The sequence below is a fragment of the Myripristis murdjan genome, chromosome 9, assembly GCF_902150065.1.
Source record: "Myripristis murdjan chromosome 9, fMyrMur1.1, whole genome shotgun sequence".
Classification (NCBI taxonomy): Eukaryota; Metazoa; Chordata; class Actinopteri; order Holocentriformes; family Holocentridae; genus Myripristis; species Myripristis murdjan.
This window is the reverse complement of record NC_043988.1, coordinates 11148464-11384416: the sequence shown is the minus strand read 5'-3', so window position 1 is coordinate 11384416 and position 235953 is coordinate 11148464. Positions and strand designations below refer to the sequence as shown.

At 41.6% G+C, this 235953-nt stretch overlaps 15 protein-coding genes and 1 long non-coding RNA gene across 19 annotated transcripts; 9 read left to right on the top strand and 7 right to left on the bottom strand.

Annotated features, from left to right (window-relative positions):
- The first annotated feature begins 30393 nt into the window (after positions 1–30393).
- ppp2r2aa (protein phosphatase 2, regulatory subunit B, alpha a) lies at positions 30394–41296 on the top strand. Its single transcript, XM_030060466.1, has 10 exons — positions 30394–30854; positions 31262–31336; positions 33259–33356; positions 33641–33806; positions 34020–34132; positions 35369–35546; positions 36193–36357; positions 36561–36730; positions 36952–37043; positions 37469–41296. The coding sequence occupies exons 1-10, from the start codon at positions 30848–30850 to the stop codon at positions 37746–37748; spliced, it is 1344 nt and encodes a 447-aa protein (XP_029916326.1). The 5' UTR covers positions 30394–30847; the 3' UTR covers positions 37749–41296.
- Positions 41297–42003: 707 nt separating this feature from the next.
- Positions 42004–46196, top strand: bnip3la (BCL2 interacting protein 3 like a). Its single transcript, XM_030060475.1, has 6 exons — positions 42004–42103; positions 43220–43493; positions 43595–43676; positions 43787–43893; positions 43994–44143; positions 44259–46196. Exons 1-6 carry the CDS (start codon positions 42052–42054, stop codon positions 44305–44307), a joined length of 714 nt encoding a protein of 237 aa, XP_029916335.1. The 5' UTR covers positions 42004–42051; the 3' UTR covers positions 44308–46196.
- A 915-nt stretch (positions 46197–47111) lies between these two features.
- Positions 47112–58917, top strand: dpysl2a (dihydropyrimidinase like 2a). The gene is made up of 14 exons (XM_030060461.1): positions 47112–47464; positions 49807–49895; positions 50624–50808; positions 51011–51175; positions 51691–51752; positions 51893–51973; positions 52106–52174; positions 53295–53415; positions 53521–53677; positions 53972–54113; positions 54256–54426; positions 55781–55960; positions 56098–56281; positions 56760–58917. The coding sequence occupies exons 1-14, from the start codon at positions 47423–47425 to the stop codon at positions 56849–56851; spliced, it is 1740 nt and encodes a 579-aa protein (XP_029916321.1). The 5' UTR covers positions 47112–47422; the 3' UTR covers positions 56852–58917.
- A 1802-nt stretch (positions 58918–60719) lies between these two features.
- Positions 60720–66040, bottom strand: adra1aa (adrenoceptor alpha 1Aa). Its single transcript, XM_030060464.1, has 2 exons — positions 64792–66040; positions 60720–62105 (listed from the first exon to the last, which is right to left on the bottom strand). The coding sequence occupies exons 1-2, from the start codon at positions 65687–65689 to the stop codon at positions 61555–61557; spliced, it is 1449 nt and encodes a 482-aa protein (XP_029916324.1). The 5' UTR covers positions 65690–66040; the 3' UTR covers positions 60720–61554.
- Positions 66041–76186: 10146 nt separating this feature from the next.
- Positions 76187–78528, top strand: tmem230b (transmembrane protein 230b). Its single transcript, XM_030060478.1, has 3 exons — positions 76187–76572; positions 77737–77859; positions 78038–78528. The coding sequence occupies exons 1-3, from the start codon at positions 76477–76479 to the stop codon at positions 78176–78178; spliced, it is 360 nt and encodes a 119-aa protein (XP_029916338.1). The 5' UTR covers positions 76187–76476; the 3' UTR covers positions 78179–78528.
- Positions 78529–81496: 2968 nt separating this feature from the next.
- Positions 81497–112900, top strand: igsf9b (immunoglobulin superfamily, member 9b). Its single transcript, XM_030060438.1, has 22 exons — positions 81497–82037; positions 89586–89680; positions 91138–91344; positions 100252–100398; positions 101331–101482; positions 101710–101827; positions 102268–102409; positions 102877–103022; positions 103104–103246; positions 103376–103516; positions 103624–103740; positions 103858–104008; positions 104127–104238; positions 104333–104508; positions 104625–104863; positions 105113–105197; positions 105971–106141; positions 106626–106662; positions 106860–110264; positions 110423–110601; positions 110783–110994; positions 111213–112900. Exons 2-21 carry the CDS (start codon positions 89620–89622, stop codon positions 110980–110982), a joined length of 6129 nt encoding a protein of 2042 aa, XP_029916298.1. The 5' UTR covers positions 81497–82037; positions 89586–89619; the 3' UTR covers positions 110983–110994; positions 111213–112900.
- A 1037-nt stretch (positions 112901–113937) lies between these two features.
- Positions 113938–119223, bottom strand: gatd3l (glutamine amidotransferase class 1 domain containing 3, like). The gene is made up of 7 exons (XM_030060474.1): positions 119107–119223; positions 118919–118971; positions 118707–118820; positions 118451–118582; positions 118278–118370; positions 115119–115284; positions 113938–114987 (listed from the first exon to the last, which is right to left on the bottom strand). Exons 1-7 carry the CDS (start codon positions 119221–119223, stop codon positions 114853–114855), a joined length of 810 nt encoding a protein of 269 aa, XP_029916334.1. The 3' UTR covers positions 113938–114852.
- A 799-nt stretch (positions 119224–120022) lies between these two features.
- On the bottom strand, positions 120023–123618 carry tmem127 (transmembrane protein 127). Its single transcript, XM_030060476.1, has 3 exons — positions 122879–123618; positions 122590–122754; positions 120023–121534 (listed from the first exon to the last, which is right to left on the bottom strand). The coding sequence occupies exons 1-3, from the start codon at positions 123114–123116 to the stop codon at positions 121224–121226; spliced, it is 714 nt and encodes a 237-aa protein (XP_029916336.1). The 5' UTR covers positions 123117–123618; the 3' UTR covers positions 120023–121223.
- A 641-nt stretch (positions 123619–124259) lies between these two features.
- On the top strand, positions 124260–128391 carry ciao1 (cytosolic iron-sulfur assembly component 1). The gene is made up of 7 exons (XM_030060473.1): positions 124260–124656; positions 125547–125695; positions 125808–125919; positions 126028–126116; positions 126199–126400; positions 126925–126994; positions 127590–128391. Exons 1-7 carry the CDS (start codon positions 124518–124520, stop codon positions 127822–127824), a joined length of 996 nt encoding a protein of 331 aa, XP_029916333.1. The 5' UTR covers positions 124260–124517; the 3' UTR covers positions 127825–128391.
- Positions 128392–128472: 81 nt separating this feature from the next.
- snrnp200 (small nuclear ribonucleoprotein 200 (U5)) lies at positions 128473–144237 on the bottom strand. Its single transcript, XM_030060436.1, has 44 exons — positions 143953–144237; positions 143583–143746; positions 142153–142324; positions 141859–142051; positions 141636–141691; positions 140887–140985; positions 140633–140785; positions 140372–140471; positions 140139–140275; positions 139954–140034; positions 139541–139714; positions 139256–139393; positions 138958–139113; positions 138651–138821; positions 138333–138526; positions 137982–138105; positions 137637–137786; positions 137272–137514; positions 136995–137183; positions 136688–136885; positions 136416–136568; positions 136227–136307; positions 135755–135838; positions 135411–135517; positions 135194–135312; positions 134960–135114; positions 134677–134866; positions 134416–134589; positions 133985–134145; positions 133654–133881; positions 133351–133542; positions 133041–133219; positions 132393–132544; positions 132165–132273; positions 131955–132063; positions 131660–131849; positions 131375–131539; positions 131131–131252; positions 130861–131004; positions 130468–130644; positions 129940–130100; positions 129572–129653; positions 129370–129462; positions 128473–129242 (listed from the first exon to the last, which is right to left on the bottom strand). The coding sequence occupies exons 1-44, from the start codon at positions 143995–143997 to the stop codon at positions 129093–129095; spliced, it is 6414 nt and encodes a 2137-aa protein (XP_029916296.1). The 5' UTR covers positions 143998–144237; the 3' UTR covers positions 128473–129092.
- An 897-nt stretch (positions 144238–145134) lies between these two features.
- On the bottom strand, positions 145135–151391 carry slc20a1a (solute carrier family 20 member 1a). Its single transcript, XM_030060453.1, has 10 exons — positions 150865–151391; positions 150433–150573; positions 150230–150315; positions 150034–150130; positions 148236–148355; positions 147752–147961; positions 146375–146846; positions 146105–146290; positions 145889–145973; positions 145135–145753 (listed from the first exon to the last, which is right to left on the bottom strand). Exons 1-10 carry the CDS (start codon positions 151214–151216, stop codon positions 145598–145600), a joined length of 1905 nt encoding a protein of 634 aa, XP_029916313.1. The 5' UTR covers positions 151217–151391; the 3' UTR covers positions 145135–145597.
- A 6321-nt stretch (positions 151392–157712) lies between these two features.
- Positions 157713–161628, bottom strand: vgll4l (vestigial like 4 like). The gene is made up of 5 exons (XM_030060319.1): positions 161470–161628; positions 159720–159843; positions 159315–159564; positions 158646–158727; positions 157713–158471 (listed from the first exon to the last, which is right to left on the bottom strand). The coding sequence occupies exons 1-5, from the start codon at positions 161534–161536 to the stop codon at positions 158170–158172; spliced, it is 825 nt and encodes a 274-aa protein (XP_029916179.1). The 5' UTR covers positions 161537–161628; the 3' UTR covers positions 157713–158169.
- Positions 161629–164215: 2587 nt separating this feature from the next.
- Positions 164216–176005, top strand: syn1 (synapsin I). The gene is made up of 14 exons (XM_030060318.1): positions 164216–164435; positions 164714–165150; positions 166057–166114; positions 167384–167475; positions 167637–167793; positions 167922–168011; positions 168547–168609; positions 168724–168866; positions 169174–169248; positions 169330–169432; positions 169526–169675; positions 170377–170446; positions 170591–171155; positions 172868–176005. Exons 2-14 carry the CDS (start codon positions 164837–164839, stop codon positions 173001–173003), a joined length of 2016 nt encoding a protein of 671 aa, XP_029916178.1. The 5' UTR covers positions 164216–164435; positions 164714–164836; the 3' UTR covers positions 173004–176005.
- Positions 176006–182284: 6279 nt separating this feature from the next.
- On the top strand, positions 182285–190358 carry unm_hu7912 (un-named hu7912). The gene is made up of 2 exons (XM_030060315.1): positions 182285–182412; positions 185731–190358. Exon 2 carries the CDS (start codon positions 185783–185785, stop codon positions 188993–188995), a length of 3213 nt encoding a protein of 1070 aa, XP_029916175.1. The 5' UTR covers positions 182285–182412; positions 185731–185782; the 3' UTR covers positions 188996–190358.
- A 7474-nt stretch (positions 190359–197832) lies between these two features.
- LOC115364920 (uncharacterized) lies at positions 197833–210764 on the bottom strand. Its single transcript, XR_003928743.1, has 3 exons — positions 210683–210764; positions 204503–204625; positions 197833–197937 (listed from the first exon to the last, which is right to left on the bottom strand). It is a non-coding gene; the product is annotated as an uncharacterized LOC115364920 (long non-coding RNA).
- gapvd1 (GTPase activating protein and VPS9 domains 1) lies at positions 200486–235720 on the top strand. 4 transcript variants are annotated; one of them, XM_030059588.1, is made up of 30 exons: positions 200486–200643; positions 208757–208975; positions 212038–212305; positions 212443–213015; positions 213104–213187; positions 213295–213429; positions 214054–214246; positions 214885–214965; positions 215993–216016; positions 217401–217558; positions 217924–218053; positions 218465–218590; positions 218778–218951; positions 222133–222270; positions 223678–223812; positions 224551–224670; positions 225017–225094; positions 225997–226343; positions 226542–226629; positions 227419–227451; positions 228130–228201; positions 228316–228453; positions 228548–228674; positions 228821–228933; positions 229707–229866; positions 230050–230237; positions 230991–231204; positions 231750–231822; positions 231957–232154; positions 232499–232639. In XM_030059588.1, the coding sequence occupies exons 2-30, from the start codon at positions 208791–208793 to the stop codon at positions 232637–232639; spliced, it is 4494 nt and encodes a 1497-aa protein (XP_029915448.1). In that variant the 5' UTR covers positions 200486–200643; positions 208757–208790. The 4 variants fall into 4 exon arrangements, with proteins under 4 accessions (XP_029915448.1, XP_029915450.1, XP_029915452.1 ...); XM_030059590.1 differs by lacking the exon at positions 215993–216016 and having other exon boundaries at positions 232499–235720; XM_030059592.1 differs by lacking the exons at positions 214885–214965; positions 215993–216016; positions 227419–227451 and having other exon boundaries at positions 217404–217558; positions 232499–235720.
- Positions 235721–235953: the final 233 nt, after the last annotated feature.

Here is a 235953-nt window from a genome sequence, read left to right as displayed (position 1 = left end):
GCACACTCACTGTTTATCCATTGTCATGTGGTTACAGTAATGCGGGGGTGTAATCCCAATAAAAAATACATCTTTCATCACTTGAAATAATAATAAACAATTCACATGAGGATGTCTCCATTATTGGATGAAAATATTATATCTAAATCCAATATGCACCCTAGATTTTTGTGTGGATTTTACAGATATACAGAAGACGGCTTCAGTAAAACAATGAGGAGGAAGACAAATTGACCTACTAAAAAATACAGTTTGTGCCGATGATGCTTGATTGAAAGACAGCAGGGGGACAGTTGGCAGCAGCGGTGAAAGAAAATGCATGGCTCCCAATCGAAACATTTCACCAGACAATAAAACAGAGAGGTCTCAAGCTATAACCACAACTGTTTCAGTCAGGATTTTTTGCTCTCCAAGCTTCGACTTGAAAGCAAGTCTAATGCATAATTAATGCTGGCATTTAAATGGTTTCAGAATCCATCTCCCTCAATGCCAGATGAAAATACAAATCAATTATGGTAAATAGCTCTATACTTAAGCCAGTATTGTGCTGTTTGGTTTGCGTTACGGACAGAATGCCACTCACTTTGCCAGATGCATGTTGCCCGCAGGATTATAGTTGCAGTATGTGCTGTCTGATATGAAAATTCTCCATCAATCCACCCCCCATAAATGTACTTAATCTACTTTTATATTTAGCTGCAGTTGAGATGAAAGGCAATCAGGTTGGCTCACATGGAGGATTTCTCTTGCATACCAGTAATATCCTCCTCTTGAGGTCTCTGCACTGACTCACCACTTACTAGATAAAAAAAAAAAGGTTTTGATTGATTTTATTATACTACTAAATGGGCATCAATTTAACTGTACAGCATTTACAGATACATATTTTCAACTGCTATGCATGGAATATAACCAAGTGGCAGCTATCAGCGATTTCATCCTAACCTAATTTATCTAATTACCTAATTTCCTCTCAGGGATCAATAAAGTATTCTGATCCTGATCCTGATCCTGATTCTGATTCTGATTCTGATTCTGATTCTGATTCATCAACACCTGAGTCTAATAGAGCACCATATATCTCAAGTAGGGATTTCTTTATATTTGCATCTCATCAAGGTGTTAACATTTCTGATTAATTTCGCTTGCATAACAATTACATTGGTCATCATGTACTATGTACAGTGCACAGATTGGTATTTGCGCTGAAGGAAAAGGTTGCTAGGCAATCCATTGAGATCTAAGAAAAGGTCTGTATTAGATGTGGCGAGGACAGGGGGCTGGCAGTTGCTGGGTAAATTGCAAGTAGACAATCAAAGTCATATCACACTGAGCCGGGAAGCAGAATGAGAAGAACATGCTGCTGGATGAAGCTGTTTACCTCCGCTCCTCATGCCTGGCAGCCTGTGGTTAATACCCCCAGGCAAAATGAACAATTAAATTCACCTCATAGATCATTCAATGGCTGTCTTTAGTTACTTTATTCAAAAAATGGTGAAAAGCTTAAAATTCATCACACCCTATTCAAGACCTTTTCTTCAAGAGTACATTACATGCTTACATCCGTGACTGACATAATAAGAAAAGCTTATATCGTGGCTCTGAGCTAATTGCTTTGATTTTGAGTGGGACAACTGAAGGAAGTGGCATAATTGGGTTCACATTCAGAGGAGACTCAGCAACCCCCAACTTCCATCTCTACCCAAGAGACAGAGAAAAAACCCTACCCTGAATAAATAACATGCTGTTGATGAAACAGCACAAATGTCTTACACCAGTCCAAGTTGACCCACTGACATGGCAAGATGGGGCAGATTGAATTTAGCTGTCTTTCAACTTAATACACAGGTGTGGCTGTATGCCCTGCGGAGTGTGGGGGATTTATGGCTGGGAAGACTGTAGCTGTCATGTCCCTGCAGCAGCAGCACCACCACCAGTGCTCAGAATCTCTGCCAAGGCGCAGTTTACTCTGCCAGCACTGTCCATGCATCCCAATGAGCTGCATGCAGGAAACGGCTAATGTTATAGTCTCACACCATGTATCCTGGGATATGAGCTCAATTAACTCAACATAAGCACTGTCAGCGGGGATCAAGACAGATACAAGCCTCTAATTCACCATCAGCTGCTGCCATAATTACAGTTTAGGTAACAAGCTAAAAACTAAAAGTATCAGATCAATATGATTGATCTCTTTGACACTGAATTTGTCTCGCTTTTGCTCGTAATACATCTTTTAGTGTGTGTACACATCACCCCTATAGTGCACAAGGGGTGATCTTGGGAGCCAGGAATAAAACCACGCACAGCCCAGAAGATGCTCCATCAATTTAAGCTTGCTACATTGATTTACATCTCCCTGACAGAAGGCAATTCATGACTTGCGGAAATCCAGCACCCCCACCCCCCCTCACTATTTTTCCACATGGCTAGGAATTTATCATGGCAGATCTAATCAGAAGGCACAAGAACTTCTAGAGCTGTACTGAGGGGATCTCTACTGATCATCTTTAATCAGTGTGCTGGTAAGTTTAATCAAGAATGAATTTGAATGCTGAGCATCTTCCGGATACAGAGACTATGTGCATAATTGCAGTGCTCACCTCCCATACATACAGACATATATGTGCACAGATGCACACACACACAGCCATATGTGTGCACCTCATAATGGGTGATGTGCTAAAGACCTGTTGCTATGCAGAGTTCCCGCTGATGAATGAGGGTCAGGGAAGCTTCAGCCTCCTGGCAACTGGCATTCTTTCTCATGTGTTATCACTTTAGGTTACCAACAAACACCTGGCACAGGAGACGCCATCAGCGTGATATGGTGCAGCACAGACCTCTCGTGTCTTCCTGATCAGTATAATTTCAGGCGGCTCTGTGAAATGCCTCTATCTCTTCGCTACCCCTTATCCTTCTCTGAATTAGTTACATAATAAAAGGCTGATGACACATTTTGTGACTCATTCACATATGAATAAAGAATTTTCAATTATCGCTTTTGTTGCATAATCTGGTTTACATGTTAAGTGGTTCCATGGCAAATTCCAAAATAAAAGTCCCGTGGGAATAAACAATTTACTGTAGGAGCAGATCTACACTCCACTGACTTTCTACCATCTTTCACTAGCTTGTAGCCCCCTTCACGTTTCAGTTAGGGGTGACTTTGGTTGAAGAATGAATCATGGAGTCATGTTACATGTCTAATGAAGCCGTTACAAACAACTATTGTTCTATCACGCCATGAGCCTTCTGCGAATTGCACTGTGCCTTTATGTTATGTATGTGGAGCCAAAATCCCATTCTAAAGCATTTTTCATCTGACAATATTAATCTCCCTTTTTCTCCCTTTCTCCCATTCCTATTACATTTATCCACTGAATTAATCTACAGCTAATCTCCTGTTACTCAATTATGTTGATGAGAGTAGTGTAATTAATTTATAATCATTTAAATATATTAAAAGGATGGCAAATGTAGTTAGAACTTATTATTTTAATTGCTATTAAGTCTAGCCCATTATAGCTATTGGTTCATATTTCCTCCACACTGGCCTAGGAATACAAATGTTGTGTTTCAGTGCGGACAGCAGCCAGAAATTAGCCTTTCTTAAAGAGACTGTTTAATAGGAGTTGTTCTCTCATCTGTCTTTTGGAATCTTTAGATGCTGAAACATGTTGTTTATGTGGAAGGCTCAGGGGTGTTGTGTGCACTGCAGTGAACTGATTTATTAAATTGTTTGCCTCACAGCAGCCACAAATATCCCCCGTATTATAGGGGAATTGGAGACTGTTGACTGGTGCATCGGGGCCACCGAATGATAAATTGCATCAAGAACAGCCAACAAAGATCCCAGTATATTCACACACAAACACATGTGCACGGACACACTCTTATGCACAGACACATGGGTTCCTGCCTGCACCCCATGTGTAAGGGAAAAATTAGCAAAAAAAAAATATATATATAAATTGCAAATTAATAATGACCCTTTACTTTCCACAGCCCAAATATTCAGTGTCAAAGGCCCTCATTGTAGCTTTTTACCTTTTTTTTTTTTTTTTGATGGTGGTGTTGTTGTTCTGGATTTGAATTTATACCCTCTGGATTTCCGCTATAACACATTTAGCAGGGGAAGCTGAGCAACACAAGGTTATCTCACGCCAGCACATTTTCATACATCTAGGAGAATGATGATGATGGACAGTATATTATTACTGAGTTTGTTTCTAAATCCTTATCGCTGCTGCTGCTGGGTGAAGACCTCAGAATTTATCATAATTTCCCTGGTTTTCTTTTTCTTCTTTGAATTAAAAGTTTACATGGTGATGCAGTGTGAGTTTTGTGACCCCCGGCCCCTTAAATTTGTGCTACTCCCAGCATCTTAGAGGAGTTCTAGCCAAGTGAGCACAGAATAGACCAAGTGACCAAATACACAACTGTTTTAATGAACAGCTGCTGGTGTACTAACCGAATTGCTTGCCTTATTAATGGAAGTTAAATTAATCGATTGTCTCCTCTCATACAGAACAGAAAACAAACTCATCTGTCAGAAGAAGGTTTTACTGAAACGTGAGCAGAAACATTCTGGTAGTCCTCTTTGTTTTCTGTCTATAGCGAGGGAAAAACACTCCTGCTTCACCTAATCCCTCTGTCAAATGTCTCTGTACTGCAGAACATAAAAGATGGGAAATAAGGATGCAGGCTAGAGTTGTTGCTAAGGTTTTGGCGCATCTCCACCTGGGACCCATATACACTCAGTTTTCCTCTAACAAGACTTACAGGGATTGAGTCAGGTGGAAGATTAAGGAACAAAATGATGGCAATGGTGGTGTTGTGCCTCTGAACTGGCCGCTGCTCGCCCTGAACGATTTTGGCCTCACACTTTTTCTCCCCCTTGTGTTTTATTCCAAGTAATAATCTTCATTTTGCTTTAACAAATTAGGGTTTCAACCTGTAACCTGTTCGTGAAATCCTTTATATTTGCTGCACTTAACAGCACTGACTTACTGAAAGCGACGCAGCACCTGAGTAGTTTGTGTTAGCAGTGAGCCACAATGGCTGAGGAAAGAAAATAGTGCCACCTATAGACTTCACCAACAGAAAATCCAACGACGGAAGGGAAAAAAGCATCACAGCTGAACAAACTGTTTGATGAACTGAATGATTTGGACACATCAGGATTAAAATGTGTGATTCTGACTCCTGTCATTGTTTCTCTCACATCAGTTTCTCTGCCAGACTCTTTTATGTAACTGATTGGTCAGTAAATTCAACTTCTGCACTGAACTTCAGAAACATTTTCAAAAACATTAATAATCATAACAGTGAATAGAGTATTTCATCTGCAGTCATAAATGTGTGGCTGACTCAAGCGAAAGGGGTGTTATCTTCAGCTTGAGACAATTACACAGCGTTATGCCATTTGAATATACAAGAAATCAAGCCCAAAAACGCAGCCATTTGCTGTTTGCTGTGCAAGATATATAATGTGGAAACATGCACTCGTGCCTCAATGAATTTCATGAAGGGCAAACCTGAAGCAAAACAAAATGAAATCATGACACAGGTGCGCTATTAACTGCGTGTCCACACATGCTGAAATAACTACGCCTGACTGGACTAAGTGTTTTCATCGAGGGGGCTGTGGAGTGGAGAGAGAGGAGTGAATGAGGTAGAGTGCAGGCTGCTCTCTCAGAAGAAGAAAATGGTGACTGTCAGTTATTTTTGAGTATTGCTGCTGTGCATTTTTTTTTTTATTAAAAAATATCCCTATACAAGCTGTACAGAACCTCTCACACCTGTCATCTCAGGGAGTAACTCTGACAATCCAGACGTCTGTCTTCTCCGAGTTGTAGCTCATCAGCTACCTGGCTCAGTGGGCAACTAACCCACCTCTCACACTTACACACAGACACACACACACACATACACACATACACATACACGCACAAAATCACCACCTCCACTGCCACCCAGACCCGTGCACATCCATCATGATTATGCACAGCAGGAATTTGAATAGCTCTGCGTACTTCAGAGCAGAGGAACATCACACCAATTTTCTTCGACACAATACCGCACAAACAAAACAAGAGGCATAAAAATCTATTTGTGTTTCTTTTGTTTGCTGACTATCACAGAAGAAAAGCTTCAATTAATTCAGTACGCTGTTAGGAACTCGGAGAAAGGACAACGGCACGTAAAGAAATGTATTTGTGCTTCCTATGTTTACTTCACTCACCAGCAGCACCACATCATAACATACACTATATTACCAAAAGTATTCGCTCACCCATTCAAATGATCAGAATCAGGTGTCCTAATCACTTGGCCTGGCCACAGGTGTATAAAATCAAGCACTCAGGCATGCAGACTGTGAAACAAGACATTTGTGAAAGAATGGGCCGCTCTCAGGAGCTCAGTGAATTCCAGCGTGGAACTGTCATAGGATGCCACCTGTGCAACAAATCCAGTCGTGAAATTTCCTCGCTCCTAAATATTCCAAAGTCAACTGTCAGCTCTATTATAACAAAATGGAAGCGTTTGGGAACAACAGCAACTCAGCCACGAAGTGGTAGGCCACGTAAAGTGACGGAGAGGGGTCAGCGGATGCTGAAGCGCATAGTGCAAAGAGGTCGCCAACTTTCTGCACAGTCAATTGCTACAGAGCTACAAACTTCATGTGACCTTCAGATTAGCCCAAGTACAGTACGCAGAGAGCTTCATGGAATGGGTTTCCATGGCCGAGCAGCTGCAGCCAAGCCACACATCACCAAGTGCAATGCAAAGCGTCGGATGCAATGGTGTAAAGCACGCCGCCACTGGCCTCTAGAGCAGTGGAGACGCGTTCTCTGGAGTGATGAATCACGCTTTTCCATCTGGCAATCTGATGGATGAGTCTGGGTTTGGAGGTTGCCAGGAGAACGGTACATTTCAGACTGCATTGTGCCGACTGTGAAATTTGGTGGAGGAGGAATTATGGTGTGGGGTTGTTTTTCAGGAGCTGGGCTTGGCCCCTTAGTTCCAGTGAAAGGAACTTTGAATGCTTCAGGATACCAAAACATTTTGGACAATTTCATGCTCCCAACCTTGTGGGAACAGTTTGGAGCGGGCCCCTTCCTCTTCCAGCATGACTGTGCACCAGTGCACAAAGCAAGGTCCATAAAGACATGGATGACAGAGTCTGGTGTGGATGAACTTGACTGGCCTGCACAGAGTCCTGACCTGAACCCGATAGAACACCTTTGGGATGAATTAGAGCGGAGACTGAGAGCCAGGCCTTCTCGACCAACATCAGTGTGTGACCTCACCAATGCGCTTTTGGAAGAATGGTCAAAAATTCCTATAAACACTCTCCTCAACCTTGTGGACAGTCTTCCCAGAAGAGTTGAAGCTGTAATAGCTGCAAAAGGTGGACCGACATCATATTGAACTCTATGGGTTAGGAATGGGATGGCACTTCAGTTCATAGTATGAGTAAAGGCAGGTGAGCGAATACTTTTGGTAATATAGTGTATATACAGATTTTCCAATTCTACACAGAGAGATTTGTTGGCTATATTGGGCTGTTATACAAACCTCATTTCCCGTGTTTGTTTATTTGAACCTGTGTGAAATGTGTTACCTTTTCTGTGGCACTTTTCTCTCTCCTAAAAAATGGCTTCAAGCTCTGCTTCCCCACCAAGGTCGGTATCCCACTCTCCCAATTGCATCTATGCGTGGCCTGACCTATAGCATACATAAATCTCAGACGGTATTCTGCACAGATTTGTGCGGCCTCTATTTGGGGTGTTTGTTGCTGGGAGAAAAGGTAAAGACAAAGGGAAAGATGGAGAGCAGGAGCGAGGAATAAAGGGAAGACGGGGATCAGAGGCAGAAGGGGTGGATCAGCATTGCTTTGCAGAAAACAGGCTGCTCTACCGCTGAAGCCAGCAGGTCTGTATTTGTTCAACAATTTCATTTCTTTTAGAATCCATTTACTTAATTATACCCCCTTGAAGTAATATCATTTGGAATGAGAATGAACAAATGATTTGATTAATGGGCTTTCTAGACCACCATCTTCACTTGTTAAAGGATCCCTCAGGTTTGTGGGTGCAGGTGTACTTTAGGTGTGAGTATGTGTGCGTGTGTGTGTGTGTGCGTGTGTGTATGCACTCCTTATTTGTGTGCACACAAAGACATATGCGCACGCACACATCCGCACAGATTTATTTTCATGCGTGCAAATACATATGCGTGTACATGAAATCGCATGTGTGTGTATACTCGTATAGACCCTACCAGTTCTTCACTGTTTAATGTAGTGTATAAACGGATCAATCCAGTGTAGACGGGCTTAACTCAGCTCCCTAAAAATAAATCAGCTTGGATCATGCCGTTCATGTGTAGATTTCTGCTGCTTGCAGCTACAGTCCTTCTGTCTGGAAGTGTTTTCCATCCTGCAAGTGTCAGTGTGACATTTTTCGGTCATGGGCCCTCATAGAAAACACGAAATACCCAGTAATTGAAATAAAATAGGATTATTCTTGTTGGTGATGGGATTATTCTTCATGTAATTTACCACTAATCACTTTTTATCTTGCTTTTACCAAAACCCCAAGTGTTGCAGGACATTTTTTTTTTTAAATGAGCAGTCTGCTTGATGTTTGCATCCCAGCTGGGCTGCTCACTTCCATATTGCGATGCCTCTATATAAGCAGGAATATGTACAGTAGACTGGATGTCACTTTGGTGAAGGCGAGGAATGAGAAGGAAAGATGAGGATCATAAATGCGAATCACAAATCATAAAGTTTTAACTCCTTGAAAGTGGAAGGTTGGATGAAACTCGGGGGAGATTAAGTGAGATTAAAAATGCTTAATACCTGGCAGCTCATCATTGGGCAGCTTTCCATGAAGCAGTGACACGAAAGGTGACTTTGACGCAAAGAGTAGAGCTGTGGATGACTCTCTGTCATATGGGAGTCATTTTTTTTTTTTTTTTTTTTCAGTTTCAGTGCAACAACACATAATAATAGAGTAGTATCACTCTGTCAACTCATATTCATTGTGTTATTTTGGACATAAAGGGCCTATGATGTTTGCTGATATATAAAGTTTGTGAAATCTGCTCACTTCTTTGGCCACAGCTTGTGATGCTCAAATGCATGGCACTACTACTGCTGATGTCTGACTTTATGATTATAGGTTATCTCTTTGATTATTAACGGATGATGGTTATTTGGCTGATCTGTAGGACCAATACATCATATTGTCATTGTAATTACATAGGATCCTAATAAAAAAAGCCTGCTGGATGCCTCACACCTGTGAAAGAGCATTTATTAAAAGGGCATTTGCACTATGTGAACCAAGCCATCCCTTACTTATAGTGCTCTAAAAAGATTCATTCAATACCTATAGATAATACAGGCTATTCATTACAGTCTCAGATCTCAGCGGGTTGCACAGCACCTCCACATACTGTAAATGTTAGTCCTATATCTTAAGGTGTCACTGAGTTGGGTGCAGCCGCTCCATGTTCAATTTCCCCCACAGTAATGTTCCTTAGAATTAAATGAGTTTGTGCAATGGGGAATATAGGGGACCATTTTGGAGAGATAAAATTATTTTGGTACAGTGAGAGCAAAGTGTGTATCCACTTCTAAGTGATTTCAGGGGTGCAAAAATCAATAGCTCTCTAGTTGCATTTCTGCCAACTTGATGGAGGTGGTTGGAGTACAGGTGCAAAGATAGATCAAGTTAGAAATCAATCAAATCCGAAACATTCCATTTGAAAAGCGGGAAATGTAGGGCACCAAACTGAGCAAGAGTCAATATTCAAGTCATGTTGGAGGAGGATATGCCACCTTGGCTTGGAGGTTGGGAAGGTTATACTGTTAACATGGCGCAGTTACAGATTACACTTTTAAATTCTTTGAGTTACTTCAAAGTGTAAACAGTGATGCCAGCCAGTGCATTATTAAGACTAACCAAAGTGTTCTATTTACTTTTGGATTATTTGCCTCTAAAATTCATAGAATATGAAACCAAACTATTGTCAGGCTACCCTTAAGGCCTTTCATATCTACCACGAGTATTAAAATTTTTGTCGTAAACAAGATTTCTGCCCATAATCTCATAATTAAAATGATGTTTTTTTCAGCTCATTCAGATTAATTTAACATGTAATCCCCTAATTCCTCTGTTTGTAATCTAAATCTCTTTTTCAGCAGTGGACAGTGGCCAGGATTGAACCATATTACTATTACCAGTGTATTTATTTATTACATATTTAACTATTGTGCTTATGGGGTGAACAAAAATTCATAGGTTCACCTACATATCTGAGCAAAATTGTATTTGGAGATGTTTCAAATAATCAAACTGCTTGAGGAGCACATGATTCAGGATGGAAAAGTTTGGATTTTTTTTCTTTTACTTTTTCTTTTTTGTTTGACTGTTTTGTTTGTTTGTTTGTCTTATTGAATTTATTTGGCCTAAAGTGACAAGACCAATTGCTTGTCTCCCCAATTTATTTTTTGCCCTCGTTTTGGTGAATTTTAGTCAAGAATAATGTCCTATACTGCTCTGTTTTTTTTTTTTCTTTTCTTTTTTTTTTTTTTTAACTGAACTTGACCTTTATGTAGGTGGAAGAAAAGGCTAACAGTTACCTGTGAAATGTCAGAGAATAATCCTGAGTCTTTATTACTGCATTTTGGTGAGGGGGAAAAAACAGCAACAACAACAACAAAACATCCAAGCTCAGAGGCAGTACTTTCAGGATGGGACTCGAGGTAATCCTAATTTGCACTGAAATTAATTTAAAGGACAGTTTTCCCAAACACATCAACAATTGTTCCAATGAATGACAAGTTATGGGGTGCTGTCAGGAACATTTCAAAAAGTTCAGGCTCAGCCCAGAGGCAGTTCCAGGGACATTTTCCCCAGAGGAAATTATCACAATTTCAACAGCGAATTGCATCAGTCTGGCACACTTTGACATGTACATATTATACACTGATCTAAGTGACGCAGTATAATAAAAAGTTTGCACAGCAGCCTGACGCACACCTACAATAAAACACAGTGGTGTCTGTCTCTCTCCTCACCCCTCCCTGTCTGAAGTCTTCCCTCGTCTCCTCTTGCTCCTCTCCTCCCTCCATCTCTCTTTGTATCCGTCCCCCTCTCCTGTCTCCTGTTCCGTTCAGGCTGTGCAAAAGATAAACAGGGACACAGTAAATCAATGAATAAATAAAACTTTTAAAGCTATGATATATGGCGCGTGCTCGTCACTGCTCATCTGCCTGTTTGCCGTAAATCTGATAAAATCTAATCCAAACACCTCTGAGTCATGTTTAATCAAATGCTGTGCTCCTATACGTTTCACCAACTCATGATCTAAGTGCAGCCGAGGATAAGCCACACTCCCTTTGAACTTGAACTTTAATGAGGCAAATCATGTTATCACGTCATGGCGTCTGCAGGAAGCGCAGCAGTGGCTTAAATTTGGTTTGGCTATCTATGTGTGTGATTGTCGATGTTCTACCTGGATGCAAGGAAGTTTGTAAATATTTGTAAGCAGTAATTGGAGCAGCAACAGCAAAGCTAACCATCTGGATATTGTAATTGGTTTGTGAAGTTTGCCGGCATTGCAGCTCCCCTGTGACTTACTGGAAAGCCGCTATACTATTATCTTTTTAGAAAAGTGACATTTTACATCCTGCCATGGAAAAGCCTAATCGACTCTGAACTGCTTTGGCGTAATTAATAGAGACACAAATTCAAAATCTCATTTTTAAACACTTCTATTCAATTTTATTCGTATACCATCAAATTATAACGGATAAACAGATTTTCTCGCCTTTACAGGGAAAGGAAAACAATAATAAAGATGCAGGGAAATAGTTTTTATGCTTTTAATGTTCAGCAGGCCAGAGAAACATAGGTGAGTGGGAAGATGGAGCTGACAAAGAAATACTTGAGTAACAAACTAGCTGGCAGACCGGAGACATTTTATTTAGAGTGATCCAGTGTTAAACTGACTGGTGTCTTTGAAAAGCCTCTTTGCATTTGCAAAGTTTTTAGCTGGAGCTTGCAGGCATCTACCCATGAAGTTATCAGCCAAGTCAAGTGTCAGTCCAAGCGAGCACACCAGTGTCCATCTGGCCACTGGTGGTAGTCAGCTTGCCAATGCACAGCTGGCTGATTTTTCGCCTTCTGTCCCTATCTGGATAGTCAATCACTTTTTTTTTTTTTTAACCAAACCTATCACATATGCCTTTTTTCCTCTTTCGAAAAAGTAAAAATTCAAACATCTGCCCTTGTCTTTTCCAAACATTTATTCTATGGCTTTACCTTGCCAAAAACCCAGGATTCAAATCATTCCTATTTTTTTTCCAGCTTTTCTCAAAGACAATGTCAATCTGTGCCCTGGTTTAGGCTATGACATACAAAACTGAACGGTTGTGTGAGAAGTAGGTGATTATAATAGAGGAGTTACCTGGGTGTAGCAACTTGTAGCAGCTGAAGTTTATTTCAGTAGTTTTTCCACACTTATTTTAACATGAATGGGAGTGAATTGGAGTTAGGTAGTCTTGACTCCTATCAAAACATATTCTGTTCACATTTATGCAGCCAATATTTGTGATGGACAGACACAATGAGGACTATCAATGCGAAGCAAAAATAGATCTGATATGGTGCTTTTAAGAGGACTGGAGAGAAAAGCTGTCAAGAGTGCTCTCATCCTTTGCCTTCTTTTCATAATTACTGCTAAGGAGGTTCTTCTCACTACTACTTAGACTTCCTCTACTTAGCAATGTAAACAAGTACAAAGGGACAAAAAAATATGTTAGGTAATTTAAATGAGCATGTCTGAGGACATTAAGCGTCAGTAGCAATTGAGCCTTGATCGAAGATGATGACCAGTTAGAGTGAGCCAATCTCTGCAGCCTGACAACGAGCAAGCAATTAAATGGTATTATTTAAATGTAGCATGCATGACATAAAACTATTAACTCTGAAACACCAACATACTTGTTTTAGATGTATTTAAAAGGCTTACTTTGCATAGAATAATTTAACGACAAATGAAAGAACGATGCCAGTGATTTTGAATGTTTTACTGCAATTTTCCCACATTTTTCACTGCAAAAAAACATTTTGCAAATCATGCAGGGCTATTCTAAATTTTAAATCATATAATCAAAATGCCTTGATTTTCAAATATTTTGTTGATGGAAAATCCCCACCTTAAAAGCTATGCTTCTATGGCTAACAAAGTCGTCAACATTCGTAAAACAGGGAACTGATAACTGGCTGTCAAACGTTTCCCCAGGGACTATTTTCAGTGGCGCAGGGACCGTTTCACTCCACCCAATAAAAGGTCATCAAAACACAACAGTGCTGCTGCTTTAGGAAAACTAATGTGGACGACTTTATTACAGTGATGAATACTGGTGTGAAAAAAGTTTGAAGTCCCTGAAAGTTCATTTTATATCATTGAGAAATGAATGGAAACCAATGCCTGGATAAAAGGTAGGAAAATGATCTGAGATCTAAAATGGGATGTACATGCGTGCCTTGGGAGAAGATTAGCAGAAAAGTGAGGTATATACATTTTGCACATATTATGCTAAACATGCAAAATCACTGGTATGGTCCTTTAACCCTATAAAGCCTGAACTATAAAAGAATTGGCAGAAAATTCCAATTTTTGAAAATGAACCCTTTATTTAGTCCTATAACAATATATATATATATATATATATATATATATATATATATATATATATATAATAAAAGTTAAAAAAAATATGTTATTACACGACCTTTCTGGTGTATGAAATATGATATGTACTTGAAGTGCCAATGGTATGGTCCACGGTGAACAGGGGAAGTGTTCAAAGGTATACAACAGTATTTTGGACAAGTATTGATTAAACTGAAAATGAAAAACGGAATTGAAAATGTGTATCATATATGATAGGAATGGCTTTATAGGGTTATGGAAAAAAATGAAATTCAATTTGAAAAGCTTTCAAGGATCTTAGATTTTTCTTCCCCTAAGAAGCAAGAAATAATGAAAGTTAAGCAAACACTTAGAGCTACATTGACTATGATCGCAGTGCAGGCCATGTGGAATCACTCATGATAAACTCATGTTGAATATGGATGTAATTTGCAGGTCCAGCACACTCATGTAATGAGAACCTGGCAGTCTCACCACTCAGTCATATCCATATTTATCATCAGTTGTTAGGAAAAGCCATTTTGTTGAAGTGAACTGTGGTTGGTTGTCAACGTCAACTTCTCTCTCAGTACTTCATGAAAATAAATGCTAAAAGGAAAGATAGCATTTATTTTTATGATTTTTTTTTTTTTTTTCCCTGAGAAGGCTGTGCGAAGCGGGCCCAGGTCAGTGTCAGGTCTCGACAACCACCACTTAACTACCGAGGTCACACAAATTGAGTGGGCATGTACATGACAAGTATGGATAGCTGTTTGTGTGGGTAGCCATAATTGCGCCGATAGGAACCATTACCTGTCCTTCCCAGGTGAGATTATCAAGTCAATGGTCTTGAACTAATGACCAGAACATTGAGCCCAGACCTCTGGCAAATGCTGCACTCCTGAGTGGCTGAGAGAATATTCATCAGAGGCACCAATCAGCCTTTTCTCCACTTTGTGGTGTAGCACATTTAGAAAGATCGCTGTCTTTGTTTTTGAACTAATTAATGACACTCATAAAACTGGTAAGTCAAGTACTGACAACTTCTGAGTCACAGTGCCATTTCTGTTCTGGTACTGGTGTGTCCCCACATTTTCCGGGTGAGAAACATCCATTCCTTATCAGAAAAAATATCTGCAAAAGTGTGAATCTTGGGCCTGTGTTCATCAAAGTTGTGAGAATTCTCTCAAGAGCCAACTTAGGAGCAGAAAAAAAATTCTTTGCGAAAATTAAAACGCAAGAAATATTTATGATGCAACACACCGAACAGAGCACTTATAGCTCTGGACAGACTGGAGACAGAGAAAGCCCAGTCTGAGCGTGGCAGAGTCCTCTGATCAGAAGTTTCCGTCAAACGAAGACATCCCATCATTGAGTTCTCCCTTCCTCCTCACTACCATCAGTGTCTGGGCTCCGTCGGGAATTTCCCTCATATATAGAAACACTTAATCCATTGATTCACCTCCCATGGCGATCTTCCTCCTGCCAGGGCATAAGCGCCAAAGACTATTTCCTGCTGTTCACTAATAAATTTAATCTTACTTCAAATTCCTCATTCTCTTTTATTCCTGTTACAAGTCTCTCCCGATTGAAACGCTGGTGGAGGGGATTGAGGAAAAAAATATTATCAAGGGAAAAGTTAGTCACATTTAAAATATGTGGAACTGTATGAGCGTTATCTGATCGTCATACTGTCTTGGTCCCAAATCATCCCCGTTGCTCAACTGCATTTTCCCCATGGCCATTCCTCCACAGTGTAGCCTACATGGAGACATAAAATCTCAAACAAGCTTATTAATCATCCATCCTTTCAACACTTAAGGGCATACTTCAGTCATTTTGAGAAATTTGATCCTTGCTGTTACAGTAGTGGTGCGGCTTCCTCTCATTCTTGAGTACTTCATACTGGCTGTAAGCTCTAAATGCAAACTATTAGCCTCCTGCCTGTGAGGCAGGAGGCTACTCTTAAAAACAGCCATCGTAATTCATTGAAATTGTTAAACAAATTTGAGTTTAATGTTGTCTAGCAAAATTTGAGCATCCTAACATGTGAACATTAGTTTGACAGTTCAAAAAAATTCAGAGGTAGAGCTATATTCTTGTGTGATCTAATCTCTCTGTGCTGGTCCCCAGTTACAGCGGTGGCTGGCATGTGCCTGAGAGGTTTGTGAAATGTATGTGATAGAGGGAGCAGAGAAAAAGAAGAAACTAGCCACAATATTACACTTTTTTTTTTTTTTTTTTTTTTTTACACTTTTTGTGCTCTGCACAAAGTTGAGAGTTTTGTCCTCTAGCATGTGTTCATGCTGGAGGACAGATGTATTCAATGAGGAAAACAAATGATAGCAAACAAAAGTAACCTACTCCTTGAACTCCAATGTGTTGGGCAGATTACTATGACATTTGATGAGAACATCCATGCTCCCCAAAGGATGAACCTTGTCAGTTTTGATGGCCTGATGACCTTCCATATAACGCCACCCTCAGGCCAAAATGTCAAATTTGCATACAGTGTATTACCAAATCTAATTAGAGTTAGATTGATGTGATGTTTGTTGAGTGCACACATACCAACCAAAGAAAGATTCCTCTTAATTTTGATGACCCTAATACCTTTCTTTTAGCGTGACCCATATGCTAAAATGTAAAAATTGGTATCCCAAAATTGACTGGACCAATTGCCATGAAAAATATAAAAAGCATATTCATGTTTTCCAAAGGATGAACCACCACATCTTCCTGACTTCATGATCGTTACGCCGTCAGGACAAGACTAAACCCGTTCTCCACACTATTTGCATTCAGCCAACATGCAGGATGCCTGCAGGGCACCAGCAGCACCTGTGTTAGTTAAGTTTGAGAGTAGGAGTAAAATTTGATGGATTTCTACCTTAATTTTTCACAACAAAATTTCACTTTCAGAAGTAATACAGGCCCGGAATTTGAATGCACCTGGAAGAAAAGCATCTCAATTGTGAAAATTGTAATTGTTATACAGTAATTTTAGCAAAACTGCACGCTGGCCAAGTTGCAATGGAATCACCCATGTGTAGCAACTTTCATGCTTGTTGGGACAGTATGTAATTTTTTTGAACATGAACAGGAGAGGTGAATTGTATTAAGCCTTGATCTCTGAGCTGCAAACCATACATACCCTGAATGCATTTATGCAACCAATATTTGTGATGGAGAGATTACAACTGTTGAAAGGATGTGAAAATAAGACTGGTATGGTATTTCAAGACCACTTCTAGCAGGCCCTGACTGCTAACATTCATCAAAATAATTTTCTTTTAAAAAATCAATTTGTGTTATTGGCTGTACTGAAAATAAAAGCTTTTAACTTAATTCAACAAAAACACATTTTATGCTATTAAGCAGGTGTTTTACTTATCATAGCTTATGTTTTGAGTTTAATGGGTTTTTTTTATTGTTGAGCTTTTCTTGTTATTCCTGTCTCATGACAAGAAGCTGGCGAATTACACTTAATAGGTCTTTAGCCAAAAAGTCACCAATGTTGTTTACTACACTTAAAGTTATCCAGTTAAATAAACATTAGATATAGCTACTATATAGCAACAATAAAAAACTGTCCCTGCTTGTTTTATTCAACGCACTAAGCTTTGCAGCTACAGAGCATTACGCCCCTTTAGTGTTTACTCAGGCCCGAAGTCTATTTGAGAGGTTCGTAAGAGTCCAAGAGAAGACTGTAAGAGATAAGTGCCTTTTTTTTTTTTTTTTTTTTTTTTTTTTTTTTTGAGGATAGGTTCTTAAGAGCCGTCTTTAACACTTTGTTAAATTTCTCCCCCTTTATCATCTTAAGATCTATCTGAAGAGGCCTTTTGTGATTCTGGGCCCAGCAGTCATGTCAAAGATTGCATCTTTTTCACACACGCTGACTTGCTTCGTGTCGGAGGCCAGGATGTGATTGTGATGTGAAGAATGACACAAACAGAGTACCTTTTGTATCCGGTAAAGCTTTAATAGCGCCACATCTGCTCACCTCAAAATAAGAGTAAGCCATAATCTCACACCTGCTGTTGGCTTTTGCTCAAGTGAACAGCACTGGCAGATAAATTTTCATAGGCCGACACACACAAATACACACACGCACACACACGTACACACAGACACACACACACACACACGCGCACACACACACACACACACACACACACACACACACACACACACACACACACACACACTGTCAGCAAGAATCCAAACATCTGAGTCCAAACATCTGGAACTAATGCTCAAGGAGAGTCTTTCAGATTTTATTGAATTATTCTCTTTCCCAGAAGAACTCTATTTAGCAGACACTTTCGAGAGGGGAAAGTCGACTCGACATCTGCAGTACATCGCCCTGGAGCAGCGGCAGCAGCACATGAAGTGTAGCTGTCCTGTTTCTGAGGCCTAAAATTAATATTATGTTTCCAAAGCAATCCTGTTAGCACTGTCTAATCCAACTCAGAGTGGCAGACTTGAAAACTCGTCTCAGAGGCAGTTTGAGGATTATACAGCCACGCAATCACCATACTCCCTCGTCACTACATTTGAACCGGGACTGCTTTTGCATAAATTTTCATAAACAAAAATATCTTCATCTGTAAGGAAAAGCAAAAAAAAACAAAAGGTCTGGTCAATGACATCCACAAGCCAAAACCTTTCTTTCTTTCTTTCTTTCTTTCTTTCTTTTTTTTTTTTTTTGCAATCACCACTGACATGAAGGACCGATATGATGAAAACCTGAGGAGAAAGAACAGCGAGGGAGAACTCAATACAGCACAAGCAGCATGTGCCATCCAATTGTTGTCAACACTCTGGGGGCCTGCAGTCTCGCAAGGCTTCTGGAGGCTGTCAGTGTTTGATATTTACCAGTATGTTCACATCTGTTCCTCTTGTCTATGGGGGTATTAGAACTTTTTGTGCAGTGGCTCGAGATCCACTTTTCATTTACCCGGCTTTGCCAACATGCCTTTCTGTCTTGCCTTCGGTAGGCCGCTCCCCAGAGGTTACAGTAAGTCTTCCAGACAACAATCTATTTTATAACCATGGCTAAGTTGACACAAAAAAAAAAAAAAAATATATATATATATATATATATATATATATATGTGTGTGTGTGTGTGTGTGTGTGTGTGTGTATCAGTGTCAAAAAAATAAAAAATAAAAAAAATAAAAACTGTGGTCCTGAAACACTTCAGAACACTGAAACTTTAGGCTAAGTCATTATAGGTAAAACGCAGTAGATAAATTACTTTTTTCCTCATCCACTTCCACGGCATTCATCAGAGAGTAGAATACATTAAAGCTAATTGAGCATATTTGCCATTTGGGCTGTATTAATTGAAAAGCCATCACTGCCAGCCATGCACCAAATGACCACATTAAGTGTCAGCATTATGTTTGACATCCTACTAGATGAAGTAGTGCTTAGGGAGCTCTCTGTGGGCTCTTAGAAACACCAGATGACCGAGAAGAGCACCGCTAAGCTCGTGTGTAGGTGGCCAGGCCTAAAGTCAAAGAACAAACTGCGGTCTCTCGGTGTCCCCGTACTAATTACTATGGATAAATTTGCCACGTCATCCAGGATTTGCTGTCCACCAGAAACTTTCCAACCCAGTCACCAGAATAATATGTTGCCAATTTATATTTCTTCAAACCAGTGAATATGTTCAAATGTCACTGTGTCTGAACCAAAAACACACTGCATATCAACATTTAGACCTATAGCCAATGTGGTAAAGCCTGCCTGTTTTCCATGAACTTTAGCTCATTAGCTCCTTTAGCCACTTTTGATTGTTTTGTTAGCATCATTATCCACCAAGACCACTCGGTTAAGGTTAGAAAATGTCATGGCTAAGGTTAGGGGAAGGTTTGTCGTCATGGTTTAGGTTAGGAAAAGGACATGGTTAAGGTCAGGAAAAGGTCATGGTTATGTTTAGGAAAAGATTCGTCATCATGTTTAATGTTAGGAAATGGTCATGGTTACGGTTGGAAAAGGTTCATCATTGTGGTTAAAGTTAGGAGAGGGTCATGGTTAAGGTTAGGAAAAGGTTCGCTGCTGTGGGCAAGGTTACGGAAAGGCCATGGTTAATGTTATGAAACATTAGCTAACGTTTGATTACTAATAGCTAGCTGATGAACATGGCTCTCGCTTGACAAGGGACTCCAACAAAGGTCTGCAAAAGCAAAACCCTGCACCTCTCCTACTTCATAATGGGAGTATTTTACACTTGTTTTATACTACATCATGAAACTTGAAAATGTGACATTTCAACGTTTGCAGAAACATAAAATGACAACATATTTTCCTGGCAACTGAGCTGAACTTTCACGGTATGTTCTTGATTTATATGGTGGCGAAACAGAAAATAGCAGGCCCCTATTTAGAGAGGAGCGCTTACAAGCAGTTTTCCTCTATTTGCACCTCATTTCTGTTCTTAGCGCATCTATCATGTCATATCTTCCTCCTGCAAGATATTTTCACCCTCGTTGCTCCTCAGGTCTCGCCCTGTTTGAGTATCTTGGGCTTGTGTTTCAGAATACGTAGCCTGGGGAATAAAATGCAGATTCCTGTCTCCTTTGGTACTCTGTGCACTCACTCATGTGCAGTTCTGTGCTGTGTGTGTGTAGCTTGTAAGATGACAGAGGCACTTAATTTTAACATAAAGGTATATGCCAGATCCTGCTAGATATTCTTTGACTTATGTATTTGCTCAAGCATCTCCTGGCATTGTGATATAATGTCAGGGTGTACCAGATACAAAAATGGTTGAAACATTAAATTTAGAATTGCTTCCTTTTTTTTTTTTTTTTTTTTTTTTTTTGAAATTCTAAACAGAAGAGATCAAGATGAATGTGCACCCCAAATAGGATTTCACTGACATGGATCGACAGGTGATAAGGCTTTCAGAATGAACTGTAAATAATTACATATCAATCATTGTCATATTACATACCAGAGGGAAGACTCCCAGTCAAAATGTGATGGATAATTTGGGAATAACTGCAAAAAGAAATACAGCAGGGTGAAGGTTTGTCTGTGCAGCACAGATTTAATTTGCTTTACCTTTGTTTTTACCTTTGGTGTCCAAATGCAAACAACACACTGCAATGGCGGGTCTGGAATACAAGTTGAATGCATTTGATTAATTTCCTCAACGACATGATGTTCATACTGGGGCATGTGCAGCCCTGTGGATGTGTCCCCAGTGTGTAACAGTTTTCCTCAATCCCACCTCGAGGACGTTCCTGAGGCTGCCGCATGTCTCCTGGGAACGCCTCACTTGAATATGCCTGGGAGACACAGGCGCACACCTCTGATGAGGACTCCTCCACAGAATCTCATTTTCATGTTGGCTTTATGCTGAGAGCAGCTAAACAATTTTTTCCCTGTACTATCCACTCCTTATGGCTTCACTGGGTGGGGGGTTGAATATTGTGAGTGAGAGAGAGTGATAAGGAGACAGAGGGAGAGAGAGTGAAAGCTTGGCTGGGTTATGGATGTGAAACAAAACTGAAATTGAAATGCAGTTTCTCAATGCCTCAACTTGAAATAACCAAAGGAGACTTTCTGAATGGGTCGATCTTATCCCACACAATAACTAGAGGTCAGTTACTGCGCCTTTACTTTGGCTAATATCATCCAAGACCTTGGAAGTAAACAGTACATTTACGTCAGTAAGTTAAGCCTATCAGATCTGGTACTTTGCAGCCACATAAATATGGAGTCCTAGTTTGGCTCTTGAACCAATGGATGGAGCATGTGGATGCCATCATGGACTAATACACCTGCTCAAGTCTTCAGAAACACAGAGGTCCACAGACAATTTTCCAACAGCCAGATTGTAATCCTATTATTTCAGGCACTCTGCTCAGACAAATGAAATCATCTGCTGCAACTGGAGGGAGGCCAAGTTTACATAAATAAATTAAGAAACAGATTCACTTCCTCCCCCTTCAGTGATTGCACCTAGATTCCCTAAACAGAGAGAGGATAAGTCAGCTGATAAGGGCCTCTTAATCAATTGCACTCATGATACTTGATTCAGAGATTGAGGGTGGGGTTCAGGTGTTTGGTCCATTCTAATTTGTAAAGTTTGGGTCATCATATGTAGACGTTTTCTTCTTAGAAATAAAGGGGAAAGTATAGGACAAAGCGAATAAACTTCTAATCTCATCAGTGAAATTCACTCCCAAGCCTGAGTCTTCAAATCAAAGATGTATTCTGCAGCATTACTTTCATACATGAATAGCATAAGCATAGAGATTGGCCCTTGACATTTTTTTGAATTATGTTAAAGGAAGGCAAATTGGCAGCATGGAGCACTGTGAGTCTGTACACACAGTCGCAGAGAGCAACACTTAGGCACCCTCAAAGAGGGAGTCTGTAACAAAGTCTGAAAGAGTTAATGAGCTTGAGCTTCAAGGTGCTGACCAGATTTAATAGGCAGCTGAAGTAGCTGAGACTGTCTAAGTGTGGATGGATGGGGCTGTTTGATCGCTTGTTAGCCAGGTACGCTGCTCCAAGGTCACTGTGTTATTGCATCTTGCCTAATTGTGTAAAGTCAGAACCAAAGTCTTTTCACATCTGAATTCATTAGGCTTGGCAAGAATGCCCTCCCAGCTGCTAGCTAAACCTACACTTTGAAAATCTGAGGACATTATCACCACCACCATCTGAGTACTTGGGCTAAGAGTTGCACAAAGGCCTTGGAAGTCAGAGAATGTCTCTAAATGGCAATATCTGGACAGCTTAGGGGGACAAATGTAATTTATAATCTGCCTTTTGTTGAAGCTGAATACAAATTGAATTGAACCGTAATGTTGCTTAAAAACAGACAATTCAGAAAATGATCTGCTTACACAGATGATTTGATTAAAAAAAAAGATTGGATTGTGTGGGCATGCAGGCCACTTTCCCCACTAATATTATAGGGATGAAATCACAAGCATCAAAGGCCTCTGCAATATTAATAGTCAAATCTTTGGCTGTTAATATTGTTAATGTTGTAATTTCATGAGGAAAATACTGAAGCCAGGTTATTTATTTGTCTCTGGCAGGGTCTGTGTGTGCGAGAGTGTGTGGTGGAAGAGTGGGGTTATGTAGGTGTACAATGACAGCCTCTCTTTCCTAAAATAGTCTGTTTAATTTCCTGAATAAGCTAAGATGAATGAATGCAATTTTAATTTGGAATCCCTGAAAAGGGAAGAATATTTTGGCAAACATTTCATTATCCTGGCCCTGAAGAAATTATATGATAAATTAAAAACAGGAATCGAAATGAAGGCTTCGCTGACACTGTGAGAATTCCCATTAGTGGCCAAGAAAATGAAAGATCTTTCATCAAAGCCGGAGATGACAGCACTGTATCATTCACTCCTAGCAGCTGGATGTGCCGTTTTCTGCACGAACCTTGGATTAGCCCTTATCTGTGGTGCTACAACATAATACTGAGTTTTTTCCCCGTTATTTAATCCGATTAGTTAGTGCACCCATGGAGAACAATGTTCAACAATGAAGAAGAAGTAGAAGGTTTCCTTTGTAGCCATGCATTCCACTGAGGGAGATGATTTTCCTGATTTGAAAAGTGAAATCCACAAACACAAGCATAAACACCGTTATCGCTGAAGCACTTGTTTTCTTACTTTGTCCTGCAAACCACAACTATATAAAATGTGCTGCAATGATCCCTAGTGTATTACATTTTAATGGCATTATTACAGCATATGACTACAATTAGTTCATCAGCAGAATGGAAAGATAATTTCCAATTGCTCAGCTCCATTTAATGACAGTCCCAGGGTTGCTGGCACAGCAGAATAACAGCCGGTACCGGAAGACTCCAACACTGGATGACATTTAGAAACATAAATAACTGTGTAGAAGTTGCCATTATGAAGGCAATTTACCTGAGGAGCTACTAAACTTAGTTTAACTAAATCTCTGTGAGAAGATGCCTAAATACAAGGGCACAGAGACATTTTCACATGGAAAACAATGCCTCAGAGATTAGCTTATGCTTGAATAGTGAGTGCAGAGCATAGAATTTATATTTGTTATTATGCCATGCAGCCGTGCGAAAAATCTCAAAATCATTCTTAATATTTAATATTGTTTTAGAAATAACATTATAATTCATTCTATCATTGCTATGATACTACCTTGTGAAGAGTCAGTGTGGCTCGGTTGGTTCTGCCATGTTGTGTTCTGTAATGCTGCTATAATAAAGAGAGGTAAGCTGGCGGTGATTGGATGTTGTACAGCTTCAGTAGCTCCCCTCTATGACATCAGTTATTTTTTGACAGTTTCACACTTGTCAGGTCAGCCATAATGATATTCGATGGGTCAACTTGAAATTGGACAGGTGAGACAGTATGTCATTTTGACATAAGGACAATGGGAACAGTGTAAGTGTTGATAGCTGCAACAATTGATACAGCCGTGTTTTCACCATCAGTTTTAGCATGCCTATAGGTCACTTAAATATATTTTTTCACTAAAGCCTATGAAATTACAAATATATAAAGCAAAATACTTTTAAATACCTATATATATATTTTTTAATTTCACGTTAGGATCTTTTTTATAAAACAGTGTTTACCATTTCACAACAAAGCCTCCCACCATTGTAACGTGAGACTGTCAGTTCAGTTCATCATTGAGATAGATCTAACCTCCAACTGTGAGGAGCTTGACAAAGCTTCAGTCACTTTGAAAACAGCCATACACATTCCTGAAAGAGATTACCGTCAATGCCTGAGTTGCCATGGCTGCGACGGCGAGAATCCCTGATGCCTTTTTTCTCCCATTGCTTTAAACTGCGAGGCAGGAGATGCTAATCAGACTCAAAGTACTTCTATTACCATAAAGAATCATGTAGCCTTTGCTGCTGCCTTGTTCTTGTCACTCCTTAAAAATGATAAATGATTTCGCAATGTATTAAATAAATTACCTTGAGTGTTGTGAGACAAGGAGAATGCAGTTCTGTGGGCGGGAGCTGGTGGAAGGTGTCCTTGAAGTTTTTAATACAAGAGAGATGCACAATGGATTAACACAAAATAGACCATTACAAATAACCCTATTTTATAGAGCTCAAAAAGCTTTTCATGAAGCTTTGGTTGTGGCATCCTTTGTACTTAAATTTCCATAACCCGTGCAGATACTGACTGCTTTGCTATGGTGAAGGTTTCTCTGCTCGGTACTTTAGATTCAGTTATGCACCTGTTAGTATATCTCATAGACATACAGTTGGTCAGGTGAAGGGTGAGAGCAGCGGCACTGTCCACTGCCACCAATGTACAAATAAGTATTCTTCACCCCCACCTAACTCATCCCCTGTGCCCGCCAGTGTCCACGCACATATAACTCATGATGGCCTCCACTGACAATGGACATTTTTTTTCAAGATGAAGGTTACCGCTGAGCTTTTTGGGGGTTTTTGTTTCATATTTTTGTACTGAATGGTCGTAAAAATGTTTTGTGGCAAGATACACGACAACCTACATAAACAAACAGACATGACACATGTGGTCACACCGAGCCCAAACCAATGCACTGGAGGAGCATGACAGATTCACTGCTGCCAGTGGTAAACAGAATTTTGGGACTATTTGATAAACAACCGCCCTCGGTTGGATAAAATAGAGGTTATGGCATGTAATTTTAATTAATGCAATTCCATCTTGTGCTAAAAACATTACGTGATAAGACAACTAAACAATAAAAATCAAGTTTTAAAATTTAACAAATGCTTGATGTTTCATCAGGTTACAACTTGGATTAGTTCATTTTAAAAAAATCAATTAATAAATAGTTTATTTTCTGCAGGGGAGCTATGAGTGTGCTGCTACTTTTTTTCTGTTATATTGAGCAACCTATAATAGAGCAATGCCCAATTTTGTGGTGGGTCATCTCCAATACACCATATTGTTTGTCTATGTAGGCCAGATTACAGACTATATACAGCATGTATGTCAGTCCAATGATGCTATGCTCAATGTTTTCTATGGGCAAATAAAAAATTTAAAAAGCCTCGGGGAAGTAACTGTTCTTGTAAAAACTCCAAATGGGTGAAAAATACATCATGACAGACATGATCCAAGACACAGAGACTTGCAGGGCAATGTCAGTTCCATGTGTGTAAATTTCATTTGTCGTTTCATCAATTTAGGAACTGCCGTTGGGGATTTGAAAGGTTTTCAAAGGTGATGTATCAGAAATGATCCATGCTGGCAACTTGAGATAAACTCTTGGACACTTTTATATCCCCTAGATAGCAATTTGAACACACACACACACACAAATAAATAAACCCAAAGGACTAAATACATTTTCCCAAAATGGAATACCACAAACGCACTGCAAGCTGGAAAAAAAAAAAAAAAAAAAAAAAGATCTCTGCAGATGCCTGGTTGAAAGCAACAGGCCCAAATTCAGCCCAGAGTTTAAAATTTCAGCACTTAGAGTGATCCCTCAGCACAGCAGACAGGTGGTCAAGGAAGTGATCATGCTTCATCCAAACTGTGACTTAAATAGACAGTTATTACATACATAGAGAGGTGAGCTTTACTTGCGGATCAATGAGCTGTGAGTCTGCTCACTTAAGGTCAATAAGCTTCTGGTCAGTTTACACTGTCTTTCCAAATCCATTAAGTCCTGAAGAGTATCCAGTTTTGGGTGTTTTTTTTTTTTTTTCCACTTTCTTCTTCACCACTTCAGCCTCATCTTGGTTTTGCTTTGCATGCTAACAATATACCTTGTTGCTTTGATCAAATCATAGCTGCCACGATCTATCAACAGGCTTGCATGTAGGAATCTACAAGAAAAGACACTTAATACTTCATCTTATAATGTCCGTTTGTTCATTTTCATTTCATCTTAGACTTGCCCTTTCGAATGTCAAACAAGATCAGAGAGGTGAAGCCAGCAAAGCACCAATTAAGACAAAAGGTAGGATGTGATGAAGGTCTCAATCTCTTCGCCTCATATCTGCTGTATAAATAGCACATTGCAGTTGTAAACCGTAACATTTGCCTTCCTGTTCACTGAATGTAATTTTTATTCACTTTTACTCAATGCGTTATTAATGTATAAGTGAAACACCCTCAAGGAATCATGGAGGGCATGGCCATATCTTAGATGAGAGAAGGGAGAGAGAGAAGTTGCAATAAAACTGAAGTAAATCCCCCTGATACCATTTGGCAGACGGTTGCTTGATATACCTCAGGCTGGATATTAAAAACCTCAGATGGGCTGTCCAACTGACAACTTAATCCATTTAGAGACACTGAGTAAGCAGCAGGAAGCTGAGTCAGGGTCAGTGTACACAGAGGTCTGTCATTTCTCACACAAGGCACAATAAGTTTATCTGCGGTAATCTATGAGACATGATTAAGAGTCAAACATAAACAATAGAACGGCAGTAGCAGAATGCCATCATCCCATTTTGGTAGTGAGGTGATTAAAAGGTGCTGCAGCATGAAAGCTTAACCAGCTGTGAAAATATGTATTTCTGAACCCACTTGAAAATAGAAATATTAGGTAATGTATATTCCATCATTTTCAAGCAGAAAGGCAGCAAGGACATCACTTATTTCACTTGAAAATAGAAGCTATGCAAAATCCTTGACTTGTGAAGGGTAGACACAATGACCTTTTGAAAATGGAGCTGCTCAATATGTTAATTAATAAGGACATGTTCCAAGATAGCATAAGATTGGCCGGGGCCACAAGAGTCTAGGTGACTTTATTCTTAGCTGTCCCCAATAAAATGGTGGACGAAATCTGTTCCAAATAGGATACACAGCTGTGGCTCGGTGTTGTGGACAATATAAACAGCTGTCATCCAAACATTATTGGTCACCAGACTTTGCAAATGGCATACATTATTAAAAAAATAGAAGCGATCATACAGCAGGACTTGGGAGCGAGCACGGTCATTTCAGTAAGATAATATGAATTTCAGATTGATGATTATTAAGCTGACTTTCAAATCACAATTAGGCTTCAATCCAGCAGAGTAAAAGCATAACACTGGTTGTATAGCAAGTTTGTAACATCTAAATTCTTTGACGTAATTTCATGTAAAAGGCTGATGAGGTGCTTAATTGCACAATATACACGTTGATATTCAAAGGGTACCTTAATTGGGAAGATTACACATCATCTCAAATGTTTTTAAAGCCGCTGAGTTCCTTTATAACAGGTACTGTATACTTATCATTATGTACTGTAAACATGGAGGGCAACTTTCCAGTGCTTTGCACTGCTCTGTCTTGCTCCAGCTCGGTTTAATCAAGTGTGTATTCTCAACCTTCTAACTCTGGTAGCATTACCACTTTCTCTAGTGAGGCCAAAGAAAATATATTGGACAATAAGACACATAAAATCCTGAGGGGAGTCCAAAGAAAACAGTCATACAGATTATCTGTGACTAAACCAATTTATGATGTAGCAGCTGGGTATCAAAACATAATTCTTCTATTTAGTTCTTTTTGGATTTGTTTAATACTTTGGGTTTTTTTTTTTTTTTTTTTTTAAAAAAAAGACCAAAATGCTGTGTTTCCACTGAGTGAAAGAAAGCAGAATGTCACTCCAAAATGACATATCCATGATTTGAAAAAGAGTGATGCCCATTCTTAATGACAGATGGCAGACGATGAAAGCATGCATCACTAAAACATGGTCGTTGTCTGAATTAAGGTGTTCTGTTCCAAAACTATTACACGACAAACTTTGTGCACTTTTATCGTTTTAGCTTAACCCTTCAGCCCATGCTTGTTGATACAGTTTAGTTTCTTTCACTGCTGATCGGGCTTTTTCAAGCAAGCAAGGTCAGCTGTTTCAATACACTCTTGCTCTTGAGACCAATAGCAAGTTATTATCTGGTGTAATGCTGTGAACGAGGAGGTGCAGAGTAGAGTAAGTGACTCAAGCTCCATTTAGGGGTGCGTGTCTGTGTGTGTGTGTGTCTATGTGTGTGTGTGTGTGTGTGTGTGTGTGTGTATGTGTGAGTGGGTGAGGGAAGGGGTAGGGGAGTGTACTTTTGACTCTTCTTAGGTTTTCTGGTCTAATTCAATGAAACATCTGTGATGGGAGGAACCTGCTTGATAACTCCAATTATATACCTGCTGTTCTCATCCTTTTTTCGCGGGCCTCTTTCACATTCAAACCAAGTCTCTGCAAAAGGAGCTCCCCCAAAATAGCTCAAGGGATAGTTGCATCAGATCGGGGTTTCCTGGGTGAAGCCTCCAACCCACGTTATTTTTCAAGTTCTTTCAGAAAATTTTACAATCCACTGCTGCTTCTGTGGAAGTAAATGAAGCTATGGAATTGAATTAAAGTAGATTTTGACTTGCTCTAACCTTGCCAGTGCTAAATAGAGCCTGTCTCTGTTAGCTTTGGTAAGTGCACCCAAACAAGTAAATTGATAGAACATGATTGTATGAAACAATCCCTCCCTTTTAAAAAAAAAAAAAAAAAAAAAAAAAAAAAATTGTATGAAAAGAAAAACACTTTTGTATGAAGCCTTTGTATAACCTACAAAGAGTGCAGTTTTACATTTGGTTCCATTAGCTCATAATGACTCATGTGCTGATAAAAGACATTTTCAACAATTTTATTTTAGCTTTCCAAAAATATCAACTCTGACAGGTGTCACTGTGCACCTTCTATCTACAGAGACAGGGAGGGAGAGGGAGAGAGAGAGAGAGAGAGAGAGAGAGAGAGAGAGAGAGAGAGAGAGAGAGAGAGAGAGAGAGAGAGAGAGAGAGCACATGCCCTTGTCCCTTTCATCGGCTCTCAAAGCAGGACAGAGATCCATCCAGTTCCTGAAGAGCAACGCAGGCCGTAGTTCAATATTGCCATCTTGTGGATGAAGTTGTTTTTCAGATATCAGCGCAGACTCTCAGCTCCAAATTTCAAAAATAGTTTTTTCTGGACACCTTCCCTTACCCCAAAATGGCCCACTTCTTGCTCGATGAGCTTTTTAATTTCATTTTCCACTTTGCAACTCATTCCAAATGACTATAATATACCCACAATACTTCTGCAGGTGTACGTACGTGCGTGCGTGCGTATATGTGCATGTGTATGTGTGTGTGTCTCACAGAAGTTAACTAATTGATTAACTGATTAATTTAGCATTCCCATGAGGGTCCACAGTACTCAGTATCGAATTTATTATCATACCTTTTGGCGTTTGCGCCTCCTATAGCATTACTAAATTATATATGCTATGATTTTTTAATACTAGGCCCTGCTCAGTTTGTTGTGTTGTTGGTACAGCTCTGCTATATTGCCTTTGACACTACTAAAATCCAGGTGCGCTGCAATTTGAATGAGAACCAATCATTTGTTGCAATCGTTTTAATGCGCCAGATCCAAACCACATCTACATAACGACGCCAATGCAAAATAAAAAGTACAAGGTAGCAATGGCGATCAATAAGGGTGATTAATGGCAATCATTAATCCCACGCCGAATGCGTTAAAATTTAAGCATAGAGACTTCAGCACCAAGTTCACCGATTTGTGCAGTTGCTGCTTTTGCGGCGGACTGAACAAACCCCGTGTGTGGGTGAGTTCGATATCTGCAACTTTAAAACTCTGTATGGGCGGAGTTCAGCCCTCTCCCGGTTTTTGAAGGTTTTAGACCCTCTTCACAGAAAAGCAAACGCGATTTAAATCTCTTAAAACTTCAATCACTCAGGGCGAGCCTTCGTGGCGTTACTGGTTCAAGCGTCAGTGAAACCGGTTAAAATGTCACCGGACATATAAACCATCTCCCTGTTCGCGGCTTGCTGAACGCCGCCCGCGGTGCGCCATTTTGAAAGTGTAATGCAGGGAGAGGCAGAGGCGAGGGAAATCTCAAAGTAGAGTACAAAGTCTAAAAATCCCCACAGTGGAATTACAGTTGACTTTCTTTGGTAGGAAAGTATTTCGTGCGACTGGTCTGGCGTGTGCCGAGGAGTTGTGAGGTCTTCCGAGTTGCTAAGCAGCAGCCACAGCTTCATTCCTGCACTGCTCCCCGGCCAGAACCACCCAGCCAGCCGAGCCAGCACAGCTCCAGTCCAGGGCCCTAGCCCGCTTCAGACATCCCCTCTATCTGAGTCGCTCACCATGGCAGGTAAAAGTACATAGCAATGGTTGTTTGGGTGTTTGGGGTTTAGTTATTTTTCCGTACAGCAGTATGTACTCTGTTGAGCCCACAGAAGATGCGTTTGTCAGTTGTGGCTAAAGATGTCTAACTAGCTAACGTTAAAGCTAGCTAGCCAGCTAACTAGCTAGCTATGTTACTTGCAGGATGCTTGAGTGACACTGAAAATAGTGTAAAAAATGTTTCCCGCACGGATATCTCAACATAAACCATTTCGTATGGTGGATAACTTACTACCATTGTGAACATGTGTAATTGGTTTGAGGTCAAATGTGGCCCCGTTCGCTGCTCAATAAGTGAGCCAAGTTAGCGCCAAGCTAACGCGTGCAAACTTGTGTGATGCTGGTGTGTCTAACTGGGGTTTGTGCCTGGTGCAGGAGCCGGTGGTGGGAATGATGTACAGTGGTGCTTCTCCCAAGTCAAAGGAGCGATAGACGACGATGTCGCTGAGGGTAAGTCCATGTGGTGGTCATTGATCAGTTGCTGGTCTCCATCGTTTGATTTGGATCAGGTGCATGTTTGTACAAGGAAGAGCGATGTTACGTCGTGAAACACGTTTGATTTTTCTTGATCGCATTATAAAAGTTTTTTTTTTTTCATGTTAGGAAATGGTGAAGCATCCGAGCGTTGAGTGGTGGGGGTCAGTGGCGGGGCACATGCATGTGCTCTGTTCAGTAGGCCTACTACAAACTAGAAAAACTGGTGGGCTCTGTTTAGCAGACGGCAGCTATGTTTTATGATATTAATGCAAAAAACAGCAAAATCGCAATTTGTAAGATTCTTTAGAGTTGCAGATATCCATCGATTCAGTATTTGAATTTGTTTACCCGCCATTAAGTAATAACTGTTCATGGAGAGAAGTGTAAAATTTAATTGATTATTTGCGCCAGTTGTGGAACTCTACTGTTAAAGGGCAATCCCTTTAATGAGAAGGGCTCTCTCAAATTGTATCAGTTATTTGGTGGGTAATTTTAATAATTGTACCTTGTGATTCTATAGGTGGCAGTCACACAGTCTCAAGGTGATGCATGGCACAGAGAAGTTGCAAAAGTAGTGTTACTGTTCAGGGGAGGTATATACAAATTTTTCTTTTCCTCCATATGAAGGAGAAGACTTGCCAGTGAGGGAGTGCCTCCTGCCCCTTGTCTGGTTGTGTAAGGAGTGTATTCACAAGGGGTTGAAACGTGTGTTTACAGTACGTGGTGGACTTTCTTGTGTATGTGAAGGACTACATGGTTGTTTACAGTAAGCTTTGTGTGAGAATGAGCATAACCGTGAACCTCTTCTTATTATGTCAATACACAAAGCAATGCATAGGCTCAGTCCCAAGGCTCAGTACTACAATTGTGCATTACTATGAGGTTGTATGGAGTCAGGTCGTATCAGGCCATTTTTGTGCTGTGTTAGAAGCGGAAGAGCTCCTGTTGCCTATAATAAGGATAGCAGCAGCTCTGATTTGTGCCAGCCTCTGATAAAGGATTGATTGTTGTATTGTGAGATTTGATGAGACTGCTCGTCTTGGAGGAGTGATAATGCTGAATAACTGCAGATGGCAAGTTATTTTTTCCCCCGCTAAAAGCGAGTAGTAGACTTTCAATACCTGAGTATTAAATCTTAGCTGAACCTGCTATTGGGTTATGAAAGCAGTTGTTAGGAAAAAATCAGTACACAATCAGTCTATATTTTTTTGTAATTTACTCACACTTGAAACAGTGTTTCACTTTGTACTGTTTTCACTTTTCACTTTTTTTTTTTTAACAAGTTTAGAAAATCGTCCACACAAGTTGCTCTTGGGATCAGCTGGCACCACTCAGTTTTTTTTAATAACCTACACTGAAAATTGGAAACGGGCAAAATTACTTTTTGGATAGCATAACCCTGCATACAGAATAAAGTAATATTGAGAAGGCACAAGTAGGTTTGATGTGTTCAGTACATGTGTTCGGAGGTTTTTTAGAATGGGCTTTCAAAACAAAACTGAGTAGTGGTGACAAGATTTTCCCAATAAGTTGGATGAAGGTTTATGAATTCCTATAGAGGATGTAGTGCAAATATAGTGAAAACATTCTACCAAAGTGAAAATAGTATTTCAAGCCCATCCTACAATGCAAAGTGGTTTGACAGATTGCAATCGCAGAGATCAAAAATAATCTTTGTCCAAATAATTGGAAAAAATAACCCCAAGACAAATATAGCCTATTAGTCTGTACATGAAGTTATATTACATTAACATAATAGGCTCCATAGTGCAAGCAGTGATCCTGTGCAAAGGTTAAGGAGCATCAGCATGAGCTCCAGTCAGCGCAAGTAGCATGTGAGAGAGCATTGAAGGAAATAATATGAAGATAATCTAACTGCAGCACCTTTTTGACAGCTGACATTATATCCACTGTTGAATTCAACCACTCTGGGGAGCTGCTAGCCACTGGGGACAAAGGGGGTCGAGTCGTCATTTTTCAGCAGGAGCCAGAGGTAAGTTGATGTGACCAATCAGGGCTAAACTAAAACAGAATTCTTCACTGGCTTTGATATAGACAAATCCATTATTTTATATAATGAAGGTGGTCATACACTTTGCAGAATTCAAATTGAAATGAAACATACCACAGAAATGTTAAGAAAATGTCTGTCAATTCTGTTGGAGCCTTACTCATCATACAGAGGAGCTGAGAGTTTTGACACTTGCTTTCAGCAGAGGTCTATTTCTGTCATGATATGACTCAGAAAGTGTGGTCTGTGGTGTTTTCATTGTTTAGAGTAAGAATCAGCCACAGTGCCGTGGAGAGTACAATGTTTACAGCACCTTCCAGAGCCATGAGCCGGAGTTTGACTACCTGAAAAGCCTTGAGATTGAGGAGAAAATCAACAAGATTCGGTGGTTGCCTCAGAAGAATGCAGCACAGTTCCTTTTGTCCACAAATGGTTGGTAAAGAATTGTTGTACTCTAATTTAAGGGACTCAATGGAATAATTATAATGACTTGGCAACATTAAGCTATTTTAAGCCAGAATCTGTCCATCTGCCCTTTGGAGGCTCCAGTGGGTAGTCAAATGATCACAATTACATTCACTCCTCGTTTTCAGCTGTCACTGAGCACAAGTTTGTCATTATCTCTCTGCTGTTTCTTTTTGGCAGACAAAACCATTAAGCTGTGGAAAATTAGCGAGCGAGACAAGAGACCCGAGGGCTACAATTTGAAGGAAGAAGATGGGCGATATAGAGATCCAAATACTGTCACAACACTACGGGTGTGTATAAATGACATCTCCAGACTGAACACACTACACCCTCACACAAAGTTTTTTTTTTTTCTGTTCCAGTGATGGTGAGCATGTAAATGTGGAATTATATTTAAAGTCTACTGTGGGGATGCAGCGGTTAACTGTGATTTAAATTGTCACATACTTCTAATCATAAGCATTATAAAAGCTATGGTGTGTATGGGTTGATGCTCTTGACTTGATAGATCTTCCAGATCACTGGTCGTTTTTGAATGATCAAGTCAAGGCATTAAAGGAAAACTGAAGCATTTTCAGCTTGTTGGCAAGTTGATCACTGAAATGTGCAGCTAGTTGGGGAATTTGATGTAAATTTGCTATTTACAGTATATATCTAGCAGTGAGTTAAGAGTTGGGTTTTCAAGTTACCGTATGCCAACACCAGCCAAGCAGTTAAGGGAGTACTGCAGCATGCATCAAGTGCTTTGTATGTCAAATACACAGCAGAGCAACTGGTGGAATTGCAACTGATTTTTTTTTTAAACGATGTTATAGTATTCAGTTGTCTCTTCTTTTCAGTGCATCTTTCAGTCATTGCTGTACTGGCTGTCGTTTGGAGTGATCATCTATTGCCTGTTTGCTGAATTCCATTTGTATTGATTTAAACCATTTCCAAATATAGCCTAGGTATAATGACTAGTCTCTTCTAATCCATTATTTTCTGTTTTCAAAAGGCAGTGCTGTATTATTTTCTTTTAAAAGCCACAAATACGTTTTATTCATCACGTTTAAATTTCTTTTAATTATGTGTTTTCATTATGTTGAGTTTGTGCATTTTTCTCTTGTAAGACCAAAAGAAATGTGGAAAAAACATTAAATATCCTTGTCATATTATGGTCCTTGTTGTAGTGTTACAAAAATAATTTACTGCATAATAACCATAAAACCAAGACACTGATTTTTCTTCACAGTATAAATGTACCATCAAAATCTCAAACTACTGCATCCCCATTTCTACTGTCTGTACATCTTACGCTGTTAGATCCTGATGCCCTTGTACCGTGTATCAGCATGTATTTTGATACAGTGCCAGTCGCTACTCTACACCAATGCTGCAAAGACAAAATTCCTGTACATTTATTGATATTGGGCGAAGAAACGGTCTCATAATTCATCTCACAATCACAAAAGTCTGTACTGGAGGAGGAGGTTTGTATTTTCTCTTCCCAGAAAATAAAGTAACACTGCTCCTGTCTGTCTCCTCAGGTACCGGTGTTCAGGCCCATGGACTTGATGGTGGAGGCCAGCCCCAGACGAGTGTTTGCCAATGCTCACACCTACCATATCAACTCCATCTCGGTCAACAGTGATTGTGAGACCTACTTGTCTGCAGATGACCTACGCATTAATCTCTGGCATCTGGAGATCACTGATCGCAGCTTTAGTATCCTTTTAAAGTCTTTTTACATTCCATGCAGACATCACATCAAATAACCTGGATGACTCATGTCAAGCACTGTCTACCAAGTGATTGCAGCTATCTTAAAGGAACAGTTCAACCAAAATAAAATATTTTCACTCTTACCTCTACTGCAGTCCGTCCATACAGAGAATTTACGTGATTTGATGGGGTTTCTAGTTTGTTACGGCCTGCCATCTCTCCTGGTGTCACAGTGACACAGTGACAATGGATATTGTTTTGTGGAGCTCAAACTGTCAAATATTCACACATGGAAAAACTCATTAGCAGTGACACAGCTACAAAAACAATGACGTGGATACTTGGCATAATCCACAGCCCTTGAGGGCAGAAAGTTAATTTGGGAACTATTTCCTGCCAAAGAAACCAGCAAACTGTATCTACCTGCTCCAATTTAGTTTTCACTGGGGCAGACAGATAGTTTGCTGATGTTTGCATTCAGTTAGTCAACAGAGTCCACATTTACTCATGTAAATACTGTGGACTCAATTGCTTGGAGTCTACAAGGAATTTGGATTATGTTGACTTAGCCATTTTGTGGTGGTGTCACTTAACAACAGCTGGAGTATATAGAACATGTCACTTTAGCCCCTTGACCTGCCTTCTTCAGATATTGTTGACATAAAGCCAGCTAATATGGAGGAGTTGACGGAGGTGATCACAGCAGCAGAATTCCACCCCAACCAATGCAACACTTTTGTCTACAGCAGCAGCAAGGGCACCATCCGCCTGTGTGACATGAGGGCATCTGCACTGTGTGACCAGCACTCTAAAAGTAAGTTAATTTAGTCTCTGCTCACTGCCTACCGGTGAGGTGTTGAATGCCGAGGTGTGAATGTGGTGAAATTCAAGGAAAGGGCATGTTAGACAGTGAGATAAAAGTTGTACGTCTCATTAAATGGTGCTCAGCCTCACAAAAATGCCAAGGCTATTCCTGGCAGAGAATACTGAAGAGTGTGTTCTTGTCTTTTTTATCAGTGTTTGAAGAGCCAGAGGATCCGAACAACCGCTCGTTCTTTTCTGAAATCATCTCGTCCATCTCTGATGTGAAATTCAGCCACAGCGGGCGCTACATGATGACCCGTGACTACCTGTCTGTCAAAATATGGGATCTCAACATGGAGACCCGGCCAGTAGAGACATATCAGGTCTGTGTTCATCCTCATGTTAAGAGAGTGGCAATTCTGTTACTTTGAATTGAAGTTTTGAAAATGTATTTGCCTAAATTCAGTCCATGGCTTCTCCACAAGGGGGAGATGTTTTGAAAGATTCAGGTCACCTGCCATGCTGATATTTTCACCCTTGTATAGCTGTTGAACATGTAACTACAGCATCTCTCAATCACTTTTTTTTTCTTTTTTTCGAACAGGTGCATGAATATCTCAGGAGTAAATTGTGCTCGCTCTATGAGAATGACTGCATCTTTGACAAGTTTGAGTGCTGCTGGAATGGGAACGACAGGTGGGCACCTTTTTCTCTGTAATATGTACCATCACAGTTCATAGTCTCCTTCTGGAAGAGAGTTGCTACTCTGTTCCTTGTCACCACTGTAAATAGAAGACTACTTTTGCATTTGTGACGGTCATCTTCATTTTCTTCATCATGCCATTGCAATGTCCTAGACCTACCAAATGCGTGGCATATGACAAGGTTTGTCCCTCATTGGAGGCCTTATCAATTACTGTCTTATCTGCTCCATGCAGAGCATAAGACTGCTCCTGCTTTGGAGTGGGTGGCAGAGGGGCATCATGTCTGTGTCTGATGGTAGAATGATTTTGCTGGTTGTTTGACTCATTCTCTGTGTGATTGAGGCTCACCATCCAGGGATATGTTGTAATTGGTGTTGCTCAGTCAGCTGTCTCACCTCCCACCTTGTTCCTCTGCAGCGTTGTGATGACTGGCTCCTACAACAACTTCTTCAGGATGTTTGACAGAGGCTACCGACAGGACGTGACACTGGAGGCGTCGCGGGAGAACAGCAAGCCGCGGTCAGTCCTGAAACCTCGCAAAGTGTGCACAGGTGGGAAGCGCAAAAAGGATGAGATCAGTGTAGACAGTCTGGACTTTAACAAGAAGATCCTCCACACTGCCTGGCATCCCCTGGACAACATCATTGCCGTGGCCACCACCAACAACCTGTACATATTCCAGGACAAACTGAACTAGCATTCGATGAACCGCTCAGATCCCAGTTTCTGCTAAAGCCCCAACTGCTCTGATACACACCTAAAACATGATCTGTTTTGATAGCAACCTTAGGCTGAATCCCCATGCCTTGACTACAGACTGTCCCCTTGCTGGTGTTTAGTGTTGCATATATGATGAGGCAATACACTGTCAGTGGCATAGCTGCAATCATATAATACACCCAGTCGGGCCAACACAAGAGCTTTTCCACCTGGGTCTGCGGTCCTTAGTCCAGACTTGGGGATTCAGTGTTATTGGATTCCTCTGCTAGGAGTACTTCATTTACCATCCCTACCATATTGCAACCCTTTCTCCACTACATCCCGAACCAAAGGGGAACACTGTTTGTTGAGTACATTTATTTGGCTAGGTTGCGATAATTTCATTATTATTTGGTGCCATCATGACATGAGTCATTTGTATGTCATAGTGTTTATATGTTTTTGTAATTACCAAGTTTTATTAGTTTGGGTAGGACTTTGTTTCAACTCTTTTCTCATCTTTCTGTCACGAGATCTGTTTTGTATTGGCCTGGAACACTGCAGATAACAAGCTATCAACACTCCATATTTGCCCCAGCTATGTGTCAAGTTGCCAAGTTGACTTAACCCCCCTTTCTTTCCTAATGTACAGTATGCCGATGCTGTTAATGTGGACATTTGACTGGTATACACACATACACACACACACACACACACACACCACACACACACTTGACTGGGTTTTTGGGTAGAAGGGGGGACTAATCGTGGCAAAAAAAAAAAAAAAAAAAAAGTCTTATGCAGTGAGGTCATACTTGCAGCAAAGTTCTCCAGTAAGCATGTTGCCCCTCTGCAGGGGAAACATCCTGAAGTGATTGAAGGCACAGTAGTGCTCTGTGGAACCGGCTGGTCTCAAGTTTGAGGACTACCATGGAAAGCTCAAAACAAGGGCTTTACGTACAGCTGTGGAAGGTCTGCATGGCGTGGTGTGCCCTATTTCTCTCACGGTCTGTGGCACCAAAGTTTAGTGCTGCTGCCAGCTTCCCCACAAAAGCCCGTTGTGTTGTCGCTGATTGATTGCTTTACCCTCTGGATCTAGTTTTTGTTTGTAGAAGTTTTTTATGATGTTTTGTACTGTACCTGATAAAAGAGAAGAATAATCACTATAGCTGGTTTATTTTTGTATGAATTAAGGCAATAGGATTACAGTCTGATCACTGTAGTTTCTTTAGCTGTCTATCTTGGACTTCTCTGTAGATGGAATGAAGGTTGCCTGGTTTGGTGAGCTTTTTTTTGTCATATGACATCAGAACAATTTGCTCATTCCGGCAAGTGTTGGGTTGAAAGCTAGAGAATGTTTATGTGGCATCAAGGAAGTCTGATGTTTCCAATGTTAGATGTCCAAAGAAAAGTATTTTCAGGTGTCAGTACCTCTGTAGTCATAAGCACTAAAACATTTATTTTTGAATTTGGCTTCCTGTATCTGATGTTATGTGGAACCTTTTTGGATGCTTCTGAGTTAGTTTGAAAGTTAATTTGACTCTTTGAAGTTCCGTTTGTGTGCCATGGTTGTTTATATATCATTTTGCTCGCTGTGAAAGAATAGGCCCCTGTAGGCCTAAATGGGAAAGGCATTTTAATCAACTTGTAATGTGTTAAAATTGTTAAATCTAGTTCACTCTCAAGCTAGTCAAGTTAATTGACTAGGCAGAGTTACTGATTTTGAATAATTGTATGTAATGAAATGTATTCTCTCTATCTCCTGTGGTGCTGGGCTAGTTCTCCTATAAAGGGTTGTTCAAAAGGAGAAGTTGTGAAGCACTTGGTTTGCAGACATTTATTGTGTGGAACCTGTCGTTAGTGCTGGTTTGATTACAGGGAAATACTTCAAACATACAGCAGCACTTTTCTGCTGTTTCTGTACTATCCTATGCTTCAGTTACATGCTGCCAATTCTCTTCTGGAGCAAGCAGGTTGATTATAGCACTTTTTCTTTCCTTCTTTAAAACACTTATGGATGACAAATTAAGCCATTGAACCAGGGCATGAAACGTATTGGTCCACTGGATCATATTTATGTAAGTCAACATGTTTCACTCCTACTTTAGAGAATGGATTGCCACTCACTAGCAATGCTGCCGATACAACCATCATTGGTAATGGCCTCCAGAAGGTGGTGTTGTGCTACAGTTGTGAGTGTCACCTCCTCAGGGCTCTGGGTAATGTCCTCAAGCCATGAGAAACTTATGCTTATGTCTTTGGTTTTGTGACCTTTTTTGAAGATGACTACTTCTTTTGTTTTCTGATGCAAGACCATGTGAAGATCAGTTGAAATTGTTTTCCTCATGTCATATGTACATAAAATTGCCTAATGCTGTACCTGTATCCCATTCCACTGTCACACACATACTGCATCAGGACATTACAGTCTAGTAGCTGTTCATTATGGATGCTGGGATGCTCCAGTCAATTAGCCACTGATCAACACTGAGGGTTATTTGTTCAAAACATGAGATCAGTGATCAACCATGTCCAATCAGCATACGTTAGGGAGTAGAATTCTTTTTTTTTTTCCTCTTTTGACAGAAATATCCATCCAAAGCAAGCACTTAAATCATTTTACTGTTCAAACCAACTGCAGCTGACGTGTTTTATTTTTTCATTTTTTTTAAATCACTAAACTCTACTCTATATGGGAAAGATTGTGTCAGTATTTTTTATCTGCTAATGTTGGCTTTAAACAAATCCCAATCTGTGGTTATCTCCAGCTGACACAGCTGAAATAGTTATCATAGACTATATGACGGTGTTACGTAAGCAACCAATATTTTTTAAAATTTACAACTGTACAATAATCTTTTCATCTTCCCTCGCATTGTTTTCATGGCTACTGTGCAAGGCTATGGTGCAAGACCACAAACATGTTCAGAAGAACCCTATTGCCTTTCTCATAGCATTAGAAAAAAAAAAAAAAGATAATCAAGTATGTTTCTTGAACTTACTGGCACGCCAGACAGGCGACTGCTCAGGGGAACTTACTGCTGCTGTGTGCTCAAAACCTTGTATCTTCAAGAAATTAACTTTTCAGGAATTTATAAAAGCAGCCTTATTTACAGACTAATGAACATTCATTTTTGAAATTTTTTTATCATGGCTTTTGAATGGCTTTCATGAGCCTTGGGTCAGTTAAACGTACTCTACACAAAACACACCACGGAATCTTCAGCTCAAGTGAAACTATAATAAAAAAATTACCCAAATTGCAGTTATGAGGTTTTTTCCACAACAGCAGCATTATATACAAATATAATGTATCACAGGAGTCAAAACAAAATGCACTTTTATTTTTGTGAATTTCATTTATTTGTATGTTTTGTTTATTTCTTTCAAGGGGCTCTTGAATAAAGATTGTAGGAGATTTTTGGCGATCTGTTGGGAAAAAAAAAAAACTCAATACAAAAGGTTCACTGTATAGCTCTGTTTGTCTTTGTCAAATGGAATAAAGTACAATTTAGATTAAAAGTAATAAAGAACTTCAAACCTGAATTCTGAATATAAATCTGGTTCATGCTTTTTGTATTGAAGATGCTGTATATTCCTACAACTGTCCTCTCCTAGAAAAGCAAATCTGAACGCCACATTTCACACTACTGCAGGACACAGAATCACAAAACCAAGTTCATCAAAAATATAAACTAAGAAAGCTTGCTGGTGAGACAAGTGAAAGCACTTGAAATGACAAAATATCTTAATATTTTTTTAAAAAATCCCAAAACATATCTGATCTACACTTTCCTGTTTTGCAATGCCAACAGTTGCAATGCATTTAAAAGAAAAAGAAACACCATGTCACTGAGCAGGAAAAATGCCTCCTCTCATAAACAACTCGTTTTACTGCAATAACACCAAAATCACCCATGAAATCCCATGACTTTCTGATGCATCCATGGTCATTTTCAGCGATGTACATTTTTACATAAACATATTGTGATCAGTCTTCAAAACACTGATGTTTTTTAGTTTGTTTGCTACAATGTGTGTAGATTTTGTTACTTCAACACCGATCAATGCTGCGATTTTCTAACAGCTGACTATTTTGAGCTCCACCAAAACAACAACAAAACGTCAATAGCCCATTTCTGTTTGGTATTACAGAGGCAGGCAGGGAGAGAGAGAGAGAGAGAGACCCTCCCATCGGTCTCACTCTCTCGTCTGTCTGGACTCTGGACGGGCTTTGCGCCTGCGCAGTGTCTAGTTTGTCTGCGTGTCATGTTGATGAATGCTAAAATAGGGTAGTCAACATGTCTACCGCCGCTGCTCAACAAAACAATAACGATGAACCCGGGCTTCACGGTACGTACCGCCGTCACTTCCCCACCTGTCGCGTTGTGAAGGCCTGTCTACGTATTTTTCACGAGTGTTGCTTGTTTGCACGGAGAACAATCGCGTAAAGAGGATGTTATTGTAAAAGTTAGCTCGGGTATGGAATTTCCTCTTCTCTGGGCGGGGTGGAGGGTGATGTTGGCTGACGTCACCGCAAGCCAACCAATACGGTTGTGCCAAATAGTTGATTGATTGAATTTCAGCCAACCGGTTGCGCGAATTCGCCTTGGGCGGGCTCTAGCCAAAATAAAAACAAGTTTGGGACAAAAGACGAAATAAACGTCGATATTAATTGTTGTATTTATTATAATTGTCCGTGGGTTATGTCGTTACATAGCGTGTCTGGAGTGCGTTTTTATTCGCCAGGCCGTCATTTTCGTAATGAAATGTCCGAACCAAAGGGAAATGATGTGAAGATGTTATCGGAGCTCAGTCGCTTGCAGAGTCACAGTTCCTAGACGCATTTTGAAAACATGAAACTGGGGCGAGGTGTACTGTTACCAAATCGGGTCTTCAGTATGACCCGGGCATGTAAGCCTCGAACCGGGACAGAAACCGGAATGTCTGCTTTTCATGTAAACGCTCAGGGATCAGAAACTGTGTCCCTCTGCAGTTATGCAAGATCTCACAGGGGAACCGCTCCGATGTGAAACACCACCGCTATAATAAGGTGGTCGTGCAGATTTACCTTGTCGAATTAAACAAATTAAATCTCACTTTCATCTAGGCCACGATTGAAAGAAAAAAAAAAAAACGACGTTTCATGCCACCCCAGCGTTTACATGCTCACCCAAGCCTGCTCGCTCTCTGAGATTACATAACTCCCTCTCCTGTCGGGAGGAAAAATGTGCAAGCTGTTTGTGGGGCAGTAGCACAAAGGAATGTATGCTAGCCTGGATGCAGAGCACACCCAGCCCATTTAGATGCATGGTGTGTGCTGCAGGAAATGTGGGTTAGCCGTTTCCATTTGATAGCAGACAACACCATACATCTCTTTGTGAAAGGTTTGGCTGGATTTGCACTGGCAAAAGGACAATTTACCCTCATGTGCCCCCCTCTCCTTCCTTCATGGTTGTGTTTGCTTAGGCTCTTGGGTGGAATTAGAGATGAACGGGAACACAGGAGCCCAGGGCATGCAGACCAACCCATCAGTGACACCCGCTGCAGACCAAATAAATGCAAATGCCGGGAGGAGTCAAAATCTACAGCCTATGGAAGTGGTGCCGGAGGAGATAGATGAGAGCCTGGTCGGGGGGTTAGAACATGTGCCCTCGTCCTCGTCCATCCATAATGGAGACATGGAAAAGATCCTCCTGGATGCACAGCATGAATCCAGCCAGAGCAGCTCCTCATGTGATAGGTAGGAGGAAAGGGCAGAGAAGAGGGAAAGTGTTATTTGTTTGGTTTTATTTTGTTCTTACAAACAGGGTTTGTGTTTTTTTTTGTTTTTTTTTACCGCAGTCCCCACAGGCCACCAAGTCCGGATCAGGATGAGGGGCAGATAACCTTTGATGTAGAGATGTCAAGCACAAGAGGCAGCCAGGTAAAGCGCAACAGCACAGTCAATGCTCGCACTTAACGCCCCTTGCACGTCTTTGTGTTTCGCCCTCAATCTTCACTGCTTTCACGCTGCATGATTTACGCCCTTTGCAGTCAGAGGAAGACGGCCCAGAGAAGGACAGAGAGGAAGATATCCTGATGAACAAGGGAGTAGACTGGGTTGCTGATTGGTCCAGCAGACCTGAAAACATTCCTCCAAAGTAAGCAGACTCACACTTGCAGCTCTGTTGGTGGCTCAGAATATTTAGCTGAATGACTTGTACCCTTTTAATTGATTGATTGATTGATTGTGCCTTGCAGGGAATTCCACTTTAGGCACCCCCGACGTTCAGTATCTCTTAGTATGAGAAAGAGCGGCGTTATGAAGAAAGGTGGCGTCTTCTCCGCAGAATTCCTCAAAGTCTTCATCCCTTCCTTACTTATCTCACACATTCTCGCTCTTGGCCTTGGGTAAGTCTGAATTCATACCGAGAAGGAACTGCACGTTGTTTGCTAAACCTGCAGAATTTATCCATATTGGTGACTGGTTTCATTTCATGCATTTTGTGTCTTGTTGTTTTCAAAGGGTGTACATCGGGAAGAGAATTGCCACAGCCTCCACCAGCTCTTACTAAATACAAAATGAAGCAGTGCCTGGATGTTGTGATCTCCTGTCTGCACCTCGTTCAAACATCCTCCTGTACTCAAGCCTCCTCTCTTCCTCCGCCTCTATTGTACGCCTACGTTTCCCTCCTGATCTGCATTGAATTCTGTCACATTCTAGATTTAGTTATAGGACACATTACATAATGTGGTTGCACTCCTTTACATCCTGACACAGAGCAGTATTGCTTCCAACAGTTGTCACCAACATGAATCCAGTAGATAACAGACCCTGCCTGAGCATATTAGAGAATATTCGTCATCCTACTCAAAAAAAAAAAAAAAAAAGAAGTGACTTGGACTTGATGTCAGATGGCTTCAGGGTGTGGGATTTTCTCTGAAATTTCTATACTCATGTTTTTGACAGAGATGTTATGTCATAGGAAATCTGGCCTTCTCCCAAGATGCATCTCTCCACTGGTGTCCCAATGGGTAGACTGCTTGAACCAAAAATATGCGCCATGTCTGTGTAACAAAACAATTTATTTGGCTCTGGGAGTAGAAGGGATTTTTTTTTTTTTTTTTTTTTTATTACCTTAACTTTTTGAGCTTAATATTCATGGCGCAGTTACCGGGAGAAAAAAAATGCTGCACTGTGGGATTAGTTTTTAAATTCCGCACATTTTTCCTGGACGTTGTATCATATTGACTGTCTGTGGTTTGTTTTTAAAGCTTTGTTTTACTGAGGGCTGGGAAGCTTCAGTGTTGATCCAGTTTCCGATAGAGTGTGTGGATATTTGAATAGATTATGAGAGTGGAACTTAGACTGGATGACAATATACCAGGCCATATGCTAGTTTTCTTTTTGCCTACATATCGTTTTCATTAACACAGAATACAGCAGTGATGGCAAAGTGCCAAATTTGTATATCTTTCACCTCTGCACATTGGTGATTTATCTTTTTTTTCTGACATGCTGAAATATTTAAATAGATGTGAAAATACTCCAAGCTGTGACCCACCCACATGGATACCTTTTGACACTGTATAATTTGTTTATACATTGTTATTTGATTTTCATGGATAGTATATCTTATGCATTGTGGCAGTGTAAGTAATGATTTTTTTTTTTTTTTTTTTGCATTTTGTTGAACAGCTGCCATATGATAGTTGCTGAACTGGCAGTGGTAGAAACCACCAGAGGGAAAGACATTTCCAGAGGCCTCATCACTCAGCGTTAACCCGATTGTATTGTAGGTTTCACTGCACAATCATTTCAAATAGTATGATACCAATAAATATAAGAAAATAGAACTCATAGAGTAAGGATAGAGGTAGATATTAGCTTTACTTTTTGATATATCAGAAAATCAAAGTAAATCCCCAAGTTTGACATGATTTTAACTTTTAAAAATCACAAGTCTGGATTGGATTTATAGTAAGTACAACATTTGTGTTTAAGAAACTCCAGCATGAGGCAATAGCTCTGCACCTCTATCATTGATTTGGTTGGCTGTGGAGAGAGCGATGGGTATGGCAAAAAAAAAAAAAAAAAAAGGGGGGGGGGGGGTATGATGAAGTCTTGGCTGCCTCTAATCCCGACTGTTTGCATGCCTTTCAACTTGAAACTAGCACATTTTTAGGCTAACTAGACTCATTGTGTTGCATCTGAGCAGTCAGGTTTATCCTTCTGATCATATGTGCATTGCTGTTGCAACTTTTTTTTTTTTTTTAACCAATAGACCAAACATTGTTTGATCATATGAAGGGCAGGGCCCTCTGAAATGTCAAGTATTAATCAAGTATTATCTCATTCAAGCAGTGATAAAATAAGTAGCAAGGACTGAAGGGTGTGTTCAAATTGCTAGATTTGTTGTCATCGTATTGAAAAACTAACATTAAAATGTGAAATTGCTCACAATGCTATATGGTGGTGGTGTATCTGTACCAACTAAAAAAATATACAATTTATTGCCATAATGATTTAATTAATGTAAAATGTAAGACTAAAATTCAGTGTGTAAACAAAAAGGTCACCTCCTGCCTGTTTATTGAATTATGCTGCTGAAGTTGAGCTTCCCACCATTTTTTTTTTCTATCAAAAACACCCAGCTCTGTGGACCCCGAGGAGTCTTTTAGGATATTCCAGAGGATCTCCAGAAAAATTGGGGAATATCCTAATTTCACAATCATTTCACTGGCTAGAGGTTAGCCAAATGAGAGCGTGTATTAGATTGACACACTCTCACTGTTAATCTGCCAATCTACAGTATAGGCAGTAACAGAATAACTCAATCTCATCAGTTGGGGATCCAGGAGACTACATCCTATCAAATATTGGTGTATGGCCTGGTGTGTATCAATTTGGGGATCCTTGGCACCTTGACACAAGGTTGAGAGCCACTGCCTTAGACCACAAAACACCAGTAGATGAAGCGTATTTCCCCAGGACGGACATCTGATACTTGTGGTTGAGGAGATAACAGTATTGAAGCTGAAAACACTGATCATAGTAACAATTCATACAGTCTGTTTGTATCAAAAAAAAAAAAAAAAAAAAAAAAAAAGCTGCGAGAGGTCTAATTGTTATGCTGCCTGGGACCCTTCAGGGACCTTGTGGGGGCCCCAAGAGCCCAAGTGGGTATCATAAAAAGAGTTTCTGAATTTCCAATGTGTCTGCTTTCTGTCAGGTCTATGCAGAAACAGCGGCTTCACATTTGGTGAGGCAGTCAATTAGGCAAGTGAAATGTAGCCGCTTCCCCTCAGACAGACGAGGATGAAACACTGGGAACCATCAAAGCAGCATGGATTTCGAGCTGAATAAGGGCGGGGCAGTGCGCATGCGCGGTTCCTTTATGTGGCCCTTTGGATCTCGGTGCTTGTCTGGTCATCAGGGACCTAGTCGAGTAAAGCCCAGCGCTACACCTTCAGTCAAACCTGCCACGTCTTAGCTATCGGTAACTGTGCGGTTGTACTGTGTAAAGTGTAGCTGCGTTGACAGAAACGGTGAGAAAGCCGCAGCTCGCCCGAGGCGTCGACTGGCCAACAGAGCATCCACCCCCTTTCACTGGCAGGTAACGGCTTCCAGGCTTGCTAGCTAGCGTTAGCCAAGAGGCAAGGCACAGCTGTGTCGGAGGGATCGTCAAAATGTCTGGTTACCAGGGAAAGAAGAACATTCCACGAATCACGGTAAGAGCTCTTTTTTTTTTTTGTTTTTAGATAATATTTTTTTTTTTATCCCGTGGTAAAGTCGTTTGTTAAATAAGCGGCTAGCTAAAGGATTAGACCAGCAGCTAACCCAGGCTAAGCTGTCGTATCCATTCATTTGCGCTGTCACTAGCATGACTCGCCCCAGCAGCAGCAGCAGCAGCAGCAGCCCGTCAGCTCCAGACACTGAGACTGGGATGAACAATGATAGGAATTAGGACGTAACAGCAAGCTATGTGGCCATTATCCCGGTTGTGTCGTGCTGGTCTTTTCAGACAAAATGCACAGCTCGAGTTTGTCTCAGTTTGCCTTTGATCTTCTCTTGCTCTCAGTGCGTCTGATTTGCCTCGCCTGATATTAGCAGCTAAAGCTCTCCTCCTCAGTCTCCCTGCCAGCATCCTCAGCTTGCAGGGTGTAGTTAACAGCTTTGGGAACAGGTTCCTTCAGTCTCATCCCCATATTTCCTCCCACATCTATTTTCCTTTTTAATAAATAAAGTAAAATGCCAGCTAATCCTGTAGGTGTATCAGATCTGTGTTATTTAGGCCTGATCCTGTGAAATCCACTCTGTTAGACAATGGGGTTTGAACATATAGCCTCTATTTCCTCTGTAATCCACCCATTCATTTTGAAGGCAGGCCATTTAAGGCCCACAGCAGAGGGACATGGTAGTTAAAAGAAGTAAAACCTCCTGTAAAGTAGGTCATTGGACAACACCCACTCTAGCTGGTAGCTTTAAGCTTTGATCATGCAGCTTTTATAGCAAGAGCAATGAAACATATACAGTAGGCAGTAGGATGTGGTGCTTTAATGTAGATCATTAAATAACACTCAGCTGTTATGTAACATTAATTGGCCCAGTATGGGTTTGCTGGCTTGTGCTTAGGCCGCTTTCTAGGCAGCTGTCAGGTTTGCCCTGCAGATAGAGGCAGTGTTATCCAGACTAAGCCCCTCATACCTCAGACACAACATACAGACGGCACTACCTCCCAGAAGCCCGCTGGGCCCTCAGACAGACACAGACACCACTTATTAGTTTGGAATGTAGTGCACATTTTCAGTCTGCAGAGCTTTTAACAAATTGCTAAGATTAGGCTTTGGCCCTGAACTACCAGGACTGGATTCTTGCAGATCACCTGGCTCCAAGGCAGGAATGACAGTAATGTAGCCCAGGCCTGACGGTGCCGTAGGGAGGGCATACCCCTTATTGTATGTCCTCTACACTGTAACTTATGTCATATATTTAATGGTATTTATATTGTTAAAAAAATTATTAGTATTTGAAGAATTATCATCACAACCATGATCACAATGTCTTTAACAGAGGCTGCTTGCTTTTTATTCTTGGTCTTACCAGGTAACCAAAGAACAAACATGTTTTTGGCACTAGGATGTTGTTTTAAATATATATATATATATAGTCCTACATTTATTCTCTACATTTCAAAATTTTCAGTTAGACCTTGGGGGAGCTTTGGATATTGAAGGACATTGTTAAGCTTAGATGTATGATGTGAGTGCATCAAATGTGCGTCCTGAAACTGACATATCACTTACTTTGCCCCTACACTCAGTAATGTTATTTTGGCCACTCAGATACAAAACGGAGTGAGGCTGTATGACCCACTTAGGCGAATAATAGCCCGTTAGGTCATGTCAATACAGCCATGTTTTGTGTGCCTAATGTATCCCTCTCTCTGTGTCCACTCCGGCCATTAGTGACTGAATGTTTCTTCCTGTGGGGTTTGGAGTAAACCTTCTTTGTCTTCATTAGCTACCCCCTCTTTCTCCTCAGAGACCTCCACCATGCCTACAGGAGAACTAGGCCACCCTACCGTGTTCTCCTTCCCTCTCAAAGCCATGCAGCCATTTGTGCCACTCAGGACTTTGTTCTTACTTGAGCTTATGCATTTTAGCCATTCCAAGTAGTATCCAAATAATTTTTCTACCTGTCCCACAGGATGAAAGTAAATGGCTGTATGGCTTTCTATGCGGTCAGCACACAAGCATGGTTAATTTGGTGACCATTAGTACTTTCTCTAGTTTTCTACTTTTCTACTAATTATACTGCAGTGTGCAGATTGGAGAAATGATTACCAAATGCCAATAAATTGTGGTCATGGCCCATAGGTGTGCATGCTCTAATGCCTCCAGCCAGGCTTTTTTATATACTAAAAAGAAAAAACTGTAAAAATGTCCCTTGAATTTTGTAAGCCACTAGCCACCTTGGCATGTCAATACAAGAGTTAGTTTCCTGTTGCAGCATGTGCACTCTGCGCCTGGCTCCAATTTTGTGGGTGACGAGAAATGCTGTCTTTTTTTAGAGTGACCGTCTCCTAATCAAAGGAGCAAAGATCGTGAATGATGATCAGTCATTCCATGCTGACATCTACATGGAGGATGGAGTCATCAAGTACGTTACGTCTTTCTTGTATTGTTTTCACTCTGTAGATTTAATTAGTAGTTCAAGGTGACAGTTTGGGCTAAGGGTGTAGGTTTGGTTTTAACATTGGGTATAGCTTGCACAAAATATGGATATTTTCTGACTTTAAATTGACCCTATAAGATCCCATTTGAAAATATCTGTACGTCAATGTGTTTTGGGTCAGGCAGGCCAGCATGCTGTAGCTAATTTTCCATATAAATAATGTTGATGATGTTGATTGAACAACACACGTTTTTGTCAGGGATTCATTATCAAAGTTCTTTTCCAACGCCCTTACTTCCAAACTGGCAGAACTAGGCTACTTTCTTGCCAGTTCTGGGAATGAAAGTAGCTCCGCCAGTTAGCAAGGGATGAAGTTGATGGGCCTATATTAGTATGTTCCACTCCATATGAGTGGCAAATACCAATATAGATCCTCCTAAATGGGTAAGAGCCTGAGCTGTCACTAAAAGGATGTAGGACAGAATAGCAACTCCAATAGGCTACTGAAACGCCAACCATTGGCCATCACCTCCACTATTGGTGCTTTATGACAGACAGGGCTGATAAATGTTTTGTCTTATCTACAAGAAGGCAATTGTAGGCAAACCTTTTTCTTAGAACTAGGATTCTAGATTGGCCTTTTTTATCGTTTCCTTCAGTCATTCTTACATGTCTGTCTTTTGAGCTCTTTTTCTCTCATCTCTCTCTGTCAGGCAAATCGGAGAAAATCTGATTGTTCCAGGAGGAGTGAAGATCATAGAGGCCCATGGGAGAATGGTGATGCCAGGGGGTATTGATGTGCACACCCGCTTTCAGATGCCCGACCGAGGCATGGTCGCAGCAGATGACTTCTACCAGGGCACTCGGGCGGCCCTGGCTGGGGGCACAACCATGATCAGTATGTACAACAAGCACCCTGTGATCCCAACACAAGCCATCCCCTGTCATTTCTGCACGTTTACCACCTAGTTTACACATCATGGTAATCCTGTTGCTTGTTATGATATCTTTGACTGCAAATGTGCAAGCCATCAAGCATGTGATTTAATTGTGCAGTTGTTTGTGCACATTAAAGCCCACCTGCACGTTTCTGTTTATAGTTGACCACGTGGTGCCGGAGCCTGGTGTTAGCCTGATTGCTGCTTTCAACCAGTGGAGGGAATGGGCTGACACCAAGTCCTGCTGTGACTACTCTCTGCATGTGGACATCACCGAGTGGCACAAAGGCACTCAAGAAGAAATGGAGAGCCTGGTGAAGGATCATGGTATGAAGCAAAAGCTTGTTTCTATAAATACATGAAGGCTATGACTGGGTTTCAAAGTCACTGTCCCCCTGGTGCTCTGAAAAGATGCAGAATTTTGTGCTGTCACTAATATCCCTAATTTAAAAAAAAACTTTCTTAACAGAAATGGCTGGATATCACTTCAGCCAAATAGCTGCAATCATGACACTCACACTAACCTTGGGATTAATTGATTTCTTGGATTGTCCGCATGGCTAACTACTGTGATGCTATTTTAGTCTGCGATGTTGTGCAAGTGGTCCCTAGCTGCATGTTCCAGCAATTCATGCTGTAAAAAAGAGGCTTTATACTTCTCTCACCCTGGCACTGCAAGGGGATAAAAAGGCAATCACCCTGTGTGGAGTGTCAAAAATAACTTTTCTGGTGTGTGATTTTTATCTTTTGATTTTACCTTTCTTCTTTGCTCTGGGTTTTCCCTCTTTTGCTCTCCTTATTCCGCCTTTGGCTGTTTTCTCTCATAAGTTTTCTATCTTCAGGTGTCAACTCTTTCCTGGTCTATTTGGCTTATAAGGATGTTTTCCAACTTTCTGACTCTCAGGTATGCTTGGCTTACTTATCTGCATCAGTGGGCTCTGTGTTCTGTTCTGAGTCGTCTTTCTCAGTTTTTTTGACGCTGTTTGGCTGAGTTTGGGGTGGGTGCCCGGCCTGTGTTCTGACCAGCCTGTATCCCTTGTATAGATGTATGAGGTGTTCAGTGTCATCAGAGACCTGGGAGCCATTGCACAGGTGCATGCGGAGAATGGAGACATCATTGCAGAGGTAACAGAATCACAACTAACACAAGCTGCCATGACTGAGTTATTTAAAATTTCAATAAAACCAATTAAAACCAGTATTAACTGTAAGTGGCAATTGCCATTTGGATCATAATGTTCTTGCACGGGTTTTTAGGAGCAGCGCCGCATTCTGGAGCTGGGTATCACTGGACCCGAGGGACATGTGCTCAGCCGTCCAGAGGAGGTAAGAGTGCCCTTGATCTCATGCATTCTTTTTGCTGGTACAGACAGCAGGTGGAGCTGATGCGGAGAAACTTTGGTTTCAGCTCCGATGTTAATAGATGGATTCAGACTCTAACCCACCACCAACAGTAGACAGCTCTGGCAGATTGCAGACATGGAACTTTTTTCCCGTGTGGAGTACATTTTTGTACATTTTGTATTCACACATCCCGTATTTCTCCAATTAATAGCCCGGGCGTTTAATATGCAAAATCAACTTGGACCCCAGGCGTTTAAAAGAACCAGGCGGCTATTCGCTGCAGGCCTTTATTTATTTTTGCACAGACCTGCACCAGGCCATTATTGTGATGACAGTTACTGTCCAACATATTTATAGTCGGTCGATTTAAGATTACGGTACAGCCTTTTTTCTAAAGTTAGCTAGCTCTCTTATTTTTACAGAAAACGGAAGTGCCACAAAGTTATTGTATGGCTAACTGTTGACTTCTGCAAAAATAAGGTGAATAGCCTTATTTTGGGTTTACCTCAATATAATGCAAATAATCGCCCCGGCGGTTATTCAGGTGGGTGTTTAATACGCAATATGGGTGCAGACCCCAGGCGTTTAAAAGAACCAGGCAGCTATTTGCGGCCGGGCAATTAGTTGGTGAAATACGGTAAACAAATTAATAGGAGTAGTTTCCTCAGTTCTAAAGACAAATGATGTCAGTACCTGAGACGCAATGTTATTGTATTGCGCACAGCCGTAATGTCTAACAAATGTTGTCTACAGTACAGACTTGGGCATCTAAACAAAGCTAAACCAAACTAGTGACATTCCCAGACAAAAGTCAGCCCACTCAAGATCTTTAAAACATTTCTTGCATGAATACAGGTTGACAGAAATCAACCATGAACACTCCATTTCTGGTGTGTTTCTGGCTTTAGTTGGGGTTTGTTTGCTCAGTAACTTTACCCATAAGACAGAAAGTCGTGTTGTAATGTTCTGTTTTATAATGAACAGTGAATTGGAACCAACAGCTTTGATTCAGTGTATCTGAACAGAAGTGAGGTTGACAGGAAGCCAGTATGAAAGCCAGACTGATGCTTGTTCTGACCTCCGTGTCTGTTCTGTTCTGCAGGTGGAGGCGGAGGCAGTCAATCGTTCGATCACGGTAGCCAATCAGACCAACTGTCCCCTCTACATCACCAAGGTGATGAGCAAGAGTGCTGCTGATGTTATTGCCCTTGCCAGGAAAAGGGGTGAGGGAGGAAACTAAAATTTGTACCGTTTGCATATTTTCTTGTGTTAGCAAACAGCCTGTCTTCTACTGAGGTTTAGACACTGACATTTGTCTGCTCCCATAGGTGCTGTAGTTTATGGAGAGCCCATATCTGCCAGCTTGGGCACAGATGGCACCCATTACTGGAGCAAGAACTGGGCCAAGGCAGCAGCCTATGTCACCTCTCCACCACTCAGTCCTGACCCCACCACCCCCGACTACCTCAACTCCCTGCTCTCCTGGTAGGTGCTCTGTGCAAGGGCCTAAATATAGTTGGAACACATTAGCAAGTGAGATTCTGATGTGTGTTGAAATTTATTTCCACCCAGCTATATTTCATTCCTCTTTTTGCAACCAAATGGACATCAAAATAATGTTTGAAGAATACCCAACAAATGATAGAATCATTTAAAAAAAAAAAAAAAAAAAACAGGAAATCAAATTGGTCACATCAATGTACATGCAGTTTTTGGTCAAAGATGAGACTTGTTGCACATATCAAGTATATAATTAGCTCTCTTGTTCTGTCTCTCTAGTGGGGACCTGCAGGTGACTGGCAGTGCCCACTGCACTTTTCAAACCTCTCAACGTGCAGTAGGCAAAGATAACTTCACCCTAATCCCAGAGGGCACCAACGGCACTGAGGAGAGGATGTCCCTTATCTGGGACAAGTGTGTGGTGAGGGAGATTATACAGACTCATTCTTCATGTGCACACCTGTTTCTGCAAGATTCCCATCATCGAGTAAGCTAGTGTACACCTCTGTGTGTATGTGTGTGTGGAGCTGTAGTAGAACATCTGCTGTGCTCTGTCCCACAAGGTGACTGGAAAAATGGATGAGAACCAGTTTGTTGCAGTGACCAGCACGAACGCAGCCAAGATCTTCAACCTTTACCCCCGCAAGGGCCGCATCGCTGTGGGCTCTGATGCCGACCTTGTGCTGTGGGACCCAGATGTGACTAAGATCATTTCAGCCAAGAGCCACAACCTGGTGAGACATTAAAATACGTTACCTGCTTGTCTTGGCTCTTGCCCACAATGTCTTTTGTCATTTTTCTGTCTTCCAGCCCATCGTTAAACATATCATTTCAACACTGATGCAATGTTGCGTCAGTGTTGAAATGTGTCCTCTATAATTCCATTTATTTTGGAGTGTCTGCATCACTTTTACTCATTCTCCTCGACTATGTCTTTGCATTGTATGTGGGCTGTAATTGGACTACAAACGTAAACAGAAATTCAAAAATCATGTAAACCTGACTACTTGTATGCATCCTGACCTAGCAGTTAGCACAGGCTGGCATGACTGAGTTATTTTAAGTGTCAATAAAACCAATGACATTGTCAATTTAATTGACACTCAGTCTCAGTGGTTGTTGAGATTGAAGTCAGACTATTTTGAGCTCACTCTGAGCCAGCCAGTTTGTGACACAACTCACCATTTATTAGAGGACTTTTGCCCTGCTTGCAGATGGGGCCCAACAATGGCTTGTCAGTCTATTTGTCTGTGCATTTGACGCATTATTCCCAGACAGCATATCTCAAAATCTACTGGGTGTATTTCCAAGAGATGTGATGAGTACATTCTGTGTCCCCCAGAGAATGAACCCTGTCAGTTTTGGTAACCTCATGACCTTTCTTGTTGCGCCATCTTTTGGCCAACTTCTCAAATTTGATATGTTAATCTATTAGGCGTGTTGATATGGATACATAGATTGACATTCAGACAGAATAAACAAAATAAACACCAGTTAGATCTTGTCCCTTGTCTCTGAAGGGAGCTGAAACTTCTCCTCAGATCATCGCTCAGAATAAAAACAGCATAACCAGCTGTCAAGTAGCTACAACAAACCAGTGTGCACCCTCTTTGTATGTTTCCCAAGCACAAAAAATGCTCTTTGTTGTCCCTAGGTTAGTGTCACTTCTGCTTGAGTTTATTCAGTTTTGGAAATGGATCAGCTTTTCACTTAATTCACGTAATTCTACTTGACAGAATATCAACACTCAAAATGTGTTTTGTACCTTTGACATTTTAAAGTGTGTGATGGTAGGCTGTTTAATGGAGAAGGCCAAAAAATTAAGATGCTTTCCAGTCAGACCTTTTTCTGTCCCTTGGATAGGCTGGAAGGGTGTCTGTAGGTGCTTAATAAACAGGCCTCATGCAAATCCAGTTGATTTTAATTAAAGAAAATTATAAGTTCTTTATTTATCGACTGTAAAGCAAAGCCTGCTCAATGCATCCAGTCTTGTTTTATGCAGGCCTGAGAATTTACACCACAGCCCTGTCCCGTCCTGATCTCAGGTCATACTCTACGTTCTTCTCACCAGAGCTCTTCTTCCCCTAGGCTGTGGAGTATAACATCTTTGAGGGCACCGAGGTGCGTGGAGGTCCTCTGGTGGTTATCAGCCAGGGCAAGATTGTTTTGGAGGAGGGCAGCCTTCACACCACAGAGGGCTGTGGACGCTACATCAGCCGCAAGCCCTTCTCAGACCACGTGTACAAGAGGATAAAGGCCCGCAGCAGGGTGAGTCTCTCATAAGTGCTTTGGTTTTTGTATGAATAAATAAAACACCTGCCTGGATATGTCATACAGTTAAATGGTAAGCAGCCGACATCACATTGTGCATCGGCTCACTTATGAAACAGCGTGTGTGTGTTCAGCTGACAGAGCTGCGCGGAGTCCCTAGGGGCCAGTATGACGGGCCGGTGTGTGAGGTCACTGTGACTCCCAAGGTGATGTCCACAGTATCCTCAGTGAAGACCTCCCCTGCCAAGCAGCAGCAGCAACAGCAGCATGCTCCCCAGCCTGTGCGCAATCTTCACCAGTCCGGCTTCAGCCTGTCTGGTAAGTGCAAACATGGATGTGATCGCTGTGAGTTGCCTTGTTTGCATCATTTGGAATTTTCAGGTATGGACTTAACTGTGCAAAGGTCACATGAGGCTGTTATCAAGGTGTTGCCAGTAATTTTTTGATGAAGCTAAAGTGCGTGACAAAATTAGGGAGGGGTCGATACTGGTGTCAGTATTAGGGTCGCTCATACACATTGCCACCCGTAGTATCTCTATAATATTAATCTACCGTTACTGCCTCCTTCTACAGAGATGCCCTGGCTTACAAATTCAGTGCAGATGTCTCACAAAAGTCACAGCATCATTTTAATAGTTTTTCCAGAGATAATGATAATTATGATGCAAAAAATAGCATTCCCACTAAAATCGTGAATGCTATCACAAAACCTGTCGAAATAATAGCAGTATATTAATTAATTAATTAATTAATTTTTAACCATCATTCAGCCCTATTATCTGTCTTCATTTCCTAGGTGCTCAAATTGACGATAATGTCCCCCGCCGTACCACCCAGCGCATCGTGGCTCCCCCCGGTGGCAGAGCCAACATCACCAGCCTCGGCTGAGCTCTCCTGCCCGCTGAGCCGGGGTGCCGGGCAGCATGGGACCAGAGGCCCTTCTCAACACTGTCACATCAAATCTGGTTCCAAGCAACAGCCCCTGGCCCCCCCCCCCCCCCACCTGCACCCCACCCCACCCAAAAAAAAAAAACACTGTCCATTCTCATGCACACATTGCTGCGTCACCTCATGCAAAAAGAGCACTATTCCATGTTGTTTTGTTTCTTCCTTCCTGCCATATTCCATTTCCATTTTCAAGGAAGAGTCAAGTGAATTGAGACAGCTGTTTTGCTGTTTTTTTAAATACATTTCTTGTCATTGACTGTTGATGAAATTTGAGTTGTTTACATTTGTTTACATTTTTATATGATTTCGCTATACATGTTTGTGGTATATAGTTGCCTTCTTGGTCAGAAAGCTAACAGTCATCAGATTAAGAAGTGATAGATTTTATGAGCAGACGTGTCACTGCACATGTTGACTTTTTTTCCCGCTCATTTCCTGGACATTAGATAGAATGTGTTGGTGGCTGGTGTTACGCTGCCACTTACAACTGAAAGTTGTAAGTCTGCTTGTTGTTTTTATCTTTTTAGCTGTAGTATAATGTTGCTGGAATATTTACAGAACTGTATCTTCAAGTCAGTTTGCAGTATAAGACTTTTTTTTTTTTTTTTTTTTAGGTCTTACAGTATATGGTCAGTCTTGCCGTTGTACATTCAACTTAATTCACTTCGGTCTTCCTTTTGTCGCTATACTGTGGTTGCACTTTCTCCTTTTTTTTTTTAATCTTTATGATTTTATTTTATGTGTTTGTCATTTAAAATAATATGTTGAGCCACAGTGAAATGTTGGTTTTGCGATATTCGGGTTGGAATGCACTGACTGCACTGAAAAGAACTTAAAACGGTATTGTAGGGTTAAATCACTCATTCAGCTCCATCCTGAACATGGGGACCATCCGCTTAAAAAAAGAAAAAAATAGCACATAAGGGTTTGTCTTGGAAATACATGAACCTTTTGCCTCATTTCATCCTTTTCCTCCTAGTTTGTTAGAGGGTTGTCAAGGCAACAGGCTTCCAATAATCAGACTGCTGTTTAAAGTTGATGATACTGACAGTATGGAGCTAGATAGGAATTTGCCGACAGCCTCTCTGCACCTGGTGCTATACGACCGTTGCTGTGCATGTGCAGATGGCGTTACGTTGTCTCCCATCTTCACATCAACGCAGCAATTATAAGGGTTTGTAATAAAAGCGGCCGGGGCAGGGTTACTATTTCTCCCAAGGTTGACAGAATCGGGTTTTGTTTTGCACCTGTAATGATCCAAAATGGTGAATATGTATGTGAGCTTTTCTTTGTATTGGAATATGTCTGTATTAATATGTTTAGGGTATTTGTTAAACTTAACTACTTGCCTGCCTATTCTGTAAGATATTGATAGCACACTGTCAAGAATCATGCATTTATGAAGGTTCTTAAAAGAATTGTAACCATGAGCTTTGAGACCTGATGAAAAGTGCTTCTGTGTGTATAATGACATCCATCACAGTGTGCTGATGATGTGTCCATTGTTCTCAGTCTTATGGTTCTTAGACTAGCACCTCCTCCAAGTCCTGTTAGTGTCGTGAATGAATTTCAGAAATCCAATTCGCCCCCTCTCCCTTACCCCTTTTACTTTCCCTGCATTGTTGACACAAAACTCACCCGAGGTAGTAACGATGTGCACCAAGTCACAACTGGTTGTTAGTTATGCAGCACTGTGTTGAGTGCCCTGTATAACCGCTCATCTGCATACTGTGAAACAATTCTTTCTTTCTTCATTGCCTTGTCAAGTGTAGGTTTTGTATGCCAAGCTAGTATGTGAAGTGAACTGCAATTGGGGAAGTTTCTTGGTAACGGTTTTTGAGTTTTGATGTTGAGCACTGTTGTTAACCCCTCTCCCAGCTAGTGTTAAACTCTTGGTCATGTATGTTTTGTAGGCTACCAGGATTTTGGGGAAATCATCGGTCCTGACAGCATTCAACCCTATCTGTGTTGACTTCAATGGATTAAAACACTAAAAATGAAACAAGCATTTGAGTCTTTGTCCTTTTATATAAATGAATCAATGGACCACTAATGGACCACACTGACACCAGGACCGTGTAAGGAGGCAGGTGGACACTAGGGGGAGCCAGAGATTTACAAAACGGCGTGTCCTCAGCGTCAGAGCGTTGCTCTCGCCCGAGTTCCTCTCACAATTCTCCCACAGGGACACTTTGGGTAAAATTAACTGAGCAAGACTTCGTTGCGTCACAGTGGATGCACACATCAACAAAAGTTTGGTGATTAGTTGGAGTGATGCCCCGTGGCTGTTTGACAGTTGTCCAATTTGGACTTAGACTGATGAGCACGCTGATTAAACCGGAGAGGGGACGCGTTATGTCAACTTCTTCACCCACATGACGAGAGCTTTAAAAAACACATGGAGAAGACTTGACCGAGCTAAAAATCTCTTGGGGAGCTGTTAGCACAAACAGCGAGAGCCATCAGTGCGTGTTATGCAGAAAGGCCGGTGAAAGACAGCTATTACTATTATTCTGACCCCCACCCACCACCACAACCACCACCCCTTAGGACTGATCTGTCATCACCTTGGCGCTATCATGCTAATTAATTCAATCCTGGATCAAAGCTGGTCATTACAGATCAAATTTCTCCCCATTAGGATTCATGAGGTTACATGAGGACCGGGCTCAGCCACTCAGAATAAAAGAAGAAGGACATCGATGACCTCTTCTTAAATTTCACCATAAAAATTAAGATTTAGCAGTGCCAGAATGGGGCTTACTTGCTCCATTCCAGTCTGCATTTGACTTCTGCAGGACTAAGGCACGTAATCGTGGGAGTCATCAGAGCCCTTGCGTTTTGAAGATGTAAAAAAAAAAAAAAAAAAAAAGCACCGCACGCAGGTATTTTTTGGCAGACGTTTTGCTCATATTCCCAGCACTTTCTATCTATAGCCAGGAGACAGCGCGAAAGGACGGGGGGGGGAGGGTGGAGGCGGTGGATTAGGTCATCAGTAGCATCAGTAGTTTGATGACTGTGTCTGGTGGCTTCTCTCCTAATGGCATCTGCACAGAGATGGTGTGATTTACAGGTCCGCAGACATGCCAGTCAATGACAAAGGGGACGCGCACTGTGGCTGCCGGCTGCATCGGCCGGTCCCTCCCCTCAGGGAAAGCTGTCGACTCCACTTCTCGGTCTTGTTAGAGACCGAACTTAATGTCGTGAGGGGAGATTGGCTCAACGATGCCGGCTGCATGTCTTCCCACTCACACTGACACAGAGAGTACATCTCGGTACTACAGAAGAAATCGCCCCGAGAAAATCAATCAGCAGTGTCTGCTGAGGTTGTCCTCTTGTCCTGTGATGGATCCGCATAAACACCAGACCCTTTGCAGTCCAAGCACACAAAGCAGTCACTGAAGTTGATAGCGCAGGGATTAAATCCACAGTTGCAGTGGTAAACAGGGCCCACGCTGAAGATACCGTGGGCTTGTGTGTGAGCATGCATGTGGCCTGCAAATAAAAAAATGACAGAAACAAGGAATGCTGCCTCAGAGAAGAATGTCTGAGACCATGTATGATTGAACTTGACGTCTCTAAATCTGGGAGGTTTTTCAGAGGCTGGGGGGGCGGTCAGGACTGAGGTCAGCAACCACAAGGTCACTTGGAGTTCCACATATTAGTACATTAATCTGGCACTGTTTGGAGGTAAGTGCAATTATGGGAATGCTCATAGCACGAGTGTTTTTACTCAGGGGTTATATATTTAGCGAACAGACAGAAACAAGAAAAACAATAAAGAAACACAAGAGGTCCAGAAATGTTCTTATGATTCCCCCGTCAGGGATATTTCAAACTTTTTTTATTGTAATGTGACACGAAGAATGCAAGCTTCCTGGGTTCTTACTGTGTACAGAGCGGTACACAAACACAAGTCTGACAACAGGAAGAGTCACGCAAATTGTTAAGACAACAGGAGAAAGACCACCATTTTTGTAATATTTCCATGAAGTCATGCAATATACAAAACCAATTCCAATGTACTTTTTGATATATATCTAATATTCTCTGCAGTATAAAACATGTAAACATTATAGATTTTTTTTTGGTCCATTTCAAGGAAGTCTTGGAACAGCTCTCAGTTTCTGCAAAAAGTTGTTCAGGGCTGCCTCCGCAACCCTCAGTCTCTTTCATCTCCATCCAATTTATCACACTGTATATTATAAAACATCTCCAAAAATATGACACAAAGCTAGATCATTTTTGTGATATAAAAAAAGACGACTTACATAATGTAAATGCAGCGCAAATCGATTGTCAAGATCTTTCAAGAATCTCTCAAGTTAGGTAATTCGTGTTTTCTCTGTAACACTAGGAGGGCCGGAGGATTTGGGATGTGTAAGAGAAGCCCAACACCTTAAGGAGATGTCTATTTCTTTGCATGATTTGACAGATCATGCAACATAATGGTTTCTACTCAAACCGGGTTTAGGAAAAATCATTCTCCAAGCTGAGATATGTCAATTTTAAATTTCAAAGAAGCCACCGATTGACCACCACTTGGCCTTTCTAGTGTCAAGCCAAGGAATGTATTCTCTTTCCTATAAATAGTCCAAGAACTTGAGGGAGGATCATGACTAAAGGATGAGGGATTACAGCAGTTAAACAGGATCTCCTTTTTCACACAGGGACAGTTGGTGGATTTTAATGATGGGCGGGTTTCCGGCTGGAGGGGGCTGGACACAGTTTGATTCCTGCGAGGGAGCCCTGTCGCTGAGGATGCAGCAGCAGGTCTTGTAGAGGCTTTTGCTGCAGAGTTTTGCCACTTTAGCCCTGCTGGTCTCTGCTGGTCCAGGTCCAACTCTTGAACTTCCAGAGAGGAACCTCCACTCTCTGCTGTCCCTGGAGGAAGGGGTCCTGGACAGGGCTATAGAGGAGGAGGGGCTGAGCCGAGTGGGGCCCCCTCTGGTGTCCAGGCTCAGGGTGAGGGGCTGACCCTGGCCTGCGGCCTGACTCTGAGCCGGACTCAGATGGTGATGTGGCCTGGGAGTGACTCTCAGACAGTGAACTCCCAGTAACCTCTGGAAAGCCTTCTTAAACTCCAGGTTGGAGCATGGGTAGATGATGGGATTGATGCAGCTGTTGAAGTAGCCCAGCCAGAAGGTGATCTTGAAAACAGTGTCTGAAGGTCTGTAAGCAGGGAACATGGAGCCTGTGTGGACATCAGACACAGAGAGGTGATTGACATTACTAGCCAAAGCAACATCAGTAACAATATCATCTGAATCCTGTACACAGATGATTCAGATTATATTTAATTCCTTATCTAACAGATGCTGGAGTATCTGTTTCCTCGAAGTTAACTGTGAGTTAATGTGAAACAAACGCATGATCACCACCCATTATGAGAAACACCCTCTCATCACATTCATTTGGATTCACTTGAGTTACTTCAATTGGTTTATGCAATTTCCATTCAAGAATAGCTACAAACTTGCCGTCAGGGTTAATAGTTTTATTAAAATTGCCTTCATAAATTGTGTTGCTTTTGATTATAGTGAGTACTCGCGGCAGAGTGTGAGCAGGACCCTTAATGAAGAAGCAAAGGAAATGGCTCAACAGGCGCATTACATGCAGGCCGGGTTGTCACTGTAAATGTAGGTGACTCCTCACATATGCAGCGGCTGCCAGTGGAGCATTAAAATAATTAAATGGCTGACTTGGAAGGCTGCAGAATTGAGCATTTATCTTCAAAGATAGAGGGGAAGGAGCTGTCTCGTGAAATTCTTTATTGAACAAGCTGTGGGAGACAATTATACGTGGGCTTTTGAAAAATGAGATCATGATGTAGAGATGGATTGAGAGAAGAGGTGGAGAGAGTTAGAAAGTAAATTATTTTGTGTCTCGCTGTACAACTCATCCATTTTGTCCCCCACTGTGCCAAAAAACAGCAGTTCTATTATTGGTTTTACCCTTGATTGATTTCTTTTTGCGGTGGAAAAAAAGGTGGGTTTCATTGCAGTTGTTGAGACAAATGTATTGCAGTGAAAAAATCCATCCATGAAGTGTCAAAGTTATTGTGTTAAATTGTGTGCTGTTATTGTGTGAAAACCTCATAACTCAAATTTTGGTGATATCCATATTTTAACTTCAGCTTGACATTATTGTTGTTGTTGTTGTTGTTGTTGTTGTTGTTGTTGTTATTATTATTATTATTATTATTATTATTATTATTATTATTATACCCTTTCAAACTTTGTTGGATAACCTCAAAAATACATGTATTTAAATCTGAAAACTACTGTTCTTGAAAAGGTTGACAGTTTTGGAGATTCATGCAAATGCATGCAGAAATAAAAAAAAAAGAGAGTCCAATTTTTGCCTTCATCAAAATGCAAGGACTGTACCAAGATAACTTTCCTGTCTGTAATGTGAAAAAATGTTTGATTTTTGATGCCACATTCCTGATCAGGTGATAGAAAACGGTCTAAAGCGATATTAGTGATACCCTTACTTATGTTTAAATGGGACATGGCTTGCTTGGCTCTGTCCTTCTGAAGGAAATTCCTGAAATCTCAAGGAGAGACAAGAGCAGACCACTCTCAAAATAATCAGAGTCAAAACAAGGGCTTGCCTTGCTTATACTTTTGACCTGATAAAATTCCCACAAGTTTTTTTTTTTCCCCCCCATTGATTTACTCTAATAAACCAAACCAAAACTAGGAAATTGCTTGGTGATTTAGTGCTAAACCTATGATCATCCATTATGTTCTGTTGTGTCTTGGTCTCCTCAGTGGGAGGCCAGCCGTGGTAAAGGAACAGAAACCAATCAGGAAAAACCTCAGCTAAATGGTAGCTGCTATATTTATGAGCGTGAGAGTATGCAGTAAATATAAATCCTCAGGGGTTTGCAATATCTCAATAGGACTTGGTTTGGACTTCCTTCCCACATTTTCTCTATACCAACACCAGCAGATGCAGTGCATGGGCATTTGCTATGACATGATTGTTTTTTCAAGGCTGTCATCATCAACCTAGGCGTCCTTGGAGGAGGCGCAACATAAAAGTCCTGACATGAGTGTGATGGCATTGTGATGAACTGAGCCATACATGCCTGGGTGAGAAGGAATAGTGAAAAGGCATGACATGTCATTAAAGTGTGTGTGTTTGAAATAAGAGTTGGTCCGGAAGTGTGTGCTCTGTATTACTGCAGCCTTTTGTTTACAGAGAGAGGAGCAGTGGAGCGGAGGCTGTCTGAGAGACACCACCTATTTATAGAGACTTTCTCTAATGGGAGCCCTTGGACTAAGTAGCTACCTCGTCCATTGGAGTCAAAGCATTTACTACAGATACTCTGTAAGCCACAAGGCTCATTTGAATTACAGTAACTTTTGTGCGCCTCCCCCAGAAGAGCAATTCAATTAACACCATCAAACTGTCGCATTTACCAGCACTTAAAATTCTGGCTGTAGGAGGAATCTCTGAAAGGGTCTGTAAAATGAATTAATGCAAGCGTGAATTAGTTTTCCAAAAGTAGTCTGGCTCATTTGTAACAGTGCAGGTGCGCAAAATTGATATCCCTGTTCCAAATTTCACTCAGTCTTATTGATTAAAAAAATGAGGCAGTTATGAAACAGGTAATCTTGCAGAACTATCTTGTGCATCTTCATTCTTTTTCACTGGATTCATTCATAACTGTTGTTTTGCCTACAGCAAATGTTAGAGAGGGAACAGCATTGTTTGACACACAAAGTTAAACACTTTTCAACACTGTGGATGAGAGACGATGTTCCAGCAACACTGTTAGATCAGTGTGACTAGGGCCTCATCTAGCACTTATCCACTAAGACGCACAAAGTTAAGGATCACATGTGAGAGGATGACATGAGGATGCTCACCGATGGGTAGCACCAGGAAGAAGGGCAGCCAGCACAGCACAAAGCAGCCAACCACAATGCCCAAGGTCTTGGCAGCCTTCTTTTCACGTGAGAACTTGAGCAGCCGCAGGGCGAAGTGTGTGCGGCTGCGAAGGGCCTCGTCATCTGATACCACTGTGTTTCCCCGGTGTATCCTGAGAGTCACACACTCCGTATCTGACTTCTCTGTCTTCTGGCCCTCCCTCAGTCCCTGGCTCTCCCTGTGAGCCACCACATAAACCCGGCAGTACATGGCCAGTATGATGGCCAGAGGGAGGTAGAAGGAGCCCACGGCAGAGAAGATTGCGTAGCCTGGCTCCTCTGTGATCCTGCAGATGGACTCGTCTTCTGGTGCAGGCTCTTTCCAGCCAAACAAAGGGCCGATGGATATTGTGATAGACAGGACCCACAGCGCTACCACTGCCAGCAGTGCCCTGCGCTCTGTCACTATGGCTGGGTAGCGGAGGGGGTAACTCACTCCAATGTAGCGGTCCACAGAGATGACACAGAGGCTCATGATGGATGCAGTGCAGCAGAGCACATCCACAGCTGCCCAAACATTGCAGAAGGCCCGTCCAAACACCCAGCGATCTAGGATCTCAAAAATGGCAGAGAAGGGCAGTACAGTGGAGCTCAGCATGAGGTCTGCCACTGCCAGATTGACAATGAAATAGTGTGTGACTGTCCGTAGGTGTCTGTGGCAGACCACGGAGAGGATTACCAGGATGTTCCCCACAATTCCAAACATGATGAAGATGCCCAGCACCAAGCCCAGCGTCACAGCCTTGACCACATTGAGCTCTGGGGCTAATGCCTGGCTGCAGTTGGAGCAGTTCTGAGTCAGAGGCTCTGGGGTCATATTGTCCACCGCAGGAACCATCTGCTCCAATGCAAAGCTGACACGCTACCTCGCCCTGCACAGCAAAGGTAGACTGAACGCTGCACCTATTTAAGTTCACTACAGGAGAAAAGGGACATCAGAGCGCTCCCATAAAAGCCATTAGAGTAATGATCACATTAAGTCTGTCCTGTCAAAACATAATTTGAATGATGATGCCGCTCTCAAATGAGCCATTACATTGGCGATGCATCAAGAAAAATAAAACTACAGGATGCATGCAGAAACACTGAGAGAAAAACATAATGCATGCAGATGAAACCTATTGAGCTAACATCAGGTAATCCATCTTGAAAATGTTACTGCTGTTTAAACTGCAGGTTATTATGCAGCTGGGGCAAAATGCTTACATGTAGAATAATGTCACTACACTACTGATAAAAGAAAAAGGATAGGTGTACACATCTAATATACTCACATGCAAAACATTCTAGATAAAGATGCAGTTTAGACTGGAAATCCAAGTCCCCATCCTTAAAGGGGCTGAATTTCCACCAAGTCAATGCTATAATTGCAGCAGATCCAAATCGAATGTGGCAAGAAAAATCATCCAGTCCATTTGATTTTTTTTTTCTTCAGAAACATAAAGAGATCACTTTTGCCGGGTAAGAGGTGGGCGAGCAGCGGGCCAACTCCAGGCTCCTCCTGTTTAATGTGAGGACGGATTCAGCTTGAGCACACAAAGCAGGGTACAGGTGCATCGGCAGTATGCGGTGCCTTTGAAAAGAGACACAACAGAATATGCTTTGTGAGAAGACATGCTCGGCAAATAAAACACAAACACAAGAGCATTCATCTTCATTGTGTCTATTGTTTCAATTTTGCAGTACTTTCTTCTTTTCTTTTTTTTTTTTTTTTTTTTATTGCCACGGTACTGTGACTCAAATCCATCAACACGGTGGGCGAGAGACAATGTTTCAGCAACAGCCTCTGTCAGATCAATGTGACTGAGGCCTCATGCAGCACTTATCGACTGAACACAAAGTGAGGTTGAGGAATAAAGGAACCGATATCAGCGCTGACAAGTTAGACTGTGTCATTGAACTGACTGGGGAAACACCACACAATTAAAACCCCCGATGGAACTGAGCCAAACCAAAATAACTGAACAGAGAACAATGCAGCGTGCTCAGGCGCAAGGTCAAATTTGTATTTATTGATGTTTTGGGGGGGTAAAATGTAAGACTGAATGATCCTCAACTGGCTTACATGCTAGCTCCTAACCCCTCTTTAATCACCCCACTAGTCAAATCAATAAACATTGCAGGTATTTTTATGCATGGTTAATTCACTGTGGCCTCGACACAGGCAGAGGTCACAACAACACTCACCCCACAGTAGCAATTTGACATGTGAGTTCAGTTAACAGCTCACAAAACAAACGTCATATTCTGACTTTACTTCAGCATGAATTTTTTTTTTTTTTTTGGATGTGTTATCCCTTGCAACTGCTTGAACAGGCCGGGTTTTATCATTTTCTTGACTGATAAAACCCAGAACGTGTGCAAGGTCAAACAAAATCAATTTTACGTCAAGCCAGATCATCAGGCTCTCCTGATAACCACTATACCTATTCATAAGATAAGCCAAATGAAAACATCCATTGCTCAATTGGATTTGTTTGCTGGCATGAGTGACATTAGCGTGCTCTGATCTTTCAGCAGCGCTGATTTCAGCCACATTCCCTCCCTGTGACTTTGATGCATTGCATTAATTTTAAAACAATTTCACATGTGGTGTCCTTTGACTTCAAAACAATATCTTAGCCCCACACAAACTCCTACTATTTGACAGATGTGAAATTAATCTTGTATGCGCAGATTACTGACATTTGTTATGCGGATGTTCCTTAACGAAACATAGATTAGATGGTCACATGAGACTAGTAAGAGTAGTGGGGCCATGTTGATGATTTTCGGATTTTGTTAAGCTGCTTTATTTGAGACAAAATTAAAGGTTCATCTGAGCTGTCCTCTTTTCCATTGAGTCAATCTCTATTATGTAGGTTACCTCTATATAGATTATCATGAATGAAGAACATATCTCTCTCTCTGTCTGTCTCTCTGTCTCTCTCTCTGTATCTCTATATACGCTTGCTCTTTTACTGCAATTACACCAGAGCAACAGTATCAAATATGTTTAATAGGCTTTGCAGGGGTAACAATGGGGGGATGGGGGCATTATGTAGTCCCCTCAAGCCTGAACCCCACCACCCAACCCCCTATCCTCCATCGCTCTTCGTCACACTATTAACCACTGGCTGACCTTTTCCTCTGTGCCCCACAAATTTCTGCTCCACACCGGCCATACAGCTGTTCAGTGTGTTTAATGGGCGTCATTCAGCTGTCAGTCACTTGTCATGCCTTAGATCTGATCAGCTATGACCAGTGCCGGCATGGCTCGGCTACACCTGCAAGCGGCGCTTGTCAAACAGCACTCAAGGGCTCGCCTCTATATCCCGCCCACTCAAGTGTCATGGTTGCTCTGAGGTAATTAAAAAACTGAGATGTACATGCTCAGCCCCAGGAGTGTTCCCTGAGCTCATCACGGCGGCACAGTGTTGCGGTGTGAGAGATATGGGATTTGGATTAGGAAGCAGATGCAGTGAACATGTGGAATACATACAGTACAAGGCAGGCATTCTCTTAAACAGCTAAGCCCTGATTCATATTTATACAGATACACACACTCACACTGGGAGCTGCCCAGTACAAGCACAGTCTTGCGCTGCTGGCCACTGAGCAGCTCTGCTGCAGCAGCTGGGAGTTCAGTGCCTTGCTCAGGGGCATCTGGACTGCTGCTGCTCAAGGAAGGGATGAGCATCTCTTTTTCTCTCTCTCTCCAGCTACATTTTCCCAGCCATTTTTAAATCCTGCGACCTTTTGGTCACAAGCCCACCTCTTCACCGCAAAATAGTCTAAAAACATACTGTATGTGGGCTTGGCTTGTTCCCAAGGAGAGACACAACAATGTTTTCAAGTGGTTGGCTAACAGCTGTTCCTGAGGATTGGACAGGAATCCAGAAGTAGGCTAATGTTCAGAACAGCCTGAGACACGCTGCCTTTCTATAACTGCAATTATTTTAATTGGCCAGGAGTAAACATCCATCTTGGCTGAGATCCCATCTCAACCATTTCACTACTGCAGTGTTTCCAACTCTATAAGCTGTAACCACTGTGGAACCATCATATAGCCTATACAGAGCATTTCCTACAGAATAATACCCTTAAATAGAGACTTACATCTGTTTGTGGCACTCTATCAGTTCATCAGTTCACATTAGAAGCATGCATTGCTGTGTAATTTGTGTAGTTGTTTTTTCATGTAGAATTGGTACGAAATTAAGGTGCAACATCATTTTCTTAAACCTATCGAGAGATAATTAAGTTTGACACAGATAAGGGGGAATTAAGGGGGAATTAATCGTGCAATATGTCCGCTATTTATAGATCGGTGAGACCCAATGTAACCTACTGATTTCAGTCAGTTAACTCGTTCAGAATAGAGACAGAGATCTGCAGAGACCGGTTTCAAACACACAACCCATCTATTCTACTTTCCAATTTGCCTATAGGTACAACGCCCTATTCTGCTAACACAAAGCAAAATTTACATAATGAAGTTCAGACAGTTTTCACCTCCCCTCCTTTTCTCACGCCCGCTCAGCCAGAAACAAGTGAAATGTGGCCATTTGCGCTTTTTGCCGCCGTCCGTCTGCATGGGATAACAGCCTGGGAACGGAGCGCCCATTAATTACGCACCAAGACAATTAGTATTAACAGGGAAAATGGATTATCCAATCAAAGCCGATATGCACGAAACTCATCCACAGAGGGACTCACCTAACTTTGAGTTGTTTTTTCAGATCCCCGGCGGCTTCAGGGAGCACACAGCTGGAGAGGCTGATGACAGCTGACCGCCTCCGTGTGCGACTGCGAGCGGAGAGCTGAGTGCGCTCCTCGTGGAGAGCCCTCACATCCCGCAGTAGAAAAACCGGACCTTCAGGTGCTCCAACTCTCTTCAGATGATGATGAGTGGCAAATGAGTCACTGCTTTCTCCCCTACCCACTTTCCTCCAACTAGCTGACCCCCCCTCCCATCCCTACATCTCTTCACCCCCCCTCCCTTAAGCATCACGCCCTGTGCGTCATCCAAACTAGTCATTGTCTATGACAGAATCACCATCCAGTCAGAAACATCTCATTAAGCCGAAGTCGTTCACCTTGTGGTCTCTCAGACAGCAAATCAATTAAGAAAAGAGAGAAGGAGCTGTCTTCTGAGTAATATTCCAATACAAACTTACACAAACTAATAGAGTTAATGTCATTCTATACACACCACCACTATAATTTCATCATTCTCAGATAGATCTGTGTCATTCTTTACAGCACCTCTTAAAACTCACTTTGCTACTCCTGCTCTGATGTCATGAGCAGGATTTTGGTTTCTGATTGAGTTTACTGTTGGTTTTTGAAAATCCCTCTTACTGGAAAAGTGCAATTTATAGATTATTAGTAGTATTACAACTTTTACAATTAACTAAAGGCCATATCAACATCGAGTGAAGGTGCAAATCAAACACAAGTGCTGCTGTGTGTGTTGCCGCATGTAGGCTTGTATATCCTGTAATGCTTGATTTTAATTTATGTAGCATTACCACTTCACTAAAGACTTTGCTGTCCAGTGTGTGTGCTTGTAGTTTTTTCGCTCAAGCCACTGGGAATTGAGGAAGCACAAACACACATGAACAAACAAACACCCATTGATTTTTTTTTTTTCTTCCAAAAGCTGATTCCTTTTCCCCCCACTGTGGCTAAATCCTTGGTTTAGCCAGTTGGGATCTTATCAGTTTTCCAGTTGGTTCCAGATGTAAGGGCTTTACCTGAGGCTGGAGATTGTCCTTACAGGGACACTCATACTGAGAGACCAGATCTTCAGAGAAATGAACCACTTACAGTACAGCTCTTTGGCTCACCCTGTGTTGAGGCTACTTTTTCATGTTGTAACACTCTCTCTCTGTCTCTCGCTACCTGCTGCTACATCCTATGAATAATACACTACATTGGTTGTGATAGTGTATAGGGTAAAGTATAAATCTATAAATCACTATGTGACACCTCTAAACTCTCTACAACATGCAGTTACTTCAGCAAAAGTAAAGACTTTTTGTGTTGTGTGCACAGTAAATTAAATATTTCATGATAAAAGAAATGGAGCAGTTTTCAGTATTCACATATCAATATATTTATCATCAAGATATGATTGCAATGCATCTGTATCAGACCTAAGAATGCTGATTTTGATTCTCAAAAAATGTAGTCACTGCAACAATGGATCAACTGCTGTGTTGTTTGGGTTTATGTTAAAAATACGCCAGTGAAACGTCCTCATGGTAAACGAAATTGAAACATTACTAAATAATGCATGCATGCAGCCTTTGTGCTTTCTGTTTTCTGTGTGTTTGCATGTTGTGAACACCTATCTTTGTATCGGAAGAGCCATTACCAGCCATGCAGTGAAACAGGCTGCTGAGCTGTAAAGAAACTGAAATCAATACCTGTGCTCTGGAAAGACACATCGTCCGTCATGGAGGCAAGTACCTCAGTCGAGCACTCACATTAATGGTGACATTTACAGTGACATTCCCTTTAATTGCATATCAAGAGGTTCCCTGTCCTATGGTTTTGACTTTGACTAAATCCATAAAAATTAGTGCAGGTACAACTGAGTTCAGTCAAACACAGCCGAGCGTGCACGTCCCTCCAGCTGACATTACTCTCTACAACACCAATTTGGCTGTGCAGCTGTAAGATGGTATGCAACGCTGGAGGAAAACATAGCCATTTTACAATTTTGCGAGCAAATAATGAGGGAATAACCTTCTGCCTGTGTGCGGCATCTTGTAATTATATGTTTTAAAGGTACACAGCCACTGAGTTCCAATTGTTTACAATGTGTGTTGTCAAAAAAAATGCCAGGAAAGCTAGGAGTTAACATCCTTGAATGAAGGTGACAGACTTCGTCCTGACTTTGATGCAGCCGTTCATGTTAAATGTCCAGCAGCAGTCAGCTCTCCGCCCACACACAAACGCAGCTAAGTTCATCCTCTCCCTTATACAAACTGAAGGAGATTTTTTCTTCTTGATTCATCAGTGGCAATGGCCAGGATGATTATGTGCTGCAGCCATACCGTATATCATGCATAATGTAGGATGACGGGTTTGAAGTGACAGTCTACCGTCTTAACAGCTAATTCCATATGTGGATCAATAAATCATCACACCGCTTCATTACTGCTGTAATGTCTCGACATGAACTGTGTTTCAGATCCTGTTGTCCTGCATCGTATATCAGGATGTGCTGTGGCTGAATTAATAAGTTAATAAATTGTGGTGTGTTTCTTGTCCTTGGTGAGTTCATGTTAAACACACTGTTTTTGTGTCCAGCAGCATTTTTTTTTTTTTTAGCAATGAGGTCTAAATCAAGGAGCTGTTTTATGACTTTTTAGCAATGTGCTTCCTCGCTGGGGCAACAAACTATATAGGCTATAACCATTTTAAACAGCTTCATTATGGTCTTTTAGGAGTCATTTTCTTGTCGTCCAAAATTACAGCACAGAGGCATTAAAACACAAAATTAAATCCCTCCTGTCCTACCTTAACCATGCACATTCTCTTATGTCCATGTTACTGGTCATACGAACATGAGCACACACACACACACACACACACACACACACATGCACAAGCCAAACCATAAACCGGCCGATTCATTTCCCCCCCCACATGTTGCTGGAAGGCTCTAAAAATAGCAAAGAAATGACATTTATCTATGCAGATTATTTCAAATTTCGAAAGGCTCGTTGCCGTGCAGCACCTGTGCACCACCCACATGCCACATTTTATCATTTCCCAGTGTGTTTAAAAGTGAAAGCTGAGCCTGAGGGAGATTGCCTGATGTTCAAGTGGTATAATGGCCGGGCCTGTTGTTGGGCTCCAGTCATAGTACTATCTGAATTTTCGTAATGAAGACGGACCTAATTATCTCTGCTGATAGAACTCCACTCTGTACAAGACTCTAATTACGGCCTGACTGCTGCTCTCGTACTGTTTAGTGTCATACCCTCAGGGTCATGGGGAGGGGAGGTGACTGCTGCTGACTTCTTACACACACAAACTTACACATGCACAAACACAAACACACACACACACATCCCAGGGGCCGTGCTCAGTTTCAATGCTCTTCTGTGGAGGCATTATGCTTTAGTCAGGGGGGTTATCTAACATGACAACACACTCTGCCTCCCTGACCAGCAGCAGCCCAGTCTATCCTCTGCTTAATTAACATCTGTAGTTGTTATTTGAGCTGCATTGTTATTTGCATTTTGGATTACATTTGCAGGAATCCATTACTAGAGGAGTCCCGCTGAAACTCATGTCTCTTTTACCAAAAAACCCTGAAACAAAGGGCAAAAGCAAACTTTAGGTACTTTAGTGATGATGTACACAAGCACTTTGCTCAAATAACTTTCAAAAAGGGCACAGTGGAAAACAAAAACAACTCGGTCATGTATTGTTACTTTCCTCCTCTACTAGGTCCATCATTTGTTCTGAAATCACAAACAAAGAAATTATTGGAGATTTATCTGTTTCGTGCCGATTGTTCCAAGGCCACGTGGCAGATAAATCAAAAACCATGTCTCTAACTTCCGAGTAAGCGGCTTGTGCTGTGACCTTGTTTTGTAGGTATTGGACTTCCAGCTGAGGAGTCTAGACAGATAAGAGGGAAGTATTTGCGCATAAAGGAATAGGCACCAATGATGCAGCCTGGCTAATGAGTTAGCTAATGAGTACAGTCAACTCGCACTTACACAGCACGGTGAGTAATGGGCAGGAAAAGTGGCATCATTAATCAGCCAAAGGGCACAGAGGCAAAGTTTACCTGCGCCACTGTCAGTAACAGGTAGCGTGAAGACGGTAGCATACACATACATAATGCCTACACAATGAATTATTAGAGGGGGCAGAGCTGATGTATAAATAATTATTTTTTTCTGTCACAGAGGAGGCAGAACTTGTTGCTGAGCGAGTCAAATTCATTCAATATTTTTTGCACTTGATGCAGTTTGCTATACTGACGCATTTTTAAAAAATGCCATTGCAAGAGATAAAAAATGCATATATATATATATATATATATATATATATATATATATATATATATATATATATATATATAATCACCTTAAAACTAAGCTGAAATGCACTTGGGTCCAGAGCAGTTTTGTAGAGATTATTTCTTCCATGAGGTCTTGCGGTGAATAGTTCATATTGGTATATATGCGTCTGAAAATGTGAATAAGAAGATAAGGAGCATACAGCGCAGTTCATGGTGATTCACATATTGCACTGACACGAACACAGCAAGAGTATGAATCATAAAGGAATAAAATGGTTGTAAGGCTCAGAGTATATGGCCTGCAACTACAGTAATGCGCCTGGCAGAGCCAAGGTCACCGAGTGTGCTTATGATCACTTGAGACTCATTTTGAAGCCATGTGTTCTTTAAGGGCAACAAGAGCATAGTGATGCTGCAAGCAGATTTGATGAAAATATGAATTTGCTTTGTTCCCACTGCTCCCTACGGCACAATGGACTCCAAGATTATTCACAATCTGCAGGCATTTACTCCTTAAATGTAGTGCACAGCTCAGACAGAGTGCTCAAATCATAATGATCCGGCTTTTTTTTGTAGCTCAGTGGCTGTGCAGTTATCTGAATTCTGCCTACAGGAGACTCTATATTTGTCTACGTGACAGTCCAATTTTCCACAGACCAGCAGGGCAATGTGAATAACACATCGGGAAAAAAATAGCAATATTCCTGCCCAACAGCTTTAATTATTCATTTCAGGGGAAATGTCACAGAGTATTATTTTTTGTATCTTTTGTCTATTTTCTGGTCTCCAGTTCACCGGCCAGGTTATTGCTGTGCATGACCAGAGAGATGACAATCCCAGGCTGATAAGCAGTCTGACCTCACTACAGTAGATGACACACACACACACACACACATTTTGAAATTGTTTGGCAGCGATGGCTCCTCTCAAAATATAAATTCTACCCAGTGTTTCTTTTTTTTTTTTTTTTTGGCTTTATTCTAAAACATTGAACAGCTGCATATGCTAATATTTTCCAACTTTAATTACATTCTATAAGTATTACAAATCACAGGCACATGATAACATGTGATTTTAGTAGGAAAGTCGTAAAGAGTGACTTTCTATCTGTATGGTAATGTTCTACACAGTTACACTTGATTTTGAAACATGTAGTTAAGACCTGAGATTCTGTTAACCTGAAGTCAGACTCATCATCCTCCATTTTCTTCGCAAAACTCCATCATAACACAAGATGTCACATGTTGAAAATAATACACCAGCAATAAAGTTGAATGTATTCTTGGTATTCTCTCCAAAGGTCTAACAAGGAATTCATAATAGTGATGTATATGAATCTGAAAATTTCTGTCATCAGCATGTGTTTCTAGGAGAAAAGTATTGTAAGGGATGACTTTCTATCTGTATGGTAATGTCCTCTGTGCAGGTGCATGTTCCTCTGAGCTGCACAGGGCAGTGTTTCTCCACTTGTGGCTGCAGACACAGACGGAGGTTGTGACCTGCGCTGATAGAGCCATGGGCCAATAGCCACTCAGAAAAGTGAAAAAGGCTGACTGTTCCAGCAGCTCTACTGGGCTGCAGTTTAACGGCTCATGAATACTTCAGGTTCCACAGCAAGCCGAGCCACAGCCGAGTTTACAGAACGCTCACAAGTACCAGCCAATCTAGTGAGGAAGACTTGGAGTATGTCACTGAGTCAACTTCCATCTCAGAGAAACCATATCAAGATACAGCCCTTCGATAGCTCCTGCGGCTTCACAGGGGATAAGTCAAGCTGGTGAAATTATAAACCTCAGGAAATCATTTCCTCTCACTGAAAGTGTGTTGCTCCTGACACTAGTGTGTGCACAGGCCAATCATGCACGGGAGCAGGTTTTTGTCCCTGCCACAGAACAGTCTCCACCGGGTGATTTCACTGATTATCGCTCCTTTCACCACAGAGGAGGAACTATTCACTGAAATCACCAGCTGTAGTCTCTGGATTGACAACAGATTTGCCCTGTGTGCTACATGATTGCCCGTTCCTGTGGTGAAGTGACAGTCCTAGGTGGGAGGCAGTGCTGTGACTTGCTTTTCTTTAAAGCTCGACTGCGCCCTCTTGTGGTGAACATGGATCAGCACAAAATATAATCTAGAGTGTAAAATCTGCCAAGAATTACATTGTGTATTGTGTATTTCCTATTCCCTTCACAGCAAATGGTCAAGAAATAACAGGCAGTAATGTTATATGCACATCACGTTAAGTCATACTGTGTTATAAAACCAATCACTGCAACATTAACAGCACCCGGTAATCACACGCCGATGTGCGCAAGCGTGGCGCAGGGACGCACGGATAACACGGAAGATCGACGAGAAACAAGACGACTCCCTGCTGTTATCTGAAGTGCAGTTAGAAATCAAATCACCCACGATTGTAGTAAAGGCATTCGTGTGTTATTTAACGAGAGAGAGAGAGGCCAAACAGAGCCGCTGCCAGCGAGTTAGTGAGGGAGAAAAGCCGCAGTTGTTGTTGGGATGACGGCGGCGGAGTTGCGCCTGTTCGACTAGCCAGGCTTCCGTTAGAAATATTGTCCTTTTCCAGACTGAAGATGCCAGCTCGCAGCGTTGTGTCCAATGGGATTCCTAACAGCAAGGTTAGGTACTCCAAATTAGCCAGTGATGATGACGGCTACATTGACTTGCAGGTAAGACGGGTTGCAGGGGGTGTAGAGGAGGATATTTAGCTGTCCACCCCCCTGTTAGACTGACACAGGCCTATAGGAAATGCACAGTGCACACCACATCATACGCATCATCATTTTATCTGGGCAAAGGGCAGAATCAATGCTGTATTGACATTTTAGTTTGTTATAATCACACTAAAGGTCACCCACTGTATCCCACACTACATTGCTGGAGTCTTTGTGTCATACTGCACTGAATAAGGGTGAATAAAACAATTAAAGCTGTAAGAATAACAGATAAGGAAGAACAACAAACACTGTAATGATCACCTTGGTAGATTATTATATATCAACTTTAGCATTTACAACGCAATATTAACACTGCAGTAAACTGTGTCTGGTGTGGTCTTTTCCATGCAGCTTCATGGTGAGATTACAAAGTTCAAACCAGATTCGTTTAAAGGTGCATTGCGCAAAAATCCCAAGAGTTGACTGAAGTGAGGACCCTGTAGACTCAACTGGCAGCATGTGGAATAAGCACACTATGGTTGAGTCTGCCTGGTTCTCATCGTCACTGATATTATTCACCCACTTTTTCCCCCACAATTATTCCACATTTCTGCCGGTTGAGTCTAAGTGGTCCTCGCTCTTATCAACCATCTGCAGTGTTTTTTTTTATAATGCAGCTTTTTTGTGAAAATTGGAAATGACAAAAAAATTTGAACCAGCAAATTAGAAGCAGATTTCTCTTCTCATCTTGGCCATAATCATACATAATCGTAATCACATAATCACATAATCATCCCTTTACATCACATAACAGTTACAAGAGGCATGAAGTGAAGCCCTTATATCAGCTTTGTGAGACCATGCTTGAGGCATGTGTAGTGGGATTGCCTTTCTGTTTTCATTAGGATCAACACACACACACACACACACACACACACACACACACACACACACACACACAGAGAGAGACAGAGAGAGAGAGAGAGAGAGCTGGACAATGTATGTCATGTGAAGTGGACTTTCACATTCCTGCAGCTGTTTTTGTCCACATTATGCCTCAGTCAGCCTGTACAGTAGGTGCAAGACATGGCTGACAAAACAGGCGATGTCCTCCGAATCAAAGGCCTGTTGTCCCACATCCAAGTGTCGTAATGAAAGATTTCTCCTCTCCCACAGTTCAAAAGAAGCCCACCCAAAGTCCCATACAAAGCCATCGCATTAGCCACTGTCCTCTTCTTAATCGGCTCTCTGCTAATCATCATTGGCGCCCTTCTCCTGGCGGGATACTTTGGAGTCACAGTGAGTGTGAAGCAGCCCACCCCAGAGTGACACCTCTGTGAACACACATGTGATTTAGACTGTGTTTCCAGTAGATTTATATATACAGGCTTTGGCTTCATGTCTTTTTGTTAACAAGCAATTCTGACATGATCCAGTTCAACATCCTTAAATGTTTTTTTTCTTTTCTCTGTTTCAGCCCTCAGACCGAACTGTGCCTGTTCTTATTATTGGAATCCTTGTCTTCCTGCCTGGATTTTACCACCTACGGATCGCTTACTATGCATCAAAAGGCTACAGGGGTTACTCCTATGATGATATCCCAGACTTTGATGACTGAGCCAGCCCCCGCTCCTCCTCCACCACACACACACACACACACACACACACACACACAGCTAGCTTTAGCACTGGTCTTTTTGTGCTAAAAGTAACTCATGTTTGCGCTTGAATTTAAGGCAGCCATGCTGTTAAAGAACATAGGTTTAAATATTTTCAGTAAATCACCTGGTGTGTGAATTACATTAATGCTGAATGATTTTTCATTTTATTCTCATAAGTCTTTATTCTTAAGTAGTTAATGCCAACCTCCTGGTATAAAGCAAAATCTGTATCAGACATTGCTTTATTCAATTACTGTTTTGTTTCTTTTGTTAGCTTGGTCAATAAATAAAATTGTAATTTGATGACTCTTTGTCTATTTATCTTGGAGGTGCTATTGTCTGTGTAATCTTGTGTACACATTCTTTTTTATTTCATTGTTTAGCTCGTCTTACACTTAGAGCGCCTTTGCCACAATCTCACCATGATGCACTCATACTGTGTGGCATGGAAAATAAAGTCTTAAATAATGCTTTCTTATTAACAGAAAAAAAACACAATCACACTCTTAACTAGCGTTTGACTGATACTAGTTTTTGAAGGCCGATATAATACCAATATTTATAGACTTTTTAGCTGATAGTGCCATTATTAAATACCTTTAAATTGAATGTTTTCCCCAGAATGCTATGCTTTGTAGTGTGGATAAGCTTCTGAAACAGTAATTAAGTTGAAGAAAAACAAATTATAGCACATTTTATATCCATAGATATAGGGATATATATATATCTTTTTTTTTTTTTTTTTTTTTTTTTAACATATGTGGTTAGGGAGTAACATGAGTCTTGTCAGAGTTGGATGACATGACCATGGCCTCTATCAAATATTGAGTAGAAGGCCATTATTGGCCCAACATATCAGTGAAAGCTGAATAAATGGTAGAGGAAGTCCCTTACCTTCCAGTTAATTCCACCTTGCTTTCCAGAGGTGTTCTCTCCTGGAGGATTTCATCTGATTAATGCCAATCCTTTGATCTCCATATGGTGTACCTGGCCTGTGGGAGTAAACTTTGTCAAAAAAAGAGGTAAACACACAGTTAAGACCTGAGATTCTGTTAACCTGAGGGCAAACTCATCATCCTCCATTTTTCCTTGAAAAGCTCCATTGCCATACAAGACGGTAAAATTAATACAGTGGCAATAACATTTCCCTTAGCAAAAGTGGAGCTTGTAAATTACCCTCAGCAACTGAAAAAAAAACAGCCTTTCTCTTGGAGATCCTCAAGGACAGTCTTTTATTTATTTCTCTATTTATTTTCTTTTTATTGCCAGAAAACATGTCCACTGAGAAAAAAAGAAAACTGTTAGCCAGTGTGGGTCAAACACCTTCCTTCAGCTTAACAGCTTTTTCTTTTTTTTTTTCTTTTTTTTACAATGGCTGTCTGCCTTTTCAGTAAGCACACTCACATGCTTTCACACACACCATCACTCGTAAAAGACAGTGATAGACGGTGTATTGCTGCAAATGTCTGCACGTTCATTGCCACAGCTGTTTGCACGTGACTAAGCCAATATTTTTCACTATCTTGGTAATGCTGTGTGATTTATAGCAATCTTTAGATGTAATCCTATTCACTGCTATTGTGCCAATGGTATGCATGGTTACTGTTTAAATTTAAGCTTTGTGCTCCTATAAGACGATAAGTATGATTATCCTGTTGGAACTTGTAGAGAGATATTATGCTAAAACCACAGCAAAACGGTAAGACCCTGAAGAAATAGTGTAGTGATACCATGGGAGATTTAATAAAAACATTAAGTACAATAAAAAGTACAATAAAATGACACTAAGTGTATAGGCATGTTATAGATTTTTCATTAGGGGTATCTCTTTTGCACTGTGCACATTTTTTTTTCTTTACACATATTGCCACTCTACTAGTTGTTGTCAAGCCACAGCAACATGTCACTGACGCAGAACCCTTTTACATATTGTTCACTTAGCAATAATCAGCCTCTAATTCTAATTTATGTCTTTATTGCATTTTATTGTTTCCTTTCCTGCCAGTAAATACTGTCCTTGACATTTAAAAGGCCCAGATTTGCTGCCGTGTTAAGGCCTGCAGACTAGTCTCTATTGTTCTGAGCCAACCAACGCCACCCTGTGGTGATACAGACTGTCTCTAAAGGTTTTTTTCAATAGGAGCAGGATGCAGTAGGCCACCAAAGGGCATGTATACAGTATGTTAGGAGTCCTGCAGCATATGAAAGCCTGGAAGGGGTGACAGTTTGCTCCAGGGTGGTGATGTGGTGCTCCCTTGGCACGGTGTGGTTGAATTCAGCCTGTAACAATAGTCATTGCAACAGTTTATTATACAATAGTTTATATGCAGATGCATGGTTGTATGTCAGCTTTGCCACAAGAATTTTTATTGTCCTCCCACTGAAAATGTCACACACTGTATGTTATCATAGGAATGAGGAAAGTGATGCTATAATGTTACTATAGGATTTATCTCTCTATTTAATACCGCATACACTAAGTCTCTATAGCATTTTTATGAGGGTTAGGGAAGGTGGTGTGTGTGACAGCACTTTGAGGTGGGGGTGGGGATTTAAAACACAATGCATGTAATGGTTTAACATGAACAATATTACAGGATTTTATTTTATTTTTTTCCTTCTGTGGGTTTAGAGTGACTTGTAAAATAGATTAGTCTGGATCCTGGACCTAACAACTTCTTCGGCACTGCCACAGTTTGTCCGTGGCTGAGCGTTTGCCTTTTGTTAGGTCTTTCCCACGGAGAAGGCGCTTTTGTCTGAGGCGCTCAAACAGCAGCTGGACGGAGCATCAAGCCTGACGGAAAGTGGCAGGCCAAGGGGAACACAGCTTCACCTTCAAAACAAAACCACAAGAGCTGTCACGTTGTCTTCAGTGTCAGCCTCCTCTGGCGTCTCAGACACTGCGTATCATCGATCCCCCATTGCACAATTATGGCACTTTTACGGGTTGAAATCGACCTTTTCAAGAACGCTTCTCTCTATGGTTTATGGTTTGTGTTTTTGAGTCTTCAAATATTTATGGAAAGCCCGCACTTCTACGAACATATAATATGAAGAAAATATTACAGGGAAAGGAATGTTTCATTTTCACCATGAAATCATTATTATTCCCATTTTAAGGCTGGACATTGGCCGTTCATCTGTTAGACTATTATTTTGAAAGGCTTAGACAGGAAGGGCTCGTCACATTGCGGCTAGCTTGACGCTGGCTCCAGCCGCGGCTGTAGTGGGAGGAGAGGCTCACTGAGGGCAGTAGTAGTAGCAGCAGCACGGCTCCAGCAAAACGTGCCGTGTGCTCGTTTTCTCGCTAAATGTGCGCCTTTTCGGTGAAAATTTGCACAACGCGCGGCACTGCGCTTTTTTCTGAGTATTTATGAAGCTAACCGCAAACCTTTACCCATGCCCACAGCTACTTTCTCCAACTTTGGACAAAGAAGAGCGCGGATTTAAGCTAATAATCAGTGCGTAGAAACTTTAAATGGACTTTAAATGGGCTGACTCACCGAAGTTACCTGGAATTAATCGACTTTTATCGACTTTTAATGAAGCCACTGGATTGGAAGGATTTAATTTCTTGTTTTTGATGCCCGGACTCAGAGCTGCGCAGCAAAAAATGTGACCACCTGCGTCTTGAGAAACACCTTCATTTTAAAAACCTGACTTAAAAAACGACTTTTTTTTTAAATCACACTTTTCCCCAAAAGAGAGAGGCAGTGGACCTTTAAATTCGGTTTACAGGACGAGAAAAAAGAGGGTCATCAATGGATTGAAGGATTGTACTTTGAGCTCCAAGTACAAAAAAGTGCCTCAAGCAAGGTAAGGAGCTGGGCGGTGGAAGCCTGGAAGCATCCCATGTTGTAGGCCCTTTACTTGGGGATGTTTATATGGATTAGGTCCTTGAAAACATCTGCTAGTGTTTCAGTTATTTTGTCTCTTTCAGATAAAGCTCATACCTTCTGACTCGAGTAAATACCCTTGAGAAAAACAAAACAAAAACAAAACAAAACATTTTTTCATGGCATCCGCTATAATAACTTAAAAGTGAGTCTGCACTCCATGAGCTTTCAGTTATTATTTTGCATTCCCCATATCATAAAAATATTCCTGTATAGGCTTATATAGTGGTGACATCTTTCTAATGATGTGCTTTTAGTTACCGCGCCTTTGGTTTGTTTTTTACACGCTCCACCGCGGTTAGTGTTTTTTTTTTTTTTTTTTTTTCATCATGTCGACCCAACAATGAACTTTGTTCCTTGGATCAAAAACAGTGAGGACATTATTAAGTCACAACAGTGTTTTGTATAGTTTTTTTTTTTTTTTTTTTTTAATTCCCTACTCCCTCCTCTCAGTCCCTATGACTCAGAGTGTCAGACAAAAGATGCACCTGTTTTGCCTTACATGAGCTGTGGATGGTGACAGAGGGCTGAGCATCACACTTCACTGTAGGGGTTCACAAATAATGAGCCCCTGTTTCCTAATGCAGCAGACAGCTCATTTGCCCCCTTCACCACATGCTGCAAAATGTACTCAACCAGATCCTGATCTTGGTTAGTTTATGTACTTGATGCACTCCTCGTGTGTTTTTGCATCGCACTCACTCACTCTGGTGTTTCCTCCCCTTTGTTTTGCTCAGCTTTTGAATACTGACACACTCGCACACATGCACAGCACACAGACACACCGAGACAGCCTGCATCCAGGGTGGTGTTTACTGTTTTCATGCTGGCAATGCTGCACGCACAGTCTGTAAAATCAAAGCTGATCCAAAGTTATTTTCAATTTCCATTATTATTCCGAAAGCCCCTGAAATGACTTGTTTTGCAGCATAGTTTATTTGAGTGACACCACTATATATGAATCTTCAAATCCAGCTGCCTTCATTCTTCATCAACTATTTGGTTGTTAAATGTTTCAGTAATTTTTTTTTTAGTGGATTAGTAATTTTAAAGATTTTTTTAACATATCAAGCAATTTCCTTACAGTCATAAGCTTACCAGAACAATATTCACACATTCTTTGACAACCAGTAGATGGTAAATGTCTTTTTGTTTAGTTGATCAAACCATTTCTCTTTAAATATCAGCTCATTTGAGGACAGCCCTATTACATAATATGATCAAAGTAGTGGACACTGACTTGAAGAGTTTACTCAGTGTCAGTGCGTCTCTTAACAGTGTGGTGTGAGTTTTCTGGCATCATGTTGATCCTCTGGAGGGTCATGTCAGTGCTCGATGCTCATGCTCATCAGGTTCCTCCAAGCTTTATGAAAGCAGGTTGGAAAACATCACGTCAGATGCTAATTCACTTTCTCCGCATCCTATTATGTCGTTTATTAGAGAGCCTTGCTCACGCTGCTTGAACCGCCACTTTCTTGACTCACTGCGCCCTGTAAAGAAACCTTTTGAGATTGAGAAACAAATGAATCATGGAGTGATTGACCATTGTCGTGTTAGTTGGGATTAGAATAGAGTGCAGTTCTCTATGTTAGGTGGAAGCTCTTAGATCAGCTCTTTCCAGGAACTGTATCTCACTGTAGTGTCAGTGTGCAGAGATGCAAACACTGATATGAGACAAAACAATTGAGAATGAAGATTTAAATAGTTTGTCTGGGATTCTGATTCTTACAAAAAAGCACATATAGTTAAAGTTTTGGCTTCTTTCCAGGATTTTATACACATTTAGCTCAAGGAGATTAGAGAAAGTGCTCAGCAAAGTCCTTACTGCGTACCGTGAACGACACATGGCACTGCTGTATGTTCCAGTGGACGTCTGTCTGTGGTGTTGACCCAGCCTCAGTCTGGACAGCTGGCCCAGTCAAGAAGACATGATATCATTTACACTGTTTCCTTTAGCTTCTATCATTACCTTATCTTTGGCCAAGGACCCGGGATGGCTCAGAGTTGAGACCCATGTGGTGCTTTAACACTAGGCTCTGTGGTTACCTGCCTTTATCTTGAGACCCTCAGTTCATCAGTTCATCTCAGTGCAATCTTGTCAGTGGCTTTATCTTCCAGACCACTTTAAAAGCCCCACACTTTAAAGGATAATGTCAGGAACTGGACACATGGGACTCTGAACTGCTCTGAGGCTCCATGAAAAAAAGAAAACTATAGGACCTTAAATAAATTTACTTGCATGCTAGGGTTTATTCAGTGCTCAGCTAGTTTGAAAGTGCATTGCTGTGCAGATGAATTATGGCTACTTTGCAAATTAAATTAAATATCGTCCCAGTTTGTATTTGTGAGTGAGCAACAAAAAAATCCATTCATTGCAGATTAGTCAGTGTTACACCCTGTAGCACCATGCATAGTGTTACCACCCATCAGTATGCCAATCCATACAAGCTGCCCCCCCTCACGAGACTGCGGCTTAGCTCTTAGTCATTGCCCGTGCTGTCATCACTGTCTGCCCAGCTCATTTCCTATTGTTAAATTAAATGTCAATACAGATGCTAAATCTGGCTGGAATGCCTACTCTGTTTGTAAAGGCAGAAAAAAATCTATGAATTGATTACTTTGCTGAGTAGGTTTGTCTAACCAGCCAAGGTTTGACTGGTGGTTTGCATGCATTTCCTCTATTTATTTGCGTGGCCCACATAAATGGGCTGAATTGATGTCCTTGTCGTTGCGTGACAGATATGTCCCAGTATAATTAAAGGGTGTTCCCCAGGGCTTAGTCCTGGGACTCCTCTTATTTGCCATTTATGTCAACAATTTGGGTGATACAATGTCTGATCCAATCCTGTTTAGTAAGAGACCTTTTAGATTCTGTGCCCCTATTAACTTGATCATACTCCGAAATAAACTGAAATTTAAGGACTTTGTTCCTCTGGGTCATTGAAAAACCTCATAAAGGAATTAGAAGCAGACTCTATTCCCAGGTGTGACATGGCAGGTGTGACATGGCTGACTCTCATATGGTAAATCTGTTTTAAACTTGGATTTTTTTCCCCCCTCGTTTCGTTTGTATGGTGTGTCAGTAGTCTTCGTTTCATCTGTGTGCTGATGCCTCTTGGCCGCGTCACACTTTAAAAATTTTGAAAGGTCAAGAAAGGCTTATTCATATTGTTAATAATAATGATGATATGAGATTCCTCTTTGTACCTGTGATAGTCAGTGCTTGGGTAACACCAAGGCTGGTTAGCACTGGGGTTGTGGCCTTTGTTGGGATTAACGGGGATTACTAAGAAAGTAATGCTGCTGCTTATCAGGCATGTCTCTGTCACAAACATCACTGATAGCCCTGCTTAGGTGCTGAGGGATAACACACTCTCACACACTCACAAGCAGTCAGATGTTTACTTTTGTCCTGAACTCCATGTGAGCACATACTTTTCAGCAGAATGTTCAGGTCTGCCTGTAGATGGAGATTGATAAGAATTTTTCAGTGATTGCCTGTTCTTGTTAACTTCTATACATTGTGATCAATTACAAACTGCATCTAGAACATTTACAGCCATCGTTTTATGCCTGCTTGTATATTCTAACATTGCAAATCCTTTTGCTCTTAGTGCTGTGTTTATGGAACAGATGCATATGGACGGGCAGGCTCACTAGCTGTTACTGCTAACCAGGACTTGATATTGGCTAGGATGTCCTGAATCAATATGTACTGCGATACAATACGGGTCATGCTAGGTTTTGTATCATAATATGTAGCAATAGTTGGTGGTACAAAGAGCTAGAATACAACCTTCTGCTCAACACTTGGGAAGACTGTAAATCTGGTGATAAACTAACTCAAAAAAGTTTAACTAAATGGAATTAGCACGATGCTGTTATCGGTTAGCACAGTAGGAATCAACCACCACTCACATGCACCACAATTAAAAACACTTGCCATGACTTCATGTCAGTGTTTGGACAATTTATTCCATGCATGCCGACTGTAATTCTGGAAATACTTTCTCGCTGATTGTCTGAGAGGATTCATTGGCACAGAATCATGCATTCTCTTGAGGTTGCCATAAATTTGCATGCATGCTACCTCAGTCAGTTACATCTTAATGGTGCAAAGTTTTGTGGCATCTGTCATCAGTAAAATCTGGATGACATATCCTGCTAGCTTTACAGCGATTATACCAGCCATGTTAACTGTAATTCCACCAACAGACTTAGCATCCCAGTAAGCAGAATAATCTGGGCTGTTGAGTTAGATGATTGACAAGTTATTACTGTTGTGTTGAAGACATAAAAGTTTTGATAGATTATACTGTCTATAATGACTGCCTTCCACCAGTGGGGTGTTACAGCAGCCAAACACATCAATGATTGTTAGTGGGTTATTTGAGGCAGCAGCCACATCTACAGTCGGAGACGTCATAAATCGTCACCACAAGCACCGCCAGATGACAGAATGCCCTTGATGGCGCTCCCCAATTTGATTTCTAATTCAATTACACTATTAACACTTGGAGCAGCAGGGCAGGATTAGACTGGGTGTTACAAGTGTACCGTCCAGAAGGCTAAGTCACGCCTAGGTCCAAAGCAATTTGTGTCACTGAGATCCAGTGTGACATTTGACCAGTAAAAGGTATCCACATGCACATAGATTATCCGGATGAATGTCCTCTGCTGAGGTAGAAGTACAGCAGAGGACATTCAGTGCAATTTTTTACCCATTTTTTTTCCCTGCACAAGCCCTTGAGCTCATAAATCTGTGATACGAAGGCTTCATTCTTGATTTATCTTGGGCGTTTGGGTATTTTGTGCAGGTGTTATAGGCTAGGTGTTAGAGGGCCAGCCTTTGTGTGATGCTGCCATTTGATGCAGCCACTCAAATGTCAAAATACCTCCAATCATTTAAATTTTGGCAGCAAAATGCCTCTGATTGTCTTTATTATAGCCTGGAATCCCAACAATCTCATCACAATGTTCAAAATCACTCAAATTCTCAAAGTTGTTTTTGTGACTTCAGTGTAATTTGTGTGTCACAGACTCAACTGGAATCAAATATTTGTGGTATGATGTATTCAGCAGGGGATTGCTGTCATTTGTTCTCGTAATGTTTATTCGTGGCTCAGAAACGGCTGTTGATGTCCACTTTCCCTCAGATAGCCTTGTGAGAAGATCAGCGCATCGGCAAAGCCCTTCTCACTGCAAGTGCTTAAGATGCATGTCCTCTACTGTTGAAAAGACGCTCTAATCCACAGGTTTGTTCGTTGTATACCAAACCCCTCAGCGTCTCTTCTGTAAGTTAATTATCAGATGAAAACTAGTGAATTGCTTACTTGTAGCTTTGCAGACACTATATCCACATCTCACACAGGTAGACAGCATTTGCTACTGTTACCTGCTTTTTCAACCCACCATGGGATCCATGTTGTGACTTAAATGCCTAGGCTCTTTCTTGAGGCCTCCTCTGTTTACATGTCAATTAAATGGCCTCTTGTCTTGCTCTGCAGCCCGAGGAAATAACCTGGTTGTCCTCTGTCTTCCCCTGCACCTGTAGATAAAGCCCCCTCCAGGCTTCCACTGTAATAAATCTGCTCTCCGCAGGCACAGCCCTGTCTGTTCCCTTAAGCCTGTCATATATTCTGGTGGTGTGGGAGCACAGTGGTGCAGCGGAGCAGACAAGAGCAAAGACAAGACGTGTGATGTCTTGAGCTCGTCAAAAGTTACTCAAGATCTAGACAGCAGTTGAAATTTGAGATAAGGAACAGGATTTGCTCATTACTCTGGCTGTCATGTAGTTTGGTGACTGTGAAGACGGCAGCCAAGATGATGCAGTGGTGCTGCAATCACTTCCAGCATAATTTTCGCACAGAGGTGACACACAGGCTATTCAACCAAAAATATGAACACCATTTATCAGTTGTGTTTGGTTTTGTATCCATTATAATCAACCTCGTCTGCCATACCCCTACAGAGCGAATAATGCTTGCTCAGTGGGAGCAATTATTTCCTGTTTGCAGACATAGGCTAACAGATAAAATATTCTGCCACCCATAAACTACCAACAAGTACATGACTATTGTTTGTGCCTCACCATCCTCCCCTCCCCATCACCCTTTACCCGAACTAGAGTTATTATTCCACATTCCAGTTGAAGTCTTTTTTTGTCCCTGCCCCTTTTCTTTGCTGTAACCTCATTTTGGTGTTTATATTTGTCTCACTTGTGAAGAATTTTGTGCTTGCTTCAGAGAAGCACAGTTCAACAGAAGGGTCATTACCACTGACCGCTGTCCTGCACTTCACAGTCCTGTACATGCGTATCGGTCTAGTGCAGGAGATAAATTTGTCTTTCTCCCGTTCTATTCTGGGATGTTTGCTTACTGAAGTGCCAGCATAAGGGACTAAATGTGTGTGTCACATGATTCGGTTATCCTGCGCTTCTGTGGTGCATCAGGGGCTTTATCGGCAACTAATATCACACACCTACCCCCTCTCTAATAATAGCCTCCTTCTTATATTAGTTTAATTAACTTAAAGTAATCAGCTGGTATTAGGGGTGCTGAATGCAGTGAGTTAAAAGGGGGGCGGGTCATTCCATTATGTTTAAAGGGCACTAACTTAAACTTCCAATCCAATTTGAGCTTAGGGCCTCAGGAGTTCAGCATCACAGGGCTGCAGCCTGGTCCCACAACAGGGCCACATTTTGTGGAAGTGGAGTCTTGTTTGGAAGTTCATTTTGAGATGAAAATAACTGAATCTTGCATGTGGGCTTGCATGAGCCTTTTGCACATTTTACAGTCAGGTTGCTGTGTACGATGTGTGCTGTGAGTCCTCATTTCAGTTCATTTGACCCAAATCGTGTAGTGGTAGTTTATTTTAGTAAGGTGAATGTCAGCACGGCTAAGAAATAACATCTGGAGACAAGGAGATAGACCTTTCGTTTGCATATGTCACCTGTCTGTTGCTGTTGGCCTATTTAGCTTGAGACAAGACCTGTTGGATGAGCTGGACCAATCACATGCATCAGGCTAATCTGTTCCATACACTTAGAGCCTCCTACAGGTCTGTTGGATGGCCATCAGACACACACACACGTACATACAAAAATACACTCTCCTACACAGGCACACCTCGATAGCTTGCATACTCTTATAACCCCCCCTACTCCTTCTGTCTCCTCCCAGCACTTGTTGGAATGTCTTATTTGCCTTAATCCAGCCACAGAGCAGACATGCAATTTTCCAAAATATAGATTAAAATGTGGGATTAAGAATATTCCAAAAGTACAGTTATTTATTAACCAAGAAGCATCTGGGATGTCTTGCGGTTGCCAGATTATGAGTTGATGTTAACTTGAAGGATTAGATGTGTCTGAGTGGGGATGTGGGGAAAGTCCCTGTGCAGCAGTGCTGTGTGAATGGTTGTGGTATTGTGCTGCAGACTCAAAGGCATGTGTGATGCTTTATTTCAGGTTGGGAGATGTGTGAAGGAGTGTGAGGACGGCCATGGGATTGGAGAGCCGGTGGCTTCACGCTGTCGCCGTTGCCGTAGCCCTCTGTCTGCTGAGTAAGTATGCTAATGCAAATCTGGATACTTGACATATATTTACATTACATTTACATAATGAATTTGTCCTTGTTGAGTTTGTGTTTTTTTTTTTTCATTCATACTTCTGTCTTATAGTGGTGGAATGATATGTTTTTTTTGTTGTTTTGTTTTTTCAAGCCAATACAGATTATGAAAATTGATACATTTTATTTTTTAAGCAATATCATGGCATATGTTCAAAGCTACCATGCTTTCCTCATATTTTGTTCCCTAGGCTTCCTTGTTTTGTTTTTTTGAGGCTAGCAGTTGCTTTTGCTGCAATTTCCTCTGCAGCTTTTGTTTGCATTACTTTACCAAAAGTTTAGTGTTTACTTACATCAAAGAGACCTATGTCGCTTGAGTCAAGCACTGAAAAGCAGCTGGCATATGTTGCTGTATGTACTGTCGCCTACATATCCTGATGCATCTGGCACGGCTCCCCTCGGCTTGCACTGGCGAAAGTAAAGAGGAGGGGTGATGGGATAGACACCAGTGGACAAGGGAGAATGGGGCCAAAATCCTACTTAAATAATAACTGGGTGTGGATTTAGATCAATCTGGGATTTATGCCGGCCCCCAACCCAAGGCACGCTTCTGCGGGGGGGAAGGGGATTGCGCTGTTTCGCAGACCATGTGTGTACCCCAGGGGGTGGTGAGAGGCTGGTGGGTGGGAGGCAGGCCGGGAAGGAGGGGGGAACACTGCCGGCCTGCTGCCCTGCATCAGAGAGCAGCCCCCCACCCCCCTTTTCCACCCCTGAGATTAGAGTGTAATCACCAGGCCAGATGAGTTGCAGAGCAAACACTGGCACCCAGTTGCACACACGGCCACATGACAGCGAGGGAGCAAGTGAGTGAGCGAGTGAGTGAGCGAGTGAGTGAGAGAGAGGAGGCACTGCCCCAGGTGTCACTAATGGGATTGCAATGTGTCTGCAGGCTTTGCAGCCATTCGATCTTGTCACCAAATGGAGCATCATTGTTTTACATGCCCTCTGAGTGCCCGACGTTAAATGGAGAACACGCCAGGGAGATCATTGGCACACCCAGGCTCTGTTTCAACAAAAAAAAAGCATCAAATGCTTAGCTCTCCTCCTTTTACTGTTGATCTATTTCCCTCCAGCTTTTCCATGTCTTGGCCTCATGCTGTCTCTCCTGTCTTCCTCCCTCCCCACAATGGCTTGACACAACCAAAATGCTGCTGTTGAAGTTTTTATGATCTATTCTCAGTATAGCAAATAGGACAATTTTTACTGGAGTGAGAAACCAAAAAAATTCCAAGTTAATCCAGTCTCTCTACAGCACCCATAATTCTGTTCAGACGGCCCTTTCAGATCTTAATTTATGTGTTTGTTCGCGGTCTTTTACTGTTTATTGCCCTCTTTGCTATCAGCAAACGTCCACAGAAAAGTCATTATGGCCTTGTTATGCTGCTCTCACAGGTGTGTCTCAAGGTTTGGCGTCGCTGGTCCGTGCCAGAGTCGGGAGCTCTGCCGAGCTGGGCTGCAATCTCACCCCTTCTGCCAAAGGAGCCACCACCCCAAACCTCTTCCCTCTGCATGTGGTGGAGTGGGTGCGCCTCGGTTACAGTGTTCCCATCCTCATCAAATTTGGAGTTTATGCTCCACGGGTGCATCCAAACTACAAGGGTAAGGACAACTCATATGTGTTCAATCACACACGCCTTTCCAAAACAGATGAAAGACTTGGATCGAGGTTTATATGGAAGGTCAATGGGGCAAAAAACATTTGCCAAATACTTGTCAGCGCAGCCATTTATTGCTTCCCAGCACCATGTAAAAATACATGTTGAAGCATGTGGTCATGTTTTCAAACACTTCAGCCAATGCTGTTGCTTATATTTGCATTTCTTTAGATTTATCATATGCTATATAAGCCCATACACATATTTTGGTGCATGCCGAAATGCTCTTATATTAATGAGTAAGTCATGTTGTTAATGACTGCAGCCTTATGGCAGGATTTATTATGCTTACATACAATGTGATCAACTCTTATGAAAAGAATTGCAAAAATAAGGGACATTTCAGGATGTATTTTAGTACCATGTTAAGAGATGATGAATAACTATTCTGCAAGATGTTTTTCCCATTCATCTTTTGTTTCACTATGTAACTTAACTCATTCAGTGGTTTATCCCAGTGCTTTAGTGGGAGCAATGTGACTGCACACAAAGTCAAAGTGAGCCTTCAAAACATTTCTCAGCAGGTTTATTAGAGCAGGCAGGGGCGCACGGCAAAGTGGAGCTGAACTTAGAGCCACTGCCATATTTTCTGAATGGAGTAAAGAGATGAACCTGGAAAAGACAGATTGCTTTGATCCATGCTCTCTGTGGCAACTTTCAGCTTCTCGTGAGCTTGTCTTTGCCCTGACAAGCACATAGCTGGAAGTGAGTTATGCGCAGCTCTCCTGTTTAGAGTAGCGCTAGGCAAAAGGGGGTTACACCGGTATTTATGAAGGCTTGGAGGGGGTTTGGCTGAGACAATACCCCAGATAGGTAATCCATCCAAACCACAAGCCCTGTAATTACTGTGGGTGTTCGAGTTTGTGTGTTTCCAGACTGCAGCTGTAATGCAAGGCAAAGGGGAAGGGCGAGAATGGGATGTGTTTTAATGGAGGCAGTTAAGGGGGATGGGGCAACTGAGAGAGAGGGGTGGGGGGGGCACCGGTATGCTGTGCTTGGGTTGGGGGGGGTCTGGATTAAAGAGAGTGGGAATTTAGGGAGGCTTGGAGGAGGTGGGGGCTTGGTGGTCTGTTGACAGTGTTTTATTAGTATGCTGAGGGGTGACCCAGTAAGGGGAGATTGTTGTGCTGGAAGGAGGATGGATGAAGCATTGGGAATAATGGAGTTTTCTTGGTGGAGCGCTATAATCCTGTCATTGTCTAGCAGAGAACAAAAGACAAAAGAGGGCTATCGCAGCCACCCCTTCCTCTGCCAAAGCCAGCACAACTACTAGGACACACCAAATCCCATTCCCTCCCAACTGGGTCACTGAAACCTGCCAGGACCCTTACTCCGAAGTTCACCTCAGTTGTCACATTAAAATCTTCATTTAAACAGGTGCTGAGACTGAAAGTTTCTTTTTCGGGAAAGACAGCAGTGAGCATGCAGCATCTTGACCAGCAGCCCTTTAGGGACACATGGATGGATTTATGAGTCAGGATTCACAGCGATGATCAACAGGGGCCTGGTGACGAGCCACAAACAGGCTCCCTCCACCCGGCCATTAGGTTACATGCGTCTGGCATGTTAACCCTCCTGTAGGCAGTTACCCATGCCATTGTTTAAGGGCAGTCAACTGATGCACCAGCAGCAATAATGAAGTAAACAGCATTCGAGAGGTTCAGAGCAGAAGACTGTTTTCGATGTCCCAGTATCTTTTTCCTGGTGCATCCTTGTCTGGTGCGAGCATTACCCCTGTCTGCCTCAGATCCTCATATCTCCCCTCCCACTGGAGGCAGATGGCAGCATGTGAAGCGTGTCGGCACTGTGGGGTCTAATGTACACTAACCCTTAAATTAAAACGTAGGGGGATTTCAGATTTAACCACAAGACAGTGCACTGTAAGCGACCGTTTCCTGATATTTGTCTTGGCTTGTCTGAGATCTGGGACGAGACAGCAGAGACACTTAATTCATCAAAGCTATATATGTTCATAAAATTATTAGGGCTGTGAATTTCTGGCCTATAAAGAGATCTAGTTAAATTTATGAGTCACAGGCTGGCGATTTGATATGAGAATGATTTTGTTTCTTGGAGTGGTGTGATTCAAATTTGTAAGCTACAGTTTGAGTAAATGATTTCTATGAGAAATCAGGACAACTTTTTCTTATCCATGAAATAAGCATGTGCAGTAATGCAAGACTGTTCTTTTGCTCTAAAATGTTAAAAAAAAAAAATCAGGTAATATAGTTACTGAGATATTATATAAATTGATTTTAAAAAATAGTTCTGTTAGATCACCACAGTGTTAAGCCTGTGTTTTTTTTTTTTTTTTAAGAATTCAGTGATGTGATTCAAAACAGCTAATATCAATTCAGGCTGAAGTCAGGACAATTTTTCTATTTCTCTCTGTTAACAGTTTGATGCAGTTGAATTGGCAGAATTGGTAACTGGCACAGTGAACAAATCGTTGCACTGCTCGACATCGTAGAGAACTGCGCTGCCTTGCGGTCCTGAGACAAGCTGTGTTTATAGCGTTAAGACTGAAGTAGATAGTGTCAAATAACTTCTTAATCAGAGATCAGTAATACTCATTTGATTTTAAGTCTTTTTCTATGATTGTTTTAATGTTGTGAAGCTCATTGCATTGCAGACTTCACTTGAAGTACTTTAAAGTAAAGCACAAAAAGAATTGACTAATACCATGTGTCCCATGTCTGCTGTTTTGTGTCAAGCTCACTGATGCTGCTGGCCATTTTTAGAGTGTCAGATTAAAGAATCAGAGGGGGGCTTATCTCGGATGAACGAGTACATTTCAAGTCGTCCATTTAACCTCCTATTTTTCCATATCATATCAGTTGTATTTCAGATTGCACTCTGTACTTGAGGAGTGTTTGCTGCTGTGTCTGGGAGCTCTGTCCCTTTGTTGACCCCATTCAACATCAGCCTGCCGAAGTCTGGAGGTTGTCTTGCAGCTTCAAAGTGACAGTTTTACAGTGAATCGGGCAGGTATTAGTACCCGTATCCCTCTCCCTCTCTGTTTCTGTCTCACATCGAGCTCACCCCAGAGCACTGAACATCAGTCAGCTCACAACAAAGAGGCAGCAGCCAAATGAATTCTGACTGACACACTGTTATAGTCTGCTTGAGTTGTATTTGTTGGGAAAATATGTTCAAGTCTCACAGTGTCAGGGCAGGTTACTGTTGTAGGGCTAGATCAAATGTCCCCCGGGTGCTGAAGTAAATGTGTAGAGACTGTGAGGAGGGGAGTCTGACCCGAGGCCAGAGCTACAATGGGCAAATCCCCAGATCACAGTGGGCCTCCATCACTCTCCCAGTATGAGCTCTGGGCACTGGAGAAGTTAAGGACTGGATTTACCACACACAGTAACATACCGGCTCGCACTCTTAACACACTAAACCTTAAACTTAACTTTTATAGATTGGCCAGCTTTTGCAAACATGAGTGTGTTTGCCAACACTGAAAACAAAAAAGGGGAAAAGAAAAGTAGCAGCTGAAACTGATTACCTTCATCCATCACCAACCAGTTTTTCTACCACAACTGGACCAGGGAGATTTGTACCAAAACAGTGACACAATGAGAGAAGAATGGATGGCTGTAACCTGGGAAATCTCATGTTCCTCTGCTGAGAGCAGCAGGTCATTACAAAGAGCCTGTTACCTCACCTCACCAGGCCTTAGGTGTGTCACATGGGCCAGATTCATAGATAGAGGAAGGGATTAGTTCCAGTGTCATGCAGTGGGTGTGCATGTATAACTATGGCTGACTGGGTATACTTTGTAAGGGACTGTCTGAGCACTACAAGGAAATAATATTTGTACTGCTGAAATGATTAGTCAATCAGCGGAATAGTCTAATTGATTGTAATTTGGATAATCAATTAATTGTAATTGTCATTTATCAAGTAAAAACACCAATACTTACTGATTATGGCTGCAAAAATGCTCAGATTTGCTCACTTTTCTCTGTTCGTGTCATTATGAAATCAATACTTTGGGATTTTTTTGGTTGGTGGGCAGACTAACAAAGCATGCTGAAGAAACCCTTTTTGGACAACTCATTTGTCATTTCTTTTGGCACTAGACTGATTGATTGCTTCATTGAAAAAATATATAATTAGTTCTACTTGGGGTTTATTATAATTTGTTGAGAACACGTGGTTTAGGCAACTTCTGATTTTTAACCATCTGTTCCTTCAGAAAACATGAAACACATGAACATATATATGCTGTCAAACATTTCTCTAAGTCTCTCTGGGCCAGCAGGCACAATATTGGAATGCATACCTAGTGATGAAGCTAGAGGAGCTGCTGTATTATTGAGTGTGTGATGCCTGAAGAGGCCGGTGTTTAGCTGAGCTGCTGCTGTGCTGGAGCTGGCATGTAAGCTGTGTGTGCTTGCTGGTGCAGGGGTTAACAGAGCCGGACAGAGCAAGAGGGACAGAGTTAACTGTAATCTATCACACGACAAAGAGCTATTCATAAGAGGGTTAAACTGATTAGGGAGACAGGAGGATTGAAGAGAGAAATTTGGGGGAGAGGGAGGGGCGCGCTGTCAGAGGCAGGGGGCCGGCCCCAGACTTATGATTGTATTCAAATCAAAACACATCCCACAATGCACCTCTGCCTGGCTCTCTTATGCACATAAGGATGGACAAAGGAAAACAGCGGTGATGCCTCTCCAAACAGAATAATCTGTCTTCCTCCATAGTTGCCGCTGCTATTGTATCATATGAATTTCAGTGTACCCCACGCATTACTATATGTCAATAAGGAGCAATGGGAACTGCCCCCACAAAAATCACAAGTCCCTTCCGCTTCCTTGCAGTAATGAAAGCCTGATCCCACTGCTTTATTTGCGAGAGGCTGAAGAAGCAAAAATTGACTAGATCAGCTTGGAGAAAAAAAAAACACAATAAGCAATATGATAATCCACTTTACTGCATGCAGCTGAGCTGTTGTCAACCCTAAGTACATCCCAGGTTGAGGACAATAACTTGGGTAAAATTAAAGTCATGTGTGCTGCACTTAGTGTGGTTGCACTGCAGTGATTTCATCCGTGTGTGTGATAAAAAGCCTCATGCATATATCTACATTTAAACCTGTTGTTGGAGGACAGAAACCACAAGACATGGCTAGCAGTGCGCCAGTGGCACCGCTTCAAAAGCTGAGTGATTCCTAACCTGCCCCCCACTGGGAGAGAGAACCTGACTCTTGCTAATGTGAAGAAGGGTGAGTCTTAGAGGTTCACACAGCGCCAATGGATTAGTGTTTCCATTTTTTCCCCTTGGCTGCACAGCAGCAAGACCTGTTGGAACAAGGGCTCATTTTAAGGTAGACTGAAGCCGTCATGTGAGCTCTGTCGGGGGAAAAAACAGCGAGGAGCAGGCACGAGAAAGGAGCAGCGACAGCTATTGTTTCAACCTCTGTCCCGCGTAGGGTCAAAAGATGTGGGAGCTCTCAGAGAGGAATTGTGGACATTGTGCTAATGTAGAACAAGGGGGGGATGATGAATGTGTCTGCTTGAGGGTTACGGCTTGCTGGGGTCAGAAAGGTCAACTTCTCATTGGTTGTAGTCACTGGATTATCGATGCACACATTCTGGGTAACCTCCATGTAACCTCTCCTTCAGTTCCTCTTGGAGTCAGACCAGGGGTGGCTTTGTTGATTTGTTGATTTTCCATCTCATCTTCAATTGTTTCAATATATATGTGAGTAAATGGGAATAATTCCCAAGACTCCAATGAATGAGAAGTATTCTGCAGGTTTTAAATAGGTTTTAAAGGCAGACTATGCAGTTTCAAATGCTCATGCACACCATTTTGTTTACTAATGTTAAGGATGAGGCTGAGGAATGTAGGCAGTCGTGGCACGAACCCCTCAGGTTCATGCTAAGACTATTTGCCCATTGAATTAATGTAACACTTTTAAATAAAATGTATTGTTTTGTTGTCAAATGTACACATGAAGCAAAATGCTCTTATATTTTGGGTTATGATGGGTTAAAGAGTTGTATTCTTTTGATAATTAAGTGGCATTCATCATTCCTTACCACATCATAACAAGGTTGGGGTGCCCTTCCCTTTCAAACTGCATAGTGTGCCTTGAAGCTGATATCTATGCGTCAGGGACAAATGTAACCGGGGCACTCGATGCTTATTTTCCCCTTTGACATCCTCCGTGCAGAGCACCTGCTGTGTGCCTTTTTGAGATTCCACCCCAAGTTCAGAGATGCAATATTCAAATTCAAATAAAACAACATTTGTCACTCAACGTCAGCTTTTTTTTTTTTGTTTTTTTTTGTCTGTGCACAGATTGAAACAAAAACAAGGTCCTCTTTCTCGGCCCCTTGTGCTGCTCGATGTGTCACGAGCCATTTGTCTGTTATTTAAATCTCCACATGTGTTTTTTCCCCACTTGTAATTTTTCAAATCTTCTGCCAGTACAAACCCACCCCCTGTGTGATCGACCCTCCCCTGCCCGTGTTTGGCCCCGTTGTGTTTCTACAGCAACTGAATTCAAATCTAAACTCCCAGTCCGGGGTTTTTCTTGGTCTCATCACTATGGCAACCTGAGAGAATGAGGAGTGGGGGGGCTGCCGTCTCTTTGTAGTGATGGACGGGATGGAGGCCGAGAGAAAGGGTTAAGTGTTTGACGGTGAAACCAGAATTCCCCTGCAGAGGCAGGGGCAGGGCAGCACACCAGGTTTTGAAAATCAACATGTATGTGCACCCACGTGCTTTTTTTGAGCCCACATGGCCGGTGAAAGGCTCATCCACCACTGGGAATTCTACAGGTTGTATTTTTGTATCGTAGCACAAAATTTTACAAGAAGCTCTGCTAGCCATAATGAGCTCAAAATATCCCACAATATCCATCCACAGGGGATTAGGTGTGTGTGTTAAAGAGGGTGTGTGTGGTGCTCCACGTGAAAGTGTTTTTCTTCTTTGCCTGCGGAGTTAATTCCGTGTGCAACTGGAAAAGGGCGCATAGGAAATGGGCAGCTCAGGGAGGATCACTCATAGAGAGATGAGAAGACAGAATGCCTGACGTTTTCCCCACACCTGTTATCATCTGCATGCACATTTCCTCTCTCTGAGCTGTGCCCAGTTGTTTAAATGATGCTGACTTGGAATCAGAGGCTCTGTTTTATGGAAACTCTAACTGAACACCGCCCATCAAAGGCATGGCCTGTCTTTTAGGAGGTCAGTCAATCATTAAACCCAACTATTAAGAGCAGCAACAGCCCCAGTCTGGAATGCAGGGTTAATTGTTAGCCATTGTTGTCTCTTTTTTAACCACGGTGTGCTGTTTCACCCTGTCTTGAGGCTGTGTGTTTTAGGTAAATGAATTTCATACCACCAAGGCTCTGTTCCAGCCACTGCTGTCTGAAGTGAAACCAACACTGAATAGTGAGGGTATTGTGTTCCTTGTGATATTGTTGCTGCATCACTTCAAGGGTGAATATTGAATATTCAGGAAATCTGACTCTGTGGGGATATGACCTCAGGTGCCAAACTTCAAGGCGCACAAAAAAAAAAAAAAGATTCAGTGAAGGAACTATAATTTAGTTTTCTACCTCATGGTTATTCATTTGTCCTTTGAGAAGTCCCCTTCAAAATAGTCAGTGCAGGTTATTTTTTTTTTTTTTAAACTTTGTGCTCCGTATGTAAACAGGGTTTTCATTAACTCAGGGCAGAGGAATGTGCCTGCCTCTAACAAACATTATTGTAAGCTTATATCCTCTAAGCTGCTTGTTAGCTGCAAACTAGCATGATGGGATGCTGGAAAATTTCCCCACAGTTTCTTTGTTTACTTTCAAACTCCTTTGGCTAGTCTGTGGTATGAGCAACTTGTGTGTTTCCCCCTTGCACGCATCCTCCTGTCGTTTAAAGCCCTGAGATTGAAGGGGTAAAAAGAGTTCATTGAGAAACAGAATAAAAGGAAGGGGGGTGGGCAGGGAAGGGTAACTTCAGTACCCTGAAAACCAGGCTGCAGTCACCAGGCAACCAACAGATCAAGTTTCAAAGCCTGACAAGGAGTTGTAAGAAGTATAGAATGAGGGGGAGAGAGGGTGGGGTATGAGTGTGTGTGCTAGAAATACGTGTGCTCTCGAGTGTGTGTGTTTGTGCGTGTGCATGCATGCGTATGTGTGCTCGTGCAGTCATGAGTTCATACTGTGCATCTGCTATGCTCTGTGGTGTTTGTCTTTGCCAAATCTCCCTCTTTGATAAACAAAAACAGGTGGTTCATTTCATAACGCATCTCTCGTAGAAATCCTTCCTCAGCTGACATTTCTCTGAAATACGAAGGCAACAAATGTTACACTAAAGAACACATTTGCTATTTTGGTAATTTCATAAAAGCTGCGTTCAGGCATTCCTATCGTGCTCGTCCTGGCTCTGCCCTCCGCAGCACGAAGCCCAAATGATAGGACGTCTTCTTCAGCTATAATCTTGCACATCATCACAACCGTCGCGTGAGTGATTCATGTATTTACCCCTCGGTAACCCAAGGCCACTGGTCTTTCTTGTAAACTACTCCCATTTTCATAATGGGACCAAAAAATGTTAAGTCATTATGTGGTCGATTATTTGCTACACACATGAAAGCCATACTTTTGTGTGTGTGTGTGCGCGTCCACAATGTGCATGGGTTTGAGCTCCAGCTTAAAGTCTGAGTTTTGACTTTGACTGTGGCCTTTTTGACACTGGATGCCTGTGTCCTCTGCATGGTAAGCCCTCTGCATGCTGACTCTGCCTGTCTGGCTGTGTGTGTGCTGACCCCGAGGTCTCTCTCTCTCTCTCTCCCTCTCTCTCTCCCCCTCTCTCTCCCTTCCTCTTCCACCAGGCCGTGTATCTCTGACCCGGGGTGCCTCTCTGCTGGTGGAGCGGCTGACCCTGGAAGATGAGGGCTGGTTCGAATGCCGCATCCTTTTCCTGGAGAGTAAAACGGACGAGTTTCGCAACGGCACATGGACCTTCCTCTCCATCACAGGTGCAGCACCGTGGGGTTTTTGGGCAGTCAGGAGCTGCTCCTTTTGCTGCTTGTCACTGGCACTGTCCATGTTTAGAACGGCCGCAGCATGGGGCATTTCCTGAGGCGTATTATTGTAGTGTGTCAAGGGATACTGCGTAATGGTCCATGTTGCACATGGTGATCACATCTTGGCTTTGTCTGTGCCTTGCCGTCTGTGAACGGATGTCAACAAAGGAGTGTGTTTGCAGAATAACTGCACACATAGATACAGACAGTGTGTATGGCCTCTGTTTCTTTCTCTCTCACACACACTCTCTCTTCCTTTGTCTCTTTCCCACACACATTGACACCAGCCATGCCCCAGGTAATTCTGTGAGTGGAAAGTGGGGATTTAATCCAATTGTACGAAACCCTACATGTGTTGCATCAAGTTACGGATCAACACTGCACACCTTTGTTACACATGATATAATTACATCCGAGCACTTACTGTGTTACACTCTCATAGATTTTCACCACAGAATATGTCTGGTAATCCCACAGTCAAGCTTGTCATGGAGACATGTAGTTAGAGAATGATGATATATGATAAAGATGGCTTGATGGACACTTTTATCCAACGGGCCTCAGTACAATGGATGCATGTTTAGCATTGATAGCCCCAGTGGGAAACAAACCACAAACCCCGGTAGTGTTGAATCCAAGATCCACCCACTCTACCACAGGCGAAATGTGCTTTAACAGGGACTTTGAAAACATTGTCCTACTGACAGATGCGGGGATCAGATTCCAGGTAAAATATAGCCTCTTTCAACATTCAGCTACTGCAGCCAGGGTCAAAGGTCACATTAGCTGTGTAGTTCTGCCCAGTGTAACGGCTCAGTAGACATTACAAATGAATAATTTCTGAACTGAAACAAGTGTCTCATCTGTGTCTTTGCTTGTTCTAGCACCACCTGTGTTTATCAAGACCCCGCCGACATTCGTGGAGGTTCTGCTTGGAGACTCCTTGACTCTCAGCTGTGGAGCCCACGGCAACCCTCGACCAACTGTCGTCTGGCATAAAGATGAGAGCCCAGTTGAGAAGCATGAAAAAATAAAGGTGAGGCAGATGGCCGTTGCAGTGCTTTGATAAAATATTACAACTTTATGTAGGAACTATTGCTTTGATATTCCAGTGCAACTAGTTTGTTTTCCTATCCATACTATCCTTATTCTCTAGACCTGCCCAAAGGTTATTACTGCTGACAGCTTCTTGAGCTTTCTCCTTCCTCTCTCCATCTGTTCAGACCTCTTAATATTTCCTCACCACCCCTCCCTTTCTTTTAGGTGCTCAATGGTACCTTGTCTTTGGCCACTGTTACAAGAAATATCACAGGAGTGTACAAATGTCACGTGTCCAACTCAGAGGGGAACCTGACCCATTCTACCCAGCTGCAGGTCAAAGGTCAGTGTTCAACTGTCTTCTAACCATCTGGGATAGGAAGAATCTCTGCCTGACTCTCATTGAGCATATGGTGTGATGGTGTGTACAACAAGACTCTGTTTTACTTTATTAGAAAGCAACATTTTCTACATATGTTTGGCAGGCAGATTAAATAACATTGTTTTCTGTACTCCTTTTCAAAGGCTGTATCATATTGAGCAAACAGCTTCCGATTCTGGTTTACATAGTCTATACTGCCGCCTACAGTCCATCCCCTGCATTTGCAATAAGAATCCATACGACTTACCTACACTCAGGGCTGATCTCTCCATTAATCCTCATATTACTGACTGCATCACTGACGTACATTTATGTGACTCAGCGTTGTTGACAGATCGCCTATAGAGAGGCGTAAAGTTTACGTCATGGTGACTCACATTTTCTCTCAACTTGCCAAAAAGGTCCTCCAATCATCATCATCTCACCAGAGGACACCACTCTCAACATGTCCCAGGATGCAGTTCTGCAGTGCCAGGCCGATGCCTACCCCTCCAATCTCACTTATGAGTGGTTGAAACAAGGGCAGAATGTTTACCATATTGAGTAAGTGAACATCTTGGCACTATCCACAGTCCTAAGTCTTTAATGTGGATTTTTCATTTTTCAATCAGCTCAGACACACTTTATGACAATATTCTTATTTCCTTCAATGGTATACAGTAAAGCAAATAAATTAGGTATACTGATTTTTATGAATGTTCTCATGCCAAGGATAGAGCACCAATCTCACAGGCATATTTCCGCAGCAGCTGCCAGTACAATTGAGTCTAATTAGATTGTTGGTAAGTCATTTAAAAGAGAGGATCATGAGCAGTCTATAAACCTGAGACAAATGAGATTGCCATACAGATTAAGATGACATCATTCAAGGTCATTGTCAAATATACAACCACTATGAACAATCTATTTTTATTCTACAAAAATCTCTAAAGCATCGCATCTGAATATATATTCTTAGATCACCTCATGAAGATGCAGAGCTCATTTTGTCTCATGTCTTTCGGCTTTAGGTCCCTTAAGTCCAGAGTCAAGGTTTTGGTGGATGGCACACTCCTTATCCCTAATCTCATCCCAGAAGATGCCGGCAATTACACCTGCATTCCGACTAATGGGATTTTGACCCCACCCTCTGCTTCTGCACATCTGAAAGTGAAACGTAAGGGTTTAATTTGCTATGAGACACAGCACCTGTTAAGCTTTTTATTGTAATTGACTCCTTCTTCTTCCTCTGTCATAGATCCTGCGCGAGTCGGCCGAATGCCTAGAGAAACATATTTACCAGCTGGCATGGAGGGGGTCATTGTCTGCCCCGTCCAAGCTGATCCCCCTCTGCTTTACGTCAACTGGACCAAAGATGGGGACAGTTTGAACCTTGACAATGTAAGTCATGAGACATGGAAACTTAATGTCTTATACAATTAAAATTGTCTCATATTGTAACCAAAAAACATGCTTTGTGAATCACCCTATGTAATTGTAAATACAATTTCCCTCTTTTGACCTCTTCAGTTCCCAGGCTGGATGGTGAACTCTGAGGGCTCAGTCTTCATAGCTACTGCCAACGATAATGCTGTGGGCATGTATACCTGCACTGCCTACAACAGTTATGGCACCATGGGTCAGTCTGAACCTACCCAAGTCATTCTGCAGGTAAAGCTGACCATCACAACTCTACCATCAGTCAGAGAGAAAACCCTTTCTTGTGAATGTTCACAGTCAAACATGGGTAGACTTAAAGCTCTCTCTCCCTTTTCAAGGACCCCCCGTCATTTCAAGTTTCACCGCGACCTGAGTATCTGCAGGAGGTGGGCAGAGAGTTGATTGTTCCCTGTGAAGCTAACGGAGACCCTGCCCCGAACATAACTTGGAGCAAGGTACAGGACGGACGTTCCACTCAGATCTAGTTGAAGAACCTAAATAAACTGTCTGTGTATGCTCCCGTGACATCAACTGCTATCTATTTGTACATGTTCTTGACGTCTTATTTGCAGATTGGCCCTACTCCTCTCTCTCCATACACTGTGTTGGCTAATGGCTCCCTCCTGCTGCAGCCACTCAGTAAAGACCACCACGGGGGCTGGGAGTGCCTGGCTACAAATCGTGTTGCCACTGTCAGTGCGGGCACTGTAGTCATGGTGCTGGGTGAGTGCATTTCTGCATAGTTACATCTGGTACTACACTCGACTAGAATTTTATTTTAATGTGTATACTTGGATTGTCTTCATGCCCAGACATAGAGCACTGCTTCTCTTTCCCTTAGGCACCAGTCCTCATGCTGTGTCTTCAGTGTCTGTCACCACTGAGATGCACCAGGCCAATGTGTCTTGGGTGCCTGGCTTTGATGGTGGATACACCCAGAAGTTTACTGTTTGGTCAGTAACACTATATGTTCTCAACAATCGGTGATGCTGTGTTTCTGCTCTGTATCCTGGTGTTTATATATTTCTTGTTCACCCTTCTTTCCAGGGTCAAGCAGGCATCCAGAGGGAAACATGAATGGGCATCTTTGCCTGTCCCCACATCCAAAAACAACCTGCTGGTGACTGGGTTACTGGCAGGCACCAGCTACCAGTTCAGTGTCCTACCTCAGAATAAACTCGGCTCCGGACCCTTCAGCGAAATTGTTTCTGTGCGAACTCAAGGTCTGTGCATGTTAAACTATAATCTGTTTGATTTCTCCTTCTCCTGTATCCAACACTCTGTTTGTTTTGCTGCATATATTGCATAAGTGTTAGCTCATCTTGGGTATCCTCATCAGCTGTGCCAACGTACGCACCACCAGTGGTCACAGCTCTCCCAACCCTGGACCCTCCCATATTCCTGTCAGCCAACCGGACTGGTCAAGGCATTCTCCTGCAGTGGTCACCCCCTGAAGCCCTGTCCTCTCCACTGACGGGCTTCGTGCTACAGGCCCGCAGGGACCAGGGTCAGTGGGTCATCCTCAGCAGCAATATCAGTGCCAACCAGAGTGAACTACTAGTGCAAGGACTATTGAGGGTAAAGATCAGTTTCTCTGTTACCTATGAGATTCATTTCTTTTAAATTCCTTTTAATGTCTGCTGAGTGTGAGTTTGTCTTTGTCTGTCCAGCATGGTTGCTATTGCTGCTCATGCTAACTACCCAGTTCATCTTTTGTTCATTTAAAAAACACTGCTCTTACTGCTGCTTGAAATGTACTAAAAATACAGTCTTATTTTTCTGTTAGAGCTGAGCACAATAAACTCCTAATCTTTTTTTCTCTCTCAGGACTCCAGTTATGATCTGAGGCTAATGTCTCGTAGCAACAAAATACTCAGTGAGCCCAGTGAATCTGTTTATGTGTCCACCCTGGGTAAGTTTCTTAGTTCAGCATGTACATAGCGTGTGTGTTTTTTTAAATCAAAATTTAAGTTTAATTCTATTATGTAACACCATTTTCCAGAATTTAGCATTGTTTATAAGTAGCACTTGGCCCTTTTCCACTAGTACCTACTCGGCTCGACTCGGCTCGACTCTACTCTGTTTGTAAGCTTTTCCATTAGGTGGTAGTACCTGGTAGCAGGTACTATTCTGGGACCTACTCGGCCAGGGTTCCAAGCGAGCTGAGTCGAGCTGAGTTGAGCTGAAATGTGACGTAAATGTCATGCAGGCCTCTGATTGGACAGGGAGTGACGACACATGAGAGCGACTCCTTCACGAAAACTAAACCCGGCATTTAAATAAAAAAAAAAAAAAAAACAGCAACAGTGACCATGCGCATTGGTCATCGCTGGAGTTGGCAACGTCGGAAAATGGCAAGCAAACCGGTATCGTGGTCAAATGAAGAGCTGGAGACTTTTCTGTGCTTGGTGGCAGCCCAAAGAATCCAGAGGGAGCTGGACGGTGTGCCGTCTTGCTATGCCGACTCCACCCACGGTGAGGTGGTACTCAATTGTAATGGACAACCACCGAAACCGTGCTGAGGCGAGTAGAGTTGAGGCGAGTCGAGCCGAGTAGGTACTAGTGGAAAAGCGCCAATTGTGATTTGTAAAATTTCCCCACCGTGGGACTAATAAAGGAATATCTTATCTTATCTTATTTTATCTTAAACCACCAGTATTGAGTCAGTGCCTGATTTATCTACAGGTATGGAAATATACCCCCTGCGCCCAAGTTTCCTGGAGTTTGTTCCTGAACCGCTGTTGGCTGGTGTGTTGGGTGGGGTGTGCTTCCTGTTTGTGGCTATCATCCTCTCCTTGGTGACAGCATGTTTTATGAGTCACAGAAGACAACGTCGACGCAGAAAGAGAAGAGAAGGTAAAGAATAGAATTGGAAACCACAAACAGTTGTTTTCAGAGCAAGCTAATTTTTAATCTGAAGTAATTAATGTCTGATTGCTTGTCATAAAGTTGCTTGACATAAATGTTCAAGTTTATTTAAACCCCAGTATCACTGTTTACAGTCTCAAAGGACTGCCCACAAGTTTACACCAAACATGACACCCCAACTTAGATCCTCATTGTGGGCAACAAAAAAAATCCTCAAAAAATAGATATGATAATAAAGGAAATAATATATAGTTTTATCTATCTATCTATCTATCTATCTATCTATCTATCTATCTATCTATCTATCTATCTGTCTGTCTGTCTGTCTGTCTGTCTATTTGAGAATATAGAGTTGGTAAACCTAAACCACCATCATATTTTCGCTCCTTATTTCAGTGGACTGCTTTTTCATGATCCCATCATTTTGTTGTTTTTAGTTTTACCATTGTTTGATTGTTTTTTTTCTTTTCAGATCTCCCCTCTGCCCTCCAGAAGAGTCCATCTTTACAGTAAGTGTTCATCTTTACCAGCACCCATCTCTCATGACATTTTATCATTTTCTCACACTGTATTTCAATTTCTATTTATGCATTTTTAATTTAACCGTTTGTACTGTATCTGTAACACTTATTCTTGGCTTTGTTTTATGACAAGTTATGAATGTTTTGATTCTTCTGATCTGATATTTCCTCCCCTCTGTCCTCAGAGCTCGCTCGCCTTCTCACAGCCCCGACAGTGTCCTAAAGTTGAAGCTGTGTCCTCCCCTTCCCTTCTTCCCCAACTCCTCCTCCTCGCAGTCTGATCGTTCCTCCTTTGACAAAGGCAGCCGTGGGGAATACCAGGACCAGCGGAAACAACTCCTGTCCAATTCATCTCCACCACCTCATTACACTCTCTTTGAGAGTCACCTCGGGTCTCAGGCCCCCTCACCAACTGCTCTGGAGTCCATCTCTAGAGGCCCAGATGGACGCTTCATCGTCAAACCCTTGCCAGAGGGTTCCAGCCCTTCCAATAAGAAAAACTTGAAGAAGGACATCCTGCAAAGTAATGGTGGTGCAAGTGGCACTGGGAGCAACCGGACATCATTCAGGGACTCTCCAAAGTCAAGCATCTTGAGCTCTGACAAGGAAGAGAGAAAAGAATCCCCACTTACTGTGGATGTCCCCGAGTTGAGCAGGCCCCCCTCTTCCCCTGGAAGAGTAAAAGCCATGGCCAGAAACTTCTCTCGTCATGGTTGCTTCTACTCCGATGACGAACAGGGTTCAGAGGCCCTCTTAGAAAGGGCCAGCTTCTACTCAGACAACAGTGAGAAAAAAACAAGTGATTCCCTAAGAAAATACCGTATACCTGGCCACGCTGAAGATCTGTTTCCTAGTTTGGGTAGGAGAACCAGGCTGTTGGATAGAGACAGAGACAGACCACACCATTCCAGCTACCAGCCTATGGACAGAGAGAGCCAGCTAACTAATGCCAGTACCCTGATCTCACAGCTTGACAGTGAGCTGGAGAGGGACAGCATTAGCAAATGTGTCAAATTGGCAAAGGAAAGGGAAGAAATAGAGAGGAAGCTGGAAAGCTATACCACCAATCAAAGGACTCGAGGGCACGGGAGAGAGGAGTGTCTGTCCAATAAGACAGAAAGTCCTCACAGAGATGTGGCCAGGTCAGAGGAGGAACCCATATGGAAACCACAAGACATTACCTTTAGACAAAAACACAGGTCCTCAGGTCAGACAAGTCGGGTCTCTGACTATAGGAGAGCCTGCTACTTTGGGAATACAAGCAGTCCTATGGACCGGCTCCCTACCTCTTGTATACAGTGGGACATTAGCCCTGTTTCATCTGTCACCAGCATCATTCCAATACAAAGTCGACGGGAAACCACCTCACCCAGGTCCCAACATCCTCACACACGTGGTCGGGAAACTACAGAGGACTCACTCCCTGTTGACTCGTCTCACTCTCCAGTTACCCAGAACACCCTGCTCTCCCCTAGCATTACCTCAGAAAGCCCACCTGTTCTTTGTCTAGGAAAGTCAGACAGAGCCAGGTCAGAGAGTCCTGGCGGAGAACCAGATATATGTCATAAGAGGTCCATGGCTGAGGAGGTCTGGAGGGAAAAGGCAGAGGATGGAGGCGCTGCTTTAAGGCCAAGAACCTCATATGGTTATCGTACTCAGCGTTGGGACTCGAATGTCAGAACTCCACCAGTAGATAGTGACAGGTCGGCAAGTCCAGCTCAGCTTCACACTGATGCTGCATTATTTACTCAGCCTGTGAGAGAAGTGGAAACAGATTTTACAGATAGAAGGGATCCTAGTCCCTCCAGTTATTCTACCTTACCTTATGGAAAGAATAAAGTAGGGCCAAAGGCCAAAGATAGAGAGGATCATGGCAGGGATGACCGCAGGAGTTCAGGGTTTTACACTGACTTAGAGAGAGAGGGGGTGAGAACACGCTCCAGGAGGAGTGATAAATGTATTTTCTCAGATAGCCCCAGCCCTATCTCTTCATTAACTCTTGTAGAGGAGTGTGAGAGTGACCAGTCCCAATTTTCTGTCCCCAGAATGTCAGAGTCCTTCAAGGCCAAGCCTGCAGCCCCATCTCCCAAAATGTCCCCACTGCAGACAAGTGCAATTCTTGAATACTTAAGCCTTCCAGGTTTCATTGAAATGAGTGTGGATGAACCCGTGGATGAAGGAGTCGCAGACACCACTGCACAAAGTTCAGAAATAAAGCCAGAACAATCTCTGGTGGCAAGGCCAGATGTCGTTCCTCGGAACTGGGAAGTTTGTGTTCAGGAAAACCCAGAAAAAGACTCAAGCCAAAAGACAGTTTCCTTTGAGAAAACTCATTCTGTCAGGGCTGCAGAGTCAAGTTTAGATGCAAATAAAAAGCCAGATTTAAGACACTCCCTACAAGTGGAATCTAGAGATTCAGCTCTCAAAGTGAGATTTCCAGATAAGACAGAACTAACAAGCAAGCAACTTTATCACGAGAAATCAAGGGTTCCTGTAGGGAACAGCACTAAAACCACAGACTGGCCTCAGTCAAGACTTGGGTCCAGCTCAGCCCACACTTTGTTTAGTGCAGCTAAAGGTATGGCAGATATAGTGTCAAAACATTCTCAGAGTTTTGTTGACAGTTGTGAGTCTGTCACAGAGCAATCCCAAAGACAAACTTCTCAGGGCAGCAGGACTAATAATATTGCATCACGAATATGTCAAGCCCCTGTGCCATTTCTGAAGAAATCATTAAGCATAGGTCCCTGTAGAACCCTCTCAGGTATGGGACAGCCTCGTCCTTTCCTCAAGAAATCCATCAGCTTAGGCTCACAAAAATGGGAACACTTTGAGAGTCCAAGGACATACATCTCAGAGAAATGTTACTGGGATGAGTTTCCAAACCCAGATGCCAGACTGAAGTCCTATAGTTTGGGTCGCAATCCGTCTTCCCTTCCCAGGCCAGGCCCCTCCTGGAGGGAGTATGTCCCCTTCAGGCGCCCCAGCTTTGGGAGCTTGGAGAGACCTCACCATGCACAAAGATCTTTAGCTAGCCCTTCCTACCTCACTCCTTGTATGTACCCACCCAGACAAACCTCAATCTCCACTAGGTTGGAACCCTCCGATCCACGCCGACAAGCCACTGTTTTCCCAGAGTCCTCCAGGTGGCCTGCCACTTATCAGGACACCCTTAGGTCTGCTCAGCATAAATATGTCCCCATGCCCTCCTCTATTCCTGTGACGCACTACCAACACAGGCCAGGTTCCAGAATGGAGAGTGTGAGACCCATGGACCCCAGGAGAGGCCCTCCCAGATCATACTTGCCCAGGGGTAACAGCTGGCCCTCACCCTACCATGCCCCTTTCCCAGCAAGAGAGGTAGAGAGTCACAGAGAGACAGAAAGGGTGTTTGGGAGGGGAGGGGAGACTGAGCTCCGGGAGGGCAGAGAGGGAGGGAGGGCCAGCTACGCTAGCCAAAGTAGTGGCAGGGGTAGTGCGGGTTTCCTCCGACAGTCACTGTCCATCACTCCCACCCTCCTCAGCTCCCCCGAAACCACAGAAGAGAGCGAGCGCCACAGAGCTGAGATGGAGCTACGAAGAGCGAAAAGGTGAAACACCTCCACACCTGGCCATTAACAACAAACACTCTGGAGTGTCCTCTTGGCATAGGGATTTTTGAATGTTGCCAAAATGTCACTGATTTTGTAGTTTTTTCTCTGTTGTCAGTGCTGTTATCTCACCATTTGTTCTGTATGTCTGTCATTAGAAGGAACACATCAGTAGATGAGAGTTATGAGTGGGACTCTGCTGATGCCTGTGTGGACTCGGAGGTCCTGGAGGCCATAAAGTTTGATCGTTCACAAATGGGTTTTGGGAAGGTCACTGGGGAGCTCAGATATGATCGAGCTCCCTCTGCTGATGGCCTCCAGGACCAACAGAGGAAAGGTGAGAACTGTTTATTCCACATTCATTTTGTTCACAAAGTGTCTTTGTGTTGCATGTGTTAGTGAGTGTAATGCTTCTTGGTATAGCACGTGTTCATCTTGTACCCTTGTGCTGTGGTTATTGTGAGCTTCGCCCATTACATGCCCATCCATGCATCTCCTCTCCCTGCTGCCATTCCCAGGCCCGTCTCCCTCAATCAGCCCACAAGTTTCCAACCCACCTCGTTGCCAGTACAGCCGCTCCCTAAGTGAGGCGCGTTTCAACGCTCTCCGTCTGGAGTACCAAGAGTACAGGCGGGCTCAAGAAAGCACCTGTTCTCATGAGCCCGGCCTCACCCCTGGTCCTGATTCAGACTCTGACTCCAGCTCAGCACTGCTCTAGCAGCTTATCTTGGTCCGTTACTCTGCCTGCCTCTCAGCCTCTGACCTAGTCCTCTGTCCTTGCCCTGCCTGCTACTTTTATCATTCATATGCAGTGAATTTTGTGCATGCTCATTAAAGCCTATAGTATGAAATTATGCTGCTACCCACTCCTCTAGTTAACATGGATACTTTTCCCCTTATGAGGACTATTTTCTAATGATGTGTCGCTCTCTTTCTCTCTGTTTACAGGTAAGGAGAAGAAAGAAACCAAATAGTAATTTTTAATGCACGGAAGACAGCACTGTGGTCCTGGACAAACTGTTTCATATTAATGGAGCTTTGTTATAATGAAAAACCTCACTTTTTATCCTTATTTGAGCCTCTGTTACAACATACTAAAGCCTAAGTAAATTAAAGAGACAATACCTATATGCTATATGCCATCAGTTGTCACAGACTACAACTACTCAGTTGTCCTGATCTCACAGATGATACTTGTTATTCAACTGAAGCTCTTAATATATGTTGGATATTCATTTTTGTAACTTTTCCAATGTGCTTTGGATGGTAAAGCTGAGAAGGGATTATTTATTTTTCAACAAAGCAAGTACAATTGTGTTTTGGAGCTTTTGGTATTCCTTGACAATCAGACACAGAAGCCCCCCACCCCCACCCCCATCACAGACCTGTTTACACAAAGTTTCCAACAGCATGCTTTATAAAAGCAGGAGGATGCTATAGATATTTGAGTTGAAATTTAATGATGAATTTGTAGGTCTGTGGTCCAAGATAACAACTGCTTCTGTAAACATTTATATCGGTAAAATTGTCTATGCTCCCAATGATTGGTACTTGGCACCAACATTTTACCTTTAAAACCACACCCTCCCATTGTAAATGGTATAAGCACTCAAAAAATGAGTCCTACATGCTGTATTTCCATAAGTAGGTCACCGGTATAAACATTGACCATCTGCTGTAATTAAAATGTATTTTTTGTTGCTTTGATTTTCCATATTTCATAGTTTTATACATCATACCATTGCCCTCCAGACACTTTCTAAATCTAATCACTTAAAATAGCATCCCAGTATTCTGTTAAATGTATGTACAGATGTTTATATGTGCCCAAGTGTCAGTGAACCTTGCCCTTGTATATTTTACATTAGTATGTGTACCATTTTAATCAAATGCTACTTTTAATCAAATGTTACTTTGCTCCACCTGAATTGGTCAAGCCTCTTCTGTATATCTAAATCACAAAAGCTAAAACTTGAAAAGCTACAGAGAGTATCCTTTGTGAAGGGAAAAATGAATTTTTGCCTTATCTTTGTAAATGTCAGAAATATATAAGTTGATTGACCAGAGAAAAGTTGAGCTCACAAGCTGTAACAAAACTTGATTGATCACAGAATAAATGAGTTCATGTGTCCCTTTTTTTGTAATGTAAGTTCTGCCAGCATGAATGAGGATTTCTGTGTATTTATTAAGGTGGGTGATGATATGCAACAATGTTTACAATTCACACTATTGATGTGAAGGCAGCACTGTGAATATTTCATTAACTTGACTTCTAGTTCTGTGTTTGAATTGCAAGTCTTTTGTTACTAATTTTATGCCCATCAGCCTACTGATTGTTTTATTTTTTTCTACAAGATGACAAAACTTGTACTTTACCTGGCAAATTGTTTTACAATGACCGAGAGAGATTAGAAGATCATCTTTAACTTTTGTAGCTACTGTACACTTTGGAAAGAGTCAACATTTGTATTATAATTAAATAACCTGGCTGGAAATCTTCATATGGAGTGAGTGCACATTTCAAATGGTGGATGTTTTGTACAAACTGGAAATTTTTATATCTTGTCACATGGTTGTTTTTGTCATTTTTGTTATGTTTTATAATGAATAAATTGATTTATTCTGAATGGGCCAGATTGATATGATGTCATGAATTTGAGTCTCTGAAATCAAAACATTTATATCCATATTTATTGCATGAATCATTTCATCAGAAGTGGGCTGTATTAATCTCAACTTTTGCCCTATTGTAGCAAAATAAGTTTGGCACATATCGAGGCCACATACTTTTTTTTTTCTTGTGTCTTGCTATTCGCCTGGCTCCTCAGCCCAGGACGGCCCACAGCTGGCAGACAAAACATACGTGGTGTTTTTTTTTTTTTTTTTTTTTAGGGAAAATGAAACAGCTTCGGCTCGTTGTTGGCCCAGATTCTCTTTAAGTGGTCATTTTAACATTTAACATTTGTATGGTTGTCTCTATCAGCGTCAACACACCACTTCCACTGATTTCAGACACGCTTTGCAAGAAAATCATTGGTTTACCTGCTAAAATGGGAGTAATAACTAATAACTTGGACCTGCTGGTCCAAGCCAGCAGACACAGCCTCTCTGAATTTGTGCCTGTTTGGTTTAAAAGTAATCAGATCTTAGTACTGGAGCTACGACATCTCCTTTTTTGTGTAATGAATTGTCTTGCTGCAGCATTTAGAGAAGTTAGACAAGAGCACAGAGGGCTGCAGTCTAATTTGGAGAAGGTAAGGTGTGCATTATGTTTTTTATGTTCAATGAGAGAAAAAAGGTTGGATAAGATTGGACGAGTGTTATGACATGATTCGAGTTCATATCAGAATCAGATATTACTCTCAGATTCCTACAGATGGGACTAATATAAGAGATAGCCTGGATTAGATGAGAACTCTGCAGACCAATAATCAAGCTGCAGATTGATTTTGATTCAGATGAAGGGAATTCTGTGACATGCAGCTCTCAGTGTCTGCACGGCAGTCATGTACTGTAGTTAACACACCAAAATCCTCGAGGTTGAATGAAATATACCACTGTGTGTCGTCTGCGTAAAAATGAAATGGAATTTGTTTTCAGATAATTTAATTAGAGGAATGGACAATGCCTAATACTGAGCCTTGTGGGATTCCACAAATGATAGGAGCCTGAGTTCATAGGATTTTCTATTTATTATTAAGATGTGATCGAAACCATTTAAGGGCGGCGACAGTGATACCCATCCAGTCTTCAAGATGAATTAAAACAGAGTGGGCCATCACTGCAAACGCTGCAATGAGATCTAAAAGAACAAAAACTGAGCAATGACCCATACCTGAATGTAAATGAATGTCACTGGTTACTTTCAGTAAAGCAGTTTCAGTACTGTGTGATGCCCTAAAACAAGATTAAAATTTCTCAAATAAATTTCTATGACTCATGAAGCCTATTAATTGATCTATAATATTTTAGACAAAACAGAGGCTAACAAGAAGATCCACATTTTCTCCATTGGTGGTTTGATACTGCATGTCTGAAGGGGAAGACTGAGCCAAACTGAAGTGGAAAATAATCGCCCTGTCTTTTGTCTCTTTTCTTGGCTGACCCATTTTCAGCAGTAAAGTAGCTCTGCCATTTTGGAAACCAGGGGGCTGAAAAGACAGCTGAAAGTGAAACCAAGGCAAATGTGTTGGTGTGCATGCTTCAAAACGCTTTTTTTTTTTTTTGACTTACACTGACTCCGAAGTGAAGTTTTCTCCAAGCAACTCCAAAGTGGGGTCAAAGTTAATAGAAAGGTTGCCCTTTATCTTGACTGGAGCCCCTAACACTCAAAATATCTGTTCACACCTTTGCTTGCGTAAAAAAAAAATTATCCAGCTAATTTGGCTGACACACATGTTGCCCAATATCAGTAATTATAGTGCTGAGTTCATAATAAAAAATCACGAGTCAGTGACAAGCCATTTGCTCTTTCACTAAAGCCTTTATATCAGTATTCATTGTAGAAGTCATCGCAGTACAGAGGTGTGTTTTGTATGTCAACACCAGCTTTCTATGTAATCCTTATCCAGGTCAGCATCATCTCAGCTCATTTGGTTGACATACGCATGACGTGTTTCACCATGTTGCCAATACCATCAAATATATAATGGTAATGGTAGTCTGTCTCCCACATAAATGTCGGGGTGCTGATCACCTTGTTCTTCTCATCCACATAGGCTTCGTGATACAAGTAGTCAAGGCCAAGGCAGGAATCAGGAGTTCAGAACAGACAGACAGTAATGAGGTGTGCATGACTTTGTGCTGAGTTAGTTAACTCACATCTACAGTAAATACAGACCTTTTAAAGGATATGTATGGCTCACGGACATTGTGGCGCGCACCCATGCTCTTTACCGCTTGCACCATGTTTGTGTTAGGCCAGTTACCCCAGCGGCTGCTCTCATCTCGCTCATAGCCCATGGTCACCTCGATGCCCGGCAGCACGCGACAGGCCAGCAAGGGAGCCATGCTGGCAAGCCTGGAACAAGACAGCGTGACAGACAGTCAGTGGAGCTTTTTATCAAATCAGGATTAAGAAAGCAAGACTGATCAAGGTGAAGGAATACTTGCTGTACCAGCAGACATTTTTTTCCCTGTATAAACAATTTGCTTTATTGACCAAAAGATGAAAATGAGGCACAAGTGTGCAAAGACAGACAGCAATTAATTATGACTATACATTTGCAAGCATGTAAAAGGCTATCTGAGAAATTGTGAGTGTGAGTGTCACAATTCCCCAATTTGAGAGAAAAAAATATTTGGACAAATTACAGTAAGCTTAAATTATGTGAAGTTTATATTGAATTACTTACTGTTTGTATGCAATTGTTCCATTAAGTTTGTGAGCCATCAACATGACCAGACTCGTGATATTTTCCTGAAAGTGGCTGCTCTGATGACAAAATGCAAATCCCTACATAACAACATGGGATTTCAGCGATAACAGTGACGAGTGAAGGAATGACTCACAGGACTTTTTACAGAGAATGTCAAAATTATGGCCAAGTCAGTGAATGTCCAGCCACAAAGATCTTACTTTAATCACTGCAAATTTACTTATGCAACATCCTTGGAAGTGGACACACAATTTCCCTGAGGACGTTTCTACATGAGATCTAGAGAGGCCGATGGAAGCCAAGAATCCTCATCCCTTTTTCTCAAGAACAAAAAAAAAAAAAAAGCCCTATAGTAGCCAACAGTCTTACATTACATTTGATGCAATAAAAATAATATTTAAAGAAACACAGGTGCTATGATTATGCCCATACTTGCCTTTTATTGAGAATGTCATGCATACAATATTACAGACCAATCACAACTTGTAGTCGATGGAAGACATCAGTGCAACATTTTCTGTTGAAAAAGCTGCTGGAAATATCCTGTGTGACAGTGCAGTTTAGAATTACGCTGAAAATGTAAAATACAAGTACATGCATTCTGCAGGGAATTGCAAATTTTGAGTTTTGGACTTTGAGCAGGAAGAAGAGCCCAGAGATAATTCTTTGGAATGAGATTGAACAGAAATTTCAAAGCTCTGTGCTGCTAATATACAAGCCTGAAACCACTGCCCTCTTGCAACAGTGCCTTGGGTTCAGAAAGGTCATTTTAGTGAAGTTCAGTAGTGTGGTCCTTCCTGGTTAGTTGCCCTACCGTACAATGGGAGCAACACTGCTAAGGTGATAACGGTAAACCCTAAATGATGGGTGGGCTGGAGAAATGGCAGTGGCTTATGGCTGATACAGTAAATGGGCACCTGGACAGAGAGTTAATAATAGAGTTGCTAATGTTGTCCACAAAAAGAAAGCACCATCATGCAGAGTTATCCTGCAACACAGAACAAAGTCCATCCCAATTTTTAAATTTGATTGAAATGCGATCTGATGCAATCAGTTCATGTAGAAGAGACTCTCACAGGAAGCCCTACATCAGGCCCTCAGCACCTTATCATAGCCTCCCCACGCTGTCCTTCAAAGAGCTCCAGGACAGGAGCCAGGTAATTACACCCTCTGTACAGCAGGTCTCAGATGACTAGTTTTAAATATACTCAAGCGTCTCAAGAAATACACCACCTGCCATTTTAATTTTATCCCTAGCAAATATCACTTTGGGAGCTCCCCAGGGCTTTGTTTTAGGCTGTGTGCTCTTTTCCTCATCATCTCTTAGTAAAATGATCCTTTCCACTGTTAGAGAGATTACACCCAGTGAAATCTACTTCTACAACCTAGGGATCCAACTTGCCTTGACACCAAGAAAGAATTCCTCACAGACATCAGGATTTAATATTGCAAAGTACTGTATGCTGTAAATTAAATCAGAAATCGTTTGTTTTGTTCATTATCGCTGAACATGTTAAAAATCAAACCAATTTAACTTCTGGTGATCTGGAGAAGGTTAAGCTTGCTTTTGATTCTTCCTGCTTAAAATGTCAAGTGTTGTAGTCAAAGTCAAATGTAAATGGTGTCATAACATAACTGATGGAGGTCAGACTGTCCTGAACACATATAGGCCTAATTCTCAAGTATCTGTCCTGAACAAAGAGTTCAAAGCTGTGGTGAGAGAGCAACCCAAGGAAGTAACTGTAATTCCATCAACTTACCAGTGCTAAGGTTTAAAATTATATTACTGGTGTGTTATATAAGCAATACTGTGTATCCTTGACCAAAAGATATTTATAGGACTCACAGCTCAAGCTCTTAGCGTTCGTTAAACTATCTTACTGTTAGAGTCCATTGAACACTTTGTGAGAATGTTTGTTCTTTTTTCTGTACTTGGTCCCTCTGTATTTATTATCTGTATTATGTTCATTTGGGCTACAATGTGTGAAATTCCAGACCTCACATCCTCAGTGTGATGATATGATAATTTTACTAAACTACAAACCTTGTAAACACTTCCAAACTGGTTTTAACAGTATATAGTCTATTTTAATTTGACCTGAATTTCTTCTGAATCCTGACAAAAGAAACTTTGAGCCGACCACATTTTATGGACGATTAGATCTAGGCCTGAATTAATCAGATTTTCATCATCAACATATTTTTCCAAACTTTTAGTTTGTGAGTAACCTTTATTTTGATGAGTAAATCTCTGAAAGAAGATCTGACTTGATCTCTATTCATCTCTATCTATATAAGGCAAATGGCACTCACTGCCTTCCTTATTCTTATCTGTGTCCTATTCTCTGCTGCAGTAAAGACCCAGTGAGCCCACTGCAATAATTTAAGCCATGTCTAATTATCTACTCTAATGTAATTTCATCTAATTAAATACATGGTCAGAATGAGTAACAGTCTCTAACTGTGCCTCTTATTCATGCATGAATCTAAAAGACAAATTTAATGTGAATGAGCATACAGTGAAAAGAATTTCAATTTCACATTGCAGCTCCAGCACTTGAACTTGTGATCGTACTTCAGTAGGAATCGGAGGTATCTTTGGACCCAATACTAGACTGAATAAATAAATACATACCCGATAGGCTTGCGAGAGCGGTGGAACTCTTTAAGGACCTTTTCCACCTCATTGTTGAGCTTGCAGTCTTTGCCGTCCTTCATAAATGTGGATCTAAAGAGTTGAGAATTAATTTTACACACTGTTCATGCTCTGTGTATGCAGTTTTACTTCAACACTGCACTGTTCCTCACAGATTCTTGGTGATGCCGTGGCCTCCAGGAAAGATGACGGCATCAAAAGTGTTGACGTCCAGCTTGGACAGGTCCTGCATTTGCATCATTCCCTGGCCGTGACTGAAACGAGCTGACTCCACCATCATGTTCCTACGTAACGGCCAGAAATAATCATAAATGCTGCCTTGTCTAATCAGTCAAGTCGGTGAGATAAACATACAACATCAAGCACATGCATCTGAAGGTGCACCAGTGTGTGTCTTAACTAACATACCGGTTTTCCCCAGAGGCTGGTTGCTTTCTCATGTGGTCCATCACTTGCATCTGCTGTTGGTTTGGAGCAAACATCTGGAAGCGTGCACCGTTACGGCTCAGGTGATACATAGTGCTGAGGACACATTTCTTAATTACATCTCTGAGGGATAAAACGCAAAGCCGTGCAATAAAGTGAAATTCTGAGCTGAGGTCTGCAGACATGATACTCACTACACTGCCTCGTGCACATCAGTCCCATCCCACCAGCCACATCCAGAGAAAACCTGCAGTGCACGTTTGATGGGTATCATTTTTACACAGCAATTTGCTAATCAAAACACACTGACGGCACAGAACAGCACACAATCACATATTTTCAACCTTTTGTGTCTGAGTATGTATTGATATGCTCCACTTACCAATGCAACATTGGTATTTCCCCAGTTGCCATAGTCACCGTGGTGAACAAAGCAGGCAGGCTGACGAGAAAGAGCAGCCAGTGTTTGTTTTGAAAGCAAAGTCCTGGTTGCCAGCATGATTTAGCTTCAAACTGTCACTGTGTTTTTTTTTTTGACAAGAGAAATCTGACTTTATGCCACCAAGCCTCAAAGACTTTTAATGGTTGCAGTTTTGCTCTTGCTGAGGCTGTATATATACCACCAAACTCTGGCCAAGTGACGTTACAACTTAAGCCCTATATTCTGGAAAGCACCATCACTTCTTTTCCTTGAATGACCTATTCCTTTCCTCATCGCCTCTCACCTATTAATACCTTGTTTATTTATCTAATTATCCTAAGTCATTTGGCCACCAAACCAAAACCTCAGCCTTGCAACATAGTTCAAGTGTGTACTCATGTAACCTGTGTTGTGACCCATTTAGGAGGAATGGTCTCTTATTGGAAAATGCCAGATCAATAATGGCACAACAGGCTTTAAAAGTGCATCCTGAGCTAATCGCCTGTCACCACTGACCTTTGCACAGCCTTCTACATCGTTGTAGTTTTGTTTGAGTATTATAATGTTTATGCTGTAGGTAACAGTGGAAGTTAAGTCTTTGTATGGTGTGAGACATATGCCCTTTAAAGTCTATTAGGTTGTAAGGCTCTTACTTGCTGTAATGCCGTGTTGCGTCTTGAATGTCTAGACACCAAATCTTGAAATACCCCGGTGAGACGGAAGTGCCAAAGTCAATGTACTATATCCAAACGGTAGCTCCTACCCAAAGTGCTGCCAAGTAGTGCAAAGCAACTGTGATTAGAGTGTGAAACCCTCACGACTCGTTTCCCTTTCCGGTTTCAAAGTCGAGCCACAGATGACAACTGTGAGGCAAAACTGAGCATTCATTTTTATTATGACCACTGTTATGTATAAACAGTCAATATTTACATATTGAAAAAAAAAAGGTATAGCAACAATTTGAGAAACAAAATGCAGAAATGTTGTAAACAGAATATATGACCAACTACAATTACTACACTGTCAATTACAACTTTAAGCTTTGGCTGGCACCTGACATGAGATGGTCTCACAGGATTCAGCCCAAAGGTTTAAAATGGGATAGTCATGCATAGAAAACACATATTGAACTGTCACATATGGTAATCACAGAGTACAAATAAAGTTTGTAACTCAAACACAAAAATGTGACATGACCAACTGATGTGGTGAAGTTTCTACTACTTAATGTTGCCCTTAACGCCATAATAAAGCACAAAAAGCCTGTTTCCTCGATTTTTCTCATGAATGTCGACTTTCTTGTACTGTAGCGAAAGACACAAGGCATGCCACGATCCTTTTATCACACAATGACCTGTCTCTCATCAACAGGTTTTGATCTCGGGTCATCTCAAATACAGGTGTGATTAAATAAGACTAAAACAGTGACAAAAAAAAAATGTCTGCACAGCGAAGGAAGGAAAAGACACACAGCACTAAGGACAACCAGTTAATAAATAAAGGTCCATTTGATATAATGATGAAAAAAAAAAAGAAATGCCTAAACAATCTTGTCAGTGTATTTCTACATTATTCATGTTTCAGTAAAATAAAACCATGTACACATGGCAAGCATATCAAAAATCAATTCAAAATTATACCTAATGATGTTCCATCCACATCCAACCAGGAGCAATACCACTGCTGTGACACACAGCCGACAGCCCAGCTTCCTAATTTGGCATTGATCAGGCTGCATTCCATCAATTATCTGCAATGAGCCATGTTCAAACAGCACTCCATATAGTTTTGTTTGCTTTACATGTAAGGACCAAATCCTAAATGCCATTTACATGCAAATCACTAAAAGCTTCAGTGGTGAAAGTAAGAAACAACTCCCAAATTTCTGCCACCACTAAAGACAGCTCTCATGCACCCAAGAACTGACAATCAAAGAAGATGTGCGTTCATTGTGCACACTGTGTTCATTATGGAGAGTATTTGCGAAGATATCCACTTGACAGAGAGTGGGTTTGCTGATAAAGCCGATAGCAGTGCTCATAGAGAAGCCTCTGTTTAACAAGGCCAGTCTGCTTAGATTAGGGCGTGTAGGCAGGCGGTGGCTGAAACTGATTGGCAATGTCATAATCAGCAGGATAGGTTTCACTGCTCTCCTCCATCTCTGACAGCAGCTCTAAGGCCTGCTCCTCCTCCTCAGTGGGGTAGTGGCGTAGGAGATTCGCAGCTGTGGCGAGGATCGACGCTCCACCGGCCCCTGCCACCAGGTAAAAGCTGATGGCAAACGTGACGTATATGAGGGAGCCATGGTACTTTTTATGCTGCTGCTGTAGTGACAGAATGAGCTCCGAGGCCCAGTAGCAGAAACCGATCACAGTGGCACACTGCAGCACTGATGACAGAGAGACAAACAGAGACAATTACTTACTATTTCATTCATATTGAGGCATATGATTCACCTTGGCTTTTGCTGTATGATTTATAATCCTGTAATTCAGACGTCTATCTTATGCTTTCTGTATTCCAAGGTTGCATTATTTTCTCTATGCAGTCAGTATTGAATTGCTGTGTCCTGAGGTCTTAATGCTGCCTTTATGTGCTTGTGGCTGCTTGTTACCTGTTAATTCTGGCACTGCTGACTACGCCGAATAAGTGAGTATGGCTAAATCTGGCATATTTACATGGTGCATTGAAGTGCTTACGTTTATTAACCCTCCTATTACCTGTGGGGTCAGTATCACCACATTCACTGTTCATCTCTCAGTGCATAATTAACATTATTTTTGCTTCATATTTAATGACTTCCTACTTCAATGGGGACAAGTGGGTTGACATAAAATTAACATGATGATATTTCCAATGCCCTGTACACATTTTGTACGCATCAGTTGTTTTGGATGACACTGAGGAACTATAAAATGCCATTCTTTATCTTTAAAAAAGTCCCTCTGCTTTAGGGCCCTCACCTAATATAACCACACATGTAGTCGTGCCAGAATCACTGACAGTTCACATGAGACTTTGGTGTATAAAGGGGTGACTTGAGGAGGTTATGTTTTATTTAAAGGGCTATTTAGTTAGTCAACAAGACAATTAAACTACCTGACACAAGAATCTGGGCAAAAAGTTTTATTACTCTCATTTTTGTTGTTTAAATTACTGGGGTCAAACAGACCCCAAGTGATAAAAAAAAAAAAAAAAAAAAAAAAGTCAGTAAATTTGAAGGTAACAAGAGGGTAATTGTGCCCTGTCCTCTCTTAAATAAAATGGGCATAAACAAAATTGGCTGATCTAGAATTAAATCATTCAAATCAATTAGTGCAAATGAGCTACACAGAACATCAATGACAAATTATTTCGCTGGAAATTTAAAGGCCTCTACATTTCCTGTGCTTTGACATGTCTTGTGACTCCTGATGCAGGGCAGCGGCAGGGAGAGAATCATACCTGTGAGAATGTGGGCAAACGCATATCTGCGTGTGATCTTGAGCGCAGGGTGCTTGGGTCCAAACACATCCAGGAGGAAGGCAGTCAGACTGCACAGGATGCCCAGGAAGCAGAAGGCAGCGATCACCCTCAGCAGCAGGATGGTCTGGGGGTTCACACAGTAGTCTAAAAGCCAGGGTGATGACACAAGACATTAGCACAAAGCGAGCAGATAACCAAGAAACACACACTGACAGCTTTACTCCTGGATTTCGATGTTAGCTGTGTTGGGTCTGGTGCCGTTTCTCACCGTCGAGAAGCTTGGGGTCTATGTACCCCAGGACGTCCGCCACCCCCAGCTCCTGTCTGGGACACGTACCGCCGTGAACCCGGAGCCAGGCCGGCTCGGCCAGCGCCGTGCAGAGGGCCGTGATGGACAGGGCTCCGGGCAGTGCGGACGCCAGGCTGCGCTCCGGCTGCTTGGGCAGAGAGGTGCCCCCTCTCCTCCTCCGGCCTCCAGGAACAGAGGAGCCCGGCGGTGCATACATCGTCCCCCCGTATCCTGTTGTGAAGCCGCCCGGCTAGTGACAAGACGTCGACTTATACAGCGCTTAGCGAAATGTTTCGCTTGAAAGGCCAACGAGGAAATGGACGACAGCCGATGATCCTCCAACGTTTTACAGCTTTAAATGAACTCGACAGACCCAGGATAGACAAATGACGGACAGACAATGAACAGATGGCCTTCAGGCCTGCTGTTATTAGCCCAATGTTACTATGCTAGCTAACGTCCGCTGTCCGCCTGTCAAATTTCGCCAATGTTACTCACTCAGAAATCCCACATACGTAAACAAATGAAGAAAATGAAGATATACAGCGGTTCCCGATAACTACGCTGATGATAAAGGGCCATCAATTCGGCAGAAAAATGAAGACAAAACAAAAACGAAACACAGGTTGAGCTGGCTTCCTGGAAAATATTTTCTTTCTTGTTCATGCCATTCTTCCTCGTGGCTTCCTGAGCCAACGCCGTCAAAGTTAGTGTCGACCGGTGCTGCCATCTATCGGCAAGATTGATAGCACTGCCCTTGGGAACATGGCGAGCGACATTTATACTTTGTTGTCCTTTAAGATAAACATTTAGCCCTTTTTTAATTCCACTGAGTCAACGTCCAACGTATCAGCTGTTGTTAAAATGGAATTATTATTATTATGGGAAAATACCACCCACAACTGTAACTGAAGATTCTTTTTTTTTTTTTTTTTTTTATCCATGGAAACTGAATGCACCTAGGCACAGATTTTGTAATCTCTGGAGCTCTGCTGGAAGGATGCAGCACCTCAATCTGCACCACAACTCTTCCAAAAGATATTCCTTTATTTTTGAGGTGGAGAGCGCTGTCTAACACATCGGTCCAAAATCTCCCATATAGGTGTTCAGTTTCCATGTTTTCATCATATCCTGATATTAGGGATCACATATCATTGCATTGCACACCATTGACGCCCACATGTTGATTAGGAAAACAGCACGCGTTCGTCTTTATTTTTTCAGTCTAACTTTAATCAAATTTTTTTTCTTGTTTGTGAGTGTAATTGCAAATGCAGCTCGTCAACAGACCAACATGACAGTCTGACTCCCGGGCGATAGGGGGCAGTAAAGAGCCACGCACGCGTCAACGTCGCTGCTCAAGTCGTGAGTGTCAGAAGCAGCGGCACGCACAGGAAGTTTGTGAAATTTATCTCAACAGGAAACTGAAGTTGGATGATTTCTAATATTTATCCTTTTTTTCTCGGTCGGCTGGCGCAAATACGTTTCATATTCTGTTGTCTCGTCTAAATCGGCGGTAAAATTTTTTGGTTTGCAAATTTGCACTGCGTCGTTGCTTGGCTCCCCGCGGCTCGATAATTTAACTTGTGTTAGCTAGCTGTCCGTTAGCAGGTCAGGTATGACGGACGCGCTCGTGCTCGTGGAGCGCGTGGAGGCGCACCCGGACTCCCGGTGCTGGTTCGTGGCCTGGAACCCGAGCGGGACCCTGCTGGCCTCGTGCGGGGGCGACCGGGCCATCCGGATCTGGGGACGGGAAGGTGAGTCGCTCCCGTGTGTGTGTGTGTGTGTGTGTGTGTGTGTGTGTGTGGTGTGACATTGTCACACTGTCACACTGTCACACTGTGACAAAGATGTGTATTAAAGATTCAACACAGGAACAGATATTTTTTGTATTTAGCGTGGAAGTAAATCTTTATTTCAAATCATGATCCTACAAAGAAGACAACAACATTGTTTGCAAACAGATGAAGCATTAACACAACAAAAACTGCAAAGAGAAAAATATTGTCAGAAACTAACCTGTATAGTTGCATTTGTGAAGGTTGAATTTGGCAAGAAGAAAAATTACATTAACAGGGAATATGCAGTATCATCCGCGTTTCTATACACATAGCAACCAAATGTGATGTTTCTATAGAGAGTAAAAGCTGAGAAAATCTTAACTGTAAATTTATTAATAAATAGGAATCAGTATTGCACTGCTGGTTAAGTTGCTTTCCTGTTTACACACCAGAAGGCACGGTAACCCAGTTCTGTCTCCTCCTGTGGATGATCAGAAACCACATGTGGTGTTGATGTTCAGTGTTGCTGGCTGCATTTTGTTCAGCGAAGATGTGGAAATACCTTCGAGCAGATAAAATAGTCTTTTCTGCCATATGTGATCTGAGCTGGCGTTGTTAGAGGACAAACAGGGAGACTGGAGTGGTGTCAGTCAAAAGTCAATGGACAGTTTAAGTTCAGGTTGATATTTTAGGAGGCTATGGGCAAAATATTGAGTGGTAACTATAGTGTAACTACTGATGATGTAATAATTGTACATCTCTTGTTATTGGGAAAATAACAAGACAAAGGCACACATTACTAGCTCCCCTGTTATTTGTGCAGTTTTATTTTCTTGAGCTGCAAGGCTGACTGTGGAACGTTTCAGGTGACTCGTGGAAATGCAAGAGTGTCCTTGAGGATGGCCACCAGCGCGCTGTGAGGAAGGTGGCGTGGTCTCCCTGCGGTAACTACCTTGCCTCCGCCAGCTTTGATGCAACTACCTGTATCTGGAAAAAGCAGAACGATGGCTTTGAGGTTAGAGGAGACATTTAATCTGCAGGATAGATTTATTTAATGCTTTAGGTTGATGCATCAAGTGCTGTATCTGTTAAGACTCATAGGCTCATAGTGTTTTCTTGTCTTTTAGAGTTTGACTGTCCTGGAGGGACACGAGAATGAAGTCAAGTGTGTGGCCTGGGCAGCATCAGGGAATCTGCTGGCCACCTGCAGCCGAGACAAGAGTGTCTGGATTTGGGAAGGTCAGTGGTTAGACTCCTCTCCTGCGCAGTCTTTTTTTTTTCACAACTACAAAAATCACCATCGTGGTATGATTATGGAAATAATCTCTCCCTATTTGTGTTTGACAGTGGATGAAGAGGATGAGTATGAGTGTGTTACTGTTAAGAACTGTCACACACAAGATGTGAAGCATGTTGTGTGGCACCCGACTCAGGACGTAGGTCACACTCTGCTCTCTACAGTTGATTGATTCCTCTGTTTTGCCATACCGCTGTTGTCTTAACCACATCTGTCTACAGCTGCTGGCCTCAGCCAGCTACGACAACAACATCTGCATTTACAAGGAGGAGGACGACGACTGGGAGTGCAAGGCCACCTTGAAGGGACACACGTCCACTGTGTGGAGTTTGTCCTTTGATGCCGATGGACAAAGACTGGCCTCCTGCAGCGATGACCGCACAGTCAAGATTTGGAAACCATCTCCAAATGATGATGGACAGGGTGAGCCAATGCTCTCTCCTGTTGTGTGGACAGCATTCATTCTGACAGAAATGCTGATTAATAATTCTTTTATTCAATCAACACTGTCAGTGAGAAGGAAAAAAATATGTAGCATGACTTTGCTAGAAATAGTTTGTTGCTCAGATGTTGATGAAAACATAACAAAACAAAAACTGCAGAGGATTATCATAGGGCTTATTATCATGGAGGAAAAAAAAATTAATTCACTTTTATAGAATAACAAAGATACCTTTAGAGACATGATTCATTACAATGCACACCAAGACATTCATCTTGACAGTGTTCCCCAAAACATCAGATAGTTTTCAGATGGTGAAGGCTTTATTGCAGTCGTTGCATTAATGCTAGTTCTTTTAATGTACAAATGAAGCTGCTGTAGATACTTTTGTCAGCTACTTTTTTTTCTTGTCTAAAGTTGTCATTTAATAATCAGGTACATCAGTCAATGATCAATGATCAGTATTGCATCTGAGCCACTTCTCTCTGCCATGCTTGTTGAACAGGAGACTCCTCTTGGATGTGTGTCTGCACGCTCACAGGGTTCCACACACGCACCGTGTACGATGTTGCTTGGTAAGACCACCTCTCAAAACGACTTACAGATTTTATTTTAATATATGGCAAAGATGCACTCTCCACTCTGTTCACTACAGTGAAATCAGGGAATTACACCGCTGATCAGAGACTGAGAAAACTTGGCTGGTCTGACTTTTCAAAAGTGTTGATTGGCCCAAGGTGGTTTATTATTTGTTTCCTTGTCCACATGTCATACATAGTATCTCTGGCACCACTGATTATATGTTGATGAAACCTGGGGGAATGATGCATATTATCATTGCATGTCATCATGTTCAATATTACAGTGTCACATTCTATAATTAGCCTAGTGTTTGGGAAAACTTGGACTAATAATTAATCTCATTACTGCAATCTTACATTACATGGTGGCCAAAGGGAAGCTCAGTAATTACAGGTTAAAACTAACAACTAGCTGAGAGGAGGATGACATCATGTGTGGTGGGATATTTTACTGTTGCCTTGTTTCCACCTGCTAGAAAGCTGGTGAAAATGTACTGCGACGTTGACTTTCATAGGCCTGCACAAGGCTGATTTGTTTCCACTTGTTAGATTAACCTGAGAGCCTTGAATGTATTTCTGGTGGTCTTAGGTGTCAGTTCACTGGTGCCCTGGCGACTGCCTGTGGGGATGATGGAGTGCGTGTGTTTAAGGAGGATGTGACCGCCCATCCAGACCAGCCCACATTCTACCTGGCTGCTCATGCAAACAAGGCGCACAGCCAGGATGTGAACAGCGTCGCCTGGAACCCAAAGGAGGCAGGACTGCTGGTCTCCTGCAGCGACAACGGAGAGATCGCCTTCTGGAGGTTCCAGGAGAAGGACTGAACGTGATCGACATGGCTGCCCTCTCAACACACAGACTCAGTATTCATCATTACAGGTCACATTGGGATATGTGTGGCACTGCGGCTGCCATACATATCAATAATCTGGTGAAAACCTTTTGTCTCGCAAGTAACTTTTCAGAAAGGCAACACTGTGTTCAGATTGACCAACAGTCATTTTTGTGATTAGCGTTTGGGTTTGAGCAGTGTGGTGAGCCCAGTTGGTCACAGATTTTTTTGCAACCCACAGAGGAGCATGTAATGCATTTTACAGTAAAACATAAACATCACCAACATTTGGGTTACAAGGTTTTTACATTGCAACAGCAGTATGTTAATATTGTTCATTTACATTCTTACACAGTGAATCTGCTAGTGGTTAAGATCATGCTTAATATTAATTTCGCACGTCAGGTCATAAACATGTCACTTTCAGGCCCTAATGTCTGTCCAAATTTAAGTTGCCTCAAGAAGGCATGTGCTTTGTGCATTCATGTTTTTGTATCAATGCAATTTAGAATTTTTTTGCTGTTTGTTTAAATAAAGTGTAATTTAATCAGATTTAATTTTTTAAAAAAAGTCAGGTCTGTCTTGTTCTTTTGTAATTATAGAATTTGTCAACCATGAATAATGAACAGAGAAAAACTGGTAGAATTATGTGGTTTCTCTTTATTGCAAAAACTATTCAAGACAGCACATTTACTAAAATCTGTAAGACCAGTCCAAGAATTTTATTTCATAAAAAAAAAAAAAGAAAAATTTTAGTCCATAAACATAACTGGACAGTTTTCATTTAAATGTAAAGGCCCAATCTGGAATAAGAGCATAGCACTAGTAATTTGTTTATCAAAGACAAATGTTTCTGCGTTTTGACTTCCAATGAGATCTTAACATTGCAAAGAGATTTTCTGTCATTAAGTACTACCTTCCAATATTGATATCCTCAATAAAATCCCAGATTGAGGCTTCAATGACAATTGTTCACAACAACAGTGGGCAGACTTTGCCCATGTATCTGTAATACATGTCTGTTACATAAACTGTGGAATAGATCCTGTACATTACAGATCTGGACTGTGTACATCACACAAACACACACAATCTAAACTGAAAAACTACTGTATTAAAATAAAAAAATTCTCCATAGTTATTTTCACACGAGCAGAGAAGATGGTGACACTTAAAGACAGATAAGGGAAGTGATTCTGGCTGAATATCTACAGGAAGAAAATATGATCTCTTGAGATATGACATTGGAGGATGCGCTGATTAGTCCGAGTCGCTGTCTCCATCACTGTCAGCCTCCTTCACGTCCACACTGAACTTGTACTCCTGGTCACATCCCATGTAGGCGTCACTCATGAAGTACAGGGTGTAGTTGTGGACACCCATCACTGGTGCAACAAAGTCCAGTTTGACCTGCAGGGTTGTGGGAAGAAGTTGTGAACACAATGTGACCTTTGGTTTAAACATTTCTGCATCTAAAGTACAGATTACATTCATTTTATAGCAGCGTCAAGGCTTCACAGTCAACAGGGCCACTGACCTTTGCCTTCTGCTGAAGAGTTAGCCTCTTGATAGAGATGAGGCTGTTAGACTTGGGATCTCCGATCACCACCCACCAGCCCTCCTCACGTTTCTGGAACAAGAGAAGGGATTATTTGATAGGGTTAGATCAAATATCAACAGATTAATTATAGAAACTTTTAACTGTAATTACAGAAAACTCAAATATACTTGGTATATACCTGGGGGAAGAGAGGTGCAATGACAGGCCCAGTCACCTCCTCTTCTCTCTCTAGCTGAACCAGAACCAGAACTGGACTACCACTGTGAAAGTATGCACACACAGATAGTTTGTATTAGTATATGCCCACTCTTCAAATTGTGAAATTTATTGTATAACTGCTTGCTAAAAAACAAACTGACATAACGCACAAGAATGTCAAGATTCCTATTTGCCTCATAAAGTGCAAATGGGAGTGTGCATGATACCAGATCTAAAATTGGTCTATAATTAAAGCAGCTGTTCTATCATGTATTTTTCCTTAACAAAATTTGTTTTCGACTCATTATGCCCTCAAACAACACTGCTGACACGATCCATTCGGCGTACCTCTTGATGTTGTCTTTTTCTGCCACCTCGTACGACAGTTCGATGTTGGGGTAGCGGTTACAGAAGCGAGCCACGTCAGCCATCTGGGCATCTGAGAGCTGCAGCAGGGCTGTTCGGTCTTCATCCTCCATCTCCATGATGTCAAAGATACTCTCCACACCCTAATGAAAACAGGACGGAGTCAGATTCAACTAGTCAAGCCTCACAGATCCAACAAGAAAGAGGAACACAAAACAGAAAATCACCGGCCTCAGTCTTCTCATCTCTGGCATTTTTAGATTGCCAGTTAACCAAATCTCTAATTTAATTTTGCATTTTTGCCAGTTGGTTGTATATGTATGATAGTGTAAGCTTTGGCTCCACTGTCAAGGAACTGTTATGTTAAAACTATCAAGCATAAAGAGGAACTGTTTGCATTTAAAGCATAATATCCATACATCTCAAGTATACAGATGAATTATGTGTATCTAAACAGAAACAAGAATTAGATTTGTAAAGTAATTTGAGCATGAGGAAGGATGAGTTTACCTTGTCTGTGCAGCGCTTGATGTGCTCAGAGGTGAAAAAGGGCAGCTGTTTGAGGTAGGAGTCCTTGGACCACATGGCCTGGGTGACCATTTGGGCCAGCTCCATGGCTGCCAGCGCAGGACTCAGCCAGCCGTTACTGGACAACACATCCACACACGCCTGGATCAGACGAACCGCCTGCAATCAACACAAACACACAGGTTAACCACAAACAAGAATCCAATCCAGACATAAAACAGTTTCTGTGTGTGTGTTTTTTGTTTTCATATATATCTATCTATATATATATCTATCTATATATATATATCTATATATATATATATATATATCTATATATATATATATATATATCTATATATATATATCTCAGGCCACGTCCCCAGGCACACGAACCTTGCTGAGAATCTCCTCGGTGTCTGACTGCAGCTCGGCACTCAGCTGCATCCTCGACAGATGGGCCTGCAGCAGCAGGTTAGTCTTCACATGAGGATCGTTGAACTTCGGGTTGTTCAGTTTGTGGGGCACTTTCTGTGCCAGCTGAAATATAAAATAAGCATTCCAACAAAATTAGTTTAATTTTTTACAAGCAGTAGAAGGATGAATTTCTGATTTTTTTTTTCATATGCAATGTGGAAAGGATTATTCATAATTGAGTGTACTCACCTGTCGGAGCAGTGCATCCTCATGATGTCTGATGGGAATGTTCTTGTACTCCGCAGCATTGGAGATGATCTCAATCAGCCCACGAATCTTTGTTTTGGCATTCAGTGACATGCTGAACAACTCTGATATACACAACAGGAAACCAAACCAATGAGATATCACCTGAACACGTTTACAAACAGGAACTATGACAAGTGTGACAGCTATGCCTGACAGATTTTCAGGATGTTGCATCGATACAAACCGATGGTGGTGTAGTTGATGTAGTAGTAGGCTGCGATCATGCCCAAATTGAGGGGAGCCACATCCATCTCATCCTCAATGCTGATGCACTTGGACTGCTCCAGGTCATGTAGCGTGTTTTCCACCAGTTCAGACAAGTGGTCTGACAGATGGCGATGGGACATGCCTAATGGGAAGAGAACGAGTAGATTAAATAAAATCCTACACTTGTGAGCATGTTTCAGACACACATTCCTTTCGGTTCTTTCAAATGGCCTTTAAATCTGAAGAGAGTGCAGTGGCTCACCCTGCAGGTTGTAATAGTTGGGGTTCTGGGTCATACGGCGGTACAGGAATGTCCAGGTCAGGTAGTCCACAGCATCCTGCTTGTTCTCCACCGTCTTGGTGACGATCTCCGCGTTGAAATGGTCGTGGAGACAGTGGTCCAGGTGAGACTCCACGGGAAGGGGCTCATACAGGAACTTCTTAAAGAAGTCCTGTCATGAAGGGAGAAAGAAATAGAGTTTTTGTTTGTTCTTTTGTATGCAGCATTAGTCAATGGTCAGAAGATGAACAAGACAGGAAAAAAAGATGTTTCCTACCTTTTTGGAGCCCTGACACATGATGACGCAGCGTCCCTCATCATCTAGCATGGGCCTGTTGGCCTTGCCTACCATCTGGAGCACATCATATATGGGATAGTCCACGTAGCTGCACACAAAGGGAGAAGCATGTCACCAACACAATATGTACAAAACAGAATCGTTTGCAGTCAACACCTCCTGAATCCAACAAGCAATGAGAAGCCTTACGCATGGATTTTGCCATTGTAGTACTGGGTGTCCATGACAATGACAAGGTGTGCAGAGATATTGGTGCCCCAGCAGAGTGAACGGGAGGCCACCACCACCTGAACTGCACCTGGTAAAGGAAACGGACCAGAGATGCACATCAGACGTGATCAATTAAATCTCTAGCTTCAGAGACCACCAAACTGGAGGTGTGCAAACTGGAAGCATGACAGGACTGGTTAGTCATACCTGAGTTGAAGAGCTGCTCCACTATTTTGCGTTCAGTGGGTGACAGGCCCTCATGCAGGTAGCCCACCCCATTGGCCAGTGTCTCCTTCAGAGTTAAATCAGTAATTTTCTCCAGGAATGGAGCCAAGTCTTTCTCAGTGCAATGCAAAAACCTAGGTAAAGGTAAAAACATTAATTCTTGATTTACATTGTAAAGGCATGAGTGATTTTCAATGTACAGCAGTATGATAATTAATTTCTACTAGCACTGAACAATTAATCAAAATAAAAATCGCAATATGGACATATTGCAACTTGCATAAAGTGACATTTTTTGATAAAAGTAAAATGTGACAGAATAGCATTATAAATTAAGCACTATGGTGCTACACCTGGCCTACAAATCGTTATTCTCCAGATGTAAGAAAACTACTGGTGTTTGGTACAGACTCAAGCAAAAATAAAACCATCCTCAATCATCATCATTATAGTTTCTATATTGAAGATGAAAACTGTGAGGCAATCATCATTTGCAGGTGCAATTATGAATCATTCCAATTAAAACTGTGACTCATATTGCAATTGCAGTATCTGTAAAAATAATGGCAAAATAACTTTTCCAATATCGTTCAGCCCTAATTCCTACTCTATGGGCATGTAGTGACTCACCTCTGAGGGACCACGTCAGCTGCACAAAATGTGAGGATGTCTATGGCTGTGAGGCGGGTCTGTCTGCGGGATGGAACAAACACCACGGCCGGTTTGGAGGGAGAGTGCTTCATGATGGCGTGATACACTGGCTTAGCCATAGAGAGCAGGCGAGTCTGAGTGTGACTCACATTGAAGCCCTGAAGACAGAAGAACAAAGGAGACTTAACTTTCTCTTGCCTTGAGATTAGATCATTCAAAGTAGATCTGAAGCATTTTCTAAGTAAAGTATCCCTAGCTTTTGATTTCTAGCATGTTCAGTTTTCCAGACCTGGATGTGAAGCTCCAGGGGCACAGGTCGAACGTTGGGGTGGAAGTTGAAAGTGGCTGTGGTGCTGCAGCCCAGCCAGTGAGCCACATCTTTGGCATTGGACAAAGATGAGCTGAGGGCCACAATGCGGATGGGACGCTCAATCTGAGACGAGATGTACCTCATCCTGGAGCAGATAACCTCCAGCACAGGCTGGTGAGAAGCAAGGGTGTAATTTAATATGCATGTTTAGTCTATAAACAATCACTTAAGTAATATGAAATCGCTAAAAAACAAAAGCACAAAGCAGGCATGCAGTCTTACTCCATTTTCTCCTCCAATGAGGTGTGTCTCATCCACAATAAAGAGGCTGACATTCTGGACATTCTTCCGCTGCTTCCAGCGGCGTGACAAGATGTCCCATTTGTCAGGGGTACTGACAATGATGTCCCCTTTTCCCAGCAGCTTCAGGTCTGTGCTTGTCTCTCCAGTCAACAGGACCACCTTCTTGTTCAGGATGTCCTGGAACTTTTGGTGCCAGTCAACAAACACCTGAGGGAGAAAATGCAAGGAATTATCAATTATATTGAAAGGAAAGAGAGTATGCAACATTAGCTTTGACAGGCACACTTCCAGCTGGCAAATGACTCAGTACCTGTTCAGCCAGTGCCTCCATGGGGGTGATGTAGACACAGCGACCCTCTGCGTTGTGCAGCAGCATCCTCAGAATGGCAAATTCTGCACAGATGGTCTTTCCACTGCCAGTTGGAGCTCCCACAAACACATTATCATCACTGTTGTACACCGCATTGAACACTGGAGGGATAGAAGCAAAACAACTAAGTCTAATATTGCAATTAAGTGAAATGGTTGGCTATTAGTTGGTAGAAATTTTAAAAATTCTGAACTGTGTTTGTGAGCCTCAGTGTTTCTTCCCTTGGAACCAAGAATTGTCCAATTACTAGGAATTAATGTGCCTTTGACAAAAAAATTGTTTTTAAGCACTCAGGGATAAATCCTTTCATGAAATAAAAATGGCTTTTGGAGAACAGTGCTGAGCAGTCTCGGGTTTTTCTTGTTCCTTACCTTGTGTCTGAATGGGGTTAAAGAATGGAAACTTGTTCTGGTAGAGTGTTTCAAAGGCAGAGTTCCTGAGAGCGGTCACAGGCAGAGGCTGCAGATCTAGCAGCTCAGTGGGTGGGGGGTATTTCTCCGGCAGGATCAGATGACGGAAAGACACTGGAAGCTGAGTCTCACAAGCTGAGAACAAAAGAAAGATGTGAGTAATGCTTAAATTTAACAACATTATGTGAATTATGTAATATGGGCTTCAAGCAATTTACTTACACAGCCAGCGGTCTGAGGCCACACGGATGAAGTACTGTGGTGGCAGAGGCTCAAACACTGGGACAAAGAAGGTGACCAGATGTTCGTCTTGGGCGTACTTGGCTTTGAGCAGGAAGTACTCGTGGTGGAGGATGACCTCACTGTCCACATCCTCAACCAGGATCCAGAAGGCCTCAGATGAACCATGAATCTATGTGGGCAACAGAGTGTGTTATGGGTTTCTGACATGTAGACAGTGGAGACACAGTTCACTGTGGGATCATCTGACTGGGTTACTACTGACCTTGTCGTCCCACTGGAAGTCAGGGGTGATGGTGAGTTCAACTTTCAGTGTGGAGCGGGTGATTGGCTGCAGGTGGACAGCCAGGTCCAACTTGGGGAACTGGTGAAGATACTTGTGGATAGTCTTCCCCATTTTGGGCATTCGAATCAACTCACCTAGACACAGAAAATAACTTCTAATTAAAACTGAGGAAGATATTTAATAGGCTTGTGTACAGGGTGGACAGGAACTCACCAATCTCATTGTGGTTCAGGTCATAGAGACGCTCAAAAGGGAAGTTCTTCTTCTCTATCTTCTTGATCACTTCCTCTGGCAGCTTTTTGAACTGACGCAGAGGGGACATTGACTGCCACCTATAGAAAATGGGCGTATACATTAATAGGCTGCCTACAAAACTTAAATCTCTAGGTTAGCTTATTTCACGTTGGAGAGAAAGCAGTGACAGACTCACATTCTCTTGTCAATCATCTTGCAGAGATTCATGGTCTTGTCTGTGAGTTGAGCCCAGCCCCTGTTCAGCACAATCTCAAATATGGCTCGCATCAGTCTTCCAGCACTCTGGAGGGGTAAAGAGGCAATATGGTAAACATATTCGCACTTTACTTTAGGGAAAATAAAATTAGCTTTTTTAAGTTTATTTGTTTGTTCTATGCCCTAGATGGATTTTTAAAAAATTCATGTGACAGTCATGTTCATCAACATTTTTTTTCATATACAGGTACAATTTATACAGCAAGATTCAAAACATTAATTATGATGGGAAAATAATGAGTAGACTTGCAGGTCCTGCCATACCTGTGTAACATACACCATGTCAGCCATGAGTGCAAAGCCCTCCAGTTTGAGTTGAGAGATGTATGCTTGGAGCAGCACATTGATCTGAAATGAAAACACAACAAGTACAGACTGAGCTATACCGCTCTAACAGTGATATTCCCGAAATTATTCATTCAGATCGTCAAGGTCAAGGTTAAAGGTTAAAGTTTCTTTAAATGTAAACTTAATGTATGTAATGGAAAAACAAAAAACAATAACAAGCAATCATCATGACAATGCCCAGTATCGTATATTGGCTGTGATGGAAATCCTTATGACTTAATTCAAAATGTTATCAACACAGTCAATCACAAATCTCGATAACAGAAAAAAGTTTGACTTATTTCACTTTTGGTGAAATAAATGTACTCAATGTACTAATAAATGTACTGACAATCAAACTACACACAATATCTCATGTTTCAGCTTGATAACTGGTTACAATCACTACCTTAGCGCTGGGCTCCTCGATGCTCTCCTTTACTGGAATAGGAACCCTTTCCAGCAGCTTCTGAAGCTCCAACTTCTCTTCCTGAAAGACAAAGCCACATGTCACTATCTAAATTTAGTGTATCTGATCAGCATTTAGCTGATCTGGTATTAAAATTAAACCACCATGATACTCCCGAGTGAGCCATACCTCTCTGACAGTGATGTTCCTGAACTCTGAGGAAAGTGAGAAAACACGGAAAAGCTCAATCTCGCTGAGAGTGGGCTTCAGCAGCTGGTTGTATGTTTGAATGGAGTCGTGAGTGATGTAGAAGTGACTGGCAATACGTCCAAGGTCTGTCACCTAAAGGCAGAGAAAAACAGGTATAAAATCATTAAGGTCAACTAGTGCTATTTTTAAAAACTACTTCAATCACAAATTAAAAATCAAAACAAGCTTGCATAATTGATAAATGTGCAAACCTGGAAGCTGCCAGTCCTTTTGTCATATTTGATCAGGCTGTTCTTGTCTAGGACGCTGGCTGCTGTGTGCACCAGGTCCATCCTGCGCCTCTCCAGCAGGGGGTCTGAGCTGCGGTCATCATGGGAGACACCGTACAGGGTGGGGTTGCGGAGCATGCGCACGTACAGGTAGGTGTAGCCAAGCCAGTTGACAGCATCCTAACACAGTGAAGAGAATATGTGAGACATTACAGAAATTTTCAAAGGACTTGATAACTTGTTTGATTGGTTATTTTTGATGAAGTGTCTCTGTATTCCAGCCACTTACCTTCACATTCTGCACGTTGCCCAGTACTATCTCTGCATTGAGCATGTCGGGCAGCTTGCCCACCATCTGGCTCTCTATGGGCAGCTGCTGGTTGAGCAGAGACAGGTAGTACTGCAGCTCTCCATGGGACGTGATCAGGATGCCCTCCCCCTTGGTGTCATACTGAGGACGGCCGGCTCGACCAAGCATCTGAAACAACATAAACGTTACATAGATATCCCACAATTGGGCTACGAAGCAAGTTTACATCTGTAGTGTTCAGCCAGTACTGACTGACCTGTAAGATGTCCAGGGCTCCAAGCTCAGTCCATCTGCCTTTCTCAGGGCTATACACTTGGGTTCCCTTGATGATAACAGTGTGCGCTGGAAGGTTGACACCCCAGGCCAGAGTAGCTGTGGATACCAGAACCTGTATGTGCCGATCTGCAAACAGATCCTCCACCAGGGTACGGTCCACTCTAGTCATACCAGCATGATGGATAGCAAAGCCATATGGCAGCAAATCCTTCAGCTCAAGGTTCTGCAAAAGCAAAATCAAGTATTAATCTATCAGAAGTCTTTAAAAAGTAATAAAGATGTATTTTTAAACTTGCTTATTTTAGCTAGTTTGTTGCTATGAAGTCTCAAGTTAATGAAGCTCACCTTGCACTGCTCTGCCTCAGTCCTCAACACTTCCGTGGATGCCGAACCCTCTCTGAGGAACAGTCCAAGTGTGTCCTTCTCAAGGCACATGTCCCTGATGGCCCTGGCTGTCTTTCCTGTCTCCTTCCGGGAATGGACAAACACCAGGACCTATTGGAGATGGATAGATGCTATGGGTCAGTGTCAGCTATGGGAGTGTGGCACCAACACTGCCAAGGTTAAGACCATAACCATCCATACTAAAAACATTCTGACACCTTTTAATGCATTGTGGATAAAAGTGCCCATTACACCGGCAAATGTTGTGTTGGCTCATTTGGGATCAACAAGTTAGACAGGCCTCACCTGATTCTTCCCAGCGTGCTCCATGATCTTCTCATAGACAATCTCATTCATGATCTGGAAGCGTTTGATGGCCTTCTTCTCTGTGATGCCCACATAGGTCTGCTCCAAGGGCACTGGCCGGAAACTGCAGAGGAGGAAAAGATAGTTATTATCAGAGTTGAACTTGCAAGACTAAACAAGAAAACCCCTCGTCAATGGGCTGCGGTCCTTTATTTCAATGAACAGAACATGGCTTCTATACTGCAGAATTAGTGTCATTCCCGCTACAACCCTTTAGGCTAAAAGTGGACACATTCCAAATATTAAAAGGTGTTCAGATAAAAGCAATACAAATGATACAAAATCCATTACCTGTTGTCAAAGTAGAACAGTCCCTTGGCAGGGTCTACGCGCAGGCAGGTAGCCACATCCTCATAGTTGGGCAGTGTGGCACTGAGACCCAGCAGACGCACATCCTCCTGGGTCAGCTCCACATTGCGGATGGTCCTCGCCACCAAGGACTCCAACACAGGTCCACGGTCATCATGGAGCAAGTGGATTTCATCCTGAATGGCATAAAAAATATATTAAACATCGTCACTGTTAATATTTTATGTTAAATATTCTGCACATAAAATCTGATGAATGCCATAACTGGAAACTTTTCTTCAAAAGGCACCCAGCACTTACGATGATGATGAGGCGCACTAGCTGAGTGTATGTACGCTCTCCGCCTTTACGAGTAATGATGTCCCATTTCTCTGGGGTGCAGACAATGATCTGGGTGGCATTGATCTCCTCCTTACAGAGCTGGTGATCTCCAGTCAGCTCAGAGACAGTGATGCCATAGCTTGCCAGGCGCTGGGTGTGGGAGAGAAGCAGGCAAAAGGACCATCTCACTGAACTTTTTTGTGATGTATTAGAAATTTAAATGCACATGTAGGTGGATGTAAGTCATGTTGATTTTTGCATATTTGACAGAGAACAAGAGACTCACCTTGCTGAAGCTTCCCACCATCTCCTGTACGAGCGAGCGCATGGGTGCAATGTAGATGATTTTGAAGTCATCTACATTGATGGTTCCATCCAGGTTTATGTGCTTTCCAATTTCTCTCAGCATGGCCATCAGGGCAACATTGGTCTTACCCGCCCCCTATGCACATGAACACACACAAAAGATTTGTTATGGCATTATTATAGGAGAAAATAAGCTTGAAAGAAACTGCTGTGATGCGCTTGGACTCACGTGAGCTGGCTATTAAAAAGTTCTAAGGACAAAAACACAGCTTACTTACCGTGGGTGCACACACGAGCAGATTCTCATCTGTCTCCATGGTGGTCTTAAACAGCTTGCTCTGGATGCGGTTCAGCGTTTTGAAACCTTCAAACCCAGCCTGGGCGTACTTTGGCAGCTTCTCAATAGCAACAAGCACCTGAAGACACCATGATGTAGTGCATTTAGGACAGAACCACACTGGCAAACTGTCCACTGCTTATAAAGTGTGAGCCTTTGCATTAACTGTGGTATTGCTGAGCACTGAAACATTTTAGGCACTATGACATTAAACCAAAACACAAACCTCATCTTCAGCGAAGGGCTTGGGTTTGAGGGCAGGTACATGAACTTCTTCATATCCTTTGCGCTGTTTGCGAAAAGAGCCGTCGGGCAGCTGGCACCTCTTGTTGGCCATGAAATGGCTGCCCTGAGTGAATGCCAGGTCCTCGAGGTCTAGCAGCTGCCGGGGGGCCATAGACTGCAGGACAAGAAAGATGGATTACAGACTGGGCTGTTTTCCTATTTCCTTTACTTTTGGATAATAGTTGCATTTCTCATCGGACTATCCACTGCTTGCCAAATGGGAGCCATCAGATAAAGCAGATAAAGCATACACAATTTTATTGTCTAAGATCCTGAATGAAGTAGCCAAAAGGTGTTTTATAATACTTCCATAGAAAAGCAACCTGTAAAGGGTATATGAAAATTATTATTCACCTCTCCATGATCAATGTCCATTGATTCCAAGTCGTTGTCAACACGAGACTTCCTCACCCTCTCCCTGCGAGAGCGTTCCTCCTAAACACAGAAAAAACAAGATAAGTGGTCTGACTGTTTGAAAATGGGAATCCATCCATTTGAACAGCAGTTCTTAATACATTTCAACAGAAAACATGACTTACACGAATAATATCCTCCTTTTCTGTCTCCTGCAGCTGGTAAAGAATCTTTGACAGTTCCTGATCAGACTCCATCTTTCCTATGATTCGCTCCTTTTCTGCCTCACTCTGAGCACTTGCCAACATGGTACAATACTGGACTGTATGGAAAAAATACAATACATTCATTATCAATTCCAAAGGGCACAAAACACAATAACATGTTACAAATATCTCATTCTAAACCAATGACTTACTCATGCGACGATGCTGGCGCAGGATTTTGATGAAGTCGAAGGTGTTGAACCCGAGCAGTAAGACCAGCTGGTTCTCACACTCTCTGTCGTCACTAGCAGTCTGTGTAACACAGAGACACAAAGTCAGCTAGGCTGAAAGCTACCAAAACAAAACAAAACAAAACAAAAAAAAAAATACAAACACAGCTCCAGCACAGAGCATACCTGTGTGCACACGGCAGGAAAACAAACCACCAAAACTAAACAGAATGAGAGAGATACCTTGAGGATGTCCAAGACCTCATCTGCCTTCTTTTGGGAGACAATGGCATCATCATAGAAACGGCTGAGCTGACGCTGCAGCCAAAACGCATCGATGTCTCGAGGGTGCAGGTCCTTTTTCTTTGTCGTCATCACATCACCTGTTACTCCAAGCTATACAGAAGGCAAATACATAAACGTCTTGTGCGGTGCATGAGACTTCAAATCTGTTTAATTATTTAGTAGCCCAATTAAGATGTAGATGTTGAACTTACATTGGCTGAAAGAGTACATCCTACGTCTGCCTCCTCTCCCTCACTGTCTTCATCCGAGTGCTCGTCTCGTACCTCCCCAAACTGGTCCTCGTCTCCCTCCTTAACAGCAGATGAAAAAGAAATTAAAGACCACTTAGATGACATCCACTCTCATACGTTTTCAGTACAAACAGTATTTTAAAACTAAAATGACCTGTGGCCACCAGAGTGTTTAAGAACTGTTTCAGAAATAATCGTTTTCCACACTAATACACCTGAAAATGCACATGACCATTCACATAGACTGGGCATGTGCGTGCCGGAGTAAACAGGAAGTAGACTGACAGACCCACTCTCCACTGTTGTTGATTTAGGAGGCTCGATATCAATTCCCACAAAATGTCAGAAATAATGTCAATTATCGGTGAGATTTATAAGGTGTAAGCGGGCTGTAACGGTTTTTATTATGTTGAAAATACAGCTCAACTTTTCATGACCGCTGTCTTTTAACTGACTTGATGATGGAAATTGGAGTAGATCATCAAAATTTTAAATGATTTGACTTGTGACATGCTTGACCTGAGGAAAGATTCTTACCACAGTAACTTGCACATGTGTGACTTACTCCCACCTCTGCAGATCAGAGTGGATGTACAGTGGCTTCTTTTTAGCCAATGTTGATTTACTACTATTTAAAAACTGGAGCTTAGCACCACAAGTATGGTATGACTCAAGAGGTGGAATACTTAAACATAAAATGAATAACTCACCTCCTCATCAGATTCAAACTGGACATTCACACCATATGTTTCATCAATGTTGTCATCTATGAAGAGAAGTATTAACAAATGTTAATGCAAAGTCAGAAATTAATTTTCACTGGAAACTGATATGCCATTGGTGTAGTGCGGCAGTGACAGAGTGACATATCATTTCAGATGAATATAGGACTTGTGAGAAACATTACTCCACAGTTTCTTCCTATGTACATACCCATGTTCTGTAGCTCCTTGTCGCCACCATAGTCTGAGATCTTCTTGCCCAGATTGACCAGCACATGGTAACGTGTGTCATCAGCAGGCCCAAGAAGCTGCTCTACTTCCCGGCGCCTCTCCTTATCCCTCATCTTGTCATTCTTCAGCACGGCTAGTACCTCATCAGCTGCTCCACACAGAATATCACGTGGCTATGGGAAGACAAAGCATACCTCAGGTGTCGGGCATTCATGGAGGATACTGACATTTTAAATTACACAGTATTTATCTGCTACATGAGTGTGTTTCTGACCTGATCTCCCAAAGCAGCCTGGATGAAGCTGAGCAACACTTCATAGGTCTCCCTGGTTTCTTTGGTTTTGGGCTTGTACACAATGCCCACCATGTCATCAATGCCCTCGGACAGAAGGGTGAAGCCCTTCATTTTGTTGATATCATGCCGGTCCTCATCTCTCTTTCGCCTCCTACACAGAAAACACAAGGGCAAATGAAAAGAATTATGTTTTTGCAATACTTTTTTTTTTTTTTTTGGTTTTAATATGAGGTGCCAATATAAACAATACATAAACAATAGCTTATATCAAAAAAGTAGCAAAAACAGACAAAGAAAGGAAAACCATGTCAACCACAAATAAAAACAAAACCACAACCATCACTACCAGAAGTCTCCTTCCATAATCTATTTGAACAATGTTAACATAACTTAAACCCAAACAAAAGAGAGTGTGAGGACGCAACCTTTTTTTTTTTTTTTTTTGCTGCTGTCAGCCCAGCTTCCAAAAAAGCTCACTTTTTAGGCTGCGACAAGCGCAAGATACATACATCATTTAATACAACTATAAAGGGTGAGTAAGGCACCGTGATATCAAAAATCTTAACGAGATTGGATTCAACCACTTTCCAGAAACAGAATACTAAGGAATCTCTCAGAATATATGTAAATAAGCTTTTAAGTGTCAGAGGTTACAGGTTGGATCAGTGGTCACTTTCATAATAAACAAATTTCTAGGGGTTAAGTGCACTCTATTGATAAAATTAAAATGAATTTGCTGATAATCATGGTTTCTGGGTGGGGGCGGGGGGGATAAATCGATTCCCTTAAGTATTTCAATTACTATTTTTTTTTTATTGCTTTTTTTTTTTTTTTTTTTACGGAATCGGATCAGCAAGGGGGCAAAATATCGCCTCAAAGTTTGGCTAAATTTTGGCGAGGGAAAAACTGGCATGGCCATTCTCATACCTCTGACCTCTGACCTCAGGATATCTGAATGGATAATATCAACTCCCAATACTTAAGAATCACAACACATATCGAATTAGCACACAAGTATCGTGATAGTAACGAACTGGGAGATAAACATATCGTCGCAGCCCTAGTTTCTGGATGCTACGAGGCTATTAGGCCAGACGTTATGTGAGTCAAATGCTGAGTCCAGATCTGGGATATCAGCTCTTTATATTGCGCCTAATGGATCAAATGCATGAAATGAACAAATATAGTCTAGAAACTAGGCCACTTGCAACTCTGGTAAAATGAAGTAAAATGAAGAGGATGCACTGAGAGAGCACTTTGCCATGAAATTGCACTGGCCTTTGGGGTAGATACAGGGGAAAAAGGTAAATAAAAGGGTTTAATACGTTTTCATTTTCACACAACAGAGCCTGGAAAAGTGATGAAGTTAGTAACAGTGAGATTGACAAGAGAAGGGAAGCCACACTGACTTTGCACGCCTCTCCTCCAGCATCTGAGGCTTGGTTCTCTGAGACTTGTCCCCCATCTTGGTCCCCTCCAGCTTTCCCACCAGGGACAGCACCTCTCCTGTAGGCTCATCTCGCCGTGTGCGGTCGATCAGAGAGCGGTCAGCTTGCAGCACCAAGTTTGAGTTCTGCAGCAGCAAACACACAGAGTCAGTCAGACACACGGAGGAGCTGCACAGCCGGTTATGCTAACAGCTAGTTAGCGGAGTAAATGCACAGTAGTCGCAGTAAAAAACAAATAAACAACGGGTGGCACACAATATATCAAAACAAGCACAATGTACACACCTAACTGACTGTTTTTCACACGACAGTATCTCAAAGACATACTCACCGCTTTGTACTCATACTGCAAGCTACGTGCGGTAACATCCGCCATGGTGGCTCTGTTTTACTTGAGCTTCGCTGTGTTACCGCACTTTTTCCCAATGAGGGCCCAGCCAGCTAACTAAACAAGACAGCAGAGTTAACTGGACTCTGTTAATATCACGGAAACGTCCCAAACATCCGCCCAGTGTTTTGATTTACAGCATATAGTTTCACTGAAAAAGTTAAACTCCTGCAAGAGAAAATGCGTTCCCCATACGTTTGAATGCTCGGTGCTAACACGAGCGCACAACAAACCCCCGGCGCAAGTTCCGTTTCCGGGAGCAGAGGTGACGCCAATAACTCACCAGCGCCCCCTGTTGTCTATATTAGTCTATGGTTTTATTCATGACAATTTACATCCCATATTCGTCTGTCTATAGCATATATAATTAGAAGAGGGCGTGTAATGCAAGCCGGAGAACTCATTTCTCTCGAAAAAGGTCACAAACCGTGTGGTCTACACCAATATGCAAGAGTGCGCAGTAAAAGTGCGCAAAATAATTTTAGAGTCTAAGGTATCCGCATTCTTATCCGAATGCCTCTCACGTTGCATTTTTTTTTTTTTTTTTTTTTTTTTTTAAGAAGGTCTCGCTTTACTTAACCACTAGAGGGCGACATGATTATTTACACCCAAGACCTGCACCTCTGCTGGGGGCCTTGGCGGAATTTAGGACTAATTTTCCTCAAATTTCAATTCTTTGGGATATTTACCGAGATGCAACTGGGCTGGAGATATTCATTTATTTATTTATATATGTACATGCAGCTTATGCATTAGACTTCAGTGTGAAGGGGATGCACGTTTCATGAGGGGAAAAATAATAAATTGACATTCATTTTCTCATTTGCGGCGTATAACATCAAAATATTTAATTTATTTTCATGCAGCATATTTACAGTACATTATGCATATATATATATATATATATATATATATATATATATATACATATTATGTCAGCTTAAGCACTTGTGAACACATAATTGTGAGCTGCCTCAAATCGTGTGCATGGATGCATTCCATGTTTTTTTTGTTTTTTTCAGTAACAACACCTTATGCTTATGATGTATGGTGTTTTATTTTTTACTCAACAGTATCCTCTAAGATGACTTCGCTGAAATACATTAGTAAAACACACAATATGGATGCTGATGTTTATTTCACAATATGTTTTGTCAGAAGTGTTCTTTTTCCAATCACAGTTCCTTGATTCTTGATACATCTTGCCATTTAACAAATATACATTAGGGAATTAGGGAATTAAGATTACAGAGTGATGGATGTCTAAATAGTGTAAATAGACCCTCATACATTATTGTTTTCATTTGGACCCTGTTTCAGGCCATCATTTGCACATTTTCCTGTTTACAAGATAACACCAACTTGACATTTAACTCAATATATAAAGATCACCATCGTGTTGGTAGCAATGCTATTTATGATCATCTTTACTTGGAATGCACAAAGAACTTACAAAAATGTGTAACATATTTATTAATACAGTTTAAACAGTGGTCAGTCAAACAAAAACTATTCATGTACTGTAGTGTGCCGTGGTCCATCGGTGGAGATGAAGTGATGCTGCCAGACTAGCGGGACAGTAGGAAGCTCACAGGACGACATAAATGAAGAGGGCCATGATGGCGGCACTGATGAGCCCAGAGATGGGAACTGTAACAAACCAGGCGATGAAGATGTTCCTGAATAGATGCCAGTCGACTGCCTTCCTGGAGCGCAGCCATCCCACAGCCACCACAGAGCCTACCTGTGTGCACACGGCAGGAAAACAAACCACAATTCTTTCATATGTGCATGCAAAAAGCTGAACCTCCTCATAATTATCCTATTCATCTATTTGCATTGGAGTTTGGTGCTAGAGTAAGTGATTCAGGTCCTCTACCTTGCAGTGGGTTGTGCTGACAGGAAGACCGATATTGGATGCAACTACGACTGTTAGTGCTGAAGCCAGTTCAATGCTGAATCCACTAGATGGGAAGAAAATATGTAAATAGTTTGAAAACAATCCCCATATATATTTTTTTTTTCTGTTGATGTGACTGCATCATAAGACAGATCAGATGAGGCTATGACAGGAAATGGACAGTATTTGGCATACCTAGAGGGTGTAATGGGGGTAAGGTCCTTGCCCATGGTCTGGATGACTCTTCGGCCCCACACCCAGAGCCCAGCGCAGATGCCCACTCCTCCATACAGAAGCAACCACATGGGTGTGGGTGCGTTGGATATCACAGATCCACTGTCGTACAGAAGCCAGAGAGCCACCAACGGGCCGATCGCGTTGCTAGTAAAGAAGATAGACTCAGGTCAGTTCTCTGAATGAACAGGGAATGCGCAAATTCCCCTGGAAGATACAACCCTTGCCTACCTGACATCGTTTCCTCCATGTGCAAAGGAGCCGAAACATGCCGTGAGTATCTGGAGAAACTGGAAAAGCAAGGAGACCGCAGGTTGGTCGACCTCCAGCTCATCCTCCTCCAGAGCAAAGTCCCCGCCAGCCTCTAGTGTAACACTCCCGTCCTTGACCGCGGTACCATCTGTCACTGCTGAGCTGTAGCTGCTGTAGCTGTCCACCCTCGACCTCCTCTGCAGCCCGCCATCCAGCTCCTTGTATCTGGCATCTCCCTGAATGCCGTAGATGGCCATGGTGTACGAGGTGTAGCTGTTGTTCCTCCGGATGGGCCGCTCCTCTGTGTCACTGTCACCGATGCAGTCGCCCACTTTGGCCTTGTGAAGCTTGTGCAGCAGGTCTTTATAAAGGCCAGAGTCCTTGTGAATCGTGTGGGAGCGTCCGCTGTGAGGGTCGATGATGGTCATGGGGCCAACAGTGCCATTCAGCCCTGTAGAAGTGACAGCAATTCAATTATTGAAGCTACTCCCAACTGTTTGTGTTTTTGTCTCCATGAATCTGACCTTTGAAGTCAAGCATTTACTCAAGTAATTTAAAGGACAGTTTTTGTATTAATGAAGTCTGTGTTTCTGTATCTCTTACTTCTCTACCATGGTGTCTATTGGCAAATGCATCAATTTTTCTGATATTAGTTGGTACTGCTAAACTTAAAACTTAAAAAACACACTCCATTTGAACTACACAGGGCATTTGAGCAACCAGGGAAGTAGTGCCGAAAAACATCCCATAAATGCTTCAGTCTTCAGTCCATTAGCCTTGCTGCTACAAGTTGTGTCTCTGTTTCTCTTTCCTTGCTCTGACCTTCCTCGTCCATCTGTTGCACTTCCGAATCTCTGTACTCCGGCCCATGTAATCTAAATAAGGTCAGCCAGCAAAATCAAAACAGTCCTCAATGATTTTGAAATCTGGGACTATTTTGATTTTGTTGGCCAACTTTATTTGGGCTACATGAACCGGAGTATTGCCATTTAGAAGTATGACAGATGGATGAGGAAGGTCAGAGCAAGGAGAAAGAAATAGAGGAGGCACAACCTGTAGTAGTGAGGCTAATGGACTATTTTCACGCCAAAATGGACATCTTTGGCTGTTTTTCGGCACTACTTCTCTATTGGCTCAAATGCCCAGTATAGTTCAATAGTAGCATGTTTTTTTTTTTTTGTTTTTTTTTTTTTTTATATATTGGTAAGTTTCTCAATAATAACCCAGTCAGTGAAATTACTTTATTTACCAAGACACTATAATAGTCAGAAATATAGTCTAACTTAAAACACACCAAGATTGTCCTTTCAAACATGCACGGTAGAAGTAATTAGTTTGAAGGCATACACATCTCACCATTGCTGATATCCAAGTCTTTGGTATCCATGTCAGTACTGTCCAAATCAGCCTCATCTGAGCCTCCGAGCTTGAAAGCCACAGTGTGACTGTCTGCTGGAGGCGTCTGGGGTTCAGGGTCACAGCGTCTGGAGGGCTGCTCCACTTGGGCAGGCTTGCTTGAGTTTTTCTCCATCAGTGCAGTTTCACAAGGATTTGCAGCCATTTCACCTGATGCACAAATTAGTGTAAGAGAAAGATCAGACAGGGTGAACAGCAGCCATGTATGTAATGATGGATATGCTACACAAGCTTTCAAGCACAGCAGGTATACAGATGCAAAATGTCACACCTACCATTTGGAAAATCTAACAGCTATCCTAATTTCATGTCACTGATGAAATAAAAATATAACCATTTACTAAATATTATATCAGTTACTTTAATTTTTTTTTCAAAATTCATTTTTGTGCAAAAATCCTCAAATGCAGAGACATGCACTCACGTTCAATTTTCTTCTTGAGGCGTGGACAGACAACGAACCAAACGACCAGAGCTGTGACAAGGGCACAGCCCAGTGAAATGCACAGTGTACCCCACCATGGCACTCTGTCAAAACCCAGCACTAGGCACAGAAAAGAGGGACATGAGACATCAAGTGAGGAGCCAGAAAAATCCCATCTCTTCTTTAATTCATTTATAAATGTTAAAGTTTTACTTTGAAAATAGTATGAAAATAACAGTTACCATCTATAAGCTCACATTGATTTTTGAAATACTAGAACGTCTAATATGTCACTGGTGTTATATTCAGTTCAGCAACATGTGGTGCAGCTTTACGCCCCTTGGGACATTCTTTCACAGTTCCAAGAAAGAGATAAAATGCAATATTTATATAAATTTTCCAACGTAACCACACCCACTCCACTCCCTGTCTCGTGAGTTGTAGTCATGTGATGTGGCACAAATGTGGCTACACCAAAAGGGTTAACTGCCTGTTCCAATGTTTTAGCATGCCTTTGGAGACAACAGTATCATCGAGTCTGCACTACCCTTAAAACAGATAGTGACAGAAAGACGGGCCCTGCAGTGCAGTGATAATACATGCAGAGAACAGACACTGTCAATAATAGCTTTAGTAAGATCACTTTCTTTCTGCCTTCAGAGCACAAACAACCCAGCAAGCATTGCATAGATGGCAACATTCAAGTCTAAATGTACATACATTTTCACAATATGAAGAAAAAAATGGCACTAAAACTATTTTAAGGGTATGTAGGGCCCAGTTTTACAAAACAATGTGGGTAGCAGCTATGAATGACTATGTCAAAATGTTTGCTGGGATAGAATTATATTGTTGTTGTGGTTGTCATTAATTGAACCAAGCTAATATTTTGCTAGAATTAGTTCACTTGAGCCACGTTAGTATGACAATTTTACTTTATAGGGACAACTTACCTTTTTTCTCTGGTAGACATGGTAGTTAAACTACAAATATAGGGCCAAATAGCTACAGAAACTTCTGTAAGGCCTTACTTTCCTCATCTTCGATATGGATATGAAGCAAAAAGGCCATAAATATTAACTCTGCCTATCCCAGAGGGGTCTCAACAGACGCAGGACACATGGTGCACAGCACCATGTGTCAGTTAGTTAAGGTTTGCATGCATTTCTATATGAAGCTAATGACATTTACTGAGGCATTTTTGTGTTATTGTGTATGTAAAGTTGTGATGAAAAAAGAAGTTGGCCTTAATGTGTTGTACAGGAAATGTGTTTGAGAGGCTGTTTTGTTGAGAGCGTCAGTGAAGTGGGTTGTGCTGTATTTTGTCATAGCAGGGGTTATGGTGTGTATTATTCCTTGACCCACACACACACCGGCCTGCAGCCTTCAGTGAAGGGCCCAGGCCAGTTGCCTTCTCGAAAAGTTCAAGCCTGCAAATGAAACAAAAAAGGAGCGGAAATTGTCCATTTAATAACCAAATCTCTCTCAGATGTTCATTCAACTCACTTTCATCATTGTGTTTTCCTGGTTTATTCTTCTGTATCCTGTTTTTTAATTTGATATCTGGTCTTTTCATTGTTTATTCTGTTGGTTTCATCTTAGGGGCACGACTCGACTTGACTTTTTGTCACCTGCTTCTGTCCTAAGAAGATAGTCATCAACCCTTCACTGTGTCTCCAGTGACACATCTATTCAGACCTCATCTCGGTCCAGGGATTTCAACAGCTGCTGTATTAACACAGTGCAGTAGGAGAGTGCCTCAGAGGAGTCATGTGTGTCGTGTGTGTGTTGTACTCACATGGCGCTCCTGTGAACATGATGGAGAACAGATTGATGCACATAGTGATGGCGTAGAAGATGGGAAGAGCTCTGAGGCCGTTGGGAACAGGATCAGCCTGCGGAGATCAGCATGTGAGGATAGACATGTTTGTGCCACACCAAAGATTATTTCATATCAAAGATGTACACCGATGTACTCCACACCCTGTTCTTACTTTGTTCAGGATGTATTTGCGAACAAAATAGAAGAGTATTCCTGACATGATGCCCGACAGCAGTGGTGAGAGGAACCAGGAGGCCACTGTGGGATAACAACACACAATTTAATGAGCTTTTAGCAATACTTACACTTGAGTATTAACTGAAACATGCTCTACAATGGGTGTGCGGGGTGGAGACAAGGACAAAGTGTATTCACCAATGCGGAGTAGCTCTATCCATCTGACCCCTTGGTGACCTCTGGCTACCATGGAGAAACCAATTGTGGCTCCAACAATACAGTGGGTTCCAGAAATGGGGAGCTTCAGGAATGAAGCTGCCAGCTGCCACACAGCAGAGCCTGCCGCACAAAAACACGACTTTTTAAAATGTTTCAGCCAGCTCAGTCTGAAACATCACCATTCAAAGACCTTCATTACTTTATTTCTGTTTAAGAGAAGTTCTTCACTAACGAACCTGGCAGCTGAGTGTATATTATCTGAATTTGTGGATGTGAGGAGGATTTTTTGTTGACTCCCCCCATGTAGCTGCTTCTATTCACCCATCAATTCAAATCACCTTTCCAATTCCATCTCTGCTGCTGCCCAAATAACTTCCAATAAATATCCGACCTCCAGTGACAAATACTTACCACACATGGCGCTTATGGATCCCGCCATAAGGACGTGTTCAGAGCCGTTGTACATGGTGACGTCAATGATACCCTGCCGGATGGTTTCGCTGACTTTGGCCCCAAGCAGAATTGAGCCCACCGTCTCAAAGACAGTGGCTAGGATGCAGGCCTGCCGCAGGGTGACCACGCCGGAGCCCACAGCCGTCCCAAACGAGTTGGCCACGTCATTGGCCCCCACAGAGAAAGCCAAGATGAAGGCGATGATGAAGCCCAACACCAACAGCCACAAGTAGCCTGACATGTCGGACTGGGAGGCCAGAGCCACAGTGGTGGCAGCAGCTAGGGTTGCTAGTGTAGCAGTATCCATCATCAGAAGAGTCCCAATTAATCTTTATTTATTTATTTATTTATTTTTTACCAACCCAACTACAAAAAAAGGTTAAATGAAGCCAATTTCAGTCCGGTTTGAAAGTGGTTTATGAGGTAGTGTTTGTTTATAAATAAAGTTCTACCTCAGTGAAAAAAAAATTTACAAATGAAAAATATGTACTCCTTCCTATAAAAAGTTGCTAATGGGAAGAAATGAAAACTTATTGCTATCTAGGTATACAGGGCTTGTCTACAGGCTTCATCATGAAATGAAAGGATATAGAGACAGGTTGTGTGTCCATTCTGACAGTCAGCCTCTGTTTGTACACACTGCAAAAAAAATGATTAAGCACAAGGGACATTTGTTAAGAATGCAACCAAAAAATGTGTACTTATTATGTGCCATAAACAAAGACAAAGAAATTAGTCAGCAAGGTTTGAGCTTGTTAATGTCTAGCAAATACAAATCTTGCAAACAAAGGCCCAGCATGGCTCATTCTGTACTCCAGGCATGATTTCGTTGACAAAAAAGGCAGAGTCAAGCTTTTACAGCGAAGCATATCTGTAATGAGTTAATCATAAGGTATGTGATGTGCACATTAAAGTTGGACTTAAACTTGCTGGAGCTTAGCATTACTCCATGGTTATCTGTGGGGACAGAATGCTCTGCAGAGCCAAGGGCCACAGTGTGAATGATTAGCCCTTGCAGTCACTGTGTCTCAGCTGACTATCTAATGCAGATCAGGCTGCACTTTGCCTGGGATATTTACAAAGTGACTCGTCCTTTAGAGAGTGCAGCTTGTAGCCTATAAAGCAAATAGCCAGCCCTCTGGATGTCTTTATAAATAATGCAGAGTCAAAGCAGTTTCCATTATGAGCCTCCTATGGTTTTACAGTAATACTCCTATCATAAGGACAATAGGGACAATATGTCTGCAATACAACAGAGTTAATTATTACTCGGTTGACTTTTTCCTCTTGGCATTTCTATAGGATTTTATGTGGTAAAATGTTTGACCTATAGTAGCTGTTATTTTAATAGTTTGGCAGTGATGTCTGTTGGGCATCCTTCTAAAATGTTTTACAAGATTTTTATTTATTTATTTATTTATTATTATTCATTAGACCTATGTAACTATTATTGTTTCCTCCTATTCAAAAGCCACACAGTTACCTAATTCTCTCACTTTAGCCTTCAAAATGCCAAAATGTATAGTGAAATCTCAAATAAAGCCACTTAAAACTTCAAAAGGGCACTTACGAGAGCAAATAATTGCCCTATTCAGACCTGTCTGTATTAAATCCACTCGCCATCAATATGGAAAATAGCGGTATGTTAATCTTCTTAGCGGCTGTTGCATGATTCAGATATTCATTAGATGGAAATCTCGGGAGCGACAGCCGCTCACAGCGAGTAGAAAGAGAAGCAGAAGCGGAGGGGAGTGGGTGATACTCACATGTGTGATCAAAGTGACAAGTCTCTCGCTGCTTGCGCGTCCGCCGCACCTGTGCGCCTCTTTTTCTCCGTGCGGAGAAGCGGATCTGTGAGCGGATGCAAAGTGAGGGGATGTTTTCAGTGAAGGGAGCCCTGCAGCCCTGTGGCCTCTGGCGTTTGGACTCTCCTGTCGGAAACGGCCTTATATGTTGTGCTGGCTGAGTACACGCCTCTCCGGTGAAGTCATGAGACCGCTGCTTCCAAAAGCTAATATTTAGCTCGGTTGTTGACGGGGAAAAATAATGACAGTTTTCTCTTTTTTCCCCCCTCTGAATTTACCTCAACAACAAGCTTCTGCCTTTGATTGCAAATCTGCAGCTCCTAACAAGAGAAAGAAATGTCTAATGTTTCAATTTCACCCAAATAATTAAAGATAACTCTCTTTCCATCTAAATTCATCTAAACCCATATATTTTAATTAAATTTTTTATTTTATTTTATTTTATTTTATTTTATTTTATTTTATTTTATTTTTTTTATTTATTTGTAATTTCTCACTCTCAGTTTGCTTTTCAGAAAAATTGCTCCCAATCCTCCAGACTGGGGCCAGATTATGGCATGTACACCCTGGGAGGTTAGTACATCCCGGTTGCACAAAAAATCATGATAAATTATTAGATTTAATATGAATTTTAATGGTAAAACTTCATAAAACATTCAGGGATTCAAAGACTCCCTCCAATGTGTATGCAGGTGCATCAATAGTCATGCACGGATTAGGATTTTGTGCGCACAAAAAAGGATAGTATTCCTATAAGAACAGGGTACATTAAGCTTTGGTACACAGTAGTGAGTTTCTAGTGAACTCCCATTTCTATTGTATATCACTGTATTATTCCAACAGGTATTAGGCCTGTAGCTCACAGTTTTGTAGTGACAACTTATTAAAGGTTCACTTCTGCTCTTTTTCTTTTCCCTCTGTCTCTCTCAGTCATAAAAACCCCACCATCAAAGACAAATGATTCACAAACAGTTTGTTCTGCAGTAACATGATCACAAAGGGATCAGTGTATCCGTGTCTGGCTATGAGGGAGTCACTATTAATCTGAACATAGCTGTTAAGACTATCGTAAAACAGAGTGTAAAAGAGCAGTTTCAAAAAACCTGTTACTGATCAACCTGTTATTTCCTATTAATTCCCCTTTCCACTGAAATTCCACTGGAGTGTCTGTACACCTTGTAAGTCAGCAGAATTTGCTCATGTCTGAAATGCTACAGTGCCTCCAAATCTGCTGATGACTTCCCTTTCATTACTTATTATTCAGTAGCTGTTTGTAGTGAGGTGAGGTGTTTGGAAACTATGACATCTGACAAGTCAGCCTCTGAAGCGCACAAATGTCAGCTGTGTGGAACATTCTGACCCCGGCAAAGTACGGCGGGGTCAAATGACTCGTACTCTACTGAATTCGTTTAAAACAAGCAGGGATGGTCAGCGGTCAGCACACTTTGGACGTGAACCTGTCCTGGACTGGCTGAGCTGTTTGTCCATGCTTCAGAGAAAATATGAGAGGATCAGAGCACAGCCAGTGTCACATCAAATGAGTTTTGAGGTGTAAATGTTGCACATGTCACGTTGGTGAGCTGATATTGTCAGCATAATACTGGGGTACAGTTTTATACCTCCTCACCTTTTCTAGTGCTTTACACATCAAATTTTGACGTGTCGGGAGTAGAAAACGGGAGCACTGTATCAGTGATGCCAGTCACATCGGAAGAGTCATCATTACGAATTCATGCTGCATGGCTGAGCTCAATTCAAACCTACAGAACTTTATTTTAAATTCCCCTGGCAATCCCAAGGTTACCAAACATGTCCTGTTGGATTTCAGGGAAATGTGTCTAAAATGATGCACAAGACATCTAGATTTGTTTTTTCCTGTTTGATGTATTGGTGCAACCATAAAACAACAGCATCTAGGCTTTGAATGTTTCACTCAATATAGGTGTGATGTAGCTTCAATGGAGCACTGCAACCAGCAGATACAGAGGATATATGTGCCATTTTCATACAATATGGAAAAAAATGTCTTCTGTAACTGTAAAGCTACTTAAGGAGAAATTAAGTGCAAGTAATTTAATAGTTCAAGGGGTCAAGACTATCATCATCTAAGTATTTTCCCCTTTTCCCTTTCTTTTTTATGAGCACCAGGATGGTTGTATTTTTTTTTTAGCAGTGTTTGTAAAAGTTTTGTATTATATAATATTTTGTAAAGAGTTGAAACCACATGCAATGCTATTCCATATTCCATAGTTCTAATAATAGTTGAGTGAGCAGGAGGCATATGAATGCCAAGTTGAGAATTTTGGTTTCATGCCACATTTTCTTCAACCAGCACTGATGACAAATAAACTAACCAAGGCTGCCTGTTTCTTAAAGTCCAAAACCTTTTCTTCACAACAAACATTATTTAATCACACTTTAAGCTATGATAATAGATGGTTTACTGTAAGCAAGAAGCATTTGGACATGAATTGTGAAAAGGAATCCGACCCAGTTCTACAATAGATAACATTGTATTTCTAACAGTGGAAATCTGCTGACATAGTTACAGTCACACATTCAACCGCATGCAATCATGTTCTTTGGAGCTTAGGGGATATATTTCCATTATACATAGCATTCTCTTTGACTTGTTGATACTGATCTGTCTTGTGACAAGCCACGCACAATACAAGAATTTTCCCACAAAGCTTGGCCAATTTTCTGTGTGGCGATGCTCACCTAATTACTACTCCTGAAGTAAAAGTGAGGTAAATGCTGTTTTCTGTGATGTTTGAGCTGCTGAAATTTGTAATTATCTACCATTTTGGCCTGAAGAACAATGTGTTTTTTGTCCTGCAGCAGCATGAGAATGTTTTTCTCTAACATTCACATAGCCAGTCGCCCTATATATAACTTCAGCAGCCTCCTGCAACTGAAACGTACTCAAAGATCACCTGTGCCCCGCAGCTCACAATAACAAAACGTATTTGTTTTAAACAGCACTTTTTCTCCACAGTACTGCGGTTAGTGCATACATGTACATGCTATCTTGTGCCCACATTTTACAGTACATGCACATGTACAGTAAATGCATATGCAGATACAAGCATTGGACACACAGTGTAGTCATGTCCTGAAATGAGAGGGAAAAACCTGTATCTGTGTGAAAAACACCAATTAATCAAAGAATTATATTGTGAATTGTGATCTGCTAAGGTATAAACATGTCAGGTCAAATATTTTTTATTTGATCTAGCTTTTGTTACAGTAATGGTAGGGACACTTACCTAGGGCTGGGTGATATATCGATATTTATATCATGATATGAGACTGGATATCATCTGAGAATTTGTAACATTGGGATCTAAAATAAGTGTTGTCCTGCTTTTAAAGGATGCAACACAGTAAAGAGAATTTCTGAACCTATTTTAGTTGTTGTAGCTGCTTTGTTAAAAGCCTCTATCTTCTTATGTTTCATGAAAACGCCAATAGCTACCCCTACAGTAGTGTCACAATATCAATATCGAGGTATTTGGTCAAACATATTGTATTATTTGTTTTTGTCCATTTTGCCCAGCCCTACACTGACGCAGGTTAACTTAGTCAGTAGTGATCCTCCTGTTAAAGGTCACCACACACAGAGTAAATCTCTTATTGATTCCACTGACATGGACTAAGAGCTTCAGAGTGAAATCCCAAAACGTATGGCTACAGTAACTACTGAGGAGTATATTCCCTCTGTTAATCTCTCTTTATCTGTTTCTCTCTCTTTAGTTAGTCGATTTCCAGTATTGCACTCATGAGTTTTTCCACTTGTCTGCACGGCTCATAATGCAACATGAGAGCATTTTTTTATGGATACTGTCTACTGTAAACGGTTTACCTAAGGGCCTCTAGATGGCATCAACGCCCCTGTTCAGGTTACACTGACTAAAGAACGCACTCTGAGTGGAAATACCAGTTTCAACACTCCTCAATTAGGGAGCAAATATCCATCCACATTAAAGAGTATTTACTCATGTATGGATGCACTTGCTGCAAGGTAAATGCTAATAATCTGCTTTATGTGAATTGCATGACACTATACACTGTGCATTAGAAGATGGGTTTATGCAGATGCCTGAAGTCCTGCCATCCAGTGATACAAACCATAATTTTCATGTGATTACCTTTTTTTTGTTATGTTGTTGTAAAAACATGTTTCCCCCACCGTTCTGCCTGATTTACGACATATTCTCCTAAAGCTGTTCAACTTGTCAGTGCATTCAGGTTATTTCCCACATGATGCAAATTTATAAAAACCCACTGTGATTTCAAAGAGGGCAGCTTTCTATTTTTTTTTCAATCCTCCGTATCATATTTAAAGTTAGACAAGATAGAACATGCAAATAAGAAACTGAATAGCACGGTCGGTTCTCATGCTCAGGCCTATGTTAGCCCTACCCTTCCTTTCCCTCTTCCCTCCCTCCTGTCCCTTGCCAAACAGGATCTGTAGGATCTTACAGAGTCATTTTCTCAGGAGACAGGAATGTCAGAACACAAGCTCCGGTGCCTGCCGGGACACGCACCCAACATTCCCTCAATCCTCCAGGGAAAAAGCCCCGGCAAAGTTGCTCATCTGGCCATTTCGTTTCCACTGAATGAGCAGGAACAGCTCTTAGTCTTAATATGCTATGAGTGTACCGGATGTGTTGTAGACACACAGTCACTCACCACTGAAATTAAGTTGTCTGGTACACCACCCTACCTGTGCTCACCAGGTGTCCGCATGAGTTCATGACCTCTACGTACAAATGGAGTTTTGTTCATTTTGTAACCCTAAACGTGTCGTATTCTGAAGAAATTTGACCAAATTAATGCAGTTACCATTTGTAATCAAATGATGTGTGCACATTTGCCAGATATGTATATCACGATACAAAACTACTTTGATAAATGACAAAGACATAAGAGCTTTCGAAGGTATTTTGACTTTATGAGCTTTTATCCTTTTTTTGTCAAAACTTTCATACATTTTGGGTACAGCTTGTAAGCACAGTATTATACAGCAGATAGGCTGATCATTCGGACTTAAAGAGACCCAGGTGCATCAGAATATAAATATAATACAATGAAATCATGCCATCCTGACCACATGAAATGAAAGACACAAAATTAAAGAAATGCAAAGGATTACTTGGTTGATTTTCCATTCATCCCATATCACCATCTACCTCAGGTAATCAAATGCCATTGACAAGCAGAGGACAGAAATGTAACAAAACGAGGGCGTCCCAATTAATGCTACATTTGTTTGCTCTTAGATGTGGACACACAGAGGCCGAATGCGACTGAAATCAGTGTCCCGCATCTGTTAGATTCCCTCTCAACCGCACTCTTGGCACTTCCATTCCTCAAAAAGCGGAGCTGCACTCAGTAAAACCTTAAAAGTCACAAAGTCCATTTTTCCTCCCAGAGCAAATGCTTCTTTTCTGGTTTAATTGACGGACCAGCGGCTAGAGGTTGGTGATGAAGTGCTCAAGGTTTCTTTGTGGGATTGGTTTGGACTGTGGCTGTAGCTAGGGGAGTGAGTGATGCTTGGACTGCTGGGTGGTGTGGAGGAACAGGAGGAAGACTTGGATTTAATCTGCAGCCACTTGTCTCCCAGGGCCTTGGCAAAGTGGTCATCCACAGAGACACTGATGGAGAGCTGCTGGGTGTGAGCTTGCTGGTAATTCACCCCGAGGCTCCTTTGGAAATGCTCCTCAACCACATGGTCGTAGCTGCAGTTAGGAATCGCTGGAATACAAAGGATGCATGACAAAGGTCAAAAACACACCTTCATGATGAACCCTCGGTGAGTCAATAAAAACGAGCGCGCAGACACCTACAGTATGATGTGTGACTCCCAGTAATGTTTTAGGGAGTGACAGAGTGATGAAAGAGGTGACAGACAAAGAGTGTGAGACTGACCTGGTGAGTGACTGCTGTGAACCTCGGATCTGCAGGAGGGCTTTCTGACTGAGGAGACACATGTGATCACAGAGGGACGCATCTGAAAAGGAACAGACGGATCACTGATTGAATGAAAACAAGTGTTGGATTGCTCTTTCTACAACTCATCAAACCAGATTTCCATTTTCTCAACACACCTCAAAATTTGCATTGCTATTTCAATATAGCCAAAACATCCCTGTGTACTGTAGAAAGTTCAGGTTGAAAACTGAACGATTTGAAAACCCATTAAACAGGTTTGTTTGCCGATGGGAGTCGGATCACTCCCACTGTGGTGGCATAAACAGGTCAAAGAAAGAGCAGTCTGTTTGGTCTTGTTGATAGCATTCCTCCCTCCATTGCTCACATTTTCTTCCCGAATCTGGCTGGATTGCATAGCTTGGACAAGCACAGGCCTGTAAACACTCTGCGGGACGTGCAGTGCCTGTGCTGTTGGATTCACAAGCTATAGACATGGGAGGTACACAGATGCCCTGTGTAGCCTGGAGCTACACTGAGATCACAAAGACGTATACACTACCACTTTTCCTACAGCAGCTATGACAGCATTGCTGCCCTTGATCTTTGGCAGAATTGCATTTTCCTTGCTGCAGGCTCAAGGAGTTCCTATTTCTCCTGGTGAATTACCTGTATTTGACTGGTAGAAGGGCTTTTGGTCTTTTCCTCTGTGCTCTCAGGTTCCTTTCTTGGTTTTTTGATGAGGGCAAGTGGTTCATCCATCACTGGTGCGTAGTACACATGGCTGGGCAGAGGGCTGGTGGGGCTGGGGGTTGGACTCCAGGTGGATGTGGGACTCTGTGGGACACTGAATGCTGCTGGTGCTGCTGCTGCTCTCTGGACAGCTTTACCACTGCTTCTGCTCAGTGCCCTCTCTCGCCTGAAACAGTTTTTCATTGGAAAATGCCATCACTCTATGGATGCGGGAACTTGCATAAGATCAAATGAGGAGAATTTACATTTTACATTATTCATTCAGCCTATTTGGAGATTTGAATTATTATTCAATGCCTGGAATAAACATGTTGCACCAACCTTTCCTCCAAAGTTAGGCCTCTCTCATGGCTGCGCTTGCGTTTGATGGGATACACAGCTGGGACTCGAATCCGGTCATTTGTGATATGTCTGTATCTGTCTTCACTTCTGAGGTTGGGCTGACCTGAAAAATAAGAGAAGTTGTCATGCAAAATTAGAATGGCAACTTATGAACAATGTGATAATTGTATAGATGTTGTGGTCATTTAATTAGGCAGATAGCATTTGTAAAAAGACAGTAAATACTGGTGCTAGTGAGTTTGGCTGCACTGATATTGGCACACGGCATAGTGATCAGTCGTTGATTGTTTTGATCCATGACGTCTATCTCTATGGCTCATATTCGTGGGAAACTGTTCCTGTCACCGTTAATTGTAAACTCCGTTAAGTGGTAGAACTAGAAGTACCTGATCAGTGAGGGTTACAACACTACACAGCTGATTCAGTGCTAACGGTAAATGTTGTTTTTCTGCATAATGTTGGCATTCAGCCTAGCTGCATAGTCATGTGAGCAAAATCAGCCAATTTCAGTGTCACAGAGTATGACTAATTAAACGAGCTCTAGCTTTGTAAGGATTAAGCAGCACCTTTTCCTGTGGGACCCTCAGAGGTGAACACACAGCAGTTTTGTGAGTAAACAAGCAGAATTACGTCAACATGCAGCTGCTAATGTCCTTTATGTGTTGATCTATGAGTTTACTACACTAGGTGTGTAGTAAACTGTAAAATGTATGAGTCAGTCAGATTGTTTCTCTCTTGTTTCACTGCAATCATTTCAACAAGCACACATTTTCACACCAAGCATGCATATAGTCCAAACATCAGACTGTATATTCAAACTCTACAGTGGCTCTCAGTTAACATCGCCCTTAGAAATCCACATTTCACATGATAACTTGAGGTCTTAAATGCTCTTTTAACTGTATTCAAATCAAACTTGCAATGCTTGAAAAGAAAACCCATTCACAATGACGCCTGCTACTGTGTTGCCGTGATAAAATGGAACAATGGGTGATCATCTGTTCTGCACTGCAAGACAAAAATCGCTCATTGTGTTTTCACACCTCTAGCTCTCAGTCCTGGTTTGAATCCACATTCCCTACTGGCCAAACACTTCCAACACTTATGAGCTACTCGCTCAGACAGAGTGCCATTGTGGAGGGGGGGTGGAGGGGGGCAGGTAAACCACACCTATGCTGATTTTCTGGTGCCTCAGGCATGGTTATTTCTTCCCCATTAGTCGAGGGAACATGTTGCCTGACCTTCTGGTCTACTGTATTTCCTCAGGTTTTAAATTCAGATTCAGAAGAAATGCAGTAAGGTTTTAAAAGTACAGAAGAAGTCTTGTTTAAATCTTGAGTACCTTCAAAGCCTAGTCAGTAATGACTCTTTTTACTCAAAAGCTAAAATCCATAATTTTTTTTCTTTCTGGCAAAAAACTTGACATGTTTCACCAAGTGAAGTTGTGATGGTTCTTATCAGAATGATATTAAATAATAATAAATTAAATGGCACAAAATTGACATAAGTCCTTCCTGTTGAAATGTACATGAAACCATACAAGGCACAATAATAAAAGCCACTGTACTGAAAATGAAAATTGTTATAGACTTTAATGGCATAGAATCTGAATGTGTAATTGTATAATGATAATGTTATAGCATACCAGCTGCAGAAATATGTTCCACTGATGAATTCAAGGGGAGTTTGCCATGTTATTGAGCAAAATAAATAAAAAAAGACAACTCACCATCTAAAATGTAGACCTTGAAGCCACTGCTCATCCGAGTAATGTAGTGAAAGTTTGCCACCGCCATGGCTCCTTGACTTTTAAATACAGAGAAACACCTTGACTGCTGGGGCTTACGGGACACAATGAGCCTTAGTTATGGATTGTATTGGAAAAGTAATGAGATGCTGGCTCTGAGCTCAGCCAGGTAACGTATCAGGTGAGTGCAGAGAGGTGCTGTGGCTCGCCTGTGACTCTTTCCCTGCATTTCCATTGGCTGCTTCTCGGCCAATCAAAAGCTCTCTGCACCTAGGTCTTAGTGTTGTTATTGTGCTGCAGGCAAAAGGTGATCACAGGTTTTGAAAGGTGGATATGCAGTTCAAGTGATTGCTAAATGTCACCGTGCCACCATAACACTGCCCGAATGACATTAACCAAACTGACTGAAGATAACAGTTTTTTATTATTATGCACAGCTCTTCTTTTGTTGAATGTGTCAAACAAAAAGATAATAATAAAAAAAAAATCATTACAGGTGAACATAAATCACATTTTTTTTTTCTCCTCAAGTTTGGAGATTTTCCCCTGAGCCATGGAGAAATTGAAGTGTGCCTTTTGTTTCCCTCTGTGGAGTCAGCACCTGTCCCTTTCCCCTCCCTCCCCCCTAATCTACAATCTCACCAAACTGCATTTTTTCGAGCGCTTAGCCCACCGGAGCTCCAGTCATTCCACTGACCTGCCCATACACGCACACAGCTGTACTGTGAGCCAGCCTCACCAGTAATCCAAGGGCTTTTGTTGATGGCCAGACAAAGACTCCTAAGTCCTAAAAATGCTGCTACCATGAGAACAGTCTTGCCTGAGCGTACTGAGGTGTCTGGACACACACAGACTGTCGCGCATAAACAGTCATTAAAATGTCCTATTAAAACATCTGAGACATGTTTGCACAGAACCACTAGGAATAAATGAACAAGTCCAACATGCCACCTTGGTACTCTCTGAGATGTTTTACTAGCCTGTTTTGGTCACTTTTGTAGTCTTGGTGAATGTTTTTTCCAAATGACAGGGAAATATCAGCTGTTGGTAGAAACTGGTTTAGAAACAAGAGAGCGCTGCACACAGAAAAGGTCTGGCCATGCATGCAGGTATGAACGGTGCTATATTTCGCTGAAGTTAAGCTCGACACTGCCCCCTTATGCTGCAGGATGTTTGAGGTTTCAGTAACAGTGGTAATCCAAGATCGATGTTATTTCACCAGTGGAGCTGCTTATTTGCTAGGGGTAGAGGACTGCAGCTGTAATTGCAAGAGCAAATAGATGCTGTAAATCTCTGTAACTGCATGAATGTGAAGGACGACAATGTATCCGATGCTCTAAAGGCTATTCATTTTTGTAAACTGAACACTAACAAGCACTGGAATAAGAAAAACACATAATTAATGTGCACTAAACTTATCTTAATGAACATGTACTTCACTGCAATCCTGTCATTTTTGATTAGAATTTTGTATTTAATATAGGGCACACTTTAGTGTTAATGTAATGCCAGTTGGTCTGAATTTTAATGGTCTATAGTCAACAAAAAATAACCTACACAAAACATTCCAACCAATGATCTTGTTACCAATAAATAATATAAATCATTACCTGGCTGAATCCAAATAATTTAAATATAACCTTTTTTGAAATATAGCAATTTCATCCTAAAACAGCTTAATTGGATTATTAAATTAATTCTTGTGCACCGAAATGTTTCATTAGCTAATATCTCAAGATCAAGATGTCCAAAGTTCTGAAAGAGGAAACAATCAAGTATTTTTTGAAAATGAATAGCGTACTTCAAGGTTAAAATAATACCTCTGCAGAAATTAAAACCTGACCAAGAATTTAACCACAGTTTGTTTAGAATTGTGCTATTTTATGTAAATCAACCACTATCCAGTTCCCAACGTGGGCCTGGGGGCCTCAGGCTTTAAACTGAGTAAAATGAGCAACTGCTCAGGTGGGTTATGGTCTTCGCTCAGTCCAGGCATCACCAATAGGTGCCGCATCTCTTGCAATCTCAAATTCGTTTTGCTAAAAATAAGAACTCATGCCCCGTGTCATTCACCTCCAAGCCAACAGTAAGATTGCCCCTGCTCTCTTATTGGCCACAACATTCAGGCTGTGATATGAGCATCCGTGCCACCCTGAGGAGCCATCAGCGCCCTCCGCTCTGTCAGAGAGCAACGCCCCTGACACCCTGCTCTCATCAGCACCACCCTCAGACCCAACCTTGAGGTGCGTCAAGCCACATACAGACAGGCGGAATAATACAGGAAAATAAGGAATATGACCTTCAGAATAAAAGCATAAAACGAGTCACTTAAAAAAAAAAAAAAAAAGATTCTTCATTTTAACTTTAGTACTGAATCGATTCCATCCAGTCCCAAATCTGCAAATTTGCATATGTGTTGTGATGATGATTACACTTAAACATGATAAGGTTTCCAAATGCAATATCTACCGTAAATTCAACAGCATTTGATTTAATGTTACGCAGGTTATATTGAACTTTTGGCAGCCCAGAATATTTCCATTATTTTATTTAGTGCAACGTGATGCTGATCCTGTATCTAAGCTCTACATTCTGTAAATGCCCAATGACAGGTTTTATTTAGAGAATTGCAACCGGAACTGCTTTACCTCCCATTCCGAGTGGCTTGACGGTGGTCCCACCTTGCAGGCTTCTCTCCCTCAGGATGACTGGGAGTGACGCAGGACAGACGGAAAAACGGAGCCTGAAGAGACGGACTGGGAGGAAGGGGATGAAGCAGGAACTGTAGGTATCACAGTGTCGCTTTCATTTCACTGGTTCGAGCCCGATGCATGGCCTACCGGGATAGAGGACAAGTAAGTCACCTAGCCTATTAAGTAGGCGTTGTTAAGTGAGATACTGAGGCATCACCTTTTCACCGAGGCGGTTCAGTTTGGATACACTCCGAGGTAGGTTTTGGCATGCTTTATTTATGAATATCGGTGTCGTGATTGCCTGGATAGCTCTGAACAAATAAGGACGGCCATGAGCCAAATATTAATATGCTTGGCTCATGGCCGTCAATAGGAAAAATAAATTATTCCAGTTTAGCCAATCGTGTGGACCCACCTCATTCTATTCTACTACTCACTGCCAGGAGGATTATGTGTTGATATTTTGTGTCTTAGTCATTATCACTGATACTGAGAATCTGGTCCTTATTCATAACACAAGACTTTCTATTTAGGTGGCACTGATCCCCTTTTCTTCACATGGGAAAGTAGACATTTTATAGAGCACCAAGTTGGAAGTCATCTCCAGTGGAAAGGATTGGACGCCACTTCTCGTCGTTTTTTCCTAAATCTCCATCATGAACTACCTGCGTCGACGACTTTCGGACAGCAATTTCATGTCCAACCTGCCCAATGGGTACATGACTGATCTCCAACGCCCCGACCCGCCGCAGCAAAGCCCCGCAGTGTCGCCGGGGCCGTCGGAGAGGCGCCAGCCCCCCAGCCAGCAGCAGTCTGGAGGTGCGGGGTCTGGCTTCTTCTCATCCATATCCAATGCCGTGAAGCAGACCACGGCGGCTGCGGCTGCGACATTATCCGAGGCAGCAGACAGGGCAGGAGTTTCCAGCAGTGCCAAGATACTCCTGGTTATCGATGACCAGCAGACTGACTGGTAAGAGGAGTGCGCATTGGACTGCTGCCTTGTCTAGACGAAATATGTGCCAGACCGTAGGTTTTAGTCAGTGGCCTACACCATCTAGAAGGTCATATGATTCATCGAGTGCTTTGGGGGTGTCACGTGTAAATCGCCCGTGGGCATCCTCCTCAGATCTCAGAAATACCTTGCAGAAACGGCTGTGCACAAATGCTGCATTGTGCCACGACAAAAGTCTGCAATTCCTAATGCATTAGGCATTTTCGGATGCCACCATGATGATGCAGGTGTTCTCAGTGCCTGTGCGCAAATGGTGCGCTAGCAAGTTCTCTAGGTTAGTGAAGGAGAGGGCTGTTTTAGGAAGGAAGGCTTCACCAATGGATGTAATGCATAAAGATGGCAGCCTTTTGCATCAATGACATTCATTCTCCGTGACCCGTTGCACGGCACATTACCCATGAGGTTAACCCACTATGTCAGAGCTGGCAAGAGCAGATGTGGACATTTGGATAGTGTGCACCATTGGACAGACATAAAAAAAACAATGGATTTAAACCTGTATATACTGACATATTTATGCAACAGGTCAATTGGGTAAAACAATTTTTTATGGGCTTCATCTAATTCATTTTATGTTGTTTCATACCATCAAAATACCTGATATTGTCTGAAGCATGATGTATACAGCTTCTGTCAGTAAATATGATAGGAAGAAAAAAAATCTTTTCAGGAATTGATTTCCCCATTGATGTCTGCTTATTTTGAAGCTGCGCGGTTGCATTTTCTCTGGCCAGGATTATTCTCAGGTTTATGAAACCCCACAAGTGTTGCAGCAAATGTCAGCTGTCAGTTACAGGAGGAAAAAAAGCCTAGAAATTCATTGTTTCTGCAGGATACAGATTCAGCTTGTTGTTTCTCCTTCAGGGTGAAAATCTTCAGAGGAAGAAAGGTCCATGGTGAATTTGACATCAAGGTAGAACAGGTGGGTTGCATAATTCTTGTGCATATTTTCCCTCTACCACAAATAAAGGTAACCAGTAAAATACTGGAAACAGTAAAAAAAAAGAGTCACTGGTTGAACAAGAGGAGAAAGATCAGCTTCAGCATGCTTTGTGATGCAACCTGCAAGAAATGTGAGGCCATGTTGGAGGTATATGACACTGTTTTCTCAGGAGAAAATAAAAATACACATTTTGCTAAAGGTTGAAATCAGTGACTGGACCATGTTAAAATCTGGGGAGATAGACGGATGTACAGTTTATGTTATTTTAATTATATAGATAGACTACCTGTGCCTATCTGTGCTCTGTAGATGGAGACATTGCCACTGGCTTCACTATAGGATTGGGGGTCACTGGGGAAAAAGTATTTATTGCCATTTATTACGCTGTCTTCTCCAGGCAGTGTCATTTTTTAGTCAGAGTCATCAAAGTCACTTGGGGAATAGATTTGTATGTCTATGATGTTACTAATGTTTCCACATTTACCCATGATAAACCACATTTCAGCTGCCCCAAGCAATGGCAGGCTTCATGGTAATATAAAACGAATCATGACATCTTGAGTAAATAAAAAAAATTAATCATTCATAACAATGGCAGCTTTTAATGTGTTCACAGATGGACGGGGCACTCAGGGTGATGAATGTCCCATAAACCAGTTCACCAACAGGCCAAGTATTGATATGAAGGGGGCAGGCTTCATTCATTTCCACTTTACTGCTGTCTCACAATATCTGACTGGGAGACAAATACTGATGTTTTGACAAATGCCAACACAAACTCATTCTAAGTAATGCAAAATTTATAACTGTAATCTTTAAGAAATATAAATGGTTGTATTCACACAGTTGGCCAATAATGGATTCGTGACATTAAGAAGTCTGTAAAGAAATTTTACCAGCAGGGTATGTGCTAGCTTTTATTTATTTATTTTCATATTTTCATCCTCCCTACAGCACATTCCTATTATATGGGATCTTGAAGTTTTAAGATCGTTCTCACTGCCTGAGGCCTTTCCTACCCTTCCTATTTTTCTCCTCTCTCATGTTGTGTTAAGTTTCCATTATTTCCCTTGTGGCCTCCTCAGAGGAAGACCTCTCCTCAAATAGTCTGCCATTATCTAATTGCAGCTTGTTCAATCTGGTCGACAGTTGGGCATAGGTAGTCATTCAGTGCTCTCCCGCTGTGATTATGATCTCAGTGATTTCTATGGTGAATATTTGGGTCTGACCTTGGTGTTGTCCTTTCAGGCAGACTTCTCTGAAATCAACCTGGTGGCCCATGCTACAGGCACTTATACTGTGAACATTGATGCAATCAGAAATGGGCATAAGGTTACTAAGTAAGTGTGCTCTAAAACATTTTGTACTTAATGCTGATGATACACAATCTGATGTTATGATGAAATCCTTTCCCTCCATACCCGCCATCAAAGTGCCTCATAACTCATTTAATTTGTCTTGTAATGCAGATTAATATTTTGCAAATGTCCTCTGTCCCCAGATCCTTTAAGCCAGACTTTGTACTGATAAGAGAGCATGCCTTCAGCATGGACAAGAATGGAGACCATCGGAACCTAGTGATTGGACTGCAGTATGCTGGGCTGCCAAGTGTGAACTCTTTACACTCTGTTTACAATTTCTGTGACAAACCATGGGTGGTAAGTATGAAGGAATACATGCACGTTTGATTTGAAATGATCTTGGATTCAGCTTTCAGGAAGGGACATGCATTGCTTAATTTTTTGGACTATAAATGTTGCACGATTAAGGTTTGTGTCGCTTTCAGTTTGCTCAGATGTCCAGACTGTACAAGCAACTGGGCCCAGAGGAGTTCCCACTGATTGAGCAGGTTTACTATCCCAACCACAAGGAAATGGTGAGTACTTTGCCATCTGCTCTCCCTCTCTCTCCTCCCCCTCCCACTCGCCCTGATGGGGCGCGTCTTCATGCTAAATAAACCTTAAAGGGACACAAACACAGACAGGTCATTCTTCTTCACGGATGTGAGGAAGGTAATTCACTTCTATATTCCATTTCCAATATTCCATCTCATATGGCAGCTGAGGCCAGTCTAATTTTCAGGGGAGTGTCTTGTTTTCTGCTCCCAGTGGAGGCAGAGCCTTTGATTATTTGTCTGCCAAATCATCATCAATACAGTTACACTGAGACTGTGCCGCAGAGCCATCCTCTCCACCCCTGCAGTCACAGGCTTCCAACACTGGGCTTGCTTTCAGCCATTAACATGAAATCACTCCATCAAAAGACATTTACGATTCCAAAACCAGAATAAGGCTGGCGTTAGATTTTTTTTTTTTTTTTGCAGAAATAGATAAACTGTTCTCTATTTCAATATTTTCTGATCAAAAACCATAAGATATGATAAAATATCTCACAAATCTCAATTGCTGCAGATTACGTCCCCTGGCTTCCCTGTAGTGGTGAAGATGGGCCATGCTCATTCGGGAATGGGAAAGGTACTGCTGGAATGCACAAGTAATTGTGTGCAATTTGATCAGCTTATTTCAGGAGCTCTGAATTACAGACCAATGACATGTCACTGTGTCTTGTTTTAACCCCTGTTACCCTAGGTGAAAGTGGACAATCAGTATGACTTTCAAGATATTGCCAGTGTTGTTGCTCTGACCAAGACTTATGCCACATCTGAACCCTTCATTGATGCAAAGTATGATGTCCGCATCCAGAAAATTGGCAGCAATTACAAGGCTTACATGTGAGTGAAACTGACGTTCTGTCCTCCTCCACTCTAGACATTTTATAGATGTAACAGATGATCATTAAAGGTTACAACTAAAGATTCACTGCACTAGTATTAATACTGATGAAAGACAGCTATTAAGAGTGACTAAACCCTAAACCCAAAGATATGTGAAGCCTGAAACAACAGGCACATCACCTGCCACCAAAAATCAGGCACCCTATGTTTCACCACTAGAGGTCAGGCTTCACAGAGATTTGGGATTGGTATTTGGCTACTCTTTAAAGAACATGAAAAAGTAAACATTTATTCTGTTCTACAGGAGAACATCAATTTCTGGCAACTGGAAAACCAACACTGGTTCTTCTATGCTAGAGCAGGTGGCCATGTCAGACAAGTAAGCTCACACATGTGACATTAGATTGAAAATCATAAATGTCTGGCTATACTATTAGGCCTTGTTATCATTCAATTGCAGGTACCGAAAGTGGGTGGACTGTTGTGCGGATGTTTTTGGAGGGTTGGATATATGTGCTGTGGAGGCTCTTCATGGTAAAGATGGAAAGGACTACATTATAGAGGTACTGGAGGAGAGTACAGTATCATGTTCATGAGAATAATAATTCACAGTGAAGAGAAAAAATCCATTAAACCTGCATGTTGTTCTTTTTCAGGTAGATGACTGCTCGATGCCACTGATTGGGGACCAACAGGATGAAGATCGCATTCAGATCGCAGAGCTGGTGGTTTCTAGGATGAACCAGACTCTACAACGCACTTCTTCCTCTTCCCCAGTCCGTGCCACAGCAGCACAGCCAGCACAGGTGCCCAGACCAATGATGCGTCATACTTGCTTCATTAATGTGTCTTCCTCCCTCATTCTTGTTTGTAATATGTGCGACAATGGTGCAGAAAGATGTCATCATCTTGTAATTGTAGCTACAAGTATTTTCATTATCAAGTAATCTCACAATAATTTTCTAGATTAATTAATTCATAGTTGATCACAATATCTCACAGCCGAAGGTGATGTCCTCAATTATCTTGTTTTGTACCAACTAGCAGTCCACAACACAAAGATATTTAGTTTACTTTCATAGAAGTGAAAAGAAACCAGAAAATATTCACCTTTGAGAATATAGAATTAGGGAATTTCTAAATTTTCTTCTTTAATTTTCTTCTTTCTTTCTGAAAATGATTTGTCGATTATTGAAATAGTTGGTGATTACTTTAATAGTTGGCAAATAGATTATTTGACTAATCGTTGCAGCTCTACTTGTAATGGTATCATTCTATCCTGCTGCCAGTATGGGCGTTTACAAAATGCTGCTGTCATATCAAAGGGCTACTGAACACAGTTCTGAGAAAAGATGTTCTTGATCCTTTTTGCAAAAAATGCACCTGTCTTTGATACTTCTTGATGTCTTGCATTTTGCAGCAAAGGGGTCAGTTTCCAGGACCAAATTGAGCTCTGTTGAGAACTGCTTTTTTCCCCTCCCCCTTTTAATTTGTGTGTACTTTATAGAAAGCAGCGTCTCCTCAGCCCACCTCTCAGCCCAGAGTACCACAGGCTCAGCAGCGCCCTCCACCCCAGGGTAAGAGAATGACTGTTTCACAACAGCACTATATTACAACACTACAACACAATATTTTCTGATTAAAATTTTATTGTTAATTTCCAAAGATAGCCAAGGACATGTTTAGTTTAGCACAGAACTGCATCTATTTGTCTCCTTCAGGTGGTCCTCAGCAAGGTCCCCCCTCTCAGCCGCGCCCCCAACCTCAAGGTCAACCTCCTGCACAGGCCCAGCAACCTGCTGCCAGCCCCGGCAGTGACTCTGGTGGCTCGGCCAAAGCTAGCCAAGGGCCTGGAGCCCAGCAACGACCACCAGGTCAGGGAGCCACACAAGGCCAGAGACCTCCCTCTGGTCAGGGTTCTCCTCAGCGAAGCCAGGGAGGCTCTCCTCAAGTCCAGAGGCAACAGTCTGGTTCCCAGCAGCAGCAGCAGAAACCACCTCCAGGAGGCCCAGGCCAGAAACCAGCAGGGGGCCAACCCCAGCGACCCCCACAGCAGAGGCCCGCCCAGCCCCCCAGGCAGCAATCACAGGGAGGGCCCCAGGGTCCCCAGCAGCAGAGACCTCCTGGCCAACCAAGCCGTCCAGGAGCACCCACCACCCAACAGCCCCGACCTGCTGCCCAAGGCCAGGGAGGCCCAGGAGGACGACCCCCACTGCAGCAGAAGCCTCAGCCCCCACAGAAGCCCAGTCAGGACAGTCCGGCTATGGGCGGCTCTCCACAACTAAAGTGAGTACCTTTTTATGCTGAATGAGTTGGAATCTATTTCCTCTCATTTTTCATAACGTCAAATATACAGCTGAAGAGATTATCCTCTTTCACTTATTGCCTGTATGAAGATGTGCATGCCACAGTGTGACTCTATTCATGCTCTTGGATGATACATGATCCGCCTGAATGTGCATGATGTACTGATGCGCAGTTTTTTCAGCCCAGTCCATTAGCAGCAGTTTCAGAAAACATACATTTCAGAAAGTATCAAATGATTGTGTGACATTGTAACATTTGGAACAGAGGAAGGTGGCTTGCAGTTGTTCATCAACCATTATCCACTGAGTCCACAAACGTGTTACATTTTGTCTTATGTTCTGTGACACAGGTAACCAGCTTCTACTTACAAGTCAGTCCTCTTGGTAGTAGGCATTGACAATAAAACCATAACTACCATACAATTTATAGAGCTAATTATATGCTTTCAACATTTACAAGTTCATTCAACTTTTAAACGTTGGGTGAATAATACATACGAACGCAGTACAATGTGATTGCATTAATTCAGTTTGAACGTTTCTGTGATATCTGTTTTTTGACTCAAGCTTTTAACATTGAATCTCCCGAATTGATGTGCTATCATATAATCTGTAATTTATGACACTGAAAGTGTTTTAACCTCACTGAAAGAGTATATTTTGAATTTTGACTCTTGATGATTGTAAAAACATATTGTTGTATGATGTTAAAATAATTGTAATTGATCTCTTTTTTGATTCACTTTCAGTCACATAACTTAAAATGTGACAACATATTTGGTAACTATATTTTTTGCATTCATGGCCAGGAGTTTGAACAATCACTGTTTAATGAATCCAGAGTGAATACTTACAAATATATGCAATGAAACAGAAAATTAGGCAATTTTGAAATTTCTAACTTAAAATGTTTAAATCCTTGTTTCAGATAGTTCTTGTAATTACCTGGTGATCAATGCAAAATTGTGAAAATTTGTAATTGCTGACACTGTGATGCTATGTACATGGGGGGCACAATACATTTTACTGCTGGCTGAAAGACAAACAAGAAATAAAATATGGGAAGTATTATCACTGGCTAGAAAGGAAATACATTCCATAGCAAAAGATAGGGGACCACTCATAAATGCAAAATTGAATGTGTGTTTTTGTGTACTTTCAATTTGATTTACTGCTTGTTTTGGTTTACAAGCTGATAATAATCTATATAAATCAAAGTATTATATGAGTTGCTGAATATTCTAATTTTTTTCAAGTAGTGGCAACAATAGACCAGAAAGCAAAGGATATTTTAGCTAAATGTCATGCTGCTGAACAGTTGATGGGCTTTGATGGAGAAATTAGTTATGTTAGTTTGATTATGTATTATATTCATTATACTGCATTGTGCTCTCTTGAACATGGATCTTCAGAAACATTTGTCATCAGTCCCTGATGAAAACATGCATCACATGCAACCAGAACAGTCATTCACTATTCATATCATATTCAAGTGTTACCTTGAAATGATAAGGTGATAATGAATGATGTACAAGAGGAATGCGCTTTTGTCATCTATGAATGAGCCTCTCTCTCTGTCTCTCTCGCTCTCTCTTTCTCTCTCACCATTCTCCAGTTTTATCATTCCATGGGTTTGCTGCATGACTTTAATAGCCTCTTCCTCTCCTCTATTGCCATTTCCTCTCTTTATAGCAAATCCCAGTCTCTTACCAATACCTTCAACATTCCAGAAACCCCAACACCACGGGCCAGCCTTAGCCAGGATGAGGTGAGGGCTGAAACCATACGTAATCTACGCAAATCTTTTGCCAGTCTCTTCTCAGACTGAGATGGCGTAAGCCCCCTTCCTACTGACAGAAAGATGGACAGGCAGACTGAAAGACAGATTCCTTCTCCCCCACAACGAACAAGGACCAACAGGACGCCACCTCCTTATCATGGACATTGACCCTGAAAAGAATATGTACACACTAAACATCCACTGCCTAAATAGTTGAAATATTTTAAAATGAAAAAGGATTTAATAAATAAACACAGGCACTAAAGGTCTGAAACATTCCTTGCCTTGCTACAAGCTCAAGTAACTCATCTAATCATCGAGTCATGCACCTTGTGTGAGCACGCAAGCTCGCATTTTCCCATTCACACACCATACACACATATGCACAAGCATGTATATGCATGCACTCACACACGGTCCACAAAAATAACACATAAAACAAGAAAGTAGTGTTCCCACTTGTTTGTTAGTGCTGTGACATGATTGTGATTTTTCTGTTTAAATTTTGGTTGGTCCTTAAATGAATCATTATGGAACAATCAATCATCTCAGCACAGCTGCATATGTAGGATCTCCAGTGTTAGCCAATGCTAGATCTGTCTGAGCTGTCCACTGCTCATGGTGATGTTTTAACTGCATGTCAACAGAAGGCGATGGTTGTTATTTCCTACCCCTGACATTGGCGCTTGTAACTGTGTTGTCACATGTAGTTGAAGTAGTTAGTATAGTAACCTAATAGGTGTTGTGAGAATGTTGTTGCTGCCACTTTCTCCCTTTTTTCTGTTACACAAGAAGAAAAGCCCGAACACTCTCCACCTTGAAAGCATGCCTAACACAGACAGGAGTTCAGTCAGATCAAATGGAGTTGTCTCAGGGATGTCCAATTGATTGTGACACTCGTGTCAGGGAGAGGGTCTTCCATTGTTATTTTTTTGTGGTCGCTGATGATGCTCTAACCAATAATGAAGGAAAAGCATGTTTTTAATGAAGCAGAATGTATTTATTATTTGAGACGCATTTGCACACAGAGTCTAACAAAATAATACTTGAATATAGTGACACCGACTGAGGTTTCGAGGCTATATATTTTCAGGTTTAGTCATCTGCCTGTTGACAACAACTCAGTGTTGCTGCTCTTGTGTGGTACTGTGTCTGTGATGGATTCAGGACAACAGGATACAGGGTCAGGGCTGGCAAGTCATGACAAATGAGATAACAACAATTTTAGAGTTTGAATCTAGTTTGAAGTTAGTTTGGATTATGCAACAACATGCTTGAATGGGAAAAACGCATTGCCGACGTCTTCTGATTTGGTGTGTATTTATTTCATATTGTAGTGATTTCAAAGGCAATGCATGCAAAAGCATCTGTGAGTAATCAAACTGCATTGCTGTAGTTAATGATAGTACAATGTAGTAAATCTAGTTATGCTGATTACTGTTCCCTGTCAGGTAATCAGTACATTGTAGTTTTTCATTCAAGCAACTCCATTTGAAACTGAACCCAACCCTGAGTCTGTATCATACGGTGCAGCAGAGAGTGTCTGGTTCCATATCTAGTTCTCAGTTTTCAGCAGGTTTGCAGCCTGTGAGCAGAGAGGGTACTCCAAAGCATACTCAGCCAAGGAATGTTACACTATTCATCTATACAATAAAGGCAGAAAAAATGTCAAGGCACAGCAATGTCAACTGTGGGATGCACCTCTGCAGTAGATTTAGCACTTGTGACACCCCACCACCACCACCACCATCTCTTCAAAGCACTGACTACCCTTTGATCATTGTTCAGAAAAATCTTGGCTATTACTAAAATGTCTGTCTGAGAAGTTTAAGTTTCTAGGCGCTGAAAAAGTCTTCCGGAAAGAGTGCTTTCCATCCCATTGTGGATCTAGTATGGCAATACCACGCTTTGTAGAGAAGACTCAATAGCCAAAAGTTTGTTGAGGAGCCCCACTTCCCCTGCAGATTCTCCATGCTGCCTGTGTATATCAGTCTATTTGTGTACCCACAGTGACCCCTTGTGATAAGTGGTGCATAAATGTGTGAATGTTGTTCTGTAACTGGTCAAGCCAAATAGATGTATTGTACAGAGCTCTGAGTGATGCAGATTGTCACCTTTATTCCCTGCTGCTATCTGTGCTTGTCAATATTATGTGTCCTCAAGCATTATTTCTGTATTTTGATTTATTCATCTTTTTTTACCTTTTATTTTTTTGGTGATCTGTTCTTTTTTTATATATATATATATAAATCAAGACTATCTGAAGGCTTGTGGGTTTATGCATTAGCTTTTGTTTCAGGGCATCAATGTAAAACTTTTTACAGTGACAGTGTCAGTACATGATTGTCAGATTTACGTGGCATAGCCTACTGCCAAAGGACTCAATGAGAGGCGCCTCATGCTTGTTACACTAAATGTGTAATTTGTTAAATTGAGTCATCTCAATTAGCATGGATGGTTTATCTCTAAAAAGTGTCACTCTATTAGTTGGAGGTCCCTTGGCTATGTTAAAAAAAAAAAAAAAAAAAAAAGTACCATTTGCCATGACATCTCCTGACTGAGCTGTAATGGCAATTTATTTTTTAAAAAGTTATTTTTTAATTTAGGTTATCCCCATTTTTGATATTCGCAGATATTTTTCTTTTTAAAGGTTTTCATTATTTCTAGTGGATATATTTGACTGTGAATGTATACAGTTTGTTTTCTTTGTTAAAGCTAGTTTCACTGTTTTTTAAATGCATAGTATAATCATTTTGAAAAGATTATATCCCTTATGAATTTGAGTGAATTGATTGTCAGTTGATGCCTGCCAGATGTAAAGACATAAATGATAAAAAGTAAATGCAAGACACAAAAAGCTGAGATTTTTGTTATTAAAAATAAGATATTGCATAATGTAAATCATGGTGGAGTATTGAATTAAATGTAAAAATAATAATGATAATAACAAAGAAGAACTATTTAATGTTATATGCAATGTAGCTCTATTATGTGAGAATAAATGTTATCAAAACACACACATGTTCAATAAAGTCTATGACCAACAACAACTATGCTTTATTATTCTTCACTAATGTTAAAGTGTTTCTGGAAATGATTCATTGTAAAGTTACCCTGTCACTGTGCGTCTTTGTTTATTGACTGTGAGGCTGAGTATCAAACATGATTCATCGTATTTTTTCTAGTAGTAGGCGTTCATTTTCAAGTTTTAGTTGTACTTCAAAACTGAAATCCATGGCTAATCAAGTCATGAGGTATCACTGACACTGACAGTGTTTTGTTGTCTGGTGATCCTGCTAATTATTGTTCTGTATGAGGGATTCCAGCTTTTTTAAATGAGAGTCCATCCTTGCTCCCTGATAATTTTCTGTTTTTAGTTTATTCTTTCACAGCTATGTTGAGCAACAAAACATTTAATGGCTTAACTGAAAGGTATGTTGACAACATGCTGCATATTTTATGAATTTGGTGTGAATATCCTACTTTGCTCAACTGTCAAGTGTGCTGCACAGTAGCTGTAATGGCAGGGATACTAATGTGACCACAAGGTGGTGTGGGCCTGCAGTCTGACCACCACAGCCTGCAGTGCTGTATGAGATTAACCAGGATTATGTAATTTATTTTACATTGCTACAGTGAGCACACCATTACATGCCTCAGAATGCCTGGGTAGAACTATTAAGTGGTTCAGAAAGTTATTGAGACATGTTAGTAAAGCCTGTATAAAGAAACAAGGATGATAGTTAATCTTCTCGATGTGCGTTATAAACAGACAGGGGCATAGAAAGTTGGGTTTGGTACCAGTAAATGCAATACCAATGTTTGCATAATCCTATTAATCAAAACTAAGATGGCATACATTAACAAATGGTATCCTGAATAAAAAGTATCTTGCTATAGGCCATCTTTTGTTTTTAGTACAATGGGCTGATTCATGGTTTTTAAGGACACAACAAAAATGTATTATGCTTCAAAATACAGTGGTCTTCTTCATTTCATTAGGGTCCCAAGTCTGAATGCAGCAGCTGCACAGAGCACAATAGTATATGCGTTCTCAAGTCAAAAAAAAAAATGACAGTGGCTTATTTTGTGCAAATCAATGACTGCATCTACCACTCAACCAGACATTTAACTGGAGATATTACCCCTCTCTCCCTTTCAAACTGCTCGGTCCATCCAAACATTTTGGTTGGTATACTGTAGTCAGTGTGGGAGAGAATTCAATTTTAATTACCAGATGGATCAATGTCTTTTTCCCTTGAAAGTTTTTTCATTGCAGCAAAAAGTGTCTGGACTGCAAAATCCAATTCGCAGGCAGGATGTTATATAGCTCCAAGCTCATGAAAGGTCAGCGTGGTTTTTAAAGCTCTATCTGGCTGCTTGCATTTCTTATCTAGATGCTCAGTGGGCTATGCTATTCATCCCAACAGCAAATCTTAATTTGGCAACCAGTTCTGACCTTCATCTCAACAGGGAAGAAGTCATTTCATGTTGAACCTTTTCTTTCAGCGAATTACCCTCTGCTTCCTTTGCATATGAATTTTGTAAGTCAGCATCATTTACATGTTACACTACACCTCATGAGACTACAATAGCGATGGTGTGACATGAGCATCTCCATAGGTAGGTCAGTTTGTATCACTGCCTGATACGCACTGTGATAAATTAAACTTCAGTCTTAACAATAATTTTTTTTAAGCTATGCAAAAGCAAAAGACCAGACTGGTCTGTAGTCATTGGATTAAACTTTCATTATATTACAGGTTAGGAATAAAAGCTTGGAGGGATTGTAGTCTTGTTCTGTCACAGACAGGAAAAAGATAAAACGGGAGGGGCCCTCCCTGCTTGTTCACTGAGCCACGATATTTCTAGAGCTGACCCATTTTAACAGCCCTGAGAAGCTGCGAACACAGGTGCATCTGGATGGCTGCTACTCCCAAACAGAATGTGCAATTAAAAACATTAAGACGCCATTAAATCTCAAAACGATCCACATGTCAAAGCAGATTATGAATGTAATTTGACGGTTCGATGTGCCAGTGATGTGCAGGATTTGAAGAGGAAAATGAAAGACAAAGGGGTTAATTCACTTTTGTTTCACTAACTTCAACAACTTAAACAGACATCATGTATAACTGTAAGCATTCAGAGAACAATTCAGATATTTAATACAGGAATAAAATAAATGTGTTAACTGTGTAGTCATTGTTATTAACTATTATATGTGACCTATAGTCGTGCAGCACCACGTTGCTGAATTCCCTTGTGTTGTGGTGAATGGAGGGTGGATGACACCCATATTTAGAAGGATCACATTGATGCTTCCTAAATGAACAAAGAATTTGTTGTTTTCCCAGTCTTGAATAGCAGGACCTTAACAACAGCAATGCTTTCAAAACCTACAATTCCAATCCACACTCAATAAGTGCTTGAAACTGCTGAATTTTTGAGTGTGAATATTTTGTTCTAAATGTAATAACAACTTTCTATTTCCAGGTTGTTACATAACAATATGATGACAGACAACATAAACCCACAAATAATTCACACAATTAGGAGCACTATGTACAAAATTGAACCAAGAAAATGGTCTCTTAATTTCGAATGTGTTTCCTCTCAGATAAACGTGTTTGCACACATGACCTTAAGTCTACTGATAGATTCTTTAGCCAAAATGGTAGATGATGAAGGATGAGAGGCTAGTGTGTAATAAAGATTTAATTAAGCCTCACCATGGGATGTCTTACTGTGACTCAAGAGACTAAGACAGAGGAGTTTGTGTTTGCTCAGGGCAGCTGTGAATAATACCTACACTATTCTTGCTTTGACCTACATGTGCTGGGAGGAAGATTCGAGAATCTGCCCACATGAGTATAGGTCTTTTTGTAGGTACCATCCTGTTTTCTCTCTCATTGCAAGGCTGCCAGAGGGGGGTCTCCTTATGGCAAACCTTATGTTAACTTACATTTGTCAATCTTTGCTGCAAATAATCTGGGACATAAGATAAAAGTAGCACCAATTACAGGGGATTTTTCCACTCACAATGTACATGGTTAAAGTGTAGAGCAAGGGGAAATGAAATGCGGCAGGAAGCTGTGCTCCTGAATCTCTCACACAGTACAGATTGTTATGGGTTTACAAGCAATTTCCAGCTCCTGTCTTCTCATCCTCATGACGTAGATTTTTTATGGTCTCCATGGAAGGCTCCCATCAGCACTTTACTTCATTCCCTTTGAAATCAATTCAGTCTCTTTTGCTCCTACTCAGTGTGGGTTACCATGGATACCGCTCCCAAATGGCTTAGCTTGTACATGAATTTGTTTATGAGTGTTACTCGGAGTGGATTGGAATGCTCTTTTCCATGCAGCCAAAAGTAAACATAATTCCCTAGTTAAGAATAGGCAAATTGCATGCAATGATTAAAATATAGTACCTTTGATTCTCCAGATGCTGAGCACTCGATTTGATCAAGATTCAGCAAAGGAGTGATCATGCAATCATTTCAACTTCTTTTTGCAAATAGTTACCACTTTTAGAACATGCAGTTTCAGTAGCCCAGGAGGAAGGTGATGATTAATAAGTTAAACTGAGGCGCAACTATGTATGGAAGAGAACATGGGAGGGAGTCTCTCTAGTCAGTCTTCTTCACTGAAAATGCCTAGCAACCCCATGTATATAATCTAGTCTGATCCTTCAGGGCTACAGACTCCGCCAAGGTGGATTCTTCAATTCCTTGTTGATCTGAAACTGCATTCAAATAGTCCTCTTGATCCCCCTGGCTGGTGCCCTACAGGGATTGCTATGACTGTAAATTCTGTCTCGGGCAAGATAGTTGGATAGAGAAGATTGATTGGTTTAGTTTAATTTGTTGTGGTTTAATCTGGCTTCAGTTGGAATTAAGGAAAGACTGGGTGCATGTTCCTGGGAGTCTTCAGATTTGCCACCCGTGCTTCAATCCCTGCCTTGAAGCCTGAGCCCCCCTGGAATCTATGCATCTACATATTTTATACAAGACTTCAATAGATCCCGCAAGATCCTAAGGAACCACCCACATGTCTATCTAAGAGGTCTAAATCTGGGTGTGTGAAAAATTCATCACTGCAGGGACAGCAGACATCTCTAGATTCCCTAGGGATTTCTTATGACATGGCCAAACTGAAATGTGCTCACTCTGACATCTCTCTCTAATGTGATTTCCGTGTTCCTGCTAACTTATCGCTGCAATTTAATATAACCGAAGGTGAGAGTAGCTTTATATTAGCCTGCCCCACAGGCTATTTTGGTCTGGGCTCAGTAAGCAATTTGGCCTGACTGGGAGTGTACCCCTGCATTGCTTATATAAATTCCTCAACAGGAAACATAGAAAACACCATATCAGAAATGCAGTATGTTTGTTGAAAGCCACTTAATGTGTCATGTGAAATAGCAATGCGAGATAGCCGGTGAACTGAGGGTGAACTGAGAATCTGTTAGGGGACAGCGCAGAAACTAAACAGAGTGTCTAGATTCATCCTTATTGTTTCATTATAGTTGACATGTCAGAGTGCGATGAAAGCCTGCTTGTCAAGGCAGAGTGACGCTGTGTTTCACTTTAATTTTGTCACTGTGTGCTCTTATAAGCCTGATTGATCTCTGTCAGAGGGGCCTCTAATCAACAGAGAGTCATTGATTTCCTCTCTACAGAGCGTACGAGGTGCCTAAGACACCTGCTTGCAGCCAGCTGACAGACACTAATGCCTGCTAACCAACAGCTGACACTAACTGATGCCAATGCACAGTGCTGGAGAGGGTGAGTCACACATGCTCAGAAGATCCCACTCTCAGGGAGGCTGGATGCCTGACAACGTGAGATCCACTGTACTGTCATTCTGAATCATTTCTCATGCACGTGGTATATCACAGATGGAGTCTCAGTTAGCAGTGGTGCTTTGCAATAGGATCGAAAAATATTTTGTGCAGGCAGAAAAATAAAGCAATATGAAATACCCTGAACATCATCTGGTGTGGTGCAAGTTGGGGAGCACTATGTTTCTTGCAGCAAAATGAACTCTGTCATAGTTAAGTATCATTGCAATCTCCAGCTTATCAGCACTGTACGTCTGGAGAGATTACTCTCTCCTGCGAGACTGCTTCACTAAGCAGTTTTCCTGCGGCAGTCACATGCTCTGGGCTGGGGCTCACATCCTGCTGTCCCCACCATCAATTCACACAATGCAGAAGCTTTGCCGAGGTGAGATTTACAGCCAGATGTGTGTGCGCTTATTGCGCAGGCTTCAATAAGCATAATGTTACTCATTTTTAGCATTACAACATTGCAAACAAGAAGAGAGACTGTGTCACACTGTGTAATCTGTGATGTTGTAGTAGAGAACAACTCAGAGGAAACTGTGAAAAGTGGAGAAGGGCAAATGCACGTACCATGAGTGATTTTCCTGGGACCAGCTATGTTTTAGAGCACTTCAATAAGCTTTAGAATTTAAAAGTTCTTACAGGAGGTTTTATGAATTCACAAAGTTTGTCTCAAGTGTGTTATCAGAGAAGCAGCTCCAAGCCACACATGCTTTTTTTTTTTTTTTTTTACCTGTCTGATGGAAATTACTCTTTTTACTCTGTCCTCCAGAATAACATATTTGTTATATATGTTATACATTGCTTGGTATTCTTGGTAAATCCATGTCATACACTGATTGATATTCTTGTTAAATCCCAGCTGATTTAAGGTAATTTCTTGTAGTTATGTTAGAGTAAAGTTCCAAATTACAGTGCACTGGCACCACATTGATTTTTTACATCACCAAGCCTGCTGCTGACGTCCAACAGTGTGGGAGGAAGTATAGCTTCCAGAAATGACCAGTCAAGACTGTGGGAGAATGAAGGCTTTAACACAAATCCCAAGCCAGACAGTTTTTATTTATTTTTTTCAGACTGGCTACAAACTTTCTAAAATGTGCATTTCGCCCCCACAAGGGCATCTTACACCACAGGGTCACTAAACTATAGACAGTTCCCCAAAAAGTTGATATGCTCAGTTTTGCTTGTGAGGCTTGACTGAATTAAGCTGGGAATAATTTAGAGATGAGCACTGCATTGCTGCTCCCGCACTGAACACCAACCCCGCTCCCCACCCCTCATCCCCCCACACCCTTCTGATAAAAACACGCACAACCACGCCTCCGGAGACGCACACACACACAAGCGCAGGCTCAGACACACCTCCTCTTTCCTCCCCATCACACGCACACACAAACACACACACAAGCACACACGCTCACGCAGAGCCACAAGCGACGAAAGCATCGCCGGGTGATGTGGACAACATGTAAGGCAGGATGAGAGACGGCAGGACGGCTCCGGTAGGCTCACAGCAGGTGCCGGTAGGCTAGAGCTGCACCTCGCAGAGAGCAGGCTGCATCGGTGGACCATGTTCAGTGCAATCGAGCAAGTCGCTGGTGAGACGGTAAGCCCCTTCTCTCTCTGCAAACGAGCAGTCGCATCATTAAAAAAAAAAAAAAAAAAGTTATTTCTGACTAATCCTCATTTTCTGCGTTATGGCGAGCCCTGTCCGGATTTGAACCCGCTGCTGCTTGCTTGCTTGCTTTTCTTTCCAAGTGATGTCATCCCCGGGCTCAAAGGCATTAGGTCAGCCACAAAGGATGCAGGGCCGTTCGTGCCGCAGCACCAAAATAAAAGAGGTGCTCAAGTGCGTTAACAAGTATTTGGTCGCGTTTCAAGGCTGAGCTGGCCTTGATTTGCCTCGCAGCGACGTTTCAGGCGAAATCGGCGGCGTTACTTGATATTTTCATCTCTAGTTTGCCGTCTTGGGTAGGCTCAATTGTATTTCCCTCGGCTGTAAATGTTTATTTTTTTCGCTCCAAGAAAATATCGCAGGCTATGTAGAAAGATTGCCGTCTAGGATATAATATTGACTACAGAGCAGGTGTAACAGATAGGCCACACAGAACAGACGTATGAAAACAGACAATATTAAGTGACAGCAAAACTACAAGTCCCCACAGGAATATTATAGTGAGACCAAAGGAGACACAAATACCATAAAGTAGGTCTGGGTATCAGAGACGCGCTACAAGTCCCTATAGGCATATGAGGCAGTATTGTAGTTACTGGGAGACTATTTTTCAGTGAGATTTTGTCCGTAGTCTGCTACTCGGAGGGTTTCATGGTTTCATTGCTGTGTGCTGTAGCCATGGAGACAGAGGTATGTGGCATGTGGGCTTTTACTTGGGCTACAGACTATAGTCCCCCAGTTGAGGATGAGGAAACCAAGAAGCATAGCCTGTCCGCTTATCCCAGATGATTTCAGTGATTCCCTCCCCTCAGTGTCACAGTAGTAGGCCTTAGATCAATGAAACAATCCCTTAGGAAAAAAAAAAAAAAAAAAAAAAAAAAAAATCAGTAGCCCATCCCTACAGGCACTTACAGTGTCTTTATAGTAGCTACTCCGTCAGCAGTGAGTTCATTGTGATTTTATCATAGACTCCCTCATGGTGTTTTGTTTTATCACTCCTGGTAATATTCCCATAGGGACTTGCTTTGCCGTGGAAGCCTATTTGTCGGGTATCCCCTAAAATCATTGAAAGCATACCATAGCTCTTTCTCACACGGATTCCTTTGGGTTAAACCATCATTTCAGGTTGTATTTCATGGGGGATTTACAGGTTTATTGGGAGGTGATAGCTATTGTCAGTATCCATAGCTGTGTTGAAACTGGGCTGGTATGGGCTCTGGTAATGAACTACTCATACTTCACACCCAGCACCCTATCAGGCCTACTTTTTATAGAGGAAAAAAAGCATACAAAGTTGGTAGGGATATTCTACATTTATTTGGGGGAAAAGGGGATATAAAAATAGACATACAAAATGGATTTCAGCAACTTTTTTAAGTTTGGTGAAATATAGTTTAGACTTCAGAACCCATCCTATCTCTTACCTATTTTTCACTTTTTAAGGATATTAATAATGAAATTTTCCCTGCTATTCTGGGATAGCTGACACAAGTCCCAGATCATTTTCCTGCTAAAGTGACATTCAGCCATCAATTAGTGACCCCAGTCTCTGAAAACTGCAGAGTCCCTGTGGTGATGGGGAAAAAAAGTAAGTAAACTATATTTTTAAGACCAGACGACATTTGGAGAATGATAATGCTCAAAATCTTAAATTCAATCCTGGATTTTTTTCCCCATCAGCCTTGAGGTGTGTGTAGAAACTGATATCTTAAACTGATGTGGTCCATCTTACCAAAGACAGTATATCTATTTGCAAAGAAAATGTCACCATCCATTAATACCCACTGATGAGAATCTAGCAGCAATCCATTAAAATAAGAACATTAATCCCTGTATACTGAGTAACATCATAAATCAACAACAGCAAAATGTACACAGCACACACAGCCTTTGAAACAATAACAAAAAAAAAAAAAAATCAACTACATAAACCCGTTAGTAGCATGGTAGGTTATGTTTGGCGTCTGTCGAGGTTATGGTTGCGTGTGTGAACAGACGTGATATTTAGGTGTGTTGTGGAGACATGACAGGGAGATGGTTGGTCAGTCCTCTCTCATCAGGATGAACAGATGGTAACTCAGGGTTAGCTCATGGGTGAGTGCCAACAAGAAAGCCTGTGAGTGTGTGTGTTTGTCTCTGTGTCTGTCAAAGATACGTTCAAATCCTGCAAATCTGTGTCAAAACTGCTCTTTTTTTTGCAAAATAATCTATGAGAGCCACTATAAATATAGTGCTGACATCCTTTAAGCAGTGGTTGTCAGTAGTTGATTATCTCATTCTGATTTTGTGACAAGATGTGAATAGTCCAAACAACAGTGAATAGTCCAAACAACAGACCACAGACATGTTTTGTTTGGTTTGCAATGGCTTATGTTTCTGTATATTATGTATAAAACCTCATCAGCTTTAATTCATACTCTTAAAAATTGAATGAACAAGGGTACAGTAATTTACTGGAAAATAAATAAACACATCATATTTGTTATATCTGTTTGTTTAAACTGTTATATCAAAGAGGCATACACAGACAATCCCTTACAGTTACCAAATATTTGATCAAATGGTAACCAGTAACATGCCACTTTAGTGCAATCTTGTTTTTCAGGAATTACACTTAAGGTTAAATTGCCATCATAAATCACAAAAAAAAGTGGCATTTTATGTAACCATTTATGTAATTGCTTCAAAGCAATTTAAAGGGGGGCCTAAAAAACTATTGACTGTTAGCAAAATTTGGGCCAAAATATCACCTGTATAATTCAAGGTCACATCTTGTTAGTGCTTGTATTTAGAGTACATAAAAAACATCTCCACAAAATTGCAAACTAAACTCAAGATCTTTAACGCTCAGTCTCATAATATGACTGTTATGGATTGTGACTGTTGCCATAAACTCATCTGTTAAACGGGTTAGTAGGCTAAATCAGTAACTAAATCTGTTAAATTTACACCCGCTTATCTTTGTAGGCATCCAACCAAAAAATCCTGCACTGGTCAGACCCAAGTATTGTTGACAAGGTAAAAAGTTGAAGGCAAAAATCCTTAAAAATGCGTGTGGGGTCTAGGTGACTCAACAGTCTAAGGCACAAACCATGTAACTATGATATCCTTTAAAGCTGACCCATGACCTTTGTCACATGTCATTTTACATTGCCCTAAAGAAGAAACAAGTTGCTATTTTTTTTTCAGAATCCAAAGTTGTACATTTAATGTGTGTGTTTCTATTCATCTACTTCTTTGTTTTCACAGGTTGTGTTGATCTTGAATCACACTGAATGGGGACTGTTCGAGTTTCTTTAAGATGACACGAACACATCCCCCTGATATATTGGTATCCACTTTATATCAGGACAATACTCTAAATCCCATCACTGGGCACTCCATTTCTCTTAACTCAACCCAGCAATGTGACTTGCAAATGATTGACAAACCAGAAATCATCAACAAAAGGCACTGCCGTAGCTTTGACTTCATTGAGTCACTGGACGACCCACAGTCCTTCTCTTCCTCAATGGAGTACCCTTACAAGAGGACTGAGTATCAGACATTAAGCAAAGATGCAATGTGGAATGAGTTGGATCAACCGGGGCATCTTCGTTTTTCATCTCCTGATCTTTTTAACACTAGACAGTTCCAACAGCACACCAGCCAAGACAAAACCAGCCATCTGACATGGTCTGATTCTAAAAAGAGAACAAGATCTAAGAGTGCTCCCAGAGTCAAGTCCTCCCTCACTCCTGTGCCAATCTCAGTTTCCCCTCCAGGAGCCAGGAAGGCGAAGGACACACCTCAGGCTACGTCAGACACTCTGAGGACTTCTGAAACACACCGAGACTCCTATTCCTCCAATAGGGCTTATTTGAATGAGGTTCATCCTATCAAGCTGCAGCCTCACTCTCCCCTCTATGTCTCAGACTGTTTTGAGGAGGACAAACAAGATAAACCAGCCATAACCCCTCATGTTAGATGTCGTGTGGATATTAAACCAGATGCTGCTGTACTACAGCATACAACCAGGCCGGTCTCCAATGTACGGACTGAGAATCCTTGGCAGAGATACTCCCAGTCCAGTAGCAGTAGAGGGTTGTATGTACCACGGCAGATTGTCTCCTCGCCAACGCCCACTCCAAGCGAATGCTACAGTGGAGATTTTAGACAAGGATACCATTATACTACCAGCATGTCTCCCATCTCCTACCAGCATCTAGACATGCACAGAATGGCGTCCCCAACAGTACCATATCTGACTAGAGAGCAAAGGGCGTACTCAAACCCTAACATACCCACTAAGTTTTTCTATACTGAGGACCCTGTTAGATATCCAGTTCATCCCTACTCAAGAACATACTTTCAGGATGACCAGTCCAGTCTAACCAGCCATGGTAGCACTCTGACTAGTCAGTATGATCCAAGGACTCGCTGGGTGCACACCCTCCCTGTCAGGTCTTATTTCACAGACCATGTATCAAACCGAGAGCCAATGCAGACTGTCTACAGCAGACCTTACTCCACAAGCGAGGCAGGGTCATACTTTTCTCAAACTCCATTATCAAGACCCTACTATGGAGAGGACCACCGGGCCAATCCATATTATATGAATAGCTCCAGGGTGTTTTACTCCAAGTCGTTCAGCTCCCCTGCAGAGCAATACATTCCATCAAGGACGTATTACACAGAGGGCCGTCGGCGCCCTCATATGTCCCAGGCTTTTACAGATGACTGGTACCGCTCAAGTATATCTGGTTACTCTAACCAGTCTTCTGTGCACACACCTCCAAGGACAAGACAAGACCCCAGTATGTCTGCCTGGTTTGCTAACAGCAATGTGGAGACAAGTAGGCTAGGATCAGAGGTCAAAAACCACTCCAAATCTTGGGACAATATTTTATATCCACGACATGACAGAGAGCAATCAGTGCCTCGTGGGCGCAGCTATGAGAACCTGTTTTACCAGGGAAGGCATACAACATCCTCTGATGTTGCAGCTCAGCCTGTCATACTCAACCTCTCTAGTTCACCAAGGCGCTATGCTGCCCTGTCCGTCTCTGAGAGCTCCTTAGAAAGGAGTCCGAGTAATCCTTGGAGGACGACTAAGAGTGGGCTGTGGTTTGTAACTCCTGAGATTACCATAACAGACAACGACATACGTGCAAGTAACAACAAACAGCGTGAAATGCACTCAGTCAGCTGGGACACTTTAGACAGTGACAAGCCACCATCCCCCAGAGAAATGCATCAAAAGCAGCCATCTGACACAGTAGAAATGACCAAAGACAGGAAACACAATAACTTCTCCCTGCAACAGAGCCTTGAACAACTAGATGAGTTATTGGCTGACCTTGTTGTTGATTACAAACCTCCAACTAGCAGGAAATCAAGTGAAGGCCTTTTGGATCAATTAAAACAATTGATTAGTGAAGATGATAAAAAGGAAATAGAATCCCCTGGACTGGAAAATTCAGGATGTCTGAACACACAACTCCCATCTACCAAATCCAGCCCTGACACGGTTAAAGACCCTGATAGTGGCTGTGATGGTTTACAGAGGAGTGCTGAAGAATGCTCTCCAGACCACAGCACAGATGAAGATGACACTATGGTTTGTGCTAACAAGAAGTGCAACCGCATAGAGACACTGTTCAATGCTTGCCTGTACTTCAAATCATGCCACAGCTGCTACACCTTTTACTGCTCCCGAAACTGTCGCAGGGATGACTGGGAAAACCATAAAGAGAACTGCCTGTACGGCCGCGTTAGCAGCGTGTGCCGACACACGCTTAAGTTCTGCAGAGAGAATTCAGAGATCCATAAAGCCTTCTCTCGTATTGCTAAAGCTGGCTACCTCTCCAGAGGGAGAGGTGTTCTTTTCCTGGGTTTTGCTAATCCTGGCACAGCTGACAACTTCCTGCAGGTTGGGCTTGAGAGCCTCCTCATGTCTCCCACATACTTGTCTCTCAGAGAGCTGGATGGCTTCAAGGATAACCTAGGTGACTACTGCAAGGAACTGCAGCAGGCAGGTAATGAATATGACCCCAATGAATGTTTCCTCCTGAATGTATCCATAGCTGTTGGTGAACTAGTGCCTAACAGACCCTCACCAAGAGTTCAAGCACCAACAGTTAGAAAATATGCAAAGGTGTCCTTGGCCTCTTCCAGCCCCGACAAAAAGGTATTCAGGAAGGATAATGAAATGGAAACTCTCATCCTCACTCCACCTCCAGGCACACCGGACATTGACAAGGAGGGGGAGGAGGGTAGAAAAGCTAGAGAGGTGTGCTTTGTCAATATCCAGCGTGAGCTCAGGACCAGGGGAGTCTTCCTTCGTCATGAGTACCCCAAAATCTATAATCAGTTATGTGAGTTTGTGGAGAGCAACAAGAGGTTCACCCCTACTACTATTTACCCAATAGATAAGAGAACAGGGAAACAGTTTATGTGTATGATAATGGCTGCATCTGAGCCGAGAACACTGGACTGGGTGGGAACCCCTCACCTCTTGGATGATATTATATAGTCTAGCACTATATCAGCAATGATAATGATGTCAGCTACACTACATGTACATACTGTAAATACAGTGATTTGGCAAATTGATAAACTGGGAGTATGGGAAGTTTAAAAATTTGGATAACTTTAATGAGTTCAATCTATTTCTCCCTCTGTCTCTCTCACCCTCTGTCACACACACACACACACACACACACACACACACATGCACGCACAGACTTGAACCTTACCCTTTGTTGTTTTTGGCTTGTTTTGATCCTGTTGCACTCAGAAGAGTTATTAGCCTGCATGTAGATTAGGCACAAACCCATTTATCCAGGTGTTTAAGATATGAAAATGTATGATCTGTGCAGTTTCTGCAGAAAACATATAAAGCACACTCTATTTATGAGAAACACATCTCATCGTCTCCACAGATAGGAGGCACCGCCACATCTTATATTGTAACGGTTACTTTCTGTTGTTTTTGCCACCAAATATTATATCAAGAACTTATATTGTACCTTGTTACAGTTGTAATATTACTACTGTTTAGTAGTACTTTAGTATTATTTCTAAAGTATAGTTGTGTGGGTGATTATTTATCTTAATGCTATATTAGTTATTGTTTGGTAGACAAAAAGGAATACAATCAAGCCACCTTTTACTTTCCCCCTTGAGCGTTTCAGTTGCAACTTGTTTCATCATGTTATCAGATTTGATGTCATTCTTGTGTAACTTGCTTTGTTTGAAAGTGGCCTTCAGTAAAAAAGAAAAAAATGCATTTGACACAAAGCAATGTATAAATTTAGCTATTTCTTAAGGCTTGACCACTCTTGACTTAGATTCTTTTACCTATCATTCTAAATGAGCAATTATTTTGCGTACAGCATGTTATTTATATTCAGGTATTTTAATATTGATATTGCTTATAATGAAATTATGTTAATAATATAATACAATTTGATGCTTGGAAATGTAAGATGTATATTATATATATTGAATATTAGATCATTTGAACAATATGACCTTGAAACCTTATTGTAACTAATAAACTATGTTCGAAAACAATATGCAATAAAAACATGAAAAGAGCAACCTTATCACTTATATTGTAAACAGCTATTTTATTAATGATATTAAATAATTCCTTGGAGCCATGAGCTGCAACAACTTTGCACTAAAATGTGAATCAGAGAATACGAATGTCCCTAATATAACTGCAGTACAGCACTTAAACAAGATTGAAATCATGCTTCTTTCCTTCATCATTGTTGACTAATCTAAGGTTGCTCTTTTACTTCATTATATATCTTTGTGCAAGACCTTGCTCAACTTTCTATTTTGTGATGTTTATAACCCAAATATAATAAATGGAATTTAAAGAGTGAGCTTGCTGTTTGTATGTCTCTTCCAGAGTCATCCTTTAAAGGCAGTTGAGCACTAGTGTGAAACAGCACTGATCAATACAATGGATTTACACATTGATTGCCTTTGGAGAGAACTGAAGATATCAGCCACTTGTCCCTGTAAAGGACTACTGCAAAGTTAAGAATTCACACATGCATTTCTTTTATTGCAAAGAGGCATCAAACAACATGAGAAATTAACCAGCTTTCAGGTAGAGACTGTGCACTCTGCAAGAATGTCCATACTAATAACATTGTTAATCCTGCAATAAACACTAAAATTGTATTTATCTTAAAGCAAGGCAAACATCTGCCAATAAAGTGATCATTCCACTTGCCCCCAACAGTCTGACAGTCTATAGTCAACCCAAACTAAAAGGCTACCAGCTTACTAATTAGTAGGTATTTTCTCTGGCTCCTTGCAGTAATGTAGATTAATAGTGATCTGCATACTGTTTTACAATTTAGAGACCAATCTAACAACACTAATATATTTTTTCAGGTTAACATTTTGGTCACTGTGACTTGTGAGAGGTTTTCTGGTTGGTGTAAAATTAGACCACCACCTAGTGGAAAAATGTCATTACTGCCACTGATTGTGAGCACTGAAGTATCACAAAAATGGGGGAAAAAAATCTTTAAAATGCAAGCAACATCATAAATGGTTATTTTAAAATGTAAGATATGCCTATTTTTAATCCCAGACATACTGTTGAGACCCCTGCTCTATATTCACTTAGTAAATGCATCGACACAGAAGTGTAACCACACTCTGGGTTGACTGACTCATCACTTTCAGAAATATTAAATGTGTTCAATAACACAATATTCTCATCACTATGATCTACATCGTGCTTTCGTTATTGAAAAGGTTTCCTTTGAAAATATCAAAATGAAAAGAGACGCTGTCTGTTTGTTGTGCCTGAGTTATTGTACTATGATGTATTATTACAGTAGTGTATCAGGGGAGCTAGTTGAGCTGAATTTCCTGCTTGTGTGTGACTGAGACCAGAGGAATATTGTAGTCTACTCATCATAATGACTATGAATGTCAGCAGCACATCATTAGCTATGAAGTACAGCTGAATTGCTGCTGTGACATTAAAAAAAAAATACTGCAGCTGTGAATTTATACAAAAGTGTAGTTTTGTTCCAATCAGTAATCTGTACTGGTGGTTTTCTGTCACCCGGTGATGTAGCACCTATCAGAGTCTGTTTTTAGATGATGCAGCTTTACTTTCATACTGAAGAATGATTTTTGTAGTTTTTGCCATCATGATGGTTGTGTTTCAAATTTTTATCCCTTACCTCACTGTAGAGCTTTGCATAATTTCATATTGCCAGAAGCGTTGCTGTCAATACACACACACACACACACACACACACACAAAGAGAGAGTGAGAGAGAGAGAGAGAGGAGAAAGCCATCAGGCCAAAATCCATTAAAACATTTTCTTTCAACAGCACCAGCACTGTAGTTACGTTTATCTTTAAATAGCTATGAATGAACAATTATCATGACTTCTCAATTATAAATGTCCATTTGATTCTTCAAAGCATCACTCATACACTTCATCCGTGTTTATTTTACTCACTGCTGGTCTTCTCACACATTCAAATCACGTTGGAAGAGGCAGAACAGGATTTTGTTGTTTTGGTGATAAAGCATACTTATCGTTTTACTTGTTCGAATACCGACATCCAAAATCATTTGTATGTATGAATTAAAAATAAACCATGAAAGCACCGCAGCAGTTACTTTTCACTTTTTGTGAGTGTGGTTCATTGCATTAATGTGAATATAAATAAATATAGCAGCATTGGTGGATTTGCTGCTGCATTTATTGCTTGTATTGACACACTTACACAATTTGTGATGCCAGGTGGGAGATATCACAGCCTACCAAAAATTCCCACATATCCTTTCACAGGCCTTTTCACAGTCAGCAGTTCAGCTTTATAGATCATCTCATAAATGCAGCATCAATGGTCTACTTAACAATGAACTCTTGCTAGTTAAAATACGCACATTGGCATGTAGGAGGGTCCCATTGTAATATGAGTGCCATTGTGTTGAAAGAACATATTTTAATCACTGCTGGAGATTATTTGCTGGTCTGGTGTGTGTGTGTGCATGTGTGTGTATTAGACAGCAGTGCTCTTGGTGACCTAGAGGTGTTAAGCACTACAGTGAAGTAATGAAATTTTCAACACACAATTAATCATCCTGATGGCAACAACTAGGTGTAGGGTAGGAGGTGTAAGGTAGAGGTTGAATAACTGTAATTATCCTTAAGATAGTGATGAGTAAGTGGTAGGTGGCTCTTACCACCACTGCACCTGCCCCTTACACCGGTGTCTTGCCTCTGTGCACAGAAACAAGTGCCAGCTTAGTTTCTCTCATGCACATAAAAGCATGTGGCATTATAGTCAGTCACTTATTAGCTTGTCAATTCCCCCCTGTTCTGCAGGTGGGACAGGATAATGTAGTCACATATTGATATGCTGTAGAGCCTTGGAGTAAATGCTGATTTTAGAAAATATACATAACTGCCTTAAAGTATACCTCCAGAGCCACTGATAACAATTAGCTGCATATAATCCATAGCCATGCAAAAATGTAATAATTAACATGAATGTGATGCATTTTGTCCATGCCTAGACCTACCTCAATACAGTATGCAATTAAAAAAATATATTATCGATTGCTCATACACTGAAAAACTATGAAAAACATTCTGGTGTCAGGCTCAAGTACTCACAACATTTTATTTTTCTTACCACAATATTTCATGATTTGCCAGAAGTAGAAACTTGTATTTTGGAATCTGTGATGTTTTGTATTCTTCCTCTCTGTCATGAATAGGAGATTTTGCACAATACACACAACGCTGCAATATTAGTTAGCCATTGTGTTGCTGATTACAGTCTGTACTCTGCTTTCAATATCAAAATTAATGTGGACAAAGCATTGTGTGTGTGTTGCTCCCACTCTGTCCTTGTCACCACATGTATGTGACTCGCAACACATCACTGGATAGACTGTGTAGCTGTCAGTTCCAAAAGGCCTTTAGCTGATTAATCAGTCTTTTCTCTGTATGAAAGCTCCTGGTTCACCTTCAGTTCATTCCATCAGAGAAAACTCAAGTGACTGGAAGAGTTCATATTAAACTGCCAATTATCAGACTGTTGTTTGGCATTCATTTTTTTCTCTTCTTCATAGTTAATATCTTGCAAAGTACAGCAGTGCAGATTCTAAAATAATTCATTAGGGGTTAAAAACAGCTCCTGACCCCTCTCAGCAATGTTAATTTTGACAGATATTTGAATTTTAAATTTATCCATAATTATCTCTTTTAAAAAAATCACTATTCTCTGAGCTTCTTTTGCTTATTGCTCTAGCCAGTCCCCTTGCTTGCATTAAGTTGTAATGCTTGCTCTTTACTAATAATTTATAATAAGTGAGCCTCATTTTAAACACTGTATTCACTCTACGCATGAAACAACACAAAAGATAAACTACACCTCAAGTATGTCAACATGATATGCTCTCTTTTTAACTAATGTGCCGTTAGAGCCTCAGTGCATGCAAAACAACACATGTCTTTTCTGTTAAATAATAATTTTTGATGTTTGTTAAACATAAAAAGACTCACTGATGGAGCACAAAATACGACAACACAAAATATGGTAGTGAGTGACTATAATTTATACCCTGGTATTTTCATGTTGTTATATTTTGTTGTGGGTAAACAGAAAACATATTTTGTTTTAGTTTGTTTTCACAGAGTAACTAGTTAATTAGTTTCATTATAGTCATGAAAAAAATGCTTCTCAACAATTATTTTTTGTCTAAAAAATGTGCTGATAAAATTAACACTGCCTCGCAGCCTGATGGAGTTGAACCTCAGACCCTTAAAAAAAAAATGGTGTATTGTATAAACTGGTTGCTCAAGACATGATTTTCCTGCCACCATCCATCAGTTTATAAATAGATGCTGGAGGCTGAACCTTGTCATAACAGACACTGGTAGCAACATTTGATTTAATCTTCTTTTCTCCAGGATGAATCCAAGATTTCCCTAAATTCCCCCACTTTGTCTCTCCCGGGGCAGCAAGAGATATTTTAAAGGATGAAAAATGCTCTCTTCTCTAAGTCACTATTTTTAAGATCCTCTGTCTTAAAAAGAGATGTGTAAGAGAGATGTGTAAATTACAGGAGTTCCAGGGAAGGATTTAATGGACCGAATTTGGTGGCTGTATTACACTCGCATGGAGAAACAAATATCACCACATGGGTTAGGAGTCTGAGCTATCACGTTAAACTATTCATGGATGAATTTATTTTTTGATACAAGTACACATAAAGGTTCTACATTCACATTGCAGGCAATAATGCTCAATCCAATTTTTTGTTTAGATCTGATTATTTTAGAATAGCTTGACTTTGTATGACTATTCGCATTCATTTTTCATCAGCCATAAAATCTTCTTTGTAAAAAGTGTATTGCTACTTCACTTTTCTTTTGAATGGAGCTCTTGTCCCAATTACAAATTAAATTCATAAACTTGCTGTGTCCACTGGCCACTTAAGTCATTGTCCTACAGGTTTGGCTAGTAAAATGGACAGTTATGACAACAGAGATGTATCTATTAGAGAGTGATGTAAAAACCACATGAATTGTGATCAGACAGTTCACACTGTGGCCACATCACCACAGATGTGTATGAAATTTAGGATTGCATATGAATGTTATCCATAACAGGAAAGGAAAAATATTGGACTGTCTGTGTTGTCTCCCATTCCATTACTTCCACCAGACAGCCATTCACGCCCCCCTTATCTAAACGAGTGTGAACCAATTTGACACCTCCCATCACAGATGTTTTGCTAAATTTCATTGTCCAAGGAGTCGATGACCCATCATATTCATAAGCTTCCAGTTCCATTTGTGTTAGTTATTTGACAGATCGGAAGGAAGAAATCAGGAGGAGGGAAACAAATCAGAATGGGGTACTTTCAGACGTGAATTTGGTTGATCATTCCTCAAAACTGCAGCATCTTTTTCACAAATCTGACCTCCATGAGTTAAGCAAAATGTATGTGTTTGAAAATGACCACTGTTGCTCAATAGTAGCACATACAAAGCAGAAATGATACAATTGTAGAGAAAGACCTTGGCCATGTCTCTTACTTTGTTTTTCTTGTTCTGGGCTTTCCTGGAGTCAGCGGTGACTATGGCTCTGTTGTCGGAGTTGTCAGAAGCTGAAGCTCTGTCATCAGTCATTTTAGTGGCCAAAGCCTAAACAACTACACACTTGCTCACACACACTCACCACAGAAGTCCATCAGGTGACTCATTGTGATAAACCATGCTCCAGACGGTCACAGGGTGTGATTCTCTGCTCAGCATCCAGGTCCAGCATCTGTTCCAGGAGGCCTGAAAACCCACACATCCTTGAGCTCAGTGTCTCCTTCGCCTCCAGGAAGCGCTGGATTTGGAAACAAAATCAATGATAATTAGTGTGTGCTTGCTTCCATTACTTGCTTTTTGGCACTTGCATCATTACTACTAACACTGCTACTACCATTGCTACTACTACTATTACCACCACCACTAGCACTACTACTACCACTACTACGGCTCCTGTTAGTATGACTACCCTACCACTACTGCTGCTGCTATTATTGCTACACTACAACTGCTCTTTCAAACAATTGATTTGTTTAACCTTAAAACTCAAGCAAGCACACAAGTTTTCTTTCATAAACTTGACCTTTGCTAGTATAGTCTTCTTGTACAAAAAGTCAGAGACCACCTATCAGGTCAAGGGAAGGAATCTGGGTACTTCTGAAAAAGTAGGCAGTATGGTTCCCAAAAGGGGAGCAAGTGCAGGCTGACCCTGCCCCCACAATGAAGTGCATCTACAAAGACATTACAGCATCATGTTAGCCTTCACTCTACATCAGATCTCTGGGTTTGGAGATTCGTTTGAGGTGTCAACTATCTGATCACCTTTGAGTTGCTGCATAATGAGAAGTAAATTAGGTTACAGACTGTGTCACATCCAACATGTAGGCCATAACACAACCAAGAACACACATGGTTAATGGCCTCAAGGATTGTAAGGCACAAGAGGACCTCTGGAGACTTGGTGATGGTGATGGTGATGTTTATATCAGTTTGAGCGATAAGGCATGTAAAGTTAACGGCAAAACATAACAAAAGCATGACAGAGAGGAGAGCTTCTTATGTGAAAGGGTGCTACAGGGGTGTGACAAATTTACACTGAACCTCAAGTCGGTTTTCATGCACAGTACACGTGTAGTGAACTGTTTTCGTGGCCTAAAAACTGAGATACAAACCAAAACCATCAAAAGGGAGAACATTGTGTATTTAACATTTAACATGAGCCAACTGTGCATAGTTTGTTTGTTTGTATAAGTTAAAGGCATGGACATGGACACATGGACAGCATATTAAAAGAAGGTACACTGCACCGGACACTTCACTTCTCCTCACTCCTCTGTCACACCTCTCCCCCTCACTAACGTGTCCATTAACAGTTACACATTGAATCAGGCCTCTATGGCAACAAAGCAATGCCACATGGGGTGGAAACGTTTACATGGCATCCATCCATGACAACTATGCAGTGCTGTTCTTTATTTGCTGTGTGGGAGGACTGTATTTTCTCCTCCCAGCTTGACAGTAGCTGTCACTGCAAAAAGCGACAGGGAACTGAATGGACACCGTTGCAGGACAACGAGTAGACAGTAAACATACACACACTGGGCTAGATGCCACATGTCTGACTGTCTGTTGTTTTGATGGTAAGGGTCATGGTGGCTGGGGTGCAGGCTTAGCCGGAGGGTCAGGAGTGGCTCACTGTAGGCTAATCTAGCTCTGATTCAGGACTTTAGTTTCCGTGACTACCTGTTGTTTGTCTATACTTAAGTGGTTGGCTTTATTATAATTAAGTTACCCTTAAGAAAAGATTGTTTTGAAATCATATAAGACTTTTCTCCATGCTGGCTGTGGTTTCCATGTTGTTCAAAAAGCATATTTTAACAAGCAAGTGGCATTAGCACTCTCACTCTCAGAGGCAGAGGAGGGGCAGGTCTTCCTGGTCAAAAATAAGGAGGAGTCGATATTAGACAATAGTTCAAGACCCTTGTCCTTAAAAACAGCAAAAGAGATTCCTTGGCACTCTGGCAACATGAAAAAACATGTTTGTTGCTTTACCAACTGGAAGAAATCTGTGTAAGAAATCTGTGGCTAAGGCTAACAGGCTAGCCACAGGAGCTGACATCCTGGAAGGCAGCTTAGGGTGCTGGCTAATGTCAAGAATGTTCTGAGTAAAAATGTGAATCAAACATACAGAGATGAGCACAATGTTTTTTCTTATGATGAAACTACTCACTACAGTTATTCACATGTGTCAAATGGGGCAGCTCCGCCTGTCCTGTCCAAAGGTGACTCGACCAGCTCACGCTTTTTCCCGCCTTTCTTCTTGGCAACATGGAGGATTTGTGTTGCATTCGCAGAAACTGGGAATTTCTAGGAAAGAAGTTATCAAATGGTTCACAGAAAATAGAATACATAAAATGATTTGTGATGATAATGTTAAAATTATACAAAAGTGCTTTCAGAACAAGCAAATCTAACACTGAAACAGAAAGCCAGTATCCAGACAGCAATATAAGAGTGTCTGAGGGTGGATGTTTATTTTAATCATGATACTGACTCGCTCCTGTCAACTGAGCCATGCAGTCAGAAATCTGGAGGCCTAATAATACTGATGGGATTTTTTTTTTTTTGTAGCTGACAGCTGCCTTGAAATAACCACAAGAATCCATCCATCCACTATCCACTAAATAAAAATAGTGTGATTTTTGTGTAAAAGGGTAAACATAGATTGTAGGCTATGCAGTGTTTTGCATTCATTATCAAATAAGCGCACGCATTATTGCATGGAAATTTCATTGTGACTTGAAACAACATCAGCATTACATTTAAAGCGAACTTTTATCAATAACCACCATCATGTGTAATGTATTTTCATGTGGTTTCTGTAGTCGTGATTAATTTTGTAACCAATAATAATAATAATAACAAACACATTTAAATCTAAGGCATGCTGTAAGATACTTTGTAACAGGATCAACCAGTGAAGAAACTCCTTTAATGTCACATCATGCCAGAGGGATCAGAAACCCTGCATATCACATTGGATTTGAAGCCATGACACACCTGCCAAACCAGTTTAAAAGACATGGTTTATCCACACTGGCCACTGAATGAATTAGAGCTAAATCTAAGAGCAGCAGTTTGTTTCAGCACAATTTTTCCTCCAACAGTTTGCTAAATGTGATCCTGTTTTGCCATAGTTGCCCGCCTAAACTGCTTACTGGATACTGAAACTTGATCATGATGAAACATGATCGTGTGTGTGTGTGTGTGTGTGTGTGTGTGTGTGTGTGTGCGCGTGTGTGTGTGTGTGTGTGTGTGTGTGTGTGTGCGTGTATGTGTGTGTGTGTGTGTGTGTGTGTGTGTGTGTTCAAAGGAAAAGGGTGTTTATTGAAAGGTGTTTTATTTAAACTGGTGGCTCCACATCCTTATAATTAGTCCTACTACTAATCAATAATAATAGTAAATAAAAACTATAAGGGTTATTTTTGAGTTGTTTTGGTTATCAATTTTAGTTTTATAGATTATATTTTTTATAATGTGTGCAGCCAGTAATAATTGTTTTCTGCTCATCCTTCCTCATTGTTTTGCCACCACGGCAGGAGACTGCAAGGGGTCTGCAAGGTCCATTTTAAACTGGATTTATACAAATGTATTCATTCTCATTGTTTCCAGGCTCAGACTTAATTTCCTGAGTTTGAAGATTACAGTCTAGATTTGCAGTTTTTTTAAAAATAAAACAATGTTTCCATCTGGTGGGCAAATAACATTATAACATCTTATTGGGCCAAAAGACTTGGCTCATTATTCACTTATCTGTACAATGAAATACATACGTAAGACCTAAAAATTTAAAGAAATTTTGGTTTGATAAAGAAACAGTGCTTTTCTCTGCAAACTTTTTGAGTCAGTTCTCAATACTCTTAATACACATTCAGAAGAGTACGTCATTAATCATCCACCTGGTCCATCAAGCAGGAATGGAAACAGTTGTTATGAAACTTAAATTTTTAGTTTTTGTTCATTTAAAATATGTAATCTATTTTTAAAATATACAGTATAAAGTGTATTTTTGCCCAGATCCTTGCCAGTTACATCATCTTGGTCATGCCCTCCTATCTGTAAATAGACTGTTTCCTAAATCCACCTTCCCATTTGAGGGAAGGCTGAGAGTGATCTACAAGGGCTACTGCCTGTAAAATATTTTAGCCCCTCATTTGATCCCCCAGGCTCTTGGATCCCAGCTTGGGAAACACAAGAAATGGAGCTGTGTTATAAATGGCAACACCATGTATCAGAAATCACCATTACAAAGGATGTGGAGAGTAAACCAATTTAAACTTATTTTTTAACCTACATTTCTTTTACAGAAATTCTAATTATAGGATTGCAAAATGTGAGTGATTTCTGTGGAATAACGGTTCACATATTGGCTGTGTTGGCAGCAGCCACCCCCTCAATTAACAGTTGTCATGTTAAATAATGCTTAACAATCACAAATTTTCGGCAGATTAACCTGATATAATTAATTTAATTATTACTTTGGCTAAATATTATATAATTTGGCTTAAAATTACCCTACTTTTACAGATTAAAGATTCCGATTTTAAAACATATTTGACCAACTCTTGAAAAATGAAATCTCAGAAACCACAAATCGGCAAACCTGTTAAATTTCAAATTTACTCCAAATAGTAAGCAGACCCTGAAATTATTTTTTTTGTTTGTTTGTTTGTTTCTTTCTTTTCCCTACATTTTAATATGTTGTTCATGGTAATTTATTTTATATTACGTTTATACTGACATATATTTACAGAACATGTATCCTGGATTTAATCAAATAAAGGAGAATAGAGAGAATAAACCCTAATAATTGGGATGTTTCCGAGAAGCTTCTGCGCATGCGGGTGGCGCAGGTTTCCTCGTGATGACAGCAAATGACAGTTAGCAGTGTTCGCCTGTGCAGGAGCCAGAGTGAGACGACCATCCGCCAACAGACACCTCTCCTTCGACAAATCTCATGATCAGCGACATTTAGAGAAACTGTGATCGCTCGGTTCACATTAACCACACTCGGTAAGTTGCTGAATTGACGTTGCGATGTCCTGTTCCCCACGTTTGCTCATTCACCAGCTTGCAGCCTGTCGCTAAGCTAGCGCAGCTAACTAGCTTAACGTTAGCTCATCCTGTTTGTGCTCGGCTAGCTAACGTTAGCCGACTTTAACTTGGTTAACGTTAGCCGAGCACTGCTAGGGTTAGCCACTCCGCCTGTTTGGTTAGCCGTGCTCCTCCTCCACAACAACACCAGCACCAAGCCGTCTTGACTGGTATCACTGATGTGCTAGAGACGCAACTGTTGTGTTCTTCACGGTGTTTAGCTGACCCAAGTTACATATTTTATGATATTATGAGTGTCAAACTCGCCTGGTGTTAAGCACAGCTAAGTTATTCTAGCTAACGTGAGTGTTGGCTGACGTTAAGTTAACTCAGCTCGTTTTGCTGGCTGCCTAGCCATCGTAAGGTGTTTCACCAAGCTCTGGTACATTACCTGAACACACACACACACACACACACACACACACACACACACACACACACACACACCAAACAGGTCAGCTAGCTAATCTTGATAACATATTCAGGGGATTTTTCTTTTCCGAATTGGTGCTTCTCCACCTCCTGTGTTAAAAATGTTCCCACTCACACCGCAGAGCAAGACCTAGTTCTCTGTTGTGTCTACATGGCATTAATGGCACAATAAGTTGTTTGTACAGTGATTCGGGTCATGTAAGGTCAGGCAAGATATAATGGCATGCTGCCGTTAAACCGCACAAAATAATATCTGTAACGTTACACCACTGATTTGCAATCTTAACTCTTATTTGCCTGTCTCCTCTTTTGCCCCTAGTTTTTTTTTTTTGTCTATATAATCATCACTTCCTACATGAGGAATTATTGATCTAAATGATTGTGCTGGCCATTTCCTTGAATTGTCCAAGTCCTGCATGGATATTTTAACATAAAACTCTGGGCAGTGCACTGACAGTCTTATTTTGTCTAGTATTATTATGCTTTTATTTCCCCCATTTTCATGATTGTGGCCTATTTAGATACAGCACATCTTGAAGCTATCACCACTCATTTATCTCCATCCTGAAGTCATGTTTGGATTACTTGTCATTAGTGCCATTGTTACTGTTGGACCAGCATTATTAGAAATGAAGAGATAATATGTTCACTGAGGATAGGATGGCAAATTGGACTTTAATTTGAAAACTGCAGATCTCCATTGAGAAAATAGCTTTTAATATTTAATGCTAAGTGATAGTTGAAAGCCTATAATATGAATATCAGCAGATTGCAGAAGAAGTTGTTGCGAGGTTATGGATATTTTCAGACAAATGAGCTCATGGGAATCGGCTCACAAAGTAGGTCAACCATTTAGCCAAAACTTTTTTTTTTAAAGTTTACTTTTCTTTGTCAGCTGTGTTTCATGTAGCACATTGTTATTATTTCCACCTCTGCCCAGTGTCAGCGAAGGTGGGTGTGTCTGATGTAAGCACAGTCTGGCTATGTGCCATTTCTTTGGTTCTCCTCTGTTTGGCTCTTGACTGGTATCTGGTGTATTCTTACATATTGTCCTGCTCACCTGAGTCATTCTCAGGTCTTTGACAATAGGTCGGTGAATTTGGATTAAAAAAAAAATATCTAGGCTACTTTCTACCGAGAATAGTGGGTTGGTTGGTTGATTGGAGGCACACTCTATGACCTGTTGTAGACATGGATACAGCATGGATCCATTTATTTATTGAAAGGAAGAGATGCAGCAAATGGCCTGAGGTCGGATTCGAACCGATGATGCCGCGATCAGGATTTGGATGGATCCATAGGGAGCCCCTATGGAGCAATTTATTTTAAATTATACATTACCAAGCTACTTGTTAAGCCAGAAAATTCTCTTTGGTTGATTGCCGCTCAGGTACCACAGGCCTCTCTGCATTCATCTTCATGCTTCTCTGTGGAGATCAGAATTGAGATATCATTATGACTTTTTACACTGACTTTGACTTTTGACATTTTCTGTCAGTTTGGTGGTAAGACTCAGAAAGTTCAACAATTGAGAAAGTGGATGCTCCACCTTAACATGTGAAGAACTGTGGTCAGAGGTAATCAGGTGTAGGGATGGCGAAAATGGAAAATTTTCTTGGTCGACCACCGGGCCTCATTAATCGGTTTATTTCGGTTAACCGAGAATATTATTTTACTGTCTGTAAACCATAAAAGAATAACCGCAACAAATAGAAGCTAGCAGCGCTAGCACCGGCGCCATTGTCTTGCCCCAGATGCATACCACTACGTCCGCGACAAACATAAGCTTGGCTCGTTTCTCCCGTAGATATCTATAATATCTATAATATAATTATAATATACTATAATATAATTATTATCGATATCTATGGTTTCTCCGGTCTGTCTCTACCGAGCTGAGCTCTGTGCGTAATGACGTCATCGAAACCCGGCAGAGCGTCCCGTCGCCATGTTTACCGTATTAAACTGTATGTAAGCGCAAGAGCAACTTCTCTGCCTTCAGGAACAGTTGGAATTTTTCGATCGATAAAACCTTACGGTAGTTACGGTATTTACAATCTGACGTGCATTTCTGTCAGCGACGACACGTTCGGACTAGAGTGCCTGTTCCGTTTTTTTTTTTCACAGCAATGGCGGCGTAAGGAGACCCTCTCTCCACAGGCACTCTAGTTCGGGCTTAAAGGGTTTTTAACCGACAAGATTATTCGTTTAAAGTTCAAACGGTCAACAACCGGTCAAACGGCCACCGGTTAGCATCCCTAATCAGGTGTGTAATAGGGCTGCAACAAACAGTTATTTCATTACTCATTAAATCTGTTGATTTATTGTAGTTTGTAAAATGTCAGATTTTGATGCATCTGCGAGATTGACCACTGTTGCCCTGTGCCTGCTCTTGGGGGAGATTTTGGTCCATGGATTTGGCCAATATCTATTGGGTTTCTGTAAAGCACCTTGAGATAACTTTTGTTATACTGTACAAATAAAATTGAATTGAACTGAATTTGTCAATCCATCAACCAGAGCACTCTTGCCATATAATATGTTGTATGAAATGAAAAAAGCAAGCATGCAAATCTTGGCATTTGTGAAGCTAATTTTCTTAAAAAACGAAGAAAATATTTTTCATCCAGACATGTAAACGGCTCATATTTCAGCGAAATTTGCAATTTTGAGATTTGTGTAGATTAGGTCTGAGGAGATTTTTTTTTTTTTTTTTTTTTGTGATTTGTGGAGAAGTTGAAGGTGTTTTCATTGCTCTGAGCTTATGTTGTTCTGAACTCTGGCTTTGGAGATGAGATGCTTTTGGTGCATGAGATAAAGTTGGTCTGGTTGACTAAGTTAATATCAGGACCATTCTGACGACTTGTTGCATGGTAAGCTAGCTTTCATTTTCTTATGTACATCTCGTTGCTGCTCTAAGTGTGTTGTAGCAAGTTAGTATGTTTTGTAGTCTTTTTTGGCATTGGTCTGTGGATTGGACACAGTATTGTCAAGGTGCTTATGGTCTGATTGAAGATCTACAGGTCATCCATATGCATACTTCTCCATTCCATATGCAGGGTCCAAAATACTCGTCAGTCGCCAAACATGGGTAAATTTAGTGCTTGGCAAGTAAATTACAAAAAAATGCATTTCCTACATGCGTTGGAGAAAACTGCTGGTTTGCTTCAGTCTGTGCTGCATTTGTTGTGTGTAGTATGTGATTGCAGGAGTCATCAAACCATGCATTTTTTTGTCACAATATGCAAGGTAGTTGTTGTCATTCAGGCAGTTGAAATAAACCCAGCTATGTGGAGAATTATTACGAGAGTAGAAGCCCCAGGAAAGTAAAAGAAAACAGGCAAACCTCAGGCCAAAGAGACCACTGCTGCCTCGGCCAATGCAAGTGACCCCTCCTTGTCTCGTCCACCCACAATATCGTCCAGGAAATTCTGTGAGTGGTGGTGATTCAGGTGCTCCAAGAACATGGCTGAAGATGAAGAAGACAGAATATGCTACTACAGAATAAAACCATGACTATTAGCTATGACTCTGAATTTATTACTGCTACCTATTCTTTCTGAGGAAAATACCATAGAATTTATTCATTCAAATGTGCTACACTTTAATGTTGAAACAGTTTGATTACTATATCTGCATGTTACTGCTATTATTACTGCACACTACTACTATAATATTGATTGATAATCATATATGAGACCAAGATGACATGCCGAGTGGTCAAAATAGCAAATCGCAATAGGCAAAAGCAATTTGTTATTTTTGGCTGTTGAAAAATCTGGCTGACCAGTAATTTTTTTTAATCTACCAGTCACTTTGCCAGGTAAGACAAAAAGTTAATTTTGTACCCTGTTCAGAGGGCATAGGCCTAGCTAATAATTGGGCCTAATGGTACAACAGTCTGTTTGCACACTTTTTGTCCTGTTGATGTATTAAGCTCCCACATGTATTGATTCTGTTTGTGTTCTATGCTTTTTTACCTCAGAATGTTAATGGGGTCACAGTGGAGTTGGACAAAACTGTGAGAAATCAACTTCTAATTTTATGATTAAATATAAATGATCATAGCAAACCAATTATAACAGGTCTTTAAAATCATAATGGGAGCACTGCATAACTGCATACAAAAGCCAATGCTTCACGTTAATGCGTTGTGGCACAGTGGAACAGGCAAGTCTTTTTTTTTATTAGGTTTCTTTGCTCTTATGTTATTAGTGCCTCTCCAAAGCCATGGACACATTGTGCTGCAGTGGGGGATTCTGACAAAGTCTGTGAATGATTTCCCGGAGCTTCGGTTTTGTTTTCATTTATTCTAACATTCCTTACCCCATTTTCTAGTCTCACTGTGTAATCTGTATCTAAATTCAACTTGTGACCATAAAATATTGAGAGTATTTATCTGTGCCCTGTCTTTGTGTGCAAAATGAGGGCCCACTTAATGGCGACACTTTGTACTGTGGTGGGAAGGCTCACTGCTCTATCATGTTCATGGCAGTAGTGGTTCACTGAGCAGGCCAAGAAATAATTTTGGAGGGGAAGTGAGAGAGGGTTGTTGTCTCCCAACCATCAATACCTTTTTTAGAAAATGAAATCATTTGAATATCTATAAAAAGCTCTTTGTTCCTTTTGGTCTTTATGTGTGTTCATGTAGTAGGAAGATTGAGCCATGAACCAAACACCTTCAATGAGGTGCTTTGTGATGTTTACTTGCATCATTTTATGGAGTATTGTTTATTTTTTTATTTCGTAATATTAAACAGTACTCTTGGCTTTATCTAATTTATTGTCCCGTATAGAACTGAACTGGCATGCCCCCATTTGAATAATTTTCAAACCACTGAGTTAGGGCTGTTGTCGCAGCCCTAACTCTTGTACTTTATGCCTCCTTGTTGATGTAATTATGTTGCAACCCTTACACAGATGTTAGGATAGGGTGGTTGGTCCTGTTGTTAGTCATCGTGTTAACAGTATTCAGCGGCTGTCATGTTTCAGGCAAGATCACTCTCACACAACTCTGAAAATTGTGGACTATGCCTTCCCTCCCACCCTCTGTTGTTTGGTTTCTCTTCTGCTTTAGAGTTCCCCTCCACAACTCCACAACTGACTCACCAGGTAGCTCTGAGCAAGTGATTGACCTGTGGTGGAGCAGGCAGGCACAGGAAGGCACGGCAGCTGAGCCACTTCATACACTAGCTTCTCTTTTACTTTAACTCAGGTCTGTAAGGAATGTGTTTGTTCAAGAACATGCGAGTGCATGCATGTAAGTGCACTTGTGCCTTACTAGTCAGCCAGTCCCATGTCTTTTGATTATTTAAAAAGGCTACTGATTGTAGAGTGCTTGACACTCAGTTAACCATGAGATAGACAGATACTGTACTTTGTTGATGCCAAATTGGGAAATTCTTGTGTTAGAGCAGCAGGTTGTCCAGGCATTATCAGGTTTAGAAAAAGTGATACAAAACCTATTACTGTAATTTGGGATAAGCTTGATCATGACCCACTGCTGTATCTATGCTTGCTTTATCAAGGGATTTGAATGTAGACGCTGTCTCATTATATATTTTAATCTGCAGAACATATTCGATTTGTCAAGCATATCAACCATGCTGTTGTGGTTGTCTGTTAGCAGGCTTTGACACTGCCTTGCTGTCATTCCCACTCTGAGGCAGTTTTCACCAGTCTGCTCTGATTCACATCCCAGAGTCCTCACTCCATTTTCTGGTGTGTTTGCTATGTTAGCAGCCAGTCACAAAGAGCCCTTTGTGCAAAGGATTCTCCGAGAATTCATTTAAATTTCATGCATTCATTTTGTTTTTATGTCCATGCTATGTATATCTGGAAAAGGGAGACTGCTATTTGCATATTCTAGTGTGTGTTGTGGAGTCGTGCTATTGTTGCCAAGCCAGAGTGCATGAGGCAGCCTGAATGCAGATTATCACTTCCCTTGTATGACGTGATCATCATGTGGGACCTAGGATTCTGCCAGACTTTACAGGAAATCTTTACAGGAGAAATCTTTCCTGTTTTTCTATTGTATGCTTTTACTTTTGAATGAAGTGCAGTACAGGCATTATTTGCTGAATCTCTATGATGGCATTTTCCTACAGGGCTTATAAGAAAATAACAAGGGCTGGACGATGAAATGATCTCAGAGCTCTCTGAAAACATGAGTTTACGCTATCATGCTAGCCTCATCCTGCCCTCAGGTAGTAGCCAACAGCCCAGCCCTACTGCTACCAACAGTCAAACTTTTCAAGTTCAACAACCAACAGTTGTATCTTCTTTTTCGAGCCTTTACCTCATACAAAGAGAAATGGAAGCCATACAAACCTGTGCAGTTACTACTGTATCACTAAGGATGTGATGCCTAAAGCCATGTTGGTTCTGTTTAATCACCTATTTGTTCTGACAATAAATAACTGTATATTGTAAACTGTAATTAACACCATCTGGTTTCTACAGGTTCTTTCCTAAGGAGAATACTTCTAAAACTGTAAACTAAGCGTCATTATTATTATTAAATATATATTGTGATAATTCTTGAACTCAATATATTAAAAAATGTATCGTGATAGCATTTGTGGTCATATCGTCCAGCCCTAATAACAACTAATAGACCTAATCTTATTGATTCACTCTTGTCCAGATATAACACATGTTATTGTAGTACCAGCACATTCATTCAGTTAAAGTGTTTATTTTTGGACAGTAGATTTATATTCATTGTCATACACAGCAGGAAAACTGCCTAGATAATGGTAAATACAGTTTATTTTCTGGCCTTGTCAGTTGACATACCATCAAAAAAATTACAATCATCATAATTATCGTGTATATATATATATATATATATATATATATATACACATATATATATATATATGTATGTAAGAGCCATTCTTTAATCGTTACATCAACTGGAGCGGATCCTGCAGCAGGCCAAGGAGTGAACCTGAGTCTGGGAACTAAAATCACAGCCAGTCCCTCCATCAGCAAAACACTCTGTAACACTCTTCAATAAATAGGCACATAAATCAAAAGAAAATCCTGGACAATTTTTTACATTTGTAAACTTTTTTTTTTTTTTTGGGATACACAGGCCTGTGTTTACTGGTACTTATGTAAATCCCAATCTAATCTGTAGTGCTGATCGCCATATTTATGTGGCAGCTACTGAGCAAGTGCAATAAACTCTTCTTTGTGCATTTAGACAGTACTTGTGTTGTATAGTAATTCTGCCTGATGCACCATAGGTGTATGTGTCATTTCATTCATTCATCTTCTAAACCGCTTATCCTCACAAGGGTCGCGGGTGGTTGCTGGAGCCTATCCCAGCACACATAGGGTGGAAGGCTGTATGTGTCATTTGATATACTTTTTACCACACAAATAATATCTTGTTTCTAGTGCTAACATGACTTGCTGCAAGGTGAATTTTTATTTTGTAACAGTGTTATGAAGGCTAATCTTAAAGCTGACATTTGCTGTCATTTCACGGCTTAGCTGTTGTTCCTCAAGTTCACTCAATTTCTCATGAGTTTCTGTCATTAGTTGCTGTTTTCCAGTGTGTCTAAGTCTTCCTGTCTCCTCATTGCTCCAGTCCTTTGCCTCTCTGCCTGCCTGAGCTGGTGAAGATGGTGAAGCCAGACATCCATACTCTGGCCCATCACCTGAAGCAAGAGCGGCTTTATGTGGCCTCAGAGAAGCAGCTGATCCAGAGGCTCAATGGTGACGTTCTGAAGACGGCTGAGAGGCTGTACCGGGCTGCCTGGATTGCCAAGCAGCAGAGGATCAACCTTGATCGCCTCATTCTCACCAGGTCAGACCTCCCACTAACCTACTTGCTGTACTTTGAAGCTTGTGAATGTAACTTTGTAGAATAGGCACATCACAAATAGCCACTAGACCAAGGCCAAATACATTATAGTCATGACTGGATCTGGATCTGGAAGCCCAGCCCAAAAAGTCATGTCTGACATGGCTTATTTTATGCTTGTTTTGTAGTGGAGTTGACCTCATTTGACACTAATAAATATATTTTTACTCAGTTATACTACCAGCTGTGTTCACAGGAACTTGGAGCTCAGATCACAGAATTTCCATCTTGTGAATTTCAGCATCATGGTGTTCTGAATGTCATTTCAGCCCTAACCCTAACCTTGCGGAGGAAAATTCAGTTTTCTCTTGATGTGAGCATCAATTTATCCGAAGATGACACAATGAATGTCATGTTATTACAGGTTGAAAATTTACAAGATGGATATTTCAAGGGCCGAGTTCCTGTGAATGAGGCATTAGCCAGTGCAGAACAGTGTTGAATGTAAACACGGCAAGTTGTATTGTCATCAGTGTAAAACAACCCATTTTAAAATGGTAAATTAAAAAATTAATAAATAAATTTAAAAGATGGTTAACTATGGTGTGAGTAGTTTCCTGTTTCCAAATCATATCCTTCACATGCTGACAGTGTCAGTGCTTTTTGCAACAGTAATTGTCATTCATTCAATCCCCTGTTGTTATGACTGGGGTCCTCTGGTGCCCCTAGGCCAGGGTCATAACACCTGTTCACTGTATATAGTTCTGGTATGGGTGAAGCAAAGCTTTGAGGCATAGAATTTGAATCAAGGATGGGAAATTACAGTTACACACATTAATGGAAAACCATGAAAAGGTCAAACTATACTTGGGCGGTTGTTAATATACCTGAGGGTGCCAAAGTATGTGTGGAAAATAACTGAAATACTGGAAATAGACAAGGGTAAGGAAGTGATAGTGATGTTTGCTTTTCTTAAACACAATGAAGATCTTGTCATTAAATGAAGGATATACCTAGTAGCTAGTAGCTGTAACGTTTGTCACTGGGTAACTGGAGGAACCGATGTCCTTCCCTCCAGGCACTGCAAATTTTGACATTGTCTGCTTTCAAGAAACTGTTGTGCCATAGCAAGTCATTAAAATGTGCCTTGTCACTTGGGGGAAAAAACAACAGTTGTATTTTTATTCAGTATGGATCCATCCTTAAATGTATTCGTTACATTTTGGAACTAGGGATTACTCAAAAACAACATTTTTTAATGGTGACTGGAAGATCTAGTCGTGTTCTGGCAGGATTGACAGTTGTACTGCACTTTGGTGAACCTTAGGGGTTTTAAGTCTTTTGGCCATTTTCAAAATACAATTGAGACAGGAATTATGTTCAAATATCTAATTAAAAAAATCATCAACTAGAAACATTAATTGATGATTCGACAATTGTTGACATATACATTAATGATAATTGTTGCCGCTCTGCAGTAGTGAACATTCTGAACTAGCCTTCAAATTTAAAATTAACTGTTGACTCAAGCACAGTCGACTGGGCAATAATTTGCACATACATGCACATTTCTCTGTTCATTGATGGACCTTGTGGTATTTTTATTAACAGGAAAAAGAGAGGAGCTACAGGGAAATGACCCACAGAGAGAGCAGCAGGTGTCAGAAATATACTTAAAGGAATATGGTAAAAGGAATACGGATATTTTACCTTAGGTTTGCTGTTTTCCTTTCAATAACTTCAAGTTCAAATTAAAATAGAAAATATGAAAAACTTAAAACTAAGAGTTAAACTAAAGACAACTATTTAAGGTGCCAAATATATAACTAAACTATAAAAAATATGTGTAAAAATATGTAAAACAGGGGTGTCCAGCCTTGTGCCATGGAGGGCCGAGAGGCTGCAGGTTTTCATCCCAACCAAAAACTCCACCAGGTGATTTCACCTCACCTTCAAGCAGAGAGGGGGAACTAATCATTGAAATCACCTGGGGAGGTTTTGATTGGAATGAAAACCTGCAGCCTCTCGGCCCTCTATGGCACGATTGGACACCCCTAATGTAAAATATGGATTTTCTGTAACCTATAAAAATAAAGGCTACGTTTACACATACACTAGTATTTTTAAAAACAGAGACATTTCCCTTTGTTTGTGCCCTTCTTTTACATGCAAACAGCGAATTCGCCTCTGAAAACGATTCTTTCTAAAAACTCCGGCCAAAGTGGAGATTTAGGAAAACTCTTGTTTCACGTTTGCATGTAAACTGAGAAAAACGGAGAAGTAGTAATGTTGGCACTCGACGGTGTATTTATGCGGGTTGATGTAAACGAAAACGATGCCGTGTGCACGATGTTATTTTGGAAAACAGAGGGAGGGAAATATTCGTTTCTCAAAATACCCGACTACATGTAAACGTAGCCAAAATATAAACAACATAATAAAAAGGTACAAGTTATTAGCAGCGATTAGGGGAATTGCAGTGGCCCTTTGTATAGTAGTGAAGTTAGGATGAAAGTAACAAACACAAAAGTACAAGTAAGTAGGCCTACAAGCTGAAGTTTGACGGGGTGTAAACTGTAAATGTATACTTAATCTCTCCTGATAGACTTTCTGGATACACTGCCTGCTGAGCACTGCCTGCTGTGCAAAATCCTTAGAATCAAATGGCAAAGAGTGAAAGGGTGTTTCCTCCTTGATTTTTGTCTTTTTATTTATTTATTTGAGAAACCTACACTGGACTTGTGAATAGAGCCGTGGCATTTACTTACAGTGAAGAAGCATGTATTATAAGGGTAAGCCCACTCTGTCTGCTCTGATGGTTTTCGCTGTATTAGTTCACTGTAAATCTTAACAAGGTCTGTGGCAGGGCTCCTAGACTTCAGTTTAGAGTGGTTGTCTAAAAACTGCTGTGCCAGAGTAGCCCTTTGATCATTTTGCATGTGGTAATATTACCTGTCTAACGATCAGTCAGCAGCCTGGGCTGTATGCATCTCTGTTACAACTGGATGCCAGGGCTGTGTACAGCCCTTATGCTCTGTTAATAATGAAACAACCCTGTCCTACAGTGCGGAGGCCTCTCCAGCTGAATGCTGCCAACATGCCAAAGTGCTGGAGGACACGCAGTTTGTTGATGGCTACAAGACTCTGGGCTTCCAGGAGAGCATCTATGGAGAGTTTCTGGCCAGGATAAGAGAGAACCCCAGACTGGTGGCATCCTGCCTGGTGGCCGGAGAGAGGCTGAATCAGGAGCACACCCAGGGGGTCATCCATACTGTCTTCACTTCACTTTATGGCAACTGCATCATGCAGGAGGATGAGAGCTACCTGCTGCAGGTCAGGGCTTTTACTTGTCTCAGATGATACACCTTTGCAAAACACATGCATAGCTTCTCAGTTAGATGAAACTTCTTGAACTAGTGTCAGGAAGTTGGGATATCTCAAATTGTTGTCTTTCTTTCCTGGGCTCGCAGGTATTGCGCTACTTGATAGAGTTTGAGCTGAAGGAGAGTGACAACCCTCGGCGTCTGCTGCGACGAGGAACCTGCGCCTTCAGCATCCTTTTCAAGCTCTTCTCTGAAGGCCTCTACTCTGCCAAGCTCTTCCTCACTGCCACCCTGCATGAGCCCATCATGCAGCTCCTAGTGGAGGACGAAGACCACCTGGAGACGGACCCAGCCAAGGTGACGGAGCGCCTCACTCCAGCCCAGCAGGAACGCTTCGGGGAGAAGGGCTCTGAGGGCTACAGGCAGAGGGTGCAGGCGGTTGTGGAGGCCAATGAGGCCAAGTTGGTAGCTCTGGTCAACAAGTTTATCGGTTACTTGAAGCAAAACACCTACTGCTTTCCCCACAGCCTGCGCTGGATTGTGTCCCAAATGTACAAGACACTGTCGTGCGTGGAGCGTCTCGAGGTGGGTGAGGTGCGCACCATGTGTACAGACCTGCTGTTGACATGCTTCATCTGCCCAGCTATTGTCAACCCGGAGCAGTACGGTATCATCTCAGATGCCCCCATCAATGAGGTGGCCCGCTTCAACTTAATGCAGGTCTGTGCCAGAGCAAGTACTCATACATATACTGTGTATGTGAACATCATTCTGCCAGATGGACATTACATTATTGTTTGTTGTACAGGTGGGGCAACTTCTGCAACAGCTGGCCATGGCCGATGATGATGGAGACCCCAGGCGAAAAAGCAGTTTGTCCAAATTTGATAAAGTAAACACCTCATCTTGCTGCCATCTTGTAACCAATGTCGTGTTTTTGTAAATACAGCCCAAGTGGACTACAATTCTTTGTACTAAGCTGTCTTTCTGGATCTCCAGAGTTGTGTAGCAGCATTTCTGGATGTGGTGATTGGAGGAAGAGCAGTGGAGACTCCACCCATGTCATCAATGAACCTTCTAGAAGGCCTCAGCAGGACTGTGGTCTATATGACACATAATCAACTAATAGCGCTGGTAATCTCTTGATAATATTATTTGCTAGCAATGACTAAATGAAACATCAGTATTTCATCTATTTTTAGGTTCCATCTCCATGATACATGATGTGTAGGACAGCATGTTTTCAGGACGCTGCCTCTGTCTAGGTCTATGTGTGACACATTTCTGTGAACACATTAACTTAAAAACAATACTTGATCAAAACTTCACAATCAAGTACCACAGTTACCTGGTATAACTGAGTAGAAGAACAGATTTTCTTAAAACTACTGTAATTCATATAAGTGCATATATATATATAGAATAATATGGTGTGTGTTGTGTGAAGACAATATTTAATATTTAGCATATTTAGACAAAATTTAGTTATTTAGCATGTTATACTTGCCTGAGTCTGTGTGTTGCCTTGAACTATAGCAAAGCTTGGTTTAAACCACATTTTAAATAAGCGGCAGTTTAGATTGCCTTGCAACAGCGCATGAGCTTGGCAGGCCCAAACCTGTTAGACCAGAAAGGTAGAAATCTCACACTCCACTTTAGATGACTGTTGTTGACTATAAAGGACTCACAAGAATTAAATATGATGTGCTTAGAGCTGAATGGTGTCATTAAAAATGGTGTCTTCCATGTTCTGCTTAGGTGGACTTTGTGCGCAGTGTGATGCCAGGGGACCACCTTCGGGAGGAGGAGCGCATGGCTCTGGAGACACTGCTAGCCAACGTGCCTCAGTCCCGAACAGTGAAGAGCAACAGTCTGGAGCTCACCCCCTCCAACACACCCCAGCTCTCCCCAGCCACTACTCCTGCCAACAAGAAGAACAGACTCCCCATAGGTATCTACCACCACAGCCTCTAATGCTATACCACACCTGCAGCCACTGCCCTGCGGCCACTATGTCTCTCACAATGTATTATTGATGTGCTGAACGTGATGCAACCTCTTGTAATTTCGTCACGTGAGGATTTGGGGGCCACTGTGCTTTTTATGAATACCAAAATTTGAAACAAGAGGTGGAAGCCAGAACTGCTACATTTCCTCTAATGAGGGGTAAAATAAACAAGTTGAGTTGAGTGGTGATGGCTAGTGAAAGGCTCTTGTTTTCTAGGAAGCTAATGAGCTTCTCAGCTTGTTATAAAGATAATTAGCATGGCCTGGATTGGGGCTCAATTACAGAAATGACAACCAATTAAATTACCAAATATAAATGAACTCATTTTAATTGGAATGGATGGAAAGATGCATAGACTACCTTCATTAGCATTTCCAAGACAAATGATGCTGTAGCAACTCCCCCTCCATTAGAAATGAACCACTTCTACTTGCTTCTCTGAAATATGATGTTTATATACATAAAACTTGTGATACTTGAAATATTATTTTCTATTGAATTTTGAGATGTCCTCTGTATTCTCTCTCCACCCCCCAACCTGATCTTCCTCCTTTATTCCTGTGCTGCCAATGAATGACCAGGACAACACTTAGCAGCTATAACATCCTGGGACCCCACAGCCACCACTCTGTCTGCTCACATTCCATTAGTAACCCCTTTTGGTGGGTAGCCTGTCAGTCATATTAGGGCTGTACAGAACTAAACAATGTATCTTGTGTTTCACCCTAGTGACATATTAGATAATGCTCATCTAGCAGCATTGGCCCATGCTCTAAGCTGCATTGGAATCACCCTGCCTCACCACTGCTAGCCTAGCACCGCTGTTGTCCGTGTACCTTCACCATGCCTGCTTTGCCCCACCCTCCCACACCCTGCTTTGGCCCATTAGATGTAGGGCTGTGCGATATTAGGATATATATTGTGCAACAGTTGAAAGACGTCCATCGTTCCTCATCTATCGTTTATTTTGTTGTGTTACAAATCAAGTCGTTTCTGTAATTTATTATTGTCGTTTATTTTCTGTAATTTGGATGATGCTGAGCGTTTCTCTGTACCGTACATATGAGCATAGGCAACATAAATTAACCGCATAATATACATAACACGGCTTAAGTTAAATCTTGGGTGGAAGTGTAGTGGTAGCTACACCATAATGGTCTACTCCCGTGTGAGTTTGTTCTTAGTATTGCACTTCACTTAAACAGTAGACAGCAGTGCCATTTTGCTAACTGCGCCAATTAAGCTCAGATAAAATCAGCAGAAATTCACTGAAACAAAACGTTCACTCCAAAGCAATGTTTTGATTTACTTCTCACCATGAATTTAGTGACACGTTGCAGTCTGGAGAATTTGGGGATTAGATGGCAATATCTGAACAGATATGCAAACCTCCTCAGTTCCAGCCAGTTGACGAGACATTAGAATTGGCATCATGTGTCTTCGTCAACTGGCACAAACCATGGAGGTTGCGCAAAAAAGTCCAGTGGACCTCAGTGGCCTTTTATATAAACAATTTATTTGTGTAATTTACTGAAATTGTGCTATATTGTGATATATAAGGTTATCAGGATATTAAAGGACCTATATTGGGAAATGAGATTCAGGTCATATCGCACAGCCCTAATGAGAGGCTACCATCTTTTTAATTCACTCAGTTTTCTAAGTTGTCCTTTTTGCTTCCTCATTCAGCGGGATATGGCTATTCATTTCCAGGTAGAGTGGAAAAATGTGTCTTATTTTGCTCCTTTTGGTCCATGCCTGAGGTAGAGTAAAAATTAAAAAAAAAAAAAATAGTGCTAGGAAAAAAAGAAAATATTTCCTACATTAATGGTACTTTTAATGGTACAGTTGGTATCCAATCATCTCCTAGAGAGCAAGGGCAAAGCTAGTCACTTGACCAGTAACAGTGATTTTGATTGAGACACAATTGCAAAATCTTCTATGACTGCAACCCAGTTGGGATAATGTCTTGTTCTTGTAGGCTTGGCATATAGCCCAACATCCTCTCCATGCACTTCAAGCCATTACATGGCCTCTCTTGCCTTAATAGAAGCTTTGTTATTTAAAAAAGTGTAGTTATTGCATAGTCCTTAATGATGATTGAGGAAAAAAATCAGTGTCAGGCTTTCCACACAAATCCAGAATCCAGATACAGGTTTCTGTATTTGTGACTACATCTTGTGGATGAAGCCCCAAAAAATTACCCAAATCACTGCAGTACATTGCCACCATGCTGGCCATCATGCTATAGCAACACAAAATATTGGGCTGAAATCCATCAGACTTGTCATTACAATGGCATGCACATCATGTGGTGCTTGAGAGTGCTTCACTATGTCTAGCATGCACTTGTGATCCCCTGAAATGTCCTGGGAAAAGGTCAGTTGGGATTTCAGAAGCAGATTATAGTGACACCGAGAAATAATTTACTTTGGATGGAAAGATTGAACGTGACTAAATATTAGGAGTCCATGTGCAATGGCAACAACATTGCAGCCTTCAACACTATAGTTTTTATAAGTTCATTTCCATATACTGTATACCAGTGTTGAGTCGTATTATACAAATACTGTGGCAGATGTAGGGCCTCATTTTGATTGGTAGATGAACTAGATGTAATGAGTAGAGGTGCCAGTGTGCTGTTTTGTATGTATGCAGATTAACCTGTGGATGTGCATAATTAAATGGCGCGGGGTGCTAACTCATCCCTGATGTCAGACCAATGTATATCTGCCTAGAAAAAGAACTAGAAAACACAGAAAAGGTGATTGTGACATTTTACCAGAGGATTTTTTGGACCAACATTAAGGCCATTTGTTATGAATAGCAGTTACAGTGCAGATGCTGCATTGGTGTGACATCAGAGATCATTTGGTTCTCTTTTTTTTTTTTTTTAGCATTTTGGCTAGAGTTGTTATTCTTACAGCTATTGTTTGGTTTGCCTTTGGCTTCAAAAATGGCATGTCAGTTTTTTAATGTATGGCCGTAATCAAATAGACTTGTGCTTAAACATAGTAAGATATTATTATTTAAGTGACCTCTGAATATCACAGTCAGAAAATAAAACTACTTCCTGACTAACCCCTGTCCTCCCCAGCAGCCGCTCGTAGTCGCAGCCGTACCAACATAGCCCAGGAGGGGGAGACAGAGGCCAGCTCCCAAGAGTCCATACAAGAGGTGATGCCAGAGGAAGTGCTGGTGATTTCACTGGGAACCGGCCCTCAGACTGTCCCTGGGATGATGTCAGAGAATGAGGTAATGGGATTTGAATTAATGTACTCATTCGCAGGAGAGTGGATGATGTGATAAAGTTGGGGGTCATAAAATTTTCTCCTGTCGTTGATGGTGGAAAAAAAAGATTTCCTCTGGAGTTTGTGTCAGAGCATTTCATTGTGCTTTGTGGCTGTTCTTGTGATGTTGTGCAATTGATGAGAAACCTTGAATGTCATGTAAAAAATGAACTCACCCAAATTTTTTCTGCCTCCAGCTGACTTTGAATAAGGCAATGTCTCTAGCAAGACAAGAGTTATGGCAATGCAAGGTTACCTCCAAAAGTGACAGTTTTATTTGTGTGTGCATTTGTTTCTGACCAGTGCTGTTCCCTCTCTACTGCACTGCAGGTTTTGAACCTGCAGATGGCTGATGGGGCCCAGGGGGATGCCCCTGCTGATGACACTAAGCTGCACGGGAAACCAGACAAAACCCTGCGTTTCTCCCTCTGCAGTGACAACCTGGAGGGCATCTCAGAGGGTCAGTCTGCTTTCAGTCTACACATGATGCTGAACAGAAAATACTGATCTGCTAGTTGTTGTTTGTATATTTTCAGAGCAATAATATACACAGATCAGATATAGAACGAAGCTAGTAAGTAGTGACCAGTATACTCAGTGGGGACATATAATTGGGGCTATTATTCAGTCCCTATCGATTCCTTAATGAGTACATCACGTGCAAGGTCTCAAGACACCAGTCATTGGATTTTGATAAAACTTGGGAAAATGATTTCTTACCACTGCACTGCAACATTTTCAAGATTGCACTGATTGGTCTAAAGGGTTGCTGCAGTTACATGTCAAAACAAGGTGACATTTACTGATTGGCCCGGAGGGGAACTTCATCATTCCTGAGGGATGACAAGTTTACTATTGCCTCATTTCTCAGGTCCATCCAACCGTTCTAATTCGGTGTCATCTTTGGACCTGGAAGGAGAGTCAGTCTCTGAGCTGGGAGCTGGACCATCCGGGAGCAATGGCGTGGAGGCTTTGCAGCTTTTGGAGCATGAGCAAGGTGTGTGTATAGTGTATTTTTTGTATGTTTGTGTCTATATGTTGCCCAAAAAAGTTTAGCTGACAACTGGCATTAAAAACATGTAAAACAGTTTTTCTGATAAATGCTGATTAAAAAAAAAAACATTCTAAAAATGTAAAATGTTCTCAAGTGAGGACAGTTATATTTATATATCTCTCTTCCTCAGCCACCACCCAGGACAACTTGGATGATAAACTGCGCAAGTTTGAGATCAGAGACATGATGGGCCTTACAGATGACAGAGACATCTCTGAGACCGTTAGTGAAACCTGGAGCACTGATGTACTCGGCAGTGACTTTGACCCCAACATGGATGAAGATCGGTTGCAGGAAATAGCAGGTACGACACTTTGTTACGTGGAATTGCCACTGTTTGTCCTCTGAAAGAATCTAAGTCTAAACTTTGTACATTTAGTGAGTTGAATTTCATGCAAATAATGAACCACTCTGAAGTTTTGTAGAATAAATATAGGGAAATGTCGTCACCTTGTGGTGTATGGCTTAAATAGCATCTAAGGGCACATCTAAGCATCTCAGCACAGCCACCTCATGCAGGGGCACTGGCAGAGTAGTCATTGCATTAAGTTTTCTTTCGATGGTTTTACATTATTTTGTATTAACCATCAAGGCTTTTTTATGCATGTTTTATGAAGTTGATTTTGTTTGTTGTCCATAGTGTGAGAGGTATTTGCAGAGTATTGTGAAGATGGATTTGTGCTGTGTTTGAAAACACATTAGCACAGTTTACATGTGCAAAAAAAATCTTAACTTCTATTTTAAAACTACATCCTTGTGCTTACGCTTTATCTTATAAAAAGCAAAATAACAAGCCACACTGAATCATAGTCATTAGTATTTATCTTTTGGTCTGAAATTTGTGTGAAGGCAGAGAAAAATAACTCATTCCATTCCATTGACCCAATATTTATTACTGATTCTAAGTTTAATGAATTTAGTGTGTGTTATGTGATCATAGAAAATGGCAGAGACAAACTCTAGATGTGTGTGTGGGACTGTGGAAATGTATCTTCTGCTTGGCTTGAGTTGTCCCAGTTAGATTTGCCAGTAGGTCAGTGCATAGTATCCATGCATTTAAGGTAGACTTCTCCAGTAGACTGTGAAATGTAAATTGAGCCTATACCTGGATCATCATTTCCTCATTGCCAGTTTAGAGATGGAGTTTGTGGAAGGCTGTCATTTTCCTCTGGTCAAATGCTGAACAGGGACCAGAAATTTGAATCAACAGTGTTTGGGACATTTGCTCAGCATGCCAACAAAGCAAAGAACACTAAAATTTTAACACAGCACTGAAATATAGTCCAAGTGTAACTTAAGTAGTATAAATGTTTTTTGTTTTTTTTTCTTCAAATACTGTGTTGCTGTAGCTACTAAATACAGCGATCTCAATTAATTAATTGTTCAATTAATTCTAGGCTAGGTTATCTTAGTAAGGTCTATGATGCTTCAGCAATTTATAGCTTGGGGATGCATGCCTACTCATTGTTTAACCTATAATGTTAGAGTACAAAGTAATCATTGTACTAAATAGTTTTGTAGATCCTTAGGAATCAGGAATCTAGTTAGGTAACATTTGGATGCTATGTTATGATAAACAAGCCAAAGCCTCCCTATCGTACAGTTATTTATTTTATGATATTTTGCAGCTCGGCAAATGAAAAGAAAATAGATGAAAACAAATTAGATGGGACATGAGCTCTACCAAAAGTTCAGACAACTTCTGGTTATTTGACAGCAATATGAGAAGCTCAAATACAATGTAACAGTTATCTTTCCAATAGAATAGAACTTCAAATAAATATACCTTAAGTTTATAGGGTCCCAGAATTGCAGTTAAAATCATTTTAGGTCCAAGAACCTGTTCCCACACACAGGCCGATTTGATGAAGAGTCTGTTTTTAAAGGTCACAAAGGCCTGATGTGCAGTGCCGCCATTGCCTTAGACATAATAATCAGAATTCCTCATGTCAGACAGCACAGTTGATTCTTCAGGTTATTCAGAGCCCATCCTCCCATCTCTTCTCCATACCTCTGTCTCCTTGTGCCCCCACCACCTCCTGCTCTCTCCTGGTTGCTCCCTCACTCTGTCTCACTCTTTCTTTCGCTCTCTCTCTGACATTCACTCAGTCCCTGCAGTCTTATTGACCTTGGTTCCTTCTCATTTGCATCCACCATTTTTCATTCTTCGGAATATGGCGTTCGGGGACTTTTCCATCATTAAGTGAATTTACAGCGATTTCCTTATGTGTTTTCTCCAAGGGATTGGGTTATGAGATGCACATTAAATATCCATTAATACCTCATTATCCCACTGATAAGATTACCATGATAATGAGGCAGAAATTCTAATTGTTTCACTTCTTGTTGTGCCACTCATTTAATCATCCACCTGAAAGACAAGTGCTCTGCGCCCCTACTTTGAAGACTGTAAACACGGACAGCGGGATAGAGCTCTCCCACCGCCAATGAGAGCCCTGCCCCCGCCAACATCAGCACACACTGCTGTCTGGGTGCTGGCATGCATGTATGCTCATGGTGCGCGTGTGCTATGAAGTGGAAGCATGACGTACCAGGGGTGCGGCTACCGCAGGTCGACTTTTGATCTTCACCCCGGCCACTGCACTCCACTCACACCTGCAAGCTTTTCCCCCTCCTCCAAATTCTTCCGCCTTGTTAAGCCGTGCTTCCCAAATGGAGATGGAGGGACACGGTGCCTAGGACTTTGTGGGAGGGTGGGCAAAGGGGTAATTTGGTTGTGAGTAATGCCTAGCTTAATCAACAGCTCAAAGTCATGGTCCCGGAGGCCGAGGCAGGGTGAGATATTACCATTAACCTCTGACCTTTGGCACAGTAGTATATGTGTCTGAGTCCCAGCATGAAATGCCTTTGACCTCCAACTCTCTCTGTGTCTCTGTATGCAAACCTCAGTCTCTGAAGCCCCATCTATGCCACAGTCACTAGAGAAGATTTGTCTTGAAGTACACTCTTATTTATGTTAGGTGCTAGGTGCTTTTACAACGTCCTTTGAAAGTCAGAGTTCAAGACGCTGAATTCATAGAACAGATGTTTTGCTGAAAATTAGTTTCTCGAAAAGGATGAAAGATGTAAGATAGTGAAAAGTCAGCTGCCATAGAGTATTTGATAATGTTGTTGTGGAATTTGAGCATTGCTTTCAGGCATGAAACTCACGAAAATACAATATGCTACCATACCACAGGCATCATACCAGAGGTGATTGTGTTGGCAAAGGCATTCTCGAGCCCACACAATGGTAATGTGTAATCATAATAATTCATTATAACTAAACCACAGAATGTCAGTGAACACAGCACACAAAGCATGGCTGGCTAAAGATGACAAAAGGGTGCCCTCGAGCTGACTTTGTGACTATGGAGGTGACTCGCTGGCCCGACACTTTTCCACAGCTTGTGAAAACACCAAGAAAGCAGTTTCAGGCTGTGTGGAAGTGGCTTAACTCTTTGCTTCTCTCTTTGTGTGCTCAGGGGCAGCTGTGGAGAACATGCTAGGCAGCCTGCTGTGTCTTCCTGGCTCGGGTTCAGTACTGTTGGATCCCTATGGATCCACTATCTCAGAGACCACCAGCGAGGCCTGGAGTGTGGAGGTCCTGCCTAGTGACTCAGGTGGGTTCTCTGGCACATGTGCTTCAGGAGCTGAGTTTATTTCCTAGCTAGAACTGTCATACCTTGCAAAAGGTCCATTTCATTCTCTTACTTCAGATATCTCATAATCATTCTGTTGTTTTGGTTATTGTCTTGATTTATGCACTACATCTCCATGACAGTCTCAAATGGGTGTTTGCGCGCATGTGTGTGTATGCATATGTGTATGTATGCGTGTCTGTGTGTGGTGGGGGTTGAAAACACCAGGTGTGGCTGCACTGCATTCCATACCAAAGATGTGTGCATGCATCTGTCATCATGTTTGTGTGCACTTGCCTGTCTTTCAGGGCAGATCTGCACGTGCCAGTAAAAGGCAGCTCAGGGTTTCCCTAGAGGGACCTCCAGGTGTGTTTGCACCTGTGGTGGAGCAGTGGGGAGGAAAAGCGCAAGGACAGCAGCTGTCCTCAGTCAGTTTACATGGTGTCAAACCCTTTATCTGGCTAGACTCACCAATATCTAGTCTTAACGTCACATTGCTCTGACACAGGTTTTACTGCTTACATTTTCTGCTGTGGTCCTCTTGAGGCGTCAGTATCACAATCATGTCACTGTGTGAAGGCTAATATCAATACAACCCAGTAAATCATGGAATAGACCTTCTATATCTGTTCTAGCTAAATTAACACACTTCAGTCCAAACCTTTTCATTAATGAGAGATTATGCACTCACCCCCCTCCTTTTGAAAACCAGTGTTTTGTGAAAATCAGCAGAGTGCTTTATTAACAGCGTTAAGTGTTTCTTGGAAAAGCCTGGGCCTTATGTTAATTGAAGCAGTACACCATTTCAATATGTGCAGCGTCGGAATGACATGCATGAGTGTCTTGATTGCTTTTTGTTCCGTGTGCTGCTCCTGTTCTGCTCTGTAATAGCACGATCGGAGGCTCGCTTGGAGTAGAGCGCTTGTTTCATGGCTAGGCAGCAGAAAACTACACTCCGAAGAGCACTTCACCACCACATTATTACTAACGAGCATGCAAATGAGTACTGCTGTTAGTATGGAGCCTCTGGGTTCGACCCAACAGCTCCATTGGGTAGCCAAAGAATTGGCCATACTAGCTTTTATGGTTTTGTTTGGCAGTTATAAGACATGATAATGTATGCTTTGTTTGATTTCATGCATATGTGCTTCTCTTGGCTACCCAATAATCTTCACACAGAGGGAGGGGGGATGAGATGCCTATCATTGCAGCACACTGTCTTGAGTAGAGATACAGAGTAGAATACAGATTGTGTATTTCCTTTAAACTATACTTTGATTGTCCAAACTGCAAGAGAGGAAAATACATACTTTTCCGGGACTTTTTTTCCACTCAACAGGGCATTGTGTTTTTTTTTTTTTTTTTTTTTATGTGCATGTCTGTTCGCAGAGGCCCCAGACCTGAAGCAGGAGGAGCGCCTGCAGGAGTTGGAGAGCTGCTCGGGGGTTGGTAGCACCTCAGATGACACAGAAGTCAGAGAGGTCAGCTCCAGACCCAGCACACCAGGCCTCAGCGTTGTCTCAGGTATTAATCTATCTAGAATTTCTTGATCTTTGTCTCTCTCTATCTTGCTCTGTTTTGCAGCCATTATGTCTGACATATTATTTCTTTTTTTATTTTGGGCATTTTTCTCTGTATTCTACCTTTCTTCTGAACTATTTTTGTCAGTTTTAAAATGTTAGAGTTTTTGCTGTCAATTACTGTGCAAGGTTAAAGATGAACTAAAGTAAAGTGCCTCTCTCTTTGATTCTGTGTAGAGGAGTCATATTGCTGAGACTGCTTGTTAACCAGGGTAGTAGGGTCTGTGTGCGTTCTTCACTAGGACACAGGGGTTAATGCCGGTTGTCTTTGCTGTGGGCTCAGGTGGACAGGCTATGTTGACATGCATGAAGTAGTATCCCAGATTAAGAAGCCAGCGGTGACGCCCATGGCTCAGCTCGCAGGAAAACGTCCCAGGGGAACTAGCCGATGGATAGTCTGTGTCCGATGATCACTCTTATCTGTGTCTTCCCCCTGACCCATGGGAGCTTACGCTACCAATTTAGAGGTCCCAGTGGGTTTCCATCTGAGAGAGACCATACTGCATAGTCTAGAAAAAAATGCATCCTTAGGTGTTTTACTCTGAGCCATAATAAAAGCTTTGAGAACAGATAGCATGCAGGTTCTCTTTCTTGACTTCTTCCAAGCTGTGGCATCTCACTGTAGAGGTGATATAGAGTTGCTTTTGTCCTGAATGTCAACACAGTGTGTTTTGTGCTGCAGGTATCAGCGCAACCTCAGAAGACATTCCCAACAAGATCGAAGACCTGCGGTCAGAGTGCAGCTCAGACTTTGGAGGGAAGGACTCTGTGACCAGTCCAGATGGGGAGGAGGCAGGCCACGGTAGGAGAGTGTCACCTCCCCACTAGGCTAGCGAAGCCATCATTCCACTGTCTTCCTGGTCAAAAACAGCAGCAGCTAAAGCTATCAATCCTTGTCATATACACAGCTGCCACCAACATCTAACTGAATCAATTGTGTTACTCGGTCATTGTGCTGGACATTTTCAATTTTTTACTCAAAGTTGTAATGGAAGATTGAAGAATATTTGTTTTTGAGCATGGGGAGTTTGTCATAAAACAGGGCAGTTTGAAAATCAGGCTGTTATCATTAACATTTCATTACAAACCAAGTATTTTAACTAATGTACATTTGTCTAAATACAGAGAATTCTCTCATGTTGTTACAGGAGCGCACCATCTGACATCTCCGCCCTCGCAGGCCGACTCCTTACTGGCCATGTTCGATCCCCTCTCCTCTGGCGAAGGTAATTTGCACTCCCAGAATGCTCAAGAGCCAATCAGAGCTGGAAATGAGTGTCATTAAGCCTTGCCCTAATGTTGTGGGCTCACAGAACAGCTTGAGTTCTGAGAAATGAACCGAAAGAGCGTCTGTGCCCCTCACCCAGGCCCTACCCCAATTACTGGACACAACATTATTATAAGTGAAATGTGTAGGAATGTGATTTCACTTCACCCATTCAGTATTGCACATTTTCATTTGAATTCTTTACTCTTTCTTCTGTGCGTTTTGTAAAGCGTGACTGTTCAGTGCAACTACAAGCAGGGATGTTGAGAGAGGAATGGTAGTGTCTGTGGCAAGGTGAAGGGATGACAGGTTGAGAGACCTCACCCCAGGCTCTTTGGCACTGTCCCCTCGTCCCACTGTGATCATGGCACGAGGTTGCCATTGGAATCTTTTCAGGAGAGAGAGTCTACCCTTGGAACAGGTGGCCTACCTACACCTAGGGCTTATCTCCCACTAACAGCTCTCTCTAGCACTCTCTCCCACTTTCTTAGCGTTCTGCTGTTTTTTATATTGTCTGTCGACAGTTCTCTCCATTTATAAACAGGTGAGATGTGGTGTTACAGAACCATATTCACAGTCTTAAGTACCTCTTAGTGAATCTTCTGAACAATGCAGTCATACATTAATGAGTAGTTTAAGTGGCCAAATGATACCAATTACTCACTCTGATCTTCACCTGATAGGAATATTGCTCCATGCAAGTTGTTGGGAAATATTCTAATTTCTTTTTTATGGTCTGGTAAGCGACTACTCAGCACACAGGGATGTTCAAACATTGTGCTCTAGGTCACTGTCCAAATTCATCAGTCTTTCAATTTCAGTCATTATATTTGCTCCGTCCTGTGTTTTTATTTTCTCCAGGCTCCTCCACTGGAACCATAGTGAGGCCTAAAGTGCACTATGCCAGACCCCCTCACCCTCCCCCCGACCCTCCCATCCCCGAAGCCTGTGCCCTGGGGCAGGAGCCCCGCCACTCTCTCTTCACTCCCCACTGCTTGGCACAGGCTGAGCTGGAGCACACCAAGCAGCGCCACTCCTTCCCTGACAGGCTGGTCCGTAGCCGTAGCTCTGACATCGTGTGCCCCGGCCGCAGGCCCACAAGCGACCCTGGCCTTAACCGGCGGGCAGCGGTTGAAGAGCGTGACCCTGCTGGAGCCTTCGCCTTAGGGCCATCCTCATCTCCCAGCAAGGACTCCCTGAAAGGAGAGGTAACTTAACTGCAGCAGCACTCCCTGTCCTTACCATAGACAAAACTGTTTTTTTTTCTTAAAACAAATGCCACTTAAAAATCTTCCAAATAAATAAATTGTTTGTTCCTTTGTCTGTGCTATTTCATATGTAGTATGTATGTATGTAGTAAACTAAATACTTATCTCTTAATGTAACTTGGAAATGTCCATGCAAAGGTTGAGGACAGGAAAGACAGTGATGATGAGAAGTCTGATCGCAACAGACCATGGTGGAAGAAACGTTTTGTGTCAGCCATTCCTAAAGGTAAGGAAACAAACCTTGTCCTCCTTTCTATGCTGAAAAATGAACTTTTGTAGATTTCAAAGCGATCTGTGTTTGATTGTATTGTTACTTTCCTGTATGTTTTTTTTTTTTCCTCAAAAAAGTTCTCTTAATCACATCTGACAGGAAATATCACACTTTAAAGAGCAGAGCGAAAACGATTTGTAACGTGAGAAAGAGAATGATGATCCATGTTCTCCAGTCCATTGCTGATGTTCCAGTTGGAAAATGATGTTTCTTGTTGTTGAAAGTTACTCCAGAGACATGTCCAGACCGTTTTCTCTCACGTCTCACTAGCTGCAGATTTATTTAGACTTTTCAAAGCTAATCAGTCATCAGAGGGGCTTTAGCTGGGTAGATAGTACGGCTGTAGCCCTCCCAGCAGTGCTGTCAGCCAGCGGCTAATGGTCATTAGATAGACCTCTCTGTCATCAGCACTGATAGATGACACATCTCTTGTTGCAGTTCAACTCTATAACCATCTCTCATACATCTGTCTGGGAAATAATGAGCTGTGCGCACACAAGATGACTGCTTATTACTCTTTGAGATAATGATGGTCCTCAAGTAAACATTAAACTGGTATTCATAAAATGGAGATGCGTGCACTTGGAAAAGTAGAGGGCTGTGAAGTCTAAACCACCAACCTCCCACCATTGTAGAGTCCATTGTGTTTGTTCTGCTGCTCTGCATGGTGATGCGTAGACAGTCGTCCCACAGAGCGGCAGCCTGTGTGTGAAAGGCCAACCCTGTCTGTTGTGTTCCTCACAGTGCTTTATTGGACGGCTGAGAGTGAAGTCCCAGGTAACGCTTTCATGCTGTCGTCATTGAGCTAGCCTTAGTTGCTGGAGCCAGTGGCTGCGTGCCATGCTGCTTTTTAGACGTGGCCCTTTGTGTTAGATAGAGCTGTGATGTGACATGGTGCAGCCACAGCTGACATCCCCACACTCCTCATCCATGCATTTGTTTTGTCGGCCACCCTTTTTTATGGTATGTTGCCATTCTACTGTATGGAGAACACAGAATATCAATGTAGATACTCCCTCCCCACTTCTCCTGTGTAGGGATCCATCAAATGCTAGAGCTAGTGCCTGTACCAAAAGTCTTATGCTTGTCCTGTCAGCACCTTGGTGTTAATAGGATGAGCCTCACTTGGCTGATTTTAAATCTAGGTCTTGAATTGTTATCAGGTACAGTGGGCCTTTAGTGATATTCTGTTATCAGTCAGTGGTTTTATTCACCATTTCAGCTTTTATTTGCTTTCTCTGCAGTACTGAACTAGACTGTTTTAGTGGTATGATGCCATGCATCTGTCATTGAGATTGTTAGTCTCTCTAAAACCCATGAAAAAGTACCAGAGTTTGATTAACGTGCTTTTTTTGATGGGCTGTGAAGAGGTGACTCATGATCAGGCTCTCATCCAGTGACACTTAACATGGCCTCACTCCTCCAACTCAGTCATTACTTCCCTCTCTTCCACAGCTCCAATAGCAGCCTTTCGGAAAAGGGACAAGCAGGAGAAAGATGATCTGGCCCATGAGCGTGTCCCACAAGGTCTGTCCTGATTTATTGTCGTCATACTTCCGATTTGCTGAGTCAGGGACAAAATGTGGACATGTGCACTGTGGTGGGTTTAATTCAGAGGTGTCATGTCCTGTATGTCGGTAGGTTTGTCAGATGACCCGCTGCCCAGGCAGAACTGTCAAGCCCAGGCAGCTGAAGATATCCTGGATAAGTACAGGAATATCAAGAGGACGAGCCCCAGTGATGGAGCCACAGCTGGAGCTGCCTATGATGCTGCAGGAGGTCAGGATTTTCAGCTAAGACACATTTACATTACACACATGCTTGTATTAGATGAAGTTGAGAAATTTGTATTTTGTTTTTTATGTGTTGACAGATCTGTGTGTTGAGGAGAGTGTGCATGACTCTCCCAGAGATGATGCCTTGCAGAACATTTCTGCGGACGACCTGCCAGACTCGGCCAGCCAAACAGCACAGCAGCATGACTCCAAGTTCTCTTTCAGGTCAGACATTCAAAATCCTGCAGAAAAACCACAAAGCAAGCACCCATGAATATCTTGGACCATCTCACAAAATCTTAGCTTCCCTTGTCTAAGTGTAGCACATTGTTATCACTGAAATAATGACAGTATTTTTTCCCTTGTTTCAGTGATGCCAAGAAGAAGTTGAGATTGGCCTTATGTTCTGCGGACTCAGTGGCATTGCCCATCATGACTCCTGCCACCACAAGAAATGGGCTTCCTGACCACACAGACCCTGAAGGTAGACAAGGCTGTACTATATAAATAACGATCATTCATTTCCCCCCATCTTGAATCTCTTCTGAATCTGCCCTGCATTACTACCTCAAGAGGCACTGCATCCTGTTCTTTGTCTTTTGCTGTACAGTTCAATTTTCATAAAGCTCTTGTTTCTCAAATGACTATTTATGAGACCACTGTTTTATTTATTTATTTATTTATTTTTGCTTTCTGATGATGGAATAGTTTTTGAGCAGTTTCCAAGCAGTTAAAACTGGGACTGCTATGAAGGCTACATTGGTGCACATGGTCATTTTTACCTGAAGGGTATCTCTTCAGTCATATTAATGAATCAGTGGTTTTGTACCTTGTACTGTCTGAGAATGTCTGAGAAAGAATTCGTTTTTTTTGCTCAATAGTGTATCACATTAAACCACCATATGCACAAAAAGTAGATAATTGAACAGCCCTATTTACACACACATTCGTATTACCAAACAGTTTACCACAACATTTGAAGCTGCACAAAATGAGACAGACCTCAATCACTTACCCTTTCTTGCAGCTATTCTGCAAGGTTTCTCCTTCATGTCCTGAAGCAGGACAATAGCAGCAGAATAGGGAGTGACATCCTTTGAAATGGTTAACAGCAAAGCCATAAGACTGCATCTTCATGGCCATCAGTCACATTCTCGTGTGGAGGCGGCAGGCTGATCAGATTACAGCAACCAGCCTCTCCTTTGTGAGCGGCAAGCAGTGTATCTAACATTGTCTCCCTACCGTCCCCTTTCCCAGACAATGAGATCGTCTGCTTCCTGAAGGTCCAGCTAGCAGAGGCCATCAACCTCCAGGATAAGAACCAGATGGCCCAGATCCAGGAGACCACACGCTGTGTTAGCCGCTTCGACGCACGCACCTGCAGGAAGCTGCTGGCTGCCATAGCAGAGGATTACAGGTAACTCTGGGGTCCTGGAGAGAAAATGCAAGCTCACTTAGAGTACTCCATGGGTCTTTCATGATGTTATCTTTTTGTTGTGCAGTACATAATGTTGTTTTTGACAACTGCAGAGATGTAGTGTGCAGTATAACGGCAATAAAAAACAATTTGTGTATTTGTGTGTGCGTGTCGTCCCTGTAGGAAGCGGGCGCCGTACATAGCCTATCTGACCAGGTGTCGTCAAGGCCTGCAGACGTCCCAGGCTCATCTGGAGAGGCTCCTCCAGAGAGTGCTGAGGGACAAGGAGGTGGCCAACCGCTACTTCACCACTGTTTGTGTTCGGCTGCTTCTTGAACACATGGAGGCCAAGATGCTGGAATTCATTAAGGGTATATCCACGTTTAGTTCTGCTGATTGGTCATATTGAAGTTTTTTGCTCTTCAGTTGGCCATGCCCATTAGCTTTCAAAGCACAATGACACTTTCCTGCCTGCCATTTCCATCTTTTTGCTCCTTTTTGTTATAGTATACAGTGTCTGTTATGTGTTTTTCACTCATCAAACACAGGCAACCGGGTGATGACAACCACACAACATATGCAGATCCAAACATAAAAGCAGTCCATTCCCAAACCATTAACAGTAACACAACAGCAGATGTTTCAAAGACCAGGGAAACCTGTGTGCTGTTGACTTTCTATAGCTCATGGTTTCCCTCTTTGTGTAATCAAAGAATGGTATCCTTTCCATAGTGTACACCTCATGCATTCACTTTACACATAGACCTCAAGGTACAATATTCAGCAGATACTCTGTTGGATTATTATTGCATAAAAAATTAACTCAAATGTTTTGCCACCCAGATCAAAGTTGTCATCATTTGTCCTTTAAAGGGAAATGTTTGAATCATCATCCAAACTAAACCGAAGTACTGGGGCAGGCTGTGAAAAACAGGGTGTTTTTCAAGATGAATATCAAAAATTTGCTTTGACAACTTTCCCTCAGCAGTTTTCATTATGAGTGCAAGGCTGCACACTGTCACTTCCAACCTCACCATCAACACTTAACCTTTAAATACTTTCAGATGTTAAGATGTGTGTAATGTGCTGATGTTTGCCATGTCTTTCCTCTGTTTCCATTCCAGCGTTCCAGGGGTGCACAGCAGCCGATGACAAGACGGCCGCAGTGGAGGATTTTCTGCGCTACTTGTACGGTGCCATGGCCCGTGATGCCATCTGGCAGTATGCTAGCGAAGACCAGCTGCAGGACGCCCAGATGGCTATTGAGCGCAGTGTTATGAACCGCATCTTCAAACTGGCCTTCTACCCCAACCAGGACGGGGATATTCTCAGAGACCAGTGAGTAGCTGGGATGACTCCAGTGCCACACAGGCTGCTTGCCTCAACAGGCACTGGTCCAGTTTTCTCTGCAAAATTATCTTACTGGGAATTATGTTGTTACAGTGGAATTACTTTTCTCTCCTCCGTACCTGCATTTCATGGCAGAAGGCTTATGAATTAAAATAATATCTTTAATAATAGTCTAATAAAGTACAACTATGTCTCTGTCTTCTGTGTGTGCAGCTAAATTGTAACATGAATTGTGAATTTGGAGTAGGACCTTTTGCTTGGCTTATTAATGTACACCAGGTTGTGTCATTGTGTTTCATCTGTTGTCTTCAGTCTCTCCAACTCTTGAAAAAAACGTTGACATTGCTTTGGTGCAACAGAAATTACGATTCATGTGCTTTAAACACATTGCATCTTGGGCACAGTCAGGTTAACTATTTTAATAATTTGGTCACATATGTTGTTGCAACATATGTGATATGGTACTGGACATAATCTGGGTTAGGGTTACTTTGTGTTGTCACACAAAGTAATTTTTTTTCCTCTCCTTGCAGACTTTTCCATGAACATATCCAGCGGCTCTCAAAAGTTGTAACGGCCAATCATAAAGCTCTTCAAATCCCAGAGGTATCAGCTTGCTGACATTCACCGATCTGTTTATCAGATGTATGATATGAGCATGTGTAGAGAAGGGAGAAATATCCAGGTAGGTCCACAAAGTCTTGAGAAGTGTGTGAGTGTTGTGACTTTTATGGTTGCAGGTTTACCTGAAGGAGGCTCCCTGGCCCTCTGCACAGTCTGAGATCAGGACCATCAACGCCTACAAGACACCTCGAGACAAAGTTCAGTGCATACTGCGCATGTGTTCCACCATCATGAACCTCCTGAGTCTGGCCAATGAAGACTCTGTGCCTGGAGCAGATGACTTTGTCCCTGTGCTAGTCTTTGTGCTCATAAGGGTGAGCCTTGGCCACTATTTCATTCATCCACATTATGCTGGCATTACACCCATTTCTTAACTGTATTTTTAAACAGATTTTTCAATTTTAATGGTTTTGTGCCTTTTTCATATTGGTTATTAATTGACTCCTTGATGACTAAAGGTTGAGGATAATGATGAGTTAGAATATTGTTCACCTAAATAATTGAATTGTGATTGTGAGGTCCCATAAAGACTGATGTCTGATAACCTGTGCGGACATATTTTACATATTTACATATTTATGGTCGTAATCTGTATGGCATTGCGTGAGGTTCTTTCAACGGCTAATGTGGGCCCATCCCCACTTCTCCTCCCCTCCAGGCAAACCCGCCCTGCCTGCTGTCCACCGTTCAGTACATCAATAATTTCTACGCCAGCCGGCTGAGTGGGGAGGAGTGCTATTGGTGGATGCAGTTCACCGCGGCGGTGGAATTCATTAAGACCATCGACGATCGCAAGTGAAGCAGAACAGCCACCTGTATGGGCAGACTGCGGGGGAAGGAGCCGGGAGACTGGGAGACGTCCCAACCAACTGCTCCCTCTGCACAGCTCAGAAAACCTGGCCCTCAGCCTGCTCTCTATTTGTATAGCTTGTACATAGCCAGAGACGTTGAAAGATTACAAAGTATATATGATTACTGTATGTATGTGGACAAATCCAGGTTTTGGCCATGGCGGAAAAAGGCCTTGGGAATTAATGGCAAGATGTTAAGTTCAGCTGATTTGGATTTTTTCCTTTTATCTCTTTGTCTTTTCATTCATGGTGACGTTTTGGCATCTGTATTAGGAATTTTATATCCAAGGTTATCGTAATAACATTAAATCAACACAAAAGATAATCTGATGAAAAGGGACCACGCTTCCTTGATGTGATCACTGATTTTCTTTTCTCCTGGAATCGGTTTTCCAATTGAGAGGGAAGGGCTTCCAAGTTAAATTACGCGATCTAATGTTCATTAAATGCATTGTAACCTGGGGATTTACAGTGATGCTTACTGAGTTGGTGACTCGTGTATGTTGAGATCAATTCATAAAAAAGCATCCCACTCATGTTAGTACATCAAACAGTAGGGCAGCTTATTTTCATGAAATGTTGGTCATTCACTCTATCCTACTTCCAAATACGTCTGTCAGTGACAATTCGAACATGAGGGCCCACATATTTAAACAAAATAAAATGTATTTATTTCTGTAATTCTATTTAATGCTTTGTTTATCTTGCTTTTAAGAATGAAAGTGCATATCACGCCCATTTAAGATGTCTGAAGCAAGTATTGAAATTGGAATACACTTGCTAGAAAGGCTTCAACATGGAAGGCACCTTAGCAAGGAGTAGCCCACAGGTGGCGAAGCTGGGCGATTGCCGCAGTTAAGATACAGGGTCATAACTGAGTAGCTCATGCACAGTTGGAGTAGCGATGGTGTTTTGGGAAATAATTGAAAATAGTGCCTTTGAGGTGGGGCGCTCTGTACAGGTAGTTATTTTTGTTTTTGTTTTTTTTTTTCCAAGTTTCCCTCTTGAGTTTTCCATTTGTGTTTTTAACCCAGCATAGATGGGACATTATCCACCCACGCCGCCCCCCTAATCTCTAATGGGCCAACGACGTCTCACTGAGAAACCTTTGTCTAACCCTTGCTGCAGGAAGATGAGCATCACCATATTAGATTGTGATGGCTCGGTCCCTTTAATGCACTTGTGTACTGGGTTCGAACAATATCCCCTTTGATACTCTAGATCCTACCTCAGAGTTGAAACCAATGAGCCTGATATCTCGGTCTGCACATAGTAACTGTCTTACATTGGTTGACAACGGAGTACTGGATCATATTTTGCACTGGTCAAAGGTTTGCTGTAGATTGAACACCTTTTCATAGTAATACAACGGGGCATGTTAAGAAAGAAGGCTAGATATTGACCTGCTGTGATGCTTGTTATGGTCGAGTCATTCTTAAATAACACAAGCCTTTGTTAGTGAACAAAGACATTTTAGGGTTAGTTTTCTGATCGTATTACTGAGATACTACATGTGTCAGTATGGGCAGACTAGTGAACTATTGGATTAGCTCTCTACCTCCTCATAAGTTCAAGAAAGGGACTCATGTTTATGTGCACTTATTTTTCGTTACTTTGTTTTTCAAATTTGGCGTGCTGTGATATCCCAGTGTCATAGTATCCTTCCAAATATTAAACAAGCATGTCTGTATTTATCCAGAATTACTAAAACTCTTTTCTCTTGAAATCCTCTGCTTCTTTTTTGTGTGCACATGTGCCACATGTATCATAGTTTAAATAATCTTACTTTTCACAGTAAATGACCTGACAGCACAATACACAGTAGGATAGTAGGATAAAAGAGAAATAATCAACACTATTGACCCGTTACTGACTTGCAGTGTATGATAAGTGGTCAGTGTAGTCCATGAGCAAGGTTTGTCTAGTGAGTGTGTGAGAAGATGGTATAGTGAGTGCGATTGGATGACCCTCTGCCTCCTCTTGCATGATGTCATTGGTCTGTACATTCTCAATCATGATAAACAGTACAATAGGATTAGTATCTGCCTCAGGCCAGTAATTGAAACTGCAAGAGGATGCCAAGCTTTCTTTCTTGTGTCCATGATACTTGCATATCAAAGCTCAACGATTTATTTTGCACAAAACAAAATGTCTTCTGAAGATTTGACATGCAGCAGTACGTCTCAAAATGTCACGACCTCTGGCTTTGACAAATAGAGTCATAAACATATTGTAATTGAGATATTGTAATTATTTGGGTAGTGAAGCTAAGGACCTGACTGTTAACTCTTTGTCTATTCAAGGTGATAAACACTGACATTTACAGACATTGTTACATCTGCAAAATGTTTTTGTTGTATCACTCTACGATTATATATATATACATATATATGCACCTGGTTTGTTGAGGTACCTTATGTATGTGCAGTATACAGTATACTTCCCTACGGATTCTGTGTAATCAATTTGAAGAGAAAACCATGCACTGGAAAATCAAGTTGCAGGTTGCATCTATACTAATTATGTTTATGTGATGTCACTTTAATTAGAAATACATACAGACCAAATCTGATGAAATTATTTGGACCTGGCTTGTTTCAATGTTTCCTCATGATAGCTGGCCACAGCTATTAATGACCCGAGTGAAGTACTGTTCATAACAGCGAGTTATCCGTACACAGGAGAGCACTTTGAGGTGAAGGTCAACTACATGGCAGTGATAGCAGCTGTAACTTGGCATTGATTGTATGCAAACCACTGGGCAGATGTTATTACAGCGGCGAATAAGAGCAGACGGAGTAAAGACATCTGTCCTTTTAAAGCTTTACAATCCTGCTCTGCATCCCTGTACAACAGACTCGAGAGGCTGAGCAGACAAGAATGAGTTTTCCATCTATCTCATGTCTGATTTTACATTGACTTGTAAGCTTGCACAATTATGACATGCGGGGAAAGCCGATTTGTCTTTACTGTGATTAATGCATTATGTAATTCTTAATTCTAAAAACAATAAAAGAAGCAGAAGTTTTTTTTTCTTCCTGTGCTCTCTGCATGTCTTGTGTGCGTGCGTGCGTGCAAGTGCGCGTTCAGATGCGTTATGTATATGAATTCACTAAGTGGGGGAGAGAATGTCATTCCTGCTGTACAGGTGCAATAGTGTTTTATTATTATTATTATTATGCCGTGGCTTCTTGGACAGTTGAAGGTATATCTGGTCGACAGTTCACACAATAGACTGGATGTTAGGAAAATTTATGCGTGG

Coding starts and splice junctions, on each gene's coding strand:
- ppp2r2aa (XM_030060466.1), top strand. Junction 35,547..36,192: donor GATCACTGATCGCAGCTTTA/GTATCCTTTTAA, acceptor TGCCTTCTTCAG/ATATTGTTGACATAAAGCCA. Junction 36,358..36,560: donor GTGTGACCAGCACTCTAAAA/GTAAGTTAATTT, acceptor CTTTTTTATCAG/TGTTTGAAGAGCCAGAGGAT.
- bnip3la (XM_030060475.1), top strand. CDS start 42,052: ATGTCTACCGCCGCTGCTCAACAAAACAATAACGATGAACCCGGGCTT. Junction 43,494..43,594: donor AGCAGCTCCTCATGTGATAG/GTAGGAGGAAAG, acceptor TTTTTACCGCAG/TCCCCACAGGCCACCAAGTC. Junction 43,677..43,786: donor CAAGCACAAGAGGCAGCCAG/GTAAAGCGCAAC, acceptor CGCCCTTTGCAG/TCAGAGGAAGACGGCCCAGA.
- dpysl2a (XM_030060461.1), top strand. CDS start 47,423: ATGTCTGGTTACCAGGGAAAGAAGAACATTCCACGAATCACG. Junction 51,176..51,690: donor GAGCCTGGTGAAGGATCATG/GTATGAAGCAAA, acceptor TTCTATCTTCAG/GTGTCAACTCTTTCCTGGTC. Junction 55,961..56,097: donor GGATAAAGGCCCGCAGCAGG/GTGAGTCTCTCA, acceptor GTGTGTGTTCAG/CTGACAGAGCTGCGCGGAGT.
- adra1aa (XM_030060464.1), bottom strand. CDS start 65,689: ATGGTTCCTGCGGTGGACAATATGACCCCAGAGCCTCTGACTCAGAAC. Junction 62,106..64,791: donor CTTCCTGGTGCTACCCATCG/GTGAGCATCCTC, acceptor ATGTCCACACAG/GCTCCATGTTCCCTGCTTAC.
- tmem230b (XM_030060478.1), top strand. CDS start 76,477: ATGCCAGCTCGCAGCGTTGTGTCCAATGGGATTCCTAACAGCAAGGTT. Junction 76,573..77,736: donor ACGGCTACATTGACTTGCAG/GTAAGACGGGTT, acceptor CCTCTCCCACAG/TTCAAAAGAAGCCCACCCAA. Junction 77,860..78,037: donor CGGGATACTTTGGAGTCACA/GTGAGTGTGAAG, acceptor TCTCTGTTTCAG/CCCTCAGACCGAACTGTGCC.
- igsf9b (XM_030060438.1), top strand. CDS start 89,620: ATGGGATTGGAGAGCCGGTGGCTTCACGCTGTCGCCGTTGCCGTAGCC. Junction 103,741..103,857: donor CGAACATAACTTGGAGCAAG/GTACAGGACGGA, acceptor TCTTATTTGCAG/ATTGGCCCTACTCCTCTCTC. Junction 104,239..104,332: donor ACCCAGAAGTTTACTGTTTG/GTCAGTAACACT, acceptor CCTTCTTTCCAG/GGTCAAGCAGGCATCCAGAG.
- gatd3l (XM_030060474.1), bottom strand. CDS start 119,223: ATGCTGGCAACCAGGACTTTGCTTTCAAAACAAACACTGGCTGCTCTT. Junction 118,972..119,106: donor GAAATACCAATGTTGCATTG/GTAAGTGGAGCA, acceptor CGTGCACTGCAG/GTTTTCTCTGGATGTGGCTG. Junction 118,821..118,918: donor GATGTGCACGAGGCAGTGTA/GTGAGTATCATG, acceptor ATGTGTCCTCAG/CACTATGTATCACCTGAGCC.
- tmem127 (XM_030060476.1), bottom strand. CDS start 123,116: ATGTATGCACCGCCGGGCTCCTCTGTTCCTGGAGGCCGGAGGAGGAGA. Junction 122,755..122,878: donor AGACCCCAAGCTTCTCGACG/GTGAGAAACGGC, acceptor CCTGGCTTTTAG/ACTACTGTGTGAACCCCCAG. Junction 121,535..122,589: donor GTTTGCCCACATTCTCACAG/GTATGATTCTCT, acceptor CTCTGTCATCAG/TGCTGCAGTGTGCCACTGTG.
- ciao1 (XM_030060473.1), top strand. CDS start 124,518: ATGACGGACGCGCTCGTGCTCGTGGAGCGCGTGGAGGCGCACCCGGAC. Junction 125,696..125,807: donor AGCAGAACGATGGCTTTGAG/GTTAGAGGAGAC, acceptor CTTGTCTTTTAG/AGTTTGACTGTCCTGGAGGG. Junction 126,995..127,589: donor ACCGTGTACGATGTTGCTTG/GTAAGACCACCT, acceptor TGGTGGTCTTAG/GTGTCAGTTCACTGGTGCCC.
- snrnp200 (XM_030060436.1), bottom strand. CDS start 143,997: ATGGCGGATGTTACCGCACGTAGCTTGCAGTATGAGTACAAAGCG. Junction 136,886..136,994: donor GCAACGTGCAGAATGTGAAG/GTAAGTGGCTGG, acceptor TCACTGTGTTAG/GATGCTGTCAACTGGCTTGG. Junction 129,654..129,939: donor GAAAAAGACAACATCAAGAG/GTACGCCGAATG, acceptor ATACTTTCACAG/TGGTAGTCCAGTTCTGGTTC.
- slc20a1a (XM_030060453.1), bottom strand. CDS start 151,216: ATGATGGATACTGCTACACTAGCAACCCTAGCTGCTGCCACCACTGTG. Junction 146,291..146,374: donor CATGGAGGAAACGATGTCAG/GTAGGCAAGGGT, acceptor CTTCTTTACTAG/CAACGCGATCGGCCCGTTGG. Junction 145,754..145,888: donor TCAGCACAACCCACTGCAAG/GTAGAGGACCTG, acceptor GTGTGCACACAG/GTAGGCTCTGTGGTGGCTGT.
- vgll4l (XM_030060319.1), bottom strand. CDS start 161,536: ATGGCGGTGGCAAACTTTCACTACATTACTCGGATGAGCAGTGGCTTC. Junction 159,844..161,469: donor CAAGGTCTACATTTTAGATG/GTGAGTTGTCTT, acceptor CTTATTTTTCAG/GTCAGCCCAACCTCAGAAGT. Junction 159,565..159,719: donor GGCCTAACTTTGGAGGAAAG/GTTGGTGCAACA, acceptor AAACTGTTTCAG/GCGAGAGAGGGCACTGAGCA.
- syn1 (XM_030060318.1), top strand. CDS start 164,837: ATGAACTACCTGCGTCGACGACTTTCGGACAGCAATTTCATGTCCAAC. Junction 166,115..167,383: donor TTGACATCAAGGTAGAACAG/GTGGGTTGCATA, acceptor TTGTCCTTTCAG/GCAGACTTCTCTGAAATCAA. Junction 168,867..169,173: donor AGCAATTACAAGGCTTACAT/GTGAGTGAAACT, acceptor TCTGTTCTACAG/GAGAACATCAATTTCTGGCA.
- unm_hu7912 (XM_030060315.1), top strand. CDS start 185,783: ATGACACGAACACATCCCCCTGATATATTGGTATCCACTTTATATCAG.
- gapvd1 (XM_030059588.1), top strand. CDS start 208,791: ATGGTGAAGCCAGACATCCATACTCTGGCCCATCACCTGAAGCAAGAG. Junction 218,054..218,464: donor CCTGGAGGGCATCTCAGAGG/GTCAGTCTGCTT, acceptor CTCATTTCTCAG/GTCCATCCAACCGTTCTAAT. Junction 228,202..228,315: donor CCATGAGCGTGTCCCACAAG/GTCTGTCCTGAT, acceptor GTATGTCGGTAG/GTTTGTCAGATGACCCGCTG.